The sequence below is a fragment of the Cyrtonyx montezumae genome, unplaced genomic scaffold, assembly GCF_038088225.1.
Source record: "Cyrtonyx montezumae isolate F1298 unplaced genomic scaffold, pur_monq_1.0 scaffold_41, whole genome shotgun sequence".
NCBI lineage: Eukaryota > Metazoa > Chordata > Aves > Galliformes > Odontophoridae > Cyrtonyx > Cyrtonyx montezumae.
This window is the reverse complement of record NW_027072047.1, coordinates 115,532-403,889: the sequence shown is the minus strand read 5'-3', so window position 1 is coordinate 403,889 and position 288,358 is coordinate 115,532. Positions and strand designations below refer to the sequence as shown.

The 288,358-nt window shown below is 36.5% G+C and overlaps 1 protein-coding gene across 1 annotated transcript; it reads left to right on the top strand.

The window, feature by feature from the left end:
* The first annotated feature begins 247,129 nt into the window (after nucleotides 1-247,129).
* Nucleotides 247,130-256,631, top strand: SYT4 (synaptotagmin 4). The gene is made up of 4 exons (XM_065747103.1): nucleotides 247,130-247,163; nucleotides 249,904-250,718; nucleotides 252,084-252,204; nucleotides 254,219-256,631. The coding sequence occupies exons 1-4, from the start codon at nucleotides 247,130-247,132 to the stop codon at nucleotides 254,524-254,526; spliced, it is 1,278 nt and encodes a 425-aa protein (XP_065603175.1). The 3' UTR covers nucleotides 254,527-256,631.
* The last annotated feature ends 31,727 nt before the right edge of the window (nucleotides 256,632-288,358 follow it).

Sequence of the window (288,358 nt, the reverse complement as noted above, 5' to 3'; positions counted from 1 at the left end):
CCTTCTTTACCCAAAATGAGCAGTACCATGCAGATGGTGGTGGGCTATGACGGAACAGCAATATGCGCAGTTGGTTCAACTCTGCAAAGTTTATGGGACTCCTGTAAAGGGTGCAAAGTCTTCCTCCCCAGTATTCCTCCCATCCCTCTCAATTCTTTTTGTGTTTTGAATGTCCTCAGGTGCAGGGAGAGAGAAACTATATGACTTGAATTTCAGGTATGCTGGCGTGGATGTCTCTGATTTTCAGGAGCAGCAAGATTGTAGGTTTTAAAGGACAAAAAGTGCCTTTTTGTTCTATGTTAGCGCAGCATCTTAAATAATCCCATGCTTGTTTTCATCAAGATAGTGGGTAAGAATAATAAGTGACAACAGAATTTTTCATTATGATTCAATCCTTTATTTACTTTCTTGTCTGATTATTTGTGCCAGTGTTTCAGTGATGATTCAGTTTATTTCACCTTCATAAGTAATTGTCCTAAGTAAAACTTCCTCATGTTAAACTATATTTGTTTCAATGAGCTTTCATGAAGAATTAGACTAGAATGTCTAACCTATTCTTTTGAAAAGCAAAAGGATTTGGGGAATTGAATTAATTTTCTTTGCCTTGAATTGCAAACTGCACAGTCATCTGCACATTTAATTCTATCCTTTTCATTTTATTTTCTGAGCAAGGACACAATTGGCAATATATTTGACATCTTTGTGACAGAGAGTATGTGGCAGCACTGAAAAGAAAAGGGGAAGGAGCAGGGTCACAGAGAGGACAAAAGGAAAAAATAGCTGTCTAAATCATATATCATTAAAGTGATGCTCATTGAATTACCTCTCTCAGGGCCTGTCAAAACATGTGGTGCCCTTGCAATATGATGTGAATTAAATGCCTTCTGGCCCCTGAAATATTGTTTTCAAGGCCAAATGTGTACTTTCACAGTTTTCCTCTAGTAACTGCTAAAAAACATTTGAGACATGTTGATTGACTCCTATGATTTGCAAAAAGAACTCAAAAATACTGCAATGTGTGCTAGCTGGTTTTCAAGGAATAGCCAGGACACGTGCCTGTTGCAGACTGTTGGTGATTGTCACTGACAGCTGTAATCACTGAGAAACTGGTCAACACCAACTTAAAGTTGCCTCTGAGAGGGAAAATATAGGTAGAATTTATTAAATTTCTTCAGTAATTATTTTGCTAGTTTGCCCTTTGTGACCAGGGAAAAGGTAGAATAATTGCTGCCTGACTGGGAGACTCTATACAGATCATAGAATCATAGATTCTTTAGAGTTGGAAGGGACATATGAAGGCCATCTAGTCCAACTCCTCTGCACTGGACAGGTACACCACAGCAAGGTCACATTGCCCAGGGTCTGATCCAGCCTCATCTTGAATGTCTCCAGGGATGGGGGCATCAACACACCACTGGGCAACCTGTTCCTGTGCCTCTCTACCCTCTTTTTGCTTAAAACTATTTCCCCTTGTTCTATCACCATGGATCCTGCTAAAGAGTCTGTCCCCTTATTTACTGTATTTCCTCTTTAGATACTGAAAGCAACTATCAGGTCATCTCAGAGCCTTCTCTTCTGCAAACTGAACAAATCCAACTCTCTCAAATGTAAGCATTTCTTCAAGGTTGCCTCCAACTGCTCCCTGAACTTGAAGAAGGAAGAGTATTTCATGTATGCACTTTAGCAGACAGCCTATCGCAGCAGCTCCATGAAATCTGACTTCCTTCCACAACTTGGAAATGGCTCAGAACAAGGAGATTTCATTCTTTCCCCATGATCTTTTGTAATTCTCTGAAATATTAGAAATGTTGCGAGTGTTTGCTGATGCTGTTTTAAGATATTGTTATTTGGTCGCCAACTAAAGAGCACAAGACCTGTGTACAGATAGGAAAATTTGGTCTCTAACTGAATAGTTTTCATAATTTCAAGCTTTGTCAGCTCTGTGTTCATCAAGAGGCATGGTGATTTCTCAGCTTCTCTGTACAGCCTCAGGAACTTACCCAGAAATTGGTATCTGTAGGACAGAGACATATATAGTTAATGCATGAAGAAGTTAAATATTGAATACAGCAATGCACTGTCAAATGATATGACTTTAAGTAGAAGTATTGTACTTTTATTCATTTTAGATATGTGAACACTAGGGGGGAATCTGACCTTACTGTCAAATCCAAGTGTTCAAAATGCATAATAAGGTCTCTCCAAAATTGTCACATTTAACACATTTAAATATTTATGTTAAAAATAATTAGATTCTTTCCACCACCCCTCCCCCATCCTCTTTCCTTTTTTTCTTTTTTCTTTATTCTTTTTTTTATTGTTTAAGCCTGTAAGGTACAATGGGATGACACATGTAAGGTTTTTTAATGATGCAATGTTAACTAGACTTTTATTTCATCCTTTTCCTTCTCACACTTTTTGGGGAAGGCTGCAGTGGTCACATAATCTTCTTCTAATTTCTGAAACTAAGGTTTTGAAGAAAAGGAAAACATTTTGATATTTGCAACAGAAATGCTAAAAACAATACCATATTTATTCATAATTAAAACAGCTTCTATTTTCCAGAATAGATGTAATTTTTCTTCCAATAATCATGGGATGCAAAATGTATGTGTCAACATTGTGCTTAGAAGACCTCCAAGAAAATTATGTATTAACAACTTTGATTTCTTACGGAAGGTTATATAAATAAAAAGATTTAGAGCTAATCTGATTCTCCTGAGAGTATAAACCATATCAATGGTATTTCTATCCTCTTGTTTTTCACCACCTAACCCTACCACGAATGTCCTAACATTCTCATTTTTTTTTTTTCAGTAGTAAAATCTTGCAAACACCACAATTTTTTTTTGTTTGTTTTCTGTTGTTGTTGTTGTTTGTTTGTTTTATTTTGTTTTTACCTCACAGAATGATTTCATAAGTCATGACCAGGAAACGAAGGAAAGATGAACATGGCCAGGAGACTCAAAGCTCCTAATGAAAAGCTACTATACTCCACGTTGTTAGTGCAACACATAGACAGGCCCCCTCAAGCAAAAAGAATGAAGAGCTTTGTGATATTTCTTTAGCTGTTGACAGCATCATTACTTCAAAATAACATTTTAATTATTCTTCTTATTTGACAATTACTTGTAGTGAATCATTATTTTAGAGCAATACCTGAAAGGATTCTACATATTCATGAAAGTTGTTAATATTTTTATGGATAAGCAAACATCCTTTATATAATATCTTCATATATTTCCATTTCTATAATTACAATTTGACTGTACCCTTTCAGTGGAAGATCTGGTTTCTTTCACAGGAAACTAGACTTCAACACAAGGATCTGTTAGGTGATCTGACTGTAGTGGAAAACCCTGGATGGTAAGTAGAATTATTGATTTCCTTTTCAGAATCTAGTGACTATGTTTCAACAGTTTCATAGGAGTAAACTTGGGAGTTCCTATTGCCTCATTTTCATATCACCTTATTGCTCTCATGCCAGGCTAGGAATCTTTATTGACAAGAGTAGATATAATATTCATATCCAGACAATCAACCCTGACCAGGCATAGACAAATTACTAGAGTTGTGTGTAAGTTAGGGACCAGAATACACTGCTCAGTGTTTGTTTAGTAGATATTGTGCTCTTTGGTGGGGAACAGATTTTGGAGTGCTGATCTAACATACAAAGAAATCTAAGTTAGTATAATAAGCATGGAACTAAAGTATGACTATCACAAAATTTCTTCCAGAAAGTCTAGAGTGGGTTCGAACTCGTTCTCTCACCTCTTTTGTGCTCAAGCTGTGATCAAACACATACAGCATTTGACGTCTTTATCTTCTGTAAACTTTTTTTTTTTATCAGTAATTTTAAGGTGCTGAGCACTTCTTTGAAATGCTGAGCAGTCTGAAGTTTCAGTGGTTGCCAATTAGAAGTGTGCAGAACATTTCAAGATTGTGATTTGTGACTTACAAGAGCAATTGTGTTGAAAAGAAGAAGAAATCTTGTCTTGTTAATTACAAATTCAGTTGAAACAAAACAGCCATCAAAAGTATAGGTCAAGAAGGAAAGCAATACATGGTATGTTTGACATGTGTAAAAGACAAATATGCCTTTCTATTAGTTTGAAGGTTAATGTCCTCATTATATTATAGCAGCTCATTATGCATTTATGCCTGAGTCTGCAGTGTGATATACCAATCAACAGGAACATTCCAAGGATGACATAAAAGGAAAAATAAAATAACTGTTGACCATAAACTTGGAAAAAGATAAATTGGACAGGAACTTTATTTCTACAGTCATGGCAAACTCATTTCATTAAGGAAAAAAACTAAAATGTTGAGACTAAAATAGTAAGGTGAGTTAGCTTATGAGGCACAGAGATGCAGATCTGGACTGACAATGTTTACGATGACCACAGCTTTCCCAATTTTTCCCTTTTACCGTTACATAATTGCTTTTGACTGGGCAAATCATGTTGTTCTTATTGTAATGTCATTTCAATTTATGATTTCATAAGGCACTTATATATATAATATATAAGTTATTAAATATAATTAATAATTAATATGATTAATTATTAATAATAATGTAATTAAGTTATTATATTAAATTATATATATTGTATGTATCTATTGTTATATATAATATACATATTATTTAATTATATAATTACATATTGTATGTATGTATATAATTTTTGCACACTTTATGTTTCATTTTAATTTTACCAAAGAAATTACCAACCTAAAATTGTACTTGTTAATTCTTATTAAATACCAAATAGTATCATCTATTTTTCTTCCTCTGTTTCTTGATTAAAACCAAGATATGTTTTAAATTTTATTACACAGGCACTTTCCCACCCTAATTAAGAACTTAAGGTTAATTTCTGCTTGTATTTTGCACTAAATATCAAGTTTCATGCAGATTTTACTTAAGGGAAAACCCATATGCAAGGTGGAGATGAAGCATTGTTGGAAAGTCTATAGACACTTTCAGGTAAAAATTTGATTCTAGAGTAAAATAAATATATGTGAAAAGCAGCAGTAGAAGATCTTCCCATAAAAAGAATTAGATGGTATGTAAAATATAGAAAGAAACAGTCAGCTTTCGTAGAATCACAGAAAAATAGAATCACCAAGGTTGAAAAAGAACTACAAGATCATCCTGTCCAATCATCCACCTATTATCAATATTTCACACTAAACCATGTTCCTTAGTACAACATCTAAACTTCTCTTGAACAATGCTCCATAACAGAAGCAACCAGTCTATATGGAATTCAGACAGTCTGTTAAAAAAATATTTTGAGTGAAGCCTTTCTTCCATATTACCTATCCCTGTAAATCAAGCCTGCTCATGAAATCTCATACAGAATCTTATGGTTAAAATTCTTTCTTGCTTCAACAGATTTTGACAATTATTGTTTATCCTACTTTCTTTTAAAAGTGATCTAAGATGAAAAAAAATCAATATGCTTACTATTCTAAGATTGTTCATTAATATTTTTGCCATTATTTAATTTACAAACTGTAACAGCATGTAAAGAAGAAAGGATCAATGTTATAGTCACATTCTAGGCACAAATTCTTTCACATCCACAGTTCTATAGAGCCATGAAATCAGTTGTAGACAACTCGTGATATTGTATATTATTACCTTGAGAAATAAAATTTATTTCTGCATGGAAAAGTAAAAATAATATCGATGTTATTTTTACTTAAAAAAAATCCATTCTTTAATCCAGATTTTTGGTCTATAGAACAGTTTGACCTTTTCCACAGAAACCAAGTTTTTATTTGTAGAAAAAGTAAAACAATCAAAGCTTTGAATTTCAACAGTTTTCATGTCAAGTCCTTAGTGAACTTTTATAAGCATATATATATATATATAAGCTATATATTCTACATTATTCCTATGACTATTACCACTGTATTATGGTGAACTATTAATAGAAAAAAGTGTTTATGTCTTTAAATGAGAAAAATAATTTGACTTTTACATTTCAGAAAGCATAGGGATGGTTGAGGCACCATCCCTAGCGCTGTTCAAGAAGCGTTTAGATGAGGTGCTAAAGGACTTAATTTAGTAGTTGGGTAGAGATAGTGATAGGAGGATGGTTGGACTAGATGATCTTATAGGTCCTTTCCAACCTTATGAACTTATGAACTTATGAACTTATATGGGAAGTTAATACTCAAGACAGCTACAGAGTGAAAAGCACCATTCAAGATTTAAACAAATCATAGAATCATAGAATCATAGGGGTTGGAAGGGACCTCTAGAGATTGTTGAGTCCAACCCCCAAAAATAAAATAAATAAAATAATAAAATAAAATACAATTTAAATAAAAATTTAAATATACTAAAAGCCTTATTAGCTGTTAATTTTTCTTATTTATTATTCTTATTAACACTACAATTTAATGCTTTTGTAAGAAAAAAGAGTGCATGCATACACATACATGCATATAATATAGCATGACTGTATATGCATAAAGTTATAAAACCATAGTAAATGTAATACTCAATGGGAAACCAGCAGATATACTCAAATTTAACTGACAAACAGTAGCTTCAGTTCTGATATATACCTAAGGGACAACTTTTTAGAAAAGAACTAAGAAGATAATATATTAATAATTAATATATTATATAATTAATAACAGTTTTATTTCCAAAGGGAAAATAGATCAAGTGCTTTGCTACTACGCCTTTTTTTTTCCTTTAAAAAAAATTATAGCTTTCTATGAAAGTTATAAACAATATTACCTTAACATAACCATTTACTCTATATTCATAAACTTCTACTAAAACTAAAACAAACAAACAAGCAAACAAACAAACATGAGGCTAACAATTTGAATCATTATGTTCAATTGCTCTTATTTGGAAGTTTTCCTTCATAGTTTAAAACTGATAATAAATCAAAAGCAACATACAATGCTTGAGGACATGGGTTCAGTCCAAATTTGTTCATTTTCTTTTTTTCAGATTTTTTTCTCACAAAAAGTCTGGGCGACCTTAGGTATCACTAGAGGTAAGCTGGGCAGAAAATTGCTTAAAGTCTGTGAATTAAGTAACAATATCTACTTTTTCATTCCTTCCTTCCTCTTCTCTTTTTCTCTCTATCTCCAAATCTGGAAGAAATACCACAAAGTATTAAATAAAGAAAATAATTAAATAAATAAAATAAATGCTTAAAAAAATACAGCTAAATGACTTCTTCATGTTCTCTATTATTAGAATTGTATTTTTACAATCTATTTATACTACCATGTATTATACTTCAATTTCAGGAAATAGAAGTTTAGCACAGAAAGTTGAGAAAAAAAAATAATGAAAACTACTTTTGATTTTACTACTTTAGATTTTTTATTTTAATCACAGACAGAAAACAACAACAACAACAACAAAACAGCCAAACATCTGTTTTTTATTTAAAAAGTCATGATTTGACCTAATTTGAAAAAAAAAAAAATCACTTTTTCTCTTCTTGAATTAAAGCTTTAGCTAAGAATGTATTTCAGAAGTGTCACAAACTGAAATGATTGTGTTGTTGATGAGCACATAAAATTAGATGTATATAAGACATACTGGTAAACTTGATCATGAAGCTTTAAATAAGGACCTCAAAGTGTTCCAGAATGCAAAGGTTTCATAAATGATATCTTGAATGGACATGAATGGAGATATTATCAAAAAGTGAAAGGAGATTATGTGAATTAGCAAAGAGACATTGAAGTCACACAAAGTAATTTAATAATAGTCCACAAATTTTGGAGCTGGAGAGCTCAACAGATCATATAGTAATCTTTCCTGACATAAAAACCATCAGTTATACTCATGTGAGAAGCTATAACCCATCAGTCTGGTCTGCAGACGTTGGATCAATTTTTGAAATGTTGAAGTTTCTCTTGATGCTTAGAGTCCAAAACTGCATTGAATATTTCAGTTCAGTGTTCTAGCAATGTAGAGTAGATCACAGTAATTAGTTGTGCTGCTGATGTATATTTCTACTTAGATGTTATAAAATCATATCCCCTGTTCATAACAAGGTTGTTTTATTTGTTATCCTCAGCATCTCCATTTTAGCAGAGCTGAAGCCTCAGATCTCCCCTGATCTGTGGTTTTGTAGTTCAACATTTCCAGTTGAATATTGAAATTCATGTTTAATCTCCTTTCACAAAACTTTTTATTTCAGTTTTTCAAGATTATTTCCAAATCATAGTTTTGGAAATAGGTAAACACAGCATAGACACTAGGTCCTTTGGCATTCTAAACAGATCTGATAGGCTTCCTTTCTAATTGATCAGTAGAAAAACTCCTCTTTCTACTACATAACATTGTTGTAGGTAGACATATAAAGGTTTCTTTTTCTACCAACTGTGCTGTTCTCTTTGGCATGTATATTTTCTTTCAGTCAGCTGGATGCTTCTCGCACAACATGTCTCTATGCAAATTAATTATTGATCATGGCTTCCTTTTTAATAACCATTTTGAAATGGACAGTATAGATGTCCACGGATAACAATTTTACTGCAAGCTCTGCAGTTATATTTTCAAGGCAATGGAAACAACAGATAGTTATAGTCTGTTATTCAGAATGATTTAAAAATGCTCCATGATACTGCCTCAGCCTCTGGCAACTGAAAAAAGATTAACAGAACTCTGTTCTGTTTGTTTACATACAACATACATATTTATACAAAAAAAATCACATTTAGTTTTCTTTCTATGTTGTGGGTACGATTCTTGTAAGAAGTGAACAGATCAAGTTATCCATGTCTCAGAGGCCAACAAAGCTCACTTTCAAAAATTAGTACCCTGTACTGATAAAGGCTCATAACTACACAGAGGACATTACTGTAAACACACAATCTACACTGAAAGACTTATAGTTTAGAAAGAGTCATTAAAGAAAAAAAACTTCTTGGATGACAACTATATGTTAGCAAACTACATCAGAATACAGTCAGTGTTATATTTTTTCTTTCCTGATAGTATTAGGCATAGTGAGGATGATAAAAAAAGGATCAAACCTCAGGAAAACTGAATATAGCATCTAGTTTAAATCTGTTCAGCCACTTATCCTTTTGAGTCTCCTTTTGTAGCAATTTGTTAGTACAGGAAATCATTGCTTGCATGGAATTTGGAGCACAAAGGCCAATTAAAAGGATTGTAATAGATTGTAACATATTACAGCTTCTATATTTAAATGAATTGCAAATTGTTGCTCAGAAAAAGGATTTAATGAAAAAAAAGTACTTGTCACAGGAAGAATTGCAGGAAAATTGGAAAATATTATCTGGAAAAAAAGTTTTAAAAGATATGTATTTTTTTTTCCTCATACAAGTCACTCAGGAAATGAAGGAGAGTTTGATAATGGCAGAGTCTGTGAAATGAGTTGATGCAGTATTCATGTGCAGATGGAGTAGCTGCGAGATAAAAGTTGTTACTGATCGATCAAGACAGTTATCCAAATCTATGCAGCAATTACAAACTATTAATGTGTTCAGGAAATTTTAGATGTTGTACTAAGGGACATAGTTTAGTAGGGAAATATTGGTGGTACGTGGATGGTTGGATTGGAAGATCTTGGAGTTCTTTTCCAGCCTTGGTGATTCTATGATTCTATGATAATAATGAGGAGACACAATAATAATGAGAAGAGACATAGAAGGAAATCTGCCTCTTCTTGAGAATAAGTAAGTAAATCTTTGAGATAAAAATCTTGATAGCTGGATAATTCTCTGTCAGTAGTTTGCAGGCCAGTTTGACTTGATACTGTGATGATTGAGGCAGGGGACCCACGAGCCCACACCCCAAAAAAGAGGAAGGGGGAAAAGGAAGAAGGGAGAAGGGAGATGGGCCTAGGAACAAAACAGCGGCAATGATCTGAGGAGGAAAGCTAATTTACTAAATAAGATACCAGAAAGCAAAATAACACAATATAATACAATATAATTGGAATTGAAGCTAATAAATCAAATAAAATGAGCAAGAGTGTCCGATAAACCTTACGCTAACGCTGAAGGCAGATGGCAGTGAGCACCCACTGCTGAGTCCATCCCAAAGGAAAGAGAGAGTGTCCCGTGACCACAGACAGTTTTTATCTTTCCCTCTAAGCATAAACACGTAAAAATGCAAAGCATCACACTGTCCTCTGGGGAATGGAGTTCTTCTTCTCTTCTGAGACAGGTATACCCAGAAGTATTGATGATCCATGCAGCTAGAGCATTAACTCTTTAACTCCTAATGCACTACATGATGTTGTGATGAGGATGTGTAGAGGATGCTCTTTACATCCTGTCCCGTCCGCACTGGCCCCAGGGACATGGCATGGGCTATCTCCTGTTTAATTTGCTCAAAAGCCTGCTGCTGCTCAGGGCCCCATACAAAATCATTCTTCTTCCGCATCACCTGATAGAGAGGGCTCACAATGAGACTGTAGTTTGGAACATGCATTCTCCAAAAGTCCACTACACCCAGAAAAGCTTGGGTCTCTGTCTTACTGGTGGGTGGAGACATGGCAGTGATTTTGTTAATCACATTTGTTGGAATGTGATGACGTCCATCTTGCCACTTTATACCTAGGAACTGAATTTCCTGTGCAGGCCCTTTCACTTTGATTCGCTTGATAGCAAAGCCAGCTCACAGAAGGATCTGGATTATTCTCTCTCCTTTCTCAAAAACTTCCCCTGCTGTATTGCCCCACACGATATCATCAATGTATTGTAAGTGCTCAGGAGCAACGCCCTGTTCCAATGCAGTTTGGACCAACCCATGGCAAATGGTTGGGCTGTGCTTCCCCCCCTGGGGCAAACGGTTCCAGGTGTACTGAACGCCCCTCCAGGTGAAGGCAAACTGTGGCCAGCATTCTGCGGCCAAACGAATGGAGAAAAAGAAGGCATTGGCAATGTCAATGGTGGCATACCACTTGGCTGCTTTTGACTCCAGTTCGTACTGGAGTTGTAGCATATCTGGCACAGCAGCACTCAGTGGGGGTGTGACTTCATTCAGGCCACGGTAATCTACCATCAGCCTCCATTCTACACTGGCTTTACGCACTGGCCATATGGGGCTGTTAAAAGGTGAGTAAGTTTTGCTGATCACTCCCTGGCTCTCTAGCTGACGAATCAAGTAATGAATGGGAAGCAAGGAATCCCTGATAGTGCAGTACTGCCATCTGTGCACCATTTTTGTAGCAATTGGTACCTGTTGCTCCTCCACTTGTAGCAACCCCACAACAGATGGATCTTCTGATAGGCCAGGCAAAGCAGACAGCTGCTTAATGTTGTCTGCGTCCACAGCAGCTATTCCAAAGGCCCTTTGGATCCTCAAAATATCCCCTTTTGAGGTAATCAATACCAATTACCTCTGGTTAACATGGTTAACTCTTGGGAACCCCCAGTCACCCCAGAAATACAGATTAAGTCTGTCCCTTGGTAACTCGAGGGCATTAGAGTGCACTGTGCACCAGTGTCCACCAGTGCCTTATATTTTTGTGGTTCTGATGTGCCAGGCCATCGAATCCACACAGTCCACTCTATTATCCCTTTCCCCCCCTGGCTGGGGGCAGGGCCCCTCTATTTGTTACCTCTGTTATTTTTACGGCTACTGCTGTGTCCGGCAGTCACTGGAGCAGTCACCTTCTTGGAGAAGTTCACCCTGGTGGTTGATCTATTTCATAACTCTTTTACCCGTGCCTGAAGTGTAGAAGTGTTTTTTTTTATGCCACTTCTTCATATCTTCCCCCTGGTCACGTAGGTAACGCCACAAGGCAATACGTGACATAGTCTTACTGTTGTCACTTCCTCGAGCAGGAGAACGTCCTCTTTTGATAGCTGAGATGTTACTGTTTTGGGAATCCTGGTTCCCATCAGGTCCATCAGTTTCGTCAGAATCAAGCACAGTGGTCAGTTTGTCCATTATACCTTCTTGATTGCTCTCTAGTCTGTCCACTCTTTTTGGTAAAGTGACCTTTACCAAGGCTGAAACATAAGCTCGTAGAGGGGTGAAATGTAACTCAATGTCTTGAAGTTTGTTGATCAGGTCATTTATAAGGGGTCTTCTTTGTCTTCTGCCATACACCGCTGCTAATGTACTGGCATACCTGTCTAGTGCAGTCCTCATGAATATACACCACAAAATTGGTGTACATCTGATTCTCTCAGGATCATGCTCTTGGTTTGGTTCATCATGAACAAATGCAGGGTCATGTAACATTTCCACCACAGCATATTCTCTCAAATAATGTGTGCCCTTTTCCATATCAGACCATTTCTTCTTCTCAGGCAACAGATCATCTCTGAAGGGGTATTTTTCTTTCACGGCTATCAGCATCCGCTTCCAGAGAGTGAAGGGTCTACTGTGGCATGTACTAATGCATCTATCAATGGCAGAGTCCCTGGCAATGCTACCCAATTGGCGAGCTTCGTTACCATCTAGCCACACACTGTTGGCCCCACTGTCCCAACTGTGTAGTAACCAGGTGACAATAGGTTCATTTGCGTGGCGTGTAAAGTCTTTTCTCAAACTTTGAATTTCATTCATTTTCAGAGGACGAGTAACATCGGTAACAATCTCTCTTTCATCTCCTACTCTATCAGGACTCATTGCCCTCCTAGGTGTTGGTGACCGTGATCTGGTTGGGTGACTCAGCCCTCCTACTGGAAAATCTAGAGTTTTGAACCACTCCTCTGGACCTCCTTTCTCCTCTTCTCTTACAGTGTCTGGTTCCTCTACTTTCTCTTCTTCTCTTTCAGTGTCTGCTTCTTCCACTCTCAGCTCCTCCTCTTTCTTCTCTTCTAAGGGAGTTGAGACTTTTTTCATTCTCTGTCCTCTTACAGGGGCAACTGACATTGATTCTGGTGTCACCTGTGGTTGATCATATTGGTTAGTATTAATGATCATTCTCTCTAGCTCGGCTCGAAGTTCATCTCACTGAGCTATGAGGGAATTTAGTTCACCTTGGAGCTTGTCTTGTTGAGCCCGAACATGGGTCACTTCATTTTTGTAATGGAATAATGTACCTTGGCAGGAAAGATACTCAGCTTTGAGGAGTTTTGGTCAGATTGGAGGGCGTCTAATTCAGATTGGAGGGCATCTCTCTGGGACCAGAAAGCATCCATGTTGGATCGGTGTAAGAGACTAATATTTTATATCATTGCCTCAAAGTTTGCTGATGAACATGTCCGAACATGTCCAAGCTAGTCCTGGGAAGGGTTGTGAAATCCTTTGTCTAAGGGACAAGCAGATGGGCATGTCCTTGGACAACGAAAGAGAGATAAGCTGCAGCTCAGTGGCCGCTTAGCACTCTCTTGTGTGGTACTCATCTCCGTGGGGAGATAGCCATCTCAGGAGAAGCTTGCCTGGCAGGCTAGCACGGGATTTGCCACATAGGCAAGAGAAATGAAGGATAAAAGAGGGATCGACCACCATGATGGTTGTGGTTTTGTCGTGGTTTTGTTGGTGTTGCTGTGGTGGTGTTCCTTCCATCGGAAACCTCATGAGCTGATCCCTGCTGTTGAACTCCCTCCTGGGCATGCTGCCTGAGATGCTGCTTTCTCCTGCACCTCGCCGCTCCTTCGAGGTGTTCTACCATCTGAACTCTCACGAGCTGATCACTGTTGGCTGCTTCTCCGGTGCTGACTGATGCTGTTCCTGGACTTTTTCCTCGACGCTTCTCCTGTGCTGACCCCGCACCTCTCCTCCTGTGCTGACCCGGTGCTGCTTCTACGGACAACTGCTTGCTGCTCAGGACTGCCCGTCGCTGCTGCTGTTCTCCCCGCTTCTGCCGCCCCTGCTCTTCTGCCTTGGACCGTTGGAGCCGCTTGCAACCGGACCGCCCCTGGGATCCTGGCTGGTGACTTTCCCCGCGTTGTACAAATCCTTGTTTCTTTCCTATCTTTCCTATGGCTCGCCTTCCCTTCCCCATCACCCTAACAGTGTCCGCCTTCCCCATCTCCCTGGTCAATATTGATAATAAACTGGTTGGACCAACATTTGAACCGTTGTTTCATGCTGGGTATATACATAATCTAAAGAACCTTCGTCGTCCTCCTTTATATTGGAGCGTGACATTTCTAATGGCGTAGTCGGCAGGATAACCTCCATGACTCGCCTCACTCCTTTATATTGGAGCGTGACATTTTTAATGGCGTAGTCGGCAGGATAACCTCCATGACTATCCTCCCTTCTTTATATTATTGCCTGTTGACATTTTTAATGGCGTAGTCGGCAGGATACCCTTCGTGAGAGTGTTGTCCTTCCAGGTATAATTTGAATCCTTTTCTGTGTGTGCCTCTTGGAGTTGTGAGCAGATATTTTTTCATTTAAATGTGTGTACCTCTCCAAGAAGATCACTCTGAATTCTGAATTTGATAACTTAACTGTGAAATTTGAATGTTTTTCTGTGTGTACCTCCTGGAGTTGCAAGGAGCGATATTTTTGACAACTTAGATGTGGGCACCTCTCCAGGAAGACCGCTCCAAATTCTGAAACTTAACTGTTTATGTGTATACCTCTCCAGGACTTGTGAAATATGTGCATGCTTCCTTGGGAAAACATCTCTGCATTTGGTGTTAGATAACTAAAGCTTTTTTGTGTGCGGCTCTTGGGTAGTGAGGAACTGTGTACCTCTCCAAGAAGTTTGTTTACCTTAGAAAGTGTTGTTTTTAGCTTTTGTCTTTTTGTGTGCTCCTCTCAGCAAAAGGGAGGAGTGATTGGAACAGTATTTACCTTTGCTTGATAGGTGTGTTGTGCCTCCCTGGGTGGGGGTGAGGTGTTATTTGTGCTTTTGAATACCTCCTCTCTCCCTTGGTGTAGATCTTTTGTGGGTATTGAGAGAATGTGTGACAGTGCCACAATGAGTTGTGAAGATGTATTATTTGAACTTTTGGAAAAGCATGGTGCTAAACCCTCGTTAACAGGGGTAGACTGGGCACGGCAGAACTGGTATAACGTGCAGAGCTTCTCTGACCGTATTAGTGTTCTGCAAAAGAATGCTCGTACCTGAGTTGGAAAAGGGAAGGCATTTATTTGTGCGGTATTGGGCTCTGCTCTGGTTGCAGCTGTAGAATTCCGCGACCAGCAGCTTAAAGCAGAGAGCCAAGCTTTACAAGCATTGCGTGAATCAGTTAAAGTAAGTCAGGAATTGATAAAAGCTCTGCAAAATCAAATTGTAAACCTAGAAGAGCAAGTAGAAAGAGAAAAACATAATTCTAATCTGTTGCAAATAGCTTTAAAGGAAGTGTTAACGGGTAAGGATGCCAGTGGTACTAGTGCACCTCAAGAGAAAACTTATCCAAGGGAGGAATTGCAAAGTATAAAGGCAAGTGTAGACAAATTAGAAGCCTCCCCAGCTCAGTTGCGTCCTTTAATAAAAACTGAGTATTCATACGATAATAGCAAGGATTTAGATCCTCAAATGAACATTAAAGAAATCCTTTTCTCTACTACTGAGCTAGCAAAATTGAAAAGAGATTTTGGCCGCTCTCCTAAAGAATCAGAAACAGAGTACGTATGGAGGGTCAGCCTCACAGGTGGAGACCAGATACTTTTAACTGAAAAAGAGGCTGAAGGTTATTGGGGACCAGGAGTATTTTTAACTACTGGTAACAGTCGTGCTCCTTGGTCCCTTACACAGAGAGCTGCCTATTGGGCAGGTGGTCTTAATCCCCTAGAAAAGGGAGACCTCCTTGCCATTACTGGAACTGTTGATCAACTAGTAGAGAATGTTCAGAAGGCTGCCTGTCTCCAAATGATGTATGACAGGAAGCTACAGTTACACCATGAATCACCCATGATGTTGCCCGTTGATCCTGAGAGAATGAACCCTCTAATCAGGGGGCTTCCAGAATCGCTGAAACCCATAGGCATACAGTTGCAAGGAAAGATACAGGCTATGCCTCAGGGAGAAGGAACGTGGGCAATGTTAGAAGGAACTGCAACCTCTAATCATCTGCAGTCAGAATGCAAAGTATGGACATGGGGGGAGGTTGCCCAAGAGTTAATTAACTATGGAAGAAAATATGGGCCGGTGGTATCTTCCTCCAGTAAATTTGAGCCAGGAGAAGTAAGGCTTGCAGCAGCCAGACTTGGCCTCAGGCCACCTAGCCCAAAGCTTAATGGAACTGAAAAGCTTTCATGCCCACTAAGAACGGGTAGGCGAAGCATTGACCATAAACGTAATGGTCTTTGGACTCTGGGCTGGAAAAAGGGCATTCCACGAAATTTGATGGATGGACTGGCAACAGATAGGCTCGAAATGCTGGTGACTGGATGGCCGACTAGATCTGAGGAAAGCAAAACCCTAGGTCCTAGTTGTCTCTCCAGCACCAGAAGAACTACCAGAGTCATCAGGAAACTAATTCCTTCACCTCTCAAATGAGCGGGGGGGGGGGGGGGGGAGGGGAGGAGGGGAGGGGAGGGGAGGGGAGGGGGTGAAGGGTGAATGTTAGGAAGCTCACGACTAGCACTGAAGGGACATTATTTGTTTTCATTATGCATATAAACGACTACCTGTAAACTGGACTGGGGTATGTTGGAGTAATCCGCCCAATGTTATGCCCTTGATCTCATTGCAGATCAAGCCTCACAGATGCGGACAGAAGTACTCCAGCACTGCATTGTTCTGGACTACCTGCTAGCTGAAGAAGGGGGTGTCTGTGGCAAATTAAATGATTCTACGGTGTTGACCCCTCGCCGCTTCTCCTGTGCTGACCCCGCACCACTCCTCCTGTGCTGACCCAGTTCCGCTTCTCCAGGACAGCTGCTTGCTGCTCAGGGCTGCCTGTCGCTGCTGCTGTTCTCCCCACTTCTGCCGCCCCTGCTCTTCTGCCTCGGACCGTTGGAGCCGCTTGCAACTGGAGCCCCCCTGGGATCCTGGCTGGTGACTTTCCCCGCGTTGTACAAATCCTTGTTTCTTTCCTATCTTTCCTATGGCTCGCCTTCCCTTCCCCATCACCCTAACAGTGTCCGCCTTCCCCATCTCCCTGGTCAGTATTGGTAATAAACTGGTCGGACCAACATTTGAACCGTTGTTTCTTAATCTCACGCTGGGTATATACATAATCTAAAGAACCTCGTCTCCCTCCTTTATATTGGAGCGTGACAATCGGAAAGCATCTCGTTGAAACCGGAGGTTGTCTCTCTCAGTCTGGAGGGCGTCTCTCTCAGTCTGGAGGGCATCTAGATTGGACTGGAGAGTCTGATTGTCAGTTAAAAGACACTCTTTCTGGATTAAGAGACTGTCCCTTTCGGCTCGGAGACTCTCTCGCTCTATTTCAAAAAATCTATGCCTCCATGGGATAGTATTGAATAAGGCCCAGTAAGCATAAGCCAGACCCCAAATAATTTGGGCCTCCTCAGATCTGTTTGAGCTGCAACATCCCTGTCTCAAATATCTGCTTAAGTTCTCAGGATCTTGCAGGTGTTCAGGAGAAAAATTCCATGACACTGGTGATGCTCATTTCTCTAAAGTCTCTCCCAAGTCCCTCCAAACTCCCTGCCAGTCAGTATTCTCTGGCTCTGGGGAAGATTTTCCCAAAATATTATAAATACAGATACTGAATAAAATGATGAAGAGTATATTCAAGGAGATTGACACCACAATCATTACAAGCATTGGATGAGCATTCAGAAAACACATAATGAATTCAAAGGAGAGGCCAGGAGTCTGTTTAAAAATCACAAGTTCCATAGAGTTAGCAACTCCAGCTGGAGTTACTCCCTCTGGAACTGAATACCGCATTGTATACAGGTAGGTATTTCCATCAGTGTTTTTAGTTTATCATACAGAGACCAAACTCCATGGATCAGACTGGCAAACTTAATTAAGTCCCAGTACATTCTGAGCATTATAAGGGAAAAAAACAATGAAATGCATTCCCTTTAAGACCAGTTTAAAAAGAGAAAGCATTTTTTTTTTCCTTTTTTTTTTTCTTTTTTCTTTACTAAAACTAGCTGACAGCACCTAGAAAGTTTACAAATATCCCAGGACAACTGGCAGTATGCCCAGACTTCAAGGTCGTGTTTTGCCGTACAGCACCTGCAGTACATATAAGCTCTTAACGAAGCTCTCTGAGAGCAAAGAGATTCGTTCTAAAAGTATGTCTCTGCCTGGCTAAGGCAGCTGGTTTTGCCCCACGTTAGGCGCCAAAAACGTGGGCCCATTGCTGCGGGGGACCCACAGACCCATGCCCCAGGAAAGGGGATGGGGGAAAGGGAAAAGGGAGATGGGCCTAGAAACAAAACAGTGGCAAATAATCTGAGACTAAAGCTATTTTACTAAATAGATATTGGAAAGCAAAATAACACAATAAATACAATATAATTGGAATTAAAGCTAATAAATCAAGTAAAATGAGCAAGAAAGAGTGTCCGATAAACCAAAGGCCTTACGCTAACGCTGAAGGTGGACGGCAGCAAGCACCCACTGCTGAGTTGGTCCCAAAGGAAAGAGAGTGTCCTGTGACCAAATATAGTTTTTATCTTTCCCTCTGAGCATAAACACATAAAAACGCAAAGCATTGTCCTCTGGGGAATGTAGTTCCTCTACTCTTCTGAGACAGGTATACCTGGAACTATCGATGATCCACAGAGCTGGAGCATTAACTCTTTAAGTCCAAATGCACTACATGATGTTATGATGTGGAATACCAGTACCAAAAATCATAAAACCATGACACTCCTGAGCCTACTCTTCAAGTTAAACAAGCCCAGTTCCCTCAATCTTTCTTCATAGGAGAGGTGTTCCAGCCCTCTGATTATTTTAGTGGCCATCCTCTTGACCCCTTCCAAGAGCTATGTGTCTTTCATGTGCTGGGCACCCAGGCCTGGACACAGTACTGCAGATGGGGCCTCACAAGAGCTGAGCAGAGGGGGACAATCACCTCCCTCTATCTGCTGGCCACCTTTTTCAATGCAGCCCAGGATACAGTTGGCCTTCTGGGCTGCAAGAGCACACTGCTGACTCATGTCCTGCTTCTTGTTCACCAGGTCTGCTAAGTCTTTCTCCTCAGGACTGCTCTCCAGGAGTTATTCGCCCAGTAGATTGACTTCAAGTGTTTTTCAAGAGTATTATCTCATGGCATGTAGTTGGGTGAATCAATCTGATGTGAAGTTTTGCATTATGTCTGATTGCCTTAGAGTTGTAAATATTTATTTTTCTGTTTGTTTAACTTCAGTATCCTACAGCTTAAAATTTTCCTCTTAGGACAATTTTGACTTTTAAGAGTGAGAATGCTTGATTTTGTCAGTATCCATTATAGAATAGATCATCATGATCCTTCTCGTGTAAGGGAAATATATTGTAAAATAACACAGAATAAAATAACAAGCCATGACTGGAAATATACTGCAAAGCTTTTATATTATTGAAATAGAAGCTCTGAATTAGCCTAAGATGGACATAAGTCTCTCTTCCAACAAACACTTCATATTTTCCTTACTTTATTGTTGAATAATTCAAAATCATCATTTTGTAATGGGCTTTTTTTAAATTTGTTTTATTTTCATTGATACTATGATCATGACAGAGGAAATCAATTTCCAGGATCAATCAGTCATAAATTCTAGGTTTCTCTCAAATAAATGCTCCTATACAATGTTGCTAAGACTAAATATTATTTTTTCAAGGAGTGAAAAGAGTCAGTAGATAGAGATACCATTTAAATACTTCCCATGTGGAGTATGAATTTTTTTGTAAATTCTACCTTATATGCATATGAAAAGGGATATAGTGCCTGTTACCACACAAGAATATTTCAAACACCCAGTGAGATAGGGTAGTGCTTCACTTCACATGAATGTTAAGAAGAGCATCCTAAAATACTTAGGCCCGGGAAGTTATAGTTCACAAAAATGTGCTTCTGAGCTAGCCTGAGATCCTGAAAACCTGTATGTTGGCACAACCTCAACTAAAGAAGTTTGGAATATCTTCCCTCAAAATTATCAAGAGCTGCCTCTCCTTGTATCTAAGAAAACATTCAGCTGAAGAGAGACATAGAATTTTGTCATTTTATTTTGTGGGGAAAATTGCTCATTCTTTATGACAGTACTCTGTATAAGGAAACTTCCACATTTCCATCTCTAGCAGGTGCGTTCCTTGAAAGAGAAAAATTAAGTACATAACTTCAGGTGAGTATCTAGAATCAAGATAACACAGTTCTGTAATTACTTCTGTTATAAAAAAGCAACTTATTGACATATTATGTTTTGGGTCATCTAACACGTTTTTTTAGAGTGGCCCCCAGCAACTCAAGTGGTTTTAAAGTAATGTCTGCAAAACGGCAGAAGTATGTATGATTTCCAGTGCCTCAAGCAAGTCATTTCTATTTCTATTTCATTTCCATATGTGCTTGGTATATAACATCTTGTACCAAGTTGGTTCTCAGAGAATAATTTTCAAATCTCCTTAATTTATACAGAGGGTCCGATCCAAGAAATGCTTGTACATTTAATTGACTTCATATGAGTGATTTTTTTACATGGCAATACAAAAGTTGAGTAACATTAAATAAAAATGAAGACATGAATAATTACAAACTTGTTCCTGTGAATTATAATATTAAGTCATCTCTGAAATTTTATCTCCAGATTGTTTTATAGTGGCAAAACATAAATATCAGACAGAAAAGAACTCACCCACAGATCACTCTGATGAAAGTTGTTAACTGGATCAATTTAATTATTTTTTCTTTCTGCAGACTCCAGCTGGTGTGATCTTGGCCTCCAGTACCGTCTAATTAAACAGAAAAATGTTTGAGATAGAAAGTTAATTTACTAATTAAATGACAAGTACGCTTTATAACTTGTTTTTTTAGCTCATTGTGTGTCTAAAGAATTAATTAACAATACAATCAGGCTGCAGTTGTGAAATGCCAATATGGATGTGATTTGAAAATACTTTATCTTCTGTTTTCTATCTCAGTTCTTATGACAGCTGCACCATAATGAAGACGCTTGGCTCTTTTAATTTGTGTCTGTAAAATTAAAATGGCTTTGTGGTTTCTTGCTCACCAGGAACACAGACAAAATTGTACATTTAGTAGTACATTACTCATCAGTCGACACAGTCTTGACTCTGTATTTGCAAGCTGCTCTTATTTCCTATAATTTGAGATTATAAAACTTTTTCATTAGGTTATGTCCTTCTGGTAAAGTATTTTCAGCAGAGTGCTACATTTAAAGTATAATTTAACTAACTCAGTCAATCATCAGATAAAATTAATATAGAAAGCATTTGTCACCTGCAAACAAATTTGCAAGTAATACATTTATTCTAAGTTTGAACAAATAATTTTTTTGTTGATATGCCAAAACTCGCTAAAAGGGGACTGGTATATGTACTGTTAAAATATAATGAAGACAACATATGAACTAATGGACTAATTGCCAAATAATCTCACCTTTCTCTGTTTGTCAGATTAGTCTTATGTAAAAGTAATCATCATTATTGATTTATTTGGATTTTGAATGGCAGTTATTCATAAATTGTATGTGTCTGGATTGGTCTGACCAATGTTTTGTATTTCCTCTTCTTTCTGTTTTGTTTTGCTTTGTTGATTTCCTGGTTTAAATGTCATACCTATATGAAACTGTGACCCAATCATAAATCAGTCAGAATTTACTACATGTTGTAACTTCTCTTAGCAGTCAAAAAAGAATTTCCAAGGGGAAAAAAAAAAAAAAAGAAAAGAAAAAAAAAAGGAAAGTCACCTGGCCCTAATCATCTCCTGAAACACTGAACAAACAAGCTGGTTTCTCTGCACAGGCAGCTATAAATCTTCCCTTCCTTACCACTTTTTACATTCTCAGGCAATGTTAGTCCATCCATATTTTTAAGTTGAGACTTTTATGGCTTCTACTTCATAAACCAAATAGTTACATTCAAATTTTAAAAATATTTAGCATATACATATAGATGCATGTGTATTGTCCCTCTCTAAAGGAAGAAAACACATTACTTTGGATTCAATTTACTTTGATCTTTTTTTCTGCCTAGTCTATTGGTGCCCACAGAAGAAAACAGTAATAAATCATTTATAAAATCAGCACAACCCTTTCTACAGGGAAATGCAGTGAGGCAGACTGTCTCATAAATTGTTTAGGATAATGCAGCTCTCCAGTGATTTAGCTTGATTTGTTTGATTATAAAATAAAATAAATAAAAAAAAAAGCAACACAACAACAACACAAATTTACAAACCCACAGATGGTGATTCCTTGCTTTTGTGAAGGAGGGAGGGAATGCACACACTTAAGGCAAAAACAGCGAGACAAAATACCTTTCAGTCTCTTTGTAGACTGTGCAGACAACATCCCAGTAAGAAACATAATGTGAAGTAGAGAAATTAGAAGGAATGAAGTATCATGACATGAAAGTAACGGGAAGGAATTTTCAGTATTTGTTGCAGAGTTTTCATGTTGTTTGGTGTCCAGCACTTTTGCGCAGTAAGAGGAAAAATGCAAAAGAAGCCCCCTTGAACTTGCACAGCATCCCAGATCCTTCTGCTGTCTTGGTACTTGGATCAGTGACAGTGACAAACTTGTGCTGTGGGCTAGTACCTTGATTACAGGCATTTAATGGGTTTTATGAAAGATCACCCCCAAACACTTCTGTTACCTTCTCTTCCAGATTGTGGTACATTAAACTGAGGAAATAAGTCCGTTTGCTAAGAATCACAGATTCATCAAAATTAAAAATGGAAAAGACCCATTAATGTAAATCACTTACATTATCCTCCATTCAATGTAAGATTTCTCCCTGTGGTATATTTTCCAGTACTTTTTTTAAGGTACACTTTGAAATGACTCATGCAACAGTTTTCAACATTTCTCTAGAGATCAGGCTCAGGTCTAATAGACCTCGCTCACCCCCTTGGTTTCAGCCTAAATTTTCCATTACTCATTTAGAGATTTTTTTTTTTCCTGGACATCTGGTATGGCAGTTTGAGTTTGAAAGCCAAATACCAGGCCTCTACAGGCAAAATGAAATCCGCAAAGAGGCAGGAGATAGCCACATAGTGGAAAGGATTTCAGTAGAGTATGCAGTTTTAAATTAAGGATCAAATTAGAAATTAATTAAAATCTTCTAGAGATTTAATTACCCTTGTCTCTTGATTATCTCCAGTTCAGAGATATACTCAAGTCTGACTCCAGCTCTAAATATTTAAAGCATTAATAGAAACTTATATTACTTTCTAGCTCACATAAATAGATACTTTTTCTTACTATTATTTTTTGGAGGAAACTTTATCTACACCTAAGTCTCAGTGCTGCTGAAACACAGTATTGGTTGAGGGAGATAACCACAGTAACACACCATGGCAGCACGTGTCGCTATTTTTCTCTTCTACCCCCAGAACTATGTGTATTCTGATAAACTCTGAAGTCATTTTAATTTTGATTTGAGCATTCCTTGGTTCAGAGGTTAAGGCTCGTTCTGTCCTTAAATTAGACATCAAAATTTTGACACAAAAGTTGATAGCCTGAAGGTCAATTATACCAGTGTAAGCAGTGACACAGGACAAACGAGTAGGCTAGAAATATATGGATGACATGTAGGCCACATACATACATATATAAATCTTACATATATATATGCACTACAGCCTGTTAAATGTGAATACTTGCATCTGCCCCTAAGATTTGATATAGACACTCCTGACAGTGTTCTAGTGCTCTAGCAAATGAAGAAAAAATAATAATAAGATGGTCCCAGTGTGCACAGCATAAGACAGTTACATCAGCAATTTCAAAGCAGTAATCTGCACTGACATCTCATGTGTTGCTGCCTCTGCAGGAGGCATCTACAAGTCAAGGCAGTAACAGAAGAACGATTTTTCTACATTCTCTTCAGTACTAGAATCTCAACTTGTTAAGACTTTCCAGGTGAGATTTCTGCAATATTGACAAAGAGAGGGTGCAGTACTAGGCCATAAAATTCCTGTTGGGAATCTAGTCCATAAAATCTCATCTAGCTTTGTGAAAATCCTTAATAACACATAAGGTCTTCATAAAGGCTCTCACTGAAATTATGGCATATTGTATTATGCTTGGTAGGCAGAGTTAATAACAAGCTTCTTCCCTTACAGTCTTAAAACGTAAGTAAAATAGACAAATTTGCATGGAAATAAACCATACTTTAATATTGTTTTGGCACACAAATATAAATTGGTCTTATTTTCCAAGAAAAGGAGCCTGTTGCACTGTCATCGATTAAACCCACTCTCTCAAGTTCAAGGCCGGTTTCTAAATTATATAGTAGTTTTATTAGTCTCACGAACACTTATTTTTCTTTTGTTATGTTCTCCTGCTTCATCTCATGTCACTTTTGAAAATGAATTGTGTTCTTTTTTTGTATACAAGACAAAAGTTTTTCATGAATATATTATCTGGAGTAAAAATATCTCAAGAAATGCTTCTATAAAAGCTCCTTTTATTGCTTAAATTTTCAAAATATTCAAAACTTTAGAGAGTGCAGAAAGTGAAACATCTTGGCCAGAACAAAATCAACAACCATATTGTATTATTACTAAATACAAGTTCAAAATATTTAACAGAATATTTTGAGATGCATGGTCATTCTCAGTTAATGAAATAGAAGATAAATCAGCCACAAACTGATGCAGCATGGTCATGTGTTTGATTTACCCCAATGTAAATTGGGAAGTGTTAGGTAAAAGTTACTAGGAAGCAGAGAGAGTCAGTGGGAGACTCTTCTCCATCTTATGGTAATAACAGGCAATGAAATAATAAATTGCCCCATGTTAATTTCATTTTGACTGAATTACAAATATTGGGAAGAATTTACTTTTCCAACCTCAGATACAACAGAGACTTCAGTCTTGTGGGCCAAATAATATAGCGCTTCTAAAACAAGTACATTAGTTTCTATCCAGTTAATGGAAAAACATAAGCTTGTGAAGCTCTCCCATGAGAAATCCTCTGTGTCCAGTACAAAATGAATTCTGCCACTAGGATTTTCTATTGCATTACTGTGACATTTTGGCGGGCCTTATGAGACAAGCGGTATTTCACACATTGAGGAAGAAAGGAGCATGGGAACCATTCAAACAGTCTACATCTTACCACGTGAGGTTTTACTGTACATAGTCTGAAATGGAAGTTTGGATTCCCAAAGAATCAGACTATCACATCAGAAGTCACCATAGCCATTTCAAATTAACTAATTTCAGCTAGTAGGTTTGGTTTTATGTTAAGCCAGATTTTGCTACCTGTCAAGCACCCTTGAGTGTTTCTTTCTAATGCTTAGATATTTGGTGGTACTTATGCTTTACTTTGTTCTGTGAGTCTTTTTATTGTCTTATTAATTGCTCTTTGCTGAGCTTTCTTTTTCTGTTCCTTATTTTGTCAGGTTAAAGTATAACAAAATATATTGAAGAGCTCTTAAGCACTTGCCTATAGGTACATATGTGCAGCTCAAATAGTTTTAGCTTACTTGCCTTCTCACAGCTTTATTTAAGCCTACAAAATACTTGAAGCAGAGGAAAAAGAAATACTATGTCACTGAAGTTAACCGTTTTTTGACAAAGTCTGTACTGAAACTCTGCATCAAGTATTGCTAGTGAGCACTCCAAGATTTTTATTTTTATTTTTTTACTATGCTGCCCAGCAGTGTTGGACACAGAGATTATGGGAAGAAATGTTTAGGTATTATTTCTAAAAGGTAGTATATGTAAAACAAAATTGTTTGGCACCCATCTCTACACAATCCTACTGCAATTCTCAAAAAATTTATACTCTAAGAGACTCCTGCATTCCTTTGTATAACACCAACAGGCAAGCAACAAAAATGTTTCAGGCTATGAAGCAGCTGTCAAAAACAACAACAAAAATATGTAAATCAAAATTCTTTACAAAGATTACTGTGGTGCTATGGAAAGCATAGTTCAATTCTAAAGAAAAATACTCTGGATGGATTCATCCAAACTGTGTCAGCTGACCTCAAGACTAGAGCAAGATTCAAAAAAAAAAAAAGATTTAGCTCAAGTTTTTGCTGTTGAAGAAAGTAATCCCAAGTGACATCTCCAGCTATTTCCAAAAAGAAAAGATACTACTAAAGAAAATTATGGAATCTCTATGGAATTTACAGGAAAATTTATCCCATCTAAGATGAGTTACCTGGAAGTTAGATGCTAATTCTAAATTAGATATTTAGGTTTTCTTTCAGCACAGCAAAAAACCTTCAGAGAGTAATTCATCGTTGATATTTATCTTCAGATGTGATGAATCATTTTTGAAGGTGCCAGTCCACTGTAGTTACTAATGATGTAGTCTAGACAACATACTTCTTAGATGGAGTCCCTGATTTTGATGCTTACAGTCAAGTGATCTTAAATCATCTGTCTTGATTCCATTTCCAGAGTTATTAGTTGCTGAGAGAGCAATTCAACTCTCCACATATAAATGACCGAATCTGTATGAGAATATCTGTTGGGCTCTCAGATACGACATGGAACTAATAAAAGTCTCTTGATCTTGTCAGATGCCTGGAGGTCAACTGGTCAGATGATGGATCTGATATTCTAGCACATATAACTAAAATAATTTCAAAAAATACTACTATTTGCAAGAAAACTGTTGATTATTATTATTTTAATCAGATGATTTACAATTTGTGTTATTTTGTCTATTGTATTGGTATGTAAATGCCCTGATACATAGTAATAACCTTTTACAAGTTAGATCCTTTCCTTGAGAATCCTTCTCTCTGATCTGAAAGGGACAATCAGTGTGATTAGCTGGAACGTGGACTTCCTAAGTCATCCATCAGTGCACGTCCTTCCATCTCCGGCTCTCATCTCCATTTATGAATCACTGCTCCAGCATTTGTCTAGCTGCATAACTTGGGGGAACATCTGATATTCCTGTTTTTCAGCCTCTTGTTCTGAAGACAAACTGACTTCATCTCCAGAAAAATGAATTATACATGACCTCTTTACAAATGACCACATGGATATTTTGTGCTAATAGAAAACAGTAAAAAATGAAGAGAACATTGTGAACAGATACGCAGATAAAACCCAGTAGCTTTTGGCATATATCCCAAGGGGTAGAAACTTTGTTTCTTTTTAAAGCATCATTTGTTCCACTTCAATATACTGTGCTTGTGAACGAAAGTGCTTTTTTTCTTTGATGCTGACACAACCTCAGATGTCACTGTTACAACCAAGCCATCACATTTTATATTTTGAATAGATAAGAGGGCAAGCATTACATCACTGTGTAACATTTAGAAAGCAGAAATATATTCAGGGCCTTTCATCCACCTACTAGAGAAGTGGTGACACTAGTGTCACAAGTTCATATAATCTCTCTTGCTGCAGAAGCGATGTCACATACATTGGGGCACAGGCTATTCTTTTGCAGTTCTCTATTGCCTAGCATATAATTATCATGGCTCATCTTTATTAAACACCAGCCTTATCTCTGTTTTGCTCTCTTTGTTGATAGATGTAACCTCAATACTGTTGCCATGGCAACAGTAACAGTAGCTGAGAAGATTTTGTTTGTTGTAAACAAACTGAGCTATACAGGCACAGATTCTAGTGGAGCGTTTCTAGTTTCCTGCCTTATATTATGCTGATTAACACTGCCATCTCCCTCCTGCAACCTATTCCTTATTTTAATTAGCATTAATTTAGGATATTTCCAGGAATGTTTCCTATTTTGTACAATTACACCCCCTTTCTGATAGTGCATTTTTCCCTTTAGCAACTGCCACAGGTTAAGACTGCAGCACTGCTCAGAGCATGCTCACAGCAAAGCCCTGCTGGTACCAACAATTAATCTAGATGTATACACTAGCATAATGGCAGAAGATTGCTTTAATTTACTTCCTGAATTCTTACCTCTGCACAACTGAATTTGCTCTGGTATTGGACTCTTGGTGATCTGAAAATGTATTTCTAATTCTGCAGCTTATTTAACTTCAAGTCAGTTTTTCAAAGCTAGGGGCCAAATTCAGCCATGAGAACATGTAAGGAAATGATCAGAATAGTTTGAGAAATAAACTGAACTTCCAATAGCACTTGATTCATGTTATTTTTGTTGCAGACCTTTCCATTATCAGACATTTGCTCATATGCTTAGACTTAAATCCTGAGTTTTACATTCATTAGATTCATGATGTATGTCAATGTTAACAGTATCCAATTTTTACTATATCATTTTATTATTATTATACCCATCTTGAAAAAGTTATTAGATGTCCCTGAGACATATCTGACTCTTTGTCTCAAGGGATCAGTATTAAGTTCTCTGTGACATGTTCTGTAGTCTCATCATTTTTAAAAATATTACCAAACACCTAAATTCCTTTATTTTTGCCTAGATTATAATAAAGAAAATAATATAGAAATAAAGAAAAAATACAATGATCTAGGGGTTATAACAAAATGCAAACAGTAAGAATGCTACTGCCTAAAAAGAGCTCAGTTGGAAAAGGGACTGGGTAAATCAGGTGAGATTTGCCTGCGTCACAGATTGGTGTAAATTAGGTGTTATTCTGGAAGAACACCATGACATCATATTGACCATGAAACAGATGTTACACCATACTGTGCATAGCTTTGAGCAATTGTGTTCTGATTTTGTGATTCTGTTATGGCTCTTTTAAGTCCTCTCCTTCTTCTCATTTGCTGTGAATTGGTCTCTTCTATGCTCAACAATGAAAAGTTGAACCTTGTGATATTTCTCTTCCCTCTTTTCCTCTCATTTACTGCTCATACACTCTTATGAACTGCAAAGATACCATTTGTAGGATGTCAACGAGAATCTGCAGACCTTGGATGAAGAGTAAGGTTGAGCTGAGAACAAAGTACCTTCTTATAGTTCTGGACAGAATGAGAGTACTTCTTACGTTATTTTATGACACCCAAATGTGTGTCAAAAATGTGAATGCCATAAAGGATACTTTCTTCCAGGGACGCTGAAGTTAAGAAAAAAATAATTGTCTGCATTTCCTGTACTTGTCTCCTCTTCTACTTTACTGATCCTCTTTATGCAAAAGATGAAACAGAATGTTAATAATATAATTTTATTAATTGATCAAAATCTACTGCATATATTAGCGTTACCATATTTGTTCTATTGCTTTAAGCTAAAAGATCACAAAATGATCTAGCAGTCTCCTGTAAGTAAAAAACTCCACCAAAATCCTGATCTTCAGTTAATCGATTATCATGAATAGGTAAGTCAAATGGGAGAGTAGCATAGGACAAAATAATTGTGGGATTCTGTATTAGTTATCTCTTCTACTATCAGTTCTTGTGATTTTAACATCCTTATCCAAACCTGTGTAGTCTCAGAAGCCTGATGATGTTACAATGCTCAGTATCTTTCAACTCTAGCCTTAATCTCTTCCCTTAACATGTTCTCATATCAAAAAATACATTGTATGTAAAAATGTCTCTTGCTTCCACTCTCTTTACAAAGCTTCCTATCCTGAAGGAATATCAGCTTATAAGGGTGAGCCAAGGAAGAAATTACAGCACTGATGAATTTTCTGGATTACACAGTTTTACCTTCCAACTCTTCATGCTGCCTTAATATAATTTTACAGATGAATGATAAACAAGGTGATACACTGACACTCACAAACTTGATGAATGAGAAGAGCAAAATTACATTCCCCATGAAATTTTAGAATGGTTCACACTCATTTTTCTCTTGGAAAGCTGTTAGCTATTCCTATAGGGCTTTTTAAAGTGCAAATGGAAGAAAAACAACCTGCAGAAATCTTGAATAGTTTGCAAATGTCTTTACAGTATATTGAAATCAACCTGAAATACTGAGATAGAACAAACACTCTATGGATCTGAACTTCACTTTTCCTTTTTTAATGATATTTTACCATACTGACTGTACAACAAAAAAGTGCAATTTGGCAGCCCACTTAAGAGTGTTTTCAAAGCAGAGTTGAACTTGCTATTCATCAAGCACAATTCAACTAGCAATATAACCCAACCTAATTTTCTTTCTAAGCATATTAAGCATGTTTTCCAACCATTTACACAGGTTTATAGTGATAGGACAAGGGAGAATGGTTTTAAACTAAGACAGGGGAGATTTAGGTTAGTTATTAGGAAAAAGCTTTTCACTCAGAGGGTGCAAATGCACTGGAACAGGTTGCCCAGATAAATTGTGGATGCCCCATCCCTGGAGGCATTTAAGGCAAGGTTGAATGTGGCTCTGGTCTAGTGGTTGGTGACTCTGTCCACAGCAGGGTTTAAAACTAGATGATCTTTGAGGTCTTTTTAAATCAAAGCCATTCTATGATTAATTCTATGATTCTACTATTCAAAAAAAAACTACTAAGAAATTTGGCTTTTCTTTCTGAGCAGAATAAAAAGCAACTATCTGAGCAACTACTCAGCATAAAAAAGAAGCCCAATCTATTGAGGAGCTACTCAATGGGATATATTTTCTGTCCTTCTGGTTGCATGTGTGACTTGAAAGAAGAATGAAGTAGCTGGCAATTCAACTGTCCGAAAAAATGTCAAAATTTTGCTATATGTGCACAATAATGCAGCCTGGGATTTCTAGTTGACTTCTGTAGCCAGATACTTCGCAACACTGAAAAAAACTATTTCTGCTGAGGAGAAATGATAGCCTAAATGTATATGTCAAGTAAGGGAAAAAAATCCTATAAAAATCCCCTCAAAAATCCTAAAAATTCCTATAAAAAATCCTAAAAAAAACATCCCAATCCTATAGTAGAGTATTCCTATCTCCCTTAATCTCTAGTTTGTTTTTATTCTTATCAACCTTTCTTGTTTTTATTTTTTTTCTTACTGAACTAATACTAGAAGTCTTTAAGTACAAGAGGACATATATTAGGCAGTGAACTCCATCTTAGTCATGGTGGTTGATGAATAAGTAAGGTTCCAGGTATAGAGATCCTGCCAAAAACATTTTCCAGCCTCTCACTTCTGCAATTCCAGACTCCCTTTTCTCCAATCCTCCTTCCTCCTAGCCTCCTTATATTTTCCAGTTTATTGAAGACACATAACTGCTATTGATTGCTCAGTACTCAAGGGTTATAATCATAAACTTGACGTGAACACCTTATAAACTGAGCTCAGGTCTTCACTAGTCACACTGTTCCATTCCTGATTAAAAAAAAACAAAACAAAACAAAAAAAAAAACCCTCTCAAATCCATTAATGCACAACCTGAATGACAAAAATAGCATCAAGGTATAGGATGGCATGAAAACTATATTAAGGCAATTGATAGATCTAATCACAAATCTCCTGAGTCATAACTTACAGCAGATGTGTGTAGATGGAAGAGCTAAAGAGCTATTTGCGCTCATGAAAATTATGCTTTTTGTACTGACTTTTTGCATTAGTAAACTAAGGGCAGTCATTCTTAGAAAGGGTAATAGTGCATATAAATTTTACAGTCTGGAAGGTCCTTTATAGGGAATGTGAAGAAATGGAAGCAGTCATATTTTTTCTACCTATTATTTCCAGATAGTAGTTCTTCATTATTATTTAGTGAGCTTTCTTCACTCAGTCTCAAATGGATGTGGAAACACATATACATGCATACATATACAAATGTTTATGAATGTGTTTGTACTATCAACTCTTGAATATACTGCCAAATTTCAGATTTAATAGAAGGGAAAACAATCTAAAATATAATTTGCAGAATAAATATCCAGGTTTCATAATGGTAGTGTCTTCATAAAGAGTCCTGCTAATTGAAATGCTATGATGGAGGTAAAGTCTGGGTACTAGATTAATATTCCATTCATATTCCATTCAGATCAGAGAGGAAACTAACAAGTAGCCTATTTACAGTGAGTTTCAGGTAATGTATGTACCTGCTAAGGGATGAAACTTTGTAGTCTCATATCATGGTCTATACTGGCTATCGATTCACTGAACACGAATTTTTTTCTTTGCACTTATAGGTAGCTACACTTTGAATGTACACTATTTGAAGGCATTTAAAAAAATAATCCAGCACTACATTATGAAAGAGGCTGTGATAGCCTGACACCAACATTAAATATATGAGACAAAATACTCTGAGAACACAGCCTTTTTTTTTTTTGTCATATTCTTCCAAAATTATTACTGATTTTACAGTATTTATCTACTGCTAACTTAGAGCAGAGATTATTCAGTATAAAGTTACAGAAATTATTATGGTTTTAATATTAGAATTTTACTAAATAAACAGTATAAAAAAGGGAAAAATGTCTCAGTGACCCTGTAACCAGGCTTAATTAGAGAGATTTATGCTACTGATCTACCATATCAGAGAGTGGCAGTTCTTTCTAGTTCTAATTATATAAAATTAAATGGGAGTTTGTAATTTACTTCAATTATACACAAAATAGATAACATAATTATATTTTTATTTGAAGTCTTTTCAGAAGAAACTGAACATAAAATACTCTTTTTTTTTCATTTTTATAGATGTCCCTCGCTGATCAGTGGAAGGATAATTTTAGCTTACTTTGGCTGAGGTAAATAAGTTTGAGGATAAATGATAAAAAAGAAAACTTGCCAATTTATTCCAGTGGTTTTCTTTTGTTTGTTTGTTTGTTTTGGTGGTTTTTTTGTTTGTTTGTTTTTCTAAGCAAGCTTATCATAAACATTAATATTTAAAATTTATTTTATATTAAAACATTTCTTAATATTACAGTAATCTAATTTGTTTATATTGTTGAAGGAAGATAAAATTATTGTATTCATTAAGAGCTGCAACAATAAATATCCTTACTAAAATAAAATGAAGCATTAATTCAAGAAGTAGATTTGCCTTTTCTGATAATATCAAAATAGTGCTTCCAGTACTTCATATTACCTTAAGAGTATACATGGAAAAAATGCTCAGCCTAAAACACTGCAAACCTGATTTTCTTTGCACTTGACTATAGTTACATTGCTTTATCTGAAAGATTAGTTCAGCCACATATGCTATACAATATTGTACAGAAAAGAAATGACTACTTCTTATTCTTGAGTTTCTTGTGTTTGTGAGAACTCACACTGTCTAAATTTTGTCAGCTACTAAATCCTTAAGACACATTTCCTGAGTCTTCCTTTGCAGTAAAGGCAGCTGGAGAGCAGGTTTCCCATGAGCGCCAATTGATGCTTCAGTTAGTCACCATGTGGACATCTATCCACTGATCATACAGGGAACCATGTGATCCTACTTTATTATTTTCTTATTAACCTATTAGATATGTTCAAAGTAAAGCATTTTGCATTGCCGTTTTGCCTGCACATACAAGGTCTACTTACAATTGGGAAAAGACTACTTTTATTTTTTTCCTATAAAAACATTTTCCCATTATGTTATTAGTTTGTTGGTTTGTTTTCCATGAAAGCAAATTCACTGAGTGATTTAAGTGTTCTGTGGCTGTCAACCTTAATTAGTCCTAATTTCACATGTTGGCACTTTAATCTGCTGTTATATTTTTGGGCCAGAGCTTTAAAAGAAGAAATAAAATAAGAAATATCTTGTTGGTACACAGTGTTCAATTAGCCTTCAGTTTGTTTTCAGTATGCTCTCTAGGTTTTGCTGTATGCAATTTCCTTGATTACTTGAACAAAATCTTTACTCTTCACTACAGAACAGTTATCATCACTATGCATGCAAGTTGGAATTACAGTCATTCCTTATGAAGGATGTTATTCCCAGTAGAGTGGCATAATACTGTATATAAATTCCTTCTATCCTCTTTTTGTTTTCATGTAACTATCCATCATATTTGTTTTTCCCATGGCTGCCAAATAATTAACAGATATCTTAGTCAACATTCCATGAGTTTCCAAATGTTTTGGATCCTTGGAGAATCCTGCAGCTTGACAAACATATGAGAAGTTTAGAGTACTTCTGTTTGTGAGGATAACCTTGTACGTATCCCAGTTGAACTCCATCTGTCATTAGATAGCTGTATCTCCACAATACATTTAAAGCAACTGAAAAGTTCCACTATCTTTTACACTACTTATTTATATTCCAATTTATAATAAAACACAAGTAATTTCAAACACAAGTACAGACAGTGGAATTTCTTATTAGATGTAAAAACACCATGCAACTGCTGTATGAGAAAGTGATTTTTTTTTCTTTTTGTTATAGAGTTTAAATCTAGTTTTAAACATATTAATTTCATTTAGCTTGGTGTATCTTTTGTTCTCTGCTGAAGAAATGCTGTACATAGAATAGAACTCAGCATTTTTTTTATTTTTATTTTTTTGGAGGGAGGAGGATTTTTGTTTTTTGTTTTTGTTTTTGTTTTGGCTGTTTTCCTATAGAGTACATCATCATTAAAAAAAATCTTTTTTGATAATTTTTTTATATTGTTTATTGATACACTGAAAGTATTAATAAATATATCTGTAGAATTTCAATGCTTTATTTTCTGTTCAGTGTGACTTTATGTTCAGTAAAAATTTGGACTGAATTTCAATCGTAACACAAGAAAATATATAGGAAAATATCTATAGGTACATTTTCTCCAATAGAAGTCTAATCTTAAATGTCCTAAATGCTGTTGCTTTTCTGCAGTAGAATCCTAGTATCACAAAAAGAAACTGCTACTATCAGAAGATACAGAGCATGCTAAATTCCTTTGTCGCGCTCAAAAACATCCATACTTTGAGTTAGCTTGGCATGAGATGTCAATCAGAAAGTGAAAGCACTCAAAGATCTCATAGTGTTTTACAAAAATATCTCTACTATCTAGAATTTCAATTACATTTAAATTTGCATGTAATTGACTTTGTCTTCTTCATTTCCTTCTCAGTTCATAGATGTGTGTATAATTGCATTTATTCTAATTAATATTTACTGAATTTTTATCTTCAAGCCAATGCTGTTGCTTAACATGCTTATCTTTTCTCTAAGTAGTTCTCTTATATGTTTTTATTCAAACTCTTAGGAATTCATGAAACATATGTTTCCCAAATTATGTTAAGATCTATTTGTTTTTCTTTCTGGATTTTCAAATGCGATAAATTGGGAATAATAGTTATTTTATAGAAATTGATACTGTTTATGCCTATCAATGCACAGTCATTCAAATTACAATCTTTTTCTCTTCTTTCTAGATTGTTTACGAGACTTCACAAGAACAAAGATTGTAACCATTTGTTTGATTTCTACTGGATATCTCCAAGCTGGCAGCTGACATAGTCTATCTGGACTTCTTCAAAGTGTTTGATACCATCTCATCCATCCTGGTAGCCAATTGGAGAAAAATGGTTTTGTTGGATGGACCACTCACTGGATACGTAATTGGCTGGGTCATCACACTTAGACAGTTGCAACCAATGGCTCAGTGTCCAAGGGGAGAACAGAGATGAGTGACATTCCTCAGGGATTGATCCTGAGATTGGTGCTATTTAATGTCTTTGTAGGTGACATGGACAGTAGGATATGGACATGCATTCTCAGCAAGTTTGTAGGCAGCACCAAGGTGAGTAGTGCAGTTGACATGCTAGAGGGATAGGATGCCATTCTGAGGGACTAGGACAGGCTTGAGAGGTGGACCCACGCCAACCTCATAAAATTCAACAAGGCCAAGTACATAGACCTAAACCTAGGTTGGGGCCAGCATGAGTTGGCAAGTGAACTTGCAGCCCAGAATCACAACTGTATCCTGGGTTGGATCAAGAGAAGTGTTACCAATAGGTCAAGGAAGGTGATTCTGCCCACTCTATTCTGTTATTGTGAGACCCCACCTGGAGTGCTTCATCCAGTTCTAAGGCTTCCAAAACAAGAACAACTTGGAGCTATTGGAGTGGGCCCAGAAGAGGGCCACAAAGATTATTAGAGGGCTGGAGCACCTTCCCTACAGGACACACTGAGAGAGCTGTGGCTCTTCAGCCTGCTGAAGAGAAGGCTCTGGACCTTTTAGCAGTCTTACAGTACCTGAAGGAAGCCTAAAACTTTTTATAAGGATACACAGTGACAGGATGAGGAGAAATGTCTTTAAATTGAATGAGGATAGATTTTAACTAGACTTTAGGAAGAAATTCTATGCCATGAGGGTGGTGAGACAGTGGAAGAGATTGTCTGGACAAGCTGTGGATGTCCCATCCATGGAAGAACTGAAGGTCAGGGGACTTTGAGCAACCTAGTCTAGTGGGAGGTGTCCCTGTTTAAGGGAACTAGAACTAGATGATCTTAAAAGTCCCTACCAACACATAGCATTCTATGATTCTACAATTCTGTGAAGCTGATATCTCAAAAGAAACCAATATAGTCACACTGAATTGAACTTAGGTATGTTGTTTAGTGTCCATTAATTGACTTACCATCTAACTAGCTATTGTCTGGACTGAGAACTTCAGAAAATGACTCTGTCCTCAGGGAAGCTGCTTTTAAAGAGCCAATCTGTAATCTGTCTAAGTGCTCAAATATCTTCATAACCATCGTTTGCAGTTAGAGATCCTCAAAGGTTCTTAGGGATGAAATACCTAATCAAGACTTAATCGGATACCCAGGAAACTGAGTTTCATGCACTAGGCAAGTATGAGACATCTTAATGATCTTTAGTGATGAATTAAGTTACATTAAATCACTTTATATTTTGTATAAACTGAAATTAAGCAATCAAGTATTTACTCCAGTTTGCTTGACACATAGTGAATTCTTAAACCGCAAAGCTGCTGATCCTACAGACATTTATTTGCTTCTCTAAGGATTTACAACCAGCATGCAGAACCATTACTGTCATGTAACCAATTTCACAGTTAATCATCAAACTTTCACAAAAGCTTTATTTTTCACAGGTGGCTCTGGACAAAATCTAGTATGTTTATGTTTTTTCATAAAAAAACTTTTCTTTTTAGTTTTAGAACTAATGGGTTTGCAAAATAGATGTTCCTTTCTCTGAAGTACCACCATAGATTAACCTTATCTTTCTGCTTAAGTAAATAAATGCAATCTATTTGGCTGTTTATATTCAAGATAACATCAGCAGAAAAAATCTCTGCTTGTTTTCTTTGCTCAAGAAACAGGTGAGGATAATTCACCTCAAGAAAGAACATTCCAATTTTAGAAATTTGTTGTCAGTGTCTAGATTTACAGTCTAAAAAACTGAAACGTCCAAATACTTCTGCTATAGATATTCTGAATTAATTTATTATTATTTTCATTACCATCATCATTATTAATTTCCCCAAAATCAATGTATTAGTTAATAAAAAAATAGGTTTTGAATGTTGTACACCTATGTCTTAGAAAATATAATAGAACATGCATGCTGTATAGTGTTCAGAAGGTTATATACCTTAATAAAGTCATTGCTTTGATGGGATGATTTTCTCATTTAAAACTTCCGTTTAGTTACTTAAAATAAATAAATAAATCAGAAGAAGAAGCCCATACCACAGTAAACAAAACACATATTAAAATTATTGAAACAAAATATGGAAAGAACAGTCTGTGGGCCAGTTCAGCCCAGTTCTGTGACTAATGGGCTGTGAGGACCCATGGACCAATACCTCAGGAAGTGGGAAAAGGGAAAAGGATAGAGAGGTAGGCCTGAAAACAAAACAGTGGCAACAATCTGAGGAGGAATGCTAATTTACTAAATAAGATACAAGAATGAAAAATGAAACTATGTAATACAATATAATTTGAAGTGAAGCTAATAAAGCAAATAAAATGAGAGAGAGAGTGTCCAAAAACTGAAGGTCTTACTCAGCTGATGAATGTGAGACAGTCTGGGAGCACACATGCTGCCGGGACAAGCAGAAAGGGGAGAGAGTGGATGTCTCATGACATGAGAACAGTTCTATCTTTCCCTTTGTGTGGAAAACAGTAACAGAACAGCAAACAGTCCTCCGGAGTACATAGTTCTTCTCTTATAAGGTGAGTATACGTGGAACTAGTGCCGAACCACAAAACTGAAGCATTAACTCTTTAACTCCCAGTGCACTACATGACATAACCGTGTGGAATACCAATAACAAAAAGGTCACGAAACCATGACATCTGGTTGAGTCAACTTAAATTCTTTCAGATTATAATCACAGTAATGTTCAGTTTTTCAATTTGCCTCAGAAAGTGTTACGAGATGGGAAAATTTTCCAACATATCATGTCTATGCATCTTTTGAAACTAGAAAACTGTGCTATCTTCATAGTATTTTTGGAAATGGTGAAATTACTTGACTTCCGTTTGAAATATTTCCCATTCATGTGAGCTTGTAAACAGTGTTACTGACAGGCTGAAAATCTGAATGCTTATAAATACATATAGAAATGGAGATAAAAGGGTCTCTGTATCCACTTTGAATAAAGTAATAAAGCAAATAACTTACTAGTTAAGCAGTCTAAGACTGCTGAAAGTTGACAAGGGTCAATGAAATGCCAGAGCTGACAACACTATACTGGTAAACAGACAGGTATTAACAAGCTATTAGCAGATGCTAGTGAATAGCAACAATCTCTCCTGTTAGAGGTGGACATAAAGTAAAGGCAAAGCCATAGGTGCAAATTATGGGCATTACTGAGAGCCATATATAGGCACTGCAGAGCTATCCACTCCTTAGGCAGTTCAGCATTCAGGGCCTGGAGTCTGTTGTATTCTGACCAGGAGAACATTCAAATCTTATGTGACTATTTGATAACCCCCCAGCATGATGCTTGGCTTAGGATAAATACAAACGATAAGAGACTTCTGACACAAGAAAGTGAAAAGAAAAACATTTAGTACACTTCTTCTAGAAACTCTTTAAACAACATATGTATGTGTACACATACACATGGATTGACATAAATATTAGATGCCTGAGAGTCTAAATGTGAATGACATCTGGTTATCTATAATCTCCTTTACAAGAACCTTGCTCTCTGCAATGCTCCAATTCCTCTGCTCTGTGTCAGATAAACATGGCAAACACAGATAACAACAGGAGAATTGTATCACAGGCCCTGCTTGGCAGCAGCAGCAGTTACTACAGCAGCAGGGGCTCAGCAAACCTCTCCCATGTTTGTTTGCTTATGTGTTCTGACAGTTAAGGATAGGAAAGTTGCACAAAGCAAGAATTCATTACAGAACTGAGGCCTGGCTCAAAAACTTCTCTCCCTATTTTAATGGCCATTTCAATTACTTCTGCAGACTTTGGAAAAGCTTTGATTATCACACACAGGGATGATACACAAATTCCAACTGAATATTTCATCTTAATAAACATGAACCCAGAACCCTATTGGATCACAGATGTTGCTTGGGGGGAGTTTCTCCAGATTTTCTGCCAAACACTGCCACCAAGTGTGAATCTCAGATTTTCTCCTGAATGGGTGGAAGGGACCAGCCTATAAGGTTATACTCCCAGCGGCCTCAAAAAGGATTTGAAAGGGCCCAGAAGTACACCCAAGTCAATGTTTCCTCCTCCCTATTTTCCTTGTTTGAAACAGAGCTGTGAAAACTGTCTGACATGCAGCTGAAGTATTATTTCTATCACAATAATTTCTAAAGACTCAGAAAACATGGGAGATACTGTAACAGGCACTAGTACAAATGAAATGGTAGCCCCATTCTTAGTTGAAAAGTCTAAGAGAGAGGTTGGCTGAGAGGTGACTAATGCCTTGGAAGAATTCAAAGTAGAAATATAAAGGGTATTCATTGCTGTGATCGATACAGAGCAACAGTTCATGCGCCGAAGTATAACGTATTAGTAAGTCTGCCTCTTTGCCCTTTGGTTTTGTAACATTGCATAGTTAGATGTCATGTAACACTACTATGAGAAATAATGTGTTAACAGTCCTGGCGAAGGAATGGCTTTATTGAAATATAAAACAGTTCTTCCTAGGGACTGTTTATCACATGGACACGTACAAATAAATTAATAAATGAGTAAACTGTATTTAATTAAAGCTGATTAAAATTCTGTATGTTGGCTGGCATTCAAAAATATAGTGACATCAGGTCAACCAGTAACTTTTTAGGGGATGAGCTTTACTTCCAAATGAGAGTGCTCACACATACATATGGTTAATTTTGAATTCCCTGCATTAACCAGAAATAATTCACCATGCTTCTTAACTTTTATCTATATGATGCCTAAGACAGAGGTACCTGTCAAAAGGGACCATGAGAAAGCACAAAAAGCTGTTCATAACGAAAGTATATGTTTTACAGCCTTCTACAGTTGCATTTGGTTCACAATGACGTCAGTAGGTAGGACTGTGGTATTCAGTAATTGATCATGGTCCTGGGTAAAGTGAGAATCAAATAAAGACTGCTTCCATTGGCTGTGTGCCTCAACTTTGGTGAGAAGTTAGGAAAATGATATTTTGTGTAAGTCTTGCATAATACAGGCATAAATGATATCCTGATTTAGGATTCTGATATTCATCTGAATTCAATTAAGAATCACAAAATCACAAAGTTGAAGGAGTTGGAAGGGACCTCAAGAGATCCAGACTCCCTGCTAACACAGGTTACACACTACAGGTCACACAGGCAGGCATCCAGATGGGTTTTGAATATCTTCATAGAAAGACACTCCACAGCCTCTCTGTGAAACCTGCTCCAGTGCTCTACTACTGTAGAGAAGTACTTTCACGTGTTAGTATGAAACATCCTCTGTTCAAGTTTTATGCCATTTCTCCTTATTCTATATCTACACACCACCAAGAAGAACCTGGCCTTGCTCATTTGCCTTCCACATCCCTTTAGATACTTATGAGCATTAATAAGATCCTCTTTCAGTCTTCTTTTCACCAGGCTGAATAGATCGAGGTCACTAAGTCTTTCCTCATATAGGAGATGCTCCAGGCTCTTTAGCATCTTTGTCCCTCTCTGCTGGATTCTCAGGAAATCCTTGACTTCTTTCAACAGAAGAGCCCAGTAGTGGACACAGAATCATAAATGTGGCCTCACCAAGGCAGAGCAGATGGGGAGGAACACTTCCCTTGACATAATGACCGTGCTCTTTTTAGTGCAGCCGCAATACTAACTAACCTTTTTGGCCCTGAGGGCACACTGCTTGCTCATGATCAACATGTGGTCCGTCAGAACACACAGATCCTTCTCTGCAGAGCTCATCTCCAGTAGGTCATTCCCTTAACTGCAGTGAAAGTATGAACTTAGTATGCCTGTGAACCAGACATATGCATTCCAAGAAGTTTAAAACAATGAAGATTTGCAACCTTTCAAGACATTCAATTTAAAATTAGATATAGGATTGCTAAATTCCAAACTGAAGTTCTGAAAACTAAACTCAGAAGAAAATATCCTCTTCATACCACAAGATCTAGGTTTCTATATCACTCAAAATTCTGAAATGTTAACAGGTTTACTTGAATATTTCGACTTTTTATGTACCTGAATAGCTTCCATTCATTTAGTTGATTCTGTTCATTCTTATTAGAGAACAAAACTCAGCCTTGGACATTCATTAGTGGTTGTTATAGCTGAAAAAAAAGGCTTAGGCAGCTCCTAGTGAAATCCTTGAGAGTAGCCCCACTGAGGAAGACTTATGAGTTCTGGTGATGAAAAATTAAATACGAACCTCCAGTGTGTGCTTGCAACTCAGAAGGCCTGTGTTATCGAGGTCTCCATCAGAAGAAGGGTGACCAGCAGGGTGGGGGAAGTGATTGTCCCTCTTTACACTGCCTTTTTGAGGTCCCAGCTGGAGTACTGTATCCAGATCTGGGGCCCCCAGCTCAGGAAAGATATGGAGCTTTCTGTGAGAGCTCAGAGAAGGGCCACTAAGATGATCAGACAGCTGGAGCACATCTTCTATGAAGACAGGCTGAAGAAACTGGACTTGTTAAGTCTGGAAAAGATAAGGGTGTGGGGAGATGAGAAGGCCCTCATTAGTGCCTTCCAGTGTTTAGAGGGAGATTATAAACAGGAGAAAAAATGAACTTTTTACAAGGGTATATAGAGCAAGGGGAAATGTTTTTAAACTAAAGGGGGAGAGGTTTAGATTAGAGGTTGGGGAAGTTAGGGTAGGTTTAGACTAGATACTAGGAAGAAATTCTTTGCTGTGAGGGTGGTGAGATGCTGGAACAGGTTACCCATAGAGGTGTTTAAGGCCAGACTGGATGGGGTCTTGGACAATTTAATCTAATACCTGATCTAGATGTTGACAGCTCTTACTGTGGTAGACAGATTGGATCTTGATGATTCATTGTCCTTTCTAATCCAAGCCATTCTATGATTCTCTGATTCCATTATTCTTAGAAAAGACTGTAAACTTTTCAATTCTTCATTCAGTCAGGCTTTGAATGTCTCAAATACCAGATCTGTCAGTCCCTTGAGGAAAATACCCTGTGTTTCTACAGAGAAAGCATTGTTAATTGTTCTTTATAGACTTTCAGTTCAATTATTCATTTATTCATTCCTAATTATTCTCATCTCAGTAAAAAAATAGTTCTCCTCAGTACTGCATTCAGTTAAAAATATCTCTTCTTGTTCCCTGCTATTGTTTGGAGAAAGTTAGGGATTCCATTATTCATGTGCCTCAAGTGAAGCTTGTATGTCTGTCTTGATGGGATTTTTTTGTATTTCATTTCCCCAGCTCTACAATGAGTCTCACTTCACGACTCCTTTATCTATTCTTAAAGCTCTAACAGAGTTTTAATATTTATTTGTATACATTATCTACAAGGAATAGTTATGGAGTCTGAGATTTTCTTTTGGAATACTTTGAGACACATATGGATAACTGTACAATAAAAGTTGGAGATTACATAATTCCAACAATAAATTACTACTAGAGAGTTGTGAGTAAAGTCAGTATTCCTCCCTTAAATCATCTTGTTATCACTGATCCAGGATAAGTTGAAGAGGTGATAAGGGGTGAAGTGCAGGAAGATTCCCGCAGGAGGTCACCAATGGCAAGGCAGTCACCTCCGTGCATTGAGACTGCTGCTACTAAGAAAGAAAGGAAGGTGATCGTAGTGGGTGGCTCACTTCTAAAGGGAACTGAGGGCCCCATTTGCAGACCAGACCCAAACCGCAGGGAAGTGTGCTGTCTCCCTGGGGCTCGAATCAGGGACATTACTAGAAGACTCCCGGACTTGATACGCCCCACTGACTACTACCCATTACTAGTAGTTCAGGCAGACTGCAATGAAATATCTCAGAGAAGTCTGCGAACTATGAAAAGAGATTTTAGGGGATTAGGGCGATTAGTTCAAGGGGTGGGAGCACAAGTGGTGTTTGCTTCCATACCTTCTGGGGCGGTGAAGGACACAGAATGGGCTAGGAAAACACAAGTGATGAATAACTGGCTGAGAGGTTGGTGTAGAGATAGACACTTTGGGTTTTTTGACCATGGGACAGTTTACTCGGCTCCTGGCCTGTTATCTGTTGATGGGACACACCTATCCCAAAGGGGGAAACGAATCCTAGCACAGGAGCTAGCCGGACTCATTGAGAGAGCTTTAAACTAGCTGTGACGGGGGAAGGGGATAAAACAGGGCTCTCCAGTAAAGAGCCTAAGGAGGCTGTGCTGAAAAAAGGGGTGAGGCAGATATCTCAGCTGAAGTGCATCTATACCAATGCACGCAGCATGGGCAATAAACAAGAAGAGCTTGAAGCCATTGTGAGGCAGGCTAACTATGACCTTGTAGCTATTACAGAAACATGGTGGGACCTCTCCCATGACTGGAATACTGGGATTGATGGCTACAAGCTCTTCAGAAGGGATAGACAGGGAAGAAAGGGTGGTGGCATAGCTCTCTATATCAAAGAGTGTTTTGATGTTGAAGAACTAGTGGTTGGAAATGACAAAGTAGAGTGTCTATGGATAAGGATCAGGGGGATAGTCCTTAGGAGTGACATCGTGGTGGGGGTCTGTTACAGACCACCTAGTCAGGATGAAGAAATAGATGAGATGTTCTATAAACAACTCGTAGATGTTGCACGATGGCCAGCACTCGTTCTCATGGGGGACTTCAACTTCCCTGATATATGCTGGAAATACAATACTGCGCAGAGGAAGCAGTCCTTGAGATTTCTAGAATGTGTGGATGATTGCTTCCTGACTCAGCTGGTGCAAGAGCCTACCAGGGGAGATGCCTTGCTTGACCTACTTTTCACTAACAGGGAAGGACTAGTAGGGGATGTGAAGGTTGGAGATTGTCTTGGCCAGAGTGACCATGAAATGGTGGAGTTTGCTATTCTGGGTGCCGTCAAGAGGGTGACTAGCAAAACTATTACCTTGGACTTCCGGAGGGCAGACTTTGACCTGTTCAGGACACTTGTTGCAAGGGTCCCTTGGGACTTGCTCCTGAAGGGTAAAGGGGTCCAGGAAGCCTGGATGCTCTTCAAGATGGAAATCTTAAAGGCACAGGAGCAGGCAGTCCCGGAGTCCTGTAAGTCAAGCCGGAGGAGCAAAAGACCAGTGTGGATGAACCGGGATCTTTTGTTGAGACTCCGAGAGAAAAGGAGAGTCTATGTCCTCTGGAAGATGGGTCAGGCTACTTGGGGTGACTACAGAGAACTGGCCAAGATCTGCAGGCAGAAAATTAGAAATGCTAAAGCCCAGCTTGAAATTAGGCTGGCTACTGCTGTAAAGGAGAACAGGAAACCCTTTTACAATTATATTAACAGCAGGAGAAAAACTAAGGAAAATTTCCCTCCTTTACTCAACGAGGCAGGCAATATAACCACAGATGATAAGGAAAAGGCTGAGGTTCTCAATGCCTTCTTCACATCTGTCTTTAATAGACAGGACAGTTGTCCACATGGTACTTGCCCTGACCTGGAAGTCCGGGACGGGGTGCATAATGCACCCCCTGTGATTCAAGCAGAGACGGTCAGAGATCTTCTCCTCCATCTGAACTGCCACAAGTCCATGGGGCCAGATGGGATCCACCCAAGGGTGCTGAGGGAGCTAGCAGAGGTGATTGCCGAGCCACTTTCTGCCATCTATCAGCATTCCTGGTTATCTGGAGAGGTCCCACAAGATTGGAGGCTTGCTGATGTGACTCCCATCTTCAAGAAAGGCCGTAAGGAAGACCCGGGGAACTACAGGCCTGTCAGCCTGACCTCGGTATCAGGGAAAGTTATGGAACAGATGATATTGAGGGAGATCACACGACACGTGCATGGCAATAAAGGGATCAGACCCAGCCAGCACGGGTTCACCAGGGGCAGGTCGTGCTTGTCCAACCTCATCTCCTTCTATGACTGGGTGACCAGACAGGTAGATGAGGGAAAGGCTGTTGATGTAGTCTACCTGGACTTCAGCAAGGCCTTTGACACGGTCTCCCACAGTATTCTCCTAAGGAAACTGGCAGCCCGTGGTGTGGACAGGTTCACTCTTCTCTGGGTGGAGAACTGGCTGGAGGGCCGTGCCCAGAGGGTAGTGGTTAATGGAGTTAAGTCCAGCTGGCGTCCTGTAACGAGTGGTGTCCCCCAAGGGTCAGTTTTGGGGCCCATCTTGTTTAATATCTTTATTGATGACCTAGACGAGGGAATTGAGTGTACCCTCAGTAAGTTTGCAGATGACACAAAGCTGGGAGGATGTGTCAAACTGCCTGAGGGTAGGGAGGCCCTTCAGAGGGATTTGGATAGGCTGAACAGCTGGGCTGAGCAAAATGGGATGAGGTTCAATAAGACCAAGTGCCGGGTCCTGCACTTTGGCCACAATAACCCCATGCAATGCTATAGGCTTGGGGCAGAATGGCTTGAAGAATGTGGAGAGGAAAAGGACCTGGGGGTGTTGGTTGATGCTCGGCTCAACATGAGCCGGCAGTGTGCCCAGGTGGCTAAGAAGGCCAACAGCATCCTGGCCTGTATTAGAAATAGTGTAGCCAGCAGGAGCAGGGAGGTGATCATCCCCCTGTACTCAGCTCTGGTACGGCCGCACCTCGAGTACTGTGTTCAGTTTTGGGCCCCTCACTACAAGAAGGACATTGAGGCCCTGGAGCGTGTTCAGAGAAGGGCAACAAAACTGGTGAGGGGCCTGGAGCACAAGTCTTATGAGGAGCGGCTGAGGGAGCTGGGATTGTTTAGTCTGGAGAAGAGGAGGCTCAGAGGAGACCTTATAGCACTCTACCACTTCCTGAAGGGGGGTTGTGGTGAGGAGGGGGTAGGCCTCTTCTCCCTGATAAGTAATGACAGGACGAGAGGGAATGGCCACAAGTTGCGCCAGGGAAGATTTAGATTAGACCTCAGGAAGCATTTCTTTTCTGAAAGAGTGGTCAGGCACTGGAATGGCCTGCCTAGGGAGGTGGTTGAGGCACCATCCCTAGCGCTGTTCAAGAAGCGTTTAGATGAGGTGCTTAAGGAGTTAATTTAGTAGTTGGGTAGAGATAGTGATAGGAGGATGGTTGGACTAGATGATCTTATAGGTCCTTTCCAACCTTATGAACTTATGAACTTATAAGTTTAATCCCAAAAATGACTTAAAAGAATCTACCGAATTCTATGCAACAGAAAGTAGTCAGAGCAATATTTCAAATAGTCCTTTGAAAAAAAGACGTTTAAAAGCAAAAAATATCAATATTAAATATATATTAAATACAAATATATATTTAAAGAGAGAGATTATTAGAGTTTTACAAATACACAATTAATGTTGATTTTTTTATTTTTTATTTTTTTACTTTATCTTTGTATAGTAACTGTCCGGGAGAAATAACTGTTAATAAATCTGAAATTGAGCAGTGTATAAATCTCTAATACTTGAATAATATCTTAAGGGTTGAATAGGAGTAATATTCATGGTCCAGAATTATTTTTTATGTTCTAAAAATGATATGTCTATATGTTTCTTGGGTGCAGCAAGGAACTGAAGAATTGAAAGAGAAGAAGTAGTAGGAAAGAGTCCAAGATCCTTACTGCAGAACTCAGGTTTATCTGCTGAGATACAAGGAAGTTCTTTCACTTTCCTTTTCCTGATTTTATTTTCTGCTTGTGATGTTTGTTTAAACAATAACATGGAATATGGGTTAGCAGCAATACATTTGTATGATATATAACAACACATCCAATATACATGAATAGTGTAACCATAAGTGTATTATCATTTAAAAATACATGGGAAATTTTATAAAATATTTCAGACATGGTACTGACAAAAAAAAAAAAAAAAAACAACTCTCTTAGTTCCTGGTTTTATATCTCTATGTGTCTAAACTGAGTGAAACAAGTTGAAGTGAAGCCCCTTGTGTTTTCCTTATGACCAGGGGAAAATAATGCATTTACTGAGAGGCAGTAAGACCAAGACAAGTATTATCTTCACGAAACCCTATATTCTTCTGTATTTACTGAAGAGAAGCACGGATCTCTTGACTCCTAATTAATTCACCCCAGTTAAGAGACTAACATAAGCTAAAAAGAAACCAGGCTGAAAATGTGTAATCAATATCATCAGTGCTTGTGGAATCACAAACACAAAGCCAGAAAAAGTTAACAGGGGTAAGTTCTCTCTCACAGTTGAGGCACCTTGACCCATTATTCATGTTGTTCTTTAAACAGAAGGCTGCTAAAGTAAATCACTGCCTCTTTTGAATGAAGATACTAAGAGAAATACAGCTGGAATTACATTTGTGGTTCTAATTGTAAAAAAAAAGGAAAATTTATCTTCAGAAGACCCAAGCTCCCCAGTGACCTTGATTAAAGACAATCAGTGACTTTCACAAGGGGATAGAATCCACCCTCAGCAAATTTGCTGATGATACAAAGCTGAGAGGAATGGCTGACACACTGGAAGGCTGTGCTACCATTCAGTGAGACATGGACAGGCTGAGAGTTGGGCAGAAATAAACCAGATGAGGTTTAACAAAAGCAAGTGTAGAGTCTTGCTCCTAGGGAGGAATAACTGCATCCACCTGTACACGCTGGGGCATGACCTGCTGGAGAGGAGCTTTGAGGAGAGGGACCTGGGTGTCCTGGTGGATGACAGGCTGGCCATGAGCAGTGTGTCCTGGTAGCCAAGAAGGCCAATGAGATCCTGGGATTCATTAAAAAGAGCATGGCCAGTAGGTTGAGGGAGGTGGTCCTCCCCCTCCACTCTGCCCTGCTGAGGCCTCACCTGGAGTATTGTGTCCAGTTCTGGGCTCCCCAGTACAAAAAAGACAGGGATCTCCTCAAAAGAGTTCAGCTGAGGGCTACAAATATGATAAAGGGTGTGGAACACCTCCGTTATGAGGAAAGGCTGAGAGACTGGGGCCTGTTCAGCACTGAAAAAAGAAGACTCAGAGGGGATGTGATCCATATTTATAAATATCTAAGGAGAGGGAGGCAAAGGACTCTTCTCACCAGTGTGTGGTGATAGAATGAGGGGAAATGGCCACAATCTGAAGCATAGGAAGTTCCACACAAATTTGTGCAGAATGTTATTTTCAGAAGAGAACTAGATGCTCAGATCCTAGAATTGTCCAGTTGCTTATTTCCTTAGTGCCTTCTGATACTATAGTTCAAATTTTCCTATCTAGTGACTGTTTGGACGTAATTTTTGAAAGGTAGGATAATATGAAACAGCATTTTTCCATATTTTTATATAGTAGATGACATTTAGGACAGTAAGGAAATATTGGAAAACTATATTTTTCTTCTAATTCAACCCCCTTTCCAAAGCAAGATCTCTAGATTAGATTGAACAGGAGAGTGCCCAGGAATGTTTTGAATATCAGAGATTGACATTCCTCATCATCTTTGAGCAGCTTGTTCCAGTGCCCTGTCATCCTAGCAGCAAAGATGTTTTTCCTCATGTTCAGATGGAACATTCTGTGTTCCAGTTTATGACCATTGCCCCTTGTTCTTTGGCTGAACACCACTGAAAAGAGCCTGGCTCCATCCACCTGATAAACACCTTTTTGATATTTATAAGCATTGATAATATTCTTTCTTCTCATCTCTAGTCTGAGGAGACTCAAGTCTCAGTCTTATCACAGATGGGGGATGATCCATAACCTTATTGTATCCCTTTGCTGGATTCTCACAAGAGGTTTCCTGTCTCTCTTGTACTACAAAGCCCAGCAGTAGATACAGCGCTCTAGATATTGCCTCATCAGGCTAGGGTAGAAAGGGAGGATTGCCTCTCTTGATCTGCTGACAAAGCTCTTCTTGTTGCACACCAGGATACTAATGGACTTCCTGCCCACAAGGGAACACTGCTGGTTCACAGTCAACCTGTTTTCTACTAGGGCATGTAGTTCCTTCTCTGTAGAACTCCTTCCCAGCAAGTCAGCCCTTAACCTGTAGTGATGCACACAGTTATTCCTCCTCAGAAACAGGACTCTGCATTTGCCCTTGATGAATCTCAAAGGATCCTTCTCCACACAGTGATTTGCTGAAGACAGCACAGCCTTCCTGTGTGCCAGCTGTTTCTCCCAGCTTCTCTTAGCTTTGAATGATAAATAAACTTGTGAGGGTATACTCTATTACTTCATCCAGATCATTGGTAAATATGTTAAACAAGACTGTAACCAGTACCAACCCAGGGGAATACTACTAGCTACACACCTCCAATTAGACTCTGTACCACTGATCACAACCCTCTGAGCTCCGCCATTTGGTTCTAAATACACTGCACAGTTCATTTATCTATCTCACACTTCCTAAACTTGTCTCCAAGGATGTTAGGGAACCAGTGTCAAAAGCCTTCGTGAAATCGTGATATATGACATCCACTTCTCTCCCCTCATCCACAGAAGCAGTCATGACAATATAGAAAGCTTCCAGATTGATGAATCCATGTTGACAACTTTTGATAACCTTCTCTCTTTCATTTTGTTGGAGATGACATTCAGAAATTATTCTATCATGTTCCCAGGGATGGAGATTAGGACCTGTTATTTCCCTCCTTTTAGATCTTTTTAAAGACTGGTGTGACGCTAACTTTCCTTCAGTTTTCAGGCACCTCTCCCATTCTCCACAACCTTTCATAGATGATAGAGTCATTTGACAATCATTTCTTCCATCTCCCTCAGCACTTTTGAGTGCATCCCACTGAGGCTCATAGATTTGTGTATGCCAAGTTTGCTTAGATGATCTCTGACCACATCCAACTTGACCAAGGGGAAATCTTTCTTTCTTCAGACTGTTATTTTTCTTAAAACAATGTTCCATTACATTTAAGTTACCACAGTTATTTAAAACACAATATAAAAAAATGAGTTGCAGCCTGTGTGAACAGAGAATATGGGATTTTCATCTGATATTTGGTCATGTGTCACGGTCCCTCAGGAAAGCTTTATTTGCTCCCTACTTCATAAATAACTTCTAGATCATCAAAGGTCTTGGCATGAAACACCATGGTAAATTTGTCCCTGGACGATCTAGCAAAATCAATAGAGTCACATCAGGGATAAATTTGTCCTAATATGTTTACCCACAGATAAAAACTGTATAGCTTCATCACATTTATTATGGTATGACACAAGAAACCACTGTTTGTTGTCTACATAACTCACAACTAATTTTGTGTTATAGTGAAGAAAATAGCTATTAAGTATCAGCTCTCTCTTCTGCATATTCACCATGAACCAAGATCTATTCCTACACCTTAACATATTTTCATGTGACCTGTATCTGAGTCCTAAAAATGCAGAATGCTTTAATCACAGATTTTTTTTTTAAGTTGGTTCAATTACTTTAAGCACGTTGTCCTCATTTCCTAACAGTTTCTCCATATCATGATAGCATGATACAGTGTTAATTTTCTGAGAATCTGAATGCTAGTAGTGTAAGATATGCTCAGCACTGGGATACCAAGGGAAAGGTTTCCCTGGCAACAGCAAGCACATAAAAAGTGTTCAGAGCAGTCCTTGTTTCTCCTGTGTTTTAAGTCTCCACTGATGGGAGAATCAAATATAGTTTAGATTTTTTGTTTGTTTGTTTGTTATTATTATTTATTTAAGGTGAACCACAGGGCAGAAATGTAACAATGTGTCTTATTATATTTTGCCACCTTGTGGAGCAGACCTGCAGTAAGGGTGACTTATATGAGAGGAGAAAAAGCTATAGAGCCCTATGGGGTATAAGAGATAATGTATAGTGACATGGGGAAAAGAGATAATAAGCAATGATTATATGTAATATATAATAATAATAAGTAAAAATAATGCATTTCTAAGATCAGTTTTAAAATGAGAGACTGCAACATTCAGCCTAAGGTTTGACTCTGGTTCAGCAAGATATTTAGATATTTACCTCTAATCTGTGAAGCATATACTTCTATTTAAAATAAAAAAAAAATCCCCTGTATTTCCCACACTTGGATAGTCACATAGGAATTGAACATATACTTCAGTGTCTCGCTGAGCCACAGCTTTTACAACATCAATGTACGGTTATCAGATCTTGTTGTATTTCCTTCTTTCCTTAAAGAGATTCTGCAGGGTTCCCACTGCAAAGTTGTCTTAGAGAGGGCACAATAAAACTCAAATTTGTCTTCAGCTTACTCCTCTTTTGCCTGCACTGATATTTTCAAGCAGGAACATATGGGTTTAATTTGACACGTTTCAGAGATAGCGGTCACCACTGTCTTTGCACAAGTGGAAAGAGATTTAAACCCTAGATGAAAAGAGTTGGGATATGACATATCTTTTATGAATGCTTGATTTACCTACAATCTCCAGCCATACGGGTGGATTTTATAGATATTATTACTGCTTAATTTTTCATTGAACTCATAAAAATACAAGTATTCCTCAATCCCTTGAAGAATTTGACCCCTTTGGAACAACAAATCTAGAAAAATAGGCTGTGGAAAATAGGAGAGTAAAACATAATGGAATAAATATGAGTTCCTAGCATTGTGTGCTAAATTCTGTACACTCGTGGGTTTTGTAATTATTTGCAAAGTGGGAAAAATATTTTAAAAACTTTTGTTCTGCCAGAAACATTTATATGTGAACAAATGTAAATTGTATCTTCATGTTCACACTAAATTTGACTTGAGTTTCTGCGTATTTTCTTACTTAATTCCAGAACCTTTCTTATGGCTGTACTTTTCTCCTTTGTATGTTTGCTGAGCATTAATATTCCCCAAGTGCATAAGTTTTCCTTTAGTCTAATTTAAATCTTTTTAAACCATCTTTTTAAACCATCTTTTTTTCCTCTCTTTCTGCAGCTGTTAATATTGTCTTGAAATTTCTTATTCTGTTCCCTTGCCTCCCCCGAGTCTCCCATACTTGCTTCCACTGTTTTTTCTAAAGAGTGGAAACAGAAAAGTGACATTTATCATTTGAGAAGTTCAGAAGAACCCTAGTCCTGGCCCACCTTTTTGATCAAACCTAATTAACAGAAAAACCCCAATTGAACATATATGTATATGCATACATATGTATATAAACATATGAAAATAACGATTGCTAATTTATTATCATGATGTCAGACGCAGATGTTTGTGGTATCATAGTAGAATTTGAACCTTTCCTTTAATATTCAACTATATTTTGTTGCTCTGTGGCAAATGGCAGCTGGGGGATAGTCTGACAAAAATGGCATGTGACATGGAAGTATGTATGAGGTGAATATGAGTCACTGAAAATTTCCACATGTGGAAAAAATTATACCCACTGACATTCATTGGTGCTTGCTGAAAGCTTATGAATGAAAGGTGAACACAATCAGGTGGTGGGTGGTGTGTTTCAGCTGCGGTGACAATGACATTAGGTAACCTCCTCTGGTACTGGTTTTTACAAGCACAGTATGCAGGCTCCTATTCATAACTGGTACAGCTAATGCTGATGACTATATTGAAAAGTAGTGTTTTACAGCTGAGAACTATCAAACAGTGTAATTGTAGTCTTTGTGTATCTGTTGCATTTTCATTAGAAATAAATAGAAGGAATTACCTTCAGAGCAATTGAAATCTTGTCCTTATTTTTTATTATCTTTCACAGTATGTCAAGCTGCATGTAAAGTTTGGAACACCATAAGGTAAGCGTAGTGTTTCAAATACTTACAAAGAAGAAAACAAATCTGAGGTGAAGAGAAAATACAGCTCTGTGCAGTTGATGGTGGACAGAATACAATGAACTGTGGAGAGGGGGTGCCTGATGTTGAGTGAGAACACAAGCAACTCCCAGCCATCTTGGAAATCAATGAGATAGTTGTGTTTGTTAGCTTCTGGTAGGCTTTGATTGATAACCAAGAACAGTCAGGTTTCACTATTTTTAAGGCTTGTTAATAAATACTATCTTGAACCTCCAATGAATCTGCTCATGTTTCCCCACAAAACCATGTTCCTCAGTACAATATTGAAATGTTTCTTGAACATTTTTACACCAGTTTCTTTCCCAGTGTTCAATCTGAATCTCCCCTAGCACAGTTTGAAGCCATTCCCTCTACTCATATTTTTAGTTACATGGGAAAAGAGGCTGACTCCCACCTCACCACTTCTCTTCAAGTAGTTGAAGAATGATGAGCCTCCTCTTATCCAGACTAAACAATCCCAGTTTTCACAGCTGCTTCTTGTAAGAATTGTGCTCCAGACCTGTCACCAGCTTCCTACCCTTCTCTGGACATGCTACAGGGCCTCAGTGTCCTTCTTGTAGTGAGTGGCCCAAAAATGAGCACAGTATTTAAGGTGCAGTCTCACCAGGACTGAGTACAGAGGGATGAAGGTTTCCCTGTTCCTGCTAGCAACACTATTTCTGATACAAGCCAGGATACTATTGGCCACCTGGGCACAGTGGTGGCTCATATTCACCTGAGCATCAACTAACACAGCCAGGTCAGTTTCTTTCACACACACTTCCAAGAACTTTGCTCCAGGCATATAATGTTGCCTGAGGTTGTTGTGGTCAAAGTGCAGGACTTGGCACTTGGTTTTCTGAACTTCATCCCACTGGCTTCAGTCTAGCTATTGAGTCTATTCAGATCATTTGCAAGCAGGTAATCAAATATATAAAGAAATATGCTGTCCTGAAGGAAGAAAAGAAAACAAAACACAGGAGGAAATTACATGAGATACAATTAGATTAGAATTTTTAGAATTTTTTAGAATTTTTTTTTTAAAATTAGAATTTTTCTTAGATTAGACCTCAGGAAGCATTTCTTTTCTGAAAGAGTGGTCAGGCACTGGAATGGCCTGCCTAGGGAGGTGGTTGAGGCACCATCCTTAGCGCTGTTCAAGAAGCGTTTAGATGAGGTGCTTAAGGACTTAATTTAGTAGTTGGGTAGAGATAGTGATAGGAGGATGGTTGGACTAGATGATCTTATAGGTCCTTTCCAACCTTATGAACTTATGAACTTATGAACAATGACCTACTTACTGCCTTCATGAACTTCAATAGTCATGAAGGGTCTTCTTATGATGGAAGAACAACTTTGAGGGCTGCTAGCTGTTTTCTTTCTCCTATAGGAAGTTTCACTTGAAGCTGTCAGATCCTACAGATCTGTTCACTACCACTCTAAGGACCAGATTGATCAGGCTCTGGTTGTTCACTCACACTGTGCTCCCATATCCATTCATGCTTATACTTCTGACATCCAATCTTCAGAAATGTATGCTTTTCTGTATTAACAACAGCTTAATTTGTGGACTCTGAAGTCCTAAAATAAGTCCATACTTCCATAACATATGATAAAAAGAAAAATATAGTGTGCATATTGGATAATGAGCCATACCTCCCCTCCTTTCAGTTCTCACTGTTTTTTGGCCATAGCTTAGCATTTCCCATCTGGACTTCTTTTCCTCTTTGACTGTTGCTTTGGACACATGTTTGTCAGTCTTTAGCTGTCAAGTTTTACATAATAACTCTACAAACACAAGTAAACTATGCCACAATATTTTTAACAACAAAAAAGGCCTTCAAATACCATGTAATCAATTCCATACTTGCAGATTGGATATTTAATCCAGTGGTGTCTTTCAATTGTAGCCTGAATCATCATTCCTTTCTCTGTATCTTTTTGGACTGACCTCTGCCTTCTCTCCTTCACAGGTTTCTATCCCCAAAATTTTCACAGCTTTCAGATGCCCAGCTGCTATTTGAAGTAAAGCTAGCAGGGATTTGGTATTTAAACAGTATTACTGCATCCACCACATCCATATATGCATAATTTACTTACTGTGCCATCTGCTTCCGCTTATATACACACTCCTATTTCTACCCTGAGGAAGAGGTGAGAGCAAGGACCTGACAGATGCTTAGTCATGATTTTGAACATTCCTGGAAAAGTATTCAGGTGCTGAGTTTAGAAGCAGGAGGAAGGAAGGGTAGAATTAAGATAAATTCTCTGTAAATCTATCAGAATTATCTATCTGGAAGAATTCTTGTAAAGATTAAACATGGGAAGGAAACACTATCACTTTCTCCCCATTTCACACCACTCAGTTACAACAGCATAATTGACAGTCAGTCTAGGTTTTATTCAAATCCAGAGTTACTGCATAATGAGGTCTAAGACCTACTATATTTATATAACCATTACCATCTCTTCGTTATCTGAGCACCTTCTAGTACAACTCTAAGTGATATAATTAGCATCTGTCAAGTACAACTCTCTCTCTCCACAGGAGGGAAAGACTGCCTGTGGATTTTCTTTTCTTCAAGTATGCCCAGTGCCATGTGTCTATATTAGACAAGACATAAAAAATAAAAAATAAATAAAAATTGAAAAAGAGGAAAAAAAATATTTTGCACTTGGAACAAAGAGGAGAGAGACAAGTGGTAAAGCCTCTTGCAACTTGCCTGTGGAGTTGTACTCCTCTTGGTAGTCAGACTGCTGTTGAAACAACATATCAACTTAGTATTATGCTAGTTCATTTATTACATTTTATCTTCTTATTACTTATGTAAGTCAAGGGAGCTTTTACAGGTGGACCCTTATGTTCTCTGGATGGAAGATGTAGGTTCCATGATGCACACCAATACTTGTCCCTTTACTTCCCCAACAGACTTGACAGAAGCAATGATACTTTTTGTCAAGACTCCCAAACATCCTCAAAGATTACTGCAACAGGTTGACTCCCTTGCTCATATTCTCCATGCTCACGAGGTTGGCTAGGCCACAGTACCTGTTTAAATCTTTCAAAAGACACCCAGCTTAGTTCTGTACTGATTCAGAAAATACCTCAGGTTCATTCAACCCTCCTTTTTTTCCTTAGCCATTCCCTATGGCAGCAGAATAGGGTCCTTACTTACCAAAGGGTTTAGACAGCCTTTCAGGTTTCCTGCATTCTGATACATGAGTACTTTGAAAATAGCAACTCATGTCTTTAATATTCAGCTTGATGGAATTCATTTAGTCTAGAGGAGGGAAAAGTGAGATGATATCTAGATTTCTTCAAACAAGTAAGAAATGGTAGCAGGATAAAAATGAATAAAGTGTTTTTCACCTCCACTGGTGTTAGGGAAAGCAATAGCAGGCATAAATTGTAGTAAAGAAGAATTAGGTTGTAAGTTACGGAAAAAAATCATATCTGTAAGGTTTGTTAAGGATGGCAATATATCGCACAGAGACTATAGATCCTCCATTACTATAGACATTAGAAAATGACTTAAATGAATCTGTCAGAAATCATTTAGGCACAGTTGTACCTGAATCCTGAAAATGCTCTAGCCCTGCTAGTTGTGCTTCTGTGAGAAACCACCATTGAGCACAAAATATAAATCTGATATATGGAGGCCTGAGCACTGAAAGCATATTTATCTACACTCTCTATTGGCTATTGTCATGTGGCAGAATCTGAATCTATTCCCACTGCATTTTCCTAATAAGAAACACAACTGCACCCAGATTACATTTTTATCATATTTTAAACAGGTCATCTTATTTTTTCAGACAGTCAAATTTTTGTGGACTGAAAAATCTTGTGAAATGATTAGCCAAAGATTTTGTATGAATGTGCTCTGTAATTAGTTGTATTCTTAAGGGAACAGTGAAGAGAAAGAGTCCTGAGAAAATATGGACCTAGATCATCCAGTTTTTATTTATCTTGTCCATACACATCTCTGGGAAAAGGCAGTCTTTTCCTTCAGATGTGGACATACAAACACCTTGTTTATGCACTATCACAAATGTAAATCAAGAAAAATGCCTTTCTCTTAAAAGAAGACTTCACATTTGTTAGTCCAAATGAGTGAAGAGATCCTTCTTTTTTTCTAGAGAGAGGCATAGTTTTAAGCTTTTTGCTGACTCATCTATGTAGGTCTTACATGTGGAATATTTCTCAGTTATGAACTAAAGAATTCATAGAATCATGGAATCCTTACTGTTGGAAGGGACCTTTAAAGGTCATCTAATCTATCTCCCCTGCCATGACAGACACCCACAAACAGATCAGATTGCTCAGGGCCTGATTCAGCAGCATCTTGAAAGTCTCCAGGGATGGGACATCAGTACATCTCTGGGTAACCTGTTCCAGAACCTCACCATGCCTACTCAGAAAGTCTTTTTTTTTTTTTTTTGTATATAAATTAAATCTATCCTCTTCAAGCTTTAAACCATTTCCCCTTGTTTTATCACAACAGAACCCACTAAAGAGTCTGTTCCCTTATTTCCCCTAACTCCCCTTTAGATATTGAAAGGCTCCTGTCAGGTCACCTAGCAGCCTTCTCTTCTTCATGCTGACAGCCCCATCTCTTTCAGCTAGTCCTTGTAGGAGAGCTGTTCCATCCATTGGGTCATATTTTATAGCACTCCTCTTGACATGCTTCAAAACTCTGTGACTCTCCTGTACTGAGGACTCCATACATGGACACAGTACTCCAGGCTTTACCAGGGCAGAGTAGAGGGGAAGGATCCCATTTCTTTACCTGCTGGCTGCATTTCTTCTGATGCAGCCCAAAATACAGTTGGCTTCTGTGGCTGCAAAGGCACATTGTTGGCTCTAGTCCTGCTGTTCATCCACAGTACTCCCAGGTCTTTTTTGACAGGGCTATGCTCAATCCCTTCATCACCTAGCTTGTATTGGTAGAGATTGCCTTGAGTAAAATGCAAGATCTTGTACTTATTTGTTGAAGTTCATGACTTTCTCCTGGATTTTCCCACTGCTCAAGCAAGTCTAGGTCCCTCTAGATGGCATCTCATCGCACAAGGTGTTGACTGCACCCCATAGCTTGGTGTCATCAGTAAACAGACTTTTTCCATGCTTCTTCTCAGGAATTTCCTCTACCACCATTGCTCGAGTTTTGTTGAATATAAAAGACCTGAAATACTTCTATGGAAATGTTTTCCATTTGACTATTTGTTAAACAGAATCAGTAGAGACAGGACTTAAAGAATAAAGCATGACAAGAGTTGTATTCTGGATGGTTATGCTCATGCAATTGTTACAAAACAAATTTGCCTTTATTATTTTCCAATAGTCTATAATAAGAATTTAAATGCAGAAAATGCAAGAGAAGACTCGGCTTCACCATTCATGTCTCAGAAGCCAGGACAGCTACCAGATTTCCATTTCAGACCTCACTGTTTAAAGTTTCAGAGTAGTAATTTTGTCATCTCTTAATGAGTATTCACAGAAAATGAATACTTGAGGAGTATGATTCTCCAGAATAAATAGACCAAATAGAGGTGTTTGAGTGGGAATTGGGTGTCAGATCTCTCTATACTAAATGTCTGAAATCTGAAAGTCAATTAACATACATAGTACCAGAGTATCCCACAGAGCTTCTATTTGACACTTCATGACTTTTACACATCCTGTGTCATACCTGCAAAGTTAAAGGAATGCCTTTGTTGTCTAGTGTTTGTCTTACTTTCTTCGTGCATGCTACCAAAATGCTAGTCGGAGTCTTAGTTTGGAGCTACATCCTGCCAGTCACTGCAAAACAGCAGCAGTCTTGGTGTTTCTATTAGAAATGTCGTTAGTAAGAGCAGAATTTCTTTTTCTGCACTCCCTGTAAAAGACTTCTGAATCACGGTAATGGATTCTCTGTTCGATTTCATCACAGCTTCTTATTTCTTCTTATGATGCTTTAGATATGCATTTCTCTAGTGTGTTTCATCCTCCTGAGAATTACATGCCAGTTTGCCCACAGCTGTTACATTTGATGATTCCATTTACTGTGTGCTGAGCTACAGACTGACAGAAAACAAACCACTCCTATCTTAATTCTTGAACTGTTTTGGAAATGAAGGTAAGAAACATTTAACCCTTCCTTAGTCATTAATTATTTAGAGTAAAATCAATAATTCTCAAGTTTCAGATGAAGAATGTAATGGTCTTATTTACTTGTGATGTATAGAGATCACAGTGCCTCACAGTTATATGTTAATTACACATTAGGAAATTAATATCTCTTTTATAGATGAAGTTCTCTTCAAGCTCTACAACAACAAACACACAAATACACAAGATCAAGGGGTTCCTTTCATGAAGATAGTTTTACCATTAAGGATTTTCCATTCATCAAAAGAATAAACTTTTTATTTTTTCTGTTCTATGTAATAGTGAATTGATTAAACACTGTTGCTTGGAGGCATAATCCTTACCCTCCTAAAAAGGAAATTTTTTGTCTTACTTTATTCTTTATCCGGCTCATTTATCTAGTTTTTTCTTATATATAATCCTTCTTTTAATCATTATCTTTCTGATTTCTTCATCTCTTGCACATCATCTTCTTTCCACTACTACCTTCACGTTTTCATTCCTTACTACAGAGCTCAGTGGCTATTTGAATTACTAGGTATTTATAAGACTTTCTAACCCAAAAATATTAACCTCAGCCAAAGTATTTGAGTTTTTCATTTCTATGGAATAAGGATGCTCTTCAGAGAGGCAAGAAGATTCCAAAATAAATAAAAATGAATATCCTAAATCTCTCAGATGTTCAGTATGGCACCAAGAGCTGTTAAACATTTTTTTCTTCTTCTCAGATTCAAATGCAAGTACTCAGCAATTAATGTTACATTTGCATGATAGATTATTTTTGATTAGCATACTTTGGACTTCTGTTTGCATTTTTAAGTGTGGTTACTTCTAATCCCTATTTTGTGCTTACTATGGTTTTATGTTCTGTTATACCTACACATGTTTTCTTTTGTTCTTATTTTGTTTTCCTGAGGGCTTGCTGTCTCCAAAGCTTTGTTTAGTGTTTGGTTTTGTAGTTAACATCACATAGTAATAGTATAGCAGGAAAACAAGGCATATGACATATTAAAGTTTAATGAATAAGTTCTGAAACCATGTGATAAATGCTATGCTTTCACTGGGGAAGGCAGAGAAGTAGAGCCACGTACCACAAGGTCCTACAAATACTAAAGTATAGTTTGTACATGCTCAAACTTTCATCAGTTTCCAGTTCCAGTTAGTATTCTAAGGGAACTTTCATAAGTTTTCATTCGATTACACATTAAATATACATCATATATACAGATTATATGTATTTTTGTTGCGGTTTTGCTGTTTTGATGCCGGTATTCCACACCAGAGCATCATGCAGCAGTGAAGGAGTTAATGCTGTGGGAGCAGCAGAGGGGCGGAGCTCCGCACCGGATGCCAGGCGGCGCTCTGCCTGGGCGCGTTGCTCTGGGCTGCCGTGGAGGTTCAGCACGTGTGCTTCCCCTGCCATTCCTCCTTAACGTAAGCTCACAGCTTTTGGTTTGGAAACTTCATTTCTCTCTCAATTGTTCAATTTTATTATATTTAGTAAAGTTACCGTTCCTTCTCAGATCGTGCCGTTGTTTCTTATTGTAGACCCATCTCTTCCCGCTGTTTCCCCTTCCACCGGAGCGCACAGCTCTTCTCGGGCGGCCGCGCGGCCACTGACGCAGTTGTTTTTTTTCTTTTTCTCTTCTCTCTCTCTCTCTTCAGTTTTCCCTTGGGTCACTGCATAGATAACACCGTGACAATTTTGTATAAGGTTAAACACCCTGCATGTAATTAGAGACAGCAAAAATGTTGACAAAACAGGTTGAACTGAATTCTTGCTGTAGTGATGCCAAATGAGATATTTTGATTGACTTTTATAGGCGTAAGACGCAAGATAGTCCTCAGGTAGCTAAGCAAATGTAAAAAAGTTCTTCATTACAATCAATTGGATTTTCAGTTGTGTAGAAGTTTGTAAGAACTTTGTGCCAGAGCATCTTAGTCCCTCCTTAAAAATTTTATTACTACCAAGTTATTTGCAAAATACAGTAAGTAATTTGACATCAATGCAAATATCTGTATAATTTTGTTATCATTTCATTTGTTCAGACTCTCAGATTTTAATAGATTCTTGGTACAGTTAGGCTCACAGTATCTTGAGATCTCAAATGAAACATTGTTCAGGTCAGGTTCATTTTCCTTTTCATGGTTTTGCTCCATGAATTCATTGATTTCTGTAATTAAATGAGTTGGAAGTAAATCCCAGATCTTTGCTACATGTTACTTATCAGAGCTGGTGGCTGAATCTTAATAAGCTGTTTACTGTGATCTTGTGCCAGAGCAGCTAGGTGTTAACAGTTTCCCTAGTGCTACAATTCCACATAGCAATCTGTGGTTGTAATTGACTCTGCCAGGACAAAAGAAAGAAGAGATGGAATGTCATTAGATTAAAATGAGGCAGTGTAGTGCAGTGTGGTGAGCTCAAAGGATATAAAATCCTTCCTTTTATTATTACTATTATTATTGTTGTTATTATTATTATTCCTGTAAATCGAACTCAGTGTTTATAATTCTCTTCCTTCTTTCAAGTAGATTGCAATGCTTCAGACACAGGTCTGAAGAAAGAGAACTAAGGATATTCCCCATTTGGAATAAATAAATAAATAAATAAATAAAAACCTTGAAATGAAAACGTTTGGGCATTTAATTATCAAGGATAATGGCAGTGCCTGCATACTATTCTTTATTATCTTCAGTGCACTTCTGAAAACACTCTGTAGTTAACAGGCATTTCAATAACACAAGAAGAAAGTTATTGTGGTTCTCCTTGAACAGAAAAAAATCTTATATTACAGAAGATAAGCCAGAAACAGTGGAAACAATATAACGTAAACTATTACAATGGGAAAGTCTGAAAAATAATGTCTTAAAATAGCAAAAACAAAACAAAAAAAAACAAAACAAAACAAAAAAAGGATGATATGTAGGAAAAAAATAACAAGTACAGTAACTTAAATTGCTTAGGTGGACTGTCCATGCACTTATCTCCTCTAATCTTTGCTCCTGCATATGAACTTCCAGAGTAGAAATAAGTTGGAATAATTCAGAAAATTTTCATTTGTCTATGGATAAAAATTGTTCTTTCTTTGGAACACAAAAACTTCAGCAATTTGTTTGAGCCAGGTATGAATCCTGAGGTTCCCATAAATTGCCATGAAATTAAATGAACTGCAGGAGGGAATCCTAACCAGAAAGTACTGTTGGGTTTGTAATGATATTCAGCTGAGCGCCTTCTCCCAACATGTATGGCTCTCACGCTACATCTCATCTCCCCTGTTGTCTGTGTGTACATTAAAGCTAATCAGCTTTCACTATGTTTCTCCACAGGCTCATACCAAGAAACATACGTTGCTTGTTGTTTCCAAATGTCAACTCTTTGAAAGAAACTATCAACATGCAGTTTTGCTCCTGCTTATGAAATAGCTGTATTACACTGGTCGGAAATGTAGATATTTCTTCCTTGTCCCCGATGACACTGTCCCTCTGCATGCTTATCTTTCCACACATATTTTTTCCTTTCATTTCTTTCTCCTGCTTGTCTTTTATGTCTGACTAACCCTAATAGATTCTGCTTGAGAGAAAACTTTTTCAAATGACATGTAGTTATTATTTTTCAAATGAGCAATCCTATCTAAAACAAGGGAGATTAAGCTGGGATATAAGAAAGAAGTGTTTTATGATAAAGGCAGTGAATCAACTGGAATAGATAGTCCACAGAGGTGATGGATGACCTATCATTCAAGGTCAGGCAGGACTAGGTTCTGAGGAACTTGACTGAGCTGTAGATGTTCCATTTCATTACAGAGGAGTAGGGATATATGATTTTAAAAGTCCTTTTCAACTCAAACTATTCTAAGATTCTATACTTTTTTCCATCCCTGGGGAGATTGCCTGTGACTGCAGCATTGATTAACATGGATGAGAGAGAGCTATGATAAAAAGGATGCATCCTTCTATCACTCACTCGAGCATAGTTTTGGAATGACTCATTCTCAAGGTGTTAACATAAGTAAAAGTGCTCAAATACTTTTTGGATTTAGATAAAATGGCAAAAATAAGCGCCAAGTCTTAGTCTCAAATAAATCTACAGCCAAGATAGCATATGAGAAAGATGAGAGGGAATCACAAATAGGAAGTTAAAGAGATGGTTTCTTCCTGCCACATTTAGGATTTTGCAACTGGCAATCGATACAAAAAATAAAAGAAAGAAAATTGATCCAGTAAACATATAAATCTTTTATTTCCTGCAATAATTTATAAAGTGTGTGTGGTAATGCTGGGGAGAAATTATGAGGGCTAGAAGCTCATGTTTCAATGTTTGGAGATTTTTAGAGCAGTAGGACTATTTGGAAAAGTACTTCAAGAACTGTTGAGAGGAGGTTTTTTTTGGTACCATGGTGGGTGAATAAGCAGTAGATAACGCAAGTAACGATATTAGAGATACATATGAGTTTCCATCTGCCTGGAAGACTGGAATTTTTGTCAAGAACTTGGTCATCATCTCCAGAGGAACAGAACAGGAACCAATGGACCATCCTGAAAATGCAAAGAAATGAGCAACCAAAACAATTCATATCCATCATAACCACTAAATATTTGTAATGGCAGTTGTATGTTTTAAAGAGAAATTTAAGAACCCTAGAAGATAAAGAAGATAGGAAGTTTGAGGCAGTCAAGATTTTTTTTTTATTGTGTGTGTGTAGTAAAAATACGATATGTATCTGAATTATTTTATTTCAGTGTAAATTGCTAAGTCCATGAATTATGTGCACCATAATCAATCATATTGTATAATAAGTTAATGCACATTACAGTAGGATTGAGGGACTTCTGACAAGATCGTGGAAACTGCAGCTAATTTTCCAGCAAACACATAAAAATACTTGTATGAAGACTGAGTAAGACATGAATATTACATCAGAACTATATATATGTCAAATGATAGTGAAAAGTTGAACTTGACAAATATTATAGGACAAATGAGATGAGCTTAATTCATAACTGGTCTCCACACTGAAAAAATTCTTATATCCCAATAAAGATAAAAGAAAAATGCTAAAGGAGGAATATGAAAGAGTACTAAAAAAATGAAATTTAGAAGAATAGCATAATAATAGTAATATAAAATTATAATGCTCAAAATAGACAGAAAGAAAAAAATTCTGCAACATATTCTTCACAGCTTTGAACTATAAAGGATTTTGAAAGGACTGTATCACTAAGTTTGGGCTTTCTTACTTCTTAGTATGGTTTCCCTGAATGGGATGTTGGACTCAGGCCATAGGTAGAATAGAAGGGATAAAGATGGTAGATGATATAGGAATGGCATCTCAAAAAGACCCACTGCTTGTTTCTAAGCTGTTAATTTTATGATTGAGGGTAGTAACAGGGTAGTAACTGCTGAAAATATGACCACCTCTGTATTACAGTCAAAAATGAACATTGCTTGTTGCTTTCTGAAAGTTTTAAAAATGGAGAAAAATGCTGCCAAGTAACATAATATTTCTTACATAACTTTTACAAATCAGAGAACAATTTATGAACATAATGGAAGAAAATAATAGCATTCATTAGCTAAGTGTTCAGAGTTTTTATCAGTAAAAACAAAGTCAAAAATTATCAAAGATGACAGTAATTTTGCTTAAAATGTATCACACATGTAAGTGGTGAGGAAATAAATGTATACAAACATACTTTAATAAATGTCATCAAAGGAGCAAAAGGAAGAACAGATGTATCTTCCAAGTTATACTGATTTTTGAGGTAAAATAAGTTGATTAGTCAGTTTAAAACAGCATCATAAAAAAATGCAGCGCATGATGGTAAGGAAACTGAAGTATTTAAAGTATATTTGGGACTAGTTTTATATATAAATTTTACAAAATACTGAAAGCAAAATTGATGATTATTCCTGAAGTGTTTTTTCGTATACCTTTTCTTTTCTTAAAAACAAGCACTATTTTTATTCTTTCTCATACAATGATGATAAAATCATACAGTGATGATAAAAGATGTTAAAATTGTCTACTAATGAGATTAAATTAATGAGATTATTAATTCTATGAATATATATGGGTGAATATGTCAGTATCTATTTAAAAAAAATAAAAAAAATAAAATAAAAACAGAACACTTATGCTTAACAAATCCTACAGACCGGGCTAAGCTCTTTATTCTGTTAAAGTAAAAAATTTTAAACCATTTGGAATGCCAGAGAAATAGTGAGTGTTAAAATGCCAAACCGTATTTTTTTTCAAAAACAATTGTCAGGATTTATTTCATTTCTACAGAATAAAAGTTAGAACAGAACAGTTAGCTACTTACACACAGCAAATTCACTGGAACTCCAGTCAGTGTAATTTGATTGTGTTACTAATATATAGTAACTGTAAAGCATAACTTAAATAGATTAATTAAGTTATTAAGTTATTAATTAAGAAAAAAAAATTAAATGTTACATTAGCCTTAAATTTCTTATACTAAGATATGCTATTTTAAAGATAAGCTATTTTAAAAACAGATTTATGAGGACTAAAAGCAGATCTACATTAATCATTGGCAAGGAAAAATCATGATTAATGGTCACCTAAACTAGTTAAAACAATCTAAAATCAGACTTACCTTCCAGTGAAGTTGCCTAAGCTATTTTTAGAGGCAATTAGGCTTATTCAGTATGTTCATGAACATTTTGTGTGTATGTCTTATGAGCTGCTGAGGAAACTGAGATGGTCCAGTCTGGAGAAGAGGAGGCCCAGTGGAGACCTTATGTTGTGGTTTTGTGACTTTTTGCTGCCGGTATTCATCATTAGAACATCATGTAGAGAGTTAGAGTTAATGCTCTGGTGGGGAGTGGAAGAGGGGTGGAGCCCCTGGCCAGACATGAGCAGAGGGCTTTGGCACACTTTTCTCTCTCTGCTTGCCATGGAGAAAAAGCATGTGTGCTTTCCCTGCAGTTTTTCTAACATAAGATCTCATATCTTGGATACTCTTGTGTCTCTCAGTTTGCTTGATTTTGCGAGATTTAGTAAACTGCCATTCCTCCTTAGATCGTTGCCGTTTTTGTGTTTGGATTTTTTCAGCCCCAGCTGTTATCTCTGTACCCTTCTTCTTTCCCCCCACTCAAGGCCAGGGGGACATTCAGATTGGATGTTAGGAAAAATTTATTCTCTGAAAAAATGGTCAGGCTCTGGAATGAGCTGCCCAGGGAGACAGTGGAGTCACTGTCACTGGGGGTGTTCAAGAAATGTTCAGATGTTGTTATGAGGGACATGGCTAAGTGGCGAAATAGTGGTGATTTGTGGAGAGGTCGATTGGATGGTCTTGGAGGTCTTTTCCAAGTTTGGCAAGTCTATGATTCTGTGAAATTCTCAGCTACAAAACTCTTATTTTTCATCAAACTCACTAACATTAGCTTTGCATATTTACCAGCTGTAGCCAAGAACCTGTGCAGTTGTCCAGCACTTAGTTTGTATTTCATCTCATTGACACTGTTTCTGAAATACTCCACCCAGTGCCTCACTTAGTGCACGTCCACTGGTAGTCCTTCATAAATGCTCACCAAGTGCTGACCAAGTTAGCGGGTACATTTTCTTATGAGGGAATTCAGTTTCACACCTTTTTTTCACGCACACTTCTACATCAGACGTCATTGTGTCACACTTCCCCTCTGCCATTGTTCACATGGCAATGAAATGCAATGGAATATTGACTACAAGTTTCTATCCCTGATATCATACCACTGAAATCTGGCTCTGAAGTTGTGGACCAATATAATAAAATAGAAGGCATTACTTTCTGTCCAGCCTTATATATTTCATGAAGAAAAATCAATAACAAAACATCTTGACATAAAATAAACATTGTAGCAAGTTAGTGCAGATTTTTAAGTAAAAGTATTGTCTGAAATTCTAATCATGAAGGTAAGTCCAGACCATGCTTAGGAATAAATGAATTCAGTTTGAATGTATCACTAAAATTATTTTTTGATCTAATTGAGTGATAATTGAAGACTTTTTCTAGTCTGAAGCAGGGGAGATAGTAGCACCGCAGCATAATTACTTGTCTGGTTAAATACATCATCCTTTTTTGTGGAAATAATTTGCTTTCAGATTCACGCTGAGAAGCTATCAGCTCTTCTTTATCATAAGATAATTTAGCAAAATGTAGCATTCCTTCATCATCAAATTAAACCAATTTGGAAAATTGAGGAGTCTTTGGGTCACAGCTCTTCAATAATCCTCCATTGTTGCATTCAGATGAAAAAACAGGACATTAAAAATAAAAGCTTCAAAAGAGACTGGCTTTTCTTAAGAATAGGATAAGAATAGAACAGAAGAGGGGAAAGATGTCTCTTAAGAGCAAAATGATGCAAAAATTTTTTTGATAGACACAAATTTGATCCTTGATTTGCTGGAGTTTTGGAAAGGCCTGCTCAGGTATGTCTGCATTTAGAGCTGCTTATCCCCTGAAGAGCAAAGCCTGAAGTTCACTAACTATAATTATCAGATATGAGCCACATCTGTCTTGCTCTACTCCTCCATCATTAAGAGCAGAATAAGTTCATGGTAACAGATTTAATGACTTTTTATTTACTTTTGCAATTCTTTGCCAAAGATCTTGCTATGAAAAAGTATATGGAGTTCACTCAACAGGTCACTAACACAGGTTCTATCCTGGGTATTAATGACAACAACAATAAAATATATTTATTTTAAAAGATTCCTGAAATGGTTCCCCTTCAGAATTATTTATCATATAATAACATTTTGAGTTTGAGAATTTCTGATGTTAAATATTATTTTAATGCACACATACTGACAGTGGTCTCACACACTCTGATTTGTGAGTCAGTTCTTATTCAAAATTCCTCACTGAATAAACAGGAACAGGGGGACCATAGGTGGCAAACATTTTTCTCCATCATATCCTCAATTAAATCTTCTCTTAATTGGAATAACTCCCATAGAAATTATAATTTTTTTGGTGTAATGTCAACATTTTGTGGGTCCGTTTGAACCTGAACTGTGATGATTGAGGCAAGGGATGCACGGGCCCATGCAGAGAGGAAGAGGAAGGCGAAAAGGGAGAAGGGAGATGGACCTAGGAACAAAACAGTGGCAACGATCTGAGGAGGAAAGCTAATTTACTAAATAAGATATCAGAAAGCAAAATATACAGTATAATACAATACATTTGGAATTGAAGCTATTGAATCAGATAAAATGAGCAAGAGAGAGTGTCCGATAAACCGAAGGCCTTACGCGAAAGGTGAAGCGGATGGCTGCAACAAACACCCACTGCTGAGCTCAGTCCTGAGGGGAAGAGGGACGGTCCCATGATCAGAGAGTTTTTATCTTTCCCTCTGAGCAGAAACACGTAAAACTGCAAAGCATCGCACAGTCCTCTGGGGAATGTAGTTCTTCTTTTCTGAGACAGGCATATCCATAACTATCGATCATCCATGCAGCTAGAGCATTAACTCTTTTAACTCTTAATGCACTACATGATGTTATGATGTGGAATATCAATAATGTAAAAAAAATCATAAAACCATGACATGTAATTTCAGGAGACCAGTGTTTTCTTCACAAACACCAATAAGAACATACCTATATAGCAAAACAACTGATAGGGGGACCTGACATCAGTAAGTTTGCAGATGACACAAAGTTGGGAGGATGTGTCAAACTGCCTGAGGATAGGGAGGCCCTTCAGAGGGATTTGGATAGGCTGAATAGCTGGGCTGAGGTCAGTGGGATGAGGTTCAACAAGGCCAAGTGCCAGGTCCTTCACTTTGGCCACAATAACCCCATGCAATGCTATAGGCTTGGGGAAGAATGGCTTGAAGAAGGTAGAGAGGAAAAGGACCTGGGGGTGTTGGTTGATGCTCGGCTTAACATGAGCCGGCAGTGTGCCCAGGTGGCCAAGAAGGCCAACGGCATCCTGGCCTGTATTAGAAATAGTGTAGCCAGCAGGAGCAGGGAGGTGATCATTCTCCTGTACTCAGCTCTGATACGGCCGCACCTCGAGTACTGTGTTCAGTTTTGGGCCCCTCACTACAAGAAGGACATTGAGGCCCTGGAGCGTGTTCAGAGAAGGGCAACAAAACTGGTGAGGGGTCTGGAGCACAAGGCTTATGAGGAGCGGCTGAGAGAGCTGGGATTGTTTAGTCTGGAGAAGAGGAGGCTCAGAGGACACCTTATTGCACTCTACCACTTCCTGAAGGGGGGTTGTGGTGAGGAGGGGGTGGGCCTCTTCTCCCTGATAAATAACGACAGGACGAGAGGGAATGGCCACAAGTTGCGTCGGGGAAGATTTAGATTAGACCTGAGGAAACATTTTTTTTCTGAAAGAGTGGTCAGGCACTGGAATGGCCTGCCTAGGGAGGTGGTTGAGGCACCATCCCTAGCGCTGTTCAAGAAGCGTTTAGATGAGGTGCTAAAGGATTTGATTTAGTAGTTGGGTAGAGATAGTGATAGGAGGATGGTTGGACTAGATGATCTTGTAGGTCCTTTCCAACCTTATGAACTTATGAACTAATGGACATCTGTTCTTTGACATTTTAGGGTCTTACTCCAAACTATGACCTCATCCTGTCTCTTGTACATACCAATAACACAATAATATACTGGCATGTATCTGAGTGCTTCTGGAACACATTTTCTAGAATGTATTTTCAAGTGTGTTATCTCATGATGGGAACTCTCCTCTTCTCTGAACCTAGGGAGATGGAGTCGTCAATCCTGGAATTGTTCAAGGAATATGTTGAGGGACATGGTTTAGTGAGAACTGTTGATGATAGGTGAACGGTCAGACTGGATGATACTGAAGGTCTTTTCCAACCTTCTATGAACTCAGTTTACGTAATTTCAAGAGTACATAATTATCAAATGGTAACCATATAAACAATGCATATGTACACATAATGATTTGAAACAACTGGAGGATTTCCATAACTCAGCAACAACCAAGGTATTATTGTACTATTAACACTATTTTGGCTGAAACCAGGACACTCAAAAATTACTGTCATAGGCAAAACAAATTTAGCATAAGGGAGACTAATGTAATTTATTTATTGCCTATTCTTAACAAGATGTTACAGTTGAAATTAAAAAAACAACTAAAAAAGTCTTTCCCCTCCACCTTGTCTTACCTACTCTCCCTGAGCAGCACAGAAAGGAGAAAAGGAGAAAGGAGGATGCAATCATTCCATAAAGCTTTGCCTCTGCTGCTTCTTCATAGTCACTACATCTGCTCTAGCACCAAAGGATGCCATATTTCCTGAACTGATCCTACATGGGTTTTCCAGCAAGCTGTAGCTCTTCAAACTCTGCTCCAGCTTTACTCTGTGCCATGGAGCCCAACCTTCAGAAATGGCTCCAGCAAAGGTTTTCAATGGAAGGTATCTCTCCAAGGCTTCCTGCTCCACTGTGGCCTCTTCTCCACAGGGTGCAGCTTCGACCTAGGTCCTGCTTATGCAGGGATTCAATGGGCTGTGGCCTTCCTCAGGATACATTCACTGCCACACATGACGATCCACATGGTATCCATGGAATTCAGCAACCAGAATGTTCCACCATGGTCCCACGCTGCAGAGAAATTCTACTCTCCTGTCCTCCTTCTGCACTGATCTTGCTGACTGTAGGGCTGTATCTCATTTGTTTTCTCATCTCTCTCTCTCTCTTAGATGCTGAGCTGATGTGTCCCGTTACAAGTGGTGTCCCCCAAGGGTCGGTATTAGGGCCCATCTTGATTAATATCTTTATTGATGACCTGGACATGAGGGGATTGAGTGTACCCTCAGTAAGTTTGTAGATGACACCAAGTTGGGAGGATGTGTCAATCTGCCTGAGGGTAGGGAGAACCTTCAGAGGGATTTGGATAGGCTCAATAGCTGGGCTGAGGTCAGTGGGATGAGGTTCAACAAGGCCAAGTGCCAGGTCCTTCACTTTGGCCACAATAACCCCATGCAATGCTATAGGCTTGGGGAAGAATGGCTTGAAGAAGGTAGAGAGGAAAAGGACCTGGGGTGTTGGTTGATGCTCGGCTTAACATGAGCCGGCAGTGTGCCCAGGTGGCCAAGAAGGCCAACGGCATCCTGGCCTGTATTAGAAATAGTGTAGCCAGCAGGAGCAGGGAGGTGATCATCCCCCTGTACTCAGCTCTGGTGCGGCTGCACCTCGAGCACCGTGTTCAGTTTTGGGCCCCTCAATATAAGAAAGACATTGAGGCCCTGGAGCGTGTTCAGAGAAGGGCAACAAAACTGGTGAGGGGTCTGGAGCACAAGGCTTATGAGGAGCGGCTGGGATTGTTTAGTCTGGAGAAAAGGAGGCTCAGAGGAGACCTTATTGCACTCTACGACTTCCTGAAGGGAGGTTGTGGTGAGGATGGGGTGGGCCTCTTCTCCCTGATAAATAATGACAGGACGAGAGGGAATGGCCACAAGTTGTGCCGAGGAAGACTTAAATTAAATTTGAGGAATTTTTTTTTCTCTGGAAGAGTGGTCAGGCACTAGAATGGCCTGCCTAGGGAGGTGGTTGAGGCACCATCCCTAGCACTGTTCAAGAAGCGTTTAGATGAGGTGCTAAGGGATCTGATTAGTAGTTTAGTGGGTAGGGATGGTGATAGGAGGATGATTGGACTAGATGATCTTGTAGGTCCTTTCCAACCTAATGTATCTATGAATCTATGAGATACAGCAGTTTTTTTCTTCCCTAAATTTCTTTACACAAAGGCATACCCAACATAACTCACTCAGATCTGGCCAGCAGTGGGTCCTTTAGGAAGCCAGCTAGAGCCAGCTCCTAAATGACATAAGGAATCTACTTGAACAGCTAACAGACAGTGCTCTTGCAACCAAACTTTGCCACATAAACCCAACAGACACAAGGACATGAGGGAAGATCATTGCTTTCTCTGTCTTTGGAGCAGGACAAATTCTTCGCTATATTGTCTCTGAGATTTAGAGAAGATCTGAGCAAAGAACATCTCCAATGACTTCAAAGAGGATTGTTCTGTGTTCTGTCTTCCTGGCAGTTCTAAAGAGGCACAAATCACTGCAGCATGTTGGGGTATGGCAAAATAGGGAAGAGCGTGAATGCAGTAGCCCACAAATTATGCAGTTGCATAGTTATTTCCCGCATCACTATTCCACCAAAGTAAATAAACAATTCAAACTCATGATTTTGTTTAAATCCATCTTTAGTAGCAGACCAGTTGATGTGTGCATCCTTGAAATGAAAAGCCTTGTATTTCATAGGCAAAATTTCAGTTAATTGGCTTACAGATGATAAATCATACCCGTCTTACTACTTCTTCATGGTCTGGTCAGATTGGAATGGGAAAAAGTAAGAACATAGTTAACTGCTGAAGGTGCTACTCAAACAATATGTATATTCTCCTACGACATCATATAGGGGCAAATTAAAATTTTTACATTTAAAATTAAGAATGAATTTTACCTTTTTACTACTGAAAGAAACTACCTCCCAGCTGTGTTTCCCCCACTTCCCCAGTCTGCACTCGTATTTAAAACTAATGGATTCAGTGGCTAAGAATCCTCTCAAAACTCTACTCAGATTATATCAGTAATTTAGAATTGCTAAAATTTTAGCAGGGACATCTCACTTTGAAAGACAATCTGGAGATTAATACAAACGTGCATTATGGAAAGAAATTCAGACAGGGTAAAGGTAGTGTGACAAAATGAACACTTCTGCTCTAGCATGAGGAGATGGGAATTAGCTGTCAGATGATAAACAAGATGAACTGCTTGCTTGTCATATCAAAAGCTTTTAGCTTTAATCTAGAGATAATGGTTATATTGCAAGTTTTTTCAGTGATAAGTTGAATTTTGTCTCATAGTTAGGAACGTAAAAAACAAAGGGTTCTGCCCTTTAGTAGTAGGAGGATACCTGCTAATAATTTTAAGGCTGTTTACCTTCTATTATAGAGAACATGTCCAAGTAATCTTAATGTGTACAAACTCTGAGTCTTAACATTACGTATTATGACAGAAATAAGTATTAATTGATGTACCATTTACAGTAAAAAGCACTAGATAGTGAAGACAGAGTTACACATATGGTGTGTACAAAAAACATTCAGAACTAGGAAATAAAGACACAAATACATGATCCCTGTAAAAATTACTGTTGGGATTTAAAACTGCTCTTGACCACCATTAGTTCATAACCATCTTCCTAGCTAAGTCACAGCAACAGATCAAATGATTGCTTCTAATCGATGTCAGTATGGTCAGTCAGCTTAATAGACCATTAAATCAGAGGCTGGTGATTTAAAACATTCTAGCTGACATAGCACTGAAGCAGACTAAGCATATTCTCTCTCTCTTTTTTTTTTTTTTTTTTTTTACCACTGCTCAGCTCTGGGCATGGTAGCAGACAGCTTTACAGCAATAACAAACTAGACAAAAACTTCACAAACTGCCCCTTTTAACTTTATGAAAGCAGAAATTTCTGACTCCATCCATGAAAACCAAATTACAAAGGATATTTCTGAACAGAATTTGATTAGAGACAAACTATCATAATTCTGAAAAGCAAATCTGACCTCTCGAGGCTATCATATGTGCAATTATGCAGGTAAATTAAATATAAATAGTTAGTAATTGACTTAGATATTTTTTCTTAAGTGCATCTCTGAATATTTGATTTTCATCATCTGGGAGAAATTCCTATGAACTTGACGTACAACAGAACCAGGTCTATGCTGTTCTTATTTTGTCTTGCAACAGCCAGTGATGTGTAGGGACTGTAAGAATTACAACATTAATTAGGGGAAGAACAGCATGTTATTTACCAGTGTGTGTGCTATGCAGGCAAAAGGACAGAAGATAAGACCTTGTTATGGTTTTATGATTTTTGTTGTGTTGCTGATATTCCACATCATGACATCATGCGGTGTATTGGGAGTTAAGGAGTTAATGCTCCAGCTCTGTGGATCATCGATAGTTCTGGGTGTACCTGTCACAGAAGAGAACTACACTCCCCAGAGGACTTTGCAATGCTTGGCATTTTTACATATTTCTGCCCAGAGGGAAAGATAAAAACTGTCTGCGGTCATGGGACTCTCTCTTCCCTTCGGGACCGAGCTCAGCAGTGGCCGTTTGTTGCAGCCGTCCGCCTTCAGTGTTAGCGTAAGGCCTTCAGTTTATCGGACACTCTCTTGCTCATTTTATTTGATTCATTTGCCTCAATTCCAATTATATTATATTATATTGTGTTATTTTTTTCCTTTCTGATATCTTATTTAGTAAATTAGCTTTCCTCCTCAGATCATTGCCGCTGTTTTGTTCTTAGGCACATCTCCCTTCTTCTTTTTCCCTTTCCCTGGGGTGTGGGCCTGTGGGTCCCCTGCCTCAATTGTCACAGTACCAGGTCAAACTGTCCCACAAACCGGTGACATTTTTGGCACCCAACATGGGGCACGACTAGCTGCCTTAGCCAGGCAGAGACATACTTTTAGAGTGAATCTCTGTCTTTTGTTAGGAAGCTTATCTGTACTGCAGGTCCTGTACGGCAAAACACAACCTTGAAGTCCAGGTGTACTGCCAGTTCTTCTGGGATATTTGTAAACTTTTTGGGTGCTGCCAGCTTGTTTGAGTAAAAGAAAAAAGTATATATTTTTACTGTTTCTGTTAAAACTGCCCTTAGAGGGATTGTATTTCATTGCTTTTTCGCTTTTAATGCTCAAAACGTACTGGAACTTGGTTAAGCTTGCCATTCTGATTCATGGAGTCTGGTCCCTATGTGATAAACTAAAAGCTGTGGTGGAGGCACCTGCCAGATACCTGGGCACCCCGGCTAATGTAACAAAAGATACCATGTTAACAAACCAAACAATATTTGATTGGGTGTCCAGGTTTTCTTCTCAGTTCCTTATGAATTTTCAAGATTACAGCTTAGGGACTATGTTAATGATTGGGATATTAGTCCTTTTGAATATATCCCTTATAATAGCACTTTACACCATGTGGAGGAAGCTTTTCCCAGAAATAGAGAATGTTGAATGGCAGGGAAAGTGGAGAGTTTTAGGAAAGAAATTAGAAGCATGGGGTCCCCCGGTGCCATGGGATTTTACTCCTGAACACTTGCAGGATCCTGAGGAGCTAGGCCTGTATCTGAGGAATGGGTGTTGCGGCTCAGAAAGATCTGAGGTGGAACAGCTTATCTGGGGCTTGGCTTATGCTTACCGAGGTATATATACTGTTCTGGAGAGAGAGAGTGTCCAAACTGAGGCTCAGACCAAAGAGGAAAACCTCCCAGGCACATCTGACCAGCCAAAGGGAGCACCAGTATCAAAGTCGGTTGCCCCGGTGGAAGGCCAGAAATGGAAACGTGTGTCCTTACGCCTAGAACGCAAAGAAGAGGTGGTGAAAGAAGAGGAAGATGCAGGCGAGGGGGAGGCCTCAACACCACTACCACCAAGAAAGGCAACAAAGAAAAGTGAGAGGCATGGACATAGTGATGATGAGGATGATGAGAGAGTCAAAGTTACCACGTTTTGTCGACCCATGAAAATGTCTGAGATCCAAGGCTCAAGAAAGGAGTTTATTCGGCGTCCGGATGAGAGTATTGTCACTTGGTTGCTTCGGTGTTGGGACAACGGGGCCAACAGCGTGTCCCTCGATAGTAATGAAGCTCTCCAGCTAGAAAACATTGCCCGAGATCCGCAGGGTATCAGCAGGGATCAGCAGGTATATGGATGGAATCGCCAGCCTCTGGCAACGAATGTTAGTAGCTGTGAGGGAAAGATATCCCTACAAGAATGACCTGGCACCTAAAGTGAAAAGATGGAAAACTATTGAGGAAGGCATCCAGTATTTGAGAGAAACGGCTATGGCGGAAGTGCTATATGATCCCACACTTGATCCTGAAGATTGGGACCATGATCCGGAGAAAGTAAGGAGTACACCCGAAATATGTCAAAGCTTTCAAAAACAGCACCAGAAAGGTACACCAGTACACTAGTGACAACGTTCAACAGATATGAGGACCAAGACGGAAAACCCCCAGTTTTTGAACTGATTCTTACACTTCAAAACTTTGAACAAAAATTTCCACCATCACATGCTTCCATTTCAGCCATATCAAGGTTAGAAGGACAGATGGAAGACATGTTAGAGAAAGTATCCCAACTGATTGATAGGGTTGAAATGATTGCATCTATCGGAAGCAAACGCCGTCCTGCTCGAGCAAATGACAGCACTCACTTCACTAACTTAATGTCATGTGCGTCTCTGTGGAGTTACTTACATGAAAATGGAGAAGATATGAAGGAATGGCATCAAAAGCCCACCCCTGCACTGCGAGCACAGGTGAGAGAATTACAACACAGACCAACGACCAGTGAAGTTGTTCTTGTCACTACAGGTAACCAACAGAGGGGCCCTGACCTCAGCCAGAGGAGGGAGAGGTATAATAGAGTGTATTGGACTGTGTGGATTCAGTGGCCTGGCACATCAGAACCACATAAATATGAGGCACTGGTGGATACTGGTGCACAGTGTACTCTAATGCCTTCGAGCTATAAAGGGACAGAACTGATCTATATCTGTGGAGTGACTGGGGGATCTCAGGAATTGTATGTGTTGGAGGCAGAAATAAGCTTCACTGGTAAAGACTGGCAGAAGCATCCTATAGTGACTGGACATGGGTCTCCATGCATACTCGGTATAGACTATCTCAGAAGGGGGCACTTTAAGGATCCCAAGGGATACCGATGGGCTTTTGGAATAGCTGCTGTGGACACAGACAACATTAAGCAGCTATCTGTTTTACCTGGCCTGTCAGAAGATCCGTCTGTTGTGGGGTTGCTACAAGTAGAGTAGCAACAGGTACCGATTGCTACAAAAACGGTGCACAGACAGCAGTACCGCACCAACAGGGATTCCTTGCTCCCCATTCATAACTTGATCCGTCAGCTAGAGAGCCAAGGAGTGATCAGCTAAGCTCACTCACCTTTTAACAGCACCATATGGCCGGTGCATAAAGCCAGTGGAGAATGGAGGCTGACGGTAGATTACCATGGCCTGAATGAAGTCACACCCCCACTGAGTGCTGCTGTACTGGACATGTTACAACTCCAGTATGAACTGGAGTCAAAAGCAGCCAAGTGGTATGCCACCACTGACATTGCTAATGCCTTCTTTTCAATTCCTCTGGCCACAGAATGCAGGCTGCAGTTTGCCTTCATCTGGAGGGGCATTCAGTACACATGGAACCGTTTGCCCCAGGGGTGGAAACACAACCCAACCATTTGCCATGGGTTGATCCAAACTGTGTTGGAACAGGGTGGTGCTCCTGAGCATCTGCAATACATTGATGACATTGTTGTACAAGGCAATACAGCAGAGGAAGTCTTGGAGAAAGGAGAGCAGATTATCCAAATTCTCCTACGAGCTGGCTTTGCTATCAAGCGAAGCAAAGTGAAAGGGCCTGCGCAAGAAACTCAGTTCCTAGGTATAAAGTGGCAAGATGGATGTCGTCACATCCCTACAGATATGATTGACAAAATTACTTCCATGTCTCCACCCACCAGTAAGACAGAAACCCAAGCTTTTCTGGGTGTAGTGGGCTATTGGAGAATGCATGTTCCAAACTACAGTCTCATTGTGAGCCCTCTCTATCGGGTGACGCGGAAAAAGAATGATTTTGTATGGGGCCCTGAGCAGCAGCAGGCTTTAGAACAAATTAAGCAGGAGATAGCCTGTGCTGTGGCCCTGGAGCCAGTGCGGACGGGACAGGATGTAAAGAACATCCTCTACACTGCTGCTGGAAAGGAAGGTCCCACTTGGAGTTTGTGGCAAAGAGCTCCTGGAGAGACCCGAGGCCGACCCCTTGGATTCTGGAGTCGGGCGTACAGGGGGTCTGAGGAGCGCTACACTCCAACTGAGAAGGAGATCTTAGCCGCGTACGAGGAGGTTCGAGCTGCTTCCGAAGTAATCGGTACTGAAACGCAGCTCCTCCTGGCACCTCGACTGCCAGTGCTGAGCTGGATGTTCAAAGGGACAGCTCTCTCTACCCATCACGCTACTGATGCCACTTGGAGTAAATGGACTGCACTGATTACACAGCGAACTCGGATGGGGAACCTCAACCATCCAGGAATCCTGGAGGTGATCATGGACTGGCCTGAAGGTAAAAAGTTTGGAACAACATCAGCAGAGGGAGGTGTCACGTGCCGAAGAGGCCCCACCATATAATGAACTACCAGACAACGAAAAGAGATATGCCCTGTTCACAGATGGATCGTGTCGCATTGTGGGTAAGCACCGCAGATGGAAATCTGCTGTGTGGAGCCCCACACGACAAGTTGCAGAGGCCATTGAAGGAGAAGGAGAATCAAGTCAATTTGCAGAGGTAAAGACTGTCCAGCTGGCCTTAGATATTGCTGAACGAGAGAGGTGGCCTGTGCTTTATCTTTACACTGACTCATGGGTGGTGGCAAATGCTTTATGGGGGTGGTTACAGCAATGGGAACAAAATGGTTGGCAACGGAGGGGTAAACCTATTTGGGCTGCTGAACTGTGGAGAGACATTACTGCCCAAATAAAGAATATGGTTGTAAAGGTGCGCCATGTAGATGCTCATGTTCCTAAGAGCTGGGCAAGTGAAGAACAACAAAATAACCATCAGGTAGATTGAGCTGCCAAAGTTAAGGTGGCTTAAGCAGACTTGGACTGGCAACACAAAAGTGAATTATTTCTAGCTTGGTGGGCCCATGAGACCTCGGGCCATCAAGGAAGAGATGCGACCTATAAGTGGGCTAGAGACCGAGGGGTGGACTTAACTATGGATGCCATTGCACAGGTTATCCATGACTGTGATACATGCACCACAATTAAACAAGCCAAGAGGATGAAACCTCTTTGGGGGGAAGGGCGATGGCAAAAGTATAAATATGGGGAGGCGTGGCAGGTTAATTATATTACCTTGCCACGATCTCGCAGTGGTAAGCATTATGTGCTCACCATGGTAGAGGCAACTACTGGGTGGCTTGAAACATATGCAGTACCCCATGCTACTGCCCGAAACACCATCTTAGGACTCGAGAAACAAGTCCTATGGCAACATGGCACTCCAGAAAGAATTGAGTCCGATAATGGAACTCATTTCAAAAATTCTCTTGTAGATACTTGGGCAAAAGATCATGGCATCGAGTGGATTTATCATATACCCTATCACGCACCATCTTTTTGTAAAATTGAAAGGTACAATGGGTTGTTAAAAACCATGTTGAAAGCAATGGGTGGCGGGACATTTAAGCACTGGGAGAAAAATTTGTCAGAAGCCACCTGGTTGGTCAACACTAGAGGATCCATCAATCGCAATGGTCCTGCCCAATCCAGATCTCTACCTACTGTAGAGGGAGATAAGGTCCCTGTAGTACATGTGAAGAACATGTTGGGAAAAGCAGTTTGGATCCTTCCAGCTTCTGGAAAGGGCAAACCTCTCCAGGGAACTGTCTTTGCTCAGGGATCTGGGCCCACTTGATGGGTGATGCAGAAGAATGGGGATGTTCAGTGTGTACCACAAGGGAATTTGATGTGGGGAGAGCGCTCTCAGTAGTTCTTTTATTATGTATATATGTGTATATGTATGTTGTATATCTTTGTATTTAATGCTTGTTAATCATTGTTTCTTTATGTATATATATTAAGCATGATGTAATGATGTTGAATAAGGGGTGGAATGTTATGGTTTTATGATTTTTGTTGTGTTACTGATATTCCACATCATGACATCATGTGGTGTACTGGGAGTTAGAGAGTTAATGCTCCAGCTCTGTGGATCGTCAATAGTTCTGGATGTACCTGTCTCAGAAGAGAAGAAAAACTGCATTCCCTAGAGGACTTTACGATGCTTTGCGTTTTTACATATTTACGCCCAGAGGGAAAGATAAAAACTGTCTGTGGTCACGGGACTCTCTCTTCCCTTCGGGACCGAGCTCGGCAGTGGGTGTTTGTTGCAGCTGTCCGCCTTCAGTGTTAGCGTAAGGCCTTCGGTTTATTGGACACTCTTTCTTGCTCATTTTATTTGATTCATTTGCCTCAATTCCAATTATATTATATTATATTGTGTTATTTTCCTTTCTGATATCTTATTTAGTAAATTAGCTTTCCTCCTCAGATCATTGCCGCTGTTTTGTTCTTAGGCCCATCTCCCTTCTCCTTTTTCCCTTTTCCCCTTCTCCTTCCCTGGGGTGTGGGCCCGTGGGTCCCCTGCGTCAATTGTCATGGTACCAGGTCAAACTGTCCCGCAAACCGGTGACACTGTGATAAATACATATTAATATTTTGCTTAAGGATCATGGAATATAACAGTAGAGACCCACGATTCCTGGGCAGATTTAATCTGCAGGTATGAGAATATGTATTTTGCTCCTCAAGGGTTGTATTTCCCCTATCTCTTTCCTTGTTATTTTTTTGCTTACTCACTACACTAAAAATCATTTTTTAAAATGTATGAAGCAGATGGTAAGACTGTTGTTATTTGTTTCCTGTTCTGAAGTTATATAAACATTTAAAAACAAGCCTTCTTTTGTTGCTTTTTAGCATTTTCAACCTGTCATTCAAGATGAGCATCTCATGAATCAAACCACTCCTCCCAAATCTGTCTTAGAGTTTCCTGAAGTTTAAATTAAGATCATCTCACCTAATATTCCTCACCCTCTAAGAGAAGAATAAAGATAGATTCACAGCAGGAAATAGCACATTATACAACATATGTGTTTCTCCACTTACAAGTAAAGCAGTTTATTAGTGAAAAGAACTAAAGGTGATTCAACAGAGTTTAACTACAGGAAATGCAAAAAAATGTAAAAAAGAGATGTAATTATAAATGAGTTGATGTGGTTAAATTCCAGATTTCTGATCAGAAAAAGGTGAGGATTTTATTTCAGATGTTCTAATTTGTGATAGCAGATCATCTTCACCAACAACTACCATGTTATTGGGATTAATAAAAGCTCATTTAATTGTAAGTTTTGTTAATGATATTAAGCTATTTGAAAGTATACTTAATAACTATGCTACTGGGTAGACATGACTGCAATCATCCCTTAGTCATGCTATCTAATGATGTACTGCAATAAAAAATGCTTAGAGCAGTTTCACTGTATAACTCTCTTCTGTGTCCAAGTTATGTCAAATTACACAGGATCACAGAACTGAAGGTGTTGGAAGGGATCTCTGGAGTTCATCCAGTCCAACCTGCTAATGCCAGTTCCCTGGAGTGGTTTACTCAGAAAAGCATCCAGGCAGGTATTTAATATCTCCAGAGAAGAAAACAACATCCATAACCTCTCTAGGAAACCCGTTCCACTGCTTTGTTACCTTTACTGTAAATAAGATATTTATTGTGTTTTTATGGAACTTAGTGTGTTTCAATTTCTGACCATTGTCCCTTGCTCTATGACTGCACTTCACTGAAAAGAATATGGCTCCATCCAATTGACTCATGCAATTTAGATAATAATAAGATGAGATGAAATCTTCTGTCAGTCTCTTTTTCTCCAGACTCTCAACTTTTCATTGTGCAGAAGATGCTCCAGGCCCCTAATCATTTTTGTAGTGTTCCAATGGATTCTCTCTCAAAGTTCCCAGTCTTTCTTGAAATAAGGAGCCCAGAACTGGACTTCATGCATAAGATATGGCCTCAGTGGGGCAAAGCAGAGGGGGAGGATCACATCTCTTGAACAGCTGTTCCTGCTTTTTTTAATGTACTCCAGGATACCTTAAGCCTTGACAATAAGCACACAATGCTGGCTTATGGCCATCTTATGTGAAATGCCTCACTGAAACTAAGGTACATAACATTCACTGTTCTCCCATCATCTATCCAGTCTGTAATGACTACAAAGAAAGCTACCAGATTAGTTGAGTATGATATCCCCTTATCCACTTTGATGACTCCTGATAATCTCCTTTTCCACTTGCTTGGAGATGACATTCAGAACAATGCCAGGGACACAGATGAGGCTTGTAGTTTCCTAGATCCTCCTTCTTGCATTTCTTGGAGACCAGATTTAAACTGGCTATCCTCTGTACTTCAGGCACCTTTCGCATTCTCCAAGACCACTCAGAGAAAGGTCTGTTCTGCTGCATAGCAGTAGATTCTGCAGAGAAATAGCCTTTTGAAAGGCTAGAGATTAGGCATGATTTAGAAATTGAAAAAGTATTCATAAGTTGTAAAAAATACAAAATTCCTTTCTGTTCTTCTATTTACAGAATTTTTTTCTGTCAAAACTTTTTACACATGAATTAATTATAAACATTTTCTGAGATAAAATGCTTTCCTTTCATTGTAATTCCCATATTCTGAATGTTTCTTACTCCTTTAGGGGAAAGAAAAAGGAGAAAGGCTGAAATGTGACCCTCTGGTGGCAAAGAAGTGGTTTAGTATTCTCTTTTCTTTAAATTTCTGTTTTACAGAACTCTTACTGTATTTGAATTTGAGGGGAATTCATTAAAAATCCTGTACATGTTACTTGAGTTTAAGAAATTGGGATCAAACTATAAGAATTAGAATGAAAAAGATTTGAAAGTATTGCCAACCATTTTGTAGATTGCACACAATCCACAACGTCATTGGTATGGTAAGGAATCTGTGTGATTTTTTTCCCTTGAGCAATCTCAACCAGAAGATTCTTATGCTGAAGAATAATTCCAGAGATGTAAGTGTTCTTTACTAACTTGACTATTTTGCTGAGGACCAAAATAATTCACTGAGACAAATATCAATACTTCTTCAGGCATCCAGTTAATCAAAATAAGAGTGTAGAGTTACCAGCCCTGCTTGTGCTTCTGATATACAAAAGTTTATAGTTTTTGTGATATACAAAACTCTTTACAAGATCATTTGTTTTTCTTCCCATCACATGATCTCTAAATGAAGTGCTAACTTGCAAGGTGCACATAGAACCAGACTGTAAGTTTGATAAACTCCCATACACATGCTCATCATTCATTCAGAATATTACAAAAATATATGCTGCGTATATCCCACTGAAAAGCTAGCACTGTAACTGTTCTATTCTGTCACTGAAAATTGTTAAGTAAAGTTGAAAAAATTTCTACACATTTCCCCAAATAGAAAATAACTAAATGATTATTATTAATAGTAACAATGAAGATCTACAAGTTTTAAGCATGGTGAATAGAAGAAAATAAGCCATAAAAAATGGTAATGGCTTATATCCCTTTGCAGTTGACATTAATTTGACAACTACAATGTTATCCTCCATCAGGCAAGTAGAGTAATTAGATCTCATACCTGCTCCCTCAAACTCAATGAATATTACAGTGCATATTAGATACACTAACGCTGGATGGATTAATATAGATTTACATGGGAAATAGTGGGACCAGAAAAATACTTGAGGAGATTAGATAATAAATCAAATATTAAAGCATTTGTTCAACTTGCTATTTCCTTGTTAGGGAGCAGATGAGCTGTATTTTCCTAATAGTATGTTGTCTAATCTGTAAACTTAATTCCAAAATTCATTTGAATGAAAGAGTTTTTGGATGAAGTTTTTCTTGTGTCTGACCACCTGCATTTGTTCAACTCACTGTGACATGATTAAAGTACTGGGAGATGGGAAAACCATATGTATATATTGGATACATATTAACCACCAAGGTTTTAATGAAAACGCCTTAACTCTAGACTGTCATTAAAAGCTTTTCAGTTTTTAGTAAAGAACAAAAATATTTGGAGTTAAATTCTTCCTGTTGCTTTTTGTGATCTGCTCAAAGAGAAGGAGAGAAAGTAAAGTTATAAGATACAAGGATGCTGAAATGCCATTAATTCCAGTTTAAATCCTCACAGACTTTGTTGTAGGCCATCACTGGGAAAATAGAAATCATCAGAAGAGCATTTTATTTTTCATTATTTTTAAGGATTTCTATTTTTTTTTAACTGGGTGGAATTTAATATGATCTTTGAGTAAAAGAGCAAACAACGGGATATCTTATGCATTTCACTAGTTGGAAATGCTAGTCACTCATGGGCCACATGAAATTTTACAGATTTACTGACTAGTTAGCACATTTGTGAAAAACCTAGGAATGCTTGGTAAACAACATCAGATCTAATTTATAGATCTTAATCAACATCCAGTCTTGATTAATATTTAAGAACATTTATTTATAATTCTTCAACATTATGGTGCAAGAGAATACTGTTTGTTCTATAGGTTCTGTACTTCAATATTCAATTATTAGCTGTAACAACAATATAAATAGATAGCAGAAGTTATGTTGTTCACCCAGGCTGCTACATACTTCTTCTGTCTGTACAAGAACTCTTATATTTATACTGCCCATAAGATTCTGCCTTGAAATACCTTTTGTTTCCCTTTGAATTTCCAAACAGTTTAATTATGAGATTTATATTTAAGGCTCCAATTTCCTGGAAGGATAGATTTTCTCTTTTGATGGTTGCCTAATTAGTATGCTTTAAATTATATAGCTTGAATTAATAGCAGCAAGAATCTCTTCAGAGAGTTGGAGCTAAAATAGAAAGCACTAAATAGTGAGGCTTTCACTTGAATACTGAAGCTGTTCCACCAAGCGACATATCCCTCTGACAGAAGGAATGTAATGTATTATTTTCTTATTAATTTCCATTCAAGAAAGCCTTATTAACAATAACACTCTGGAACAAAAATAGCTAAATATAACAGGAAAAAAAATTTCTAGTTCCTTTCTGCTGCTGCAAGATACTAAAGAAAGGCTGTAGTGTGTTCATCTCCTCTACAGTGCAATGGGAAGAGAAGTTCTTCCCCAGAGATATTTTTGTACAATTTGGAGTGCTCAGAAATGATCTGTGGGAATCTAATTCATCACTACAAAAAACTCTCAGAAACAGAAAAGGTATTTTCAGGAAATGAATCAGACATTAAAGATATCTTCCTGGTATACTTTTATGTAGTTATTTGTTATTGGTTTTTTGTTTGTCTGGCTGGTTGTTAATTTCGTTTTTCTTTTCAGTAACAAGAAATGAAGCCTAGATCACCCCTTGCTTTACTTAGATATGGGAAGTAATGTGAGCTGAGTCCACAGCTTACACATCTTTACATCTCTCCATGACACAGAGTGCACATCAAAGAGCATTTCAGGCGCTGGGAGTTGAAGTCCTGAATTAGATCCTTTAAAGCCAGGTACTCTGGGAAGGGAAGTCTGTATGCAACAACATTTGCCAGAACATAACTGTCACTGCTGTGTTAAAAGGCAGAAAGGACATTTAAAAAAAAAAAGAGCAATTTTCTCCAAATCAGAAAAAAAAAATACTGTGGATATAATGGATAGAACAGCAAGTATTAAGTACTGGAGATGCAAGAGCCATAAGAAAAATAATTTTGGGGTAAGCAAAGGAAGATCAAAAGCTTATTGGAGTGAGAGAACAAAAGATGAGGAAATACTTACACTAACATATCCCAAATATACCCCAAATTAGCCCTATAGATAACCACTCTGTAAATTAAAAAAAAAAAAAAAAGATATTAAAATGAGAATTTTGTGGTTTCTGAAGGGAGTTTTAGCTACTGACTGGGTTGGAGCCAAACTGAGCTTAGCTAAGAAATGGAGATTACTTATCCCAGTCTGCACACTGAGGACTCATTGGAAAGCTTTCCTGACCCCATCAGCTTTTTGATCTTTAAGAAGCATTAAGAGTATTAGTAGAGTGGCCATATCTAACTTGTTCAGAAAAATAAAAATTGTTTGTTTAGTAATTCATTAAGTGATTTATAATGTATGGTAAAAGGATAGGAACTCCAGGAAGATACTGGGGCTTCCCAGCATCACCATCTGTGTACTGTTAATGGGTATAATGAGAGGTAATAAAACAAATCATAGTGTAAATAATAAATAAACTCAGTGTCATATATCTAAAAACAGAGTCCTTCTTAGTGCCTGTGGCACCAACTGTTGACTTCGTCAGAAAGAATCCAGTTAGTGTAATCAATTATAGGAAAAAGAAAGAAGAAAAGAAAAAAGAAAAAAGAAAAAAACAAAAGGAAAGAAAATGAAGGGAAAAAAAAGTTATCTAACGAAAAGGCTAAGGAGTAAGGTGATAAAACATTCATTTGACAAGGGACAGTGATTCATAACGTGTGGGAACCTCAAGGGAATACAAGGGCACAGAGGAAAGAAACAGCACAAACAGTCAAAATGAGAAGGAAAGAAAAGTTTTTTTAATAGTTAGAAATGTTTTCACAGCTGGAGCACAAAACTAGGGTCTAAAGTACCTGTAGCTTTGAAAGATCTGTCTTTTTTCACTAGAAAGCATTTATTCTCTAGATGATTTTACTATAAGAGTGTGAAAGGTAAGGAATTGTACTTGCAAGTGAAGTTGTCCTAGAATATACAGAGGAGAAAATGACTGATTCACTTCCTGCCCATCTTTCACTCCCTATCAGTATAGCTGTGATGTTAAAATAGCTGCTTTGGTTTTCTCCTATGGAGTTTCTCTTTATTCTGTGGGTTTTACAAAGATACCTGGGAAATCTTTACACAAATCAACTTCCAACTTGTCGTCGGAGAAAATGGACAAAGTCCAAAATTTCCAAAAAATCACATACCTAGTTTCTTTGTCTAGGCTAGTTCTTCCTCTGTGGATTTATAATCCTGGTGTGTACACCTGTTCCAATGCCAGTGTTTCTCGTGCCTTCTCTCAGATCTGATTGAGATCCATCTGGTCCTAATGAAGATATATTTAATCATAGGATCTTAAATGATAAACTCAGAAAATGCCATGGTGTCAGTTTAAAATGTCACCACTTTCCACCACTGTCCTCTGTTCTACTTTGGTGGAGACAATCCTAACCCACCTGTCTGAAGGGGAAGTGTGCCATCATCTCACCTGGCAGTGCTGGTTTAACCCAATAATCAGAGAAACTAACACCAACAACAAGCACAACAACTAAACAGAAAATTCAAAATGTGTTGCCAGGATGGAGACCTAGGAGGGTATGTTCACATCCTCATCTAAGACTGCTACATGGCATGAACCTTCTGGAAAATGTTATGAAAGTAAAAGCAGATTAACCAGTATAAACATTTTTTAACTTGATTTGTTGTTTTTTTTTTAAACAATACGGCACTTTTCTTTCAGAATCAATATCTGTCACTTTGCCATGTTTAAGAGTAAACATTAGCAGGTAGATTTCTAAAGCTATGTTGAAATCCAGTAGCATTCTATTTCAAGTGAAATCCACATAAGTGATATGCCATTCATTTGAAAATGTGGGCCATTATACCCAAACTGCTTCTCTTGTTCTCATATTGCCAGTATGGAATGAGTGAAACATCTTGCAGCTTCCTCTTCTGTCCTGCCTCCTTGCTCCAAGAAACTCTAGGGATTAGTGAAGTGGTCATTATTTTTTTATGATGTCTTCTTTATTGCCTAATTAGAAGCACTAGTAAGAAGAAGTTCTGTTCTTCTCTGAAGGAAATAATATATCAGTTCCTGTTTAATTACAACTGAACTACTGTCGCATGCTGCATTATAAGTTATAGTCTCCCTGGAATAAGAATCATCAGATGTAAGATTCTCTTTGAGCTCTATTTATTAGCCTTGGTTCAGCAGTATCTCAAAGGGTTCATTGCTCATCCAGATTATCAATTCTGTACTCAAGTGTGCAGAAGGATTAGTGTAAACTGTTGTGCAGCAATGACAATTGTTATGTCCAAAAAGCAATCAATATAACGTTCTACCATGTAATACCGGAATCATCTCTTCAGCCTAAAATAGAGCCTTATGAGAGCAAGATCTCATTACTTTACATCTGATAAAAATTACCATAGAAATTTTTTTATACACATAAAAAAGAAAGATATGCATTTGAAAATTTAGCAACAAACTCGTATGTAAGTACCTAGGCATTCCAGTCTACATTTATTTGTCGTACCACCCACTCCAATTTATGATTATGTAATTGTTTAGTAATCTTACCAAAAGTTTTTGTTTTCTTGGTAACAAGGGAACAGTCTGTGAAGAACTCCAAAGATATATGTATGTGCCTAAGACATATTAACTAACTTTGCTCACCAATTTCAGCTTTTCAAAACAGGTTAAATCCCCCTGATCGCTGGGTAAATATTGGATTATAAATCAAGATAGAGAATAAAATGTTTTATACCAAAATCTCTACTCAAAATACTCAGAATAAAAAATAAATAAAATAAAATAAAATTCAACAACAGCAACAACAGCAGACATAAAGAAATATACTAAAAGGATTGATAATTTCAGTTCTGTGAACGTATGGGCCACACCTGAGCTGTGGATTTCTGCAAACTTCTGATCAACTTTAGTGTCTAAGTGAGATACACCAAGATGTTAAATTATATCAATTAAAAAAACAGGTATATTCCTATACTCTAACCAGACAAGATATTTTCCATATTAATCAAGATAATATCCTTTGATCAATATTTTATATGTCTCTGTGTGATTACATTTTACTCTTGTTTCAAGCAACATCACTTCATGGAAGGAGGTTAATATGAAATATGCTTGTGTTATCTGTGTTATTATGTTATATTAACACAGAATTATCTGTGTTAATATGCTTGTGGCCATTATTCTCACAAATATTTTCCTGAAGGAAATAATGTTGATGTGCTGACCACTTCTTTTAACAGGTGACCAACCTCATACTATGCAACTTAATGGTGTTCTTGTTGGCTGATCTAATTATTTTTATCTTTGTGAACTGGTCAGTGTCAGTATACGCTTCTGAAAACATATCAGACTCTACTGGTGGTATAAATCCCTTCATGCAGATATAAGAGTCATTGCATAATTTCTGATGAAATATTTCTGCAAGAAATAGCTGATTAGATTTAATTAGAAATATTTATAATTAATTATGGGGAGGCACTTTTAGGTCATGATTAGAAATTCCCTTTTTTAGATGATAGTACCCACATGTGAACTTTTAAGTTTTCCAACTTCTAAAAGAAAACATTTCAGATAATTCCTAAGATATGTTACAATAAATTCTTTGTAAGTTCACAGTTAAGACCAAATTTCTGTGGCACAACACCATCCAATCAGTTATCTGAAATTCTAAATTAGGTGTGCATCTGATATTCCTGTCTTGATAGCTGATGGAGAAATACAGTCATCATAGGAGAATATTCCAGATTCTAAGACAGCTGTATTGGAATTCAGACTAGGCTGTCAGCCCAACATTTAAAAAGTAGGAAGATGAATCCATGAAAATATATTGAAGTCCATGGCATTCAACTCTGTGACTACAGAAAACATCTGCTCTTAACAGAAGCTAGTTTTAATCTTATATTTCTCAAAAATTTTCATTTGGTATAGACAATAGTCTTTACATCCAGAGATAAGTACTTACACATTTTTTTTTACCTGAAAATAAATAAAATAGTTTACTTTTCTATGGTTAGAAGCTTTTCATTCAAAATCGTTTCATTTTCGGTCATATGTAGAGAAATTTAGATTTAATAAATGATCATTTTTCCTATAGGACATGTAGACTTCTAAGTTTTCTTCCCCTTTGCAACTAATCTATATGATGATTAAGCAATACAGATATTATTCTGGAGGATTTAATTAAAAAACAGACCGTGTTAAAGGCGTGAGTTATTTTTTTGCTTAACATTGTTCTCATTGCCTGAGACCACATTTCCCAAAAATTGAAATGTTCTTTGTTTTCATTCCTTTTTTCTCTTCTTGCTTAGATTTGATTCATTTTAATGATAAAGTCAATTTTTCTCTATGTGGCCCAAAAATCAGTGGGGTCATTAGGTACTATTAAAAAGAACAGTAACACATTACAAAACTATATCCACAAAATATGTACTTTCTATACTCATGCTACTAAAAGCTTGGTAAGGAAAACATACTTTTCACATCCCTAAGATATTTTATCATCTTGAAGTTCTGCAAAGTATGTCTGAATGCCCTGGAATCTGCTAATAGCAGCAATTCACAATTTCTTTGGATATACCTCCACCTGTTGGCAAAAATGTAGATGGCAAAACAATTCTAAGGGAACAGAAATCTCATAATACAAATATTTGGGTTGAACTTCCTGAGAAAACAAAGACTAGAAGTCCTGAACACCTTGCATGTTTCATATTTTTCTCATAACCTGATAAGTAGAATTCATGTGAACTTTTACACCTTTTAGATTTATTTATTTAAAGACAAAAGAAACAAACTGTAGTACCCTATGTGTAAAGGTCTTGTACTTTTGAAAGTTGTTTTCCTCTTCCTTAAGCAAATGAACTGTTGTAAAATAAATAAATACATAAACAAATAATTATTATAAAAACTGTTATCTTTTTTTTTTCATAGCCCTTACTACTTTTATTTCTTGAAAACTTCACAGCTGTGCAGCAATCCTACTGTGAGCTCTTGTATAACTGTTATACAACAATCTGATCTAAGAGTTTTAGGCAAGATAATTTAATTTCTTACAATGAATATACTTTATATATACCTTTCTAGGCATTACTATACCAAGTTACATAATATTTATTAATATTTATATATTTCAGTGATAGTCAAGTAAAATAAGTTTTACTGCATATCAAATAACCTGATATTATTTACATAAACTGATGAATCATACTAATTGAGAATTCATCTGTTTGCTGTTTTGTTCAGTTTAAGTTTTCTTGTAACAGTAATACTATGTTCTTCAGGAAGTAATATTGTTATATACAATTGTTGAGTACTTCAGAGCTGTAGTATTGTTTGAAGCTTGAACAAAACTCCAGAGTTTCCACTGGGATGCTGTTTATGGTTACAAAGAACATACTTGTATTCCCTTCAGGAGCTTAGGCCAGACCTCAGACTTTTGACTTCACCTTTATCTATTTCAATGTGGCTTTTGATGTTGGCAGTAATATTTGTTCTGATTTTTGCCATTCCTTGCCTCTTTGCGATGACCTTTTTGTCTGTTCAGTCTCTAAAATGTCTTTCCTTTGACATTAATTCTCTCCTTCTTAATAAATCTCCCCTACATGTACATAGAAATCAGTTTCCTTTTTCACTCTTCCACCTTTACTCATTAATCACCTTTGTAGTTGATACTTCCTGTCAAGATTTTCATGATAGTTATTACAATTAATTCACCCAACATCTGCTTTTTCCACTTTGCCTCTGTTTATTTCTAGAAAATCAGTCCTCCTGTTTGAGTTCAGCCTAAATATAATATATGAATTTATGAATTTACCTTCTTCAATCCCCTCCCAAACTATCTTCATTAACTAATAAAATCAAGGAAAGGTACTCAGGATACACTAGAATTTTGGGGCCTTGGGCAAATGTCAAATTCTCCCTTAATTTATCAAGAATATACAGGTACAGAAGTGCAATTGTATTCAACATGGATCTTTACTTCTTCTTGTATTACCTTTGCTATTCAACCTTAAATATTTCTACAGTATTTTGTTTCTTTAGCTTCATAGATATAAACACACAAGTGTTAAAATCCTCTTGCTTCTTTGCATGTGGTATTTCAGGGCTAAATCTTCTCACACTCTTGCCCAGCTATCTTGCAAATACATTCCTTGTCACTGCTAGATATACATCAATTTAACTTCTTGTAGTGCTTGGTTTCTTTACTGTAGATGGTCAAATGCATGTGGATGTCTATGGAATCTCATTCTTTACCTATCTGTTTTGCAACACCACACCAAATCAGTGTTGCACTATGTTTTTAAAGCTATTTTCCTTCATATGCATGAAATAAGACATCTCTGGAGCTTTATATGTGACTTTGACTAATTCTGTGAATTTTTCTTCAAACCTCATAAAGTTCTAAGAAATTTTGTAGATTGTCTGTTATTGATTGATCGATTGATTAAAATATCAAAACTATTTCCTGTATAACTTGATTAACATGCAATTGTTCATCAGAACAACACACAGAACATATTCTGTGCCATCAGAAAGAAAAATAGTATATGATTTATAAAACAAAGAAAAAGCACCAATTCTTTAGTGTGTTTCCATATCCTCCTTGGGGGGGCTGGAGGGGTTGGAAAGATAAAAGAAAAAATGTATATATTCATATATATATAGTAATATATAATATAACATATAATATATGGTTGAACTCAGTGATCTCAAGAAGTCCCTTCCAAGCCCTGTGATTCTGTGATAATAAATAATATATCATAAATAATAAGTATATAATTAATATATATAGTAATATATAGTAAATAATAAATATATAAATATATATTTTTTTCAATGGATTTTATGTGTTTACTGATTGAGTATGTTTTTTTTTTGAGATTATGTTTTTTTTGTAGGATTCTAAGATTACATTTGTTCTGCTACTGATGACTGTCCAGCTGTCCAGAGTCAAACCTTATCAGTAAATATTCTAGAACAAGATTTCTGTTTTGTGAAATTATGAGATGAATGTAAGCATCATTGGGGTTTTTTTGCTCTTTGTCGTAGAAAGAAGAAGCATCCTGGGCCTAATCAAACAGGTTTTGTACTCCGTTCAGAAAGAGTGATTTAAATCTCAGTCTTTTTTTTTTTTCATAAGAATGCATGGGGAATTTTGTTGCTTTTTATCTTGACAAAAGTGACTTTTCTAGTGATGGATGTTTTGGGATTTCTATTGATACTGTATGAATGAATGCATCTGAAATTAACTGGAATCTCCCATGTTCATAACCTCAAAGGACTTGCCATAAAATGATTGCTCTATTCTGACTTATGAGAAGATTTCTCAAGGTCAGAGTTTAACCCCAGCATAAAATGTAGTGAGAGAAGACTGAAATTGTGTTTTTTAGCACTGCTTTTTTTTTTTTTTCCAGAAATTTCCATGTTTTCAAGTGGAACTCTTAGACATTTCGGATTAAATGGTCTGCAAATATCCAGTGGTAAAATGGCCCAAACCTTAATTCATCTTTTGACTCCACAGGTAGTTAATATGTCTGATAGCTAGCATGCAGGAGACAACAGCTCTGAAACATTTGTTTTTTATCTTAGACTTTTTATTCCCCAAAGTTCTATGTTCTCAATGTGTTTTACCCTGTGTATTCAAGCTTTACAGACAAAATATTACCTCGCGTCTATCAGCTTACATTCTTGGTCCAAATTATTAGCAGACCTTACAACCAGAGAAGCTATGTTGCTAAAAAGACCCAGATGGGGAACTTTTAGAGTCAAAAGTTTATAGGTATGGAGAGCTGTTATTTATCATATCTGAGCAATGGTTTAAAGAAAGAAAGGGAATTTAAATAATCAAAAGAGAGATAAAAAGTTCAGGCTAACCTTTGTGAATCTTACTATTGAATATACATTATGAGGAAAAATGGGCTGCCATGAATTTTGAAGGGAGATTGGTGCTACTGCTATACCATAAATGGAGAGAGCAAACACATGATTCTGGTTTATGCAAAAATCCCCAAACTCTAGCATTACCTTTGTCCAGCCTCTAAATCAAAGCCACCCTTTGAGTCTATAAACTCTTTTACTTTTATTTTTATCCCACTCAACACAAATGCAACTCACAAGCAGTTTTTACTTTGTTCACTTTCTTCCATGGAGAGAGTCACAGCCATTATGATAAAGAGACCTTTCAGCTCAGCATCATTTCATCATTTTAGCAAGACTGAAGAATAAGACAGTTCCATCAGAGAAATGGCTAAAGAAAACAGCATTGAACTCACTGTGTCTTGTTGACTGCAGTATTCTATCCCATTTTCTCTGAGATTTTGAGACTAAAAATATAGGTTTTATTCATCTGTACTGCTAAATTAAATCTTTCAAATGCACTTACATTTTAAGGAAGGCCTGGCATAGCTTTTTCACTAAACTGTATATGATGGCACTGTGGAATTCCTGATTATCTGTCATCACAACCAACTATAAAAATCAAGTAAAGAGAAGTGAAGATCTGAAGATCATATCACAGAACTATAGGGGGTGGAAGGAACCTCTGGAGATCACCTAGTCCGACCCCATGGCTAAAGCAGATTCCCTAGAGTATGTTGCACAGGAAAATGTCCAGGCAGGTTTTCAGTATCTCCAGAACTTCTCTAGGCTGCTTGTTTCAGCTCTGTCTCCCTCATAGTGAAGATTTTTTTCCTCACATCCCCATGGAACTTCCTTTGTTCTAGTTGTACCCATTCCCCCATCTTCTGTCAGAGCACACCACAAAAATGAACCTGGCTTCATTTACTTGAAATTCTCCCTTTCGATATTTATAAGCATTCATAAGATACTCTGCTTTAGACTTTTCTTCTTTAGGTCACTTAGTATTTCCTTAAAAGAGAGGTGCTCCCGGTTTATCATCTTTGTAGCCCTCCAGTCTCTCAGAGTTCCTAGTTTTTATTTTTAAATTGAGAATCCAGAAGTGGACACAGTACTGCAGTTATGGTCTCACTGGGACAGGGTGGAGGATCATTTCCTTTGACCTGTTTACACAGGTAGGCATCCAGGTAGGTCTTGAATATCTCCAGAGGAGACTCCAACACCTCTCTGGACAACATGTTCCAGTGCTTTTGTCATCTGCACTGTGTAGAAGTTCCCACACACATTTGTGTGGAACTTCCTATGCTTCAATTTGTGGCCATTTCCCCTCATCCTTTCGCCACACACTGCTGAGGAGAGTCCAGCCTCATTCCTTTGTTTCCTGCTCCTTAGATATTTATAGACATGGATCAGATCCCCATTGATTCTTCTTTATGCAAAGCTGAACAGACCAGGTCTCAACCTTTACTCATAAGAGAGGTGTTCCATGTCCTTTATCATCTCTGTAGCCCTCCACTGGATTCTTTCAAGGAGATCCCCGCTTTTTTTCCCATGCTTTTTTGGATGCACCTGTTATGGTTTTATGATTTTCATTGTATTATCGATATTTCACATCATGACATTATGTGGTGTATTGGGAGTTAAGGAGTTAATGCTCCAGCTGCGTGGATGATCGATAGTTAAGGATATGCCTGTCTCAGAAGAACTACATTTCCCAGAGGACTGTGCGATGCTTTGCATTTTTATTTGTTCCTGCTCAGAGGGAAAGATAAAAACTCTCTGATCACGGGACCGTCCCTCTTCCCCTCAGGACTGAGCTCAGCAGTGGGTGTTTGTTGCAGCCATCCGATTCAGCATTAGTGTAAGGCCTTCGGTTTATCAGACACTCTCTCTTGCTCATTTTATTTGATTCATCAGCCTCAATTCCAATTATATTGTATTATATTGTGTTATTTTCCTTTGTGATATCTTATTTAGTAAATTAGCTTTCCTCCTCAGAGGAAAATAGCTTTCCTCAGAGGAAAAGCTTTCCTCCACTGTTTTGTTCCTAGGCCCATCTCCACTCTCCTTTTTCCCTTTCCCCCTGCCCCTTCCCCTTCTCCGGGGTGTGGGCCCATGGGTCCCCTGCCTCAATTGTCATGGTACTGGGTCAAATTGTCCTGCAAACCATTGACAGCACCCCAGGATACCATTGGTCACAAGGGCACACTGCTGGCTCATGACCGATCTGTTGTGCTCCAGAAAACTCTCATCTTTCTTGTAAGCACTTTTTTTCCAGTAGGTCAGCCCCCAACCTGTTCTGATGCATGTGATACAGGTATAGGTGCATAGAACTCTGTACTTTTCCTTATTCACATTTGGAGGTTCACAGCTTTTATAAGAGATAAACACATGCTAATTTTCCATCCAGCTACTCTAAGGATAGTGAACTTGACTCTTAACTCAAAGAATACAAAACTCATATGTGTAATTGTGCATGTCTCTGCTTGCATCTGCCAGCATCACTCTATTACTTTCTGCAGAACAGTCCTTTTTTCTTTAATTGCTTTAGACATCCCTGCCATCCTTGATAGTCTACTGATAGCCTCGACCACCATAAGGAATCAATAACCATGCATGAGTTTTAGGCAGCCACCATTATATTATAATTTTCTCTTCAAATGCAAGATAAAAATATCCAGAAGAAATGTTCCTTTAGCAGCATGCTCCAGAGTTTACAAAAGTGAAAAAGAAGTTATTTGATTTCAGAGTCCAAAGGTAGAATTAAAAATGTAGATGAGCTCCTACAGAAGCTTTCTATAACATGCGCTATCATGGGAATTTTTGAAGCATATGGGATGCATTTATCTTTATGAAAACTCACTGTATCAGAAGCTCTGGTAAGCATGGAACAGCTACAGCAGGACTGAATATTCCCATCAAATGCCTGAATGTTATTTTTAAAAAAACTTCCTGGATGAAAAGATCTTCTATGCCTGGAAATTTCTGTGGGTGGCAAAACAGAACCAGATGTTTGCAAAAGCCAGTGTGATATTTTTCATCTCTATTTTTATTAAAAAGGATTGAAATAGCAAAAAGTCTGATAGTTTGGATGCGGAGCTTCTACTCTTTTTGAGGATAGGTTGAACAACGATTGTCTGGTATTTTATATTTTGAAGTTATAAAAAACTTTAATCAACTAAAATCTGTTGATTCCCTGATTAACTCTGGTGATTTAGAAAGAAAAATAATAATGTTAAAACACATGGGTCTCACTCTAATCTATAAAACTTACTGCTATGTTATTAAAAATAAAATAATCTCTATTCAGATTTTTTTATATGTGAATTTATTCCTTCTCTGTCTTTTAAAAATGTCTCCTGTGGATTTTTATTTTTTTTATTTTTATTTTTTGCCTGCTATACATCCTCTTTTATATGTCCTGAAAGGATTATGCTACGCTGCTTTAAGATTTATACATAACAAAATGTACAAAATGTCACTTCTTCATTTTGCCAGTTTACTCAATATCTTTACACAATATCTTTACTCAATATCTTCAGTGTTCATCTTTATAGTGTGTCCTTTGGATAAATAAAAATCACCACTTACCACCATGAGAATTAAATTTACACCTGCCTTTTCCCAAGCGTTTCACTGTATGCAGCCACAAGCAAGTCATTTAGATTGAATTTCTGAAACAAGTGTTAGCAGTTCTATCCTATCTTTTTTTTTTTCTTTCACAAAATTAAACCCATCATCCTATCTTTTGTATTCAAAAGTTTGCTGTCATCTTGAGGCATTTTGGCTTTCCTGTTATGTGCATAACAGTGCATGAGTACTCTGAACTGAAAGCTGATGAGCACAGAGGAGCATGTTTATGGGTAGGAAAATTATTCTCTTTACTGTCGAAATCATGAGAAGGAAGTATGGATCCTTTTTATACATGTGGTCTCTTCACTTATGTACTTGGTCTTTATAACTTACTCCAAGTTTGAAGGTGATTTGTGATTACTTTTTTACTGACAGATCAAACAGATGCATAAATATGAAACTCAGTGAGTCTTATTGAGCATGCTTAAAAAGAGGAAGAGCTGAATTTTTAGTAATTAATTACTTTCTTAGCTAGAAAATTTTAAATCACTAGGTGACCTGAAGTTATTTATTTCCTTATTTACTTGATGGTTTAGTCTGAATAAAATATTTGATTTCTACTATAAGTACTGTATCTCATTTCATTTTCAAAATCAGTGGAAATGAATTTAAAACACGAAATAGAAACACATTTTCTGAAGCAGCATAATTTGAAGAAATAATTAGAATATTTCACTGAAATGAGCAAGAAATTTCAAGTCAAAATTAGTGTTGGATGTTTTTGGGTTTTTTTTCCAGAAAAAATGAAAATAATTCAGCAGAACCAATGTTTATTTCATGAACATTCTAGTCAAATAAAATATGGATTTTTATGCTTTTTAGTTTTTGATAATAATATATGATAATAACAAAACCAAAAAATACCTGCTTTCAGCAACATAATTTTGACTTCCTATTTTGTGGACAGATGGCAGATTTCATATTTGCTCTGTTCTAGACACTCTTCAGTGAATTGTTGTCATTATTTTTTCTCTTCCAGTGCTTAGCAAGTACTGGTGCTTATCTCAGCTTCTTTCCTCCTACTCTGATTAGGGCAGAGGCCCTCAGGAAAGCCTGTGAATGTTGGAGTTCTGAGGGAAACAACTGCAGACTTTGATGAAATAAGCAACTACCTGCAGACAGGGCTGGCAACATGCATGGGAGGATTTTTCCTTACTCCTTTTTGGTATCTTTTGCCATGCTAGCTGTTCTTGCCTTTCATGTGCTCCTTCCTTTATTTAGAAAGCCATGGATGAAAATACCTGCCTTAGTAGTATCCCTGCCACTGTCCTCAGTGTTCAGAGTAAGTCCTTCTTCAGTGTAGACTAATCAGATCTTCCTGAAAAAGTTAGCAGTGTTCCAGAAAGCCACAGATTTGTGAAGACTGGTGTTCTACTGTTTCACTGGAAAATACCTAGGAACATGATGAATACTATAATTTCCATGTATTACACCATTACACTGAAAACCCACGTTGAATTCAGTCCCAACTCCAACTAAACTCCAAAGGGTACAGCAAGTATACAGGAATTATTTGCAGTATCTGTAGAACTGTATTCAGAACTCAGCTTCCAAACTATTGAATTTTTTTTTTGTAAATAAATCACTCCACCCACAAAAAGAAGAAAATCTGCTGAAAATTAGGTTCAGGAGAGAGTCCTTAACATTTCCAATCCACATACATTTTCAAAACACTCAGGTAAGGAACTAGAATCAATTGGCATTATAACTCACCTAAACACTTCAAAAAATCTCAACTTTTACAGAACACTACAATAAATGTTAATCTCTTATTTAATATGTTTACTTTGTCTTTCTCATCTTCATTAATTATTAGCTGACAAGTGTGGTCTTGCAATTTTGTGTTTTCCAAGTCTTAGAGATCCTGACCTTGCTCCTGGAGCGCACAATTGACATCAAAAATTTCAATTAAAGTACTTCAAGTTCTTCTAAAGATAGAACAATTTTCATGCTATGTATTAACTGATAATACCTCCTCAAGAAGTATTAAATGTCTAAAAGCTCTGAGTGTCGTACACACAGGTTGGTGAAAAGCTTCATCACCTTATTCAAGTGGAACAAATGCCTTATGATCAGAAAATTAGTAAGAGAGAGCATAACCTTGAATGTGGCTTACTGACTGATCAATAAAAACAATCCCTCGCTTATGTATTCACACATTTATTGAATTGTCCTCAAAGAAAATACATAAACATAGCAGGCAGGAAAACTGGTTGTCCAATTTCTCTCTTTCTACACTGGATCTCCCTGTTACTTTGGAGAAAATTCATGCACTCCCTTGCTCATATATAAACACAGAACCCCTAAATTAAATCACAGAATACGAAGGTGAGATGCACAGGTCCTATGCTGAACAAAGAGAGCTTTCTGTAAATTTGCATGGAGCATCAAACAGATCTTGGAGCAGAGGCAAAATGAGTCATACCTCAAGAAAAAACATTCTCTCAGAGCATTTAAGCTATTTTTCCTATGCGACCTTTTTATAGGATATATGATCTAGTAGGTTGGTTTGACTGAATGATCCCTTGAGGTCATTTCCAAGCCCCATAATCCCATGATTCTGTAATTTGTGAATAAAAAATATGGTTTTGATAGTTACCTTTAAGTACCCTGTTGGAATCAGAGCCCCCTCACAGATCCATTTGTTGAGGCAGCTGATCATATATTTTTTAATTACCTTTGTTTGTCTTCCAGTTCCATGTCCTGCAGTTTTAGTTGAGAGCCATCCGTCCCTAGGAATAGCAAACCCTTCATATTTCTAGGATACAGAAAAGACATCGTATAGGACAGCTGCAGAAGATCAACAAGTGACATAATTTTTATGCCAAAACTGCTGAGATGGTTCATATTTTTTGAAATGCTAATGGAAAAAATAAATGAAAAGCAAGAACTTCTGCATGTTTTTTGAGTATTTGTTCAGTCTTACAGGTTATCCAGTAATCTACTGCCTTAGGCTAAATTCTTTTTCTGTGAGATTAGTGATCCAAATTGGCTCAGAAATGGGGTCAAAACAGAATCAGACAAGCAGTGAGTTAGAAGGGTCTTATGAAAAGAACTGGGACTATTCCCTTCAGGTCATACATACTGCTGGAAAAAAGTTGATGTGTAGAAATGAACTGTATTTAGGAATGTAGATATGTGTTTTTCTTATAGAATAAGTTGCAGTAAAATTATTTTTCATTTAAGAATGAAATTTTATGTAGACCAACTACTATAGTTCTTTTTTTTCCTACAAATGTATTTAGGATTTAAAGAAAAATAAGGTGAGTTCATAGCTCTATATGACTGTGACTTGTACAAGTTTGGTGAAAATAAGTTAAAATAAAGGTTACAGAATAGTATTGTAATGAAATACTCAGGGAAAAAAAAAAAAACTGATGCAAGAAAAATGATCAAGAGTTTTCTGAGTTTTATCTAAAGTGATGCTTCTGGAGATTAGGCTTGCTCTGTTTCTTCCAGATTACATTCTACACAATAAGAAATCTCACTGCAGTTTTAGAAAGAAGTCATGTTAACCCTGCCTCTTGTCTTTTGCTCAAGTGAACCTCTGACCTATAATAATTACAGCAACTACTTGAAGATAGTGATTATCAAAATTACAGGGAGATCAGATGGCTGGCCAAATACTAAACAGGTTTCCCACAAATTACCACAGATCTTTTAACAACCATATCAGCTAAACAGTATACCTAGCTTCCTCCAGCTTTAATATAATATGTTAAAGAAATAAAAGTTTGGACACTGATTCTTCATTGTTAAATATGTGAGTATTAGAGTGAAGAGCCTCACTAAAACAAAAAACAAACAAACAAAAAAGCAAATAATAATAATAATTAAAAAAAACCCACTGAGTAACAAGAAACCTTCATATGTTAATTATTAGTCAATAACACAAGTCTGTTGCAAATATCATTAAACTCAAGAACAATTTCATTCTCCTTTATTCTTTTTTTTTTTTGTTCTGTCTTAGTTCACAGAAAAAAAGGAATGGCAATGCTCACTGTTGCAGAACTATACTTGTTAGAGCTGGAGCTGAAAGATAAGAGGCAGCAGATTCTCACTGCAAGAGAGAAAAAGAAAAATCACAACGGCTTTACTAAACTTTCCTGAACTGATGTGCATGTTATGAGTATGTATTTATGCATAAAAGAGCAAGGCTTGTTTCCTTGCAGAAAGGATGCAAAAGTCCATGAAATAACTTCTCTGATTAGGTGCATCTTGCAAAACTGTTGTGGCTTCCCTGGTGCTAATGAAGCTTCTTCCCACTAGATGGCACCGAGCATCTGTTGAATCGCTAGAAGCGGATCCTGCACGCTGCTTCGATGGCTCTGTCTCACACTGCCTTCCCACTGATAGCTCAGTTTTTACATCAAGCATTTACAAATTCACCCATCAAAAACGAAAGTTGGTCCACTTCATTTCGTTTCCCCTGTTCTCAGGCTCCTAGCTAAATGTAGCAGCTGCAATGAGCACCAGGATTGCAATACGTCATTGAGGTTTGACAACATAGAATCATAGAATCATGGTCTCACCAAAGTTGCAAAAAGCCTCCACGATCATCCAATCCAGCTGTTGGCCTACCACCAATATTTCCCCACTAAACCATGTACCTCAGTACATTTGATCATTGCTTGAACACCTCCAGGGGCAGTGACTATTCCACCTCCCTGGACAGCCTGTTTCAGCACTTGACCACTCCATCACAGAAGAAATTTTTCATAACATCCAAACTGAATCTCCTCTGCACAACTTGATGCTATTTCCTCTGGTCCTGTCGCTAGTTACATGGGGGAAGAGGCTGACACCCACTTTGCCTCAATCTCCTTTCAGTTGGCTGTAGAGAGTGATAAGGTCTACTCTGAGCCTCCTCTTCTCCAGACTAAACAATCCTAGTTATCTCAGCTGATTCTCATAAAACTTGTGCTCCAGATCTTTCACCAGCTTCATTCCCTTCACTGGCCATACTCCAGGGCCTTTTTTTGTATTTCTATTTTTATTTTCATTTTTTTTAATATATTTTTATATTTATTTTTATTTTATTTTTATTGTAATGAGGGGCCTAAAACTAAACACAGTACTGGAGGTGTGGCCTCACCAGCGTTGAATGCAGACAGATGATCACCTTCCTGATCCTGCTGGCTGCACTCTTCCTGACACAAGCCAGGATGTCATTGGCCTTCTTGTCCACCTGGGCACACGGCTGGCACATGTTCAGCAAAGCATCGATGAATACAACTGGGTCAGTTGCTTCCACACAATCTTCCAACCACACTGCCCCAAGCTGGTAGCATTGCCTTAGGTTGTTGTGGCCAAATTGCAGGACTGGAACTTTTTGAACTTCATCTCATTGGCCTCAACCCAGCAATCCAGCCTATACAGGTACCTCTGTAGGGCCTTCCTACCCTCTGCAAGATTGAGATTTCCTCCCAACTCAGTCTCAACTGCAAGCTTTTGAGGGGCCACTAAGACTCTTTGTTCAGGTTATCAAGGCATTAAACTGTACAGTCTCCAATACTGATCCCTGGGAAACACCACTCTCAACTGCTTGCCAGTAGTATTCCATACATCACCACATATCAATTACCAGAGCTCAGTAGCTGGTTGAGCTGATCAGTCCCATAACAGACAGAACTGTGTTATCTTTGTGTTCTGACTAATATTGCTTTGCTAGTTGTTCACCTGGGCTTAGCATCTCACAGAGATGATTGTGTTGCTAGTCCTGAGCTATCTTCCTGGGCCCCTCGTGTTGCATGGCTTCCCCATAGCTTTCAGCAGTAAATTTCAAAGTGCCATTTGACAAAATTTTCTTCCACAATGACACACACACCATAAACCTTTCCAAATCTCACCAGGAAACTACAAGAAGAAAATTTCAATTTTCCTTCTTTTCATTTTCATCTTCATTTCTCTCACCTCTAAAGGAAAGTCTTTTGCTCTTTTTGTCACTAGCAGTCACTGCAAGCCTGTCTCTGATATGCTGTAAAAATAGCTCAAACTTCTGAATTCATCCTCTGTAATTAGATAGCTGTTCTGCTTTGCAGAGATGTAACATGATTGGTCCAGCAGGATACTTTTCTGTAGTCCCCTGATAGTTAAAGGAATGCTTCAGATCCCACCCAAGTGAAGAGAATGGAAGTTTTATTACTGAATATAGACAAGTATATTCACTCCTGATGTGGCTGTGAAATGGGAAAGGAGGTGACAGCAAGAAGGAACTATACAGAGTCTAATCCCTGCTGATTTGCAAATATAGTATTTGAAAACTCAAGGTATGCACACTCGGTGTGCACACTAAATGTGTCAGCATTCATTATGACTGGAGTAAAGACAGAGAACACTGTAGCTGGAGAGTAGGTAAAAGTTTTCTGGGTAGGGATGGATTTTTCCTCAGCTCAGAGTTTTGTATCACATGATAATGAACTCTTATTTTTTTCTTTCCCCAGAGAATCAGTTCTAAAAACATTTCTCCGTACACTGTATCTGCAGAACAGCCTGAAAACACTTTGCTTCAAAATGTAAATGGTTATTGCTACAGACACAGAAAAACACAATACATGAATGGTTAGTGCTAAAGACAGATTCAGGTATCATGAAAAGGCTGGTAGGTAAAATGTAGAAATAACATTCCTTTGCAGGAAAGCTGGATTCCAGTTTTGGCTTTTGACTTATGGCACTAAGTCACTTCCTTTTTCTTTGAATCCAGTTTCACCACCTTCAAACCCAACCCCAGCTTAAGCCACTGGAGAATGATAATTATGAGACAAAATCTTAGTTAGAACTAACTTCTGTCAAGAAGAAAACTAGGGCTTTTTTTTTTTTTTTAATATATTGGCCAATTTATTTTACAAAAATCAGAAAACAATCAAACAAACAAACAAAAAAAATCCCACTCATTCATAATTTTGGTTGATCATGTGAACTTATTCATTTCCTTTATGATAAACATTTAATGAATCATTTTTATTTCATGACAAAATAAAATAAACCAAAAATCCCACCATCTGATTTCTTACATACATTTCCCACATTTTTGGAGCAAAATATCCTATTATTTCCTTCCAAAGTTTTTGGCTGGTCTGCACTTAGCTATAGCCCTCCAGTGGTGCAATAAACAGCATGACTGCACGGTCACATATTGTTTCTCCTTTATTCTTTCCCTGAGGGGAAAGTAGCATATGCAGTGAAAACTCTCATTTTGTTCCTGTATTCTGTACTAATTGGCTTTCCGAAACAGTGGAGGCATCATGCCCACAAATATCTTATTGTCATAGGAAAACTGAGAAATTACATGAAAAACAGAAGGCCAGATTGTTGCTCATAAAGAGGTAAGAGTCTCTGGACATTTTCATGTTTTCATCTTTTATCTCATGATGAAATTTTGCATTTTTATAGTTAAAAAAACAAGTGCAATGTTTTGATTACCTTCAAATTGTTCTTTTTCCTTCATGGAATTTTTGAATACTCTAGGCCTGTTCTGAATTCCTTTCTGAAATGTAATTTCCATGCAGCTGAATTTGTTGCACATCACTTCAGTTCTATCATACTTGGCAGATGATCTTTTGCTCACTTCTATCAGTAAATTCCTCAGGAATTTTACAGACAGTGCTTGAAATGGTAATTCAGACTATGAAATGAAGCTGGCAGGCAAATGTAGAGAGCCAGAATGTTGCATCACTGTATACAGACCATTTCAATGACAATTCATGAGAAAAAAATCAGTGTGTCAAGAAAGTAATTCGAAAAACAGTCAGTCTGCCAGACAGCAGTGATTTCAATCCAGTATTAAAGTATTAATTTTTGCAATCTGCTCTTTTTTAAACATTTCTGAGTAATTTTCACTGACACTATGTTCTGATGTCTTACACATATTTTGCATGTTAAATCAGTTAATTTTCATTCTATTTTCCCTTTTCCCTTGGAATTTGTTATCAAGTCAGAATAAAGTTTCTGAATTAGTTGACTCTGATCTTGATTTGAAGAGTAACAGTGAGTATTTTCTTTACTCCTACTGAGATTAAAATATTAAATCTACTCACAAATCTGTTCCCTAATCAGGAATATTTTTTGTGCTCTGGAAAGTAATGGATCATTCAATTGTAAAATCCTGATATGACACCATATGCATTGTTTAAAGCCAATAAAATGGATTCACATCCTCTTGCAAACACAAAAACATTGAATTTTACTTTTCCAATTTGAGAATCTGATCAAAAATCTTTCTGAAAGAAAGGAAGTGATATATATACATATATATCAAGTTCAAAGGAGGGCTATACAGATTCACAAAGGAGAGACTCAATGATATATATATATATATATATATATATATATATGTACATAGGTAACTAGATCAAATAGAGATATCTACACCTGACTTACTCACTCTGGACTTGTAGTCTTAGAAACAAATCATTTATTGATATAGTCAATGAAGACTAGTTGGGAACCATTGAATTCTAACATAAAGAATAAAAATAAGGCAAATTACTTACACTCAGAGATGCTAACATCTCTACACAGTCTACAAAGGAGTCTTGGATGACAGAGATGGAGACATCTACTTCTTTAAGAAGTAGGTTAATTCTGGACAAGGCTTGAAAAATGGGCCCATGTGAACCTAATGAGGTTCAACAAGGTCAGGAAAATACCAGATATGATTACAGACTGGGAGAAAAACTCCTTTGCAGAAGCTCTGAGGAGCAGGACTTGGCTCTTGTAGACAAAAAGATGGATCGCACCACATTCAGTACACATAAAATAAACATCTACTCTCCATAGGAACAGTTGTGAAGAGGAGCCAGAAATCTAGATGTAAATGCAATGGCTTTAGAGAAGTTGTAAAAGGAAGTCTTCATTTCCATACATATAGATGGTAATCAATTAAAATCACACTATCTCAGGCCTTTGTAGGGCACATAAATTAACAACAATTGGAAAATGAAATGCACATTTTTTGTAATGCAGTTCTGAGTTAGGAAGCAGAAAATAAAAGGTCGTTGCAGTGAAGAAGCATTCCTCTGTCATTTCACTCACGTTTCCCCTGACATTTTCCCTTCTTAGTACAAAAACACATGTAATACCTCATATCTATAGCTCAGAAATTTTAGGCAAGCTTTGTCAAAGTAAAAATCATTCTGCAATTCTTTAAAAATTTCTTATAATCTGTAATCCTGTTAGTTTTTTCAAATAATGCAGCTTATGCATTTCATTTAATGTATTAATTGATACTAAAAAAATATGCTTTACGTAGTCAACTGATTTTAGTAAAGTTCTTTTAAATTATCAGCTTTGTAAAGCACTTTGCATCTTCTGTTACTATTTCTCTGAAGAATATCTGATTTTATTTGAGGGCAAACAAGTTGTCTCCATCCTATGCAGATGAAAACCTAATATTCAAAATTTTCAGAGAATTGCCCATAAATACTTGAAATACTACAATAGTTACAAAATACATGGTGTTTCTTTGTTTGTTTTGTTTTGCTTTACTTTGTTTTATTTTGTTTCGCTTCGGTTTTCAATAGCTCAGATTTTATTTATTTATTTATTTATTTGCAGAGCTTGAAGCACCATTGTACCTTCTGAAAGCAATGCTTGCATAGGTTATGGATAAGAAGAACTAGATGTCTTTATATAGTCTACTTGGATTTCTGAGGAAGTATTTGATCAGAATCACTCATGATGAAAGTTTTAAAGGAAATGAGAATACTGTGAGGTAGTCCTTACATTAATGTGTGCCCAAGTGTACGTCAAAGTGTTCCTGCATCCTAAGCAGGTCCACTTCCCCATAGATAAGCATCTGAAATAAGTTGATAATCTAGAGAAAAGATAAGTGAGGGATGAGATAAAGATGATGCCAGAGAAGTAAAAAATTATAAACTTGAGAAGGTGGCAGTTCAAAAGATTCATGTTCAGGTGTCCTTCACTTTCTCGCAAGGTTGTTGCTGATGTCAAAATGTGCTTTGGTTCAAAGGAGGGCTATACAGATTAACAAAGGAGAGACTCAGTGATGCTGCTAATAAAATTTGTACCTCTGAATATTTTCTTCCCACACATGGAAGAATATGTAACAAAATTATAATTGTATACTTGTACAGAGCATACTTTGCTAATATCCTGATCTCATCTGTAGTCAGAAACAGTGGACGAAATGGATCTCTGTCCTAACTAAGTAAGGCCATTCTCATGCTTTTTTTCTGAGTTCCCACCATCTGCTCTTGTGCACACTGTACATCTCACAAGCTAAAAAGAGGCAATGGGACTTACAGACTGTAGCAGCTTGGGATGTAATTACAGAAATATTTTCTTCAGCAACAAAACCAGATGGCACTGGCACAAGTGAGAAGGCAGCAAACTGTGACATGGAGACCAGAACAAGCAGCTGGGGTTAGGGAAAGAATTTCTTAAACTGACTTCATTGCCAAAATATACAACTGACCTCTTTTGTAACACAATCTGATTATATGTCAGAATGGAAGCAAATGCTTTACGCTTTATTGTTACACTGGAAAATCCAACCATTTCAACAACAACAACAAAACAGTTCCTTAGAAATATATGCTGATTCCCTGGAAATTTCAATTTGTGTTGAAAATATCAATTTATTTTTTCTCCTAAATAAACAAGAAGTGTTCAGGTGAAAATTCTCTATATGAACTCATCTGCATAGGTGAGGTAGCTTGTATGAATACAAAGAACAAATCCCTGATATGGGGTCCTCATGACACCACCAGGAGGGAAGCATAAACAAAGGAAGCAGTTCCACCTTTCTGAAGTGTGCTGTCACACAAGCAATGGAGGAAATATTCTGACTTGCAACCTCTATCTCCATGTGAGAACTGCAGTGAAAAGAGTTTTTTCTTGGACAGTTTGCAAGTGTGGGAGAAGACTGTCAGCTGCCAAGGAACTATATCACCTCCTCTAGGGAAATGATAGCCAAATGAGGACTCAGGTATTGCACCCAGCACTTGTGCCAACAGATGAACTATGCTTCTTTAACTCACCTAAAGATGTAGAAGTATTTTTTTTTTGCTAGTGCAAACTTTGCAAGAATTAGCCATATAATCTGTACTATAATTCTCAGATTTCAATTAACTTCCTATCTTTGCATGGCAAATGATTCCTCACTGTAAACTAGCTAGAAAATAGGCAAAGCCTTTCAAACTCTGATATGCAAGTTATTGGCAATTAATATTAAGTACTTCTTGTGAGGACATTCTATCATGCTAATCTTTTTTTCCTATCCCAAATTTGGCTGAAGCTTAATAAAAAATAATTCCAGAGCATTTAAGGAGGATTTATATTAAGAACAAGCTTAATGTGCAAAAAACCTTTCGTAAAGATCAGAAGCTCCTAAAATGTAGCATCAATATAGAGAAATAACAAGGCACACAAATGTCTATGTGCTCCTCTGCCCTTCAAAGTCACCTCTCTGGAATTACATATATTATAGCATGAAAGAGAAATATATATATATATATATGAATATATTCCTACAACAGCTAAAGAAGAAGTACATCTTCCTAAGTGGGTGAGAAATCAATGTATAATTGCTAGAGATGGGCCTACTGAGGCCAAACTTACGAAACATTTTCTAGTGAAGACCTTTTAATCACAGAAGCATTGAATGTGAGAATAATGCCAAAAATAAAAAAATAAAAAATAAAAAAAGGAATTAGGGATCATTCCTCAAAACTAGAGTAATGGAGCACTATAGAACAAAGACTGAGATCCCTAAGGCAATATTCTGGTGTCATTTGCAGTTTAAATGCTGTTACCAGTAGAGAGAGACACAAAGAAAGAGTGAACTTTAAATAACATTTAGTATGTTTTTACTACTGAAGAGCTGTAGCCTGGGTGAAGTTTGATGTTTAGTGACAGAAAGAAAGTCCAACTAACAATATTTACAAGCAGAGAAGTAGAATAAAATTAGAGAGCTGAGGTGAGCAAAGGTGTCATAAACACTGTAGCAGAAGTTTTGTCACTGTTTGAAAATGTTAATCATTTTCAGAAATGCAGGAAGTTGGTTTTCATTGCTTCTGTTAAATCAAACTAAATAAAACTAAGAAAGTTTGTCTGATATTGTTTTAAATTGTTGTGAATAATAGAGTACCCTAGGACTTTTGCTGCATGAAAGATAGTACCTCAAAGTGCTTTTTTGTTGTAATTTCCATGGAAATTAACATTTATGTACATGGTTATCACACTTTCCTTGTAATGTAAAGTATTACCATCTAAATCCCTTTGAACTATAGTCATAGTGGTATCATCAACCTGATTCAAGATTTGATGTACATTCCTGCTGAGCTGACTGTTTTTTTTTTTCCTGGTGTTGAGCAGTACAAGTAAAGCTTGAGTGGAATTTTAAAATTCAGCAGCTGTTTGTTTTTTTTTTTGTTTGTTTGTTTTTGACTGTTGTTATTTTTTTCCCATCTCTTCTCCTCAGGTTCTTGACTGTCCCTCCTTTTGTGTCGATTGCAGACATTCAGTGCAAAGTACATGAGTTGAAACCCTCATAAAGCAAATCCAAGAGGGATTAGTTTCATACTGCAGATGACCCTTAGAAGTGGAATACTTCCACTACAGTCTTTGCTGTGTCAAAGATGTTTGATAACTGTGTGTGAATCACAACTTCCCAGGAGCCAGAGTTCAACAAGCACCTCACTGGTGATGTTCACAGTTTCATTCTTTCATGTGGCCTTCATCACCCAGTTATCATCACAGCACCTTAAGGCTGTTCTGCAAATCTTTATAGTTTTCTCCTAGTCTGATCCATGTTTATTGCTTACAGCCTCCTGTGAACCTCTCAACATGCTACACTTTCTAGATGATTCTTGATATACTTTATCAAACATATTATTATAGTTCTGATGGTGTAACCATTGATTTCTTGTCTACTGTCTATGGTCTGGTTCAGCCCAGTTCTGTGACTAGTGGAGCGGGGGACCCATGGACCCACACCTCAGGAAAGGGGAAGGGGGAAAAGGGTAGGGAGATGGGCCTAAAACCAAAGCAATGGCAACAATCTGAGGAGGAAGGCTAACTTACTAAATAAGGTATCAGAATGAAAAATAGCACAGTATAATACAATATAATTGGAATAGAAGCTAATAAATCAAATAAAATGAAAGGGAGAATATCAGAAACTGAAGGCCTTACTTATAGCCAAAGGCAAGAGGGTTAGGAAGCTCCCACTCTGGCTAGCAGCAAAAAGAGAGGAAGTCTTGGGACTTGTGTGCAGTTATATCTTTCCCTCTGAGTAGAAAACAGGAAAGCAAAGTCCTCTGGGGTATGCAGTCCCTTTTCTCCTTTGAGAACCAGGTACTCAGAAATTTGATAGTCCATGGAACTGCAGTATTAACTCCTTAACTCCCAAATCTCCTGGAAAGAGACCAGAGAAGGGCTACAAAGATGATAAGGGGTGTGGAGCAATTCTTATAAGGATGAGAGACCTGGGACTGTTCAGTCTTGAAGAAAGAAGATTCAGGGGGGACTTGATCCATGTCTATAAATATCTAAGGAGCAGGAGGCAAAGGGAGGAGGCCGGACTCTTCTCAGCAGTATGTGGCAATAGGATGAGGGGAAACAGCCACAAACTGAAACATAGGAAGTTCCACGCATATGTGCATGGGAACTTCTTCATGGTGAGGGTGATGGAGAACTGGGACAAGTTGTCCAGAGAGGAGTGTGGAGTCTTCTTCTCTGGAGCCATTCAAGACCTGCCTGGATGCCTACCTGTGCAACCTGGTCTAGGGAGCCTGTTTTGTCAATCAGTTTGTTTCTATGATCACTAGAGGTCCCTTCCAACCTCTACAGTTCTGTGATTCTGTGATTTTTTGTGCTTATTTGTTCAATAAAACATTAAAGCTGGTGGAACACAAGCCTCCTTATTCACTCACTTGAGCAAAACTAGTGTGTTTTGTAATTTAAGATCAAAACCATGTCAGTTTAGAACAATCAAAACCCACAAAAACTGCTGACTCTTGTCCATGCCAACCATATATGTCACTTGAATTTCAATCATGCTTTGACACAATTCGAAATTAATTTCATGATACACACATAGGTAACTGTAACTTCTTATGTTAACCTATATTAGCAAGACAAGGTTACTAATATCTATATTTATAAATAGATTTAAAAAGAAGAGATACTTAAAAATTGAGAAATATGGTTTCCTTCTTTCACCTCCACTCTCCTCTGCTCATTAATATTTTCAAATATTAATAAAATAAAAATAAATAAATGAGTTCACTCTAAATGTATTTACAATTGTTTCTGCATTAAACTGCACCACAAGAATATGCAGACACTCCCTGTGTGGCAGGGATAGTCTAGGCATACTGACTTCTTTAATTCTAATAAAATATTTATATAAAATTATGTTCTAAAGAGTGTGAATTGTAAAATATATCAGATCCTAGATATTAACAGAATTTATGATATCACCTAGTGAAGATGCAAGAAATGTGCAGAGAAATGCATACGTTGGGTATGTGACTCATTAAATGTTTGGCATTAGAAAGGAATATACCAGGTCTCTATTATTTTTTGCTTCAGTATTCAGTCACTGATGACAGTAGAAGTTATTTAAAAATGTAAACAGGAAAGAAAAGAAAGAAACTATTCTGTGTGGCTCTAAAACTCCCAGCACATGCCTAAGTGACTGCATTCTTAAGATAACTGTGTGCCTGAATGCTCATTGTTCAGTGACTCAGTGACTATCTTATGCTTGTCAATGACTTTGCTTTCAAGTGTAACAAAGTGCTGCAGCTCACTGATATATATTTGGAAGTATGGGACAAATGAATAGACACTGATGTAGACTGAGAGCTGTCTGGCAAAGTTTAGAGGGTTGTGATCTGTGGTGCATAGTATAACTGGGGCATGTACCTAATGATATTCCCCAGCTGTTGATACTAGATCTGGTCTGCCTAACATCTTCATTGATTATGTGGATGAAGGGATAGAGTGAATTAACAACAAATTTGCCTCTGATACAAAGCTGGGAGGAGTGGCTGACACATGAGAAAGTTGTGCTACCATTCCATAAGACTCGAACAGACTGTAGAATTTAGCAGAAAAGAGATTTTGAGAGAAAGTGTGGAGTCATACACCTGGGGAGGAATAACCATGCACATCAGTAAAGGGTAGGAGATGACCTGCTGGAAAGGAGTTGGGTGAAAAAGAACCCAGGTACCCTCATGGACTGCAAGTTGGCCATGAGGTGTGCCCTCGTACCATATATCTTGGATACATCTTGGACAGAACTGATTTTCTTCATAGTGTCTTTAATGATGTCGTGCCTTGGTTTTAGGAGAAAAAAAATGTTGGTAACACACTGATGTTTTAGTTGTTCCTAAGCAGTGCTGTACAGAGCCAGAAACAGTTTCTTGGGTTCTTGTGGTGTCCTGCCAGTGATGGAGCTGGGAAGGTGAGCAAAAAGCTAAGAGGGGATGGAAACAGGATAGCTGACCTAGTCTGGACAAAGAGATACTCCATATCATATTACATTGTGAGTATAAATAAATAAATAAATAAATTAAAAAATTTTTTGAAGAAGTTGCCTATAAGGGAAGCTGTTGCTCAGGGACTGCCTGGGAATTGCTCATTGAGAAACTGTATTATGCATCTCTTGTGTTACATATGTATATCATTAGTATTATTTCTTTTTTTCCCTTTTCTATTTTAGTAAGTAGTTTTATCTCAACCCATGAATTCAACTTTTTTAAAATTTGCTTCCCCATCCTGTGTGGTATTGTGTGGGGCTTGCTAGGTTAAACCACAATATCAGAAGGCAAATGATATCCTGAAATATGGCAGCATGTCAAGGGAGTTTCTTCTCTCCCTATACTATGCCCTTGTGTAGGCATAGCTGGAGTACTGTGTTAAGTTCTGGGCTTCCCAGTTCAAGGAAGACAGGAATCTACTGGATAGAATTCAGTAGAAGGTTGCAAAGATGTTGAAGGATCTGGAGTCTCTCTCATATGTGGGAAGACTGAGAGTCCTGGAATGGTTAGGTCTAGAGAAGATAAGACTGAGAAGGGATCTTATCAACCCTTATAAATACCTAAAGACAGTTGTCAAATGAGTGGGGCCAGGCTCTTTTTCTTTGTGCCCAGTGACATGCTATAAGGCAATGGCCACAAACTAGAATACAGGAATTTCCATCTGGATAAGAGAAAGAACATTTACTTTAAGGTTTACGGAGCATTGGAACAGGCTGTACAGAATAGTTACAGAATCTCCTCCTTGGGAGGTGTTCAAAACCTGTCTGGATGCATTCCTGTGCAACCTACTCTAAGAAAATAGCTTTAGCAGTTAGCTTGAGCCTGTGATCTCCAGAGGTGCTTTTCAATCCCTACAGTTCTGTGATTCTGTGATCAAGAGCCCAACTGGCAAACATAGGAAGCACTACTGGGAAAATAAAGAAGCTTTGCATAGGTTGAACCGATACACTTGAAACAAGCTGACTGTTTAGGTCTCCAGTATAGGTAAAAAATCATTTTCTGATACATCTACATGTCTATTTTAGGCTAAGGTGAATTGACTCCTGAGGTTCATTGACTTCCACCAGTTGTGTCTGTTTGTTTTGCTTTGTTTTACTTTCTTGTACTGTTTCTACTAACTTCATCCAGAGCTTTCATTCTAAAAATCCCAAAAACTTGAGAGTCTCTTAAGCTGGGGGATCTGCTAAGTCATCCTGTGTCCTGAAATATCATGTTGTAAACATTGGACAAGTAAATGCTGAACTTCATTATCATCAGTTTTGTTGAGAGAACAGATAATGGAGCTATGACTTCTGTGTGAATAAAATGTTGTTTCTGCATGAGAACAAGATCATTTATTTCATGATCTCTGTGGCCACCTAGCATCACAGAAACAAGAAATGAAAATTGTAAATTTATTAGCGGTATACAGGTATAGCTAGTAACAATTCATGTTCATCCAGTGTGAAAATACATGTAATATTTTGTCACATGATATGCTCGAGGAAGTGAGGAAAATTTGGAACTTGTTTGTCTGAAGAGGAATCAGGAAGAACTGACACCCTTCTGCACTCTTTGTTTAAAAAAAGAAATGTCCCTTGGACAAAAGGGAAGAGGCCTTGGAGAGAATCACCATATAAATACGATGAGTTCTGAGACATCTTGGAATCAACAGGATAGCAACTCGCTGGTGGCAAGATAGAATAACCATCAGAATGTAATTTATAAATGTAAACCCTTGAAGGCACAAGGTAAAATATGAATTTGCAAGTGTCATAATTTAATTAACAAATGTTAGTTAATCTGGTAAGATTGTGAACCTGGAGTACCCAGACAGTAGGAAAACAGGGCAGGGGATAACCTTTGGGGAGACAAACTACAAAAGCTGTAATGGTGTTCCCATAGATGCGCTTCCGTTGTAAGGACGCCTGCCTTTGCAATCAAGAATTAAAAATTTCTTCACCAGAGATCTTATCTCCTAAAAATTATCTCAGAAGTTTCTGACACTTAGAAGCTTCGATGTTTTTTCATGGATTTGCCAACGACAAGTTGAATCTTGGGCATGTCTTATCACCTCTGTATGGTTGCTTTCATATCTGTTAATTCAGTGTTAAAAGATATATCAAGATGTTAGATAACTTTATCAAAATGCTAAAAAGGAGATGTCATTAGTGATCTAGAAAAATAAATGAACAAGAATTCTTTGTCTTAATGATTTCCATTCTGAACAGCGAAATACAAAATTCTCCTACAGAAGTCGTTGCAAGTAGTCTTTCCTACTGTTTTATTTGTGCTCAAAAAGAAAATGATGGATTATTTTTTGCTTATTTTGAACAATGTTCTACATTAATTTAACACTACTGTCAATTAGGTGTTTTCAGCAGGTTTAACATTTCCTACTTGACAAAATGATGATGATTTGGTAATGCATAGCAGTTTTTATTATCAAAACTTTTTTTTCCCCCGATTTTTAATTACTACCCATCTGAACCAAAATGCATTTTACTTTTGATTGACTTAGTCACTGATATCTCAACAATGCTTGACACACTCCATGTGAATTTAATTATTTTTTTCCACATTTTTATAGATGCTGTAAAGTAGGAGAGAATGGAAAAGAAATTTCAGTTTTATGCATATTAACAGATGTTCTTAGTAGCATAGCAAAATTCTGACTTTATTAACTCAGTGAGAATAACTTATTTAATCTATATTTACTATTCAAGTCAGAATATTTTTTGAAGCTGATGGAATAAGTTCTGAAGCAACTTAACTTGTCTGTTCTTGGCAAAAGGAGGGTGTTGTAAAGTCACTATTCAATTGAACTTTGTTCTCCAAACTGAACAACCCCAGCTCTTAGCCTCTTCTTGCTGGGGAGGAATTCTACTTCTTAGGTCATTTTTGTGTCCCACATCTGAATGCACTCCAACAGGTCTATGTTTCTCCTGTACTGAGGACTCCACATCTGTGTGCAGAGTTCCAAAAGAGGTCTCAAAGCGCAGCGCAGAGGGGCAGAATCATGTCCCTCAACCTTCTAGACACATTTCTTTTGATACAGTCTGGAGTATGGTTGATTTTCTGGGCTATAAGGGCACATTGCTGAATCATGTCCAGCTTGATTTCCAGCAGTATCATCAAATTCTTTTTGGCATAGTTGCGCTCTATGCTTTCACCACTCATCTTGTTTTGATAGTGTAGGATACTGCAACCTACGCGTAAGGTCTTGCACTTGGAATACAATGGAATAGTCTCTTTCTAATCAAACACATCTTCATAAGCAGTTGAACAATAAAAGCAGACAGGTGTATCAGACCTTTCTGGGTATTTCCCCTATCCATTATATGGGTATTTCCCCTATCCCTCATTCCAATAGGAATGAGTTATCTACTGCCAATGAAAGGAAAAGCATATATTTGCAGGCACGATGAAGCAGAGATATTAGAGTAATGGGTAATAATGAAAAGCCAAATCAGCAAGCATGTCTCTGTACTCATACAGACAATACTGCATGACATTCTATTTCTGAATGAGTGTTGTAAACAGTAGGAAAACAGGTTTATTGAATATATTTACATAAAAGTATAAACATGACAGACCTTTTCAGTGGGTGCAGTGTTTATATTTTCAGCACATAAGTTGCAAATTAAATTTACTCTAGCATGTACTTCTGATACAAATGAGTTTTCTTTAGAGAAATATTGTCCTTAATCATTAGATCACTGAGTGCAAAAAGGATCTATAAATGGTATCGGGGGTGTTCAACTGAAGGTACTGCTTAGTGAGTTTTAGTTCTTGTGTCATTTCAATTAATAGGTTGGAGAGGAGAGGGGTAGTTTTTTTTTATTACCTGTGTACCTGGCAGCAAGTTTTAGGCACAATTGGTCAAATGTTAGCCCAACCAGTTTATTACTTATTGCTTAGGGAGACGGTGAAGGGAAGACAGGTAATATAGAAGAGAAATAAAGAGAAATAAAAGCACAGGGGTCTTTGTAGAAAGCAAGAGAGATATAGTCACCACTGGGATTCCAGCTTCGCTCATTGTTCAGGTGTTGATCTTCAATAGTGATTGGACTACAGAGGTTCTGTTGTTGACAACAATTGACGACAATTGTTTTGGTTGACGACAATTACCAACAACACTACACTTATTTTTAAGTTCAAAATGTTCGAGTCAGCTCTTTTTGGGTGACAGCTCCTTGATTTTGGATCTCAGTAGGAATTTCTTAGTTCCCATCTGCCAGGCCTTGCCAACTTGCCACATGGAGCAGAAGGGCAAAAGCTCACTTGATCTTGATTTTCAGTACGAATACAGACCGTGAAAGCGGGGCCTCACGATCCTTCTGACTTTTTGGGTTTTAATCTGGCAGATAACAGGGAGCAGGGAGACGCCAAATTGTATCTTGCCGTCAGAGAATACCATCTCCCATACTGAGCTAGAGTTATCTGATCACAGGCCAGACCTCCAGTAAACACTCCTGAGCACTCTCTTATGAAGGCAAACAACTCCAAAGAAATGCTTTCAAATGCAAAACTCTCCACAAGTTGATTCCTACTGCCACATGGTGCCATCCACCACTCATCTCTTAGATAAGCCAGTCTTACTGCAAGGAATGCCTCATAAAGCAAGCAAGACATGGGAGAAAAAAAGAATCACAATTGTTGTCTTTCACATTATGCTAAAATATGAAAGTGCTTGGGAAAGTGCATAAGTCATACCTAGAGGAAGAAATTGAACTGATTTCATATAAAGAAGTAGACATGTTTATTTCAAACAATTTTGAGCTGATTGCTTAGTATATTAATATGTTTTCAGGAGATTATCTATTCTGCTCTGAAGTTATGTTATTTAATATTAGCAGTCAAAACACTGAAAAAACAGTGTATCCTGGCTATAAAGATTTTAAATTATGAGATTAAAAAGTATGCACAATTTTTACTTTTTCCAGAGATATATAGAACTCCCTATATATTCAGGATATTGCAACTATTATTATTTTAAAATGCATGCCGTCTCACAAGCTCAGACAATAAAAAAGTACTGAACGTGAAATACTAACTTCACTGAAGTCAACAGAAAATTTACTGTTGATTTCAAGCAGACAGAATTTCAATATAATGAAATTTATAGTAAAATAGTGAGATATGACAACCCTGCTGCCTGTGCACTAACAGCACCTCACTGGAATTACTTTATTATCAGGAGTTCCATTTAGAACAGCTTGAAATGGAGGGAATTTACAAAAACTTGGACCTGATTTAATTACCCTGTACTCTTTTAAACCACTAGTAATTATGTTAGAATGGCTTAGCATTTTACTAGCACCATAAGGAATGGATGCATGATCCTTGTCAGGTTACAGTTAATCAGTATATTCTTCTACCTCTTCAACAAGGTTGGAAACACAACTGCTGTGTGTCGCAGCAACAGTAATGTCCCTTGATCAACTTAATTACAAAACAATATCGAGTTATTGTTAGGAGAAAGAGAAAGGAGGTGATATATATCTTATTACTGCTTCAAAAATATTTGCTTCACTTTTCTCATGTGGATATAAGTTACATGCGCACACACACATACAAAGTTCAACTTCAACATAGAGCTGCTGGCTCAAACTGCTGATATACTGCCCCAAATGGGAAGACATATTTCTCCGAAGTTATGACTGAATGCAATGATGTAAACAAGAGTTAACACTATTTAACTGTCTTCCTCCTGAAATAGACATAAGTAAGTCAATTATTTATGAAAAGCAGAATGACAATTTATGTAACAATTTCTCTAGCTCATGAATTCTACTGTGACTGTGCTTTTTTCCTGTTATTAAATGAACTTCTTGAGAACATTACATTGGCACTGTACTTAAGAGAACATGTGCTTTGTTTTTATTTTCTGCATCATTTGGTGCTGTATCCATGAACTTCCCCTTCTGAAACATCTCATGACACTTATATGAAGCAGGTATGAAAACCACAGACAGGTATGATAGTAACAGAGGGACCTGTGGCTCCTATCTGGTTAATAATCACTACAATTGCTTGAAATTCTTAAACTGGGCATTTTTGATGTCTGACTGCAATCTTTAGTTCCTATTTCATGTTTTAGTTTCTCTAGAAGTAACTTTGTGACCTGTTCTCAACCTTATACTACTGTTCTGATCTTCCATTTTTAGGGGCCTGAACTTCCTCAGAAATAGAAATTATAGATAAACTGTGCATGACTTAGACAACACTATCCTATTTGTTTTCAGAATACAGATCATCCAGTCCAATACTTTTGTCCATGTCTTGGTTAGAGATAGATGGAAATTTTCACGTTTTGTTAGGTTAGCAGCTGTTAGCAAAATATAGTGTGTTACCTGTTTGTTTCAGACCATCTTGAAAGTGTCCTTTCAGATGTTTTACTGCATTGTCCCACTATGTTTCTAATATATTGATAAGGAATTCCTGGAGGGTTGTATAAGCAAAGGGCTCTTGCTGAACCATTCACCCTAACGTATGCCTAAATGTTATCAAGTAATACTGGTAATAAAAAGCAGGTGTCTGTGAAATAGGTGCCTGATGTCTGTGAAATAGATTGTCCACCCTGTGGCTGCAGAGTCAACACAGAATTATTAAGACAATTCCCTAATTGAACATTAGGCATCATTTATCCAACATCCACTAAATGAAACTTATTTAAGGCTTTTAAGTTGGGAAAAAGACACCTTTTCTGCAGGAAAAGCTCACTGTTTCCCATCTACCTTCTAACTTAACACCTCTGTGTGTTTTGTTTTCTGTAACACTGACTTTCTGATTATGGATATGATGTTTACAACACAGAAAATCATTACATCTCAGAGCAATCTTGAAGTATCTCAGTGAAAATTTAATTTGTTTCTACTGTGCTCTAGAAGAAAAAAAAAAGCATAAACTCAATCTTTATGTTTTTATAAAGTCACATTCACTACATCCATATATATGGCGTTCCATGTAATTTTCTTAATGTACTTTTTGTTTAAGCATATTTGACTGAGGGATTTACCTCCTAGTTGTTTTCTTCATTATGAACTGTTACACAAGACAGCTCCCAGTATTAAAAACTGTGTCATGTTCAAGCCCTAGTTCAAAAAATTATTTAGCTAGAATAATACCAGAATAGTGGCAGGGCTGAGAGACGTATCTTGTTTAATAGGACTGATGTACATAGTTTAATATTAAGACCTAATCTAATCCTGCTAATGGAAAAATTTAATATTCTGATAGGATCACTTAGTGAAATAGAATATTATAGCATGTGTTAAGAAGGAGGGAAAAAAAGAACCTAATTTGCACATGCTTGTTAGCTCAGTATGTATTTTTCATTAGCAATCATATGATTCTAATCCTTAACCTAATACCAGTGTTTTCTTTTATTTGGTGGTTTCAGATAAAGCCTTAGTAAAGCTTTTTCTAAAATAAAGTCATATTTCACCTCAGCATGGTAGATTAAATGTGCTATTTTCTTCCTGATGGCTTTGCTGGTTAAGGTCATGCTGCAGTGTCTTGTATTTAGTCATACTGTGTGGATCAAACATACACATCATTTTGCAGCACAGTGACTGAAATTTGTTGGATCCTCGACATAATTCACATTTGGTTAGTTCTGTTGCTAATCACTGCCTTCATTATCCTCTGATAGACGTAAAGCAGCTTGAAGAATAGGAGTATTGGCTGGAGAATAAACATTGAGTTTATGAGAATGGGCCTTTGCTGTTTTACACTATGTCTTACATACCTAAAGAAAGAACATATTCATGTCTACAGTGAATAGCACCCAGACTCAAGGCCACTTCTTCATTTCTGCAGATAAAAGTATGGTCTGCAAATGCATCCAAAGAAAGTGAAAAATCCAAGGATTTCAGAGGGCCCTGGGAAAACTGAAGAGCTGCAGGATCTTAACTAATTATGAGACAAATACACAAAATATCTAACCAATTTCCCAACCTTTTCTTCCAAGAGAACTCAATTACTTTAGCTCTTTTCTATGCTCTAAATTGCTGCTTGGACTGTGTCTGCAACAGTTAGATCCCAGTTTAAAATCATCCTCAAACCTGTGCCTTTTGACAATCTTTACTGCAATCCAATAAGTGAAATCTAGTGTCATGTTTCACAGCTTGGGAAGTTTTCTTGTAATTCTGTTAGGTACACTGTCTATGAATCCACCAGAAAATACTAAGACTTTTGGACCTAAATCTCAAGAAGTGGGCCAGTAACTGTCTCCTCATCCTTTAAACCTGACACCCTGTGCCTCTGTGGCTAATTTCCCCTCTTCTATTGCTAGACAGAGACAAACCTGTGAAGTATCATAGTGTATCATGGAGTGCTTAACATATAGTCCACGTAATATTCTGGGAAATCTGTGGTACACTGTGATGCGTCTAGCATTCCAAAAATGTGAAGTAAAAAGCAGCACAACTGAATGGTTTCAGTGAAGTTGTGAGATATGTTATTGGTAGAGGCAGTGAGAGCAGTTTGATGGAAGCATGTTAACAGCTACAAAGATTTTTAGACTGGGATTTCAGAAGAGAGTGCAGAGTATAGCTCCAGCATAATCTTCTGTTTGGAGTTTGTTCAGTGATGGGATGTGCACCATTTGTGCATAGCACAGGAAGAAAATAAAAAAATCACCTATCTTTAAAATGTTTGTGGGAATGAAACTACTACCAAAATAAGAACTGCACTTCAGCACTTTAATGAGTTAGGGTGGGAGTTAATATTTTCTCTATCTAGTGAGACTTAGCTACTCTCTTCAGTTGATCATAAAAAGGAAATCTTTTTGTATTTCTTCTCTTTAATGATACAGTAATTTTAGTGAATGTCACTGGATCTAACAATTACCTGACATATGTAATTACCATCTGTCAGTAAAACATAGAAAAAAAAAAAAAAAAACAGAATAGAATGATCATTTCAGTGTTTTTCAGATATGTTGAAATGTTCTGTTTAATTTATAGTAAAAAAATCCTAACTTGCCATTGAGTCTTGTATAAAATCCCCAAATCTTTTCCTTCCCAGAAGGTATGATCTAGTTTATGTATACATTTGAATGAATATTTCCTAACAAAATACCATGAAATTCAGTTTTCAAAAGCCTAATATTTCATTTCACTCCTGTACTAATATTTCTTGATCAAGTCTTTCATGTACACAGCCATATTGAAAGTTATGTCATACATATTCATAGAGCAGTTATTAGATACTGTAATTGCTGCTTTACATGCTCCACAAGGTTTTATAAAATATTAATTGCTTATTATTCTTACTACAGGTGGAAACAGAAGAAAGATGGCTCCCTCTTGCAATATAATAAACTCATTTTTAAGTCACTTCATTGTACTCTGAAGCTGAAATTTGCACATTGGCATAGTTTCAAGCTACACAGTACCATTCTGGATATCAGTTGCTTCAGAATTTGGATTTGATAGTTTTAAATATAAGGTTTTTGTAATCGTGAGGTTTTGTGATTTAAGTGTGTCTAAAGTGTAACACTGATGAATGACATCAGGTTTCTAAGGCTTGGTATGAAGATTTTTCTAGAAGTGACCAAAGCTATGTGCATATATTTTCTTTAAGAACAGTAGAAATACAGGATGGTTTGTAAGAGAGTATCCATCTAATTCCAACCCCACTGTCATGGTCTGGGATTCTTTCCACTAGACCAGGTTGCTCAAAGTCCAATCCAGCCTGATCTTTAACACCTCTAGGGATGGGACATCCATAATTCTACTGGGTAGCCTGTTCCTGTTCACCCTCACTGTGAAGACCTTTCTTTCTAATATCTAATTTAGATCTTCTCTTTTTTAGTTTAAAACCATTTCCTCTTTCTTTTAGTTTGAAACCATTTCTTCTTTTCCATTACTACACATCCTGGCAAAGGGTCCTTCTCCATACTTCTCATAGACCTCCTTTAGGTACTGGATGCTATAAAGTCTTCCTAGGTATTTCTTGTCTCCAGGTTGATTAACTATAGGTCCCTTTGTTCTTAGGAGAGATGCTTTATTTCTCTCATCATTGTCATGACCTACCCCGTACTTGCTTCAGCAAGACCATGATCTTCTTTGTGTTGTGGTCCCATAGCTGAACACAGTACTATAGGCTGTGTCTCCGTAGGAGTGGAATAAAGGGACAGTCACCTCCTTCATCCTGCTGGTTACACTTGTTTTTGTGCAGTGCAGGATACGACTGGTTTTCTGAAGTGCAAATGCACACTGCTGGCTTATGTTGAGCTTCTCATCCATCAAAATCCCCAAGTACATCTCCTCACAGGTACTGTCAATATATTCTTTGCCAAGATTGTATTTGTACTTGGGATTGCCAAGATCCAGGTGCAGAACCTTACTCTTGACCTTTCTGAACTTCATGAGTTTTTCATAAGCCTGAATCTCAAACTTGTCAAGGTTCCTCAGGATGGCATCCCTTTTCTCCAGCACATTGAAGACAGTACACAGATCAGTATTGGCCGCATACTTGCTGAGAGTGCACTTGTCATCATTTCATTGTAACAATGCTATAAAACAATTTGTAGTACAGTCACAGGCTACTTCAAATGTGGAACTAAAGTATGACCAGAGCACATGCTTTCTGCACTAGATTCACTCTAAATGGATGTTGCATGGATAGTTGATGGGAGCTGCCCATCGATACAAACTATGCACTGTATAATGGCTTATCAGACACTTTGGAGGAGCAAACAGAAGCTCATTAGAGTCTGGAAGACAAGTTAGTTGGAAAAAAAATAAATGCTTATGTCTCGATGTTTGGACAAGGATTTGAAAAAAATATCTGGAAGAATGAAGTTTCAAGGACAATACTGCGTACTTAAAGATTAATTAGTCATTTTATCTATTTTAAATTACTTTAGTTTGAGTATTTGATGGAAGCAAACAAATCTTTGAAAAAAATCCTAACTCATTTCAATTTCAAATGGTCACTCAGTTCCTTTAGACTAAGTATACATATTCCAAAATAAAAATTTCTTGAAAAGTGTATAGTTTGTGCATCCAGTTTCTAGGACCAGTTTCCTTTCCCATAATCTTTCTTTCAATCTCTACTATTTTTAAAGCTATCACAAGCCAATAGATCATTGTAGAGTATTTGATTACAGAAATTAATTCTTTCTGAACCAAAAAAGCACATCAGCAATCTGCTGATCTGTGTGTGTCATGCAGTATGGGTTGGACCCATTCATACAGTTTCTCTCACAAAAGTTTGCGACATCTGCAGAATACAATTAGCAACACTGGCCTCAAAGATATTACTGCTTTCACTCATAGCATTTTGGAACCTTTGTGTGGGCCTTGGCACAGGTCTGAATCGCTATGATCCAGCAGATGCTGAATTTGTTGTTAAAACAGGTCAAATTATTATTTTCAGTTTAAATGGAGTTTTTGTATATTTAAATTTTAGAGTGAATACATTTATTTAAGGAGTTAATTACACATTTCTCCTTTCTATGAGGAAGCGTGATACAGATTCTTTTTTTTTTTTTTTTAACAGGGAAACTTATGGATCTCGGTTTGTTTCTTTTTCAATTACTTGTTCGAGGTTATTTGAAATATCTTTTGCACAGTAAACCTGCCTGGGTTTTACTTAGGATTTATAGGCTATTATTCTATTCATTTAGAACATTTAAATGTGTAGACTGTGCCCAGCACAGAGTAGCTAATTCAAGAAAACAATAGATTTCAAGTGGTCTATTTTATAGTGCAATTTTTTCTTTACTGTTATCTATCTAATCAGGTGTATTGATTTAGCTCTTTCATAGAATAGCTGTTGTACATTAAGTAAGTACTTCAACATGGTCTTAAATGCTATTTTCATTTACATCACTGATTTACTCTTAATGACAAAGAAATCACCATAGTTTTACGAAGATCTGAAATTTTAGGATAAAACAAGCTGGCTCAAAAATATATTCTGGGAATGTCTCGTAAAACTTGGACAACATGTAAATAATTTCCTATTTCATGTCAACTGATCCTTGCCAAACTATATATCACCTATCTAACAATTAAATGAGAATTTTTTCTCACAGGGAATATCCTTGTTGACTCTCCTTACAAACACAGTTTCTGTTAACAAGGAGTCTGTAATAGAGTTTTTTACTGCCTTTGACCAGTAGAATTCGAGGTGATTATAAGTTAATGAAACCATATATTACAAACTAAGTATGAACAAAAAAAAAATCTAGGGAAGATTATCTTGAAAACTGTGATGAAGCAATACAAAGAAGACTCAGAAATTGCCCTGCACTTATTTTCATCATAATCTTACAAAAAATTCAATATTATCTTTAGTGAATATTTTAAATTACACAATTACCAGCATAGTATGAGGACTAAAATATTTTTAAAAATATTTATATTTTATATTTGCCAAGAGTGCTCAATGACAAAATGATGCAATTTTTATAGTAACTTTTTAATTCAGATTTATTTCCAGAATTATTTTTGCTGATGCTAGCAATATTTAATTTTTCATTTTAAACATGAGCCTAATCTGTTTTTGGGTACATTTGTATTCTTTGAAGGACTTTGAAGGATATTTTCTGGTCTGTCTTTCCTGAAACAACATAAAATACTGCACTCCCAAATTTCTTTTAACAATGTTTTTTTATTATTATTATTTGTTAAAAGTCCATTATCTTTTTTGTTGTTGTTAGATTGTTTATGTTTTTAATTATGTAAACACTGCTTTTTTTCTAAAATGAAGTTTGGGTCATATTTTCTTATATGATGTTTCTCTTCATCTACTTATCCTTTTATGTCAATATTAGGTTGAAGGTATATCAGGGGGAGATAATCAGAATTTTTCTGCAGATATCAGACCAGGAAGACAATGCCATTTTTTGCTGTATTACAGAAAAATCTTTCACCCATCAGGTAGATGAGAACACTATGAACATTTAAGAGTCCCCATACATCTCAGAGAGGTACTTCCCTTCCTCTGTGGACCTGCTAAGCTACCCCTTTGGCTCTACAAGAGCCACAGTCTCTTGTGCCATCATCAGTGGTTTCAAGATTTTCCTTTACTAACTACTTAAAAATCACTCTGTCCTTCCATTTACATTTTCATGTTGTCTTTCACATTCTTTCTGAATTTACCTCTGTTTAATTGTTATCTCACTTGTCAGTGCATTCTGGAATCAAAACAAAGGGATGATTCTTGTACATTTTATTTTATGCTTTGACTATTTACTGACACTTTCTCTCTCTCTCTCTTTTTTTTTCTATTTCCAATTACAGTACAAAATTATGCAACTATTTATTCATTACTAGCTAGTAATTATTAGCTATTTTGTAACCCTCCTAAGCAATTACTTTAATATAATTTTCCTTTCCTAAATATGTCATATGTAATAATGTCGAGTGTTGTTAGAAGAAAATATAACTAACAAAATCAACATAAAATAACTCCCATTCACTTACTAATTTCCTTCATAATATTCTATGACATATGAAGAATAGATAGGAATTGAATATATTAAGATTCTGATCATGCATGCTAATCTCCTTTTTTAATACTAGATAATTCCCAGATGCTTCTCATAATTATCTATCATCATTTAATAGTAGTAAAGGAGAAAAATCTTGCAAATTTTCTTGTATTCACTTCCTACTGGAACAAGGTCACTATCTAGACCCAAGGGCAGTAGCTAGCAGTAAAATCATTCTTTGTTCTCTTTTCTTATGTTTAGCTAAAAAAATAATACTATTGTTTTTATCTTGGTGTAAAATGCCTGGAAATTATACTGATCTCTTATTTATGATTTAAAGGAGATAGCTGGGATTTTGAGCTTTTTTTAAATTTATTTTTATTTTGCATTTTATTAATTATTGATAGTATTTTTCCACAGTTTATATTCACTGTTCTAATAGCCTTAATGACTAATGTTGCTCCTCATATCATTAGCGATCTGAACTCTGCAAAATAGACCAAGTATGCAGAAAGTGAAATATATTATCAAAGAAAAAGAAACTAGGAAATAAAACTGCATGCTTTAAAATACACAAAGATAACCAGTTACTGCAATTTGAAAGAAATAAAGTGAAAGAACCTAAGATTTCTATACCTGACATAGTTTTTGCAAGATATTCCAGTTCATTTTGGTAGAGAATTGGTCACAAAATTTCAAAACTTTAAATAATCCTCACAAGGACACTTTTATTATCATTGTGTATAACTTTAACTAGACAGTGCTTTAAACAAAGAAGTTATGCAGTTCATTAATTCTTGCAAATGGTCATTCATATGACATACTATTAGTATAGGGTGGAGGATATGTCTTCTTTGTACGTGGAGAAGTACAAGAATTAGCCTCATCAGTTTTAGTGGCAATTATGAATGTATATCTCTACACACCCTATTTTAACCTTAGTGTGCATATTAATACTAGGAGATCTAAGACAAGATGAATGTTGATTAATGAAGATATTTAATACAGAAAAAAGTAGTGTTTTTTGTTTTGTTTTGTATTGTTTTTAACCTAGAACAATACTTAGCATTAATACACTTAGTATGTTAAATGCTTTAAAGACTCAGAGAATCATTGAATATCTCAGGTTGGAAGAGACAGACAGGGATCATAGAGTATAACTCATGAGGTTAGAATTCTATTTCAAGAATTAATTTAAATTCTTAATTCTTATTAACTGTGATCTGTGAGATTCTAATAAACTGCTATTTTATTGGGGAAAGTAATGTTTTGGGTTTGGGAAAGAGATGAGGTGGGGAGAATATAGATTCAAGAGATCATAAATAAGGGAATCTGTAGAAACATAAGATTTAAATGTGAGAAGGAGATGCTGGATGACTGTAGAAGGTGGAGGGACAGGGAAGAATGTACAAGAATATGTTAATGTATGGGAAAATGAAATATAATAATTTGGGCTAGAAATGTCAGAATTTGAAAAATTGTTAGGAAGTGAAGAAAATATTTTGAGGTTCATACATTTTCTAAAGAATTAGATAGTTTGGTTTCTCACTAGTCCTTTTACAGCTCATGACTTAGCTTCTTCCCATTTTTCTTTGTCATAACAGCTGATGACAGAAACAGTTTCCATGTCTTTATAATTTGATGTTCCCTCTGAATATCTGGGTGTGCCATTTGTTTGTTGCTATTCTTCATTTGCCCTTCTACAGATTCTGTGCCTAGTTAGTGCTCATTAGAATTCCTGTTTATGATGCTGTTAGTAATTACTGGTCACACTTGATCAGGTATAGAGGTTGTATAATGATTGCTGAGCTCTGGACATGTATATTATTTAATATTTTTAATGGAAATCCTCTGATATCTATCTTGGTTTGTAATGTTCTAAACTAGAAATCATAAGGAAAAGAGTCAAGAGACACTAATGCTGTGTTGTAAAAAGCTAAACATCTAAACTTGAGGAGACAAAAAGAAAAGGATGACACAACTGGGTGGAAGGCACTTTCCTAACTCCTTATGAGCAATACAGTGATGATTATGGCACTTAGGATATAATTTTACAGACAGATCTGGAGAGTGTGGATTAGTAGTTTGCAAGTGAAAGGCGGGTTGCAGAACTGCTGATCAAAGGCCTGCAATATTTCAATGGTTGGAGCACTTGAGGCAATACTCACTAGCACTGCAAATCCTTGATTTGTTCACACTTACTTTCATCTGCTTTATGGGTGTGGACTGGCACTCTCCACCCTAACCACTGCTCAAGGTACCTACTGTTGATAGCATGATATCTGCAGTGCCCTTATTGTTTTCCCAACTCTTCTGCAGCTACAGGAGTAGCATGTTGAGTGGAATTACTCTCTCCTGCTCCAAGCAGCTATCAATGCTGTTTATGGAAAATATGCCTTACTAAGTCTACCCGTCAATGCTAAAATCTCATACAAACCATACTTTACCTTCATGACATTAGGGCTTCAGTAGCAGAGATTATAGACAATTTGGATGCATTTAGCATCTTCAACATCTTCAACATCCTTTCTGAAGCAGAAGGTCATATTACACAACCACTTTGGGTCTAGAGAAGTAAATTGCTCTTAAGAGACAGTGAATTGCTTCAACGTGGCATGTTTCTCTGCCATGTTTGACAAAGCTCTAGAAATAAAGAATGCTTTATGCCAGTGTTGTACAGATTTCAGTGACTTGTAGAAGTTGTGATTTACAGGACAAGAAATTTTAGAGGTTTGTGTTTTCTCTGCATACTTGAAAATTTCTAAGTTTCTTTCTATACATATTTTGTAGTGCTTGTATGTTAGCTGTCTCAGTGCTGTATGAGTGGGCGCATACTGCATGAAAAGTTTTCTTTTCTTTCTTCACGTCCTGGGGAAGTTCATCTTCCCTTAATATTTAGGTCTACTTTGCAGTGAGTTGGTTAATTTCCTAACTGACTTCATCATAAAGCAAATTTCAGGAAGGACCATTTCATAAGTTATTTCACATTTCATGTATGATTTTCAATGTTATAAAATTACATGTTCAAACCATGTTTCATAGTGTCTTGAAATTATCATTTTGCCTTGTTTACAAGACCCAGACTGCTTCTCAGCCCAGTATACTGCATCTAACAAAGGAGTCTTATCTATTCTCATCTGAGCTTCTAGTGAGGACTGATCTTGTTTTCTTTCTGTTTCTCCTAAATGTAAATTTAGGTCAGCTCTTAGTATAAATTATGATCTTACTTCTGTTTGCACATGCTTTGTTTATTTAAAAATCCCATTTTCCCTATTATCTTAATGTGGTGTGATGTCTTTGCTTCTATGTACAGTATGTTTTTTTGGCTCATAATCACACCACTCACTTTACCAAAAGTCATGTGTAAATTATTACCTTTTGTCATGTTGCCACCTGCCTTTGGGCAGCAACGTGAGATAACTCCATTATTGCTAAATAACAGTGCTTCTTTTGTGAGAGAGTTCTTTTCAAGAGGTTGCAACCATAGATAGCTTTTTTGATATGCTTACAGTGACTGGCTGCTTGTTACTGCCTCCAGAAGCTTTCCTGGTAGCATGCTTCCTCTCCTTGAAATGGGTGCAGGATTCTGCCCCAGATGACTTACAACTTGCCCAGTCATTCTTTTCTGCATTTCCACCATGAAACAGATGTCAGCTAAGTATGTTCTAGTCTTTCCACTGAGGAATCTTATGGAAGAAGGAAATGGGAGTAGAGGTTGGCACTCACTTATCATTCATGCTTTTGACTTCCATCTGCTGTTTATGATCTTGATGATTAATTTATTTGGAGAGACTTATGTACCTATGCAGATGTCAGTAAAAGGTCGTGTGTGGGTGGAACTGCTTGCAGGGACAATTCAAGATTAGAGATGTTTATGAGGTATTTGCATTTCAGGCTACATTTTATGACAGTTTTATTTTTATAAAACAAAAATCACCTGGGACATGTCTATTGCTATTAATTGATTAGAAACATCATTTATAAAAATAACAACATTATTGTTAAATTTCTGTTGTGTTCTTACTGACTAGGACTATTTCTTGTGAATTTTCACTGACAGATTTACTGCCTGTAAGATACTATTTGCTCTGAGAAATGGTCAACCTAAACAATCACACATTGTTCCATTCTCATATTGTTATCAGAATAAGAATAAATCAAGTTTCTTCTTTCTTCTAACAAATAAATATTTTTATATCTCTCTGACAAGCAAATGAATGATAAATAAATAAACAAACCCACTAGGAGTTGAAGATGATTGCTTGTTTTCCAGACGTTGACCATAGTAAACCAAGCAGTGAAAATTAAGCACATTGCAACTGCTGGCAATAACTGAATGGTTTCTCCCCACATTATTCTTCAAAATGAACAGAAAATGTGATTGTAATGGATATTCTCGCTCCACTGATCTAGGTAACGATATCAAACTTAGATTGCCTAATACAAGTAGTCCCTGAATTTTATGAATATTGTAAGTAGAATAATTCTGCTGAAAAACAGTCTTGCTAACATAGACAAACTAACATAGCAATTTAGCAAGTACATGAAGCTAGAAAATTTTTTGAAAGGTGCTATCAATAGGGATTGAAAAAAAAATATGGTAAACCTGAACATAAAATACCTAAACGTAACTGTCCTGTATGATGCAAGATCCTCCCATTTAACTAGAATTTCTACCTGCAGTAAGATCTACTGAAAGCCTGCAAATGTCCTACAGTAATTTGAAGATGCAATACTCTAAAACTCTGAATGCGTGCTACATACTCTTAATTAGACAATCCAAAATAACATACAAATACTGTAGTCAAGATTGTCTAGAGAGTCATTTAGCTTCTCTTATAGCAAATACTTGTGTTTATCCTGGTGAATAGCTTCCTAGATCTTGGTAACTTAATCTATGGCTGAATTTCATTGTAAAATACTGGCTCCAGGTTTGACACTGGTTTATAACAGCAGTATTTTAGAACAGAATTGTCTGCCTAGAGTTACATAACAACAGCAGTGGTGTGTATGATAGATGGAGAAACACTTGAGAGAAGTGGAATCTGAAAGATGATGTCAAGAAACTCAAAACCTCAGTATACAAGGGCTACTCTGGAAGTGATGCCTCCTACTTTATGATGTTGGACCATGGAGTTAGAGGTAGGTGATATGGTAGCAGAAGTTGAAGCTTCCTAAAAAATTTCCATTACATTTTGTTACTGTGAAAGGGATATCAGCAGAGGGACAGTCTGACAAGATATCTGGCATGGAGTGTGTATAAAGCAAAGGTGTGGTACTGAATTCGTCCTTCCATAAAAATATTATACTCATTGATTTTCATTAATGGTAACTGAATGTTTGTGGAAAGCAGTGGAAGCTAACACAGTGAGGTGGTGAGTAGTGCTTTTCAGAAGTGACAACAGCGGGTCACTTCTACTGTTTCAGACTTTTACTAGCTTGGCAATAAGGCACTTATTAATTGCTGGCAAAACTACATAGGTAATGGTGGTCACTATGTTGTTTTGTAGCTGAGAATGTGCTGTATCAAATAGTGTTATTGTGCTCTTCGTACTTGCTGGAATTGAAATAATGTACTTGTCCACGGACATAAATAGGAGGCATTACTTTCAGAGCACTCTTCATAATATTCATGAGAAAAATCCCCAGAAGGTGATAAACCAAAAACTGCAAAAACAATACATCTATCCTCACCAGAGGAGCTGCAAGGGAATTTACAAACATCAACAACTGAGAAAAACAAGTGAGTCTTAAGATCAAAATCTGATCTTATAATAGTTATTATTCTTCTCACCACTTAGTCAGAACTGCAAGGTCTTAGGAGGTTAATTGTCCACTAATATGTGTTGTCACAGAAACACTTTCATAACTCATGGGACCTTTTGTACTCTCAGACAGGCAACCATTCATAACGTGGCATGCATTAGAAAAATTCCATGACATTTTTCACACACATTATGTTAATATCATAGAATCATAGAATGGCCTGAGTTGAAAAGGACCTAAAGATCATCTAGTTTCAAACCCCTTGCCATGAGCAGAGTCAACAACCACTAGACCAGGCTGCCCAGAGCCACATTCAGCCTTGCCTAGAATGCTTCCAGGGTTGGGGCATCCATGACCTCCCTAGGCAACCTGTTCCATTGTATCACCACCCTCTAATTGAAAAACTTCCTCCAACATCTAACCTAAATCTCCCCTGTCTTAGTTTAAAGCCTTTCCCCCTTGTCCGATCACTATCAACCTGTGCAAACTGTTCCCCCTCCTGCTGATACACTCCCATCAAGTATTGGAAGGCAACAATGAGGTCTCCCTGGAGTCTTCTTTTCACCAAGCTAAACGAGCCCACTTCCCTCCATCTTTTCTTGTAGGAGAGGTGCTCCAGCCCTCTGGTCTTTTCAGTGACCCTCCTCTGGACCCGTTCCAATAGCTCTCTGTAAATAGTAATACATAATGGTAATACATAAAAAGTAAAGCCAGAAATTCCTGAGTGTGAGTATGTAAATGTCTTTATGTGCGATTCAGACCCAGTCCTCTATCATAAATATGGACAATTTATTTTACCCTAAAAACCGATATAGCACCGTATTAGTTGCATCAGTATTAAAACTTTTAGATGGAAGCAATATTAACTGTGAAGAAGCTCCCAGATCTTGGAGCTTTACTGGAGTGATATCCATATTATTTCACCTTTGCAATGAGAAATATTAATTAAAAGTAAGGGTAGATAAATTAGGAGCACAAATGACAACTGTTTTCCTGTTGAAAATAAATGTTCATGATTCAACAGAGGATGACTTTGGATTCTTTTGTCATTTTCCATTTTCCATATCATTATTGTTATGCATCTTAATGAATATTTTGGTGTCATTTTTAAGGTGTGTCATTGATTTTACATCCTGTTGTTTCACACCTTTAAAACGTCAGTTTTTAACTGTCTCCTTATATATATATTTTTTTTCTATTGAGTTGCAACTTACTCCAAAAATTCTTGTTGCTCTCATAAGAGATCTTGTGGAACACAAACTGAAACTACAGACTTAGTAAAAACATTACTAGAAGAGGTTCCAAAACACAGGAAGTGAAGACATTATAGTTTGGAATTAAAATGTAGCAAGATATTCATCTAAAATATGAGAATTTATTTGGACATTTGCTATCAGGCAGATGTAACAAATGACCTGAAAGTTGCTTGCATCCTATCTGAATGCCAGTAGGACACCAGGAACATATTAATATACATGTATAAGAATGTACAACCAATTCTCATCAGATTCTACATGGTACTTGCTAAGACCCTGAGTGTTCACAGACTTTTGACAGATAAATGCTGATCTCACTCATGTATTCACTCTACTATTATCTGTCAGCTTAGCACTTTTTCAATAACTTAATTGTCTACTAGGACAAACATCTCATTTTCTGTTTACAAAACCACCTGTAGGTTATTTGGAAAAAGGAAAATGAATTTGCCCCATTCCATCATTTTCTGCTCACTTTCAATTCAACTCCATTACATCTAAAGGTACCAACTGTATTCCAATAGAGATTTACTAACTAGTATTTTTGCCTCTGGTTATTTTTGCAGGACTCAGCTTAAGCTCAGAGCTTTATATGTATTTCATTAAGAGCAAATTTAATCTTACTTGAAACTTAACAAAGATATGCTCATTTTTTTTTGTTCAATATTTTCATTAAGACCATTCCTAATGGCAAAACAAAGGTATGCCTGTTCATGTGCACTTGTGTGTACATCCCATTCTGCCCAGAAAACATTTCTGTTGTGATTGTAACCTATCACAATGCAGTTTTTCTCAAGTTTAAGTGAAACTATCCATAGGTTGCTGCAGAAAAGATCTTTGCCTTTTTACTGCACCTCTATGTGTGTTTATATGTTCTCATATGTTTCAGCATTGACTGAAAATTAACACACTGAATTGACCAATCTGGCTGAACATCAATCAAGTTGACAACGAAGTTGCAAAGTTACAGTTTCAAAGGAAAAATAAAAAGTAAAGAGTGTGTTAATCAACCACTGCAAAGGCAGTAAGCCACCATGCCAACTCTAAAGCTGATCATTTCAGAGATGCCATAATCAGTCGCATGCTCTCTTTTGACTTAGTTCAGCTATTAGGAAAAGAATAGGAAACACAGAACAAACCTTTTTTTTTTTTTTTTTTTAAGAATAAGTAGAAAAGACTAACAAATCATTTATGTTTAAACTTTTACCTTTTCTCTAGATTTTCTTTATATTGAAAAGCATTAACTAGGTTTTTAAAGATCAGCTTTGTAGGCACTCAGCACTGAAGTGATAATTTTATTTTCTTTTACTCATAAAATGAAGAGTTTAAGGATTATTTTATGAAGCCCTTCCTTCAGTGTGGTTAGCAACTGTATCAACTTGGTGTCTCTGAGAAGTAATAGGTGTGGATGGTTTGCTTTATGGATTCTCAATTGATAAATGGATCTTTCTTCTGCTTAAAAATACATGTATTTTATATTTTGCAAATAAGTCCTGAATGGAATCTGCACTTAGATTTCATCAACACTCTCAGCAGTTAGTTTTCTCATTACATATTCTGTCTGTGCTTTTATGAGGGGGGAACAAAAGGGAGACATCTTGTGTGAGTGGGGGAGCAACCTCAGGCATGAAGACTTTGATGTATTACAGCTAATCCTGAGTAAAATACTTTTATTTGTGACTGCCACACAGCATTACAAGAGGTTTTTTGTGGATCAGTAAAGACAAGTAGAGAAGAGACTTTCACTCTGGCCAGAAAAGACACCTGAAGTGTCTCATATACCTGCTAGCATGGGGAACAGAACATCTGCTGCGCGGAGACATTACATCATGCATTTGCAGTTCCATCTGTACACAAACATAAAAAGTTTGTTGAATCTCCCATCTTAGAGATCAAGATCTCTTTTTTGCTCCCAGGCTTAGAATTAGGAGAATATGGAGAATCCCAGCAGCAGTAAATGACTTCTCTGTCAGTATTATCTTCATTACACTTTACTGACTTGAATAATGATTTTAAAAATAGATAAAACATGCAGTTTCTTCCAGCCCATTCTGATACAAACACCACAAGTTCACAAGACCATTAAAAAAATTGCATAAATTGCTTTTTTATATATATTGGAGTTTAGGGAAATCTAAATAAAATGTTTTTTGCTTTAATTTATAGATCAGATAAGAGAAGAAAATGCACAAATAAATATCTAAAGTTAACAAAGCTTATTAAAAATGTATACCTTATTGTAATGCTTTTATTACTGTAGCCATCTGTGCTTGGAAGTTTAAGAGTTCAGGTAGACTCTAACAGTTTTGAGAAATAGAGTGACTTCTATGTGTCTCTAAAAATGAAATAAATAAATAAGCAAATAACAGAAGCAAGGATTTTGAATTAACATAACTGAGATCACTTATGTAGCTTTCATATGAGATACATGTCAAGTGCATTATTATAGTAAGACTTCTAAGTGCTGAAAAGATTGAAAATGCCTACTTAAGATAATTTACATAAATATTCCATTATCTCTGGTCCTCATTTATTTACTTAATGGCAATATTGACATGCAGAAATTCCAAAAAAATATCTCTGATTATTAAAGTCATATGCTCAGGATCTTTTGACACTGTGAGGTATACCTCCCAAGAAGAGCTAATGCTGTCAAAAAAGCTGTATAAAGCCATTTTCTAGACAATTTAAGGTCAGGTTTTATATTGCATATAGAAAATATTTTGTATGGATTTTCAAAAGCAGCCACACAGCAAAAAGATTATTAACTTGTCAGAAGTTCCTGTTAAGCCTCTAATATAAATAGAATATTTTAGGCAGTAGCTAGAAGAGTTGTTTAAATATTTAAATAATTTCTTCTAGACCTCGCTTTCCACTCTCAAGGCAGTTCTAAGGATGTAACATATATCTTGCCTCTGTACAACCATTCCAACCTGCACTTAAAGCCCTATCTGCAATTATATTAATGAAGATTCAAGGTGGAAGAAAACAGACATGTGGGTCCTTTGCTATCCAACAGAATCACATAACCATTTTTTCTAGGGAAGTTACATAGCAATTGTGTTTCTCCTAAATGCTATTCTCTTTCTGTGCTCATCTCAGTCAGAATACCTCAGAGCTCATCACTTTATTTATCAGATCCTCTTCTTACAGTAGTACATGAATGCTTCCATTTTTCATAGATTGTTGCTCTTTGTATATACTCATGGATTGTTAAATTCTTTATCATATTTAATTTTACATTTTGTGAGGCATAACCAGGGAAAGAATTCTCACCAAGACTTTTTTATTTGGGTTTACTTGGTTGATTGACTCTCACAATTTACAACCTGCTAATGCGAAGAGAAAAGCTATCAGCAGGCCATTAAAGTGTTACTGGTTTAGACCTGGATTCTGAAGGAGATTTAAGAACACATATACCTACATTGGTTCTTAATATTACAGTCCCACAGGTACACTCAGGAGTGGTAGTGAACAGTTCAAATCAACACTGATAGGTATTCATAAGGACATTTATTTGTCACTCTCATTGCTAACCCAGTAAAACTGACTGAAACCCCAAGTGAACCTGGAGAAACTATTTTTGGCTTCTCCCACTGGAGCCGCTGGAGCCTGGTACCATCAACATACCCACATCATGCACAGGAGGAGGTGATAATATTTCCTTCTTTGCCCAGAATAATCCTCAATGTCTGAGGCATTTGTAAGACTAACAGATAAATCTACTTCACACCTTTAAGAATTCTGAGTGTATGTTTCCACCCCCCCAGCTGTTTGCCTTAACCTACAGTAAGGACAGGCTGTAGAGCATTCATCTCTGAATGTGTTTAAAATCCATTTGAATGTGGTACTCAGGGACATGATTTAGTGGTGGGTTGTTAGGTAGAATGGTTTGGTTGCAGTTGGTCTTGAAGTTCTCAAAGGTCTTTTCCAACATGAACAATTCTATGATTCTGCGATTTATGTAACTTATACTCCTTTTTCTGGAAACACTAGAACACCTTTCTTTTACTTAATAATAGATAGGGACAAAGGTGCCACAACTTCTCTTCACATCATCTCACAATGACATACTGCAGAATTTCCATGCCCATCATTTATCCAGTCGTCTCCATAGTACTTAACAGTTAAGAATAAATTTGTTGTTTTGATTAACACCTGATACCCACTAGTCTGTAATTGTCTGGTGATTTTCTCTGCCCTTTTCATCTTAATATTTTTGTCTCCAGTGGTTACCTGTCTGTTTCTCAAAGATGCATCCTTTGGTTGTTTTAGAGAAGGAAAAAAATATATATAAACAAAGAAGCAATGCAGGTAAAGTGGAGAGGAATCATAGACTAATAAGAAATAGTAATTGAAGTAAATCACAAATGACCAAAAAGTGATAAGTCATGGCTGATGTCCAGACACTTCCTGAGCCCTGTGGCTAGTGTATTTTACAAGATCTCATTTTCAGGATGATTACTGTACTCGATTTTGATTCCTTTCAATTCCTTATCTCTTTTTTATTATTATTATTTTATTATTATTATTATTACTGTTATAATTATTATTTTCTCCACACACCACACAATGACGTGACCCCTTTTCACAAAACTGTTCCATTTCTTTGGGAAAAAAAATCTTGTGCCATGGTAGCAAACAGTGTAACCCAAAAAGCATCAAATGCAGATGCTAAATATTTATGTAAAAAAAAAAAAATCTTGTGTTGCATACTAAACAAGTAATGCACATGCACCACCACGGTACCAGGTAGCAGACTTAGTCACTGGAGAGAATATATTTTATTCATTTTTTCTTAGCTCCATCAGTCTACGAGGATGGAAGTGGAGCTTTAGAGAAAGGCAGAAATCTTTTCCACCACCACCAGGAGCAGCTGTCAGCAACAACTTGCAAAATTAAGCAGTTTTCTTTGAGTCCTACATTTAGGGACTCAGTATTGTTTAAGAGAGCTTAGTTACTGTGAAATGAAACAAAGAGTAAAAGCAATGTGGCCTAGGAAAGAGAATCTCTCCTTACAACTCCTGCTAAGAAGCTACTCAGGCACATACTGCAAAGAATTTGGTTGCTAAACTTCTGAGCATCAATACAGCCCTAATGTATGTTAACTTCTCTCATAATATCCAAATAACTTTGTATTTTTTTCTTTTCAGAAAATACTTTTTCATATGACAGGGAATAAACACTGATAACAACATTGTGACTGTTTGAGAAAAGCATATTCAGTTGTGAAGATTCTCCTAGGATTTACAGAGAATGTACAGACCACTCAAAGATTTTATTGATTTCTTTTTTTAACCTGATATGGTTCATGGCCTATTGTTTTCAGATAAGATTGTATTGATGTGATTCTTTTATGTACCTCTTCTTACAGGGACATACAGGTAAAACTTTTCCATATCCATAGGTTCCTCTGAAAGCACTATCTCCTGTTTCATGGAAACTGCAACAGATACAAAGAATGCAGTAACAGTAGTTGATAGAATAAAGCTCTCTGCTACAAAACACTATTTTTCAACACAGTTTCCACCATCAGCTATGCATTTTCACCAGTAATGATCAGAAGCCTCCATGCCATGCTCTTAAAAAAATCTACATGACTGTCTGGAACGTGGTTTTATCTTTCATGTAATCTGCAGAAAGGCACTACCCACTGCCTCATTGAGCTCACATCCATTGCTTTGTCACCAGAATTGTTTAGCAAGGGTCAATGAATTTCAGTAGGTGCAATTGTTTCTACAAGGAGGATTTCAATGACACACCTTTGCTTCATACGCATTTCCATGTCAGATGCCATTGAGTCAGCCTGCCCCTTTTCTGCAACCTGTCACACAGCAACAAAATGTAATGGAATATGGGCAGAAGGTTTAACCTCTACTGTCATACCACCAACATCCACTTCTGATGTTGTGGGCCAACATAACAAAATAGGATACATTACTTTCAGAGCAGACCTCATATTAACGTCACAATGCCATTTGTGTTCTTGTACAGAAACAGTTCAAGTACAGATGTATAGTTCAGCCTGAGTAGTTTAAAACAACCAGCTTTGGAAAGTGATAGTTCACAACTAAGCTCCACTTCCTTGCTCATTGTAGGAAGCCAGAACTATTTACAACACAAGGATTACAAAAAAATGGGTAATGTCAATAATCCCTAATGGGATCAATATCCTTTGTTCTTTTCTTCTATGTTTCCTTTCCAGTTATTTATACTAAAAGATGCATTGATTGGGGTGAAACTTCACTGTGAGCATAATACAGGAAGCAAGTGATGTCATGTAGCAGGGACATCAATCACACATTATCCTAAATTCAAAATATTTGTGAATGTAATATTATCATGAAAATAATAATAATAATAGAGAAGCTATGGAAAAAAAAATATGTGAAGGCTTGCTTCTTTTGTCTCTCTCCTATTCACCAATAGATGGTGGCAAAACTCCTTTCTTATAGCTGTTGTAGGCTTATGATTGTATTAAAATGTGTCACTGCTTTCTCAAGACCTTTTCACCTTGATTCAATTTTCTGAATATCATCAGATCTTTTCTCTTCCAACATTTTTTTTTCTCTTATTTGCAGTTTTTCTTAGCAAAAACTGTGGGATGCTTCAACTTCAATTTTAATCTTTTTTCACATGTAATTCCCTGCCTTCATCTCTTTCTCAAGCAAAGGAGATGAAGGGTGCAGAGATTAATCCTTTTAGAGCTCCTCACATCTTAATTAACTGTGGGAGATTAATCATTTTAAAAACAGATGTAGACATGTGGTGGATACTCTGTGTCTTTAAAGCAAATCTAGAAGATAAATGGTAACTCAACAAGACTCCATAGGCACACTTCAGGGACTAGGAATTCCATGGGTTAAATATGTAAGGAGTTACAATGTTTCATCTCAATATTTGTGAGGTTCCTAAACAATATCTTCCTGGGCAATAACTGCTGTCCTTCAAAAAGAAAGAATTTTGTACAAATACAATGAAGTGAGTAGAAGCTCACACAAAAGTATATTACTACCACAAAATGCTTTTTTCTCTTTATTATTTATTATTTTATTATTATTTCCTGTGGAAAGATTTTTCACTACAAGGCTTTAAAGGCTTTGCTAACCACCACCTTGTATCATGTTACTTCTTTAACTGACCTTTAAAACATCCATCAGACTTGAATTTTTTTTTTATTTTTTTTTTTTTTTGGGGGGGGGGCGGGTGGTGAAGAAAAAGCAGAACATGAAAAGATGATATTTTTACAAAAATGTAAACAATAATAATAATAGTAATAATAATACAGGTCCTTAGATAGGAATAGTTTTCTATTCTACATGAACCCATTTTTATTTAAGACTCATTCTACTGACTAGCATAGTGTTCAAGAATTCATAGTTTATAGTGTTCAAGAATGAGGGAGTTGGGCTTCTTCAGATTGGAGAAGTTTCAGAGGAGTCCTAATTACAGCTTTCCTGAACCTGAAGGGGCTTACAAGCAGAAGGGAGACTGACTTTTTACAGTCTGATAGTGACAGGACAAGGGGCAATGTATTTAACCTAAAAAAAGTGAGACATAGGTTAGATGTTAATAAGTTTTTTACTCAAGGGGTGGTGAGGCACTGAAAGTGGCTTCCCAGAGAAGTTGTGAATGGAGGCATTCAAGGCACTCAAGCATGTGATCCCAGGCAGCCTGATCTAGTGACTAGCCAACATGCCCACAGCATGTGGGTTGGAACTAGATGATCTTTAAGATTCTCTCCAACATAAACATTATATAATTCTGTGATTCTATGAATAATTATTTACAAGCTTTTACAATTATGTGGCTGAAATATAGCATTTATTATTATTATTATCATTATTATCATTATCATCATCATCATCTTTATTATTTTTATTAATGTTATTATTGTTGTTATTATTATCATTATTGTTATTACTGTTATTGCTATTATCATCATCACTTAATCTCTTGAGATTTGCTTTCCTTTATCTCTAATCACAGATTAATTTCACTGGAACAAAAAAGATCTTTGAATTCAAAATAGTAAAAATGTGAAAATTTAACAGTTTAATAAGTCAAATTCAGAAACAAATATTGTGATTTAATCTATCTCCCTAGTGGCTGGGCAGATTTAAGAATTAAGAAAGAAAAGCACTGAAGATATGATAATAAATATATTAAATAAGTAACTCAACATAGAAATAAGAATAGGATAAAGTACAGAAAGAACTAATTTATTGATAAATATTGATAAATTTTTATTAGCATTTAATATTATTATATTTGTCATGATCTTTGTAGAAAATGAAGTGGTAGAGACATAATCCCTGGAGATCTTCAAGAAAAGAATCACAGAATCACAGAATCATAAGGGTTGGAAGGGACCTCTAGAGATCATCGAGTCCAACCTCCCTGCCAAAGCAGGTTCCCTACACCACGTTGCACAGGTGGACATCCAGGCAGGAAAAGAGTAGGTGTTGCACTGAGTGACATGGTCTAGAGTGGCCACAGGCATGGACTGATGGTTGAACTATATATTAGTGGACTCTTCAACCTTATTATAATACAATCCCTATGCAAAGCTTATCTTTGATAAAACTTTACTTAAAACTCTCCTATCACAGTTTCATTGACACCATGTTAGAATAGCTGACAATTGTCCCAATAGTTGGACTCGGAGTTGTGATCAATGACTTGATATTTGTCTGGCAGCTGATAAAATGTGGAGCATGAAAGACATCAATACTTGGGCCAATACTGTTCAATACCTACCGTCATCAACTACTCACATACTGAGAAAATGTGATTCTTCAGCAGATTTCTGGATGTTTCAATACTAGGGAAGACAAAGAATGGTAAACAAATAGTAAACTTTCACTTCAGTGAGACTTTGCTAAAACTGAAAATTAAGTCATGAAGAAACCATTGATATTCAACAAATAAAAAAGCAAAGGGTACATAAAAAAAAAAAAGCTCCAGGGTACAGAAGACCTGACAACATTTGTATAGGCCGTGGGGTAACTATAATGGATGTAAATTGTGAATGAGACAAATTACAGTGGACTACAATATGAAAGCACTGCCATCAGCTCAAGTATAGTTACTCTGCCTTCTTGCTCAGTGATGGTGACATTAAACCAGAAGTATTAGGTCAGTTTAGAGCATTCCAGTCCAAGACTTGAAATTTTGAGTTCAGTATCACTGAGCACCAGCCCCAAGCAGATATGGAGGTGATATTTTCCTTGTCTGCCTGGCCAGCAGAAACTCTTTGGATGCCTCATCAGAACTAATGGTGTCTGCTATTTTCATAGCTTGTTAACATCTTCTGCTTATGTCAACTACTCAGTGAGTGCTTTATACTTAGCAGCTGTGTTTATACTGCTTGCAAAAACACTGAAATAAGAGGCCGTAGCAAAGTCCAGAAATGATTTGTGAAACTATAGCTCATGACAAACTGTGCCCCCTGGAAAAGAAATTGAACAAGGCAGAGTGAATAAAATACAATAAAAAGATATATAAACAAGCTATTGATCTTCAGGTTGACTTTTATCAGACAACCTGGCCTCAGCTGTATGCAACTGTTTGCATAAATCTACTCTTTCCATTAACAGTACTGAAATGCCAGTGAATTTCAAAAACTCCTGGGCAAATCAAGATTTTTATAAATATGACAGAAATCAGATTTTCTAACTTAGCAGTAGAGAGAGAGATAAATGGCACCACAGCAACAGTATTTTGTGTCTCCCAGAGCAGATACTATTGCCTAGTAATTTGGGCATCTAACTCAGGTGTATTAAAGATAGTTTTGCTAATGTTTGATAACATTTATAGGAATTATTACTAATCACTATCCTGTGGGACTCATAACTTCAGATGGAGAAATGAAATTGGAAAACTGAAATATTTTATTTTTATTTTATTTTATTTTATTTTATTTTATTTTATTTTATTTTATTTTATTTTATTTTATTTTATTTTATTTTATTTTATTTTATTTTATTTTATTTTATTTTATTTTATTTTATTTTATTTTATTTTATTTTATTTTATTTTATTTAGGGGAGAGAGAGGTACAAGGGAATGGGGAAGGTGTGATTTTTTTAATGTTTTAAAGTCTTAAGTCCCTGGGTCTGCTGCAAGAGAGGGAGGAGAGACAGTTCACAGATTCAGGTTCTCAAACTGGTCCAGTACTTGATCTCTGAGAGTGAACGTCCAGTATTTCTGAAGTTCTGGAGTCCCCAGGGTTCCCCAGGTACCCCTCTCAGGCATTCTTTCATGCTTGCTATATTTAAGGGTTTTCCCATCAAAATCACTGTCAACTTGTTTACAGTCAAAACTCAGTCATCAATTCTACTTGACCAAGGCAGTTTAAGTAAGAACAAGACCATCTTATCTAAACTCCCTCCTCCAACCATATCTTCAACCATTAGCTTGTTGTCATAGTGATTATCTTACTGTTAAACTGTTTGAGGCAATTCCATGTGTATCACAGATGAAGTGCTTTTTGTTGATCTATTGCATATAGTCATGTACACTCATATATATGTACATCACAGGTTCATAGGTTCATAGGTTCATAAGGTTGGAAAAGACCTACAAGATGATGTAGTCCAACCATCCTCCTATCACTATCCCTACCCAACTACTAAATCAAATCCCTTAGCACCTCATCTAAACGCTTCTTGAACACCACTAGGGATAATATATACGTCTTCTCTGTCCTTCTGCCTCTTGTTTTGTATGGCCGTCCTAGAAGGGATGACTACCTGAAAACTATTTTCAAGGTGTTATAGTTGCCCTCATAAGACTATGTACATTCTATAAGTTTTCCCATGTATAAGCAATATCAAAATTTTATTATTTTTTAATCATGTTTATCTTACTTGATCTTACGTTCCTATTCTTACAAGTTTTAAAGAAGAGTGTTGTTACTTGTTTGCAGTAGTCACTTCAACATTTGTGTAAGATTTTCCTACAGAAAGTCAGCTTTCAGAAGAGGAAAAGGTCTATATAGAAGAAAGGTTAGAAATATAAGGAAGAGAAAGGAGAGTTGAGGCAAAAAATTAATAACTTCCTTTAAGCATTTGTATACAGCTGAATTAACAAAAATATGGTGCTGCATATTAATATAGTAAGAAAAACATACATGATTGAAAGGACCATGAACATGTTACAATAAGAAACTATAAGAAGAATCAAAATTATACAGCAGAAGATGTCACATTAAATCACTGCCTTTAGAAACATTTTTCACTTTTTCCCAGAAATTCTGGTGTTAACTATTTAACCCAATGTTCACAGTGTTTAATTATTGCTCTCACCTCAAGTAGCTCTAAAGGTATCAGTGCTTCGAGAACTGTAGACACATTAGACATGCAATGAGAAAGATAAGTAATTTACATTTCAAATGAGGAGTAACCTGTCCCACAGTTTGCTTTGCAATCAGCTTTTTTCTTCCTATCAAAATTCTGAAAAAATTTTGTATATGTAATAGCTTTTTTGTAACTAAATAATTTAAATATACTACTCTGAATAATCAAAGAGATTTAAGGAAGCAACACTGAGTTCATTAAGAAAGGTGTTCAATTTGATATGTGCCAGTACAAGTAATGGTATTTCTATAGATGTCAAAGAAGAAAGAATAGTAATTTAAGAAGAGCTAAATAAATAATATATTGTATGACTGTATTTTCTTTTTGCCTTCAATTTAGACGTATGAAACAAATATCAGGACTACATCCTTTAAACAAACAAGCAAATAAATAAATAATATATATATATTATATTATATTATATTATATATTATAATATAAATATATATATATACACAACCAGAATTTGAAATTATATTGATTTTAAACTTCATTTCCTTTTCAGAATCATCTTTACAAAACATCTCAACAGGAGGGATAGCAGTCTTAAACTCATCTACTTCTCTCTTTTCTGTAATATAGAAGATGTCAACAGAAAGTCAGAGTGAAAGGTGATAATCTGTAAGATTTCAGAATGTTTATTTTATAGAGGACTTTAATTTATCTTTCACATATTTAGCAAAAAGGCTGGGACAAATCTCACTGAAACAGAAGATGTAAGTATTCCTTTCCAGTATTCCCTGATATGAAAAGAACTGTCTAATATAGTCTTTCTCAAAAACCTATTTACATTTTCTTTTTTATCCATGGTTTGTGTCTTCAATACTGAAAGCTGGTGGAAGACGTTTGTGCTTTGGTGTTTATAAACCTTTAAATTTTCCAGCTTACCTAAATATGAATTCATCTGGTCCATACCCTAAATCAGATCAGAGACAGCTTTAATAATAGATAGAGAATCAATGTTAAATGAGGCTGATCAGTATCACATCTAGTCAGTGTTTGAACATCTGTGCAGCCTTTTCCAACACTTGACCACCTTAATGGTCTTTTTCCCCTATTTCTTAAACAGAACTTTTGTTGCAACATCTGTTTTTGGATTCTCATCCTTAGCTTCTAGTCTGCAATTATGGGATGTTAACCATAATAATTCTAATGATTAATCTGGCCCTACCTAGCATCTTCTATTATTAACGTTAGCATGTAGTGTTACAGCCTCAAAGATAAATTCATTATTCAGTGATGACAGTGGTAACAAGGGACACAAAGTGATTTTGTGATGCCCCCTTGTGAGTTTGCTTATAACTGAAAATTTGATCTCTGTAAACTACCTCTGCACAGGACAATCAATGTAATTGTAGTAGCTGATAATTACTTAATAAACCTGTTGATAAGTACAGTAAGTCATCATAGGTTCATAGGATAGTAATAAAGAAAGATACATCACCAATTATGAAGTATATCTTGTAGTACCAAGAGTTTTAGTAGTACAGAATATTCACAGCAGAGGACATGAATTCTCAGTGTGTTCTTAAAAATCAAATACATGTATGCTTAAATAAAGAGGTAGACACCCAGCAAACATCTTGTTTGAACATCCTCAGGTAAGCTGCACACTTGTCTTCATAATTGCATTTACAGGATGAGTGAATGGATATCTGCCTTGTCTCTGTGTCTTGCTACTGAAAGTTTATGCAGTAGAAAAAGGTCAATGTATTCATCTCTGAATCACAGCACTGGAAATAATAAAAAAAAGCAAGCAGGGATTTTCTTGCCTTGCTAGATTTACATACGTCCTTGGGGAACAGACATCCATTCACCAGCTGTAGACTCATCAGATGAAGCTGGCTAGCTTTGTTAATACACAGTTTGCTTAGAGGAAAAGGTCAAGATAACATGTATTGATTACAATTTATATTAATTACATACCTGAGGTTGCAATGTAGTCATTCAAAAGCACCTGTCTGCAGTCAAAGCTGTAGATGGTAAAAAATGAGAGTTTTCCAGGCAAAGGTAATCATCATAAACATATACTAAAATAAAGATGATGTGCCATTCATTTACTATGCTGATATATTATCAGTAATGCCACTATTTTTACTTTGTCTAGCGTTTTTAGCATAGTTTATCCAAGAATCTCAAGGAGCTTGAATGTCATTAGTCAATCAGACTTTGCATACACTCCTATAATTTTCCTTTGTTTATAATTCAGATGATTTAAACTTTCTGAAGGTTGAATTAATGTCAGAGCAAGAAAAAATTCTTACTTCGGTACTTCCCATGGATCAGGAGCACTTACTCTTGTACCTGGTGCTGGTAGCTATTTTCATTTCTCTGAGTTCAGAATGTCTTTTCAGTCCTCTCAGCAAGACAGCTTGTTTAATCTGTGAAGTCCAATCAGCAGAGAAATAGGTCGTAATCTTTGATGGAACATGTTCTGAAGTCCTACTTCCTCCATTTTTTTCTGTATATGAAAATGTAACTAAAATATTCTTCAGGATTTAAATAAGCATGTAGCACTTAAATTTCTGCTTAGGAAAATGCTTTATATGTATCTGATCTTACAGAATGTGACAGCTCACCCTGCTCCGCATAACTGAAATATACTCGAAAGTGTAACCTTCAGTTATTAATTTTTGTCATTCTCCCTCCTAGGCAAATCTTCACTTTAGAATAGTGGAGCCTGAATTTTCTTCAAGTAAAGGAATTTGCATTAGTAGGAATTATCTTTTCTAAGTGATTGAAAAGCCAACCATTTACTTTAAAGACATAATCTTGGTTCCTGCTGTAGTGAGTAGAGAAAAGCAAAAGTTCCTAAAGACAATTTTTTTTCTTATTTCTTTCTTGCCTTTGTCATAGTCCAGACAAACTTTTTAGGAAAAACAATCAATTTTAGATAGCCACTGCAACTTTAACTGCCCCTGATTTTAAATGAGATCTTAGTATTTTCTGATGGGATACAGTATGAACTTCACACCTCCTTAGAAATTTGTAGTGCAGGTTTTTTGTTCTACCCAAGATTTTTCCTTCTTAGAGCTGTGTAATTGAATATAGACTTCACAGGCAAAGCCAGTGGCAGAGAATCGGTGCAGTGTCTATGTTTGTAGGATCAATGTGTTATACAGTAAATGGAATGTTGTCATTCTACCCAGACACAGTACACAGTGGTGGAAATTAATAAACCATCAATAGTGTACCAATTAAAAGCTGATAAATGTTGTTAGCTCTGTTCAGTTTATCACATGATCACTTTAATCCATTTAGGAATATCAGTAGTTACCATCTCTTAACAGGCTAAAATTCTTTTCTTCATCAAAAATGCCATCTCCCTTACTACATTTTTATTAAATAAGGTATTCATCCATCCTGAATAAATACATTACCATGAACACTGCACATTCAACAGAAATCAAGAGAAGCCAGTAAAGTAAGCAAAAGCCAGAATACTTCATTATAATCAACTGGTTGAGAGGCATGGTGCAGACAAAACTTTCCCAAGTTAACAAAGATTGTGCACTGGCTGGTAACTGTTAGCAACCTAAAACCTTTTCCTATTTCTTTTATTTGTATAGGTGATATGAAAACAGTTCATTCTGTGGTGCTACACAGTCTAAAGAATAATTAATTTGAAATAAGAGTTTTACATTTTAATTTCATTTAGAGTTTGTCTTCAGTCTATTTTGCAGAACCTTTACTCTTCCTCCTTCATCCTTATGACTCACTCATAAACTATCATTCCTGATATGAAAGACACTCTAAGACAAGCAAATCAGTCTAGACTCAATGAATGGGTTAATATCTGCTGTTTTCAGTAGCTTCTTCTGTCATTTTGTCATTCTTTTAGCAAAGAATGATGCAACTGCTGGCCAAGAAGCAAACTCCAGCATCATAGAAATCAAACTGTAGACAGGGAAATATTGTAATGCTCCTAAGCATATTCTGACAAAGTTGAGCAGGAGTGATGAGCAGGAGGTGAGAGTAATGTGACCTAAATTATAATGATAATATGCATGTCTAGAGTGGTAAAAGATTGTCAGGGAATATGGTAATAATTCTAAGGAAGGGTTATATCGTCTTTATTGTTTTCTTTGGTTTTTGTTTTGTTTTTGTTTTGTAAGCTTGATAAGTTTCCATGTAAATGAACAGAATTATTGTATCAAGTTCCATTTCACCAATTAATGATGTGTTGTTTGGCAGCCTGCCAAGCAACAAAATATTTGTGCTGAACAAAATGCACAGGGAAGTTCTGCAATCTCTGAAATACTAATTTTCTGTTAGGGAGGAGAGTATCATTACTCTGGATTTCTTTGATTTTGTTTATGAGAAGTGCCAAGGTTAAAATAAAATACTAACTGACTTTAACTGCCCTTTAATTCCACACTGAATTACAGAAGCTATAGATTTACAAGGAAAGAAGACCAAAGTGTTTCATTTTGTTTGTTTATTGTTTCTGATGTCATATGAAGCTTGTGAAACAGTACAGATCCTCTGCCCACTACTTAGAACAAGAGACAGAAACTTTTGCATTGCTCTTTTGTGTCTGAGAACTTTTATTTAGGTTTTTTTTAACTATAAGTGAACAAGAAATTGAGTACATATAGGTAATGGAAAAGGATTTGGGAAACAATAGATTATCTTGAGACTCTGCTGGAATGAATACAAAACGTTTACTGAGCTGCAGACAAGCCTGAAGAGCCAGATAAAGCCAGAAACAAACATAGAACAAGATTCAATTAGCAGTAATTTGGAGCAGAAACTAATCTTCGGTTGTTACCATTAAACCTGTCTTGACAGAATGGCGAGAATCCATTTAAGTTTTCTGAATTATTGCCTGCAAAGTCAATAGATGTTTATTATCCTACTGAGAACACACTTATCAGTTCCCTTCCTTAATTTCTAATGGAGCCAGCTGTTTATTTTTGTATTATGGTGCATTTCACAGCACATGTGAAACTCATGCTGAGTTGCTGTTTCATAGATCACATTTTCCATTGTTGAACCAAGAGCTGAGTTTGTTTAGATGTGATGAATGATTTCACACACAGCCTCAGAAACAAAAAGCCAGGAGGTGATTAATCAGTTCTTTCTCAAACTTTACAGCTTACAAACTGTTGATGAGAGGTTTTTTTTATTATTATTATTTATTTATTTTTCTTTTTGTTGCAGATATTGGAAAGCAAAATAGCACACAAGGAATGGAGAAAGGAGATAATGAACATAAAGAGATAAGGAGGAGAGAATTATTTAATTAGTTGTCATGCATTCTATTAATATTACTACGAAAGAAAGTCCAAGATAGCTTATCAGGTTATTCTAAAATGACATTCTTACATGATACATTAGGATTTTCAGAGACCTCATTAAAGAATAGGGTAGATTTTGTACACTTCATCTAAAGGCAGACACCTTTATTTAGAGCTCCCTCATTCCCTGAAGGAAACCTCAAGTTTTCTGTGAAAAATCCTTGGGCATTCTCTGGAGCATGCTTGATGTCCCATTGATGCCTAGGCTGAGACTTTCCTTAGGCAAATGACAGAGAAAAGCAGCAGCTCATTTCATAAATAAGGAAGCATCTAGACTCAAAACAGACACAAGTTATTGCTGTCATACAGTTGAGTAGGCTTGTTTTTTTATGGTGAAGGAGAACTATGAGGAAAACTATGTTTCCCTCAATACTTTTATCATTTTTTTTTTCTTCAATAATCTTCAGGGAGAAGATTAATCAGAAGATGCTCTTTTTTAGGTCTTATTCTTGAAAATTGCCAGTGCACAGAAGGAAATAATGACTGAAGAAAAAAGAATGAGTTACATGTTAAGATTCTAACGACAAAAAAAAAAAAAAAAAAGAAAACCAACATGTAGACTCCTTCCCTAAAACTCTTTTATTTGTTTGTTTGTTTATTTAAATGTTAAGTTATTCACCCAACAGATACTGTGATTGTAATTTCATAATGAAAGCTGAGCGCTTTTTGAAGTCCAGTCTAAAATAAAACAAGAGCCACATAGAGCTTTCAAGTCTCCTCTGTTTCTGTTCCAGATGGCTACAGAGAATTTTTAAATCAACTGTCTCGAGTAAATAAAATTGTTTGTACAGATTAGTTGACAAGCTCATTTTCCAATTATATGCCTGAAAAACAATATGTTTGCTAAGACGTTTATCAGAGTTTAAATGAAAGAGAAAAATATATAAACAAATGGGTTATGTAACTGATATATCTATGTATTTTAATTTTATTAAATAACAGATTCAAACATAGCAAAACTATGTGCCACTGGAACAGGAGAAAAATGTTCTGAAATATTGGATACCATCTCTTCTAATTAGAAAAGGAAAATTAAAATATGATATTTTTCTTCCAACTATCTCTATCCAAATGCATTCATAACAGCACATGCAAATTTTCAAATACATACAAAACATAATTAAACATAATATTCTTAATGCAGACAAAATTCCAAGAATATTTTCATGTTTGTGTAGTTCTTCCTTCAAACATGTTTCTTCATCAAATGAAAACATTCAACATTATTTGTCACATATTCACACAAAGTTAACTCTAAAATTGAGAATACTCAAATAGACATTTACTGTCTATTAGAAAAGTTTCAAACAGTTCATAAAACTAAGATTCTGTGAATGTGTTTCTTGACAATGGGACAACCTTCATCTCTTTGAACTTTTCTGACCTCTAGAATCCTTCAAGTGGTAAGTGGAGCGATCAAAACAACTAACACTTCCTCACCCAGCTGCTCCCCATGCTGCAAACCTCCACCATTCATCTGGCAGCATGGTAACTGCTTTGTCCCAGCTTTGTTTAGTTTCCCCTGTTTCGGTGATACTGTCAGCTTCATCTCACTTTCCCCGTAATGTCTGCAAGTTAGTGAGGTGTCTCTTCTTCAGCCTGTTATAATGATAATATTATTTTTCCCTTTATTAAAAGGTCAGAGATTATCGAGGCGAACTCATCACACTGGGTCCTGATGTACTCAAAGATTTTGAGAGATCTGGAAGAACAGATTGCTGAACCACTCTATAATTTATGAAAGACCATGGAGAATGGGAACAGTGACTCATAACTGGAAGTATGCCAATGTCACACCAGACTTCAAAAAGGGCAAGATAGAGGATTCGGAAACTACAAGGCGGTCAGCTTCAGCTCTATCTCTGGAAAGCTGATAGAACCACTTATTCTGGATATCATCCCCAAGAAAATGGAAGAAAAAAGGTTATCAGAAGTAGTCTGCATGGATTGGTCAAGGGGAATCATGCTTAACCAACCTGGTAGCCTTCTATGATGCCAACACAGTCTGGGTAGATGAGGGGAAAATAGCCAGAGATATTGTGCACCTTGATTTCAACAACAAGGCATTTGACTATGCCTCACATATCATCCTCATAGGTAAGCTTAGGAAGTGCTGGACAGGTGAGCAGATAACGACGGGGGTTGAGGTTGGCTGACCGGCACAACTCAGAGGATCATGATCAGTGCAGCAGAATATAGTGTTAAGCATGAAGTTAGTGGCGATCCCCAGGGATCAGGACTGTGTACAGATGTTCAACATCTTCATCAATGATCTGGAAGAAGGGATAGAGTGCACTCTGAGCAAGTTTGTTTATTATACAAAACTAGGAGGAGTGGCTGATATACCAGAAGGCTGTGCTGCCATTCAGTAAGAAATGGAGAGGGTAAAGAGTTGTGCAGAGAGGAATTTGATGAGGTTCAACAAGGGGAAGTATAGAGCCCTACATCTGGGGAGGAATAACTGAGTGAATCAATATAGGTTAGAGAATGACTTGCTGGAAAGAAGCTCTGCAGTCTTCTGACTAACAAGTTGGTCATGAGTCAGCAGTGTGCCCTTATGGTTAAGAAGGTCTATGGAACCTTGGGTTACCTTAAAACCATTGTTGCCTACAGGTCAAGGCAGGTGATCATTTTCCTCTGTTCTCTCCCATTGAGGCCATATCTGGAGTACAGTGTACAAATTCAGGACTTCCCAGTTCAAGAAAGACAGGGAAGTTCAAGAGAGAGACAAGTGAAGGGCTGCAAATATGATTAGCAACCAGGAACATCTCCCATATGAGGAAAAGATAAGAGACCTGGGACAGTTCAACCTGGAGTAGAGAAGATTGAGATGAGATCGTATCAATATTTATTAATATGTAAAGGGCAGGTTTTAAGGGAATGGGATCAAACTCTTTTTGATGGTGTCCAGTGACAGGAGAGGGGACAGAAAATGAAACACAGAAAGATTCATATGAACATTAGGAACTATTTTATAGCTTTGAGTTTGACAGAACAATGCAACAAGCTGCCCACTCCTCTGCTGACATTCAATACCCATCTGGATGTTTTCCTGGGTGACTGTAGGGAACTTGCTTCAGCAGAAGTGTTGGATTAGAAAATCTCCAGACTTTTCTTCTAATTCTTTTGATTCAGGGATTCTGTGACTGCATGCATGTCCTTAGCAGAATGTGCTGCAGGGTGTGCTTAGGTGGAGACTTGCCATTTGCTGTAAATTAAATGCCATTCTATCAGAAGTGCAATGCATATATTGCTATGCAATTATGGGAAAGAGATGCATTAGAAACAACCAACAAGAATTCTTCTTACCTTGATTTTTTAATTTCAAGACTGCATCTGCAATATTTCTGGACTACATCTAGCTTTGTACATCATTTATAGAATGAGTAAATTTTTCTCAGTGTTGAAAATAAAATCTTTTTATATGTGGGATATAATGCACAAACCTACTGCAACTCCTTAAAGAATAACAAAAATATGAAACAAATAATCAGAATATTAATTATTTCCTTTACATTTGCACATTTTTCCCCAAGCATTGTGCTATATTTCTCATAAATTCAAATTTTAAAATGCTCATGAATATTTGCTTTTTCTATCTATTGTTACAATCTCAGTGGTGTGCATTTTTTCTCTTCCTAACACAGCTTAGCATTTCATTTTTAGTTTGAATCCCACATAAAACGAAGCAGAGAATCTGGGCAATAGAGCATCATATTGTAAAACACATTAAATTAAATGAGAAAGAAAAAATAATCTGGTGGTTCAGGACGGCATATGAAACCCAAACAGTTTTGAAAAATTTTCATCCCTTTGCTTCAAATCCACTGAGAAGTCAAACTTAAGAAACTAATATGGTTCATAGGTGATAGGTCAATAGGTGGAGATCTTGCATAGGCTTAACAATGCCTCTCCCTCCACAAGAATCAAAGAGAATTTTCCTCATACCTGAAGTCATTCTTAACTTTCACAAAGTCACATGAAAAAAATGGAGCAGAGATATAAAAATACTGTTTCTCTTGAGTCTTCAGTATCAACAAAAAAATCCAGGTTATCATCAGGCACGGAAGAGAAGACAGCAGTTTGTGACAGCTGTTGAGTTTCCTAAGCCTAGCAGAAGAGCCAATGATCATCTCTGCCAGTTCTCCAGAAAAATCAGTGTATTGAGAAAACATCACCTGAAGATAGGCCACTAAAGTTTTATTAGAGATTATAGACGATATAGTGGTTCAGTATTTGGGATATGAAATTTCTCTGGTGTCTGTTGTTTGTTAATTTTCTAATCCTGTAGTACCATATTGAAATACTGTTATAGTTTCTCATTTCATAATGAAACCGTAACAAAGGTTATAAATAACAGGGAAATTAAGATGACAAAGTAAGATTGCACAGGTTTATGGATAAAAGTAAAGTGAAACAATTGTTTGTAAAACAGGACATGACCCTTTAATAAAAGAAAATATGGAGGGGGGAGATATACAGTTCAAGTAAACAGCCATAAATATAAGCTGATAGAACACTCCATCTCTCATTTCCCCATCCACCCATGTCTTTACTATTCTCCCTCCCTCCTCTCTTCTTTCCCTGAAAAATATACTCTTTTTGGGCAGCCTCATCAATACTTTGAGCTAAAAAGAATAGAGGACCAAGAAAGAGGAAGTGGAAGATGGAAAGAAAAACAGACTGAAATAAGACAAGAAGCACAGTCTGCACAATAGATCTTAATTTCTCACCTTTATCCATAATTAAGTTAGGTGACCAATTGAAGCATATGCATATACAAAAAGCTTTTTGTTAAGACAAAGTAACCCTCTCAGGGTAAAGCCATAGTGCTTAGATTCAAGAGAACACTAAAATTCTATAGAAAATAGTGTTTATTTATTTATTTATTTGTGTATCAATCCTAATCCATGATTTTCAAGTATGAGAAATATCATTTTTAAGTGACAGCCATAATCCACTGAATAAGTGTTTCCTAATGTGTTGGAATTGACATTTTTACTGAGTGTTTTACTAGGTGGAGGTTGGTTGTTGGATAGCAAGATGAAACAAAATATTCAGATAATTAATAGGATTCTGAATAGATCTTGGAAGATACTGAAGTATTGGACATTTTTGTATCTTTACATTTCTCTTTCAGAACGTAATAAGGTAAAACTATAAATAACTGTATCTTATTCACCTTACTCAGACACTAGTGGTGACTTTCAGATGTAGCTCTCTTTTAGCTTGCCACAGATTTCAAAATTAGGAAGTTAATTACATTATCTAAAAATCCTGTCTCATTCTAAGCACTACTTATATCAGTAGGAACATAACCAAAGGACTTCAAATTCAATTTCATAATCTTTAAGCTCCAGTTCAGTTGTGATTTTGGAACTCAAGGCATCTAAATTTTGTATATTATTTAGCTGACTTTTCTAAAGTCTTTCCATGTTGGGTCCAGAGAACATTTAGAACTCTGAACTACATCAGGAAATATACTCAATGCAACATCTAACTTGTTTGTTAATTACTAGCACGTTATCTATCACAATTCTGACCTGTTTCTGTTAGCATTCTTCAGCACAAGCCCTGAATATAATATATAGACTAGATAGAGTAAGACAAGATATTTTCAGTAAAAAGCATGGGTGACATAGTACCATAACTTCCTTTTTTTCAAAAGTGTATGAAGTGATTTTACAGTTCTTGAGTAAGTTCCTTTAAGTAAGACGTGCACAGAAATAAAAATATTTATTACCTGAGAAAATGTTCAAGAGGTTAACATATTGTGTCTACAACTGAAACTCAGGAAGTGTTAGCTCTAGCCACTGTATAAACCATCTATTTGTTTATGGTTGTTGTTTTTTTTTCCCCTTTAACTCAATGAGATTTATTTCATCTACTGATACATATGTAAATTTTTAGAGACTGTATTTAATTTACAAGTCTGCTACATTAAGAACAAATGTCCTGTTAACCAAACTGCTGATATCTGGATATAACCGATTTGAGAAATTTCGAAGTGTTTGTCTGTACAGCTTTAACTAGTTCATCTGATTAAGAAATGATTTTTTAATAGAAAAAAATTCTATATTTAAGTTACTTACTAAAACAACACCAGCCTTTTATTAAATCCAGTATTTTTATACTTCTCTTTTTAAAGCAAGAGATTTTGCTTCTCAAATTTGTTATTCATCTTTCCATTTGCCTTCAACAGGTGAATAATAGTTAACATGAAATACAGTATTCTAGCATATGAAAAAAAACAAAAAATATGCTGACCTCTTTATTGACTGGTTGATCACATGGAAGACATAGAATAAGGCTCATGGTTTCAGCATGATCAGTAAGCAGCTGGCCATATAGGCCAATCAGGATAACAAAATAAATATTTGATCACAATAATAGCATCTTTTATGAAGGTGTAATAAACAGTAATTATGAGGTGAATAAAATAAATTACATGATAATAGCTGCTGAATGCTTGGAAATACACGTAGCTATCTAATGTACAAAGAACACGGTCACTATGAATAGCAATACAATACATGGCACTCAAACTTGCCAAAGCAGTGCTGTTACGCAGAGCAGGTGCGGAAGCTTAGTGACTTTCAGCATACAGAATCACAGTAGCTATTAATGGGCTCTTATTACTTTTTGGAGAAGGGGTATAATTTATTTTTAGGACAGGTATTTAATGCACACAGAAAACACTGATAATATTATATAATATCATAAGAGGAAATCTGAATGTGCTTTTTTTTTCCATTGAGTAACAAGGAATTATTTGTGATTTGTTTATAATGCTACTTTATCACAAAAGATTCTATTTCTACTAAATCAATAATCTAAGCTCCACATAAGGGTTAAGACTGGAAGGATCCCAAGAGTTACAAGGTGAGAAGGAATTTCAAGGTCCTCTTCAGCCAAGATTAGTCCACTGTTTTACAAATGTCTTTAAATCCTGTTCAGACTCCTGGTTCATTATTAATACTGTGATAATTTCATAGCTTTGTTTCACTGAATACTAGCCTCAAAATTGCACTCAAGTAACTAAGTTTTCTATGCTGTTTGTTCAGGGCTTATCTCTGAATATTACTAGATATTGAAGATTACGACATTTAAATATGTAAAATAATTTTATTATGTATTTAATCTCCACAAGACAGAAATATTCTTGAAGATGGAAAACAGAAACCCAGAAAAACATGTCAGTGTTATGAAATTTCGTCACACTTTGATGTACAGGAGTTGCAGCCACAGACATGTTTTGTGATTTTAAACATAGAGTTAACTGTCTAACACAAAGTTTAGATGTCTCAACAAAGAGCAACACTTCTGTGTCCTTAGCCCTAGAAATCTGTTATTTTAACTAACTCAGTCTGAAACTGCCCATTCTAAGGAACCTAGCAGAGAATCAAGAATAACAATTAATAACTCTCATTACTTAAACTAGTGCTGTAGAGCATGGAAATGTCATTCTTACCCATGTCTTTCAAAGTCAAGGAAGAGGTCATTTCATATATCTACTTATTTTATTTTCCAAATCCAATAACCTAATGTGAAAGGCTTCAAAGCACAAGATAAATGTGTCTAGGACACAGAACTAATCATGTCAACTGGAAAATAACTGGAACTGCATCATTACCACTTAATGTGTTGGGTAACTCTGAGTGTACCTGAAAGATAATAAGGAGGTGTCAGTATTATTCATAACTTTTAATTGATTCCATTAGCTTTTTTTTTTTTCCTAAGGGCGAAATAATATCACTTCATTGATTATATAGTTGATACAGGAGACATAATAGTACAGAATCAAATATACTATTAGCCACTCATTTCCATCTTATGGCTATAAACAGCGGAATAACTCAACAGTAAAAACTATTTACCACTAAAATTAAAATTGCTTTTAACAGTTTTATAGCATTCAAACAATTAAAATAATTATATCAGGCAGCAGCTGTTCTTGCACACTTGTGGGAGAGGAACGAAAAGGAAGTATCAGTCAGGTAACTTATTCCTGTAGACAGGGTAATAAAGCTGATAGTTGACGTCTCCTCACAACTTACAGGTTCTTGTCCAACTAACATACCTGATCTGCTGAAAGTTTTGTCAGCCCCCACAGTGATCCAGTAAGGCAAGGGAGGATCCCTTCTCAGAAATCCTGGGACAAGTCAATCGGGTCTCCACTCTCAGCTGGTCCTGCAACTGGGCAGAATGCCTCCTTCCAGGCTTGACAAAATTGGTGTGTGGATGTTTATTGCAGCGCCTGTTGCAAGGAGTATATGTCCTACCTAACTCGCACACCAAAGAGAGAAGTGACTAGACATTGGAAGGTGTAGCACACTGCATTCAAAGAACTCACGACTCTGAACCATCCCTCAAACCACCCCACTGTGTCCACTATTTTCAGTATTTGCACATCTTCCTGTAGCTGCTGGACCCTCTGATGAGTGGAAGTGGAGTGGTCTGATAAGTTCATCCAACACATTCCTTTAGTGTCTGCACATCTGTGTCCTTGTGCAGGCAGCAGAGTTGCTCTGCCCATTTAATGCATTCACATCTTAGGCCCCAAAAGGATTGTTCATGTCACTGGAGGGCATAGAAGCAAGAACTTGTGATGGTTGTGGGGGATGTACAAATAGTGCAGGAAGCAGACCAGTAGATAAACCTGCAGCTTTCTCACTATTTGGCAGTTTGGTGTTCCCGACTCCAATCCCTCACAACACCTTCAGGGCTTCAAAAATTTCTCACAAGGTGCCAAGCATCACAGTCAGAATCTTATAATTTCTGGTTGCAGAGTTCCAGAGCCTTATCCCAATTCCATCCCATGTGTTCAAATCATAAGTTGTCTTACTTGTTATGGTGGGGTCGTTCTTAGTGGCCCACACAAGCATCTGCTGCAAAACTGCTGAAGGCATAGACTTCCCCAGTTTTTTAAGGATGATCAGGAAAGTTGCAAATCATCTCTCTGCTCTGAGGTCATATTGTTCCCCATAGAAGGCAGTTGCTTCATTCAGTGAAATGTATGTGTACAGATGTGCTTTTATCAGCACCACACTCCTCTTATCACTTCCTTACAGTGTGAAATTCGATCATTTACAATGAAAAACCCACTTCTCTCAGTGGACACTTGAATTTGCTTCCTTGCAGCCTGAATTTCACCCTTTAAAGCAAAATAAACTGCTTCCTTCAAGCGATTTTAAGTCAGGCCAAATCTACCTTCAAGAGGTACTAAAATCAGATCCTGGTTTTGGGTCCCTGTTTTGAGGAGTCACTGTTTCAAGCTGTCCTTATACCAAATCAAGCTTCTGTTTCAAGTCAGGTCCCTGTTCAGGCACCAGTTGCGGTGGGGAAACCACATAGATGTCAGGGTTCAATCAAGGAGTAGGAAAGAAAGAGGGTTTTTTGTTGTTGTTGTTTTTATCTGTGAATAGGGTCTCTTAAACCTTAGTGCTTACAGACAGTACTTTTCCACTGACAGTTCATTAGTTAATCCTGCTAATCAGCAAGTGTTTTGTGAATTCTTATCAGCACATGCAAAACAATGCAATGCCGGACCACAGGGTGCTCAATGATCCTTCATCACATCTTCTGTTTCTTCTTTTCTTGATCATCACCCCCGGGGCTACATGGTCAGAAGTCTGTTGTTGTTGCCAGCTTCAGAATTTGCTGAGCCCCAAGGCAATATTTCCACACTAAACTACCTTCAGGGGCGGAGTGTAGTTAGTGTCTCAGAACACAAAAATATTTTTCACAATTACATATCAAAGCCCTCTCACTTCTAAGAGGGAGAAGAATTGGACATACTAATTTCCTTACAATTATGTTAATTTTACCAATGTATTCAGTCAGAAAACCTATGAGATATCTTCATTTAGCACCTACATAATTTCAACTGCTTGTAGCAGCCTTATGCATATACTAGAACGCAGCAAAAAACCTCTGAAAGGCTAAAAGCTTTACTCAAATGTGTTAGACCCTATAAATAGTCTTATCGAGCAAAGTAACTAATTAATTAAAGGGTATCATCATTAGTTGAAAAATATCAGTCAGGACTTTTAACAACTACTTTTACCTTAATTCTGGCTTCAAATTAACATGCCTTGGGCTCACACCTGGAAATTACAAGAGTTCTTTGTTCTAAGAGATTAATTACCCTTTGTTAGGCTTTATTTTTACAGAAGGAAATCAAGGAGCAATTTATGTAGTTTCTAAAACGCACTTGTTAATTGTCTGCCAGAAGAATGAAAAATCAAGTCATCAATAACTTATTTTTTCTTTGCAAAAGAGGCTAAATGTAATCCAAGCTTCAGTACTCTTATGAGGCTTCGGTACTTTTCACATCTGTCTGTAAGAGGTGGTGTGTCCTACTTGGAACTAAGTCTGTTAGATAATATTGAGAAAAGGACTCCAGTCAACGACCTTTTAGATTTCTAACTGTTCTCTTTAGCGGTCAGTGGATCAATGTAACTTTGTATTATGTTTTTATTTATTTATTACTAATTGCAATTATTGCCCTCAAATTGTTGCCAGCATTGTTGACAATTACCTAAAAGAAATTAAGGCAATGGTGAAGGATTGGCTAGAGCCAATTATAAGCCAATAAGTTATGTATGTCTTTCAAACTCACTGAATTACTTCTTCCTTCAAAGAAGTTCCTCTACTTCCTCAAAAATGAAGAAATGCTGGGTACTTTTGTCTTATTTGTCTTATCATTCATTACTAATAACAAACATAAAATCACTGAGCTGACAGCAGTAGCAAAGCAGTGTCTGTGCATAACTTAAAATTAATGCTTATTCCATTTAATACAAATTGTTACAGGCCTCCAACCAGACTACACTGATGAGATATGGCAAGGCATAGTAACCAAAGACTCAAAAATTTAATAGATGATTTGTAAACTCATTAAAAGAGTGGTTTATTGCCTTCTGACAGACAATCTGCAAGTATTTCTAATATTTCAGTATTCTAATTTCAGCCTAAGTATCAATACCTCTTCCTGACCACAGTTCCCCCTTCCTACTGGAAAACAGTCTGAACTGTCACTCATTAATCTTATTCCAGATATTTCTCTGTCATTGTTAAGGTACTTGCTAACAACCTAAAACTGTTTAGATTTGAATGATTCTACATAATGGTTAATTCAGAGCTCTGAGATAATTTGAAAGAGGATTAGACTGAAGATGGTTCAGTTCCTTGGACACATTGCTGATTCACATATATCATATATAATGTATCACATTCATCTAATTCTTAGTAGATTTCTGACATATATTTGCATATTATTGTAAATTGTGAAACAATATTCTGTTAGCTGTCAGTTTTGGTCCACTAACCATGTCATGTCTCATCTACTGTAGGTAATGCTTCATATGTTTTTGAAAGGATAATATCTTACTGTTGGAAGAAGCAGTAGTTTTTTTCCTTTGACCAACCCACTTTTTATACATCTTTTTTTTTTTTTTTCCCCTTTAAAAAAACGAACTAGTTTCCATGACTAGTATTTGAAACTGTGGTATGGGAAAATTTTTGGAAAATACATTAGAAAAATTTCTGGTCCCCTGATGATGGTAAATCTTTCAATTCATTTTAGGATCTAAAAGATTAACCAGAAATTTTTCAACATTTCTTAACATTTTGAGCTTTGATAGTGGGGCACTAAAATGACTGAGCACTGTGATGAATGTTTCCAAACTTACCTAATCTTTCTGAAAACCAGTCTTTTCCTGAACGTACAGAAGAATTTTGACAACCATAATGACAGAAACTTAGCCTTATTTTCTTGGTATTGGCCACTGATTATTTCATGACTCTGATTTAGTTTGTCATCCATTTCTTATTTTATATGAAATATTGTGAAAAGTCTTGTAGATGTGATATATTAAATAAAAAACACCTGACATATGTATATCATTAAATTAAAATGTGGCACTTTGTCATTTGTAAATCATTTTGATTCTAATGTAAATATGGATTACTCATTTGTGGAAGGTCTGCTGGATAACCATAGCCATTACTCTTTATATTTATCAGCCCATAACTCAAAATATTTATGGTATTGGATCTTTTGATATGTGGATTCTGCAGTTCCAACATTTGTGAAGCAGTTAACAACTTGCTGAATCAGTTATAGCATGGTTTAGATATATTAGGCAAAAAAAGATTTAATTATTGACTGTTATTTTTTCTCCCATTACTTAAGCTCATTATTTGACATGTGTATCTGTACTGTAAGAATAGATAGAAATTGCTAGTGTTTAACATGCTGAAACTACACCCTCAACTTTAAATTTAAATATATTTACTTTAAATATAACATATACTTACTACATAGTGAGATTAAGACTTACTGGTTGACCACATAAATCAGAATTAATTCCAAATCCAGACATTACTCTCCTGAACATCTACTTAACTACAATTTGCCATAAAGACTTCTAGGCAATGAAGAATATGAAACTAGATGCCTAATGGGAGGGTGCAAAAAAAAAAGAAGTCAGACTGTTCTGGAAAGCACACAGTGAAAGGATGGAAGACAGTGTTGTGAAAAAGACAATTTCAATTAGCAGTTAATAAATAATTAAAGAAAAATAGCTGCAAGGTTGTTACATATTCTCTCATGGATTCAAATAACCTGTAGAACCTCCATCCTTGAAGATGTTCAAAGCTTGTCCAGACAGATCTGTAATAGAACAGCCTTGGATAGCAAACTGGACAATTAAGTTATATATACTTATTACATAATGACTTATATAGGCAGTATGACTTATATAGGATGTATGATGTTGTCTGGAATTTCTGTATCAGCAACTAACGCCATAAGGACATGCCAGGGAAATAACTGGGTGCTAAAGGGACTGACAATAGACACCTGGTTCAATATCTAAGGGATAGTGAGCACATGCCAAAAAAGTATTACTGTGAGTCAATCATCTTGGTTTATAGAGAGTAGCCCAAGATGCCCCTTGCATGGCAGCTGTCCGCATGACAGGATCTCCTCTTGATTAAAGATGCCTCTCAGAGTTGTGCTTGATGCAGAGATTCCCTACACCTTAACAGCAAGAAATACCTTGACAATACAAATCTTTAGTAAGTGACTAAAGGTTTAGGCTTTGTTAGAATCCCTAACATTATTTATATCTGAGATTGATTGTACATATGTGGAGGATTACGTGAGAAGTTGTATAAAGGAAGGTGGAGGACCACATTAGAAGGAAGGACCTTGAGCTGAAAAACAAGATCTAATGAAGGTCAAAAGACTTGTTTTGAAGTTGACTAGATGATCGGTGAGACAGCAGTTGGTGGTCTGAACCATGGAGGTCTGAAGAAGAGTAGGACCAATGAGAAGGAGCAAGGAAGAGTGAATTAGTGAATGAGAAGTTGCCACTTGACTGATGTGGCCCAATTCAAAGTTGTTTATCAGAAAAGTTGTCCATAAATACTGTTCATGTTGGAATAAAGTGGCCTCATGTTATGACTCTCATACACTTGTGACTATTAAAATGTCATTGTGGAGTCCATGTGTTTTTCTCCCACATACATACATAATCCCGCAGATACAAACTATTTACCAAGTCTGCCACTAGGACTGGATTCAGCCACATCTAGACTCATCTGAGAAGTAGTTTAGAATGCAAGAGGACTGTGGTGGACTTTGTGACTCCACAGGAGGAACTCCAGGATAAGTGTGTTTAACTGTCCCCTCTATGCAGTAAATAATAATTGTATTCTGCGACCTCTGTCTTACTGCAATTTATAGAAGAAAGAAGAGGTTCTTTTTAAAAAAATACCTATACCAGATGGCCAGATTAAGACACAAAGTGTCAAATGTTAGCCCAACCAGTTTGTTACAAATCCTAGTTGCTTAGGGATATGGGGAAGGGAAGAAAGGCGATAGAAAAAAGAAATAAAAAGCAAGGAGTCTTGGTAGGAAGCGAGAGAGAGAGAGAGTCACCACCATGTGTCCAGTGAGGTTTGTAGTTCAGGCACTGATCTCCTGCAGTTGTGGGTCGTTGGAGATTGTGTTGTTTGGTCCACAATGGTGACTTCTCCTTTCTTCCTTTTTTTTCTCACTCTATCTGTCCATGTGTGAAGTGTATGTGCTTGTGTGCGCGTATGTTTGTGTCATCTTATCAAAGGTATAACTTTTATATAAGTCCAAAGTAGTTGAGTCAGCTCTTTTTTGGAGGGGCAGCTCCTGGCTTTTTTGGATCTCCACAGGAATTGTTTTGTTCCTATTTTCCGGACCTTGCCAGCAGATAAGAAAGGGGTAGGGAAATGACAAATTGTATCTTGCCTTCACAGAATACAATGGTATCAGTCCCCAAACTCCCATACCAGTTATCAGGTCATCTGCCAGTGAACACTCCTGAGCAAAACACCTCCAAAGAAGTGATTTCAAATGTAAACACTGTACATAAAGGGTTGCCGGTTATGTAATACCCATCTAGATAATTTGTAATTGCCAGTTAAAGTCTTATCACCAGAAAGGCCTTACCAAGCAAGCTCTGAGACGAAGTTTTTGTCTTTCACAACCTTGAATCTTGAGTCAATGTCTTAATTAAAATTAAGCGATATTAAATCATTGTATTATATCAACAAATATTTTCCTGCTTTTCTCAGGTGTGAAGTGTATAGTTTCCATATATAATAGCACTAGATGGCTGTTTAAATTTTGTGGACTTCTAGATACTTATGTATATTTTGCCTAAATCAGTACAGAGATAAAAGCATTATACAGTGCTGTCTTAATTTATTTTGTCTTGCTGTGCTATGAGCTTTTCAGAAAGTTACACATATCTAGTATTTAAATATCACTTTTTTTTTTTGTTCCTCAGCTCTCGTCCTTTCAAACAGAGTTGATACAAAGATATTTTTAACATATAAATTAGAGCACAAAAATTATATTTTTGCTGACTAAATGGCAGATGAAGAGTCACAAGCAGGTGTACAGTGGAAGCAGCATGAAATGAATCTCCACTCTTCTGTTGTTATTTTTACTTGCATAAATTGTGAGAAGTGAATAATAAATGAACAAAAGAACGAATGACTGAATGAAAACATTATTTCTGACTCTTGGTTCTCTAAAGTACTGAATGTATATGAAGAAAAAGAATGCTGTGTATATGATCTAGAGATGTAGACAAAGGATATTCCTTTAAATTTGCTAATGCTCTTTCTTAATCAAGTTCTGTTTCTAAATCTTTTAGCTGTTTAACAGGTCCACAAATGTGGAGCACCTAAATTCACAAAGAATAGAAATAACATTTCATCATTCTTATTTGCGTTAGAGCATTTCAGAGAAGTTCTTCTGCTGTTATTTTACTAGTTTTCAAACTATGCAGATATTTCAGTAATATTCTAACAGTGTCATAACCTTCAATAACAATGGTTTTAAAAATCCATTTCTGTCTGTAAACAAGTGCCTGTATTTTAATGATGCTGAGGAGTCAGCAGTGCATGCTGATTTTAATAGCCATGCGGAAGTGTATCTTATTCCACAGAATTCTAATCCAAAGTACCTTTATGGAGTTAAACAATAGAATACATATGCCATTAATCACAGAAAGCAATAATGTATAGACATGATATGGGTTATAAATTAAAGCAGTCAGTTGTAAAGGTAGTAACTTTTGGGGAGAGAAATTAAGGAACAGTCAGTAGGTTTCAAAATGAAATGAGGATAAAAAAGAAGTCAATGAGGCAGGATGCTAAATGAAGCTTTTAGGTGATGAGAACTGAGAAGACTTCTACATCAACAGACTGCATACGGATGAAGAAGACACCCTTGTTAAACATTGAAGGGGAAAACAGAGAAAAAAAAAGTCAGAACTCCTAAATTCATAAAACTTCTGCAAACCAAAGATTTGTGTGTTATTCATGTTTTGGTGTATTTTCAAAGCCTAATACCCCTAAATACCCCTAAAGGGTTCTCATGGGAGAAAGTATTCAACAGTTTAATAGCTAAGAAATTGCCATTCCTCATCTGAGCACTTCGTGTACTAACATGTGAACAAGTAGGTAGTGCCACACATTGTATTTTATCTTTGTTAAGGAGCAAAACTCTTCCTATATTCCTTTTTTATTAAGAACTTGAAGATGATCATGAAGGCAATATTCCTTTTGAATGTCTATGTCACAAGAATGATTATTCTGTAAAAAATTCATTGTTACATGAAATAGTCATTTAAGAGCCTTCAGTTCGGTTTCTTCTCCTGTTGCGCTACTTTTGGAAAAATGATTGTTTACCTAGATTTTTTTTCTTTTCCTTTTTTTAATTTTTTTTCCTCTAAAGTAATGAACTCAATTATCTTACTTTTAGAATATTTACATAAATATTCAAGTAATATATTATAAACAACTAAACAGGATCTGAAAGATTTTCAGCTCTGCTCTAGAACCACAAGTGTGAAATAGATGTCCCTAAATCCACTGTCATGATTGTGAATTTGCCCTAAATTGCTTTTATTTGCATTTTCTTCTAACATACTACTTTTGTCATCATTTTTCATCTAAGGGCAAAATGTATCTTTTAGCAGCATTACTGAATTAATTATTCATTAATCAAGTAGTTGCCTGTTAAAAATTATACATTGCATCTAAAAGACACAGTGATACCACAAAATCACTTGCAACCCATTTAAAAATGCATTTGATTTAATTAGGAAATTGGCTTTTTTTGTTGTTTGTTAATACTCATTTCTTAATTAAAGTCTTCACAGTGTTTGAGTGCTTATTAAGTCTATTTGGAATGGATGTACTAGCCATGTTTTGGGATAGATTTAAAATTGCCTAAAGACTTTTCCCCTTTGCTTCCATTTATGTTAATTACATAAATATTATAGAAATCTTGCTCCACTAATTTCTAACTTCATTTAAATGAATGAAATATCAGACAAGATGTGCACATCTTCTACAATGAGACACAGAGAAGGAATTAAAAACTGTCCTTGACAGCAATAGCTCTGTAGTGATAGACTTTTATAATTCTGCAGGTGCGTAGCCTGAACTCATTTTAAGCAGAAAGGTATTTCCATTGCTGAATAGTTTCAATGCTAATAAAGATTGTGAATCATACACTGTTTAGGTCTGAGTTCAGTTGACTTCCACTTAATATCAGTTATATTATTTTTTTTTAATGGAGTAATTTTTAGCTATGCATTTAACTTTCATTTTCAGATCAAGGTCAAAGCTACTGAAGGAACATAACCAATGCAGTCACAGATATGGCAACTCTTGTGTGCCATTAATTTCAAGGTTCAATTGAAAAAACAGATCTTGCACTGACTTACCAAACTTCTGGTGATCACCTTAAAGACTGTGCTTATAAAGTCAAAACAGATGTAAATAGTAATGATGTATTCCCTAAAAAGCATTGATAGCCTCTATTTGGCTCTCCTTAATTTTCTTGGGGTCTATAAGGCTGAATTTTGAGATACTAATGTGTAACAAAAATGTTTCTACTTAGAAGTTTGTATGCCATGTAGGATTAGAGTTATAAATACTCCTCTGATTTCTTCATCCTAGCAGATCAATCTTTGCATCCTGACCTTCCTAGTATTAATAACTATTTAGAGTATGGTTAAGAAAAATTCTTCATTGTAATGTTATTTTTCTATTTCAGGGTTGTGGCTGGGACAAATTTTCTTTTGTTGGGCCAACACTGACTGAAAAAAGTATTAATAATAAATTACCTGCATTGCCCTTTGATAGGGATAAGGTAAAATATTTCAGAAAAGGAATTTAATACTTTATTAATAACATTGCTGAGTTTTATATGAGTAATTTTCACACTCTTGACTAATAGCCTCTTTACTGATGATTAAATGACCAACTAGATAAATTAAGCTCTGTCAGTTGTCTTATAACAATTCACACTGGTCATTAGCTAGTTGATTGGTAAAGTGTTTTATTGTTGCTTTGGAAATATTACCTAGAATGAAGCACAGTAATGTCTCATACTTTATCATTTTTACTTTGATGGCACACCCTTTTTAATTAATAAAAAACAACTTATACATATTAAAAATTCCAAATATAAGCAGATAATGTAATGTAAACTGAAACTGTAGTAGTTACTTTTAAAAAACAGTCATCTGTGCTTAAATATTATTCAGTTTCATACCTGTAAAAATACCAGAATCTATAGAAGCACTCAGTGTTCTGATTTAAAATCAGTTTTAAAAAGGTTCACATCTACTCAGTTGTAAAAAAACATTGTGAATACATTTGAAGAGGTAGCAGTTCTATGGAATATTTCCTAATTAATCTGTATTAAGTAATTTCTTCATAGCTTTCAAATTAGTGCAAGTTTTTTCTTTTTCTTTTTTTTTTCCCCATACTCTAGTTGAAACTGTGTTTATCTGAAATACATAAAGAGTAAATGATGTGACTGCTACTTCCTCAAACATTCTGAATACTAAATGTTTTACTTTCCAGGGGTGTTGCTACAAATTTTAATACAAAAAAATTCACGAGTTAGCGCAAACTTACTGTCTTTGAGTTGGGTGAACAACTTGCAAATAATACCATACTCTTCTAATATGAGAGTTTCAGAATGAGTCTTCACAACTCTCATACAGTTAGTTACTAATTGGTCAAAACATTTCTTTTTAACATAGACTTTTGTTTTTTTTTTTAAACAAGTAAAAATAAATTAATCTTTGTTGTGAAGGTCAGTACTTGTAATTTCTTGCTAGAATTAGTTTTCTCATAATTAAGTGAAGACTGGGAAAGATTATGAAAAAAAGCAAAAACCAAAAAGAAAAACATAAAACAAACAAGCATATAACTTTGAATGTCATCTTGATTACTCAGAATAAAAGATGACAAGGTAGCTAAGAAAAAAGTAATATTTTACTCTGTGATGTTTAAATTCTCTAATGAAGTGTGATAAAGAAACATCAAATATGTGCACATAGTTTTCCATGGTATGTTGGATTTTCCCATTTGCAAACTTAAGTAGTTATGTTTATGATCTCTTTTGAATGATTCAAGAGATTCACCACAGAAGTCATTTATGAATGCAGGAATTCTCCTTCATATATTAAATAGTGTCTATTTCTAATTAAATATCTTTAATAAATCTGCAGTTCTTTCCATTCTCTCCCCAAGGATGCTGTCATCACCTCTGCTTCATTTCAAGCTTTATTATATGTATTCCTCATCTAATTCATACAGACTGTAACAAAACCTAGATGATGGGTTGATACTGAAGAGGAAGTAACCATAAGGGATTTAATTTATTATCAGTAGTTGGACAGGATAATAGTGGATTCCTCTGATATCTCATCCTATATTCAATCTCTTAAAAAACCATCAAGCATGACTGTGCATCTGTAAACCTTCAGATCTACTTTTTCAAATGTTTAAGAAAGAAGATTAATTTGTTATCTGCAAGAATGCATGCAGGAAATATTTGGCACCAAAATATTTTCAGGCTGAGAAAGTATGGGCAAATTGAATAGATTAGTTATTCATTTTTAAAAGGGAAAAGTAAAGAGAAAAGAAAAAAAAAGCAACAATTTGTTGATAATTTGTCTAGATTAACATATGACAAGCATATCTGAATAAACTGAGTTGCTCGGGGTCTTGTCAAAAGAAAAGTTTAATGTCTTCAAGGAGGGAGATCACAGAATGACAGTATCATGGAATCATAGATTCATAAGGATTGGAATGGACATACAGAGATCATGTAGTCCAAGCCTTTTGCTAAAGCAGATTCCATAGATTGGATTACATAAGAAAGTGTCCAGATGGGTTTTGAATATCTCTAGAGAGCAAGACTCCACAACTTTCTCTGGGCAGCTTGCTCCAGAACTCTTTCATCCTCACAGTAAATATTTTTTTCCTTCTGTTCTTACAGAATTTTCTGTTCTATTTTCTGCCCATTGCCTCCTTTCCTATTGCTTTTGGGCAGCACCAAAGAAAGCCTGGCCCCAGTCACTTGAAACCTGCCCTTTAGACATTTTTTAATATTAATAAGATCTTCTTTTATTCAGGCTGAACAGTCCAAGGTTTCTCAGCCTTTCTTCATCGGAGAAGTGCTTTAGTGCCTGATCATCTTTGCAGCCTTCTTGTGGAATCTCTCTAGATTACCTTTCTTGAACTGAGGAGCCCAAAATTGGACACAGTATTCCAAATGTGGCGTCACCAGGGCAGAATAGATTTGGAAGATCACCTCTCTTGGTTTGCTGACAACAGCTGTTTTGATGTACCCCATGATACCATTGGAATTCTTGGCCACAGTTGTCATACTGCTGGCTCACAGCCACCCTTTCATCCAGCAGAACACTCAGGTCCTCTTTGGCAGAACTCCTTTCCAACAGGTCAGCCTCTAACCCAGGTATGTTCAATCCACAGCCAACAGGCCACATACAGACTACTCGCAATGTGGCTTGCACTCCCTGCTGCCACGTCATCGTGGCATCAGCTGTGCCATGGACACAGGGACACAGGAAGAGAGAAGAGATGACAAATCATACGGCAATATGCTTAAATAACACGGAAGTCATGTCAGTTTTCAAATGTTGCTATTTGGGAAATACTATATGGAGAAACATGCTGCCAAATTTGACATATATCATTTGGAATGTTTTTAAAGATGAAACAGCAGAACTGAAAAAATCCACCTCAAAAAATATGTAAAAAATGATAAACACAAATAGACTCCATAGTAAAATCTCGTTATGAAATAGCAAATCTGAATTAAAAAAAAAAAAAAAAGAAAACACAAAAAAAACATCAAAACAATTTCCCGATGATGAGTTTGTTAAGCTATGTATGGGAAGCATGACAGATATGTCTTGATAAATAAAACTTTTTTTCTAATATTACTTTGAGTCATCAGGCTATAGCCAGATGAACTGAAGAAAGAAGGTAGTCTGTCCAAAAAATTTTGGATAGAAAACATGCTAATTTCAAACTGCAAATTTGGTAATAAATTACTGATACAAAAGATATAACTCAGCTTACTATTTTCACTAGAGGCATTAGTGGTGAATACAGTGTCACTGAAGAAACGGCCTCTTTGGTTCCATTGAAACACAATACATTTTATTTTATTATTATTATTTCTAAATAAAAAAAAAAGCAGTAAAAATACACATAAGGGATTTTCTTTTGCCTTGGTCAGCACAGCTATTGTTGGTGACTTGGTGATTATCAGTAGAAATGGGAATTCTGAAATTAACAGAAGATGATGCAATTACCACCAGTAAATCATGTTTGATTAAATACCACTGCGCCAAGCATCAAGAAAATTCATAATTACTTCTTCTTCTTCTTTTTTCTTTTTTTTCTATGTTTGAGACTCTACTTTCAATTAGTATAAATACATCACTTTCATATTTTCACATGGAATGTACAGAGTTGTAATCAGACATTCAGCTCAAAAAAACAACTTCAGTTATGTCTCTTTACCAGATTTTATAAGCCCTATCTTAAAAGAGAAACACCCTTTGCTTCACAGTCATTTCTTATTCAATGTTATCCTTTGTTGGCAGTACATAAATTTGTGAATAATTATTGTCAAGTATGAAGCACTAGACGGGTAATATTTCATCAAAAATCTCTGATGAATACTCTGAGAACTTGCTAGGAACTACAGTTACTTCTATTGAAACAGACATTGATGCATTAGTATCACAAAAGCAGGGTGAAATATCCCACTTGTTTCATATTTCATGTTGCTTTCCATTTTTTTAGTTTTTCTTATGTTTTAATAATAAAATAAAATAAAAAGTTTATATATATATATATATGTATGTATATTATATGTATATTATATGTGGCCCAAAGCAATTCCTTTTTGCTCAGTGCAGTCCAGGCCAGCCAAAATGTTGGACAGCCATGCTCTAATCTGTACTGATGCACTCTGCTGTTGTTCCCCATGTGTAGAACCCTGCAATTGCCCTTGTTGATCCTGTGTAGTTTCCTCTTCACTCAACTTTTCTGTACCTCTGAGACCCTCTTCCTGTATTTAACTTCTCTTGCATTAAATATTGGCCTGGGCTCCTCGCCATTTATAGTCTTTACAAAATCCATCTTACTAATCTTTTCATTCTTTTTGATTGCGCACAGACACACACTCACTAGCTCTGATGGTTTTTTGTTTGTTTGTTTGTTTGTTTTTTACCTAGCACCTCAACTAGGGGACTTTTCCCCATAGCAACACTGCCTCAATCTCCAGCTTCAGGGTGAAGTCCCAGGCACATCATAATGACTGCATGCCAGCATTCTCTCTCAATAGCTCTGGCTCAGTAGAGACCTCCGATTCATGGAAATACTTTATCCAGATGATGCGGAAGGCTGCCCAGTAAGGAATAATCAATCTCTTTGCACAAATTCAAGCACAGAAAGCCCACTATCTAGTCCTCTTGCAACCACTGCTTGTGTTTTTTGCAAGCACCCACTTCTACAGCTGCTCCCCAAACACAGTTGAATAATTGTTTGACATTTTCAAATCTTTGATCAGTTGAAGGTAAGTGATTCCTCAGTAGGAAACGGCCCCAGTTGAGGTTGGCTGTTAAAGTGGAGAGAAAAAAGTCTGTAGAAGCTCTTAGAATTTAATCCTCAATGCAAGCAGCAGACAACTGTAAGTTCCCAGGAAATTATGTACAAAGGAATAATCTGAGTGTTCCGATGCTCTGAAGCAGCTTCTGAAACTATTTGAGAAACATAAATTTGCAAGGCAAACTTTCTATTTAGGTTATTTTGTTCTATGTGTCAAAGAGTCCATATGGGCAATGCAGCTCTGAAGAAGTCAACGGTTAGTTCCAAAAATGGTAGAATCAAATTCATGGAGTAAAGTCTTTAGTTCTGCCATGGACAGAAACATCCTTATTCATGCTCTCTTACTGAGTTCAGTGTCTTAAGAGGTTCTTTGCATGACAACCTTAGGGATATTTAAAGTCATTGAGGATGAATATACCTAATACGGAATCCCAGTGGGCATTAAAGTGCCCTTGCCTAAGGTCAGGCTACATCAAGATAGACTAAAAATGCTATAGTATCATAGAATAGCTTGGATTGAGACCTTTAAGGTCATCTAGCTCCAACACCCCTACCACTGATATGGACACCTCCCTCTAGACCAGGCTGCTCAAGCTGTAACTCAGCACATGGTAATGCTTTTATTTAGGCTTCCTGGGTTACTGAAAGAAAGCATGGGAAAGGCATATATTTATTGGGAGGATGAGAGAATGTGTAAATAGATCCTGACAGGACACTTAATTTCCCCCTTTTATTTTCCTGCACTCGTTATCTTAGAAAAATTATATTTGGTGTTAGCTGATGCAAGAAACACATTTATATTTGCTCAGACATCAAAATGTAGACAAGAAAATGTATTTTTAGTAACATAAAGACTGATGAGGCATACGAGGAGAGTCTTTAGAATAGTAATTATATAACTAACTTAATTAGTCTTTGATTCAATCAAAAGGTAGCATGTTAACACCATTAAGTTCTTCTATGACCACAGAGAATAAAACAGAAAAAAATACTTACAAAATGTTCTCCAGGGTGGTATGTTGTGTTTATGTCCCTTAAAGAAGAGCAGAATCTCTCCAATGAGATGAAATAGAAAACTACAGGCAAATATGAAACAGACTTTTATACAGCATTTCTGATAGAGAACAGAAGTATGGGAGGGAAAACAAACAAACAAACAAACAAAAACTAGTTCTGAACATATATAACAAGTCAAACATAGGAATCATGAAAGATACCATGTAGTTTTATTGCAGCAGTAGTACTTGTACTGACATAAAGCCTGTAACACATGAAGCATTTTTGAAGCCCTAAGTAAATCCTCTGTTCCAGCAAAGCTGGACAAGATAAAGAATGGGAGTAGCAAATAATGTCCATTTATAAAGGTACAGAAATGAGATGTTCTTCAAAGTGACACTGGGAATGTGTGAAAGCAGCCAAGTGAAACTTGTGTCTGTCACTTAGCAATTCATTAAAAAAAAATAAAAAAAGACCTGATCTTAGGGCATGTTTAATTTAAATGAAATGCAAAGGTAACTCAGTGGATCTCAGCAAAGAGCAGGTTGGACATACAAAATGGCTTGTTTATGCAACTAGCAGTTCACTCTCCTTATTCTCAGAAGTTTCTCACAAGTTACAGGATTTTTCCTTCATTTCTCTGCATGACATTTATTGCCCTGGAAATTACTTCAATCTCTAAATTATTAGGAAATGGAATATCTATACCTGTTTTTTTTTTTGTTTGTTTGTTTGTTTGTTTTTTCTGATAAAAGTAATATCCCCATACATTCTGATACATTTCTGTAAAACTTAGAAGTGTAAAGGTGCAGTGAATACAGGTAATCATGGAATTGGCGCTGATAACAATTTCTTTTTCTGTCACATCTAAGAGAAGGTAAGAATTCAGCAGAAAATTGTTACAAATTATTTGCCTATTTTTTGTATGAAACATCAACAGAGGAAAATGAAGTGCCTTTTATATTAATGGTACAAACATTTTCTCATCAAGGAGAAGGATCAAAGAGTTTTGTATTGAAGGATCAAAGCAATTTTGTATGGCAAGTAACATTATACTTGCAAGCCATCTGATAATCTGAAATAAAATAAATGCTGACCAGCAATGTTAGAGGATCATACAGACAGTAAGATTATTCTTTAGGAAGGAAAAATAATTGATTTATTTAGCTTTGTTGTATATTTCTAAAATATTTTTATTTATCTATTTATCTATTTATTTATTTGTTTGTTTGTTTGTTTGTTTATTTATTTATTTATTGTTGGCCTCTACAACACCTTTAAAGCACTCCCTTAAAAAACAAAGAAATAAAAAATTGGGAAAGATTTCCTTTTCTCATAAACATTTTAACATTATTATTCTCTTACTGAGAACAACTTTGGTTATTTTTCCCTTGCCAGCACAAAAAGTTCCACCTACATAGGGCTTAGAGGATAATGAAATACAAATTATGTGGCATTTTATTCTATTTCTTGCATTAAGGAAAAGTACAAATGGGAGTAGATGGGAAAAGTACTACATCACAACAGAAGTTTAACTCATTCATATTTGTTTAAGAAAGAGTTCTGTAAAGGAGAGCTAATAGAAATTGTGTGTAGTATTAGAAAATTGTGTGTGAAAACAAGTGACAAGTTGTAAATGCATTGCTTGACTAGTTTTAAAATGAATTGGAAAGTAAGATCCAGAGGGTGACTGATAAAACAGTTCTCTTCCTCTCCCTCAAGATCTCTCTCACATTCACACATACACAAACCTCCCCTTTGCAGTTATCAGACAAAATAAAAGACTACGTAGGAGAAACAATTTTTTATCAAAGTTTCATTTAAAAGGTTTGTGTCTTTTTCTACAGTAAACTCGGGAGAAGAAAGAAAACTATGTTCATTCATTTCCTCTCATGGTTCCCTCTTATTCACAAGAAAAATAGTGAATATTATCTTTTCAGTAGAATGAATTAATGTAAATTCAGAAATGCACATGCACATCCATGCCTAAATTAGTTTTGCCACAAATTAGGAAAATAAGTCTTTTTTCTTTTTCTTTCCTTAATTCTGATTGAAGTATTTTATTTATTTAAATAGATTCATTGTAGCTTGCTAATATTTTAAAAACAAGTTGATACCATATTGGTACGTTGTTAAGTACTGAAGGGTAGAGGAACTTTAAACTAGTCATGAAAATTACCTATTAATATCCTTGAAGGCAAATAGAAATCATAGAATCACAGAATCACAGAATAGCTTGGGTTAGATTGGTCCTTAAAGATCACTCAGCTCCAGCCTCCTACTTAATTATGCTACTCACTAATTCAGGCTGAAATCTATATTTTCGTAGCTTCATCAGCTGAGAAATCATTCATTAAATCAATTCGATACATCATATTATTTTAAAAACATAAATATATAAACCTGCTTTCATTAGGACCAGTTGCAAATTGATATTATTGAGACGTGAACAGTGAAATCAGGTGAATAATTCATACCAGTGTGATTCTTTGCCCCCCATTTAAAGCTGGATCAGTGGAGACTGTAGTTAACTGAAAGCTTGGAATGAGGATGTGGCAATCTCCAAGTTGCAACAGGACCCCTCAGGGCCCCTTGACTCTTGGGAAACCATGGTAACACTATCTTGAAGATAAAAGAGGAGGGTAAGTGAGGCCAAATATGAACAAGACAAGACATGCCACACATCCACTGAGTAGAGATAACCATAGCATAAGTGATTGGTAGTACTGTAATGTAGAAAGCTATAAGAAGAGTGTGCTACTTAGAGTAAATGCCATTTGCCACTCATCATATTGGTGCGTTTCATGGTGGCAAGTGGACCGGGCGGGGCGCGGGACCGATAGGGTCGGGCGCTGGGCCTGTAGGCTGTGAAACCACTGCAGGCCGGAGCGTACCGTAACTTAGGTTGCTGTGGAAAAGGCAACAGGTGACAGTGCTTTTCAACTGAATACTTGAAGCAACAAAGATTTCTGAGAAATTGATGTAGCTCATTATGTTTAGCAAGTAGATGTCTCAGTTTTGGACTAAATTAATAATCTCAGAACATTTTTAACTTCAGTATTTCATGAAGCTATAAACAAAGTTTATTTGTTACCATTTAAATTAATTTCCTAGAAGAAGTATTGCTCAGTATCAATAAAAATATCCTTTACAATGAGAAACGTTTAGAAGTGGCTATGGGATACAATACTGGGTAGAACAATACATGAGTTAAATGTAAATTTTCAGTAATCTGAAAATGAAATATTGCATGGAATCAGAATGAAGGTTTTCTGTATGCTTTCAGAGCATTTTCATTAATCAAAGTAAACATTTTATGAGGACTTACTTTTATTAGTTTTTTATTTGGTGATTTTTTTTTTGCTTTCCTCGTGAGATTCTCATAGAACACAGGAAAACAAGATAGATCGTTAGGAAATATCAAGATTTCACATTTTGTGCAAGGAACAACAAAAAAGGGAAGTATTTCTGTTGAATAAAATATTTCTGAGTAATACTTATATGCTGATATTGTGAAATCTACTTTAAAGACTATAGACTATTTTACTTCTAAATAACCACTCCTCATAGAAACTTACTACACCTATTTCCACCAAAAAGAATGGAGGTAATTTATGGAGAGAGAATAAATATTTAAGTCAAACCTTTATCTGGTAATAGGTTTCCCTCTCTGAAAAAAAAAAAAAATCACATTTCACTTAGCTGCAAGCACTTTCCTGTCTATTGCATTAGTTTTCCCTATTTGCAGCTGGGAAAAAACCCTTTATGAACACAATTTCCTGTGTAAGGGAGAAAGCTAATATTTTGATAAAATTTCAGTTATTTATCAGCTTAATCTCACCTTATCACTGAAATGCTAAATATGCTTTTAGAGTTAGAAAGTGAGAGAGCTGCTGTTCCTATCTACTTTACCTCTGTTAAATGTATGCTATATTTACAGACCATATCTTTAAGTGGCTGGAAGCACATTATCATTACATGCCTGAAGTTGCCAATATGGAAAACATTAATTGCTCTTTTAGCTTCATATAAAGTGCTTCAGAAAGTTTAATTAGATATGAATTCATCATTTATTTAAAAATGAAATTGTGTTATGATCGTCATGTACCTGTGAGGGAAACATGTCCTACTCTGGAAGTTACGGGATTGAGTCTTCTGTGTGAGCTCAAGGGATTACTTTGCTTTCTCATAGTGTATTTAAGTAATGCACAAATACATGATTAATTAGTTAAATTTTACAATATGTAATTCATTATTTTTTTTAATTTTATTTATATTTTTTTTTTTTTTAATTCAGCTGCAATACAGGCTTCGGATATACAGTAATTAAGTAATGGAGTTAAAGGTTCTATTTAGAAGCTCAATAAGAGACTAACATTCCCTAAACTATGCAATAGATCCCCAGCACATTCACAAAATTCTCAAATAATGTTCAGCTGACTTTGAATAAATCTGTAAAAAGAAAAATCTGAAACAAACTTAAATGATCCATAAATCTTCATGCTGAAATTCTCTAAATAATTTTTCCTACATTTTCCTTCATTTTCACCCAAGTATTAGAGGTTTTTTCTGTTTCGTTTTTGTTTCTGTTTTTTTGTTTTGGTTTGGTTTGGTTTTTTTACATTTGTAATGTGAGATAGCCTTTGTAAATTTATATGTATATCTTTGTGAGGAGTTCAGTTTCAGATTTGCTAGTTCTATCAATAGCTGAAAATGAAAAAATCAAGAATTAAATTTATTGTTATGGAGAGCTTTTGCTGTTGTCTTGATGTTACTTTGTTTGCTTGCTTTCTTACTTGCTTTGTTCTTTTTTGACTGGATAGATTTTTGATGGAACTATCATGTATCTGAGAAATTTATAAGAAATCTATCCAGAAAGCAAATTATTCAAATAAGCAACTTTTCTGAAGAGGTAATCCTTGAAAGGGCTTTTTTTTTTTTTTTTTTTTTTTTTTTTTTTTTAATGCAGCTGGATAAAGTACAAGGTTTCTGAATTTCAACAGAATTCCTACTTTACTTTAAATCCAGCTTTGAAAGGTAGTTATTACAACATCAATCAATAAATGAATCATAGAATCACAAGGTTGGAAAGAACCTACAAGATCATCTAGTCCAAACACCCACCCATTCCTGTTGCTACCACAAGCTACTAAACTATTTCTTATAGCTCCTCATCCAAATGCCTCTCAAACACTGCCAGGGATGGCGACTCCACCACCTCCCTGTGCAGGCCATCCCAGAGCCACTCTGAGGGGAAAAGTTTTCCCTTATGTCCAATCTAAACCTCCTCTGGTACAACTTGTGTCCAGTTCCTCTGGTCCTGTTTGTTGCCTGGGAGAAAAGGCCAAACCCCTCCTCATCACAACCTCCCTTTGGTTGTAAAGTGCAATGAGGTCTCCCTTGGTTGTAAAGTGCAATGAGGTCTCCTCTGAGCTTCCTCTTCTCCAGACTGAACAAACTCAACTCCTTCAGCCATTCCTTGTAATGATGGCTTACTATGCAACCACGAATGCTGTTTCATGAAAACAAAAACAAAAACAACAACAACAAAAAAAAACCCACAATCAAACAAAAAAAAAATATCAATGCTTCTAGTGTAGGGAGGAACTTATTCAGAAACACCTTAAGTGAACTGCGACATAATTATAATACTTGTGTGGGTAAAACTGCATAATTAATCTTTCTTCAATTAAAAAAAAAAAAAAAGAAGAGTCTGAAACTACATTGTTCTGATTTATTTGGCATAGAAAAAATTAATGTGCTCAGGAGATAGCACACTAATGAAGTCCTCTGTATCAAGGCATCATCAGCTAGGTTTTCTAGGTACTTATTTTTATGCTTTTTATTTTTATGCCTGTGAGATACAGAAATAGGAGGGGAGTATAGTTCCACTCATTTTCTCCAGATAAACTCATTACTATCTTCATTTTGGCTGTCCATTTAAACATATGAACGAAAAAATGTTTGATAGAAACAGAATAGTCAGGAAAGGTGGTCAAGATCAGACAATAAGTTGTGCACTTTGAATTATGTTTATAGATGACCTTATATGTGTTAGTAAACAACAATATAGTAGTCATTTCTTTGAGCTGCTACATTTTTAGTCCATCTTTCTAAGACATTTCAGCATGAGAGAGCTAATTTAACATAAGATTGAACTCAAATAAGTATCAAAGTAAACAGAAGATTGGCCTCTATACAGAGATCATTGGGTTAAATATTTAGTATCCAGTGACATTTCAACCAAAACAAACTTGTAATGACTCTGAATTTGAGAAAAAAAAACCTTAAAAATTATTTCTTTGGACTGAGTATTTACAAATAATATTGAAGAAGACAACAGTTTCTTTTCTAAACCTCCACGTAACTAATTTTTATAGAGCTAGACCATAAATCACAAAGCTTGGAAGGGATCATTGCAAGTCTGCTAAGAAGTACTCTACTCTCTTCAGTCTAATCATTCAGTCCAGATGATTTCATAACTTATTTTTAAAATTCTTCAGTAACAGAGGAATCCACTGTGTTTCAAAAAAGATGTTCCAGATTTCCAGTATCCTTAAATTCAGGCAATCAAGTAGAGAAAAAGGGTTCTATTATGTATCCCACAGGCTTTGAGGTTAATCCTATCATTCCTTGTCCTGCTCTTAGTAGGCATAAGAAACATATCTTTCTTTTCAATTTGTTGATGAGTCTTATGCTGCTTCTTTATAGCCTCATATTTATTTTTGTAATATTTCTATTTGGTAATGTTTCCCGACTTCAGACTGTATTTCCCAGAAGTTCCAAATTCTTTACTACTATTATATACTTGTTTAAAAATATTTTTGAATGGTAGATTTTTTTTTTACATGAGTTTAAAAAGTTTATGGATACAAGGGTGTGATGATGAGTTATGAAAAACTGGAAATGGGAGCTCCTGTGCAGATCCCCATGCAGCAAAACAGGGAACAATGGGTATCCAGTTGTTCTTTGACAAAAGGCATAAAATACAAAATTTTCTTTAACTAGTATCTTCTGCATAATCCACATTTCATTTGAAAATTCTACCTTACTGAATAATCTTGACATACATTTTGTACAGGAAAGAGGATAATACTTAAATATCCTTTCTCATGCCATCCCTGCAATTAAATCATTATGACCTATGAGACAAATTATAAGGTTAGTTTTTATCTGTATTTCAGTAACTTTTCAGATGCCAGAAAATTTACTTGTCTCAGTATTGAAAAGTACAAATGTGAAGAATAAAATCTTGCACTGTGTTAGTGAGATGAAAAACATGTAGATTCCTGCTTAATTAAGAAATATTACTGAACTAATTTTAAAATGTGGTATTTCTGAGAAAAAGGGGAAAAAAACAATTAATTGTTGGCACTGCCCTACACAAAAGACACAAAAGAAAAAGCAAAAATTATGATAACAACCTAGTTATCCATGCAAGGCTACAGAGATTTTGTGTTGAAATTCCTGTCTTTTGTGAAGCAAATGTTTCTTAAGGGCGTTTTCACAGTGGATAAGATTGCCCAGAATTAATAGTAAAAATCTGAGTAATTATTAAGAGGGTACAGCATGAATATATATTTTTCTGTGTATTTTGGAAACTTCTAAAAATTTCAAGTTCATATCTCTACCCTGTCTTACTACTGCTTTTTCTGTGTTAAAAAATTGCATGAGAACTTAGATGGTGTCAAATATATTAAAAATGGTCAAGGGTTAAAAACTTCAGATATTCGCATTCTTTAAATCTAGCTACGTTTTTTTTTTACCTAGAATACAAACTGGGTTCTGTTAGAGTTAGTTTAAAGTGAATGTATATTTGACACTTCCAACACTATGCAGTTGCAGGTAGAAGGCAGTTTTGAGATTTTTTCCTTAAAGTAGCACAGTGCTAGTGGCCATGGTATATTAATGAGAACTGAAGAGAGTAGCAGATGAATGAAAAAGCAAATATATATCACGTAGGACAGCTTCTATCTTTCTCTAGGTGAGAATCACAGGGTGCTTGAACTGTGCTACCCACTACTCAGCTCCTGTTCTGCAACACTGAGAGGAATACAGCCCTTCCTCAGTCAAAGACCATGAGTACAATAATAATTAATTCTATTGATTTATTTCTGACCAAATATATATATATATATATATATGTGTGTGTGTGTAAGACATAATATATTTATATATACCATATATACCATATATACCATATATATATATATATATATATATAAGACATAATAGCCTATCTATTACTTAGGACAAATGTGAACAGATCAGTTTTTGTAGGCAGCACCACTACCAACTTAATCAGTAATCTGATTCCAATTTCTTCAAAATATCTTAGATTTTAAGACTGCGTTATCCACAGATATCATAGAATCATAGAATGGCTTGGGTTGGAAGAGACCTCAAGGGTCATCAAGTTCCAATCCTCCGGCCACATGCAAGGTTGTCAGCTGCAAGATCAAATACTAGATTAGATATACTAGGGTTCCATCTATCCTGGCCTTAAACTTCCAGAGACAAAGCACCCACAACCTTTCTGGGCAACCTGTTCCAGTACTTCACCACTTTTTCAGTAAAAGACTACCCCAACATCTAATTTAAATTCCCCTTCCTTTAGTTTAAACCATCTCCCTTTGTCCTATCAGTATCTGCTCTTGTAAAAGAAATGATTTCCCCCATGTTTCTAATCTCCTTTTAAACACTGGAAGGCTGTAATGTGGTCTCCCTTCAATCTTTTCCAGACTGAACAAGCAGAGTTCCTTCAGCCTATCTTCATAAGAAAGGTGCTCCAGACCTTGGATCATTTTCATTGCTCTTCTGTGGATCCTTTCCAAAAGCGCTAGGTCTTTTATGTGTCAGGGGCCTCTTGGACACAGTACTCTATCTGTGGGGTCACAAAGGCAGAGCAGGGCATCAACTTCCTGTGTTCTGCTGGCCACTCCTTTTCTGATGGAACCCAGGGTACCATTGGCCTTCCAGGCTGCAAACACAGACAAAACAGAGTTGGGAAATATAAAAAGTAAGAAGCTTTTCCAACTGATCAATTTATAATGGTTTTGTACCTTATGTATTTGAGAACTCTTTTCCCTTAATGAATTTAATAAAGAAGAGAACATTGTCTCTTTTCATTGAATTACATGCTTTCAAAAGAACCCCACTGAAAATACAGGCTTTTGAACCATGTATAATAGGTATTGTTCCTTTTGTTGTTTGGTTTCCATCTCGACAATAATTTTATTTCAAATTTTAGAACTTGTCATCCATCTTCATTTAGCTTCTGTGACTGCTCCTTCTCGCTCTGCACAGGGGAAGATGTAGCAATTCAATTGTGCAGTGTGCAGCTCTGAGACTGTAGGAGGTCTGTGCTGTAATCTTCTCATGTTTTTCCTTTCAGTTTAGCAGCCTGTGAACTTCCTCCCACCATTCAACGGAAGTATTTTATTTCTTTATTGGGTTGACAGAAGATATGGGTGCCTTGTGTGGATGCTGTTTCTCTTCTTGAAGAAAAGCTTTAAGTTGAGAGAAGTAACTGGTGATGATCTGTGCAACATGAGTGCTTTTTGGGGTTTCCTTCTCAGCTAAAAATAGTAAGTATACATATGATTACAGTAACAGATGTTATTTGTGACGTCAATGCTATTTCTGTCTCCTTTTTAATGAAATAATCCATCAGAACGAGAGCATAATGACAGGTAAGTGATGCATAAGCAAACAGATCTTGTGATGTCAATCCAACGTCTGTTTTTTTTTATCAGGTAAGTGGTAACTCTGGTAATGAATGATTCACTTCTGTATTTTCATTAGAGTGTTGAGAGGTGAAGACTTCTAAAGTAGCTTCAAGTAAAGCTACTGGTGCTGGATCTCCTCAGATCTTCATACTTCCTGGAATTTTCTTGATATGTGCCATGAGACAGACTAGATACTCTGCCTGCATTTCCTCTAGGGTAAAATGTCAAAGAGCGTCTTGCATGACATATTCCTCTGGAAAGAAAACCTTATCTGTGGTCTAAAATTTGTTTTGTCTTGCTAGAAAAAGATTTTTTTAACAGTTAGGTCAAGCCATTTTCAGGGAGTCCTATGAATTTGGTTTGTTTCACTTAATTGTATGTGATAATTAAGGACATTTGACTTGTTCTCCTATCATTCATTATACAGGCTTGTGTACCATAACATATCTTCTACATCCTGATCAGTATGAATGTCTAGAGATGGTAAGACCTGTCCTATTTTTAGCTTCTCCTATAGAAGTTCCAGTAATTACACTGACAGTCACTAAACGGCATTTCATTCATGCAATTCATTCTATTGTTACCAAAGTTTTTGTAGAAGTACTAGCACATTATGTATTTGAAGCAGAGAATTCTACTGTGTGAAAGAAATGTCATAAGACCTTTCTTGCAATGTTACATATTGAAAAACATCCAAAATTCAAGACAAAAAATATGTTGTTCTTAGTATTATATTGTTCAATATGAGGATATACATGGTTATGTATTATATATTTCTTTGATTGCTTTAATAAGAATATGCATCAACAAGCAAGTTTCAGAGTCACAGAATAGGTGATGTTGGAAGACACCTCTGGATATCTTCTTAGGCCAACCTCCCTGGTCAAGCATGAACATGTTAGCCATGACTGTGATAATGACACCAGTGACATCACTCTACGCAGTGGACTTCTGTTCCTGATATCACAGAATCACAGAAAATGAAAAGGAAATGTTCTAGATCCCCCTTATTTTTAAAAGCTTATATATATATATATATATATATAATTGTATAGGCATTAAAGGTTTAAACTTTTAGATGTTATCTTTACTGTTGCTTAGCAGGAATGAGGCTAAGAATCCAAATTCTTAATTAAAATTAAAATGTCAAGAAATTAAAATGATGCCTTAGGAAAGACATAGTTACTAGTTCCTTGCAACAGAAGTTTTGAGCATTTAACATCAACAGGTACTTGAATGGCCTGATGAATGGTAAACCAGGAATTCTCTGTCTGAGAACTGAGCACTTCTGTACCAGAAAAATAAAAGTAAAAACAACAATAAACAAACAACATCAAAACCCACAACACAGTAACAACAACAAAATACCAATAAACCAATCAACAACAACAAAGCCACAAAACAAACTATAATAAACCATTATAAAATCTTACAGGTAGTGGCTTAAGCACTTTGTATTCCAGTTTGCTTATTCTCATTTTTGGTGGATATCAATAATACAGAAGGGTAGACTCATGCATGAAACATTTTGTTTTGATCTGAAAGAAGCAGGATCACCTCCTGATTTTTCACTGATGTTTTCTGGTCCCTTCAGTAGCCATTAAGCACTGATGATGCAAAGTATTTTTAAGGGTCCTTGGTTAATCTAAGGTCTGTATGTAGTTTTTCTCATCATGAACTACATACGGTAGCCACTACCTATTGGGGTGTACTGTGGTTCATTTTGAGTACAATATATCTATAGTGAATGGGGAAAGGGGCTAATTTATACCTGTAATTTCCATAGTGTTAAGGGACAGATACTACCTGCACTCAAAAAATTCAGTGTTTTCCCTAATTTAAGCATTAGTTTAAATGCTGATAAGAGTCAGTAAGTATTCCAAAGCTATACGTTGATTTCTACAGCATCTCTTTATGTTCTCTTATTAAAGCAATGCTCTGCACTGAAATATATCCCCCCAAAAATGAGGGCATTTTGTATGTGTGATTTAAATGGCACAACTTCAAATACTGAAACAAGAGAAGTGGTAGTAGAGTTCAGGCTGCTCAGAAATGCTGAAGTGGTGGAGGAACTTGTGTTTATCACAGAGCCCTTTTGCAATGCCTCATCTCCCAGATGAATGTGGTGGAGAGAAGATGAATCTTGAGATATTCACCCAACATCTTGCATATCTCCATAAGAAACAATTTCTTTGCCAGTAAACTCAGTCTGTTCAGAGATATTCCCAGACATGGTGCCAGTGATCACAGACAGAACTGATATTACATTTATAAATGATCTCAGCCTTAGTAAGAAGTTGCCTCATGCAAATTTTGCTGCATACGCTCTGGTTCCTGGACTATGTTAAGTTCCAAACATACCTGGAGCATCCTGTTCCTTCTGTATTGTTCATCTATTATATAAATGCGAAGTTATTTGTCCTTCACCATTAAATTTTCAAATTTATAGAATATATAGGTGTTAGGCCTATTTCTGTAACTTATAGGTATAATATTTATATATTTATATAAGTATATATATCTATAAAGTGAGTTTTGATTGTTTTCAATTTGTTTATAAATTTTTACCTGCTTTATTTCTGGAATTTAAAGTTTGAATATTTTTGAATATATACATGAAACATTTCAATTTCTTCAGAATACTATTTTCATGAAAAACAATGAAAAGAGTATTTAGATTAAATGCAAATCATCTTCTCCAGATATTAACAAATCTGTATGGAAAGAACAAACATTTTGTCTTCACTGAATCATCTATAAAATCTTTTCACAGAATGTGATGAATATTCATGCTAGTTAAAATTCCTCTTTGTTTGACTTTTTGCAAAATGAAGGGCTTGTTACTATGAAAATTTTTATTTATATTATTTTCTTTTTTCCTTTAGTCTTTCTCAGAGCATTCTGTATAACTCATTCTAGTTGCTGATGTAATGGACAGTATGGACTGCTGCTGATACATCTTACACAATGAGTTGTGTAATGACCTTTATTCATTTATATTAAATTATACAATGTTGTGAAATCCATGAAATATTTAATACTAATAAACAGACTGATCATTACCTTAATGTATAATGAGAAAGTAAATTAAGTAACTGACATTTAAATAAAATATATATACTTTATGCAGTTTCTATTTACTGCATCATGCAGTAATCCATTTAAAGTCAATGAAAAACTTAATTGGATGTCTCACATAGTGAGAAGATCTCTCTTACATTCTTTTCTCTGACTGTTGGCATGAAACCTCACTTGGAATTTGCTGCTATTTTTAGCTTACCTGTAAACACTGAAGTTATTATATCGCCTATAAAATATTTTCAAGTCACAAAATATATGAAGCAGTAAAACTTCAAACATACTACTAAAATGTAGCATGGGTTGAGACGGTCTTTTCACTTGTACTCTCTGTCAAGGAATTCCAAACTTATGCAATAAATTGTATTACAAGAGACAAAATAATGTCTAATCAAACATAGATCATTGTCTTAGAAAATGCTGTTTTCTCTGTAACCAAAGGCTGTCCACAGTAATAGAATGCAGGAGAAAACTTGTGATGGAAAATAGAGACCTTGACAGTTACAATTACTTTGAAGAATAAATGTGCTATATCTCAGTGGTTCTATATATATATATATATATATAAATGCTAAAAGAAACAAGGAAATGCATCATAATTATGAGTTACATTTACAGAATATCAAGATGGAAATTCTACAATCTACAGAATTTCAAAATACATGCAGAATAAAGAGATTGCAGCAATCATTAGTAAAATACTGATAGTAGTAATAAATTGAAATTGAGGTTTAACAAAACACCCCAGTATCATGCAACAGTTCAGGAAAACACAATAATTAATAACTGAATATCACAACTAAATACAGTTAAAAATGTTAAAATTTAGATAAGATTTAAGATTGAAAGACACAATTCTAAGTCAAAAATTGCTCTGAGTTTCATAATAGAAAGAAATATGGAAATATCTTTCCATACAAAGATATTGGAGACACACGACTGAACTGTGAAGATCTACATTTTCCAAAAGTAGTTTTTCTTTCAACTTACTTATAGTGGAAACTATCAAAGAACAGTAAGCCACCACCACCACAAACACCACCATCAAAATCTACCATCGACACCGATAAAAAATAACTATTTCTTTTACCTTCTTGAAAAACAAGGCACCTTAAAAACCGCCCACACACCAGCATGAAAGATTAATATGCTTTCCTATTCCTCTACTGTCAAATTCATCTTTTTAACACTCTTATGAAACATTTACTACTGACAATGGTCAGTACTGCTTCAGTAGAGAATATTCTGCATGAAAGTTAAACGAGTTTTATGGACACTAATAGATATTTATTTTTAATGAATTAGAATAAGATATTGAGCTATATATGCTGATATTCTAGGGCATTTTGTATTGACTAACTATACTATAGAACTTTCCAATGTATTGCAAGCATTTAAATAGAAAGGTATTTCCTAAGCCACTGAATCCAATTTTTTTAGTGTTGAATGATATTTCAGTGTCAATCAGGGAAATTACTACCAAGGGGAAACAGAAAAAGAAGGAATTCTCAAACTCAGTTGTATCAGTGACTATGAACATTGAGGATGATACTTAAGTGACCTTGATAAGGGGATAGAGTTCACCCTCAGCAAGTTTGTTGATTATACAAAGCTAGGAGTAATGGCTGATATGCCATAAGGTTGTGCTGCTATTCAGCAAGACCTGGACAGGCTGGGGAGTTGGGCAGAAAGAAACCAGATGAGGTTTAACAAGAGCAAGTGTAGAGTCTCACACCTGGAGAAGAATAACCACATCCACCTTTACACACTGGGTGATGGCCATGCTGGAGAAGAGCTCTGAGGAGAAGGACTGGGGTGTCCTGATGGATGGGAGGTTGGCCATAAGCCAGCAGTGTGCCGTGGTGGTCAAGAAGGCCAATGGGATTCTGGGGTGCATTAGAATAGGCCAGCAGGTCAAGGGACAGACACAATCCTCCACTTCTTCTCTGCCCTGGTGAGGCCTCATCTGGACTATTGTGTCCAGTTCTGGGCTCCCTAGTGCAAAAAAGACAGGGACCTCCTTGAAAGTGTCCAGCAGAGGGCTACAAAGGTTATAACATACTGCTTTTTGACCTAGCTGGTCTAAAAAAAGATATGCTTCCAGACAGTCTCTTTCAGTGGTGTCCAGAGGCAGGTAATGGACACAAATTGGGGCACAAGATGCTCTAATAAAACTTCCAGGAGTACTTCGGTACCGTACAAATGACAGAATACTAGCACAGGCCACCCAGAAAGGTGGAGTAGTATTCTCCATGGAGATCTTTAAATATCAAATGAAAAAAGCTCTTCTCACCCTCTAAATGGCCATGCTTGAGCTGGGGTTGAACCACTTGGAACTAGATAAGCTCCCAACCTCAACATTTCTGTGATTCTACAATTTTACAATGACTCCAAACAGAGTTTTAAAATTTTGATTGTATCCAGAGGGGCTTGAATATCACATAACTTGTTGAAATAAAAAAGAAATTGATTCTAATATCTAATGTTCTAGGATAAAAAAAATCAGCATGGTTAATGTGAGAGCAAATTTCCCCTAAAGATCTAAATTAGATCTAATCTAATCTGATTCTAAAGGAGGGGAAAGTTAAATTAGATATCAAGGAGAAAATTTTCACTGAAATTGTGCTGAGGCACTGGCCCAGGCTGCCCAGAGAAACTGTGGATTCCCCAAACCTGGTGATGTTAAATGTCAAGTTGACTGGGGCCCTGCCACAGCCTGGTCATGTGTTTGCTTTAGTGGCTGATAACCCTGACTGTGGCAGCAGGCTGGAAGTAGGTACTTTTTGAGGTCCATTCTAACACAAGCCATTTTGTGATTCTGTGAAATGTCACACATGCAGCTGAGTATTTATGAATGTGAGCAGGAACATGTGTAGCACAGGGTGAATTACTTAGCGTGGATTATGGTGTGCAGTCTGCAGCTTTAGCTGAGTTCCAGTTCTTTTTCAAAACCATTTAACTGATAAGATTTTCAGTCATGGTCACCCTAAATGCAAATCTGCCAAATGACAAGGTAAAATGGAAAATGTGACCTCAAAAGGCATTTTTTTACTACTCAGTCCAGCACATTTCCACAAATCATTTTTTCTTAGTTTTTAAAATAGATTTATCAAAGAAAAACAAGAATAAAGAAAAAAAAAGAACATATTTATTTCTCTTACAAGTGCAGAATATCAGTCTTTTTTTACAAAATCATATATGGAGAGATAAGGTTGGAATTCCAAGCACTACCCTTAGAATTCTGAAAGGATGTGAAGATGTTCCACGGGGATTCTTCTGGACAAAGCATATCATGTAAACAGCTGACGAGTTTTAGATGTCTTCTGTAGGAGATGAGATGAATCATACTTTAAATTTAAAAAAAAAAGTTTGAATGACTGTCAGGGTTCGATATGTGTGTTGTGGTCACAGGAGTTAGCCACCTGTGAGTTTACTCAATTGCACATACATATTTCATTTCACACACAGTGATTTCTATGCCACTGTGCAGCCAAAGATGCACAGCCAGCTCATTTTGTATTATTTGGAACATGAGCTTCATGGGCTACTTGAGCTGTATTTGCTTCACAGAATTTGTTCCTAGTCAGTAAAACCGAAGTATCTCATCTTTTCAGACAGCAATTATTTTCCCAGGCGCTGAGAACACTTGAAACTATTTTAAATACTATCAGCTACTGATTATGCACCACAAATAAATCAAATACAAAAGGTTGCAGCAGACACTTCTAATTCCAGTGATACAGTACTCTCTTTCAGCTGAAGTTGATATTATTTTTATCACAGGCACTGCTGACCTTGTCTATAATCTAGGTTTCTTCAGTAAAAGAAACGTTCTCCCAGTAAAAAGAACAAAGAGCTTTACTAGATTTTGTCTCCCACTAACTCTGCCTCTTATATAACATAAAATAAATTTTTACCCTAAAAAATTTCACATGTACCTTTAAAATTCAGTGTCAACTAATTTCTATTATTATTATTAATAATAATAATAATCTGGAATGTAGAATCTTAAAATATCAAAAATATAGCAAAAGAAAACTTCCCAGCTTTGCGTTCAGATGTCATTGGGCATTTCTAGCTGTCACTGATTACTTTTCCACTGATGTGCTTAATGTACTGGAATATCAGTACCTGGCAAAACAATTAAGGTTAACAAACAGGATGAGAAACTCATGTTCCTCAGACAACAAATATTCATAGTTGTCTGCTTTTATGTTGCTTTACAGTTTTACAATAAGGACCATTTCACACACACATACGAAAAAATAAAGGTAACATAAACGACTGAGGAGGCAATTAAAGAAAAAGAAAAGATTTTATTGAGTTCAGTTATAACTAGTACAATAACAGGATACAAATAACATGGTTTATACTTTGACACTAGTAACAAGGTAAACAGATTACATTGCTTTCCCCTTAACTCCAGCTGCCTTGATTGCCTAACTACAAGAGTGCATAAAACAATCTGCTAAAGGTAGCAGGAGAGCAGCTAGCTGGTCATTGCTGTCAGTGAGGCAAAGCCCTGCCTTTTCCTCACAGCCAGCATGCTCCTGACAGAAATTACGAATGACTGTTTGCAACTGCTTACTGAAAACAGCCTGGAATAAATTAATATTTAATTGTTTTTCAACCCACACTCTAATATTGGAAAAAGAAAAACACTTTTTACCTGACTATCTAGACTATCTACTTTCCTCTTTTCAAGTTTGCTATGAGTCTGAAACAAATGTTGCTACTCTAACAGCACACATTTTCTCCCTTTGCAGTTTGCTTTGATGCAGTAATTTCCTCCCTTCTCACAGTTTATAGAAGCATGAGCAGGAAAGTCAGCATTAATTTTGGAAAATGACCTCTTTCAATTACATATGTCTTTCCTTGCATTTTAAAGGACTGCAAACTGCTGAGTATGACTTCAAGAAACAAGAGATGCATTCAACCTGCCAGGCACATGCAATCTCTTTCTTGTTGCTAATCTGGCCTTTATCTGGAGCTGACAAAGCTGACTGTGTGCAACCTGCTCATATTTGCACACTGCAGTGGAAGACTGTTTCTGTTACGTTTTCACAGGATATAAGAGCTGGCAGTGCTCCCTGTGCTGTTAGCATAGCCAGTTCATCCCAGTGCCAGAGCGCAACCGCTTGAAGCTGGCCAGATGCCTCTTCATCATCACCTGAAACTTCTTCTTCTCACATTTCACAGGGAACATTTCAGAGTCTGGCTTACAGCACAGGGGAGGAAGCTGGCTGCTGCAGACTGTCTCCCAGGAAACAGCCCGTCTTGACTTCAGAGGAGTGGCTGGAGGCTTTCTGCACTCAACCGTCTGTTGAAGTTCTCTAAAAGGGCTGGATGAGCTCCTTACAAGTGACGCGGTCTTTTTTCTTTGGGATGAGAGGAATTTAAGCTCTTCAGAGTCATGCTGGAAGAAGAGAGACTCTTTTCTTCTGGTACTGGGGCTCTCACCCAGCGTGAGAAACCCATAAGGTGTGGTAATTTTAGAGAGGTGGGGCAAAGAGAGGGCAGCTCTTGTTGCTGGGTCAGAATGATGTGCAGCTCTCTCCAAGTCTCCAGGGAAAATCGTTTGGTCTGTAAAGCACAGTGTTCCTCTTCTGCGCAGACTTCCTCCTTTATACATTACATCTTTCTTGATGTAGGATTCTGATTTGCTTCTAGTTGTCCTGTGCTTCTGAACAACTTCATCAGACATTCGTCTTTCTGGAGAGTTCTCAGTGGTATCTTCCTCTGCTTCCTGCTGAAAGGCAATATGTTCTACGTCCAGAGAAGGGATGAAAAATTTAGGGATGCGATCAGGAGTCATGACAATGTTGAAAATGTCCGTGTTTTTCTGAGCCACTTTATCTGTAGGAGTTGGCTTGCTCATTTTGAAGTTTGTCCAAGTTAGCAAGCTTTCTATAGCACTTTTTACGGAGAGCTGGGATGTGCCACCAGGCACCATTATTTCAGCCAGAAGTGCTTTCTTACAAAACACAATGCTGCCTGCTGATTGAATTCTCACAGCAGTGATTGCAAATGGGGAACTCATTCCTGCTTATAAAACAAAGTAAATGACGTCATCTGATAGGTAGATGTCATTGGCATGGTAACCAAAGATAAGAAGGCTTTTACACTCCTACTTATATACTTATAGTCTGATTCATGCTGCACCATTACCTTAAATAAGTTTAAACATTTGATTTAATTATTTTAAAATGCCAGGTTTGGTGCTAGTTCCCTAGCTATTTTCAGGAAGAGGAAAAAAAAAAGGCTGCAAATATACCTGTAACTTTCAGACTATTTGTATTGTGTTATCAGTGCTATTGCACAAAATAGATTTAAGTTTTTACATTATGTGAAGGGCTGTGACACTAAAATGGTATGCAAGTAGGTGTAAAAAGCATAGCTCATTTATGATTCTTTAGTTTAGCTTTCAGTAAATCATACTATTTTGTGTAATTTACATTGAGTTTGGGAGAGAAAAAGGTGGGAGTTGAGATATCAAACAGTTATTGGTCTAGTATATAAAAATGCATTCTAAAGGATATCAAGCTGCCTTTTACTGGTGTATGTATATAGCATTTAATGTGGGAAAAGCAGGCTCTTCGGTGAATACTCAAATTAAATATCTGTGATTAAAGGATAGACATCTGCTCAGGTGCATAAGGAAGTTGGTAATTGATGTGACAGTTTCTCCTGGTACTTGTTATGCTTCTTAGGGTTCTTGTTGATCCAGTCACTGAGGCAGCTCATGGCTAGCTCTGAAAACAGAAAGGCTGATCACCAACTTGTTGCAACAGTACTCTCTATTTTCCAATTGCATTTTAATATCCTTTCTTGAATACTGCTCAGCTCCTTTCCTACCTTTCTGCAAATTGCTCTACCTCACTTTATATGCATGATTACCAGGAAAGATCTGGAGAACATGGAAGAGTAGATGAACATTCTCATGTCTTTTATCTCTTCAGGTTCCAGGTCCTGTTTTTACTTACAATCCTATGAAAGCTTCTTAGTGTTGGTGACATTCTGCGAAAAATTAAGTTACAAACATTTTAAATTCAAATTCTGTTGTAACCTTCACACAATCCATTTTCAAAGTAGAACATCTTCTTATCTTTATTTCCATTGTATTATTATTAGACAACGTAACTTCTTTCTTTTATCCTAATATAATCAGCATCTCTTCAACAACTTCTTCACCCAAAGAATGCTTTTTACAGAGTAAAAATTTCACCTCTGAAAGTTGGAAACAGTCAGAAATTGGTTCTAACTTTTATCTTTCCTGTGAAGAAGGCTTATTTCCAGTATCTACAAATATAGGAATACTCAGAATTTGCAATGAGCTTTTGATTGACAATATTTACTAATTAATCTTCATGTCCCCTGATGGGTAAGTAAATATCTTCCCTATGATCCTTGCTGTACACAAAACAAGGAGTGAAAAAATATATATTTCTAGTGCTCACACAGGAAAAAAAAAAAAAAAAAGGAACTGTAGAAATAAAGAAACAGCACTTTTCCAGTGTATAGATTTACTTCTGGCTTTGACTGCTCTTTTGTTACTTTTTGGTTTATATCTTCACTTTGATCCCTCTTGTTCCACACTGTCGAAAATGCACAGCTAGTTGTGGTCACTCTTGAAAAACATTGTTTTGTAGCTGAAAATTTACCCTATCATATAATATTATGGTGCTTTTCTTTCTTTTTCTTTTTTTTTCCCCCAGCATATTTTTATTGTTAAGTTCATGGGAAAGCTGAGGTTCCAATTTTAGAATCTATCAGAATAAGGTTGAGGAGAGTGAAGTTGTTAAGATAAGCCTTAAACTGACAAGCTTTTCCTCTCTAGCAGCTCTGAATTATTAACACCAAAAAAACAGAAGAAATGGAATCTTGGAAGTGGCTTTGTAGGCCTGAAATGAATAATTTAGGAAAGCTACAGTCTGCAGTCTCCTTGTTACTAAATACTCAATTGAAAATGAATGAAAATGACAGAGCAACCTAAGAAAAGTTGTTGAAACAGCATATTCACGTAGATTCAGGTTTATTCATTCAAGCTGATGTGTGTGGCTGAATTTAACTACAATAAAAAAATAATAACTCTAGCTGTTAATCTGAGTACTTGGTTAGATACATGTGCCCTCTGTCATACAAACAAATCTAAAAGATTGTTATATAAGCAGACTCACTAATGTTGTTCACTGTTGTAATAAGACACAGCATAGAACAAGATTTCCTGTCTGCAGTTCAGCCTCTAAATCTGTTGTTCATTCGTGATTTCTCTAATTTTCAGATTGTCCTGCTAGAAAATAAATGAATCTAATTTATGTGCGCTGCTCTGTATAATATAAATTCCAAGGACACACAAACTAGATGTGAAAAACTGCTGTCAGCAAGATTTTTGGTGGATATTGGAAACACAGCATGGGATATGTTTTTGTTTAATTTGTTTGTTTGTCTTTTCTGTATCACATTTTTGCCAAAATTGAGATGTGTTGCCATCTGTGAGATGAGTTGATGAGGTAGTCTTTGATTACAATTGTATAATTAAGGTTTACCAAAAATGTTCTTATGCAATACTTAACTTCTCATATAAATTTCATGCACTTATATTTGTAATAACCTGCAACCTCACCTTGGATTAAATCCCTTCTCAGTAAGAAGTTGTGAGACGTATGCAAATGGAACATATGGTTTCAAGATTTTAGTAATAAGCTCTTACTCATTTTCAGCATACTTAGGTGCTTGACTGTTTCTCTCAGACTTGGTGTCTTGTCATACACACGATCTCTATATGGGCTGAAAGAAGTAACTGTCCTCAAATGCAACAGCAGTGTCAAATCCCTACTTGAAAAATGTGCAGTTAAGATAAATAAATAGATGAAAGTTTGGCAAGTAAATCTGGGTCAAAAACATGTAATGAACTGGAGTTGCCATGAACTGAAGTCCCCAAACTGTAGTCTTGCTAATCAGAACAAAGCTATCTGGTAAATGGTGTTACATGTAATCTCAATGCAAACAAGGCTGAATGTTGTGCCAGGATCAGAGTTGCCATCCAGACACTTTTATGTGAACTAGTGGAAAGAACAGCAGCCCAATGTAGGAGTCTAAAAACCAGCAATATCTTGAGAGATAGTGATGTTCTCCAGTGGAGCACAGGTAAGTTACTCTGAAATAATGCTTCCAATATATTTCCTTAGAAGCTACAATGGATATAAAGAGTACTGTAACACTAGTTGATGGAGCAGATTTTCAGCTACAAAACTCTGTTTTTTGGCATTATCACCAACATAAACTGTACATTTTCAACAGTGTGGATCAAGAGCACGCATGTTGCGCTCATAAAAAACTACACCAGTGGACATGATTCATTGTTACTTTTTAACCACTGTTGAAATGCACCCACTGCCTCATTGTGATGACATCCACTGCCTGGTTTCTATAAACACTCAAAAAGGATTGATGAATTGACATTTTTTCCACATGGAAAAAAATCAGTTCCACACCTTTTCATTATATGCACATTCATGTCAGGTGTCAATTTGTCATCCTGCCCCTCTGTTACCATCTGTCACACAGCAACAAAATATATTGGAACACTAGTGGGAAAGCCCAGCCTCTAGTGTCATATCACCAATATCTGCCTCTGAAGTCATGGGCCAAAATAATTAAACAGGAGGCTTACTTCCAAAGCATCCATTGAAAAATTTACAGGGAAGAATTTAAATGCACAATTATATCATCTTTGTTTCAGCTACTCCAATGCTCTAATATTTTAAAATATCTTGGAAAATAAATAAATGCTACCCTCTGCTGTTTTCCATTTGTAATTATTGTGAAGGTATCCTTCTGTGTTAAACAAATAATAATAACATGCTAATTTGACTTCATTTTAAAATACAAAAGGATTCACATATTGATGAAGATCACTAGTTTGCACTATCATGGGAGAGTTAAAAAGGCAAAGAAACATAGAAGGGAAACATGAGCTGCTGTCTGCTGAATACATAGCATCTCAAACTGATGCCAAAAAGTACCTAATGTAATCATATTTCTAAACTTTGCTTTTAAATGTGCTATATGAATAATATATGAACACTGCCAGATCCAATATATACTGCATTACTTCCAGTGGTCATGTATATTAAAGGAATATGCTGTAAGCCCACATTCTTTGATGTGGCATATGCAACATACATCACAGCTTAATGCACTGTTAAAAAAAAAGAAATCGCAGCTCCTTAGTACCACCATATATGAGAGATATACTCATTACTGAGAGTACAGTTGCTCAGCAGTAGTTAACCTAAGCCTACATAATAAAACCTGTGTATTAAGCCACACTCTTATATCTCTTACATGCAGAGTGCTTTTTCCATCTGTATGCATGGACTCTTACAAGTATGCATTTAGAGCATGAGATCCTCTTTATTGAAGTAAAATATAGAATAATTTAAAGTACAGTCTCATCTGGAAACCAATACTACAGATAAGCAAGGAAATAATAGGTATTCTCTCTCCTTTGATGTGCCTATTTTAGGATCATAAATGTATATAAATAAATAAATAAATATTAATAGACATCTAAAAAAGGTGAAATTGGTGCAATATACATGATTTGGCAAAGATAGAGCTCTGAAAGTGGCAGCAGAGAAGGGGTTGGGTGTCTCCATCTATGCTAATCCTTCCAGCTTACATCCATGCCAGTGGTATCTCCTGTCCTCTCTGTTGAGCTGGCCAAAGTACAGAATGCAAATTTTGACAAGATGAAAAGCCTGTGCAGAGGTAAGCTCAGCTGCCATCTTTAAACATCAACTGTTCAGTCAATATTAAATTCAGTTTTCTTCCTCAGTTGTGTATTTGGTTTGATGCCTCTAATTCATGCTATCTAAGATGCTCTTACTTAACACTTTAAGTCATGGAGTACGTACCCAGCAAGCTTCAACACTGGAGCTCTGCTGATATAAGTGGGACTGTGTCACTCGATAGCTGATTTTGTTTTGTTTTGTTTTGTTTTTTAATGTCAGAGTATGAACTTTTAAGCAGCACACTACAGATGAAGAGTTCATCTGTTTTCCTCATTATCCTTCTACAATGACCTGTTATAACATTTTATGATGTACATATTTATGATGATGGCTACTATATTTCATGTAATGTGTTTCCAGGGCTTCAGTAATGTGCACAAGAAAAGGGGATTTCCACTGTCAATCTAGATTTCTTTGCTGCCTTTGTGTTTTTCCTTTATGGCAAAATCTTTGATGCTTATTTTCAAAGTGCTGTGCAATGTACAAGACATTTCAATTCTGAAACTAATAGGAGCCATGTGACTAAATCCCTAGGTGGCATGGAAATTGCAGCCACTAATGTTTTTCTTATTCATTTAGCTATTTGAAAATGGAAATGTTTCCTCCTTGGTTTTGCTACATGAGTGATACAAAGTGAGAAGAGTGAGGTAATTTAATCCCCTGCAAAGTAGGAGGGACAAATACTGAGTTAAGTGCTCAGAAATGACAACTGCCATGAGCATTTTAAGGAGAATTTGGTCCAGGGCAGGGTCCTTATATTATTTAGGTTACGCACATCATTCAGAAACACAAAGTTTGACTCTTAGTTCCATTATTTTTCAGCATATGCCTGCAACAAGTGTTACTGACACTATCTACATGCAGAGTTTTCAGGTATGTCACTGTTCATCTTACCTTACAGTTTTAAATTTGTGGGTGAATTAACCAGAAGAGGCTTTATAACTGCCACTAAAAGACATAAAATACATTTGGAAGATTCATAATAACTGTTTTTAGAAAGACTCTTTAGAAATATCAAACAGTATCGAAAGATGATCAATTAAAGTCAACATTCAAGAATCTAGCTTCTAATTTACATGGCATTATAAAGGGAGTTCCAGGGAAGCTCTTCACATTGTCTTACTGCTGGTTTCACTGGAAACAGAAGTGTTGAGGTAGTCCTAGTCATCCTTTCAATGATGACTGAAGAAGAAGCTGTCCCAAACAGCTTGAATCAGCCCTGTACAAATTTCTAATATTTCAGTACAGACACAAGAACAAAGAAATATCAAGAATTTGGTTATGAGAAATGCAGTGTTTTGCCTGAAAGTAATCCTATGCAAAAAGCATGTTCTATGGAATGTATCTCTTCCCTCAGACTGAACCACATTTCCCCCAACACATACTCCCCTATATCATGACTCACAAACATTTCCACCTTCAGGATAAAACACGCAGCAGAGTATTCAGATGCCCAGCACTTCCCTAGGCAAAGCAATTCATCTGCTTTTGGCTTTTAAATAAAACAGGTCTTAAAATATACTTCAGAATAGATTAATATAGAACCCAATTTACTTCCTAACACTCATAGACTTTGTGTAGGGAAAGTTTTATTTCTACTCTGATAAACAAAAATGTCGTAGTTTCTGCAACAACAGCAAACAAAATATAAACTTGTGACATTGAGGTTAATAATGTGAAATGAAGACTGGAGATAAGGAAACAGGAAATCTCTGTGTTCATTTTTTGATGATGATGAGTGAGATCTGAAAAGCAGCAGGTGACACTGAAGATGGTCTAGCAACACTCTCATATTTTATTATTGTCAGAGAATACACACAAGTCCATTTTAGGCCACTGAAAATGAGGTGGTGGTAAGAAGGTCAAAATAGAGTTATGAACAGAAATGGGCAAGGAAAAAATCTTTGAGGCATAAATGTACAACAGTACAAGCAGTACCAAAAGGTAGAGGTAGGTCCAAATAGTAATATAATCCAGAATTTCACAGAATTAAAATAAATAAAATAAAATAAAATAAAACTCAGATGAAAATTGCAAATAGGATGAGGCATTCAGTATAGGCCGTATGAGATAATGAAGGCATGTCTATCTCAGTGTGACAGAACTAACTAGCCAGATATTTACACGCGAAAGAAGTAAATAGCAGAAAAAAAATAATGTGACTTTTCTCACATCTAAACAAAATACTTCAATGTAGCTTTATAGACTATACTGAACATGTTTCGGAAAATTTGAAAGTTTCTTTGTGGTAATACAGATGTGCTGTAAACATGCTGAAATACAAAATTCACTGGAAAAAGAACTGTGTTTGCTGAAATTAAAAATAAAGTCATTTTTATGTCACTGGATTGTTCAGAAGAATGAATTTTATTTAACACTGAAATGTACAATCAAGTTGTAGCAATATCATAATAGTCATTAAATGCTAAAAAGTGCTGGAAAAAGTGTAGAAGGAATTTTAATTGCTGAGAATTATATTCTAACACACTGAACAGGCGCACTTATAAAATATCCATCTGTACAGCATTATCCTGTTGGGATAACAAAATTGTTGCCCCTATAAATCTATACTAAAATTGTTGCTAGTATCACAGAAGTATAACTTTCTCTTCTGATTTTTCCTTAGCAAAGCTTGTGAATTTATCTCTTCAATGTGAACAATCGTGCCAGGAAAGGTAAGAAGTGTTAATTGGGCTTTATCTAATCTACTGATTTAGAGCAGATTGCTTTAGAAAAAATACCAGATTGCCATTTAAGTACTCTAAACAAAGAAGAATCTGCTGAGGTGTTTGACATGAAAAATTAGCAAGGGCTTTTGCAGGAAGGCATTGGAAGGGCAAGGAACAAAGGCTGTGCTCTGCAGCAAAGCCTGTTGTTCTCATAGTAGAAATAGATGATTTCATAAGACAAGGGGAATGCCTTATTTAATAATTTTGACACCAGTTATTTCTCATGGAAATAGGTTTTTTGGGGGGGAAGGAAAGAAGGAAAGAAAAAAAGAAAAAGAGGAAATGTGTTTTTTCTCAATTTAGATCTTTACTACAAGATGTGAAAGTTTTGGAAAGACGACTTATCTGCCATTCTGCTTCTTTACAAAACTGCTGTCAGTAGTTGTTTTCTGTCTACGCAGCAGTAGAGTAATACCAGCTTACGTCTTTGGATGGCAGCAGCATTCTAAGGACACGGCTAAACCTGGAATGCCCTGATTTGTAATAGTTTTGCTCTGTCCAGATGCCACCGGCCCTGGTGCTGAGCTCAGAGGTGATGCTTAAGCTGAAATCTGATTCGGTTGACCTTTCCTGTATAATACCGAAGAAATGGCAGGAACATGAGAACCGTGTTACGTGAGACTTAGTAACACCAGGAATCAGGCCTTACTTATCCAATTATCAGTGCTACTGCCAAAGCAAGTGTAGTGATTATCTACAGCATCCGTAGGCCGAATATATTATGCCAAAAGCAATCAAAAGTTTCTTGTCACCTTCTGTGCTGTGGCATGAAAGAGTTGTCATAATAGTAGTTCTATTATTATTTTTAATTATTATAAATTAGCAGAAGTACTAAAAATTTATTTTAAAACTATAGAAAATATTGTTGAAAATATTATTGACAGTGTTTTATAGTGCTTATATTTTCCCTTTCCCTTACTCTAAGACTTATTTTCTTAGCTTGTCTCCCTCTGCTTAAATTACCATATTCCCTTCACTGACACTTATTTCTTACCTGGGGTGTTACAGTATCAGGTTGAAAAGGTCTCCTCAAAATTAGTTCTGACCTGAGTCTAACAGGAAAATCAGAGTAAGCTTTTAAGATGTTTCAGGCAAATCTTGAAGAGATTTGTTTACTTGTATTTGAACCCCCAGGGGTTATGAGCTAGCTGCAAATCTTATAAAGAGCTCATTGTAAAATAAACTCAAATAAAATAGGCTTATCCCAGCAGATAGAAAATCTCAAAGTAAAAACAAAGTTTGAAAGACCTACTTTCTTTGGATATGTATGTGTGTGTGTGTGTGCGTGTGTGTAATTTAATGTTTAATTGGATCTTTTCTGTGAAGTACACAGAAATGGTACTAAAGTCTGCATTTTTCAGAAGCTATTTTCTGAAGAAAGTATTTCAGTGTATCATTTTTATGTAGCTAGAGCGTGTTATGTCTTGTTATGGCAGCATGGAGCTTTGCTTTCATACATTTTTAAAGGAGCTTATAGTAAACATAAAGAAGGTACAATAATATTTGTATTGGCTCTCTAAATCAAAACAAGGTCCATAAAATTAACCCAGTTCTCTACAGCCTTTAAATCTCCTCCAATCTCTGAGCTATAACATCAGAGCAGATAAATGTGAGTGTCAAGCCACTTGTGCAATTCCAATTGAGCAATTTATTTCAGTTAGCTTACTTTTTCTTAACTAAGGAACTGCAAACACTTATTGTATTCCATTATTGCCAGGCAGATACATATGCTGTAATGACAAATAGGACTTACTCTGTTTCCTCGTACCTATGAATACAGTCATAGAGTCTGAGTCCATATTCCCCTCCCCTCTATTAATGTGGACCAAAACCAAGAAGGTCTAAATATTAGTCTTTTAATTTCCTAGTGAAGAAGGTTAGTATCTCAAAGAAAAGCTTTCTGACTCTGGCTGACCTCTTTTAGAGATGACAAAAACTGTCAGCAAGATGGGAACTATGAGGAAAGGGACATAAATGCTGTTCTGAAGGATGATGAAGTATGACTGGGAAATCCTGAGTCACGCAAAAAATAATTTGACTACAGACCTTGCTGGTTCCATGAGGCAAGGCAGTCCTTATTTCCTCAGCCAAGAGATCACAAGGACAATAAATGCATTTGTACTTCAGACCACTGATGTACAGTAATTTATCTGTTGCCATGGTGAGAAATAGATGACATAAGTAGATGAACAAGATATGCCAGCCAACAGCTCTCAAGTGAAAAAGTTGAAAATTGAAAAATGCTAATGGCATTATCAGAAATAATTTTCTTTCAACATGGATTACTGAATCAAGAATAGTTTCATGGGAAATTCTAATATATGTATATATATACATAAGGCAAACACAGCAGAAAACCTTGCTTGCTTGGTTGCTTAAGTTTAAGGAGGGAAGATTTAGATTGAGTGTCGGGGAATTTCTTCACAGTGAGAGTGGTGAGAAGCTGGAACTGACTATCCAGAGAGGATGTGAATTCTCCATCTCAGGAGGTGTTCAAATCTAGGTAGGAAGGGGCCTTGGGCAACATGCTCTACTACCAGATCTGGAGGTTGGTGGTTCTGCCTGAGGCAGGGGGATTGGAACTTGACCCTTGGGGTCCCTTCCAACTCAAGCCATTTTATGATTCAGTGACACTATGATTCTTTCCATTTGAGCTTTCTTTTCAAGGAGACTGGTGGCCTGTTGAAATGCAGTGCCTGTCAGCACGTTTGCATACTTAAACTGCTCATTAAACTGACATATTAATGGTATATAAGAGTAAGACTGAGAGGTGGAACAAAAGGTAATGGTGATCACATTTGAGAGTCAGAATTACCTCGTATTAAGTTAGTGGAAATAAAATTAAAAATACATTAAATACGTTATAATCTATGTGAATGAAATTGTCACTGACCATTTTGGTTCCTGGTGAGCTCAGGGGTATTTACTCACAACAGACTAACTGGAATGGTAGGTCAATGTCCAGAAGTAGGATCCAGTCCAAAACATTAGAAATTTAATGTTTTGCCACCACCTTTCCGCAACCCTGTCTAAATAAATAACGCATATACAAAATGACTAGCTATTTTCACAAACATATATTCTTACACACATAATTTTGTTATAGAGTTCCCTGTTCACCTAGATTTTTTAATTTTGTTTTTTTTTATTAACTATTTATTTATTTGTTTCTTTGTTTGTTTATTTAAGAGGACTCCATCTAGCATTCAAAAGACCCAACAATAGGAAAACAGTGTATGTCAGTCTGTAGTAAGAGGTGTTAACCATGGTTATATATTACGTTAAGTTTTAATAAAATTTAACATGTAATTGGATTTAGCATACTTTTTTTTTTCCTGTTTTGGAGAAAAAATGTTAATTTGACTGTACCTATGGAAAACAAAACAATAATCAAAATAAAAATATTTACCACTTCTGACAATGTTTTTGAAAAGTTTTGTTTGTTCACATTTGTTTTGCAATATAAACTTCAGAAACATTCATTAAACAGGCAAGAATTATGGGGCATAAATTAATACTGAGATATCTGTCCTGTGTAAGTGTAAAGTTGTAGTGTTAAAAGTGGAGGTGCACACACTAAATTAAATTACTAATTTGTAATATTATTATTTAAACATACTTAACCATATGCTGGAATTAGGTAATGTTTAGTGTTGCCTGACTTCGGCTTAGTTGTAGGTAACTGTCCTTTTGCTTGCTGAAGTCAGCCACAAGAGGGAAATGATCACAAAATGAACTACCTTGTTTCTTCTACAAATTTGATGTTTCTAAAACAAATGTGACAGATCTAATTATAGGATATTGGCGCTGTTTGGAAACACTGCATGTTTTTTTGTTTTGTTTTGTTATTGTTGCTGTTGTTGTTTGTGTTCTTTTAAATGAAACCTTTTAGCTTTGCAAGGTCATAGAGAATTTAAACCAGCCCATAAGGAAAATGTTATACATTAGAACATTAAACACTTTCCAGGGGCATGATGATCACACATTCACAGAATTCGAGATTTATCTTGATATCCTGCAAGCATTGTTGCAGATGACATGGAAGTGTATTAATTTCTGCTTCTCTATCTTCCTCTTCAAATAAAGAAGGCACACTTACAATGCGACACACACACACACACACAAAATAAATTAAAAAATAGATTAAATAAATAAATAAATAAACACATAAATGAAAGGTAGATCTGTCAGTTTTATTCCTTTCAGAAGTAGAAGTCTAGGCAATATGTTTCCAGGTAAGAAGCCACTCCATGAAATGTGTCTGTAGAACGCTTTCATCTAATCATTCTATGTAGTCACTGTTCAGTTTCTCCCTTCTGGTAAGAAACTCCAGAGCTGGAGCAAAGTGTGATGGCAATGGTAATGTTGTCCTGCTTCACTGTCTTATGTGTGTCAGAAGCCTAGCAGTAAAGCCAGTATCAGTAAATTCTGTTTCTTGGAAGAAAAAGATTTTTTCTAATATCTTATTATACCGATAAGTACATGACCCACTGCATATGCTCATGCCATGTTTTATAGTCATAGTGAACAAATTTTCCAAGGATACTTCTGCCACTTTACATAAGTAGTCTTCACAAGTTTTGTAATTTAAAAATTTTTTTTTCTTATACTTCCCTTACTTTATTTTTTATTTTATTTTATTTTATTTTATTTTATTTTATTTTATTTTATTTTATTTTATTTTATTTTATTTTATTTTATTTTATTTATTTTATTTTATTTTATTAGTATTTTGTCATTTTGAAAGCAAACACTTGAATAGCACTCATGCGCACTGTCAACAAGGCACAACTGCCGGGCTGTACTTTCATCACCTTCAAACAAACATTCTGTCTTCTACAATTTCTTTTCATCCTCCTATAGAGCAATTAGCCTTTGCTTTCCGTACTTCAATTTTTTTTTCTGTAGTAAGTAATTCAATAAATGGCAACAAAATTTTAGTAATCATCAACTTAGAACTCATCCCTCCATCTACAACAAATTCAATTTCTAATGTGCTAGAATACACCTTTATTTAAACTGACATAGGAAATAATAAATAACAGGTATTGGCGTTCTAAAAATCTGAATCATTTGAAACTCCTCATGTGTTCATGTCTATTCTCTGCAGTTGTGAGTCCAAGACCTTGAGTCATTTCAAATTAAGATTACTTTTCAATACTTACTTTAAAATAACTTTACACTGCCTATGTTAATTCTGGAATTGTTTTGGTGAGTTCTGGTAACCTATGTTGCAGTGATTGACTAAATGCAGTGACATATTTATTTTAAAAACTTTCTTTAGTAGAGAAGGTGTGGATAGCTCATCCTCGGAGGTGTTCAAAGTCAACTTGGATGGGGCCCTTGGCAGCCTGTTGTGATGGGTAGCAGCCTTGCCCATGCAGGGGATTTGGTATTACATGAGCTTTTTTCATGGTTCATTCCAAACTAAGCCATTCTATAATTCTATGATTCTATGAAAGTAAATAGATTTTATCATAGTACAGAAAGAGAAACTTGTTTTTCTGCATCACTGAAGCTATTTTATTATCTTAAAATAAAACACTGTTTTCTAAAATGTTTTGCTACACATTTATCAAATCTGCTTTATTTTTTTCTAATAAGTATAAACAAGCTTATTTCTCTTCTAAAGCAGACTATGTGAAACAATATAAGTGAAACAAGTGTGAAATTACCTAGTTATTTGGATTAGAAGTTCGTATGAAGCTAAATGCATTTTGTGTTACTGAGAATCTATGGGATTATTTAATTGGATCAGAAAAACAAATGAACAAACAAACAAACCAACCAACCAAGCAAAAAACCTTCACAGTAGGGAAGTTTTTCTTCATGGATCTTCTTAAATTCCAGTTTGTGTCCATTGCCCCTTGTCCTGTCACTGTGTACCACCAGAATGAACCTGGTCTCATCCACTTGAAATCCATCCTGTAGGTATTTATAAGTGCTGATAAGATCCTCTCTGTCTTCTCTTCTTTGGGCTGAACTGTCCCAGTTCTCTCAGCCTTTATTTTTAATGGAGGTGCTTCAAGCATCTAATCATTCTCTAATAGACTCACTCCAGTAGTCCTCTGTCTTTCTTGAACTAGGGAGAAAAGAACTGGACACAGAACTCAAGATACGGCTTCATCAGTGTGATAAAAATGAGTGCTGTATTTGTTAATCAAACCGACTCAAGACAGATGTGTCAGTGTTTTTCAGTGTTTTGCTTTCTGTAAACTATGTATTTTGTAGAAGTCTCAAAATAGATGTATAAATGTTTTGTTAAGAACTTTGGAATTTGTGCATATTGGAGCCATAGCACTTAGTTCTAACACCTGGACAATGAACAACAGATAGCAGTGACCTTCTAAGAAACTGAAAAAAGAAAAATAAGTGAAAATCTCCTTTTAAGTGTGCATGATCGAAGCTGAAGAGGACTACGGCCCTTTTCATCTCAATCACCAGGTGGTAGAGAACGACCCCCACATAACAGCCAGCGCAGCCCAGGAAGAGAAAGATAATCATGAATGCAGAGATACAAGACAATAAAAAGAGGGATCGGCAGGCCCCTGTTGCGCGCCTCTGGTGGAGCGAAGACTCCCGGCCGCCCGGTGCTGTTTCGCTCATTTATTGCTTGCTCAATAAATCCTTTACTGTTGGTAACGATTGGTGTGTATCATTCTTCACACCTATAAAAATCAGCAAAGAATAGAGTGGGAAGATTGCCTACCTTGACCTGCTGGCCATGACATTTTCATGCATCTATGTACCACTGGCTTTTTTGCTGCAAGTGCATACTAGCTTACGTCCAACTTGCTTTCCACCAGCAAGTTTGTTTCAAGCTATATGTAAATTTTATGAACACTGAAGAATCTTACATTTGCAGGTAGTATTTTATATATATATATTGAAATTTAAATTTATCTTATAATTAAAAAAATAAATATGTCACCTACTAACTTTTCCTTTCTTAAAATAAAGGCAAAAACAGAAAAAAAACCTTTATATTATGATTTTTAATGGAAGAAATGAAGGTTATGATTTTTTTTCTTTAATATTAATCCACTGGGTCATATTTTGAAGAAATTTACAATGTATTAGAAGTCATACAGAAAAGGAACAATTAAGGTGAACTTTTCAACTATATTCAGTTCCTATAACACCATACTTCCATTTGTTATTATTGATGGTACTTTTGGAAAATAGCATTTTAATCTATGACTTTAGCCAGGTGGATTCTGTTTTCCTATAATAGTCTGAAGTTGAAGGGTCATTCCATGTGTTATCATATCCCAGAGTTCACTCGTTAGTCCAAAATTGATACAGGTTTTGACTCTGATGTCGATTCAGACACTCTTACTTAGATAGGATGCATTTTTCCATGTAGAGGATGAGAGTAGAAAGAATAATAATAATAAAATTAAAAGCATAAAACATCATCAAGCTTCACAATAAGCACTTTTATGCAATGTATCTAACTTCTGCCAAATCCAAATGTCTAAATCCAAAAAGGTAAGACTGAGTTAAAGGGCAACAGGAAAGGAGAAAAAATTCTGTAGAAGAACAACACAGCATTTGAAGAAAAATAAATAAGTTATTGGAAGTCAAGAGGCTGTGTGACTCTGGGGAAGATTATACTTGCATGTTTCACATTTAAAATGAAAACTTAGTTCTTAATACCTATGCACGTTTGACTATTTTTGTGAGGATTAATTTGTGTTCATTTTTTATGTTTGAGCAATTGTGTGAAAAGTATATGAGGCTCTGGAATAAAATACCATCAGGAAGTAAATTGCAGCTTTATTATTTGCATAATGGCTACTTTAAACTTTTTTGTATGCTATAGAAATCAACCTGTCACATGAGAGAAACAATAGCATACAGGTTATAAAAAAAAATGAATGTAGAACAAATGAGAAAGTAAAGATACTGAGCTGTTCCCTACATATTAATATTTAATAAGACATTTCCATTGATTATGAATGAATTGTAAAGTTTGCAATTTGCAAATTAACTTTTGTTTTGCAAATTAGGAAAGAAAAATTTAGTGTTCACTGTTCAGTGACTCAGTAACATATAGGAAAAAGAAGTAGCTTAATAAGAATAAAAATAATATCTGTATCTTCACCACAGTAACTCTGACAAAATACTTATATTCCTGCATTTTCTCTGTTATAGATTATGTACATGTCTTAAGGAAGTTCTTGCTGAAAGAGAAGTATGACTGCAATTGCTGTGTATGAGCTAATTATATTTGTTAAAAGAGCTTTCAAAGGTTCACAAAATTAGTGTTTGTAAATCATGTTGGTATAATCAGAGTACAGAATTGCAAAGGATTATTCTTACTATTACTATTATCAATGTTATTATTACATCAACATACTCATTAAAGGCATGTAATCTCAAACTGTAATTCAATATCAAATTTCCTGACATATAAGCAAATCCATTTAGCTTTTGCTCTTCCCATTTATGATGAGACCAAAAGTAGACAATTAAATGGATAGTGAAATATTATATTGAATATCATTATGAAACCCCATCTCATATTAGATGGAATAGGGGTTCTTTCAACTATTCCACTGACAGAAAAATGGACATGGCCTCTCAGTTTATGTGAAAGACCTCTAATCTGTACCATATTTCATGTCAGCAGAAAAACAATTACAATCTTTTCATGCCCACATTATTTTTCTAATTCAAATTTTGAAAACAGTTTATAGTAGTTCATTTTACTGCAGTAACTACATGTATCTTTAAAAAAAAAACAACTTTGAGGTGAATATCATATGACAAAAAGAGAAAAAATTAAGATTTCTTAGAGACAAGCTCCAACACTGCATTTTTCAATACTCACTATTGAAACAATGAACTCCTTTATAAGACTGTGTCATTCACAGATTAGACTCACAGTGACAAAAATATTTCTATAAATCCATATTCTGTGCCAATGCATACAGATGCTGAATTGATTGGAATCACGTAACTCTCAAATGAACTCCCCTTCCTGAAGGCCAGATTGGCTATTTCTTTGTAATTTCCGATGAATCTGTATAATTTCTTCTTAAAAACCTTTAATGTTGGTTCAACCACAGAGATTTTATGCAGCATATTTCAAAACTTTGTGATTTCTCTAATTTCAGAAATAGTACTTCTTATCAAATCAAAAGCATCTTTACTGCAATTTCTCTGCTACTTCTTTCCTCCACTACGTGTATTTTAATCTTGAGAGTATTTTCTGCAGAACTGCTATCATAGTCAGTCCTTCTCCGTCTGTCTAAATCATGCAGTCTTTTTTCCACCATTCTGTTGAGTAGCACCTTGGTTGGTTTTTTGCTTCAGTTTGACAGTTGAGTTCTGATATGTTCCTCTGACCTGCTAACTTATCTCTCTGTAGATATTTTTAATATCTGATCTCTGTCAGGTCTTTGTGAGTTCCTTCCAGCTCAGAATTATCTTTGATTCTGTCCTTCAATAACTTAGATCCAAAAATGCTCCTGAAAAAATTATTTAGTCTTTTGTTTTTGACAAGTTCATGAGGGATGAAGATCATATCCCTACTCCTTTAGACTTTCAAATACCATTGCTTTATATGATCCATTATTCTTCTATGAATTGAAATCCAGCAATGCAGAAGACTCCTGGAGTGCACTGAGAATAATTTCCTGATCCTGGCCATAGAAAAACAAACAAACAAACAAACAAATAAATAAACACCCAAGAATAGGAGAAGCAATACTGGATCTGTTGCTCAACAATAAAGATGATCTCCTCAAAATGGTTAAGACTGAATTCAGTCTGAACTATAGAGCTGTAATCATGCCCTAGTCATGTACAACATCTCGAAGAATGCTGATCTGGCAAAGAGCAGAGTCAGAATCCTGAAGTTGAGAAGAGTAAACATCTAGCTTTAAAAGGAATTATTGGACAAGATCCTGTGGGAAACTGTCCTTGGGGACAAAGGAAAAGATCAGAGCTAGCAATTGTTTAAGGGCATCTTTCTGAGAGCACAAGAGCTCTCAATTCCTGTGCACAAGAAATCAAGCAGAAGAGTTAGGAAACTAACATGGGTAAGCAAAGACTTACTGGCCAGAGTGAAGGATTAAAAGAAAATGCACAAAAAGTGGAATGTGCGGCCTGGGAAGAATATAGGGTTTCCATCTGGACATGCAGAGGTAGGAATGGGAAATACAAGACATAGAGGGAACTGAGCTTGGCAACAGACATGAAGAAATTCTGCAAATAAAGAAACAGGATGTTTAAAAGAAACAGGACAAAAAGTGAGTAGCCTCTGTGATAAATAAGAAGGGATAGCTGTCTTCAAAAGACCTGAGGTCATCAACAAGTTCTTTATAAGCGAGGCTTTCCATATGTCTCACATCTCTGAACATCTACAAAGGTTTAAAAATCCCTTCCACTGTAAGAGTAGAGCATGTATGCGTCCACCTGATGAGTACAAGTCTATGGGGTTGGACAACATGTATCCCAGGGTCTGGTAGGATGTAGTAGAAAATACTGGGACAGTTATAGATGTTAGTTAAGCATAGATGAGCAGAATATGTAAGCTGAATATGTCTGTTAATAGGATAGGTGGATAGTATGGTGTGTGGCATAGTACTATAGGATGCAGCCCTAGGGGGCATGAGCATAGATAAAGGCAATAGCATATAAGTGAGCGTCTCAGGCATTAAAAGTTAGAACTGTTTTATCACGCCATATTGGTGCAGGCTTGCGTATCTTTGGGTCGGGGACGCACCATCACTACAGAGTTCTCAGAGAGTGACAACAGTAGGAATTTACTGATGTGGTTGCCAAGCCACTCTCCATCATATGTGAAAACCTATGGGTCTCATGCAAAGTTTCCAGTGGCTTAAAAAAGTAAATATCACTTTCATTCTTAAGAAAGGGAAAAGGAAGGCCTGGAAAGCTACAGGTCAGTGAGCCTCGCCTCTGTGCTAGGAAGCTGTCAAGTTGCATCCATGAATGGAGGAGCAGGAGACCAGATTCACAAATCTCCCTGGTTAGATTAAGGTGACACTCAATGTCCATATATTTGACAGTGAGACTGAGTGTACCTTCAGGAAGTTTGCTGATGTACAGTCAATACAGTCAATACAGTAGAAGAGAGAAATGGGCTTGAATAGTGGGCCTGCAAAAACCTAACAAGGTTCAAAAAGATCAAGACCCTGGGTCAGGACAACCACACAAATGTGTCCAGACTGGGAGAACTTGAGAGCAGCCCTGTTGAGAAGGAATTGGGAGTTCTGGTAGACAAAAATCTTAGCATGAGCCCCATGATGACACCAACCATTTGCCTCCTAGATGTCAGTCTTGTTGCAAGAATATATATGATACTTAAGTTGTGATTTCAGTTAAGTCTCAGTAAATTAACAGAAATATCTCATACAGAACACATCTGGATATTGGGAGTTTATTCCAGAAATATTTTTTCTATTCCAGGTGATCTGATGTTTTCTAGTTCTCAACAGCCTTTATATTCCACAAATATAATTCAGCAGTCATCCTTGACTATATTATTCTGAAAGTAAAATAAAGCAGAATCTTATATCTTGCTCAAAACTAAGTTGCATACCTGACTTCTGTTCATATATCTATCTCAGCTGATGTACTTGCTTCTTGCAGCATAGAATGAATTGTCTGGTCCATTACCTGATGATAAAGTTCCATGCTCAAGGAGGTAGGATTGAGAGCAAAATTGGCAATATTGACATGGTTGCCTATAAAGATCCAGTATAAGTGAGAGAATGAAAGTTTAAGCATTCAAGAGTCACAAACAACTGGATCCTACAAACACCTGAAAGGCAGTTATAAAGACAGCACAGACAAACTCTTTTCTTTGGGAGTAGATGATAAAACATTATATGTAACGAAATGATCAGAAATTTCAGATCGCACATGAGGATAATCATCCTCACTGGCAGCTCTGAAGCAGGTCTCCCCAAGAATTTATGGAATTTCTATCATTTGAGGGTTTCAATATTCTGCTAAACAAATTTGCCACCAAAGAGAGCTGACTCAATCACTTTGGACTTATAAATAAGTTTGTACTGTAGTTAAGAACAGGAGGAGGTCATCATCAACCCAACAACACGTCCTCTGGCAACCCATCACTACTGAATATCATCTAAACTACAAGCTATGTTGGAATCTCAGTGGAGACTAACTCTCTCTTGTTTCCTACAAAGACTCCAAGCTTTTATTTCCTCTTCTCTATTGCCCATCTTCCCTTCCCCATCTCCCTAAGCAACTAGGATTTATAGTAACCTGGTCAGGCTAACACTTTACTCATTGCATCTTAATCTTGCTGTCAGGTACACATATATCAAAAGAACCTCCTCTCCCCCCTATTTATTGAACTGAGACAATAACTAATAAACACTTAAAGGAAAGGGATCTTTTCCTTTTTGGCAAAATCAAGTTCCTGCAAACTTAGTAAGAACAATATTCAGTATGGTGATTGTATGGAAGTATAGTCATTGATGAAGACATATGCAATTTGGCAAGATGATGCAGAAGGGAAAGGATAATTTTCCTCTACAAATCTGAGCATAATAGATAGTGTAAAATGGAAATAGCAAGGTTATTTTATCATCTTTCTGTGAAGTTCTTTACCAGTTAGTACTAAAAAAGTTGACCCATGAATATTTCAAAATGTGAGAAGTGATGAAATTCAAAAGAACATATAGCACTACAGCCATCTTAGGTGGAACTTGTTCAGAAGTTAGTATAGACAAGTATCGCATTTGATCTAACAGAACCATCATTCTCCACATAGTGAGAATATATGGTCAAACACAAAAATAAAGTTCTGGGGATAGTTTTCAGTTTTAATTCTGTCATTTATCTCCTTGTCATATACTTTGCATATTGAACTTAATGAGAAGAATATGTACAACAGAGTAACTATAACTTACTAAGAGACATGAAATGTTTTAGCTTTTTTTGAACTAAATAGAAACATTTCTATGAATTATTGAAATAAAAATATAATTATCTATAAAGTGTTCTAGTAATTTTTATTTTATCACTTGGTTTATCAGTGCTGTATGTTAAGGTGATTAAGAAACATTACAGTGCTTCAATTTTAGCTGTGTTTTAAGAAATTCATTTAATTAAAATGGAAAAAAAAAGAGAATATAACATCAGTTGTGCTGGAAAATATGAGATACACATAAAATACACATATTTCTTAATTTAATTTTATATTAATGCTTTTTTTATCATAAATCTGTGTTCAGTCCTTTCATTTGACTTAGAAATGATTTATATTGTAAATTTGTTTCTAATTGAAACAGAGAAGCAAAGTGAATGGAAGAGTGGGTCAGTATAGCTACGTTGTTTATAACTGGATTCTTGATTTCATTGGTGCAAATTTCCTTTGTAAAGAAGCTCTGTTTATGAATCTGTGGAATTATGTGTTACAAGCTGTAATATTTCCACTGTAGTGATATGAGGTCTTTTAACAATCTTCTTTATGCCTATTTCTTGTTACCTGTCATTATTGTCTGAACAGAGCAACCAGGGGTTTTCAGTGGTCCAAAGATTATTAATAACCTTTTAACATCAGCACAAACATTCTCCACACACATTTATTTCAACAGAATATGAAGAGGCTTTTTTTCATAAGAGACCAGCAATTTTGGGAGAAGGTAAATAAGTTCCAGAATGTCCCAACTCTGTGTGAAGTTGTACTGCAAACTCTCCACATTCATTAATCAACTAATAAAAACAGTAATGGTGTAGTACTCAAAACCCTCCAGCTGATTTTGAAACATAGTGCAACCTAAGAAAATGCTATTTTATTATGCTTTGAAACCATTGGGATATTTTTTATGACAGAGCGGTGAATTTAACACTCATGAAAGATGTCATATTGACAGTAATGGAAATGAGAAGTTTTCAGTTTAATCTAGAGGAGAGCTAGAGTGAAGGATGAGTCAAAAGCAATACTGTCTTCCTTGAGGGATCTGTCCCTGGGGGGAGAACTTTATTGCTGAGGGAATCTCCCCACTTCTGCTTTCAGTGACTACTACAGTGGATTGAATTACTTTGAATTTTAAAATTACAAGAATGCTTTTATACCTTCAGCTCTTATTCTTACTTTAAAAATATCCAAAGCTAGAAAATGTGCACATATATTTGCTGAACTTTATCCAGACTTCTTATGAACACTTTACTGATTCATGGTTGTTTTAATCCATTGAAGCCAATATCTAAATCAGCGTCATAATACTTTTTCCCACCTTTGAATTATTGTCTTCTGTTATAGTTATCCCTCAGAAAGAGTGCAAAGATCGTTTCAGAAACTGAAAAAAAAAAAAAGATATATAACTACACAACAGGAGAAGTACGCATAACACACTGGTGACAGAAAATCACAAAATAAGTAAAAATGGAAATGATGTTACATCATCAGAAACCACATAACTTTTAATTTTCAGATAATTCTTAACTCCCAGCTTAGTATATTTATCTAATAGTCATAGAATGGCTTAAATTGGAAGGGACTTCAAAGATCATTTGTTCCAACTCCTCTACCATAAGTAGGGTAACCATGTACTATGTCAGTATGCCCAGGGTCCCATAGACTACAAAGAGCAGGGAATACTAAACTCAGAAGTTATATTTTAAGGCTTTAAGACTTTGTACACCATTATAAAGAGCACAGCCAACACTGCAAGAGGTAATGGTAATATCATTTGTAGCAAAGTTTATTTCCATTATCACACGGTATCAGTAGGTCAAAAATGTAAAGACTCAAGCTGACTAATGTTACACTGACAGTCTAGAAGATGATACAAGATATATCAGCTTTTCCATTTATTTAAATTTGTCCCAGTAAGGTTATTCATGCAAGGGTAATGGTGGTTAGAAGAAAGAGAAATATGTCAAAGTTTTACCATAAGTGTTAAGGATGGAAACCTCTTTTATTTCCATCTCAGTCCTAAGAATGGATCTACTGATTATTTTCTTGTTTTATAAGAAAATATATTTCTGGCTAGTTACTGAGAGACAGAGACTGAATAGGGAGCTAAAGCTGACTTGCAGAAAGTTTATTTTTCTTGATGTACTTGCTTACATGGTGAAATTCCAATCCATTAATTCAACATGAATATTCTTCTCTAATCTCCCTGAACTTCTGACAAAAAGATACTAGATTCGAAGAGCCAATCACTCTACTTCTTATGAAAATTTGAAACTGAAAGAAAAAACAATTACTTCTGAAAGGAAAAACTGTATCATGTAAGTTCTTCTCACAGGTAAAGTATGACTAAATCCAGCCCAGATGCCAGCAGAGTGTATGAACTTCTTTGGACTAGAATGTCAGTAAGTGTTATTGTTTCTGACAAGTTTTCACCCCTCAGCTGCACGTCATGCAGTCTGTTCACTGAAGAAACCCTGTACATTTACCAGTATTGTTATCAACAACTAGGCTTATATAAGGTGGCTACTGTCCTTGAACACTGAGTGTTCCTTTTGGCACTATTGAGCAGTGACAGCTTCAGTCTGATATGACAAATAGATGTTCTCTTGGAGATGAAGCTCCTGGATATGTTTTGCTGTGGGAGAAACTTCCCACTATGTGTACAGCAATATAATCAGACTTGAAATCAATTACAAGAGGATGAAAATCACCTGCATTCTTTAGCATATATACAAGTTTTATTTCCAGAAATATTATCACATTTTTGCATCAGTAAATAAGAAATCAACAGAAATGTCTTTGTTATTAATCTCTTTCTGTAGAGACACTATGGCAGGAAATATAGCTAGAGTGAAAAATCTCAATTGCTTAAATTAAAAAATAAAGATGTATTAATATTAAGTAATTGAATTTAAATAAATAAAACAAGAAGTAAACTCCATTGTGATTACAATATATATCATCTATGTGCTTTAATATCCTGTAGTATTCCTTTTGTTTCTTCATTTTTGCTTTTCCCCTCTGCTGCTCAAATTATATCTGATTTGTTTTATATTAGAGTCTCAGACCATAAGTGCAAAATCACAAAACTTCTGTTGCATAGGGAAATATTAGACAAATCAGCTTTCTCACAAGGCCAACTTATAAAGCCCTCAAATGTCCAATGCCTGCTACCAAGATAAAAAAGTTCTGACTAAATTAAGAATTGTTACTTGCCGAAGCACCAACTTCTCTTTATCATACAGTCTAAATTGCAAAATATATGATGATGTTGAAGACTGGTAAAATTGTGCAATCTCTTGTTATATTTCAGTATATGATCAGCAGCACATTAGATTGTAGAATCATACACAAGTTTTATACAATAAAAATAGGGAATTAATAATTTGGACAATTTTTCTGGAAGAAAAGCTCTATATTACTTATTTTGGAGTGACGTAGCAGTTATTGCACTTTATGTTACTTGCTAATTTTGACCACAATGCCTATTTCCAATGATTCACTTTGAAGTATTATATGGACATTCAATTCTATTTAAATTCTAGGTCGTGCTTGAGATAAGACCTGGAGGGCAGCTGTCAAATAAGAGAATTTAAGTAGCCATATGAAAATATATGTGTACACAGATGCAAATAGAGTTGCAAGATGATACAGACCATCTGGAGCTCAGAAATAAATGGGAGTCTGGGGAGCAGTGCAGCCCAGGGACCTGATATTATTAACCAGCTATCTTTCTATATGCGATGACTGTATTCTCTGTGGTTGTTCTACAGTTGAATAGAATTTTTCAATAATAGAAAGCCTGTGAAATTACATTATTTTGGGGTAGACTACAGTATAAGACTGCAGTGTCGGCTCATGGTTGCATGCTCTTGTCCTGATAGAGGATTTCAACCACCTGGGTATCTGCTGGGATAGTGGCACTGTGGCTGGCAGACAATCCAGGAGATTTCTGGAGTCCATTGAGGATAATTTCCTGGTCCAGGTACTAGACGGACTAAAGCAAGGTTAAGCCATACTGGACCTGGTGCTCACTAATGCAGAAGAGTGCCTTAGAGAGATTAAGATTGGAGGCAGCCCAGACTGAAGTGATTATGTGAAAGTGGAGTCTGTGATCTAGGAAAATGTAGGCCTTGCAAAAAGTAGAGTCAGGACCCTGAAGTTCAGGGGAGCAAAATTCTAGCTGCTCAAGGAACTGCTGGACTGGAACTCCTGGTAAACTGCCCTTAGGGGCATAAAAACAGAACAGGGCTGGCTGCTCTTTAAGAATATCCTTCTGTGAGTTCAAGAGCTCTCCATCCACCAGCAGAAGAAATAAAGCAGAGGATGTGGGCAACAAGCATGGCTGAGTTAGGACCTGCAGCTCAAAGTGACAGAAAAGAGAAAATTTTGCAGGAAGTGGAAGCAGGGCTGTGTAGCCTGGGAAGAAGACAGAGATGTTGTTTGTGTGTGTGGAAATAAGATCAGGAAAGCCAAGGCACAGATGGAGCCGAACTTAGTGAGGGATGCATAACATAACAAAAAAGCATTCTTCAGACACATAGGCAGGAGGCGAAAGAACAAGGAGAGTGTTCCCCTCTGATAAATGAGGATGGAGAATTGGCTTCCTCGGACATGAAAAAAGCTGAGGTACTCAATATATGTTTTGCCTCAGTTTTCCTTGATGGTCAGGCTCCCTTTGTCTGCCAGGACCCTGAGGGTGTGGGTGAGCAAAGCAGGTTCTGTCCCACTATAGCAGTGGAACAAGTCCAAGACTTCCTCATGAAACTGAATGTATGTAAGTCCACGGGGCTGGATAATATGCATCCCAGGGTCCTGAGAGAGATGGTTGGTGTGGTTACTGATACCCTATCCATCATATTTGAAAAATCATGCCTGTCAAGTGAAATCCCCTGAGACTGGAAAAAGGGAAGCATTACTCTCATTTTTTAGAAAGTAATTGCCAGTGGTCTGTGGGCTTTGTCAGCCTGGTTCCATGACTAATGGGGTGGGGGACCTATGGACACATGCCTCAAGAAAGGGGAAGGGGGAAAAGGGAAAGGGTAGGGAGATGGGCCTAAAAACAAAACAGTAGCAACAATCCAAGGAGGAAAACTAATTTACTAAATAATATATATGAATGCAAAAATAATGTAGTATAATACAGTATAATTAGAATTGAATCTAATAAATCATATAAAATGAGAGAAAGAGTGTCTGAAACCGAAGGCCTTATGCCAGAAGCTGAAGGAAAGATGGCTAGGGAAACTCTACTGCTGAGATGAACAGCAAAAGGGGAAGTCTTTCAGACTTGCATGCAATTTTATCTTTCCCTCTGGGTGGAAAATGGGAACGCAAGGTCCTCTGGGGTATGTAGTTCTTATTCTCTTCTGAGAACCAGGTACACAGAATTTTGGCAGTCCACAGACTTAGAGCATTAACTCTTTTACTCCCAGTGCCTAACATGATGGTATGATGTGGAAAATCAATAATGCAAATCATAAAACCATGACAGATGAGAAGCTGGATATGAGCCAGCAGTGTGTGCTTTCTTGATGACACACTGGAACAGGTTGCCCAAAGAGATTGTGGATACCCTATCCCTGGAAGCATACAAGGCAAGGCTGAATGTGCCTCTGGGCAGCCTGCTCTAGTGACAAGTAGTCCCTGCCCATGGCAGGGGGGTGAAACTAAATAGTTTTTGAGGTCCTATAATACTGTGCTCCAGCCCTCTGAATTGTGAGCCCCCTCTGGACCTGTTCCAACAACTCAATGTCTTTTGTGCCTGGGGCTCCAGAGCTGGATCCAGTACTACAGGTGAGGGTTCATGGGAGTGGTGTAGAGGGGCAGGATCACCTCCCTGGTCACACTTCTCTTTATACAGCCCAGAATATGGTTGGTCTTCTGGGCTGCAAGCACAGCTTGCCAGATCATATTCCCAAATCCCTCTCCTCAGGGATGCTCACAAACCATTATCTGCCCAACCTGTATCTGTGTTTGTGATTTCCCCAACACAGGTGCAAGATACTGCACATGACCTTGTTGCACTTCATGAGGTTGGCATGGGCCCACCTCTCAAGCCTATTCAGGTCCCATTTGGATAGCATCCCTTCCGTCTAGCATGTCAACTGCACCACTCAGCTTGGTGTCACCTGCAAACTTGCTCAGGGTCCATGTCACCTACAAAAATGTTAATAAACTCTGTTACTGACACCTCCCCCTGGGGAATACCACTTGTAACCAATCTCCACTTGGACATTCAGTCACTGACCATAAATCTCTGAGCACAACCATACGGCCAATTCCCTATCCAGGGAGTTGTCCTCCCATCAAATTCACTTTTTCTCCAATTTGGTGACCAAGATGTCACATGAGACACTGTCAAATGCTTTGAACAAGTCCAGGTAGATTATGTCAGTTGCTCCTTCTTTATTCACTAACACTGCATCTTTATCATAAAAGGCCACCAAGTTTGTCAGGTGTAGTCACACTCCAATATAGAGGAGGGAGGCGAGTCATGGCGGTTATGAATGCTCAGTTCTTATCCTGCCGACTACGTCAATAAAATGTCACTCTCCAATATAAAGGAGGGAGACGAGGTTCTTAGATTATGTGTATACGTGGTGTGAGATTAAGAAGCAACAGTTCAAATATTGGCCCAACCAGTTTATTACCAATATTGACCAGGGAGATGGGGAAGGGGAATGCGGGCAATGTTACTAATAAGGGTGATAGGGAAGAGAAGGCGAGTGATAGGAAAGATAGGAAAGAAGCAAGGATTTGTACAACGCTGGGAAAGTCACCAGCCAGGATCCTAGGGGCGGTCCAGTTAAAAGCAGCTCTGACAATCCGAGGTAGAAGAGCAGGGGTGGCAGAAGTGGGGAGAACAGCGGCAGCGACGGGCAGCCTTGAGCAGCAAGAAGCTGTCCTGGAGAAACTGCACCAGGTCAGCACAGGTGAAGCAGCGTGGGGAAAGTCCAGGAACAGAGTCAGCCAGCACCGGAGAAGCGTCAGCCAGCACCGGAGAAGCAGCGAAGAGTCAGCACTGGGAAGCAGTGAACAGTGATCAGCTCGTGAGGGTTCAGATGGTAGAACACCTTGAAGGAGCGGCGAGGTCCAGGAGAAAGCAGCATGTCTCAGGCAACAGGCCCAGGAGGGAGTTCAGCAGCAGGGATCGGCTCATGAGGTTCCCGATGGAAGAACACCACACCAACAAGAATCTCATGGTGGTCGATCCCTCTTTTATCCTCCATTTCTCCTGCCTGTTGTGGCAAATCCCTTGCTAGCTGCCAGGCAAGCTCTCCTGAGATAGCTATCTCCCCACAGAGATGAGTACTACATAAAAGAGTGTTAAAGGGCCACTGAGCTGCAGCTTATCTCTCTTTCTTTGCCCCAGGACATGCCCATCTGCTTGTTCCTTTGACAAAGGATTTCGCAACGCTTGCCTAGGACTAGCTTGGACATGTTCGGGCATGTTCATCAGCAAACTTTGAGGCAATGGTATAAAATATTAGTCTCTTACACCACCAATCACCTCATTTTTATTTTTCATGTATCTTATTACTACCTTCAGGAGGATCTGCTCCACGATTTGTCAGACTCAGAGGTGAGACTGTCTGGCCTGTAGTTCCCTAGATCTTTTTTATTTTTTTTCCCCTCTTGAACATGTGTGCTACGTTTCCCCTTTTCTAATCAGTGGGAACTTCAGCCGTGACATTTCAAATATGATGTATAGTGGCCTGGCAACTTTAATATGATCTTACAAACATTTTTTAACATTTCCTCTCAAGGAAATGTGAGATCTTGCTGTTTCAGTGGCCTGAGTGTATCAGGTCTCCATTTGGCCTTTCTTTCTCCACGATAAGCTAGTCCAGCTCTCTCAGCCTGTCTTCCTTACAGAGGGTCTCCGTCCTTCTCACAGTTTTCATGGTTCTCCAGATCTGCTTCAAAAACTTTCTATTCTTCTTGTGCTGAGGGTCTTGAGACTGGATACAATACTCTGGGGCCTCGTGAGGACAAAGTAGAGAAGTGCAATTATCAAGCTTGCCCTGCTGGCCACACCTCTGTTGATGCCAACCAGGATACTATTTATATACTGCCTTCCACACCTCAAATACACACTGCTGGATCATGTTAAACTTTTAATCTACGTCACTTTATCTATCTGTCTGTCTGTCTATCTATCTATCTATCTATCTATCTATCTATCTATCTATCTATCTATCTATCTATCTATTTAGTGGCAAGGTACTCTTCTCTGGACTGGTCTCATTCCACACAAAAGCAGGCTGATTCAGGGGTAGCCCAGTCAAGGAGCAGCTGTCAGAAGCCATTGTCCTCTACACAGTAGTGGCATTCTGGCATTACAGAGGCATAGCCAGGCTTCTGCCTATGTGAGGTATGAACAGATGGATGATCTACTCAGTGTGATGATGAAGCTCAGGGAGAAGGTGGAAAGGTTTAAGGAGTATCAAGCAGAGGTTTAAGGAGTATCAAGTGAGCAGGAGATTGTCTGATGATAACTGCTGATATTGTGAGAAAGACACTGAGGTGATACAACCCAAAGAGTGGTAGACCTCCTTCCCTGCCAGCATCAAGCAGATGGTGGTGATTTAAAGGAAGAGGAGCTGTGGAAAGATATCCCAGCATGGTGACACAGGCAGCCCCCATCCTGACCTACCTTGGTTCCCCAGATGACCCTGTGTAATAGATTTGAGGTTCTGGAACTTGAGGGAGAGATTAGTGAGGATGCTGTGGTAGGTCCATCCTTGAGGTTGTCTAGGATCACCTCAAGGTTACCATACCTCCCATTAAGAACAGAAGGGTGACTGTAGAAGGAAACTCCCTTCTGAGAGGAACAGAGCGCCTTATATGTTGCTTTGACCCTACCCATGGGGAACTATACTGCCTCTCTGGGGCTCAGGTCAAGGATATTTCTAGGAATTTCTAATTTCCTAGTCTGATTCACCCCTTTGATTATTATCATTTATTAATAATTCACGTCAGCATTGATGAAGTCACCGTGAGAAGTCTAAGGATTATTCAAAAGTACTTCAGAGAACAGAAGGGGGTGTACAGGTCATTTTATTTCTTGGCAAATGGGTGACATGTCTGAAGACTGGAGGAAAGACAGTAGTACTCCAGTCTTCACAAAGGGCAAGAAGGAGGATGCAGGAAACTAGTCATCCTCACCGCTTTCTGTAGAAAGGTGATGAAACAACTTGTTCTGGATGTCATCTTCAAGCAATTGGAAGAGAAGAATGTTCAGGAGTAGTCAGCATGGATTCACCAAGGAGAAGTCATGCCTGACCAACTTGTTTCTCTTCTATGACATCATACCTGGTTGAGTAGATGTGTAGAGAGCAGTGAATGTTGTGGACCTTGACTTCAGCAAGGTATTTGACAGTCTCACACAACATCCTTGTTAGGAGTTGTGAGACACAGTAACAGGTTGCTCAGAGATGTGGTGGAAGCCCCATCCCTGGAGACTTTCAAGGTGAGCCTGGATCAGGCCCTGGTCAATGTGATTTAGCTGTGCATGTTCCTGTTCATTGCAGGAGAGTTGGACTAAATGGCCTTTGAATTTACCTTCCAATTCTAAGGATTTTATGATTCTACGAAGCTTGTACATTGCAAGTTCTATATTAATGTGGAAGAACTTACTGTAAGAGAGATGAAGCACTGGAACAGGTTGCCCAGAGAGGTTTTTCACTCTCTTTCTGTGAAGATATTCAAGACCCAGCTGGATGCCTACCAGTGCTATCTATTGTAGGGTACCTGATTTAGTTGGGGGATTGGACCTGATGATCCCTTGAGGTCCCTTCCAATCCTTGTAATTCTGTGACTCTATAAACTAATTGTTTGTGATTTGTAATTGTAATTGTAAACCTTGTAATTCTAGGATCTCTAGAAACTCATGTAATTGTCTCCTCCTCTTGAAAGAATGTTAACTTATGTCAAGTTTGTTGAATGGAAATAATGCATAAACATGCAGCTACAGTAACAAATGCATCATAAATCCATACCCATAGTACCATTTTTACTATAGTACACTGGAGATTATGGTTGTATTTTAAAATGCCTGGAAAGTGCAGATATTCACAGACCATGAATGAGGATATACAAGAACAGTGTTTCAGCACATGAGAGAAAATAGGTAAGACACTTTTTCAACTTTCCTTCAGTGCTTTCTGCAATTAAAGTTTTCTGTTTCATCATCTTCCCCTTTTCATGGTAATCCTTTGTCATGCAAGAATTCATTAAAAAAGCCATGTATTTCAATGGGTTGTTTCAGAGCTTGGACGTTGTACTTATATACTATTTGCTTTAGCTTGTTATGTGGATTCTCTGTTATACAGTTTGTTTTTATTCATGGACTTCTGCAAAAATTACATTACCTTCCTGCCTATACAACTGGACTATTGGGCCCTGGATGTTCTTTCCAGGAAATTATGATCATACAATTCTTGCTAGATGTTGTCTCCTATGTGTTGCTCCTGTTCCTATTTTCACCGCTCATAATTCTCATAGTATTTGTTATCTCATGTATTTACTGTTTAAGAAGTAATAGCTCTGGCCTTTCATTTCCTTTATTCTTACTTTCTAGATGGAGTCCATCTTCTTCACCAACAGATCAGGCTCAGCAGCTGAGTTTGCCATATGGAGTATATAGGGAAGCCAAGTGTTTGAGTTCATACTTCTTGTGAGAGACCCTAAGGCAGGAATAAGTAACTTATTATATTATATATTATTATATATTATAAGTAACTATAAACATGGCAAAATATTTCTTTGGCTTTCTCAGTTCATCTAGAAAGATATAAAGAATTGAGTCAAGCTTCTAAAAAATGATAGCCTAAGTATGGTAATGGGAGAATAGTTAATTCTTTTTCTGTATCTCAAGAGAAGTTTGGCTCACCAGTGTAGTGCAAACAGTAACTCAGCTACTCCAAAAAGATACTAATTTTAAATCCGAGCACATGGAGAAAAGAGTATGATCCAGACAGCCTTGCCAAATTCTATTTTAAATCATGATGTCATCTGTATTAAATGCCATTCCAAGTGTCCAACCTTGTTTTTCGCTTCCTTGTACCTATTATCCTCCATATGCCATAATGATCCTTGCCTTTTGCCAATGTTTGGCTCTTCACAGTCCGCTCACTCATTTTTTTGCCGCTCAGTTTCTTTTCTTTATATCAAGAATTCTCACTTGAATGTATTTGTGGTTTAATATTTCAGTTATGTCCTGATATGTTGATGTGCACTAATTTCAGTTCCCCAGAATAGTTCTCTGACAAACACTAGTATGCCATGTGGAAAAAGAAAAAAATGCAATGGCCTTTTAAGTGTTAAATGTGACCTGACTCCAGCTAAAATTTGAAGATGAGATGCTACCATATAAACCTTGTCTTCTCTGTCTTAGATAGAAATTAATATCTTAAGAAAAACTACCTACACTCAATTATGTTCAATTTAATGTTTTTATTTTTACTTCTCCCAGATGATAGAAAATACATACATAAGATGTAATAGAAAGCAGTATAACAATTCAAAGCATTATTTAGAGCTGAACAAACAGAAGTTTGATAACCTCTTTAGACATTTTTTCCGAGGAAAGACAAAATCTTGGGATCTGGACTATTATCAACAGTCTATTATCTTATATATGACAGTTCAAAGAAGGGTTTTAATTTTGGTATATTTAGTAGAAATTAGAAATGTGGATAACAAGTCAAGGAATGGAGAGACTGTTCAGTCCGGAGAAATTTGAGAGGGGATCATAGCAAATATCTAATGGGCGGGGGTCAAGTGAATGGGATCAAACTCATTTTGATGGTTTTCAGTGACAGGACAAGGGGCAATGGACACAAACTGGAGCACAGTTGAAAGAACTTCTTTACTCTGAGGATGACAGAGCACTTGAACAGGTTGCCCAGAGTGAATGAGAAATCTCCTTCCCTGGAGATATTCAAAACCTGCCTGAAGGTTCTTCTCTGCTACCTACTCCAGTTAACCTGTGTTATCAATGAAATTGAACTAGATGTTCTCCAGAAATCCATTCCAATCCCTGTGATTCTATGATCTGTTATTGAGTACTGGCTGGAAAACATGACCTGTCAGAGGCTAAAACTGTGTTGCAGTAGTAGCTCTGTTTGGTTTACATCACTGACACAGAAAATCAGAACCTGTGACTTCCAAAGTAAAGAAACATTCATTTGGAAATGAAGATGGATTTTTTGCTGGAAAAGTTGGTATTTGTCCATTGCTCAGGTCTCAGTCATGGGCATTGCCCTTACTTGCTTTCAGTGGGGCCTCACAGTTTTTGAAAATATTTAGTATTTCAGATAACACTAAACAGAGCTATGTAAGAAAGTCATAGTTCTTCTTCCTATCCTAAACAGAGATCTTGTCCTGAGGGATAAACATGCATATGTATATACTTTATCACTGAGACTGATTTTCATTCATGCTTAATTAGAGCATACTTGAAAGCTAGTTTAAAAAGCTGCCTGAATATCATCAGTGTTTTGGACAGAATATATTTTCTGATTTTGCTAAGCAGTTAAACTTCAGAAAAATAATATTTTTGATAATCCATTTTTCTTAACTTGCTTTCATATTTCTAGACTTTTTCTTATTTACATGATTTGACAATATGCAATTATTTTATTTGTTTTGCATGTATATATCCAATAGGCAAGAGCTCAGCATCTAATAAATAACTCTTTCAGAGAGACTTGGACAAAACAAACTTTACTGGGGATGTTCATTACCTGTATAAAAGAATTACAAAACAAGCAGATATTTATTCCAGATCTGTCTACTCATACAGTTCAACAGATAGCTAGATTAGCTGTAATCCTTCTTCTCTTCTATTGACTTTGCTTAATGTGACAACCTGGGTCCTTGGCTGTTTTATTTTTTTGCATGTTTCTGTTTAGGTAGATGTATTTTTTGCCTGTGTTCAGATTTTGGTACACTGGACATATCACAGAACACAGCTAAGATCATCTGCAATGCTCAATGAAAATCTCAATACTAAAGATATCATAAAAGTTTTGGCACTTTTACAATAATATCTGCCTAGGCTGTGTTGCTAAGTTATAACATTTTATAAGAAAACAAAATGCTGCACAACCTTATGAGAGAAAAAGAAAGAAAATAGAGAGATGGAGATGTGTGTGGGTGTGGGAATAGAAGGGAAGGGAGAGAGGGAGACAAAGAGGAGCAGAGAGAGAGAGGAACAGAGTAAGTGATCATCTAGAGTCTTGGTACTAACGTTGATCCAGGAAACTGGTAGGGGGGTCCGAAGTCTGTGAGAGCACTCATCCTGAAATTGTACCTTCAAGCCCCCAGCCTTTTCAGGCATCCTGTTATGCTCGCTAGAATTATGGAGTTCACAACAAATGTTTATTAAGCAAATATTCAGTAAACTAGTTTGCAGTAAAAAAGTTTACAGTCAAAATAACTGCAGCAACTGGGAGTTTTAAACAAAATAAAGTCATCACAGAATCACAGGGATTAGAAGGGACTTCAAGAGGTCATTAAGTGCAACAACCTTGCTAAAGTGGGTACCCTAATCTAGACATGTCTTCAGTATCTCCTCAGGAGGAGATACCACAGTCTATCTGAGTGATGTGTTCCAGTGCTCTGTCACTGTTACTGTGAAGAAGTTCTTCCACGTATTAGAATGAAACTTCCAGTGTGCAAGTTTTAGGTGATTACTACTTGTCATATCACTACTGACCACTGAGATGTGACTGGCCTCATATATTTGCTTCCTAAGTCTCTTCAGATATTTATAAACACTCAAAAGATCCCCTCTGAGTCTTTTTATTATTATTATTATTATTTTTTATTTTTATTTTTTTATTTACAAAGCCAGGTGACTCACCCTTTCCTCAGAAGCGATCCTTCAGCTCCTTTGTCATCTTTGTGCCTCTCCGTTGGAGTCCTTCTAGGAGATTCCTGTCTTTTTCAAACTGGGGAGCCCAGAACTGAACACAGTATTTTAGATGTGGTCTCACTAGGGCAGAGTAGAGGGGGAGGATCACCTTCCTCAACCTTCCAGCCACATACTTTTTAATGCACACCAGGATACCATTGAAGGGCATACTGCTGGCTTGTGGCAAACCAGGACACATGGTCCTTCTCTGCAGAGCACCTCTCCAGCAAGTATTTCTCTAATCTGTACTAATATATATGGTTATTCCTTTGTAGTTGCAAATTACTTGCTCTTGTTAAACCTCATCAGGTTCCTCCCTGTGCAACGCTCCAATCTGTCCAGGTCTTGTTGAATGGTAGCATAGGCTACCTTTTGGTGTATTAGCCACTTTTCCTAGTTTTGTATTGTCAGCAAATTTGATCAGGGTGGACTCTGTGCTTTCATCCAGACTGATTAAGATGTTGAAAAAGTCTGGACTCAGTACCAACCTCTGGGGAACACCACTAGGTACAGGCCTCCAACTGGACTCTGCATCTCTGATGACAACCCTCTGAGCTCTGCCAGTAAGCCAGTTCTGAATCCGCCTCATTATCCACTCATCTTTCCCATATTTTGTAAGTTTCATAGCTAGGATGTTGTGTGAGACAGTGTCAAATACCTTGCTGAAGTCAAGGTCCACAACATTCACTGCTCTCTACCCATCTACTCAACCAGGTATGATGTCATAGATGAGAACCAAATTGGTCAGGCATGACTTCTCCTTGGTGAATCTATGCTGACCACTCCTGATAACATTCTTCTCTTCCAATTACTTGAAGGTGACATTCAGAACAAGTTGTTTCATCACCTTTCTACAGACAGAGGTGAGGATGACTAGTTTCCTGCATACTTCTTGCCTTTTGTGAAGACTGGAGTACTACTGTCTTTCCTCCAGTCTTCAGATACCTCTCTCATTTGCCAAGACCTTCAAAAGGTGATGGAGAGCAGTTCAGCAATCACTTTTGTCAGTTCTTTCAGCATGTGTGGGTGCATCCCATTGGGACCCATGCATTTGTGTGAACTGATTTTGCCTCGATGCCCTCTGATCAGGTCCACCTCAAACAGTGGGAAGTCTTCCTTTACTCAGACTCTTACCTCCAGGGCCTGGGATTCCTGAGGGTTAATCTTAGCATTAAAGGCTAGAGCAAAGAAGGCATTCAGGATCTACACCTCTTCAGCATTTCCTGTTACCAAGGGACCCGCTTCTTTCAGTGGGGGACCCACATTTTCCCTAGTTTTCCTTTTATAACAGACATACTTAAAAAACCTTTCTTGTTACCCTTTACCTCCTTTGCAAAGTTTAACTCCAAGAGAGCCTGGGCCTTCTTCACTGCATCCCTACAGACCCTGATAGCACTCTTATATTCTACCCAGGTGGACAGGCCGTTTTTCCACATTACAAGAATCTTCTTTTTTCAGTTTATACATGAGTTCCTTATTTATCCACATAGGCCTTTTGCTAGCTTTCCCTGATTTCTTATCAAATATGAGCTTTCCTCCATGAATTTTCCCAATGTGAAGGATGTGCTCTCTAGCTTTCTAAGAATACACTGCATCAAGTTTTGCAAAGCGTTATCTGAAATCCAGAGAAAAAGTAGGAAAAATCCTGCACACCATAGAATTCATGAGAATAACTTGTTTAAAGTGCAGGGGAAAATTTGATCTTGTATATATAATCAAACTGAAAAGACATGATTAGTTTGACCTGACGTGAGTTTCAGAAGAATACACATCATTTAGGAGCTGAAATTCCCTTGTCTTGGTTTTAGCTGAGACTGTGTTTGTAGCACATGAATGCTTTGGAGTTGCCAAGAAGAGAGTGAACACCCATGGCCAAACCTGATCACTCAGCAAGGAAAAACTTCAGCCATTATGGTGCAGGCAAAGAGTGTAAGGGAGGGTGGAGTCAGGACAATTGGCCTCAATTAGGCAAGAAATCATCCCGAACCACATGGTATAATGCAGAAATCTATAAAGCTGTTGGGACTTTGACAAGGATCACCTGTTGCTTGGGGATTGGATTGGTGTTGGTCAGCCTGTGGTGAAACACTGTTGTTAACAGGATGTGTAGATTGCTGGGCAGTCGTGTTGTTAGCTGGGCACTGGTCAATGGATAGCCAGTAGTTGCACTGTTGTATATACATACACCAGCAATTTTGTTGCTGTCGTTTTTCATTATTTTCCTTTTCTGTCTCAGTAAATACTTTAGATATCAACCCATGAGTTTTTTTTTCCTTTCCAGTTCTCTTTCTCATTCCACTTTGAGGAAGAGCGAACAAATATTTTCATGGTTCTCAACTGTGCATAAAGTTTAATCAAAACAAGGTTTAAAATGACATTTAATATTTAACTTCGGTAGTGTCTCACTGACCAGATAAATAATTTTTTACTGTTTTAATGTTCATATTAAATAAAATAATTTGTAAATTCAATACAATTTCACCTAATAGCATGAATAATAAAAAAAGAAAGTAGAATAATAAAAGTATAATTCATACTTAAAATAACTAAATTGTAATTATATATAAATGTATATATAATTATCTAAGAATTTTTGGATAGATCTTTTAATCAGTTTCTTGTGCACACATCCTTTTGTGTGGCAGTTTTCTCTTTCTAACTGGGAAGCATGGGAAAGCTGGTATTCAATAGCAAAGGATTTTTTTTTTCCTTTTCATTTCTGGAAAGAAAAATTCTATTGTAGCAATTCATTTAATAAATTCTTCTATTGTTTATCTGAACTGTATATAGTCATTTGTGACCTTCTAATCTTACCTAATGAAAAGCATTATACAAATTCTCAGTACTCTCACTATTTAGAAGAAATAGTTTGGGAAAATACATAAAACTTTAAAATAAAAATTAAAGTAGTTTAGTATTAGCCTATTTTTAAATTGGATGTAAAGATATTCATTCAACACTCTTTTTCTTAGGAAAAACATGTTAGTAACTAAACAGTTGGGAACATTTCATTAACTTCAGTGGAGCTCAACTGATTTCAGTAGAATACTCTGATTAACAGCAAAGAAAATTCCAGCATTTGTTTTCCATATCCAAAAGAGTGATAGGATCTTGAAGGAGATATTTCCCAGTCTGTAGCAGATAAGGAGTTTTATACATACATAAAACATAAAAACACACAGTGATGTGCCAACGCCTTTTTAATTATTTATCACACCCAGAACATAGAAGGTGATAACATTCCTGAAGTCACCTTTTCATTTGTCATAGCAGGTTTGCTTAATGAATGTTCAGTATTTGTTTGCTAAGCATGAATGTGAAATGGTGCAAAAGAAGATCCTTGTCAAGGTTCATATAAATAGTAATGTCAGTGTTTCAAAAGGTGATAGTCTGTGTCTCTTGTAAAAGATTAATTCCTGCTTTCTTTGCATATCCTCCCTGCAAAACTGACTGATTTAACAGCTGCTATTTCAAACTCAGATTTTTATTAAAATCTCTCTATATGTAAGTGGTACATACATTGAAGACATAATGTTGACTGTGTGCTCAGAGAGGAGATCTGTGGAGCTGTTTACATTTTTGTTTGTTTTCCTCTAATTCAAAGATGATGACTTCAAGATGTTTAAAACTTTTTTTTTTTAATTGTAATAATTATTTTGCCTATGGTATAGGACTCAGAGTTTTCATACCGCAGATATTCTGCATATGACATTCAGTAAGTTACATAGATATGTATTTAACTTGTCAATGAATGTGCCATCACTTGAAGTTACAGGACTCTTCCAGATGTTTGATCTATCAGTTTTTCTTATTCAATACAGATACAAAATGAGACCCAAAATCCATTCATGTCTCTTGGCTACTTACGCTATGAAAGTACATCTACAAATGATTTAATGCATTAGCTAATTTTTAGGTATCTAAATATAAAAACTACCTTAATAAATTGTGTTCATTTGAAATTCCAAGATTCCCAGGAGTAATGCTTTTTTGGATGCCCTTTGGCAATCATGTTTCCAGTGCTCGTTGGACATCAGTCCCTTGGTTGTTTACTCTGGTGCTCTGTTTACTCTCGCCCAGGTATGCCAAATAAAATGCTTTTGGGGTAGTTCATGTTAATTTATTCTGAAGTTGTCAGATATTTTTTTTCCTGTAGGGCTTAGGAATATTAAATAATTCTTTTTAAAGCAGCTATGGTCACATAAGCATATAGTAAAAATTGCTAACTGAACTCCTTCCAGAACAGTTCCGTACCTTTGAATTATCCTTCAATGAAAACTGTTTTTCTGTGTATTCAATTGTTCAGCTAACCTTTTTTACTGAGTCTTGGGTGCAAGTGTCCAAAATTTTGACTTGCCTGTGCTACATGCGTGAAGTGGAATTGACTCAGGCCATGTATAAAATATACTATAAAGTTAAGGTATATAAATAACAGAACTTATTAAATAAATAAGTTATTTAAGCATAAAAAAGGAGAGCAGCAAAAATATTAGTAGAATATTTGACTCTTTTTAGAAACAAATACATCAGGTTGCCATTGCTACTGAGTTATCAAGGTGTTCATCAAATGTACTGGTGAAATTTTACTTTTCTGTGCTTCATTCTAGGAAACAGTTGTTCACAAACATACATACTGCCAAAAATTTGTGACAAGAATCAACTGTGATTGTGAAGTGAGGGATATTTTTCTCTGGTAAGGTAGATCTCAAAAATCACTACTAAAGAGAAGACATTTTTTGATCGAATATCTGATTGCAGCTCTAGATTTTCCATTTGAAAATCTTCAGGTAATACATTTATTTTGACTGATAATTAAGCCAAATATATATATAAAAAGAACTTGATTTTTCTTAGCAATCCTGAAACCTATGCTTAAATTTTTTTATCAAAACGAATAGCAGTGATGCATATTTTTGGCTGTTCACAGGGCTGTGTTTAGCCAGTGTATTAAAATGCAGGGGCAACCACAATACTACTCCAGTCCTGAAATATATGCAGACTGTGGGATGTGGTTGAACGTTTCTGGTACAGAGCATTGCGCTAGCTGATAGCTTTGTCTGAAACCTTTTTGTTCCCACTATATAGGAAGCTAATTGAAGATAGGACAATTGACTTGACTATCTAATGACTATCCACATATCAAAAGAGAAATATTTCAGTTAGCTGGTGCAAGTTAAAATAGGGATTATAGTAAAAATAATTTAGAATGTTAAATCTATGTTTCGATCAGAATTGCAAAGAGATACATGATTGAAATTGCTGATCTGAGCAGTATATTTGAAGTCACATTAATGTAATTATTTCTTAATATAATTTGCACAAAGATGTTTTTGGGAGAATCTGCTAAAATGAAGTGATAGTATTTCAGGTAAAGGAAACCATTTATTAAGAACAAACTTTCAAAATAAAAAGGCAAAATGGTATTGAAAGTGAAAAAAAATCTTACATTTTTACAAAATCAGTATTATTTTGTCTCCTTTGTCAGACTTTTCTGGTGTACTTAGTTAAACAGCTAAGTCATTTAATTTAGACTATAAAAACCTATTAATTGTGTAATTTTTAGGGTTAAAATTAGTTGACCTTTTACACTGTCAAACAAAAGTGTGAGGGCCAGAGCTACAAACTCAGGAGATCTTAATGTTCATTTATGGTTATTTTCTGGTAATGATCAAATTGTTTTGGTGTGATTCTTTTCATTTAATATTAGTAATCTGAAAGGGAGAAGTTTAATATAAATTAGTCACCATTTGAGTTCCCAGCAGAGTAAACGGTGGCAGGGAATCTTTTTCAGGTAATAAAGTATTCCTTCCTGGGTCTCTGATTAACAGCACGATGCAACTTCTAAAATTCTTTCTCCAGGGACAAGACATGTGGCTTAGAGTAAGCACCTAACTTCAAATGCCAAAGATACGGAAAATGTCAGTGTCATCTTTTAGTGTATAATACCTTTCTGAGGGAAATGGCACAAACTTCCTTCTCTAAACATATCCACATCTACCTGCAATTTTTTTTTTTTCTGAAAGAGTGGTCAGGCACTGGAATGGCCTGCCTAGGGAGGTGGTTGAGGCACCATCCCTAGCACTGTTCAAGAAGCGTTTAGATGAGGTGCTAAGGGATTTGATTTAGTAGTTGGGTAGGGATAGTGATAGGAGGATGGTTGGACTAGATGATCTTGTAGGTCCTTTCCAACCTTATGAACCTATGAACCTATGCAATGCTCCTTTTCAACCAGCTGTCTCAACCTATTGCTTCTTGGTCAGAAATTTATTTCTTTTATATCCTATAATTATTTGGTTCCCTGGACTTTTCTACTGCCCATAGCCCTTCTCAGACTGCCATTTCAGTCAAACTGATGGCTTGCATTTCTTTTAATAAAACGCTGACCCTGGTCTCTGAAAGTGTGTTTTTAGCTTTTAACGACTCTCAAACTTTTAACACACTCAGCATTTAAGTGGTGCAGGAACAAACATTCAGTTTTGGAAGGAACTTAAAGATATTCAAAGAAAATTTGTTTTGTTGATGTTTTTTGTTTGCTTGCTTGTTTGTTTTTAGTATAATCATAGAATCTTAGAATCCCTGGAGTTGAAAGGGACCTCTAGCTGTCGTCTATTCCAATTCCCCTGCAATGAACAGCTACATCAGGTTTCTCAGATCAAGGTCCAACCTGGGCTTGAAATTTTCCAGGATATGGTGCACTAACCACATCTCTGAGTTATCTGTTCTTCTACCTCACCATTCACACAGTAAAAAAAATTACCTTATATCTAGTCTAAACCTACCCTCTTTGAACTTGAAACCATTCCTCTTGTACTATCACAACAGACTACTAAAGAGGCTGTCCCCTTCTTTCCCTGTTGCTTCCCTTTAGATACTCAAGGTCGCCTCTGAGCCTTCTCTTTTCCAAGTTGAAGAGCCCCAACTCTTTCATCCTATCCTTGTAGGAGAGATGTTCCATCCCTTGGGTAATTTTTGTGGTCCTCCTCTGGTTGTGCTCCAAGAGGACTATATACCTCCTGTGTTGAGGACTCCAGATTTGGATACAGTACTCCAGGTGAGGCTTCACCAGTGCAGAGTAGAGGGGCAGGATCACCTCCCTTAATCTGCTGGTGATTTTCTGGAAAAATATAGAATTATATTCACAGAATTTGAATTTTTATCTAAGAGTTCCTCAGAGGGGTTGATCTCAATGTCCTCTAGAGATCCCTTCCAACCCCTAAAATTCTGCGATTCAGCTTCAGTTTGGTGTTTTTGGCTTTAGGAGAACTCACTTGAACATTTATGATTGCTGTATGTTCAAGGGAAATAATTTCAGTGTTCATTTCTGGGACGAATCTGAGAGTGACTTCTTAAGGTGACTGATCCTGTGTAGACTGTGTGTCTAGAGTGATAAACTAGTAGTTTTACAGATAGTTCTGGAGAAATAAGGCATATTGCTATACAGGTGTGTAGGGGAAGCAGATGTATACAGGAAGAAAGGATCTGGGATAAATGAAGAGATTTACAGTCTCAAGTTGAAGGAAGGAGCGGGTATGGGAACAGGAGAGGCAGGGAAATGTAATATTAACTTATATATTAAGCTTTTTTAGATGTATTAATATGATTTGCTCACTGTACAAATAATTTTTTTCAATATTTGTTTAGATTTTGCAAATTCATCCATCTTTGACAACATCTATTTTCCCCATTTTACCTATTTCCCCAATTCAGGATCATTTCAGAAAATATTTCACTTAGAAGAGGGACCTCAGTCTTTCTGTTTTCTCCAGTTACTGACACGTAAACAGAGGAGAAAGCCCATTCTTTTGGACTGAAACTTAATGCATCATAGATTTTGTGTTGAGATCAGTGCTCTTAAGAGGGTGTATGCAAGAGGCACATCACAGGAACAAAAGCATTGATGCTTCTGAGGCAGCAATAATAGAAACAGATCAGGTGGCTGGAGCAGTTCACACATTTACAAGCTGCAGTTTCAGACTAAATTTGTCTTCATGCAGTTTTCTCATTCAGTTGAGAACATTTCATGGAGATGGATTGGCCACTTCACACTTCTGTTAACCTCCTAAACTGCAGATAGATGTGGAGAGCCCTTTACTTTTATTCTTCCATTGAAAAGTCCCCTTTTCAATACTGGCAATGTCACAAAACAATATATTGCGGCTAATTTTATATAATACTATACAGGAGAAATAGGCTTCTTATAATGAACGAGAAAGAATATACATCCTACTAGGAACATTTTTAGGTATTTTGAAGACTGCATGACTAACAGGATCTCCTTTAAACTGATTTTGTTCAATAGCATAGTTAAGAATTTTGGATCAGAATTCCTGAAGAAAAATCTCCAAAAAAGAGAAAAGTACATACAGCACAGCGCATGTATATTTATTTATTATTGCATGTATGATGATGTGTACGTAGATAAATTTTGATATATACACTTATGCATACATAAAATAATCAATGAAACCTAACATTTTTATTCTTTTATAATACCTTCTTACCACAACACAATTTATAATGTTATTCACAGAATGAGTTTGAAAACTTAGCTGAAAAAAAAACAAAACAAAACAAAAACTGACGCCTAACAATTCTGATGTGGTACAATGAAGTTTACACACTTCCACTGTGTTCATTGCAGTTCAATATGATATATCAAAGTAACATATCACAGATATACTTTGTTGTAAAAAGAATGAGGAAAGAGAAAGAAAAATATTTCAGTCTCTGCACTGATAAAGTATAAACTACGTTTAACTTCTGGAATATATAAATAGGTGGCAATGTAGAATTGAGGGGAAAAAAATCTCCCCCCAGTAAATTGTGTACAAAAGATGGGTATGGAATCCGGTTAATTAAACTAAAGATAATGTATCTGTGATTTACAGGAATTATATTATGTAGAAATGGATATGAAAATAGAGAAAATTGTAAAGATTGCAAGTGGGATTAAGTGTCATGGAAGGAAAGAGTTACCAAAGAGGAATTAATGAGAATACGTTATGAGTCAAGAGAAGATATCTTTCCAGTCTCTCCTTCTTTCTTTTTGTGTTGTGCAGCAATGTATGAATGAAGTACAGCTAGATGGGGGGTGGGGAGAATGTCTAGAACTTCAGTTTACTGTAAAATGTCAACATTGTATTATGGACACTGTATGGATGGGCATTTTTATACAGAGGTACAATGTTTACTCATAGTAGTTGGCAGATCTGGTTTTAAGCTGGCCACACTGAAAGTGATCATCTGACTCTGATTATTATTTCTTATTAAAAAAGAAATGCTTTCAATAAATTGTATTATAATCCCATCCAAAATAAAAACAAGCAACTATGACTCTGCCTTTCCTTTCTACCCATCTGTTACCATGTAAAGCAATAGGGAATTACAGCTTCTCAGGGCCTGGTCTCAGGCAGCTTTAAGGGAGCTTATGAAGGATAATTAGCAATATGAACATAGGTGTCCGTGTCTCAGTGTGTATGAGAGATAATAGATACTCCATGTCCAAGATTTATTCCTAAGATTTCACTGGTTTTAACACCTATGACAGTGCCCTGCCTGGACTCTCATTCAGATTCTCGTGTAATGAACATTCTTATGAGTGTTTCTCAGACTCAGACTCTGCAGATTCTTTGTGGCAGGAAGCTTGATTTTTCTTGAACAGCACAGTGTATTTTTATAAAGTTCTTCTTCACATTTATAAGAAAAACCAAACAAAACCCACATATTTTATTTTCATGGTTCTCATGCTTTTTTGACCCATGTTCCATGAGTACTTGAGGTTTGCTTCTAAGAGCTGATAAAATTAAACAACTTTTTTAAAAGAAGTTATTTAATGTCAGGGAAGATGTTCCTCCCTGGGAATGTTTTGAGAATCAACAAGCTCTCACAAGTTGATTGCCAGCACTCACATGTATTAGTTTCTATCTAATACAGATAAACTACACCTGTTCTTAATGGTGTAATGCTTTCTGATTTCACATTTTTTTCATAAAAAGAAAAAAAAAAAGTGGCATTTTGCACCAAGTTATTCATTGGTAAATGGCTGTGTAACCCCGTGAATCATAGGATATTTGCCTATGGTGTAAATGCTACATTTTAAAGGTTCCTTTTTGCTTTAGTAAGTGCACAGTAAAATATTTTTATCTTAATATCTGTAACTATTATGTTATAGAATTTTTTGAGTTTCATATTTCCATTTAAGAATTTATTTGACATTTACCAGAAATTATTTCTGTTTTAATTCTTTGACATTGAGACTTGAATGTCAATGTATAATTAAAATTTTTGTCATTTTTTCTGTCACAGGACAGGATAAACATGGAAACTTATACGTTCTTAGGAATAATTTTCTGATTCTGATTACATTAAAGAAACATCTCATCAGCATATGTTCCACACATACATGCATAAATCTAGCAGGACTTTTAAAATGACTGAAAACTTTCAAAGGGTTGTTTGGAAACTAAAACCAAATTTGTACATTGAAAGGAATCAATCAGTGAAGCAATGCTTTGGCTCCAAAGGAGACTCTGAATAAGAGCTAGGCTCTGAAATTATTCCTGCCACCAGATGCTGTTTGTCTGCTTCTGTGCTCTAATTGCTATCAATAATTAAACATAGGTCTCTGATTCATATGCACAGAGGCAGAGATTCTTAAATTAAACATTTTAAAGTCATTATAGTACATTTTATATGTTCAGCTAAACACTACACTCAGACTGATTATGATTAAATATACTGAAACTAGATTACATATTGATTCCATAAATATCAATGGATACCCAGAACAAATAAGAAGATTCCTAGTAAATAGAAGGAACATTTTAATTTCCGTTGACTAACAGAAACCAGACTATATTTATTTGTATATGTTATGTTCTGGTTCTGGCACGTTGTGCAGAGATGGCATCTCCCAGTCATCTTGCAAAATTTAGAGAGTAATTTCTATCTATTTGGATAATAACAAGCACAAACAATGTATTGTATCTAAATTTCTGGAACAGCCACTTGAAAACTCAAGTTCCATTGCAAACAAATCCTAAAGTAGGATTAACTGTCTGAGAAAGATATGACCTTTTCCAAAACTATGTCCCCAAGGTGATCCTCACTCTGAATAGAATAAAGTCTGCAGGACGTCAAGAGAAAATCTCAACGTATTATGCTCCTTTGATCCTACCTACCTCCACCTCTTGGTAGTTCTGACAATTTGACAACACGCTTTGCGTATCATGATTGCTGTTATTCATACTACCGTTTTGTCCAAATATTTGGCAGACTTTCTACAGGGATATGATGATGAGCAATCTCTGGTGATTCATTCTTTCCACTATAGACAAAAAGGTCAGTACAGTACGACTCCTTATATCAGGTTTACAAATTAAAGATTTTCTGGAGTCTGATGCTGCTGTTTGGACATCCTACATATGTCTAGCCTGGACACTTTGTACTGTTCTTTGTTCTCAGAACCCCATGAGTTGTTTTCTGTAATTTTTGTTCAGTGAGAAAAAAGCTCAAAACATTCAGATATCTTTGTCTAGGGCAGATATGAGATAAAGGTTTCTATCCAAGGTAAATTCTCCTTTGGAATCTACAGCTATGAATAAATTCTACTCACTGTAGTGTAACTCCCTTTCTTCCTTTTTTTGTTACCACTAAACATCTGTGGGAATACACAAATCAGAGGAATAGAGTGTTGGGCACTTAGACCTGAAAGGGCCATATTTTTATGCAAAACAGTTCTGATTTTATAGGTATTTGGGGATAGTGCACTATGGAGGTAACTTTCATTCTGGGACACTAGAAAGAAATTTCATAAGAATGGTATCATATAAAGCTCTCTTCCTGAACTTAGCTCTCCTCCTGAACATTTTCAGACACTTAAGCTCTATTTCAAATCTTTTCTTGTCAAAAGTAACAATCCTAACTTCTGAAAAATGAGTTCTGATTGCAGGATGACTAATACAAATCAGCAGTTGTTTCCCTGGTAAACTACATTTCTGAAAGGAGCTACTGTTGCTCAGGATATAAGAAAATTTAACTTTATTGTTTAACATGATACTGGTACTTAAGCATAACTGTCCAGTGTCATTTATGAGTTTAGTTGTTCTTGTGTTTTATAGGTATGCCTCCAGCTGCACTCTAAAGTGGTCTGGATCTCTCTCAGGTCAAATGTCACATTTACAACATCTGAGTGTCTCAGATATTCTAAGATGTTGCAAATGATATTTATCAATATATTAATCAAGCTGAATTATTGGCACTTGCAATCTACAGTTTAACTGTTACTAATATAATCCTGTAAGAGCTTGTATTATGCACCATTTGAAACAATAAAATGTCAAAAAAATACAGTGTGCTTCATGCAGTATTTGATAATACAAGAAGTATTCAAAAATATGTGCATTTTTGTGCTGTAGTAGGACATTTTACTTTTTTAAAGACACTTCAAGAGGGGGAATATGCAAAATGTGATGAAATTCAAATGCACTTTCATGAATCTTTCAGAATGGTTTTAAAAATGCTGCCTTAAAGTGCAATAGGCTAGCTTAAAAGTAAAATATGCTATAAACTGGAATGTTTCTTAATGAGGAACAGCCTGGTAGTCTAATGCTTGCAATATTTTTGCCATACAAAAAATCCTTAGAATTTCCTTCTGGAGTTTCTGATAATTTGGTAATATTGGCTAGGACAGCTTAGTTACTTGCTATAAGACTCAGCTGACCATACTCATTTTAAGACTGTGAGCAGCTGCTCAGGAACTTAGAATCCCATAGCTCTGTGAACTGAAAAACTGTTCTTTTTTGCATAAACTATATATGTCATTGTACTATACTAGTATACTTTTGAAACATTCTGTCCAAAACTTTTCAAGTACTCCCTATATGAAGAAACCTATATAAATAGATACTCTGACTACCTCCCTTAAGGCCCATTGCTAAAATCATAAAAATAACAATCATTTCCTTTTTCAAAGATACGTGTTCTAATTCAAACTATGCATTTGACAGCACCAAGACTTGAGTGGGAAAACTGCATGTTCAATCTTAATTATATCCTTCCTTGAGAATTGTTTAATGATAGAATTCTGTCCGATGGGTTCCTTATTTGTTTCAGAAAACTGGTATCACTGGGGTCATGCTCATGGAATAATAAAATTGCTTTTTGTTTTGTTTTGTTTTGGTTAGGTTCGTTTTGGTTTTCAGTATCTATCTAAGTTACTGAAAACACTCACTGGCCAAAAGAGAAGAAATTTGGGCACTGGAAAGAGAAAATAATATAATCTGAGAAATTAATGAAGATTGTTTGCAGTGTATTGATGTTTAATTGGCTTTAAAGAATTAATTTAAGGTCAGAATGTAAGCTCACACATTCAGACCTTTTTAAAAATCAGAGAAGTTAGATACTTCAGTGAGCAGATTTCAAACACTCTGGACATATCTTCAGTAGCCAAAAACCCACATAGAGATAAATCCTATTTGAACAGTAAAATTCTTAGATATAGCAAGTCAAGAAAACAGTTTCCTTCTTCCTCATGTGTGAGGAAGAAATTCTACCATTTTAACAGAATGATGAATTTTGTAATTTCTGAATGGGGATGATCTTATCTCTGTTTTTTTCTGAGACTTTTCACTTGACCTATTGCCTTTATATGGACACTTATTTTAGGACAATTTTATTTCAAGTTAAAAAATGTGACTGCCTTCTAAAAACTTCACCTTACCTAGGCCAGGCTGAACTTTCATCTACAGTGTTCCTGCAGTGTATCCTTCCTCCTTGCTTCTTCTCTGCCGAAGACCATCTACTACTTTACCACAACGTATTGTATAATATTCCAAGCTCCTATCTCTCTTTTCTCCTGCTAGACAAGAAGCAACACATGAAGTACTGTGAATGTGATGACCGCAGAATATTTAGGATCAAATACTTGCAGATCTGGATATTTAAACAGACAAACAAACAAATAAATAATAATAATTAAATTATTATTTTCAGAATCTCTCTATTCCTCTTCCTCTTTTATTTACTGTTGAATTCAGTTTCCTAAGGACTATCTGTGTCTTATTAGATGTGGATGCTTGACACAAGAGTAAGTGTTGCAAAATTTATGAAATTTAACTCTACAAATGTTAATTTGAACCATGTAATCTTTGAAATCCAGACAAAGAGCTGACTTCTGATAAAACTTTTTTAAACACATCATTGTTAAACCCCTCTACAGTGCACAGGCTCCAGTTCAAGCTTCAGAGAATTTCTGTACTCTTTAAACATCAAAATATTAAACCACTACTGAAGTGAAGCAGATGTAACATAAAGCTGCCACAGATATCGTATGAAAACTGTGCTTTCAAAGATGGTGAGAAATGAGCTCTTTATTCTTAGGTCCTAAGTACTGCATTTAGGTAGCATATTTTATTGTATATTACATTTAATACATTTATTGATATTACATATCATATTACATTGGACAAAAATTAATGGACAAATGACCATTTCATTCTTTAAACTACTTAAAGAATGATGTGTAGGATATTTCTGCAAAATAAATAAAAAAGCACAAGAAGTACTTGAACCTGAATCATATATTCTCTGATGCAGTAACTTGGGTGTCCGAGAAGGCAATAAGTCTTTCTAGGTGCTTTTGCTTGGCAACTTTTCCATAAAGCATATATAGAGAATGGATCCAAAGCAGGTTAGCAAAGTGATGAAATAAACTGTGCACGGCCATTCAAATTCTATTGGTGAATCTTCTTATCTATGGCCAGAAAAGTAAAAATTTCACAGAAAGTCCTTGCACCTTTCTAAGATAACTTTAGATTTTCCTCATCATAAACATAATTATGCAATGATTATAACCAAATTTTAGATTGAAGCTCACAAAACTTGGGTTAAGTATGGTTTAATCAACTGTTTTTCTATTTTAGCACAGTCCTTAGTCTTTATTAACTAAACTAAATTTAAACACAATAAAACAAAAATATAAAAGACCTGTCAGTTACTTAAGTCTGAAACTTCAAAAGAAATGAACAATTTATGAATGTGAATTAATTGAAGACTTTTAATACTACAACATTGTTCTAAATTCTCTGCTAATTTCCTAGTAGTACTTTACCCTTTATTTCAACAACCAATGCCAATTAAAATATAAGAGATTCTTGACATTAATAAGTTATGTATCCATTTCCTATTTGATATATTCTTATCAGGACCTTACTTGAATATCTTCTCAACAGCCAGAGACTTCAAAAATAAAAAGGTGTTTCATTTCCTGAGGTACCTATAAGCCCGGGCTGACAATAACTAACAGTTATTCTGGCTCACTTGGATTCCAAAAACAGTAGAACATATACATATGAACAAATATTACCAGTCACAAACCCAGCCATCCATTATCTTCAGCAAATTAAAGTAAGTAGAATATATCTGTTATCCAAATAAAAAGCAAAATTACTAGGAGTAAAGAAGTAATCTCAGAAATAAATAAAATTAAAGAAAGAAATTATAAAGATGTTACTAGTAGTCTCTCCTTCAAAAATGAAAGTTTGGTTCATTATACCTTATTATGTACATTTATATAGCCAGCTGATTGTAGGCAGTTTCAGTATTCATGGACAGTAACTACCGTAGAGCTTGTCCTGCCAAAGAAGTAATTGCAACTCTTCTCATCTGCTGTATGCAATTGCAGGGAGCTTTTCCAATTAAAAAAATAAAAATAAAAATATAAAAATAAAAATAAATAAAAGAAAATGCATATTATTGTTTACATAATAAATCATTCTGCATGCTTCCTCAAGTCCTGACGGGACAGAAATATTTTCCACTCTTGGAGGAATCTTGTTATCTTTCAAATATTTGATGTTGCTTTCTTAATAAAAACAATATTAAACTTCTGGAGTGATTTCTTTGACATAACTTTTAAGTAACTACATAACTTAAAATTTCATCAGGACATTCATCTACATGGTGTCACCACAGAAGAGAAAAATAGTTTTTTATTATTTTTTTTAACTAGCTGAGTAAGTGCAACATCTATTATTGCCTAACCTTAGAAATGGAGTTCAGCCCTAAAGCAAGAATAACTTACCTAATGTACAATAGACATTTTAAATTCCCACTACAGAGAATGAGTGTCTGGTCAATACATGCAGTAGAATCTAGAGAAAGCTGGCCCCTGAGGCATGCATCAATTTCATGTTTAAAACATTAATTTAAACTTCTCTACATCTATATATGATCTAGGAAATTTATTTAGTTGCTTACATGAACTTGTATAATGACATGTGAGGCTGGTTCCACATCTCAGACCCTCTAGTAGGCATCTCTACTTCAATTTTGGCTGCTTGTCCAGGCTTGATTTCAAGAATTATCAGCTAACTGATGTATCTACATGGAATTGGCAAATATGGTCCAGAAAACTGACAGCATTCTTCAGCGGAAGATAGATAGTTCAGATAGGTCATCACTATGCGTGTAGCCAAATTCAGTTTCAGCCCAGGGTGAATCAATGAGTCTGTGAGGCACAGAATGCAGCAGGCTGAACAGTAAAGTTAAGTCCTCTCTTCTGGTGACATCCAAAATCATGCTTTTACATAGCTAGGAGCTATCAAATACGGAGATAAGATGTGGAAGAATGCTAGCCCCTTTCATAGCTTAATTGTAATTGAAACAGAACTGACTGAAGTGGAAATGAAGTAGAATACCTACCTCAATCATTTTCTAGATCACTCTGAAATTCTTTCACTTTCAGTGAGTGCTCTGCACTTCCCCAAATCATGGACCTCTGCTTGTACTTTCACAGAAATTTTATTTTATAAGTGTGTCTGGAATGCTTGAATTTCATTGGTGCTGAACATTATTAATTAATATCTGTAGTTTAGTATCTAGCAACTGTAGAACTTAGATGTCTTTTTTTTTTTTTTTAATGTGTAATTCTGTCCTTAAGCTGCAGGGAAACATTTCACAGAAATGGAAATGAGCTGCTTCATCAGCTTTACCTCATACATATAAATCATGTAGTTTTATTTTTATAATTGTTACTCGACTCTTTTATATTGTTATGAATAACTTCTTTCTTTTTCATTTCTTTTATTTTTAAAGAAGGAAGATCACCCTTTCCCATATTTAGGCTATGGGATCTGAAAATTATGACTGTTCACTTGTAGGTGATGGACCATCTTTCCCAGCCCCATATACTTAATTGAGGCCTCTCTGCTTTGGGAAGTGTACAGACATGGTTGCTTAGCAACCACCCTCCCTTTTCTTTGTGTAGAGGGTACTCTGCGCATGCATGAGCATCAGTAATCTGGTTTGCAGACCACAGAAGGCCCTGATGTGATATAGTCAGCCAGACTGTATACAGAGATATTTTGCAGATGATCAATCCACTGCAACTCAGTGTGGGCAAAATTTCAGCCAGCTTCTTTAAATGTTCTGTCTCTGAGCTGAAAGTATTTGAGATTATTGTATTTAGTTTGACGGGAAAATTGAGGAAATATCATCTCAGCAGTGAGCTTTTAGTCTATATTTTACTGAAGAGTGTTTTGCAAATGGCATGAAGTTTTTCTGAAGTATGGATGTTGTTTTTCAGAATAGAGAAAACTGTGCAGAATGCATAGCCACAACGAGGGAGAGTCAATACTGTGTGGGGAAAAACAAAACAAAACAAAACAAAAAAACAAAAACAAAAAACCTGAAAGACAGTGATTTTATTGATTAAAAACACAGAGGGTTTACATGATGATTTTTAACTCTGATTTCTTGTCTAAAGTGTACATGATGCAGTGAGTTGGCTGTGTACATTTGTGTTTGTGCTATCTTCATGGGTGTGTACTAGTCAGCCAGTGCTGATGGATCTAAGACGTACACTAGATGGAGCTTGCACAACACAGGGAGCAAAAAGTATGTCTGACTCAGAATGTGTCATCAGCTTAATACTCCACCTCCTTCTGGAGTATTTTCTGGGATGCACACTCTGTTAAGTGGAATCATGCAATTAAGCATAGAAGTTTCATGAATGGTATAAGAATGGTGTAAGAATAATTAATATAATTTTTCTGCTATTTCAATGACCAATGCAACTAAGAAATACAATAATCCACTTGCATATTTGTATATATACTTACTTATGCCTATACATGCACTGTCAATACTAGATATCTAAATACAGAAGAGTGAAACCTTTTCTATCATGTTTTGAAAAGCTACACTTATACAGAACTGAAATGAAATGAAAGGTAGGTCTGTGTACAATATGTTTTACAACATCCAGCACCACAATGTTCTTACACAATATCTAAAATCGAAAATGAAATACCAGTAGCTGGGGAGGGGGAAGGAGAGGTGGGGGGAGGGTGTGGTATAATAATATTAAAAGAATATATATCTTCCACGTTTCATCAAATTTGTCACAGACAATCAACATAACCAAAAAGCTAAATAAATAAATAAAATAAATCCAGATGCTGAAGGAAAGGATTTCTGTGAACTACATAAAGATATATAAAAATATATCTATATATATATAAAAGATATGAAAAACTAAAAATCAGAAGCAGTAATTTCTATATTTTCACTGCTCCAATATTTTTTATATTTCAACTAAGGATTTCCCAGATTTCATTAATAAGTGAAATCTAGAATTATCATCATTGTCATCATTGTCATCATAAATCATTAGCAGTCATGCAAGTGTCAGTACATAACATCCTAGTTCAGCTAGGATTACTAATCAAGTAAGATTTATCTTTTACTTATTACTTGTACATTGTCCAAAGTCCAGACATAATAACAGGTTAAAATATTTTAAACATATTTCAATCCATATTTGTTTAAGGATTTTGTTTATTTCAGTCGTAGAACTAGAGAACTGTATACCTGGGAAGGGGTTTAAAATTAAACACAACCACTTCCAGTGGGTGTCCATTTTGTGAAATGAATTTTAGATGGTAAAAGATAAGTGAATAGTAAGGATGACAGAAGAGAGACCTGGAAAAGGGAGGAAAGAAGATGAGCTACATTTATTTGGATTGGTGCCAACATATGAACCTAAAATTCCAAAATCAAATTGAATTGACAAAACACATAGAAGAAAATTGCTTCACAGGGGACTATAGGAGTTTGAAAAAGAAACAAGTGTTAAGTTGTAAGAGATAGGGGTAAGTTATTCTCAGTGATTTTAAATGGCTTAAAATGTAACAAAGTCTGAGGTAGTGATGTGGCTATACATGAAAGAGTTGTGTAAGCACATGTAACAAGACAAATTGTGGAAGGTATGGCTAAAGCAGAAAAACATAATATTAGCCAATATGTTTTCAGTTTTCAAGACTAGGCAATCATTTAATTCAGTCATGTTTTGAAAATAGCTTGCCTTAATTCCTTAGACTTACTTTTTTTTTTTTTTATTTTTCCAAATGCAGAGGAGCTTCATTAGCTTCAATCTGAAGCAAGAACATTCTTTGAAGTGGGCCAAAATATACCAGCATTCAAGCAGTCCATTGTGGAGCAGGGTGATTCCAGATTATGTCAGCATCGGGATTTTGTTATTTATAAGAAAATCAACACCTGTTTCCCATTTATGCAGTAGAATTAACAGTTGGGATTCAAAGTTGGCTGCTTTAGTTCCTTGTGAATGAAGAAGCCAGATGCCAGATGCTGGTTTTAGCAGCCCCGTTGCACCGTGATTTAGTTTGGGTTATCATATGCAATAGTGGCTCTGATTTTGGGCAGTACTTCTTTCTTTTTCTGTTTCTCTCCTTCCTCTCACCTGCCTGTCCCTTTCCTTCATTCCTCTACGTGTTCTTAGGAACTGATAGGTAAATTGCATAAAAAACACAAATATCTCAGTAGATTCATATATTTCCCAGACAAGCAGGAATATCAACAGGAAAAGAGAAATATATTTGCAGATTGAAGGCTTAGAGTATTGTGTAGGGGTGGGTGGTAGGGAGAATCCAGAACAGGGGATGGAGAGAAAGGATATCTGGAGTTCTCATAATTTGAAAAGAGTATGTGCATCACATCAGTCATAGTGGAAATATGTGCTTTTCTTTTGGAGCCAAGACATGTGGATCATCTGAGCTGGCATCTCCTTCACATCAATGTAGTCTGTCCAGCTGATAGATTAATAAGCAGATAAATATATCTTGCCCCAGCAAAACAGTCACACTCGTGTATTACACAAGGTGCATTGAATCACAGCCATTAGCATTCCTCTGTCTGTGTCCAACAGAGGCTCATATCCTGCAGCAGGGCAGTTAAAATAATCGATGAGTGTGTGTTCAATTCTCAGAAATATAGAAGGGGGGGGGGGGGGGGGGAGGATGGAGAGAAAGAGAGGGGGGGTAAGGGGGGAAGAGGGAGGAAAGCAGGGAGGGTGTGGTGGCTCTGAAGGGGAGGGGGGGAGGGGAGGGAGGGGAGGATGGGGGGTGGGAAAGGTGCTGATTTCAGCCCTGTAGCGTCAGGATTGCGTCAATTTGGGTTTCAACCACGTCTTCAGTCTCGGAGCGGAGCTACTCAGAAGAACCAAAACAGGAAGGAGGTTAGAAATCAGTGTGCAAAGGGGAGGACTGAAGCTTCCCCTCCCCCCACTCCTTCAGCCCCATCGCAGCCTCTTTCAGCTTCTCCACTGTTTGTGTCTCCGCGTTTTGTTTTTCATTAGTTTTTTTTCTTTTTTTATTTATTTCCTACCACCGTGGAAAAGCCTGCTGTCCGGGCTCTGCGAGAGAGTGACGAGCTGAGAAACAGCAGAGAATCACATTAGTCGCTCCAGGCAGGGGTCGCTCAGAACCAGAGAAGGCGAGTCCGCTAGCCCGGACAGCCGAGCCGGGCAGAGGCACCAGAACCACGGACAGAGGCTCCAGCACTGAGGACAGAGAGCACCACCAACATGGCTCCGATCGCGGCCAGTCACCAGCAGTTCGGTAAGTGCGTCCCGGCCACAACTCCCGGCCACGGAGATGAGGGTTGCGCTCCTAGCCAAGAGAAGAGTATACAGGCAAGCCACTACTGAGCCACCCCGGTGCCTCCCAGAATTTTGGGAGGAACAGAATTTCTCCCAGTTTTCTTTGATTCCAGAAGTTGTGTAAATTTGCTTTCTTCCCTTTCTCCTTTTTCACCCAGACATTCCCTCTGGTAAATTACTGAGAGAGACTGAGAGGTTTGACTGGGTGCATTTTTGGATGGAAGAGGTCTGGAGTTGTTTCTCTGTGTTGGTTAAAATATTATGGCCTCAGAGTAAAATGCTGTAAACATATATTGTGCCACAGAGAAAATCTTTGTTAAAGCCATTCTTGGAATAATTATCATTCCTTTTATCTTGTCATAGAGGAAGATTTGTAGACTGTTAGCTGAAGTGAAATATAGTTGTATAAAGAAGAATACTGAGAAGGTGGAAATACAGTAACCCAGTGCTTTTGGCATAATGTCCCTACCTTGATTATTCTCTGTTTATTGAGAGTACGCATGATGACAATGAACTTTTCAGTTGTGCCATTTCTATACACTTACTGTAGCATGGATAATTGTGATGCTGGAAGTTTCAGAAACAGTGACAATATGAAATAAATTAATAGTGCCACTCATAAAAAGCTGTAAGTAGCAATGTTTTGGAACTCTGCTTTACAAATATTGACTTTAGCCTAGATGTTATTTGCTTTAGCAGTGGTTAAATTCAAGGATCATTCTACTGACTTAAGTGAAGTGACTCCACATTTACATCACATAACTGAAATAATAATTTCTCCCAAGATCAATGTTTTCTTTCCTATTAATACAGTCTTGAATATTGACTTATTTACATTACGATAACTTGTTGTAATAAAATAAGTTGTGATTATAAAACATTTTAATTATCTTCTTCTTTTCTACCTACCCCACCCATTTGATATGTCTTATAATACTTATGACATCATCCTTATCTAATTACTTATTTAAGGAAGTTAATTAATATTTTAAATACTAAATTGATTTTGCCTTTCTTCCAGTAGCTGTAGAATAAAAATACAGCACTATTTCCATTACTATATAAATTTGAGTTGCCAACTCAAAAAAAGTATTAAAAATGTACAAATCATACTTAATATCTATTTAAAGTATTCTGATTCAATTCAATTAATCCTTTCTTTCTACCTTTGAATCATTTACATTTATTTCTACAGCCATACTTGGAACTCAGAAAAAAATGCTTAACATAACAAACAAAAAAAAACTTTTGAGTTTTTTTTTTTTTTAATCTCCATATCATTTTCAGTCATTCATTGAATTCTTACAATAAAACATAGATTGATGCAGCTTGTAAACAGAGGTAAAGTGACATGATTATTGTCAAAATAAATTAATAACAAGGCCTTACACTTTCTGTTCTGGAACATTTTGCCCTATTTTTCTTTGATAATATTATGTTGTGTGTTTTTATTTTTTTTCCTTTGGTTTATTTCTTACTCAAAGTTATGGTGATAGCACATCTGTTAGCCCAGCTTTTACCTAGACAAAGCATGTCTAGTAATGTATATGAGGGGTAGTTTTGCTTTCCTCATTCAGAATGATTTGCTAATTATTTGCTAGAGGAACTGTAATACAATTGGCTTTATGCATAAACAATGCTATTCTATTAATATTCTACCAGTCTACAATTGCAGAGAATAAAGATTGAGCTCTTACTGTTACACTGTGGGAGGTTTAAACTCACTTAGTAATGTTACTTATGGGCAAAATTGGATTTCCAATTAGCTGTGCTCATTTGCCCCTTCAATGTATGCTAGTGAATGGCTAATGATACTCTGTATGCAACAGAAGTAACCACATGACAATTGAGGTTAAAATACCTGGATACCTTTCTCTTCATTCAGATTTTAAATATAGAGTTCATATCAAGGTAGAAGAAAAGTACATTTTAAATTTTCTCTTACATACTCAGAGGAAGTAATCCATCCTGTGAATTCTCCATAGTATTTGATTCATAGTGTCTCAGATTCAAAGCCTAGTAGGTGTCTGTGATATACTTAAGAGTTTTTCTGCTTTGTGCTCACATGTGACTGTCCAATGTCACATCCATCTGGAGCACACTTGGCATGTAATTATTCTAAATTTTCTTGATAGACTTGCTCCTGGAACGTAATGAAAATCGTCTTGAAACTGCTGAGTGTTATAGCTTCCTGCAAAACCCAGTTTCTTTCAAGAGATACCTCCAGGCAATTAAGGGATCAGTCAATACAAATGCATTGAGTGTGCAAAGTATTTTAGTAAACTCTGCAAATTATATATCTGTAAGTAGAGGATATTTCAGAATTCTTCTAACAAGCACAGTTCCATAAACTCAAAGATAAAACCTGAAGTGGTTTTTCTCACTGATGTATATACTCAGAAATTACACACAGAATGATGAAATAACTTAGAAATTACTCACTATAAGTAATGTTGAGGTGAGAACAGTATTTTCCTTCCAGATATCCTTTGTATGGAAGATTACTAACAGCACGGGACTACACATTCACGCCTGCAGGTGGCGAGCAATGCGTGCAGTGCAAAGCACTTTCAGTATGTTAACTGCTCCTATTACCATCTCATATCAGTTTGCTTTGCTAAGTTATTATTTTATTAAATATCAGAGAGAGTCCAAGAAATTGCTGCTTAATTTCCTGTTGCTGTTTATTTGATTTGCAGATGAAATTCCTACAGTGGTTGGGATCTTTAGTGCATTTGGTCTTGTCTTCTCTGTCTCCCTTTTTGCTTGGATCTGCTGTCAGCGTAAATCATCCAAATCCAATAAGACCCCTCCATATAAGTTTGTCCATGTTCTGAAGGGAGTTGATATTTATCCAGAGAATCTCAACAGTAAGAAGAAGTTTGGAGTAGATGATAAAAATGAAGCAAAGAGCAAGCCAGCAATGCCAAAGAATTCTCTTCATCTTGACCTGGAGAAGAGAGATCTAAATGGCAACTTCCCAAAAACAACCTCTAAAATGGAGAGTTCTCCAGACCCTGAAAATTTATCTCCAAAGCACTTTTCAGAAAAGAAGAAAGATTCAGTATCCCCTGACAGTTTAAAGTCCACTACATCTCTGTCTTCAGAAGAAAAACAAGACAAGCTAGGAACTCTCTTTTTCTCTTTAGAGTACAACTTTGAGAAAAAAGCATTTGTGGTGAGCATCAAGGAAGCACGTGGGCTGCCAGCAATGGATGAACAGTCAATGACTTCTGATCCCTACATCAAAATGACAATCCTTCCTGAGAAAAAGCACAAGGTTAAAACCAGAGTGCTGAGGAAAACCTTAGATCCTGCTTTTGATGAAACTTTCACATTTTATGGGATCCCCTATAGCCAAATTCAAGACTTAACACTTCACTTTATGATCTTGAGCTTTGACAGGTTTTCCAGAGATGATGTCATTGGAGAAGTCCTCATTCCCCTCACAGGAATTGAACTGTCAGGAGGAAGGATGCTAATGGACAGAGAGATCATCAAAAGAAATGTTAGGGTAACATATTTCTTATTTAAACTTTAGAATTCTTGTACTAGTTTAACTATGAAACTTCAGCAATATTAGTGGCATCCATAGAAAAGAAGGGAACAAGTTATCAAATGTACGGCTGAGATTTAGGGCAGTATAAGGAAATAATTACACAAATATAATAAAATAATGTTACAATAAGCATTTTGCAAGAAAATGTTAATATTCTAAATTCTACTTGCTTAACCAGATAATCATCAGATTTTAGTGTATCCATTCACTTTGTTGGGACAAAAAAGCAAAAAATTTATGTATTATTATACTCTTCCTTCATATTTTCTATTTTAAATCTTGGGTTTTTTTTTTTCTGTTTTTTTTTTTTTTTTCTGTCATTAACTTATAAATAAGCTGCATTTCTTCTGAAGATCCTAAGATATGAAGGAGATGTCAAAGCCATACTGAAGTCAGTGGAAAAACATGATGATTTCACTAGGCTAAAAATATTTCATATCATTTTGTCTCATTTCAGAATATAAAGATCATTTGCAACAATCACAGAGCCATAGAAAGGCATATGAATCATTCACACTCCTTTTAGTCTCTAGTAATAAAGTAGCATGTATATTGACTTTCAATTTGATTGTTTCCAAACATAAAGCATGCTGAGTAATCAAATAAATATCTGCCAGACAATATACCTACAACCAATATTATTTTGCAGTTCTTTCATTAAATTGCAATTATGACCATGTCACTGATATTTTGTTGATAAATTAACTGATTTTCTGATATACAAGGTATTCTCATTTCTTTTTTCCATTGACTCCCCCCTTAATGTGAAATAAATGATTCCTGCAATTTCAAATTTAATAGTCATTGAGAAAGTCTTTGTTCTCATCTTTATTTCATTTATGTCACACTATGGAAAGCATTGGGAATGACATCTCACTATTTGGGTAAATTAATTTAATGGCTAAAAATATTTTCCTAAATATTTTTTTGTTAATTTCCTCAATTTGTTCTTCAATGTTTTTTTTAATATTTTTGTTAATTTTTCTTAAAAAAAAATACTTTCTCTGAGGCATTTTTTTTCAGGATATAGGATTTCATTTCTAATCTCTGAAGCTAGCAATATCATGCCAGTCCATATTTTTTCAAGTTTATTTATTTTATGGTCTAATAGCAAGATAGATAAGATATCCTGTACCTACATTACAAGAAAATTATATTTTGTATGCAGTTATCACAGCTCCATGAATTATATCTTTCTATACCAGTTTAAGATACACAGTTATGCAACACTGCTGAAATCCTATTCATTCTAGTTTTAAACTTGGTCACTATAACTGCTTATAAATAGTCTTTCTTTTTTATTTCTTTTAAATTCCTCAGAAGTCATCTGGACGTGGAGAACTACTGATCTCTCTCTGTTATCAATCTACAACAAATACGCTAACTGTGGTTGTTTTAAAAGCTAGACATCTACCTAAATCTGATGTGTCTGGATTATCAGGTAATGTTTTCACTAATGAACGAGCCTTAAGAATATAAAGCAGACAGAAGACAGCCGAAATGTGTCATTTCAAGGATTAAAAATAACCCAGAAATGCCAAAGTGGTGTCTGCATTATCTGCAGCCTATTCATTTCATTCATATCTAGGTCAGTGTTTTATTTTTTCAGAGGATATGCATTAGAAAGTTCTTCAAACACATTAGAAAGAAATAAAAAGAAAGAAAGAGAGAAAGAAATAGAAAGAAAGAAAGAAAGAAAGAAAGAAAGAAAGAAAGAAAGAAAGAAAGAAAGAAAGAAAGAAAGAAAGAAAGAAAGAAAGAAAGAAAGAAAGAAAGAAAGAAAGAAAGAAAGAAAGAAAGAAAGAAAGAAAGAAAGAAGAGAAAGAAAGAAAGAAAGAAAGAAAGAAACATAACATCTATTGACAATGGAGACCAATGAGTTTTGTCATCATCTTGAAAATGATCCATCCATCATAACTTTAGTAAGTTGTTAGCAGATACTAAAACTTATATTTATGACAAAAAATTCAGTTTACTGTTAGATAATAACACTGTGTGAGATACTTATATGCAATATTTCAGCTTTGAATCCAAAAGTCAACCAATTACATCTGTGCTGAATTTGGTCCACTGGGCATTAATGTTCATTTGGTGAGCTGAAAGGTGAACTATTCCAGTGCTTCGGATACACTAGAAAAGGAGTCCTTCTAGAACCCCAGCCTCCTAGTCATGTACCATTTTCCATATAATAAAATTTTATTTGAAACTGATGTTAGATCTACAGTTAGATGCATACTACTGTGGGAAAACTTAATAAAATTCAAAAGACAATGTACAAGCCACCTGAAAATAAGACAAACATTCACATTAAAAAAAAAAAAACAAAACAAAACACAAAACAATGCACAACAGAGGTCTATAAAGAGTAACATGTCTGTATTTAGCCTGTAAAAGACCTGGCTCTTTCATTTCACAGCATATTTTTAAGGCAGCAGAAAACAGTTTTTGAATCAATTGAATTTTAATTACTACAGCCAATAATACTGTATTTCTACTTCTCACATCAAGAGATACTGATGTTGAGATCTTCTAAGAGGCCTAATAAAATCTAAAGCAACATATGAGTCTCATCTATTATCCAGAGCTTGTGTGGCATATATTCATTACAAGCTAATGAAAATTTTATTGTAATAAAAGTTACTATTTAAAAATGTTTATTTTGATAAGATGTATTTTGACATACTTTGCTCCTGTCAAACTATAGTGAGTCCAAGTTTATTGGCTGATTGCTTGCAAAGGCTATTTCATTTGATTGGCTTCCATATTCTGGAATTTTCATTGTGTCTTTGAAACACTAGAATTTGGACACAAGATCACTTTTGCACTGAAATAAATGCAAATATAAATGGAAAATTAACGTACTTCAAAGATCATTTCTACTGTGTTCTTATGAATTCTTCTGGGGTAGAAATATATTCAAGACAATAGTGAAGGAATCTTGCAACAGTTGAAAAGTTCTTAGGAATGAAAACATACGGTATTCATTAACAATGTTAATAATGAACTACTTATTTTCCTTTCCTCAGTAACACAAATTTTTTAAAGTCAAACCACATACAACCAGTAAACATAGTCTTACATTTGAAATTTGGTATTAAATATGTTCAGAAGAAGCAACAGAGACATAATCATTAGGGTTAACAGGCTACACATCTTGTGAAGGAAATACCTGCCTAGGACAAATAAGTCATTAACTAAATGCCACTATTTGCTTACGTATTTTGATAACCATAAATAGAACTTAAAGGAACTAATTCAGAAGTAAACACACAGAAACACATACACACCAAAAAAAAAAAAAATCACCTAGATGAAACATATTATCCTTAGTAGACTGAAATATTGCGTCATGGTTATGTAATTATCTTGGCATGTTACAAAGATTATCAGTAACTAGAAAGAGGAATTTCTAAATAATTCAATATCTTATTTGTGCTATTTCTTTTTCATTGCAGATCCTTATGTCAAAGTGAATCTGTACCATGTTAAGAAGAGAATTTCTAAAAAGAAAACCCATGTCAAGAAATGTACCCCCAATGCAGTGTTTAATGAATTGTTTGTCTTTGACATTCCTTGTGAGGGCCTTGATGATATCAGCATTGAATTTTTGGTTTTAGATTCAGATAGAGGGTCAAGAAATGAGGTCATTGGTCGGTTAACCTTAGGATCTTCAGCAGAAGGAACAGGTGGAGAACACTGGAAAGAAATCTGTGAGTATCCTAGGAGACAAATTGCCAAATGGCATATGTTGTGTGATGGTTAGCAACTCAGAGCAGGGTCAGAACTTGAAAAACTATATATATTTCCATAGGCAAGGAGCAGTTTTCTTTCTTTGCTATCTGTAATTGCAGGCTTGTAACTACGAGACTTTTCTGGGAGGGTGGGAGAATAAAAAACTGGATTGAATTATCAAAACAGAAGGTAACTAAATTTTCAGAGTAAATAAAGGAATATATACTTCATTAGACTTTAACTTAATTAGATTAGATTAGCATTTTTATGTAGTTTACATAGCCTAAAACTTCTGAAGCAGTATAATCTTCAACAGGAATGGGTAAGTTTTATGAAAAAGTCAGTGGAAACCTTATTAGTACTGTTATGCAGAAGAAGATAACCTCATTAAAATATACTGCTAGATCAAAGAAAAAAAACTGCAGCTTAATCTATGATTCTACAATTATTCTGGGAAGGCGCTGAGTCTAAAAACACAATGGGGATTGAGAGTGAATAAGAGGGACATTCCTTCTGTCCCTCTGTCATAAACCTTCTTTTATGAAAATTCAATCATTATTTGTAATTTTTATTTGTACTTTGATCATTCCAAAGACTGAAGAAATTTTCAGCAACTTGCTTTAAATGCTATATCACGTGCAACTAGTTGTTTTATGTATGAAAATACTGTATAATTATTTACACTTGGATTTTTTAATATGTATATATATATATATACCTTGATTTATTACAGTGACTAAAATAGATACATTCTATAAATCATTGAGTAAGTTGATGTCTGTTGTCTTGTCTAAAGGGCTCCTTTACGAGTGACTATACATGTTGGAATCTGGGATTAGGCATGGGTTACATTTTTTTCTCTAGTAAGGATTAAGCCTTTAGCATTTCATGCCAAGTGAAAGCACTTATACTGAGACAAAGAACTATACAGAATACTAGTGTCACTGACCCTTCAATAATTACAGATACATTAAATGTATTTCAATATTATTTAAGGAAACATTGTTTCTCCTTTTGATTTTTTCATTAATTGAAAAAAGAAAAAGAAAAAAGAATAAAGAAAAAAGAAAAAAAAAAGAAAGAAAATCAGAAGACAGAGTACAAAATCTCAGTCTTTTGTTGAACTACCTGAATTTATGTCACTACAGTCAGTTAGACTGATATGAACAAACAAAGTCAATGCATTCTTAAACATTTTCAGTATAGAAAATCGAGTTCATGTTATGATTTATACAGTATTATGTTAGACAAAAGACTGGAAAACTGCATTTCACTTAGATGACATGCATTAATGTCTACTACTGATTGCACTGAAAATTGGTGATAAAGAAAAGGTGTCATGGCTTCATGTTTGTGTGACGTATGTGTACTTAAACTTAATTTGTCCCAGGCTATGGGAGTATAAAATGTAAAAATAGTAAGTATATATATATAAAGGATCTAGGCCTATGAAATTCACTCTTAGTCATACCTAATAGATTTTTAGGAAGTCAAACCGTAGCACAAATATAAGCAGTTATTTCCTAAAATTTGTACACTAACTTCTGATATTGAAAATACTGCTCAGATATCATTTTTAATTACACTAAAGTAAACAACAATATGATGATGTCAGCTTATAAATGCTGATAACTGATTTTGAAAGTGGAAAACAGTTTTCAGTATCTTTACATACATCATTTTTTCACTTCTATTCCCACTGAAGTGAATGAGGCTATTTGGGAGTTAAGGTACCATACAGTTTATGGAAAGGTAACAGAAGGAGGATGCCATTTAGAAAGAAACAAACAGTTCAAAACAAAACACTTTCAACATTACATAATTTTCATCAAACAACAGATTTAGGTCTTATTCAACACATTTGGCTACTTCTTGTTGACTTTTCCCTATTCTCATATGGCCAAATTATGTTTGCATTAAAGGACACTGAAATATGAAATATGCAAGTAGAAAAATAATACTGGAAGAATTCTATTAAGGCTCTTTCAGATTATGTGTGAGTAATTTCTTCAGTTTTTGAGAATGTGTTTGATATAACAGTGTTTATAAAGTTCTGTAAAAATTCATTTTCAAAATGACATAAACACGCTTTTTATGAAAATGCTCAATGTACAAAAAGAAAGTGTATTGTATGTATAAAGGGTGAAGAATTTCTTTTTTCTAATTTATTTTGAAAGCTGATTGACTTCTCAAGGGCTAGATTTGCCAACCTTGTTTAGCTAGGTGTAATTCAAAGCCACATAGTTGAAGGAATGGTGCCCACAAGCTTCAGTGGGCTTTGAATGCAATCACAGTGTGAAACTCTTCTTATGAGTCAAACCAGTACAATGAGACTGGACAGAGAGAAGTTTAATAGTGGCTGGAGGAATTTAAGACAGTATTATTTGACCAGAGTTGCTAGTATTTCTGATAAGGACAGTACTTTATACTAAAAATGATTGTGTCAAGTAGGGTGAGGCAGCTGGTAATTCAATTGGTAATTAAAACAAACAAACAAAGAAAAATGTTTTGTGTTGAAAATCAGATGACAAGAATCTCCAATAGACACAGATTCTGACTTAAGGTGAAAAAAATTGAGATTTTAAAGTTAATGATGGGCTACTAACATTGCTTATTTTCCATCTAACAAGTTTTCAAAATTGTTTTAAACTTTCTAGAGCAGTCTGAGGGTCAGCATTTCTACCAGCTAAATGGCATTTGTTGGTGGGGCAAGGGGTAGGAATGGGGAAGGGAATAAAGACATTTTTATTCAACTGAAAACAATAGGAAATGAATTTTGTTTTTTTCATTTAATGTATTGTTTAGCTTGGAAAGTTGAGTAAAGAAGATTTGTTAAGTGTCTCTAAACCAGTCAAGACAGGTGCAAATGCAGGCTTGTCCCAAGATAAGAAATTCTGCTGTTTTATAATGCATTCAAATCTCATTGTGAATATCTTGAACTATGTCAAGGATACTGTACTGTATTAAACATGTAAAAAAAAAAAAAAAAAAAAGATGTTTGTCTAAGTAGTTTACAAAAATAATAACTCCTTAAATGGAGACTGGGGATCTGTAGTAACTAAATACCTTATTTGTTATGGTGTTGTAACAATAGAAACTGTTCGAGAGGAAGCATGGTGTATGAGATTTTGTAAGTTATTTGTGCTAGTTCTGTATGTTGTGCCATGTGTGTAAGACAAGAATAAAGTGTTGCTTTTGTTCATCCCATCCCAAAACAATTATTCCATCAATGTATCTTTCCCAGAGACTTTTGCTATTATGTTTTCACAGCCTACTTCTCTATGCTTCTGTCAAAAAATTTTGTGCACAAAGAGGATGAAAATAATTTTGCTAAATATTACCCACACTTATCACATGCTCTTTATTTCTAGACTCCTACCACATATTTTTATTTGTCTTGAACTTTAGTATACACACAGGTTGAAACCTGAGATACTTGACCTTTAATTGACCTTATTGGAAAATCTGAGCCCAAAATGGATACTCCACATTTATAGATGTAAACAAAGATGAATTCTAGAGAAATAGGTGAAGGAAGTAAAGTGAAGAACAGTTACTATTGAAAATCGGGTGCTTTTCTTTTTGTTTTCCAGAAGTAAAAATCATGTGTACAATTACAATTAAATAATCTTATACTCTTTTTGTAGTAACATCAGGCCCCACCCTGTCAGATAAGATGAATATTCAAATATTATGTACAAATGCAAACTTTGTTGCTGGCATCTCTATGATTATTGGGGTATTTTACCAGCACAAATCTAAATCAAAGGGAGTAGGGAAGGAAAGTAAATTGTATGTGAGATACACATTGCCTTTTAATGACTCTATTCTCAGCCTACAACAGATTACCTGAAAGGATCTCTGATAGTTGTCTCAGAGATTGATATGTGAAAACTATGACGGGATCCACTGACAAATGTACGATTCAGAACATCTTCTACAGGTCTAAAGTAGTAGAATCTCCTTGTCACATCTCATGTTCCCAAGGTATAGGTATCAAGTCTGAAAGAATGTTGCTCTTGAGTATTATTGTTATTATTATTATCATTATTTAATATTATAATGCAGTTGAACCTTAGGGAAAGTCACAAGGATACTGTTCTAAACAATTTTTGTGTCTGAACTTGTTGCAACAGGGAAGTCCTATAAGGACTGAAGAGACTTCCTCCCCCTTACAATAGAACTGATTCTTCAGAATTCATAAGACCCCTATATTTATAAAGCATAATGGATGGAAAACAACATTCTACAGATACAGTAGCAGTGCATAACCATAGCTTCTGAATAAGCCAGGGAGCTCGTACAACTTTTGTGACTAGCTTTCTCTTCTGCTAAATCCTGAGCAAAAATCTTTACTGAAGAAACTTTCCTGTTCTCATACAATTTTCCTTAGTATCTTTTACATTCTGTCACTAAACAGTATTTGTAACGTGATTTTTGCTCCAGAGGATTTGAAGCATTGATTAGAGACATCGTGGCAGCACCTTCCAGTTCAGAATCCAGAACCAAAGATGAGAAGCAGGAAGGAAGGGTTTGTCTCTTCATTAAACTACTGTTATCATGTTTGCATTGTTATACTATGTTTGCTTGTATTTAAACAACTGAATACTCAGCTATATAATATCTTATGGTCATAGAGGGAAGAGCTCTACCACCTGTAACATGACCAACTCCTGTCACACCTAAGCTAAAACTGCTCCAGCTCCCATCCTGCACTGGGAGGTTTGAGGAATCATCACTGAGCTCCTATACCTTGGCTCTAAACATCAGAATCTTGGATAAGTTACCCAGTATGCATCTAGTGAGGTAGTGCTCATGTAGCACTTCTAAGTTAAGACATTTTGGATTACAAGTTTATCAGCAAAAAAGAAAAAATAGAAAAGAAAAATTGAGATAGTGTTTCTGATATAATTTAATGTTGATCCCCACCTTTTTTCCAGATAAAAAATAGTGGCTTATATAAGAACTTGGTTTTAATACAAAATAATACTTAAAAAAATAAAGAATCAGAATAAGAGAACCAAATCCATGTTGCAGAATTTCAGAGTGTATAAAGAAACATGCTAGATCATTTTCATTTAAAACTTACAGAGAATAATCATTTAAAAATGGTATTAATGTTTCGGCTTCTAGTATTCTTTGTCTAAGAAGACAAGGGTGCTGTATGGTGACTGCAATATTTAATTTAGACGTGGAGATTATCATGGAGATAACCACATATGCTCTCTGAGAAATGCTGTGAATATTTGACATAGCTTTAAAAACACAGCTGGTTTTAAGGAAACAATTATTAAGTATTTCACAGTATCTGCAACAATAATGATTACGGTTAAGGTTACCCTCCAAATGTGATTGCCTTTAAGATGGTGTGAATGAAAATTTCTGGTTGATTATTAACAGAAGGACAAAGAAACCTCTGTATATTTTTATCAGAGGTGCCATTAGGCATTGATTTTTAGGGCAAATAAACAGTATCCCAGCCTCAGTGTTCTTTTCAGTAACATGGGATAAATCTTAACAACATCAATAGTAGTTACTAACTTTTGATATGAGTTATTATTTTCACTTTTCTCCAGAGTTGTAATGCTGCTCTGGGGACTGCATTTTCTTCAGAAAAAGCCCTCAGTGCTGTATGTGATGATGATTCTATATGGAGAAGAAAACCATTGTGATTCACAAATACACATATAACAGCAGAGAATTATCTCAGGCTAAAATCTGATGTGATATTAAACAGCATAAAAAGTTGGAAATAAGAAAATTAGTGTGAGGGAAGTGATTGTGAGTGATACATTGTCCAGAGAATTGCAATTCTATTCTTAGTCTGTACTCTCCCACAGTTGCCTGGAGTGTCAGACCACATAATAATTCCATGTTCAGAATATACTTCAGGACTGGGGCAATAGACACATTACACTCCTGGGGTAGCAGAAGTCCAACTCCCCAACTTCAAACTTGTCTGGGTTGTGGGCACGGTCGGTCCCTCAGCAGCCATTGCTCTAGTTTCATGAAATGTAGTTGGGTCATCTTAGATAAAGTTTCCATACCTTTGTCCACCAAAGCCATCACTTGTATATAGTTCTGAGAGCAGAAATTCATCAGTTCAGCATATGGCCTCAGTCCCATCTGGGGGCCCTAGTTGCAGGGAGGCTGGCATCCCCTGTAATGAAAGTAGTTGTGCAATTGCCAGTTCGTTTGACTTAGATAGTGACTTGCAGAACCAGACTCTATGATCACAGAGGTAGCTATAAAACAGTTATATTCAGTGCTGCACAAACACACACCCACTGGGTATGAGGGGGCTGGCCCCACCTAACTAGCATAACAAACGGAGAAATGACTACATATTTAAAAGCACAAAGCATGCACATTCAATACATATCTGAGAATTGGGATGGATTATTACAATTAGCTCCAATAAGTCATTTCCATAAGGGCCACCTTGAATTCCTCTGGGTGGGCATGTGCTGTGCCTCCTGGAGGTCATGTGCGAGGATCCTGACGATGAAAGCCATAAGTCTTCCTCACTGTGCACATTTCACCTTGCTGCAGTTGGAGACACTGATCCAGTTTCATCTGGTTGTTGGCTGGTTGCAGTTTTGCAGTTTCAGCTTGCTCCACTGTGACAGTCTTATCAGTGCATCCCACGCTCTTGCTCAGCTCTTAGGTTTCATTTTAACCTGTTCCTGTCTCAGTGGCTCAAGCACAGTGGTCACTGAGGAGGTTTTTCCTTCTACTGGAAAGTATAAATTTTTCCAAGTTTCATGTTTTCATTGGTGTTTGCTCAATTATTCTTCTCCCTGCTTTTATGGAAGTGTTTTGAAATTTTTGTTTTTCCTCCAGGTACTCTCATAGCTGATGGAGGGCACATGATTGGGCTGCCAATCAGTTTTTGCAAAATCAAACTCCAGCCCATATTAGATCATTAAACATATGTCTTCAGGATACCAGAATAGGTCCCAATAGAGTTGTTTATGAGGCAAGTCTCCTTGCTTTAGTTATAGGGAGGGTCTCAGCTCTTTCTGATGTCTGAATATTGCCTCTAGTCTGTAGACACTTTGTTTCATACAAGTTGGGCACCAACTGGATGGTCTGCTGAACAGTAACCAGCAAGGGCACTAAGGGATTCAGTATGGATACTAATATGTTATGCTGATGCAGGGGCACCTGTTGTAGCATGTGATCTCTAATTCCTGTTGAGAACATAACTAGGTCTGGAATCCAGAAGGTGTCATCATAGATTGTCTCCTTCATACCTAGTTCTCTAATGCAGTTTTAGAGTTCTTCCATCATGGTCCACTAACCAGTACTTATTGGGATGTTGATCTTATTCAACTGTGTGATTCTACACATGGCCATTAACCGCTGAATTAGTGAAAAAAATTCATTACTGTGTGTTACAGTTGCCTATAATCTTTGCCTAAGGACAGGATGTGTGGTAATGCTTTGCAGTTTAGAAATCTCGTATGCATTAATAACCACACTCTCAGCACCTGCGTCTCATAGTCTTGGGAATCATGATGATATGCTCTCTTATGGGTTTTGTTTAAACTGCTGCAGCAAATTTGTAAGTAAAGCAGTTGGGTTGTGGTCACACCATCAAATGTAGAGCGGTATGGGTGAGGGGCCATTTCTTGGGTGGCAACCGCACCTGCCTATCATCAGTCTTTTTGGGGCAATGACTGGCCTTATCTCTAGAGAATATGAAAATTCGATTGTTCAGTTGAGTCTTTCTAGACTAACTAGTTTTCCTTTCATTTTTTGGATTCAACAGGAATCCAGCAATCCAGCTGATCTGAAACATTTTCTCTCTCTAATGATATAGTCCTTAATCTTAGAGGGGAAGTACGAATTGAGGATAGGGCCATTTGTGCTGTCACAAATGTAATTTTATTGTCCACAAGTCTGATAAAAGCTTTTAAAAGCTGAGCTTCCTCTTTTAGCTCTTCAGAGGAATGATATGCATTGATAGTTAACAGTAGCAGCCATGCTGCAGTGTATGTTCCTACTACTTTCCTAAGTTGTTAATATGATTAGTCCCCTTCCCCTTCCTTCCCTTCCCTTCCCTTCCCTTCCCTTCCCTTCCCTTCCCTTCCCTTCCCTTCCCTTCCCTTCCCTTCCCTTCCCTTCCCTTCCCTTCCCTTCCCTTCCCTTCCCTTCCCTTCCCTTCCCTTCCCTTCCCTTCCCTTCCCTTCCCTTCCCTTCCCTTCCCTTCCCTTCCCTTCCCTTCCCTTCCCTTCCCTTCCCTTCCCTTCCCTTCCCTTCCCTTCCCTTCCTTTCTTTTTGTGGTTACATTTGGGTATATGCAGAACTTCAGAACAAAGAGATACTGGGGACTCAGTCTTAATGTCCATATATGTGTAATATACCTCATCCTGTTGATCTGTTTTATTCTGACAATATATGACTGTTTTCTTCCTGACCCAATTTGTGCTTAGTTAGAAGGAGGTTTCAGTACTATACACTTTTCAGAGTGATCATAACTCAATGAAAAACACTCACAAAACCTTATGTGAGTTTTATAGATGTAAACATCTATAAAAATGTTAGAATTGCTAAGAACTGCTGGGAAACTGGTTAGGATAGACTTACTTGCTTATGTTTTTTTTTTTTTTTTTTTCTCTCTCTCAATGTAATCTGTGATATAGAAATTTAAGATTTATGATCCCCATAGATAACAAATACCCGTAAAAAGATTATATTGTCAGATGACATCAATTATTGTGATTAAAACTTGATGCAAAAATAATGGCAATTCTAGATTTCCCTTGCTGAGAGCTTTATTATGTATAAACAACTCTGCAAAAATTTCATCATCCACAGGCACTTAGCTGAATTTCCCATACCTACTCATTAGCAAACTTGGTCTACCATTCTGAATCTATGATTCTAGTTCTTGATGGAAGAAGTTCCTGTGATCATGAGGCTATTTTCAGATGTCTATAGGCGACATTTGAGGAGGAAAACTAATTTACTAGATAAGATATTGGAATGCAAAATAACAGAATATAATACAATGTAATTGGAACTGAATGAAGCTAATAATCAAATAAAACTAGAGAGAGAGTGCTGGAAAACTGAAGGCCTTATGCTAAACACTGAAGGTGACACGGCTAGGGAGCATGCAAAGCTGGGTTGATCCAAAAGGGGAAAAGCCTGTGTCTTATGACACAAGAGGTTTTATCTTTCCCTCTGAGAGGAAGAAGGAAAAATGCAAACCAATGCAAAGTCCTCTAGGGTATGCAGTTCCTCTCTTCTGAGGCAGGCATACCCAGAACTATTGATGGAAATGATCATCATTGATGGAACTGGAACATTAACTCTTTAACTCCCAGTGCACTACATGATGTTTTGATGTGTAATACCAATAACAAAAAATCATAAAAACACAACACCTGACTCACTCTCTATTCAGTTGCAATGATTTGTGTACTGACATTTCAGAACCCACTACCCATGTCATTTAGTTTGCAACAATCCTCACTAGGTTAATCACCCTGCTGCCAAAGATTGCCCTGCACTTTCTTGACAGGTGGATCCCATCTCTCCCTAACAAGTTATAATCATCACAGAAACTCACACTGTCATAAGAGTTAAAACCATTTCACCAGCCAAGTAGTCAGGAGTTTAATATGAATTATATGCCTATTTCTGTCTTCCCTCTTTCCTTCATCTGTCAAAACTGAAGAGAAAATAATTTGGGCAAAATTGTTTTTCACTTATGCTCCCAGAGCTTTATAGTCTTTGACTCTGACCAATTATTCTAGTGACACTGAAAATCAGTTGATTTTTTTTCTCTTTTTCTGTCTTTTTTTTTTTTAATATGCAAATTAATTTGTGAGGGTGATAACCACTTGTTTGCAAATGTATTGTTTGATTTCAGCTTAATTGTTCTTTGTTTTGATTCAAGGTTAATACACTATTTTCATTACTATGACTACATAACAGAATAGGTAGGGAATATAACATACATTATATTGTTACTATGCAAATGAATAGTTTCCATATTTGTAAATAGGATTACTTTACTAATTATTTGTCCTTGCAGGGTAAAGATTCAAAGATCTGAAACAAAACTAAACTTTTTAAATGATACAGATTTTGGAATGCGCTTTTTTTTTCTTCTGGAAAATAGAAATTCATGCTGAACAGATTTGTTGTGAAGAATTAGGTAGTGTAAATTTGACATGCTTAAAGCAATACAGATTAATTCCAGGCTAAATGCTATGTCAGTCTGGTAACGTTCCCACTGATTAGAAAAGGGGAAATATAATTGCCATATTTAAGAAGGGAAAAAAAATCTAGGGAACTACAGGCCAGACAGTGTCACCTCTGTGCCTGAGAGATCATGGAACAGATACTCTTGAAGGTCTTAATAAGAAACATGGAAAATAATGATGAGGTGATTGGTGGTAACTAACATGGTTTCACCAAGGGCAAGTCACACCTGACAAACTCGGTGACCTTTTATGATGGAGATACAGTGTTAGTGAATAAAGAAGGAGCAACTGATATCATCTTCCTGGACTTGTGCAAAGTGTTTGACAGTGTCTCACGAGACATCCTGGTCACCAGATTGTAGAGAAAATGGATTTGATGGAAGGATAGCCCTCTGGATAGGGAATTGATTGGATGGTTGTGCTCAGACAGTTATAGTCAAAGGCTGAATGTCCAAGTGGAGATTGGTGACAAGTGACATTTCCCAGGGGTAGATGGTGAGACCAGAGTTTATAAACATCTTTGTAGATGACATGGACAGTGAGATCAAGTGCACCCTGAGCAAGTTTGCAGATGACACTAGGCTGAGTGGTGCAGTTGACATGCTAGAGGGAAAGGATGCTATCCAACAGGATATGAATAGGCTTGAGAGGTGGGCCCATGCCAAACTCAGAAAGTTCAGCAACTTTAAGTGCAATGTCCTGCACCTGGGTCACAAGCACACATACAGGTTGGGAGGAGAACATATTGAAAACAGCCCTGAGGAGAAGGACTTGGAGGCATCAGTTGATGAAAGATCCAATATGATCTGGCAAGCTGTGCTTGCAACCCAGAAGGCCAACCATATTTTGAGTTGTATAAAGTGAACTGTGATCAGGGAGGTGATTCTGACCCCCTACACTATTTCCATGAGATCTAACCTGTAGTACTGGATCCAGTTTTGGAACCCTCAACACAGACAGTACATTGAACTGTTGGAGCAGGTCCAGAAGGGGATTACAAATGTGATCGGAAGGCTGGAGCACCACCTCTATGAGGACAGACTCAGATAGCTGGGGCTTTTCAGTCTGGAGAAGGCTCCAAGATGACCTTATAGATGTCTTCCAGTACTTGAAAGGGCTTACAGAAAAGCTGGGGAGGGCCTTTTTATAAATGCAGGCAGTGACAAGACACTGGAAAAAGGTTTTAGACTTTGAGAGAGTAGATTTAAACTAGGTATTAGGAATAAATTCTTTGCTGTGAGAGTGGTAAGATGCTAGAACAGGTTGCTCAACAAGGTGTCAAATGCCCCCACCCTAGAGGTGTTCAAACCCATGCTGGATGGGGTTCTGAGAAACTTGGTCTAGCAAGAGGTGTGTCCTTGCCTACTGCAGGGGGATTGGAGCTAGATAGTCTTAGAGGTCTGTTATAATACAAAATGTTCTATGATTCTATGACATGAATCTATAGATTTGAATGAGCTTGGAGGAACTTCTTAGCTTTGTGAGCTTTTCTAGGAACATTTCTACATATTAATGTACTGTGACCTAGAGAGAAAGAGAACAACATATTAATAGTAAATTAAATGAATTTTCTATTGTTTTGTAGGTAGTAAAAACAGGAATTTGGGGGCTAAACTATATATATATGTATATATATATGTATATATTTTTTACTGGTGATTACAGCTCATTCCTCTACAGATTTTTCTTTTAATGGATGCTTCTTAGGGACAACACAGAGATCCTCTGAAGATTTTAGGGCCAGAACATTGCCATTTATAGTGCTCCTGAACACAAAGCTTTTGCTGTCATAGCTAAGGAGCTTATTTATCGTTGGTACACTGTAGAAAAGGAAATTGACATATAAAGTAACACTGCAACATTTTCAGGGACTATGATTGTAAGCTCTTGATTATTTTCAGCCTAGTTGCTAAGCAAGTATGTAATAGTTGTCTGTCTGTTCAGACCCGCAACATGATGATGAAATAGAACTCAGAGTCTCAAGTCATGCAATACAATAGTCAACATGAAATTTAACAAGCAGCTTTCCTCTTACAATACAGCAGTAATACACATATATTTATAACATCATTTAGTTAAGCAAACAAAGAGAAAGCAGCAAATCTATACTAGACAAACATCTGAAAATGTCAACAGAAACTTTTGAGGTAGAGCTCTTAGAATGTCTTGAGTTTTCTATATTGATTTAGAATATTAAACGATAGACTAGTGTTTCATTTCACAGGTGTTACACTTCCACAGTATTGTGTATATAATCAAAACATTAACAGAACCAAGCATTACTCATGTGATGTTATGCTGTTACTTCTGATAGAACCATGATGGTCTCACATTGCTGCATCAAATGTTTTCAATTTTTATAGAATGTAAAAAACTTTATACAAGGAATAATATAAATACATTCTTGGTTGTCACATGTCATAGATACATTTACACGGCAAAATAGAAGAAAGATCACTGCAGAGAAAATGGTACAACATAAAAACGGTTTATCTTGGTCTTTTTTTTTTTTTTTTTTTTGACAAACATAAATTTTTGCCCATTTACTGTAAGACAACATTACTGAAATACTCTACAGATGCTGTTTTCTCTTAAAAACATCAACACTTAGAATTAATACATTAAGCCATTGTAATCCTGAGAGTTGGAAATTACAAGCAAAGAATGTAAGCAGCCTTCAATATTTTGAGTTTTAAAAGAGAAAGCAATTATATTTCTTACACATTTTCCCCTTTCCTGCATCTTATTATCACTTAAAGAAAAGTACAATATTAAAATGAACTAACAAACTTCTCAGCTTCCTCTGCAGGCATTCTGCCTGAATTCTTAGAAATTTTTACATTTGAAGTATTCCCAATAATCACAAGGAACTAACCAATTCTAATTTGGAAGTGAAGTTCTCTCTACAAGATCATTTATTCTTTACCCCCTGCTCAGAGAAGAAATTCAGTTATAAGCTAGCCACTAACATCAGACAGAATAGTTAGAATTTGCATACAGCATCAAAAATAAGCTGAAATCTTTTCACTTCTGTATCATGAATGAATCCTCTTGCTCCTATGCTTGTGAGACATCACATGCACATTGCTATGCAGTATGAGAAATAATATGTGATATTTTAATTAGAATATCACACTTTTGTGAGTTCACAGAGTTGCTACTGATAACAAAAAATTACATTTTCCAGGATCGTATATTTGAAAGGAGATTTGGGAAAATTAAAAATACATTTGGAAAAGCTGTAGAAGAAAATGTGATATTTCAAATTTTCATTGTACTTTTGATCAGCTTTCTATTTTACATGCCATCAATAAATAGTATAGAAAAGTAGCTCAATTTAGCACAGTGTTCTGACAGAAAAGGGTTGAAATTTAAAAGGTATTTTAAACAGTTGACATTATGATTACAAGAATACTTCAAAAAGGCAAACAACGTAACTGTTAATTCAGTAAAAACATAGGAATCCCAACCGTTATTATTATTTTCAGAATATAAAATATGTACAATATAGGAATATTATGAAATAATTTTAAAACAGAGTAGAATGTCTGAAACCCTTTGTTGTGAATATCATATACAGATGATAATATGTTCTGATACAAACTGTTGCGGAACAATGCTAAGGAACCAATTTAAGGGTTCTTTCACTCTTTCTAGTGGAATTGTGATTTTTATAGAGAATAGTCACATAGGATTTAAAGCCATCATCTTCAGTGGAACTGACACCAGTGATATTATAATTTCATTTTCTTTGAGGTTTTTCTTCATCAGTTGTGGAAAGAATGAATGTCTAATACTAGAAAAAAAAAAAAAAGAAAATTAAGATATTGAAGACCGTTTGCTAGAGAAAATTTCTATTTGCATGTTGATTACAAAACTTTTACTGAAATAGACATGAATTTCCCCACTTTTATGACTTCCTTGGAAGCAGACCAGATAATACTTATTTAGATCAGTGTTGTCTTAAGGACTAAGATGAATATCAAAGTTGCAAGTAGAGAGAGACATATGAACTTTACATGAAATATATTAACTTTATCATTCTAATAGAGACATATCATGTTCCTCTGAATTCCAGTGAAATAAACTGTTGGAACAACAAAGAGCAGACATATTTATGTAAATCCAATCAGACACAAATCTTGAAATCCTGTGTCTGTCATTTAACTAAAGTATTAAATATAATGTGCTTTACCTAATACTTTACACTTTTTGTAAAAGAGGAATAAAAGAGGAATCTCAAAAAGAGTTCCAATAGATTATTTTTTGCATTTTTCAAATATTTGTAAATAACTTCTCTGAAAATTGTCATCCTATATAACTGCTTGGGAAATGACACTCAAGTGTGTCTCTCCTAGCTACAAAGACACTATGCTGTTGCCAGATGATTTCTCAACATTCTCAACATTCTCAACATTTCTATTGTAGCATTCTAAATAAACAAACAGCTGTAAATACTCCTGTTGTGGCTGAGAGATTCTTTTTTGTATTGCTTTTCTCTGCTTACTAATTCAATAGGCACATAAGGAAAATCCTGTGAATTTCTCAGTGCACTAACTGACATATTCATTAAAGCATTTTTATTTTCCTGCTTTTCTAAAACTTACTGAAGCTTATGATGTTGTGTCTGTGAGCTGAATTGTACAGTTATAATATCTGTTTCGAAGAAAGAGTGAATCAGTACTTTCAGCAGTTTTCTGGTCAGATCTCTGTCTTCACTAAAGAATTTGTCAACAGTCAAAGGTTCAATTGCTCTCAACTAGTCTTTTACTAGAATATAATTGTGTATTATTTCTTCATGGCCCTCTGTTCTATCTAATTCTTCACTCTTCCCAGCACTGATATTTTCTTTTTGTTTGAGGCAGTAAAAACAATGTGTTACTCTCTTAAGTGGACGCCCACTGAAGCTTTACCTATCTCATTACAAACATTCTAGCACACAGAAAATATATTCCCGCCTCTGCACAGGATCAATCTTTCCCGTTTTAATTTTCTTGTGCTCTCAATTATTCCTTATCAATCTAAAATACTTCACTGAACACAAGTCTCTTCCTAATGGAAAATAAATTATTGAAACATTTTTTCTCTGAATGCTCTCTGAATTTTTTGTACCACTGGCATTTTTCTTAAAGCTCAGAAAGAGCATTCTAAACAGAGCTAAGGAAATTCTGCATATGCCATTAATTAATAACTCATTAATGATTTGATTATTTTATGAAAATCTAATGTTTCCTATAGGATAGTTTGTAGCAAAATAAGTTCTTTCCTTTGGTACATTTGTTCAGTGAATTCTGAAATATACTGTGTGGAAAAAGTATTTAAATATGTCTGCTTCGAATTTATTCTTCTACTTTTAAATTTGATTTCTGTAAAGGAACAATGGAGGAAAAATATGTTGAAGGATACTACAGATTCAAAAGTAGACCATCATCTAGGCTGTAAAATGCAGTATAAGAAGCAGAGGCTGTTCTTGTTTAGAAGTCGAAAGAAATAAACTAAGAAAAGAATGAAATACATTGATTGGAGGATGTAAATTTTAACAGGAAAAAAAATGTTTCAAATTCAGTAGTACAGTAGTTTTTACTACGCAACTCACATGTGTTTTTGGGAAATGGGCAGTATTAAACTACAAAAGCAAACTAAATAGAGCAAGTTATTTTCCTAGGATCTTAAATTTGCTGTAGAGCAGTTATACTTCTGTAAAATGCCAAACTGCAATTCTTAAAATCAATGACTATCATAGCCATTAGTTTTAAACTTGTTTCAATAGAATTTTAGACTGGTTAAAATGAAAAATATATATATTTTAGTCTTGATTTTCAGTACTGAGGATGGGATCTTCCTCAGGGATCCTCTCTCCCCTTGGAGGTTTTCTTGTTTGTAGCTTTTGCTTCAGAAAGAGCTGAATAGCTGTGAAGGACTATGAAGATGATGCTACTGGCTCTGAATCCTAAACAAGTTGCATCCTTCAGAGGTTTGAAGTTCACCAGATGATTTCATATTTATCTTCAGGTTTACTCTGATTGCATCCCTCCTCATATCTAACATCTAGAAAGTTTTGAGTTTCTAACTTTCCTCCAGCAGAAGCTACTTATCCTGCCTTCTGTATTAAGCAGTGGATAAATGTGGCAAGTTTTTCTTAAAAGTGCATATTAAGATAGCATAAGTCCCCTTTGGTACCTGTCTTACTTTTGACTAAAGAAATTATAGTCCCCTATCATCTCATGAGTCCTCTATGTTGAATATTACATTCAACACTGGGACTCCCAGAACAAAAAGGATACGGATCTGTAGTCTAGAAAACTTTTCTTTATAAAATTGTTTATTTGCTTCTTCTTTAGAGGGACATCCTATTTGAGAAAGTGCTAATGTCAAAAGAGTATGAGAAGGCTGAAATTTGCAATTGACAATGAAAAAATCAGATTATCATAAACCTATGATCTATCAAATTTTGTTTCACAAACAACTTGGTAAAAACTTTAACTTCTCAGTTTTCTCTTTCCACAGTGTTTATATGCCTGTTTTTCACTATTAAAATGGACTATGGCAGGTTGTCCACGTTTATCCTCTCCTAAGAGGTATATCAACACTTTCCTTTACAACTGCAACAGAATAATTTCATGGAAGTGCCTTTTTTTTCTCCCACTTACATTGGGACTTATAAGGTATATGCATACAGTAATCCAGAATTTCTCCTCCAAGAGGTACATTCTGAAGTCTACTGGCACATTTTATAGCTTAAGATTTAAGATTTTTTTCATATAGAGTGGCTAGAAATACTACTTCAAATTTCATTAGCTGACCATTATTAGTGATCTTTTTAACAACAGAAAGTCTATAATGATAAAGTAAGTTTAGAAAGGATAATGCTAGCCAAGATAGTATAGATACAGTCTGCAAAATCTACTAAATGCAATCCAATCAAATGAACAAAGTAAAATGAAACTGGGCTTTTACTGAAATTATAAATTGATAAATCTGTCCCACTCTTTCCAAGTGTCTGTTTCCCCCAGGAAATTTGCCTTGCAAGATCCCAAAAATGATAAGAAAATATGATCATTATATTTGCTTAAATACTGTTAGAACTCTTTTTATTTTATTGTTATTTTTATTTTTTGCTGTTGCTGTTAAGCTGAGCTCACACTTCTGTAGAAAATTAGTTCAGCAGGCTCACAGTTACCAAAATGACATAATCTACAGTGAGAAATAGATCTGTGTTTCCTCTCGAATGACTGAGCTTAAGAAAGTGGAATACCTAGTGACAACTGCTATATGAAAATAAGCAGCTTTCAATCAGTGGGAATGATCTCACAGTGGGATTCTATTACTCAGTAGCAAGTATTTAGAATAAAAATTTTATTGTTGGAGAAAGAAAAATGAATTAAGCAATAAATAGCTTGTCAGAAACCCCACAGAAAGTTTGATTAGGGTTGCACTATTACAAGCATACTCTGGGGATGGAGAGTAAAACATTCAACTACTTCATCCAAGACTGCAGCATGTTGCCAACCCTATTTATTTTTTTGTTTGTTTGTTTGTTTTGTTTTGTTTTTTCCTAAAAACTCAATAATAGGAAATGAATTATTTATGAGAAGGAAAACTTGGAAATGCTGACCTGCAACTTCAATATATCATTAAAAATCAGCAATTTTACTACTAAAAACTAACAAGCTCCTGTGGTTTTACTGAAAGTTGCAGATTAATTACTGAGGTTATTGATACCTCTATCACTGTAGTCTGTACTCACTGTGTAAGTAAGCACAGTGAAACAGCTGATGGCTTAGAACAGGGCAATAGTATTATAGGACAGTCAACCTAAACTAAAATTATAATATTTTTGTATTATACATGCCTCGACAAAGGAAAAAAAGAAAATACATACAGAAAATATGTTAGATTCTTTGGTACTGCTCTAAGCAGTTGTGCTTAAGGCTAGTGTACTTGAATGCTACTCAGGAAAGACATGTCCCAAAGCATGTTATAACAAAATGCATTAGCGCCTCATTCTGTTCCTTATTTCAGGTGATGTGTTGCCTGAAGGCAGATAAATGCCTCATAAAGTTCTCAATGGTTTAAAAGAAGGACCATCTGGTGAAATCATTCATGATTTTGTGGTTGAGCTTAGCAGTGGGGAAGCCTTCAACATATCAGCTCTTCCTTAATCGGGTAGGCCCCTGTGAAGTCAGTGAGAATTTTGATAATAGACATTTAAGGAACTGTGAGTATTCCCAATTTGAGGTGATATCCATATTTCAGCATGTTTCCATACAAAAATTCTGAATTGTTTAGAAAACTGCTCATAATGATAAAAGTGCCCCACACCTGCTCATATTGCTCAGAGACATGTCAGAAAATGATAAAGATCCGCTGTATCCTTAGCTATGATACAACCAATAATTTTGAATGCTCAAATGTGCGTATGGGCTTTTGATTATTGTTATTTGTGAATTTTGTCAAACTTGGGAATATGAAAACATGAAATCCAGGGATTAAGTGTAGGGGTTAAGGTCTTGCTGGAGTAAAGAAGCATTTTTTGCAAGATTAGTAAGTTCTGGTTTCTGTTTCTATTTGATCTATAGAAATACCATCATTCATTCTTAAAGTCATGTTTGTTTGGTTGGTTATTTTTTGTTTAATTATAGACTTGAAGTCATACATAAATTCTTCGGGCAACATAGGGAAAATTTTTATAAAGAATGGAACACATAGTAATGGTTACTGTAAGAGACTAATATTTTATATCATTGCCTCAAAGTTTGCTGATGAACATGTCCGAACATGTCCAAGCTAGTCCTGGGAAAGGGTTGTGAAATCCTTTGTCTAAGGGACAAGCAGATGGGCATGTCCTGGGGCAACGAAAGAGAGATAAGCTGCAGCTCAGTGGCCGCTGAACACTCTTTTGTGTGGTACTCATCTCCGTGTGGTGATAGCCATCTCAGCAGAAGCTTTCCTGTCAGGCTAGCACGGAATTTGCCACGTAGGCAAGAGAAATGAAGGATAAAAGAGGGATTGACCACCTTGAGGTTGTTGTGGTTTTGTTGGTGTTGCTGCGGTGGTGTTCTTCCATCGGAAACCTCATGAGCTGATCCCTGCTGCTGAACTCCCTCCTGGGCCTGCTGCCTGAGACATGCTGCTTTCTCCTGGACCTCGCCGCTCCTTCGAGGTGTTCTACCATCTGAACCCTCACGAGCTCATCACTGTTTGCTGCTTCTCCGGTGCTGACTGATGCTGTTCCTGGACATTCCCCATGCTGTTTCTCCTGTGCTGACCTGGTGCCGCTTCTCCAGGACAGCTGCTTGCTGCTCAGGGCTGCCCGTCGCTGCTGCTGTTCTCCCCGCTTCTGCCGCCCCTGCTCTTCTGCCTCGGACCGTCAGAGCCGCTTGCAACCGGACCACCCCTGGGATCCTGGCTGCTGACTTTCCCCGCGTTGTATAAACCCTTGCTTCTTTCCTATCTTTCCTATCGCTCGCCTTCCCTTCCCCATCACCCTAACAGTGTCCGCCTTCCCCATCTCCCTGGTTTATAGTGGTAATAAACTGGTCGGACCAACATTTGAACCGTTGCTTCTTAATCTCACACCGGGTATATACATAATCAAAGAACCTTCGTTGCACTCCTTTATATTGGAGCGTAACAGTTACCAAGTGTAGACAGTTTATTCACTAAAAGGAAATGATGGGTAGAGTAGGGGTGTGTCTTAAATCTACCTTTTCTGAGAGGCAGAGTGCTTTAAATTGTATTGATTTAAATTCCCAATTGGTAAATCTCTTGAAAATGTAAGAAACCAAACCGTTACTTCTGAAACTTGTTTCAGAAAACTGGGGAAAAATAGGTGAGCAAAAAATCTCAGCTAGCTGACCTCTTCAGTAGCTTCAGATAGTAAATTATTTCTTTAAAAATTATTATAAATAAATAAAATATTTTCCTTTGTTTGTCATTATTTTAACATAGAAATCCTATTTTCTAAATCTCATTATTGGATAAAAGTACAACAGTTGTTGAATAATACATTTTCTTCTGACATATATTTATTACCATTTCCTATGACCTGCTGAAATATACAACTAATCAGTTAGAGTTTGTAATTTACCTCTGCATTACCTGAATTCCTCCTGCTTCGTAGATATAATACACAAATCCCCATCAAAATATTGTCACTGAAGTTCAAAAGGAGTGCCTTTAAGATGCATAATTATAACATCCTCATGATTAATTCTGTTCACTAATGAAAGATTTTCTAACTGAAGCAACAGTCTCCAAAAGTAATGCCTCTTGCTTATTTCCATGGAAAGCCTGGCAAAGAGCACAATAGCACTAGTTGATATAACAAATTCTCAGTTAAAAAACAGTATTTTTCAACTTAATCACCACCATTAGATAAGCTTTTTTTTTTTTTTGTCCAGAATTAAACACGAGCCACACTTACAAAAATTTGCACCAGTGGAAGTTACCCACTAATGCTGTTTCCAATGTAAAAAGACATCACACACTGCCTCACTGTGCTGACATCCACTGTTTGGTTTCCATAAATTTTCAGCAAGCAACAATGAATGTCATTGGGTGTCATTTTTTATGCGTGGAGGAATTCAGCAACATACCTTTGCTTCATACACTCTCCTGTTTCAGATACCATTTTTTCAGCTATCTCTATCTGCTACCCATCTGGCACACAGCTACAAAATGCAACAGAATATATGCAGGAAAGTTCAGCTCCTATGGCCATGCCTCCAACATGCAACTCTGGCATTATAGTCCAACATAATGAAATAGGAGATGATACTGTCAGAGCATTCCTTGTAAATGTTAAAGCACAGAAGTCTACTGAAAGTTAAAACTACTTATGTTTTTAATATGCAAATTTACAATATAGTAGGAAATGTTTAATATGATATCCTAAGAAAGATATAATCCTGTAGAAAGTTCTTTACCCCTCTGCAAGATAAAAAGAGAATTAAAACAAAACAAATAAACAACAGATAGCAAATTTATTTACATTTCCATAATAAAACTACAGTATATTACAATTATTGTTTGAAGCCTGTCTAAAAATGCATTGGAATCAAAGGGGACAAATGCATTTACTATAAATTAAATTTATTCTGGTAGTAACTGCAGTGGAAATTTTTCTTTGTATTTCTGTGCTTTATATGCTTCAGTTTAGGACACGAAGGGTTAAAAATAAAAGAAAAGTATGTATTTGTCTTCAACATGTACATCAACATCTCCAGTAATGCTAAAAATAATCTTACACCATTTGATATATTTTCCTGGAGTTCTACTGCCTGAAGATAAAGGTTTTCTTGTGGCTCATAACAACATTCTTTTAATATTATGTGTTAAAGAAAGCTAGAACCTCATGTTCTTTCATGACAGACACAAAAGACATCTTAAAAAAAAAATCTCCAGATGAACTTCCAAAGGGAAAAATACAAACAAAACATAATTATGTTTCTTTACCATTAAAAATGATCTATGGATTTTAAGCAGGGTGGAATTACAACTCTTAAATCCTTCTATATTTCAATACTAGATAAATATCTTAAAGAACAGAATGGATTGTAAAGTGCTCTTTAGAATGATTTTGAGGATACCTGCTTGCTTTGTATGTTAAATGATAAAATTAGAATGAGATATATACTCTTTTTTTTTTTTTTTTTGAGTGTAGATATCCTTTTTTTAGCTTCTTTAGGAAACTAGCCACCTAAATAGCTAACATCTGCTGGTGAACAAAACTTATGTGATCTATTTTTAGCAGCAGTCATTACTTTCGAAACTGCCACAGGCAGGGACTTCTTGGTTTGAAGTGACGATCCTCCACAGAAGGAGCAGACTAGAAAGTCACGAAAGAACTTCCAGATAGCTGACAGGTCTTAATCACCCAACAGATAGGACATTTTCATTGGTTAACTATAGATCACTAAGCCTTATGTCTGTACCTGGAAATATCACTGAATAGATCCTTCTGAAAGACACACTAAAGCACATTAGGGATGAGGAGGTGATCTGAGACAAGGAGCATGGCTCCACCAAGGTCAGATTGTATGTGACCAATCTGGTGGCCTTCTAAGATAGACAGTACTGGCAGACAAATAAGAACCATTGATATCATCTACCTGGACATGTGTAAGGCTTTTAGAATCATAGAATCAACAAATTTAGAAAAGACTACAAAATGATCCAGTTCAATAATCCCCTATCACCAGTATTTTCCTTTAAACCATGTCTTTCTGTATCCACCATACAAATGTTTATTGAACAGTTGCAAGGATGGTGACTCTACCACCTCCCTGGGCAGCCCATTCAAGCACCAGACCATTTTCTCAGACAAGAAGTATTTCCTGACGTCCAATATGAATCTCCCCTGGCAGAACATGAAGCCATTCCCTCTAATCCCATTGCTAGTCACTCAAGAGAAGAGCCTGACTCCAGCCTCACCACAGCCTCCCTTCAGGCATTTGCCAAGACCAATAAGATCTTTTCTGAGCCTCTTCTTCTCCAGACTGAAAAATCCCAGCTCCCTCAGCAGCCCCTCATAAGGTCTGTGCTCCAGACCACTCACCTGATTAGTTGCATTTCTCTGAACACACTCTAAGGTCTCAATGTCCTTCTTGTAGTGAGAGGCCCAAACCTGAACACAGTATTCGAGGTGTGACCTTATAAAAGCTGACCACAGACATATAATTACTTCCCTGTTCCTGTTGGAATATGATTTCTGATACAAGCTAGGAAACCATTGGACTGAATCATGCAACTCAAGGAAAGTAAATGACACGGCACTGGCATGATTCCACACCACATCTATATCTCTAAGTTGAAAAGATATGGATTTTAAGGTCAGAGTGTATGGTGGATAAAGACTTGGTTGAGTGGTGGCAGCCAGAATATTGAGATCAGTGTTTCTATGTCTGGGTGGAGGTTGGTCATGAGAGGAGTCTTTTCATAAGTGGTGTCCCTCTATGGTCTTGGGACCTGTGCTATTCAACATCTTTATCAGTGACAAAGCTGATGGCATTGATGGCATCCTCAGCAAGTTTACCAGTGCTACCAACGGTGTCAGAAGAACAATACCAGAAGGAAAGGATGTGGACAGGCTTGAAAAGTTGGCCTATATTAACCTGACATAGTTAACAATGCCACGTGGAAGGTACTACACTTGGATTGGAGAAATCCCAGATATGTATACAGAGTGGGAGAACTTTTTGGGAGCATCTCTACTAAAAAGGGCTCCACATTTCTGGTAGCTGAAAAACTTAACACAAGCCAGTGGAGTGCACTTGAACCTCAGAAGGCATCTGTACTCAGGTATTCAGTATTCAGGACTGCATCAAAAGAGTGACCAGCAGAGTGAGGGAGGTGTCACTCTCTCCTTTGTCCTCATGAATCCCAACTTGAATAGAGTGTCCAGATGTGAGATCATCACCTCAGGAAAGATGTGGAGCTTTTCAAACAGGTACCAAAGAACACAAAAACAGATGGATGGTGCATCTCTCCCACATAAATGAGTCGAGAGAGCTGAACTTTTTCATACTGGAAAAGAGAAGGCTCTACAAAGACATGATAGCAATCCTTAAAGGGAGCTTATAAACAGAAGGGAAATAAACTTTTTACATAGTTTGATATTGATAGAACAAAGAGGAATGGTTTAAACCTAAATCAAGAAAGATTTAGATTAGATCTTGAGGGGAAATTTTTCACTGAGAGATTTGCAGGATGCTGGAACAAGCTGACTAGAGTTGTGGATGACCCCTCCCTGAAGATGATCTAGTGTGGGTTGAATAGAATCTTGACAACCCTGTCTAATGTCTGATCCAGTGGCTGGCAATCCTGACCACACGGTCAGGCTGGCCTTCGTACCTTGAGGTCTTTGAAGCCCTTTCCAACCTAAGCTAATATATTATTTTTTTATGTCATCTCACGTGATCTTCTGCTATCCAGCGAAAGTAAGTTACTTTCATTAGTTTCCAGGATTAGAAGCTTGTCTGTGAGTATTGTTAGGACAGGCCATTCGATGATTCCATGATATTCTGGAAAATGAGTTACAGAAAAGTTGATAGAGAAATTTTAGTCTTGTTCTCCAGTATGTCACCTACAGACTCTGCTAAAGTCCCCTTTCTTCTTATAGGCTCCTTTTAGACATGGAAAAACCACTATCAAGTCTCACTGGACTCTTCTTCAGGCTGTACACCCACAGCTCTCTAAACTGTTCTCACAGAGGATGTGTTCCAACTCTAGAATAATTTTTGAAGCCCTGCTCTGGATACGCTCCAATAGGTCCATGTCTCTCCTGTACTGAGGGCTCAACATTTGGATGTAGTACTCCAGGTAAGGTTTCACTGAAGCAGGATTATCCTCCTTGGATTGCTGGCCATATTCCTTTTGATGCAGTGAAGGATATGGAGGACTTTCTGGGCTATGTGAGGGCACATATCTCTGAGGGGTGTGTGTATCCCATTAAAAGTGAGTAACTTATGATTTTAGTTTTCTTTCTCTTTTCATACATAAGAGACAGAAATACTGAAATTCTAATGCAGTATATTCCTCAGTTTCTTATTTTCATCTTAAGATATTTTCCTGCCTTGTAAGGGGCTCTTTCTAAACAAATGATGAGCATTTATTTTAGTCTCCAAATATATAATACAAGATATCTAGGGGAGGATTCTCATTCCAAACAATCACCTGTTAAGGACAGGCTACACTGTGATCTATGGAAAAGAAAAATGATAGAGATGGGGAAAAATTGACTGGGACAGTTATAGCTCATTTTGAGTTGCACATCCAGTTCTTGGAACAGAGAAGAACACTTCAATGTGTTACTAAAGCATTTTATATTAAAATCACAACTTGCTGCGCTTTTGCAAGGTGCATCTCTCCACTACAGTTTTCTTGAGTGCCTTTGCATTTGCTTAAGGCAGAGATGTGTAAACCTTCTGTAACCAGCATAGCTTAAGAAAAGCAGGTGATCGATAGCAATTTATTAATCTTACATGAATTCTTTATCCTCACATTGTAGGTCTAAATACATTATTATTCTTCTATTATAGCTTGTATGGATGAATAGTAAGAATTAATAAAAATAAACTTGTTTAATGTCATCTTCTAATTAATGTGTTCTTGATGTCAATAAACCTCTAGCTTCTTTCCCTTTATTCCGTACTCTCCACAGTATCTAGCAGAACTTCAAATCAAGCTTTCCCTTGAATTACGCAGTATTCTTTCCTCTCCAATACTTTTTTTTGATTTTCTGACTGCACCAGTTAAACATTGCCCTTTCCACTTTGAACTTCTAAATAATTCCCAGGAATTTCTCTAAATAGCCAGCATGCCATATGCAGAGCTGAAAAGTCAGACTATTCTGCTAGACCTATGTCAATGGTTTACAGGCTGGTTCAGCCTGGTTCCATGACTAATGGGGTGGGGGACCTATGGACCCATGCCCCACAAAAGATGAAGGGGGAGAAGAGAGAGAGTGGAGAGATGGGTGGCAAATGATCTGAGGAAGAAAACTAGTTCACTAAATAAGATATCAGAATGCAAAATGACGCAATAAAACACAATATAATTGAAATCGAAACTAATAAAGAAAATAAGAGAAAGAGTGTCTGAAACCAAAGGCCCTACTCTAAAGCTGAAGGTAGGATGTCTAGGAAGCTCCCACAGCATAGGATGCAGCAAACAAAAATAAATAAATAAATAAAAAAGAGAAATTCACAGCATGTGCATGCAGATTAATCTTTTCTTCCGTGTGGAAACCGAGAACTCATAGCCCTCTGGAGCATGCAGTTCTTCTTTTCTTTTGAGAACCAGGTACATGGAAATTTGGCAGTCCACAGAACTTCAGCATTAACTCTTCAGTTCCCAGTCCCTTATATGATGCTATGATGAGGAATACCAATAAAAAATAATGAAACCATGACAATCTATGCAGACATATTCCCTGTTCAGTGACTGAATCTACTAACCCTGGTAGCTATGACACTTAACAGATAAATGTTTGACCAAGGTACGCAAGTTAGAGTACAGTTTGGAGCTGCCTAGTTTGGCAGATCATGCAAGTTTTTCAAAGGAAGGTAGGCTGCCCTGTTGAGCTTTGGGGAAAAGGTACTCTCCCTGTGGAAGACAGCAGCCAAGAACTGTGGACATTGAATCATAGAATCATAGAATAACTCTGGATTTCTTATTTTATTTTAGTTTTTAAGAAGAAATATTCTCCATATATGTAAATAAACTGATTCTGTTTCAAGTTATTTGGATTTATTATAGAGGATTAAGCCATGTGATTGGCTGAGAGAAATTGTATTTCATCGCAAATTTCTGAAGAAATAATTTCCCATAAAAAGGGGAAAAATCGGTATCATTTCATGGATGGGAAAGGGGATTGTGTTTCACCTCACTGAAGAAGAAGATGCTAGTGTAATGTCATAAATTGGGACCATAGTAGCTATAGTTTATCATACAGATGATGTACTACCTTAAAAAAGTCACAATGTGTTGTGTCAAGCATGCTTCACCAAGATAGACAGTGCCAAAAGAGGTGTAATATCATAACATGACATTTCAAAAGAAGCCCTTTTTTTTTTAACATGTTGATTCTTGCTCAAAATGCCACTTAAAGGATTCATATCCATGTTGTCTGCCAGTAAATAACAGGTCCAGGGTAGGAGAGATAGCAACCACATTAAGTGAAAAATTCAGATTCCAATAAATAAATTTTTCATTTTTTTTGACAATTGAAGTTTGTATAAATACTTAGGATTGCCCCAGCCCAAGTGCAACACCTTGTATTTGGTCTTGTTAAACCTCATTAGGTTCACTGTGCCCACTTCTCCAGCCAGGCCCCTCTGGATGGTTTTACTTCCCTCAAATGTATCAACTTCACCGCTCAGCTTGGAGTCATCTACTTACTCACTGAGGGTGCACTCAGTTCCATCATCTAAGTAATTGATAAAGATGTTGAAGAGCACAAGTCCCAAGATTGACCCTTGGGGACACAACATGTGATTGGTTTCCACCCAGGATCTGTTCCATGACCTTCCCAGGCACAGAGGTGAGGTTCACTGATCTGTAGCACTCATGGTCATCCTTCCTTCCTTTCTTAAAAATGTGAGTAATGTTTTCCATTTTTCCAGTCACTGGGGATCAAAAAATTCACCAGGACACAATCGCTACAGCCCAGGCCAACTCCAATCTTAACCTCTCTAATGCTGTCCTCTACACTGCTGAGCACCAGATCCAGTGGGGCTTCACCTCAGGTTGGTCCATTGAGTACCAGATAGCATTAGCCTGTAAACATGAAGAAAGACTGAAAACCAACGGTGGTATTGAGTAGTGATATACAAGAAATTTTTATCAGGGTATAATCACTTCTGTCCTAATCTTTCTTTCCTCTCAGAGGTACAAAAATCCACTGAGTCAGGTCAGGTCAAATATTTGTGAAAGCTTAGAAAGTTTCCCAATCTGAGACTCTGAAGTAGCAACTGGAGTTCATCTTTTCTAAACACAGCAGCCAAAATAGTGGTTCTCTTTCTCCCCCAGGAATTACCTAACTTTATTTTTAGGCACACATATGTGACACAAAGCCAGACTTTTTGAACAGGAATATTCAGATATTTGTCAAAGATAAATGGCATATTCATAAATACAGAAGTAGGGAAGGGAAACCATAAGTACTAAAGGGTATCTTGGAATACAGCTCAGATATATTGGGTTGGATTTAAAGAAAATCAAAACTACAAGCATGAGAAGCATATGGAGGGCAAAATTTAAAGGACTTCTACACATTAATGATATGGCCTTCTTAGCTTTAGCCTTTATACGTTCTGTTATTGGGCCTCCCTGGTTTTTGTATAAAGTGGCAAATTTTGGAGCAAGGGATACCATAGTAGGGGAGAATAAAGTAAGAAATGACCTACTTAACCTGAATATGTACTTCTTAAGGACAAATAGAATTATGTCATTGCGCCCTGCCAATTAATTAGGAGCTGTGAATGACAGTCCTAGAGGGCATGTCAATTGCTAAAAGTCTAGTAAGCTGATAGGTATGAATCATAATCCTCAACACTGTGGCTCACAGAAACATCAAGAGGGAGAGATATTGGACTGAGAGTAACTTATGAAGTTCTGGACAGGGTCAGAAATAGTACTGTTCAGACATGCTGATGCACTAACTGGCATATGAGGCTCCCTTGCATCTCCTTAAATCTTAATGTAAGTATCAACAAGAAGTTCTTGTTAAGAGAACTGAGGGGGGGTGGAAGAAGATGCAGCTAAACTTCCTGTAATTAAAAAAAAATAAATAAAAATTAAAATTAAAAAAAAAGGTAGAAAGAAAGAGAGGATATTTACCTGAAACTATTCCTGTACATGAACGGTCAGGCAGATTTATAAAACTGCAGGGATTTCTAAGATGCTTGCCTCTCAGGTACTGCTATTCTGAACACAAATATGCATTTCTAAATAATTATTTGTAATCCACAAGCATATAATTGACAAAGTGATTCTTGTAGAAGCTTGCAGGTGTAGAGAGTTCAGCAAATTTGAGGTTATTTGCTGCTCCAGTGGCTGATGTCAGAAGTGTTTTAGTACAACAGTCAGAATTTTGTGATCCTTAGCAAGACTTTTGCCCATGAAAGCAAAGAGTAGTCTGCTCATGAGCTTCGGTAATAAAGACTAGAAAAGGATAGCTCCTAGGATTTAAATATACTGGCACAAACCTTCAGCTGTTAGAGCTATAATTGTGCTATCAGTGTGAAGCATATTTTACCTCAGATTATAAATAAAACAGAAAGTCATTTTTACCCATTGTTAAAACACATTACAAGACTCTATGAAGTGAAACTCTGTCTGTTAAATCTGCTATTGTAATAACAGTTACAGTAGGAATCTTGCCTCTATCACTAAGGCAGTGAAGTTCTATAAATATTTTAACAGGTATTTCTGCTGTGTTGCTTTGAGAAATTACTCACTGAAATGCTAAAAGTGAACATGCTGGGAGTCCATCAAACTAGATGTAATACAGAGTGGTTTGAATCATAAGAAGAGGGAAGAATAAAAGTTTGGTAGAGCCTTCCTGAGATCTGATAATGCAACTGTAAAGAGTTTTTCACTCTGGCTTGCTGTAAAGCTTCTCAGCAAAGAAATGAGTGTAAGAATTTTATACATAGTCATATAATGTGAAAGGCATGATAAGGCCCTAAGTTCCTTATGGGAACTGTACAGAAGTCATAGCATCAATAACTGATTGTACCCTTATTTAATTGAACATAGACGAATATTGTCATGTATAATAGTTTTGAAAAAAATGCCTTTTCCAGGTAAATAATTTTTCAGTCTTATTTTTATTTGACAACTGAAAATTAACAGATTTTCCCCTTCTTGTGGTGACTTTTTATGTTTCAGTATTTTCTAGGGGGGGAAGAAATGAAATAAACAAACTTCTTTTGGCTTCCTAGAAGCAGAAAGCAATGTTGAAATCACTGGTGTCTTTAAACTATGTCTTTCTACATCGTGCTTTCAAACTGTACAAACTATTTATTATGCAACTGATACAGTAGGTAGCCATTATTGTCAGAGTCAGAGTGGGTAATCTTTATCATTGTCTACCATTCCACAATTTTTTGTGTCATTTTTACCCGTTGTTTTCAACACTCAAAGAATCACAGGATCACAAGGGTTGGAAAGGACCTCAGGAGATCATCAAGTTCAACTTCTCTGCTAAAGCAAGTACTCTACAATAGGTTGCACAGATAGGGATCAAAACAGGTCTTGAATTAGAAGGAGACTACACAGTCTCTCTGGGCAATGTTTCAGTGCTCTGTCACCCTTGCAAAAAGGAATGCTTCTGCTTGCTAATACAGAGCTATGTTCACTTTTTAGGCCATTACTCCTTGTCCTATTGCTATGCCCCACTGAGAAAAGCCTGGCCTCATTGATTTGTCTCCCACCACCCTTTAGATAATTATAAACATTTATCAGATCTCCACTCTGTCTTCTTTTCAGCTGGCAGAACAGAACCAGAGTGCTCAGACTTTCCGCATATGGGATGCTCCAAGCCCTTAATCATCTTTGTGTCTTTTTGCTGAAGTCCTTCTAGGACATCCATGTCTTTCTTGAACTGGGGAGCCCAGAACTAGACACAGAATTATAAATATAGCCTCACCAGGGCAGAATAGAGGGGGAGAATAACTTCCCCTGACCTGATGGCTATGTTCTTTTTAATGCACCCCAGGATATCATTGGCCTTCTTCAATATAAGGCACACTGCTGGTTCATGGTCATCCTGGTGTCTGCAAGAACATCCAAGTCCTCCACAGAGCTTCTCCTCAATAGGTCATCCCCTGGCCTATTCTGACGCATGTGATTACTCCTCCCCAGATGCAAGACTAACTTTGCTCTTGTTAAACCTTATCAGGTTCTATGCTCCAGTCTGTCCAGCTCTTGTTGAATGGTAGCACACTGATATGCGGAATCAAACTCCATAATCTCCATAACGTTATAAAGCAGGTATGTATACTGTAGTGCAGGGTGCAAGGGATATATCTCCTGCCTATCTCACACACCGAGAACAGCTATGCTTATGTATTTAAAGACAGAACTATACATATTCATTGTAATCCAAGAAAATGGGCCAAAATTCTGACAAATTATTAACATATTGTCCCAGTGTCTTGGGCACCTTAAAAAGGTGAAGGGAGTCTCTAATGGTTGCTGGATGAAGGATAATCGTCTTTCTTGTTGTGTACTTTCAACCCTTTAATTCGGGAAACCAAAATGGTTCCCATTAGTCTTATGATGAGCCAAGACATCAATTTTGCTCTCTTATTTTCAACAACAGGATATCTATTTTAGTTTATTTTCTTCACTTGTCAACAAGTTCTGCAGCCTTTACATTTTGTTCTTGAGCTTACATTTACACAAGCCTCCTGTCCTTCAGCTTGTATCCACTCGACATACGAAAGACAGTTCTCATAATATGGAAAAGCTGTTCTCATGAATCAGAAGCTTTCCAGACAATCCTCCCAGCTTTGTATCATCAGCAAACTTGCTGAAGTTATCACTTCATTCAAGTTGTTGATGAATATGTTGAACAAGACTGGACCCAGCACCAACCCCACAGAACATCACTAGTTATAAGTTTCCAACCAGACTCTGTGCCGCTGACGACACTTTGAGCTCTACCAGTCAGCCAGTTGTCAATTTCCATCACTTTCCAAACATCTAGCCCACACTTTGTAACTTTAATAGCAAGGATATTGGGAAAACAGAGTCAAATGCCTTGCTGAAGTCAAAGTTGATAACACCCACTACTCTCCTCATCTACTGAGCCAATGAGAACATTATAGAATGCTACCAAATTAGTCAAGCATGATTTCGCCTTGGTGAATCCATGCTCACTATTCCTAATACCATTATTCTCTTCTAGTTGCTTCAAGATAAGTTCAAGTTGTTCCATCACTTTTCCTTAGTCAGGCTTTAGTGACCCAGATGCTACTTCTTGCCCTGTTTGAAGACTACAGTGATACGGGCTGTCTTCCGTTATTCAGGCACCCCTCCCTTTTGTCAAGACATTTCGAAGATGATACAGAGCAGTTCAGCAGTCACGCCTGCCCGTTTTCTCAGCACACATGGATGTATCCCACTGGGTCCCATGGATATCTGTGCATTAATTTTAACTAGGCACACTCTGACCAGATCGTACTTGATTAATGGAAAGTCTTCTTTTCCCTAGAGTCTGGTATTCCTGAGGGCTAATCTAAGCAACAAAGACAGAAATAATGAAAGCATTCAAGATGCCTGCATTTTCAGCATTCTTTGTTACCAAGGCACCAACCTCATTTAGTAGGGAATCCACATTTTCCCTAGTCTTCCTTTCACTGTTAGCATACTTAAAAAAACTTTCTTTTTACCCTGCACCTCCTTTACGAGGTTTAATTCCAGGAAGGTCTTAGTTTTCATCATTGCATCTCTACAGGTCCTACCAACATTCCTGTATTTTTTCCTGGTTGATAGGTCCTTTTTTCACATTTCATGGACCTGCTTCCTTCCTTTCAGTTTACCAATGAATTCCTTGCTCATTCACATGGATCTCTTGCCGCCTTTCCCCCATTTCTTACTCTTAGAGATACACTGACCTTGAGCTTGGAAGTAGTGATGTTTAAATGTCAACCAGCTTTCATGGGTCCCCTTCTTGAGAGAGATAAACACACAGTCTTAACGACTCTATGAGAACCATAGTACAGAGACACCCTATTCTGAACATGAGCAGATTTTATGGACAACTTTTCTGCTAAACAACTTCAGATTGGGCCACAACAGCCAAGTGGCAACTTCTGATTTGCTGCTTCATGCTTCCTTGTTCCTTCTCATTGATTCTTCAGTCCTCCATGGTCCCATCTGCTGTCTTACCAACCATCTGGACAACTGCAAAACAAGACTCTTGACCTTCTTCAGATCTTGTTTTCTAGTTCAAGGTCCTTTCTTGTAATGTAGTCCTCCACTTTCCTTTGTATAACTTTCCACATAATCCTCCACGCCTTCTAATGCATTAGCTCATGGGATGCTTCCACAGGTAGGCCTTTGAGGAGGCCAAAATTGGCTCTCCTGAAGTCCAGGAGAGCAATCCTACTTACTGTTGACTCCATTCTTGGAGATTGGACCACTGAGGGCTAGTGATTTTCCACACTAGGGTCACTTCCACATAGACACCAATATGGAGAAGTAAAAAATGGCATTTAATAAGGCACAGCAGTTCTTTATATACATATATCTATCATTGTCTTCTCCACTAAGCACGTGTCATTAATCAATCTCAGAGCAGGGGAGGTTTTGTTGCATAATTTCCTGATGTCCCAGCCATGCCTACTACAACACTTACTGCTTTACTTCTTTCACACAAGATTTTGAACTCCACCACCTCATGATCGCTTCATCCTCAAGCACTCTTCTGGTCCTTTGTAAGAGACTAATATTTTATACCATTGCCTCAAAGTTTGCTGATGAACATGTCCGAACATGTCCAAGCTAGTCCTGGGCAAGGGTTGTGAAATCCTTTGTCTAAGGAACTAGCAGATGGGCATGTCCCGGGGCAACGAAAGAGAGATAAGCTGCAGCTCAATGGACGCTGAACACTCTTTTGTTAATACTCATCTCTGTGGGGAGATAGCCATCTCAGGAGATGCTAGCCTGACATCCAAGCACGAGGGGATTGTCATGTAGACTGGAGAAATCTGGAAGATAAATAGAGGGGTCCTACAGCCACGAAGTTGGGATTTTTCTCTGGAGTGGCTTCCTCTTGGAGAAGCTTTTTCTTAGGAGAGACCTCCTGAGATGATCACTGCTTGCTGTTTCCCAGAGAGGCCTTTTCCTAGGAGAGACCTCACGAGATGATCATTGTTTGCTGCCTCTCGGAGAGGTCTTCTCTTAGGAAAGACCTCATGAGCTGATCACTGTTCACTGCTGCCCCTCCTTGGGTTGACCCCTTGCTGCTTCTCCGGTGCTGACTGATGCTGTTCCTGGACTTTCCCCATGCTGCTTCTCCAGTGCTGACCCGGTGCCGCTTCTCCAGGACAGCTGCTTGCTGCTCAGGGCTGCCCATCGCTGCTGCTGTTCTTCCCACTTCTGCCACCCCTGCTCTTCTGCCTCGGACCA

Coding starts and splice junctions, on each gene's coding strand:
- SYT4 (XM_065747103.1), top strand. CDS start 247,130: ATGGCTCCGATCGCGGCCAGTCACCAGCAGTTCG. Junction 247,164..249,903: donor GGCCAGTCACCAGCAGTTCG/GTAAGTGCGTCC, acceptor TTTGATTTGCAG/ATGAAATTCCTACAGTGGTT. Junction 250,719..252,083: donor TCATCAAAAGAAATGTTAGG/GTAACATATTTC, acceptor TAAATTCCTCAG/AAGTCATCTGGACGTGGAGA.